Raw genomic sequence first — 274375 nt, forward strand, 5'->3', positions numbered from 1 at the left:
GAAGGCAGCGCTAAACCGCCGAGCCACCCAGGGATCCCCCTGTGCTTGGTTTTTGGTTGCAGCCGTCATAATGCACATGGGATCAAGTGTCAGAGACTTAACATGGAAAACGACAGGTCCCGGTCCACAGTCCACCACTTTTCTGTATTTCTTCTGCTATGTATCTCCAAATTTGCAAACAACATACTTGTATTCCTACTTCCTGACTTTTCAGGTTTAGGCGTTAATCCAATTCCCACGGTGGAAGGTGAAGATGCAGGTCTCTTTCATTGACTTACTCCACATACTTCTCTCTCCCTTACACACACACACACACACACACACACAGTTTAGTTATTTGCATTTTAGCTAGATCAATGTCCAATTTTACATCAATATGACCAAGTAAACAGTATCTGTGGCTGGACCACGTAGTATCCTGTGTTCATATGTCCTTCACATACAACTTTTTGTTTTTACTAGAATTATAAATTGCCTTTTTGTTTACTTGCTTAGTTTTCTCTGCATTTAGCACTAATGCATCCCTAAAAGTTCTTCCAGTTTTCTTTTTTTTTTTTTTTTTTTAAGATTTTACTTATTCATGAGAGACACACACAGAGAGAGAGGCAGAGACACAGGCAGAGGAAGAAGCCGGCTCCATGCAGGGAGCCCAATGTGGGACTCGATCCCCGGTCTCCAGGATCACATCCTGAGCTGAAGGTAGATGCTTAGCCACCCAGGTGTCCCGCTGAGCCACCCAGGTGTCCCGCTCGGGTTTTGTTAATAAGATGTTGGGCCTCCTGAACCTACTCCACGATTTTCTTAGTGTCTCTTATTTTGCTTCTCTCTCTTTTTTTCAACATTCTGGAAAATGGTCTCAATGTTCTCTTTTATCCTTCCTCTGAAATTTTTATTCCTTCCATCACATTTTCAATTTCCAAGATCTTTATTGTTTTTGGATTGCTCCCTTTTGAGGTTCTGCTTCTGGCCATGGCTGCACAGCTCCTACCGGACTGCCTTCTGCAGACAACAACTCTCAGTGATAGACGATATATAAAAACCAGTGACCCTAGAACACCAAAGAGGGACCGGCTTTCACCACTTTCTCCACTTTGGCGTCATACCTTGCAGCAATCATACAGTTCAGGGCTCACCAGGTGGAAGATGAGCTGGGAAGTAAGATAACACAGATGGGGAGAGAGCAGTAGAGCATCCTGAAAGGCTCAGGCACCAGGACCCAGCCTAGCCTCAAAGGAGGCCTGCCCTTCAACTACCAGGCAGGCCAGGCCGTAAACTCCTCTTCACTTAAGCTGCTTGGAGCTGACTTTTTTTTTTTTTTTTAATTCAAGTTAGTACATATAGCGTAGTATTGGTTTCAGAAATAGAATTTAGTGATTCCACAAGTGACTCCACCCAGTGACCCCATCCTCCCACCGCCCCCCCTCTAGCAACCCTCCGTTTGTTCTCTAGAGTTAAGAATCTCTTATGGTTTGCCTCTCTCTCTCTCTGTTTTTATCTTTTTTTTTTTTTTATTTTTCCTTCCCTTCCCTGATGTTTATCTGTTTTGTTTCTTAAATTCCACATGAGTGAGATCATAGGAATTTGTCTTTCTCTGACTGACTTACTCAGTCAGCATAATACCCTTCAGTTCCATCCACGTTGTTGCAAATGACAAGATTTCATTCTTTTGATGGCTGAGTAATACTCCATTGTATACACACCAATCTTCTTTATCCATTCATCTGTGGATGGACATCTGGGCTCTTTCCATAATTTAGCTATTGTTGATAATGCTGCCATAAACATTGGGGTGCGTGTGCCCCTTCAAATAACTATTTTTGTATCTTTTGGGATAAATCCCCAGTAGTGCAATTGCTGGGTCGTAGGGTAGCCCTATTTTTTAACTTCTTGAACCTTCCACACTGTTTTCCAGAGTGGCTGCACCAGTTCACGTTCCCACCAACAGGGCAAGAGGGCTCTCCCTTCTCCGCATCCTCGCCAACATCTGTGGTTTCCTGACTTGTTCATTTTTGCCATTCTGACTGCTGTGAGGTGGGATCTCGTTGTGGTTTTGATTTGTATTTCCCCAATGCTGAGTGACGCTGAGCATTTCTTCAACTGTCTGTTGGCCGTTTGTATGGACGTTTCTTTGGAGAAATATCTGTTCATGTTTTCTGCCCATTTTTAACTGGATTATTTATTTTTTGGGGTGTTAATTTTGATGAATTCTTTATAGATTCTGGATACTAGTCCTTTATCCAATATGTTGCAAATATCTCCTCCCATTCTGTAGGGTATCTTTTAGTTTTGTTGATTGTTTCCTTCACCGTGCAGAAGCCTTTTATCTTGATGAAGTCCTAATAGTTCATGTTTGCTTTTGCTTCCCTTGCCCCTGGAGACGCGTCTAGCAAGTTGTTGTGGCCGAGGTCAGAGAGGCGGCTGCCTGTGTTCTCCTCTAGGATTTGGATGGTTTTCTGCCTCACATTTAGGTCTTTAATTATCATTTTGAATTTGTTTTTGTGTCTGGCGCAAGAAAGTGGCTAGTTTTGTTCTCCTGCATATGATTATCCAATTTTCCCAACACCATCTGCTGCAGAGACTGTCTTTTTTCCAGTGGATATTCTTTCCTGCTTTGTCGAAGATGAGTTGACTGTAGAGTTGAGGGTCCTTGTCTGGGTTCTCTGCTCTGTTCCATCGATCGGGGTGTCTGTTTTTGTGCCAGGACCATACTGTCTTGTGGAGCTGACTTTTTGTTTGCACCAAAAATGTCCAGTCCGATAGAAAACCCACAAAGCACAGTGAGTGGAGAGAGGAACAGAAAATGTCTGACATACAAATCCTGGAAAAAGCTATAAAAGATAATGGGTTAACATCTTCCCAGAACAACGTACGCTGACCCGTGTCTCAGACTTTCACTAGCAGTGAACAAGAACTTAAAAGGGAACCCAGCTCCACATTAGCCCATGTGACTGACCCTGAACTCAGTGACTCAGGTGCCAGCTCCCATCAGAACGGCCCTGTTGAATAACCTGCCCCTCCGCTAGGCTCACCCTCACCCCTGACCCTGGCCCCTGACCCCAGGAACACCGACCTAGTGGTTTCCTCTGGAGCCGCGAGTCCCCACCTTCTCCAGGTCTCTCGCACGCCGCGCCCCACAGGCAGCACCTCCCAGAGTGGAGACTTGGGGATGGGGTGGGTGGCGCAAGCGGGGTGGGAGATAAAGCTTGAGAAAGCGCTGCTTCCCCCTGCGATGTGTGCCTTGATTTCTCCCGGTGGGGAAGGTGGGAGTGGAGACGGGCCACGGCCGCTAGGCCACGTAGGTTCCCAGCTGCGAAGGCCCCACACAGAGGAGCTCAGTGGGGCCGGGGATCAAATCCCAGTCCTGACAGGCAGCGGTTTGCTGGTGCTCCCCCGTGCCTCAGTTTCCCCTACCACCTGCTACAGCGCACGTGCCACGGCTACGTTACAGCCTGCGCGCCTACCCCAGCAGCGGCCTGACCTCAGCCAAAGCTTCACCCTTCCTGAAGGCCCGGGTCTCCGCCGCCGACCCCCCTCTGTGGCCAGAGTCTCCTGCCCCCACAAGCTCGTGTCCTGGACCTTTCCCTTTCATCCCTGCCCTGGGTCCTGTTCTCTCTCCTCCTACTTCTCCTAGCTCCCCCTCCCCGACTGTGGCTGCCTCCACACCTGGACATCCGCAGTGTCACGGAGGGGATCAGGACTCATGTTCGCCGCACTCCACGGATTCCCTGAAAACTCTGTCCATCAGAATGAAATAAAAACACGCAAAACCTTCTAGAACAAAGCCTGTTGGAATGCTCATTGAGTGAGTCAGAATAACGCGGAGGAGAGATATAATTTTAGCCTTCTTTAAAAAAAAAAAAAGGAAGCGTCAAATGCCAAGCCATTCACTCCACTTTTAGCTCCGCATGATGAATAAATAATTTAGTTCAGCTCATGCACCACCTGCTTACTTCTATTTTAGTGAGTGAGCAGGCGTTAAATGTGTGCCGTCACGTAGCAGAATTCTCTTCTGGTGTAAATATTGGTTAAATATCACTTACAAACATGTTCATCTTTGAGTAGCTGACTCTGGAGACGTGTGTCTGATGCTGAATGAAAACATCAGAAAGCAGAGCAGGGCCTGCTGGAAGCGGGGAGGGGGCTTCCCTGGGGGGGGGCACGTGCTCTGGGGCGGTGGCGGCTGCGCCAGGCTGTGGGCGAGCCAAGCGCCACTTGCTCACTCACTTTAAGATCGTTCCCTTTGGGACCCGGCCTGGCTCAGCCAGAGGAGCGGCCGACCCTTGATCTCAGGGTAGTGAGTTTGAGCCCTGCTTTGGTCATAGACGTCACTTAAAAATCTTGAAACAGGGGATCCCTGGGTGGTGCAGCGGTTTAGCACCTGCCTTTGGCCCAGGGCGCGATCCTGGGGACCTGGGATCGAATCCCATGTCGGGCTCCCGGTGCATGGAGTCTGCTTCTCCCTCTGCCTGTGTCTCTGCCTCTCTCTCTCTCTCTCTCTCTCTGTGACTATCATAAATAAATAAAAATTTAAAAAAATTTTAAAAAATCTTGAAACACTGAAAATAAATAAAAATACAATTATATGATGTGACCCTCGCCTCAAAGAAGACAAATGCTCACGGTCCTTCCCTGAGCTGGCCGTGCTTGGCTCTCGGGGTCGGAGGGACCCTCTGGAGGGGAAGCCGAGGGCGGGGAGGGCGCGGGGCAGCCCCGAGCAACCAGATGGCTCTGAGAGCAAGTCACATTCTAGTCGGGGACTCGAGGTGCGATCATCGCATTCACGCAGCGGCAGAGACTGGAGCAAAGGGCCGTCATCTCTCGGCAGATCTCCTTGGGGAAGTACGTTCCCTGAATGTTTCTCCTTCTTGTTTTCCTCTTTGACACAACAGAGCGGTGGCTTCAGCTGCTCCCGGAAGAGGGACGGTCCAGGGGCCTCTGGTCACTCGTCCACACAGCTCCTGCCCCTCGCGGCCCGGAGCCACTCGCTCCCCACTCGGGAGCTAGGTTTTCCCGTGTGCCCGGCCGGGGTCAGACGCCCGTCACGCTACCGTGGCCCTGGGCGCCTGGTGCTCGGCGCTGGCCAGCTGCATCGGGAGCCCGGGATTCTCACAGCGTGGGGCCTGGCACCCCGCGCGCCCACCACCAGCGACACCCGGAGTAGCCAAGAACGCCTCTGAACCTTTCCTTGGGTGTGGCCAGGAAACAGCCTCTGTCTCCAGAGTCGCAACACGTCCCATTCACAGGGCTGCCCTCACTGTGGCTCGGGGCCGCCCCTCAGCTTGGGTCCCGGGGGACCTGCACTCAGACCACCGATGGGGCGTGGCGGGCCAGCCCTGCTGGGCCATCCTCCCTGTTCCCTCCCTACTTTGCACGGCCGGGAAGTCTTCACCATCGTCCAGGAAAGAAATGAGGGCAGCAGCATCTTTGACGTTAAAGTGCCCGGTTCTTGACGGTATTGGCCCGTTTGCGGAAAGCCCACGTCAGCCAGGGGCTGCCCTCCCAGCCCGGGGGGCACTGTGCGCCCAGGGCCCCAACGCCTCCTGTCCGGGGCAGTCGGGCCGCTTGGTCAGCCGGCAGTGCTGTGTCCTGGCCTGTTCCCGCACACGGGGGCTGCACGTGTCTTCAGAAGGAGCCCCGACCTCTGGCGTTGCAGAAGCTGGGGTGACATGACACCTGGGGGGAGATGCTCTCGTCCCTGGGCACGGCCATGCCCGCTGAGTGAGTGGCCCAAAGGCGGACAGTAAACCCGCTCACCTGCCTGCGCTCCTGAGGATGGTTTAGGATGAACCACCCCGCACTCCCCTTCCCCATTCGTGGGGAAGACGCGGGGGCCTTACTTCATGGTCAGTCACTGTGGTCCTAGGCACTAAGCATCAGAGGGCGAGGGGCGCCTGTTTGTTACCATGGATAGAGGGAGGGGGTGAGGCGCCCGCCAGGGAGGTGCTGGGCAGTCAGTACCGCAGCCGACCAGGCACAAGCACACGGGCTGCCCGGGAAAGCCCACCGAAGACATCTGCGTGGGCGGCGGCAGGGGCTCCTGTCGGGGCGGAGGCTGGCGGAGGCCGGTGGGTCTGCGAGCAGAGCGCCCAGGGCCCGGAGCCGCCTCCCAGGCTCATGCGGCCGGGTCCTCACAGCCCAGGGGAGCGCTGGGCGCCGCAGCAGGCCCCGGTCGCCCCCAGGCTCTCCACACCCACGGGCACATCCTTTGGGCCACGTGTGCCGAAGCCAGGTCAGCGTGGGAAGGAAGGAGGGAGTCCCCGTGCCAGCTCCCGGCAGGCCCCAGCCTGCTGGCCCACCTGCCAGGGGAGGGCTGAGGCGGGGCGCGCGTGGCAGGACACGGAGGTCCCTTGCAAGGCCTTCCCTCCCTCATTCAAAGGGCAGGGCGGCAGGCAAGCAGCAGCCGCCGAAGGTTCCAGGAGGGATTCTATTCTCCCCTGCAGCCTTGGGGCGGGGGGCTGCCCGCGCCGTGACGTCAGAGGCCTGGCCTCCGGAGGGGATAAGCACCCTCCGCCGTCAGGCCCCCGCCTGTGGTCGCTGGCAGCGGTGGCCCCGGGAGATGGACAAGTGTCCAGCCCGGCCCCGCACAGGCGCTCAGGGCCCGGCGCAGACGCCCAGGCCTGGGGGCTCGGGCTTTGCGTCTCCCGGACGTCAGGCCAGCACGACGCTACTTAGACCCACAGGCAATGGTCCACCCTCCGGGCCGCGCTTCACTCTAGACCTGAAGAAACAGACTTTGCTTCCGAACGAAATTCCTTAGCCTGGAGGTGAATTCAACGTTCTCCACATTCACCACTTTCTTTTCCTCGTTAGGGTTACACCTTTCGGCCTTCTGGATTGGGGTCCACTCGAGTTTAATACAGATATTTACGATTCTGGCTCCGTAGATTTTTGTGAGAAACAGAGAGAGAGAGAGAGAGAGAGAGAGAGAGGCAGAGACCCAGGCAGAGAAGCAGCTCCCTGCGGGGAGGTCGATGTGGGACTCGATCCCGGGACCCGGGGTCATGCCCTGGGCTGAAGGCAGACACTCCACCACTGAGCCTCCCAGGGATCCCTACATAAATAAAATCTGAAAAAAAAAATCTCTTAGCGGGAGGTACGTGCACAGCCTGCGATGCCAGCGGTGGGCCCCGTGGCCTCCGACACAGCTCGCTGCTTCTCTTCGCCCCAAGGGGCCGGGCGAGGGGTTCGCGGTGCGAGCGGCAGGCCCAGGGCAGGAGCACGTGGCTGTTACCCCGCAGCCCCTACGGCGCCGTGGCCGGGCCGCTCCCCGTCCTCCGGGGTCGGCGTCACCCTGGTCCGAGCACAGTCCCCGCTGCAGGGAGGAGGCCCCGCAGGACGCGGGGAGACGGGGCTGGATGACGGCTTCTAAGGAGCAAATCTGACCCAATGCAGCTTCAACAGCTTCGGACACGCGGAGGCAATCGCGACAGGCGTCAAGGGCGGCCACGCGGAGGCCGAGCCGGTGCGGCCCGCGGGAGGCAGAGGCAGGAGCGGGCCGTCCTGAGGAGCGCGCCGCACACGGCAGAGGACGAGGAATGGAGGCTTCGAGCTCCTCAGACCCGGAAGTGAAGGTCTTGTAAATCGTGTTTCGAATCTGCAAGGGGCCGCCCAGGGAGACCGGCAGAGTCGCCGTGAGGTCTGCACACCCGCGTGCGTGCGTCTCCGGGCAGAGCCCGGGCGAAGGCCCCGTGACGAGGTCGCTAAGTGAAAGCAGCCGCGGTCCTCACGGACAGAAGCCACTTCTCCGGGCCGCTTCTGAACCACAGGCCCAGCCTCAGCAGCCACCGCCCGCGCTCTCGACGCCTGCGATCTGGGCCCGTGACTCACCCTCTCGGGGCCTAACGCCGCGACCTACCTCGGGATGGTCCCTGTCCCGTCTGGGCCCGGGGAGGGCGGCGGCAGTACTATTAGCTGTCCCCAGGAACCGAACAGAGGCCGAAAGATGGGATTTTCCTGCTGGCAGAAGGAAGCTGGCGGAGCGGCGGGAGAAAGCCGTCAGAAAACACCCAGTTTCCGCGGGAAATGGCTGGGAGGAAGGGGGGTGTAGAATTTACTGCCCGTTCCAGCTCCTTCCTTCTCCCAACGTAGACTCGGCAGTCAGAGAAGGGAAGGCAACGCGGCGCTGGAAGCAGGGCCGGCTGGAGCCCGGGAGCCCGGCGGACCGCGACCTCACGGCGACCTCACTGTCCCCACGGGGCTGGGCCGTGCAGGCCTCTCCCCCAGCACCTCCACCCGGAGAAGGCGCTGGCCGGGCACCCACCCTGCGGGCCCCGGCGCAGGGGCTCGGGCCTCGGCTACTCTGGGGGTACCGCGCTGCAGCAGGTCTTCAGAGGAAAGACAGACCCGGAGGGCCCAGCGTAGAAGGAGACGGACCCAAGGAACAAAGGACAGTCACCCCGATTACTTCATGCGGTGGAACAATGCAGCAGAAGCTGTAAGCCGGTAAAATAAGAGATTTTTAAATGAAATCAATCATTTAAATAAAAACAACTTATTTAAAGATTTTATTTATTTATTCATGAGAGACACAGGGAGAGAGGCAGAGACCCAGGCAGAGGGAGAAGCAGGCTCCCTGTGGGGAGCCCGATGCGGGACTCGATCCCGGAACCCTGGGGTCACGCCCTGGGCTGAAGGCGGCGCTAAACCACTGAGCCACCCGGGCTGCCCAAAAAATTTAAATGAAAATTGTACAAGTAAGGAAAAAAAACTGCAGACCGAAACAACCCCACCACTAAACTAATAAAAAAAAAAAAGTTAGAAACGTCTAGAAACAGTTTACTAAAGTGAAAGTTAGCAACCAATAGGAAAGGCTTGAGATGCCCACAGAGATCCAGAAGGGAGAGGCAGGTCCGGGCCTCGGAGGGAAGCGGAGGCATGTGGAACGCGACTGAAACCCAGCCGGAGGGTAGCGGGTGGAGCAGGTGGCCTCAGCGCCCGGGGGGTACCCACGCTGTGACCCTCACAACCTGCGGGTCTCCGGGGCTACACGGCCAAGGAGGAACCAGGTGTGCTGACCCAGTGACCGTCACCCACGGAGGTCGTCCTGCACTGTCACGAGGGCGCCTAACAGCAGAGGAGGGAGACCGAGGCAGGTTGGATGGTACAGCGCGGTGGACACTGCCGCTGCGGCAGCGGGAAGGGGCCCAGAGCTGGGGAGTGCAGGAAAGTTCTAGAAGCTGGGCAAGCAAGCAGACTCACCGCTGGAACCTCCAGGAAGGACACAGCCCCAGGCCAGGGACACTCAGATAGTAAATCTGTGTGGGGGCCGCTCAGCAGCCTTAAGAGACCTGAAGCACGAACACCAGTCAATGTAACAGTGTTTTAGGGCCACAAAGTCAACTTCCCTGAAGTTAAATATGAAATCCGCAAATTCGGAGGGTGCACAGCGTGCCTGAGGTCCAACACCCAGCGTCTGCGCTGACGCACGCTGACCTCGACCTCCGCTGCTCACCTGGGGCCGAGGGCGGGGAAAGGCGGCCTGAGGACACCTTCCACCCTCTGACCCCACCCGCATACTCTCCACGGACCACACAGCGGACAGATCTCCTCAAACATGAAAACGCTCAGGAAATACACCCCTCTCCTGGAAAATGGCTGGAAATGAAATGTAGCTAATTAGAGGGAGAGCAAAACGCAGAGGTCCCAGACCCTGGCGGGGAAAGGATTCCTGTCGCGCAGAAGCCCCGAAGCCCGGGAAACTCCTGATGCGGAGGGCCTGCGGGCAGGTAGGCCCAGGACAGGGGAGTGAGAGCCATGGATGGAAGCGCGGGGGATGGAAGCGCGGGCTGCAAACGCCCTCTCCCTCCCCAAGCCCCCAGCACAGATGCAAAGTAGAACGTGTCCTTAATAATAATAATAATACTGGGAAAGACTTCAACTTCTTAAAATTTCCTGGAAAGTGTCTTTTTTAACCTAAGTCCTCCCTCGGGGTGGAAGAAAGACCTTTGGGGGAAAGTGCTAATTCTTTGCTTTTACAAATGCTCAGCCTGCAAATAACAAGAAAGAAGGTAACGCAGCAGAGCCACCCAAGCTCTGTTCAAACCACCAGGACCCCCACTCTGTCCACACTCCTCCCACCGGCCCACATCGCTCACCCACTAGGGCTCGTGCCCCCAGCCACGCAGTTTTAGGAGCGCCGTGCTCTATGTGCCCCATGTGTCTTCCTTCACCTCTGCGAGCTCCTGCACCCACTGAGCCCCGGGCCCTGCGGAGGAAACTGCAGACACAACCCGCTGCCCTCCTGGAGCCCGAGCCCCAGAGCGGCGCAGGCCAGCAGGGCCCTGCCACACGGTCACAGGCCTAGGGCCGCTGTTGAGCACTTGACCCGCGATTCATAGGAACCTTTACTTGTGTTTCATTGTAACTACTTTATTTTTTTTTTAAGACTTATTTATGATAGACACAGAGAGAGATAGAGGCAGAGACACAGGCAGAGGGAGAAGCAGGCTCCATGCTGGGAGCCTGACACGGGACTCGATCCCGGGACTCCAGGATTGCACCCTGGGCCAAAGGCAGGCGCCAAACCGCTGAGCCACCCAGGGATCCCCCTACTTTAAATTTAAAAATCACATGTGGCTGATGGCACCACCCTGGATGACACAGATCTGGAATTAGAAACGGAATCTGTATTTTCACAAGCGCCCAGGTTGACTCTCACACCGTCAACCTCAGTAATAGTCCAGGTCCTTGGCATCAGTTCTCCGGAACCTTCCCGACCTCCTCCCAACTTTCTCCCCGGCCCAACACCTCCAATCCCACAGGCCCGCCCCAGGCCATTCCACCCGAGCCTCTCCTCCCTGCTCAGAAGCCCCAGGCTCCCCTCTCTGCCAGCTCTGCTGACCACTGTTTCCCTTCACATCCCTCACCCCGCAAACTGCCCTGCACCCTGCCCCTCTTGCCTCAACTCAAGTTCATTTGCTGCTGAGGTCCTCTGGACCCAGGACGTCCTCCTCTGGACCGTCACCTCAATTCTACCCTGGTCAGGGCAGGAAGCACACCTGCTGGCTTGAACATCAACAGACCCCTTGCTGGGCCGCCCTCCTCTGCTCCTGGAGACCCCCACTGCAAGCCCAGGAGATACCCGTGTTGGAGGTGCACCTGGAGCCTCTGACACAAGGGCTGACAGGTGATGGAAGGCAGGTGCCCTTTGCAGCCACCCGCACCGTCAGAGTGGCCTGCCCGGGTGAAGACCTGACTCGGCCCCTGCCCGCTGGTCCAGCTGGATGCCCACCTCACTGGCCTCCCTGGCAGTCTCTCCCTCCTAATGCCGCACACCGCCTTGGGGCCTCTGACCCTCTGACCCCCAGACCCCAGCTTTGAGGATCCTCCGCCCCCTGCCCTCCCTGAGCCCTGTGGCTTCTCCGCCACCTGAACCCTCGCTCCTTCCCTTTACCTGGTGCTTCCCTTCCCGCCCTCAGGCCGCATTCCCCAGGGTCATTTGGGCTTCTTGCCCCCCGGGGGCTGTTTGCGGAGGAGGAGCCTCTCCAGGCTGGTTAGTTCTCTTGCTTCCTCTCCCCTCGGCTTCCAGCCCTCCCACGCGCAGAGCCTCCACCTGGGAGCCTCGGCCCCGTCCCCTCCCGCGCGCTCCGCTACCCCCACGCATCCTCTCCAAACGCGCTCGCGGCCTCCTACCTCCTCCCCAAAGCCCACCTGCGTGGTCCGCCCGCCTCCGCCGGGGCCGAGGTACCCCAGAGCCCTGCCCGGCCGCTGGCTGCGCGGGGAAGCGGACCTCGGGGAGACCGCAGACCCACGTGCCGCGCTCCCCACGCGCGGACCCGGGGTGCAGCCCGGCCTCCTGCGGAGCGCGCGCCCGACTCAGGCCGAGGGCCCCAAGCCCCTGGATCCCGGCCCTTCGCGCGCTCCACCGCCTGGCTCTGCGCCCCTGGGCGAGGGCCTCCCCCGGCCGCGGCGCCCCCGGCTCCTCGGCGCGCTCCCCCGGGCCCGGCCCGGCTCCCCGCGCCCGCCGCGCGCTCCCCCGGCCCCTTGCGCTCCGCCGCTCCACGCCCCCCGGCCCCCCGCGCGCTCTCTGGGCCCCCGCGGGCTCCCCGCCCGGCCCCGCCCGGCCCCTCCCAGCCCGCCGCCAGGACCCCAGCCCCCCCCCGTGCGCTCCCGGCCCCCCCCCCCGTGCGCTCCCGGCCCCCCCCGTGCACTCCCGGCCCCTCCCGTGCGCTCCCGGACCCCCCCACCGCGAGCTCCCGGCCCCCCTCCCTCCGCCCCCCGTGCGCTCCCGGCCCCCCCACCTCGAGCTCCCGGCCCCCCTCCCCCCCCGGTGCGCTCCCAGGCTCCCCCCCTGTGCACTCCCGGCCCCCCCCGTGCGCTCCCGGCCCCCCACCGCGAGCTCCCGGCCCCCCTCCCCCCCGGTGCGCTCCCAGGCCCCCGCCCTGCGCTCCCGCCCCCCCCCCACCGCGAGCTCCCGGCCCCCCTCCCTCCGCCCCCCGTGCGCTCCCGGGGCCCCCCCCCACCGCGAGCTCCCGGCCCCCCTCCCCCCCCGGTGCGCTCCCAGGCCCCCCCCGTGCGCTCCCGGCCCCCCTCACCGCGATCCCCCCGGGCTCTGCTCCCGGGTCCCGGCCCCGCGCTCACCCGCCGGGTGGCCGTAGGGGGACTCGGCCGCGCCATCCTGCAGGCTCGCCAGGATCTCGCCTTTGCCCACGTCGCTGTCGCCCACCAGCAAGAACTTGAGCAGGAAGTCGTAGGCGCGGACCGGGCTGCCCAGGGTGTTCATCGTGCGGCCGCCGCCGCCTGCGCCCATGCCCGGCCCGCGGGAGGCACCGAGGCCCCGCAGGTCCGCCGCTGACAGCACGGAGCCCCGCCCCACCCGCCCCGCCCCGCCCCGCCATTGGCCAGCCGCAGTTGCTAGGGCGGCTGCGCACGCTCATTGGCTGCGCTGCCCGTCCATCTGCCCTCGTCTCCGCCCCTCCCGGGAGGCTCTGGTCCTCGCCGCCTCTGCCGGCCGGGGGCGGGGCCGGGGCGAAGCGGGGCGGGACGAGACGCGGCTGTGACGGCCCCAGCCAATGAGGTCCGGAGGTGGGCGGGGCCGGGCGGGGCCGGGGCGGGGCCTGGCCGCCCGGCTGCTGCGCCCTCCACGCGCGGCCACCTGCAGACTTGGCGGGGCCGGTTCGGTTGGCGGACGTGCAGCCGGGAGGCCAGAACCAGGTCGCCTGGCGGCCGGGGTCCCTGTCCCGCGTGAGCCTGGGCCCGCGGTGTCCCCCAGGCCTTCCCGGGGCCTCGTCTTTGTCCCCGAGCGCGTGGGCGCGAGTGCCCGTGTGTGTGCGTGCGCCTGTGCACGTGTGCACGTGTTCGTGTGTGTGCATCGCCGCGCCCTGCATGTGCATGGGTGTGCGCACGTGAGCCTGTGCGCGTGTTTGTGGGGGAGCTGAGGGACCCGCAAGGTGGGGACCCTCCAGGCCTCAGACTTCTCCCCGCATCTAGGGAGTCATGGACGCCGGGCTGAGATTGGCCCGCTTTGCTCTCAGATCCAATCCCCAAATTCCCTGCGGGGATCACCCTGATGGGAATCCATGCCCCCTTCTGGACCAATAGAAGGGCCCTGTAGCAGAGCCTCTGGCAGCACCCGACGGGGAAGATCTCCACATCCTTGGCAGCCCTGTGTCCATCTTAGAATGTCCTCTGAATATGCATAATCAAGGTCCCCACCAGACGACCTCGGGGCTCTAATTACCTATCAAAGGCCACATCTCCAGGTATTATCACACTGGGATTTAGGGGTTCAATATATGGATGGGAGCATATTCAGTCCACAGCAGGCATCATGGTGGGGAGGGGGGCAGGCCTACCCCGAGCAGGAATGAGCTCTGGGGTGAGGAGCTCTGCCCGCTGAGAGCCAGGGCTGGGAGGTTTGTGCTCACCAATCCCTCAGTCAGCCTTTCCCGGGGCCCTGGGACAGTCTCGAGGTCCAGTGTGGGATGTTTGAACCAGCCCCAGGGGTCTGGATTGTTCTTTGTGGTGATTGTCCTGCGTTGCTGGACAGAGCAGCATCCCTGACCCCTATCCATTAGATACCAGGGCACTCCTCTCCCAGCTGTAACCACTAAAGACGTCTCCAGAATTGCACATCGCCATTCCTCACCTTGAGATGAAAACAGGTCGCCCCCAGCAGTGCCCGTGAACACGTCTTGGCTCACGGTGGCATTAGGTGGTAAGGGCAGGTCACCTGTGACCCCGGGGAAGGGGGAGGACAATCTTCCCACACTGTCCTTGGGGCTAGGGGCAGGGGTGTAGAGTGCTCCAGGCCTGTGGTGAGAGCCCCAGGACGTCTGTGCTGACCCTCTCATGGCAACCCTGGGGGGTGGGCTTGTGATCCCTCCTGCACTGAGGAAAAGAGGGCCCAGAGAAACCGGGAGGACCAGAGGCCCTGACCACAGCTCCCAACATTGGAGCTGGTCGGTACAGCAACACAGCCCCAGTTTTATTTTCTTTTGATTTTTATTTAATTGTGGTAAAATATATATAACAATTTACCATTTCACCCATGTTTGAGTGTGCAGCTCAGTGGCATTAAGCACAGTTGCACTGTTGTGCAACCAACACCACCATCCCTCTGCAGAGCGTTTTCATCTTCCTCAAGCTGAAACCTTGTCCCCATTCTGCACGAACTCCCCACCCGCCACGCCAGCCCCTGGAGACCACCATTCTACTTTCTAGGAATGTGACCGCTCAGGAACCTCTTGTAAATAGAATCAGGCAATATTCATCCTTTTGTGACTGGGTTATTTCCCTGCGCATGTCTGCACTGTTCACCCACGTTGCGGCAGGTGTCAGAATCTCCTTCCTTTTTAAAGCTGAATAATACTCCATTGTGTGGAGGGACCACATTTTGCTTGTTAATCTGTGGATGGACATTTGGGTTGTTTCTACGCTTTGGCTCTGAGAATAGAGTTGCTTTGAACATATGGGTACAGGTTTCCGCGTGGATGTATAAGCTTTTCTGTCTCTGGTGTCGGCCTGGAGTCACGGGGTCCTGTGGGGACTGTTTAATTGCGGGCCGGCCAGGCACCTGTCCTGTGTCTGCAGCACAGAGCTCGTCCCACACAGTGGGCGTCGGCGTCACACTGCGCAGAGCTCCATCCAGGGGCCTTACGACGGGAGGTGGAGGAGAGAACGAATACCTGCCATCTCTGGGTGAGATGCAGAATCTCTACATATTTTTATCCCATTTGACTATGGAAACGCGTTTCTTAGGTTTCTTTCTCTGATGCTTAGGTAAAAATAGACTGAGGAACTAAAAAGGGACTGACCGTATTTTCTCCAGAGCCAGGCACTTGCACACACCAATTAACTCTTCTCATTTCTCTCCCCTGCTGACAAGAAGTAAATAGCAACCAGCAGCTGAGCAGAGCTTCACACCGACTGCGTGCTTGCTGGTGACTCACCAAGAATTCTCAGCCAAGGTGCCAGTTGTTCTTCCGCCATAGAAAGAAAACCTATTTTAGGCAAAACCGTAACCTCATGGATGCTCCAGAAAGTGCAAGAGTCGCTCGACAGAATCCATTTGATGCAGGTGTCCAGGTGCATTCGCTCCGCCGAGACCCCGCCCACTGCCCCGCCCACCCTCAAACCCCGCGCACCGGCCTAGTTCAGACTCCGCCCACTCGCTGCCCACCCTCCTCCCAGACCCCGCCCACCCGCGGCCCAGACCCCGCCCACTGCCCCGCCCGCACCCAAGCCCCGTTCAGACTCCGCCCGCCCACTGCCCCACCCCCTCCTCCCAGACCCCGCCCACCCGCGGCCCAGACCCCGCCCACTGCCCCGCCCACCCTCAAACCCCCGCCCACAGGCCCCGTTCAGACTCCGCCCGCCCACTGCCCCACCCCCTCCTCCCAGACCCCGCCCACTGCCCCGCCCGCTCTCAAACCCCGCCCCCCCGCCCTCCTGACCCCCGCCCGCCCCCGCCCGCCTGACCCACAAGAGCCCCGCGCCGGCTCCTGCTCAGCTGCGAGCCTGCTTCGCTCTCGCTGTCTCTATTGCGCTCTCTCTCCCTAAAAGAAAACAATAACCCTAAAGTGAACAGTCAGGTTATAACTCACCCCAGGTCGGGAAATGCAACATGTCCAGGTGCCTCCCCAGTGCGACAGCGTCCCTACTACGTGGCAAACCACTGCCCTGGGGTGGCCTCCCCCAGAAGCAGGTGCAAGGCCCTTACCCGGGCATGACCCGGGGAGCCCCACAGGGTGGGGAGGTGACGGGAGTGCACCCCCCCGGGGGGACCCCTCAGGGTCCCAGGAGCTGGAGAAGCTCAGGCTGGCCCCGGGGGTCCGTGGCGGCTGAGGTCACAGTCAAGGCACCAACGGCATCTGGCTCCGCCACCACCTCTGCGAACTGTGTCCACCGCTCCCCATCCACGGTCCCAGCCTAATCCGCCCTGCGCCGCCTTTGGAGCTGGGCTTCCGGTGGGCAATGCGGTCACCCCGGGGGCAGTCACCTGGGGGCGGTCACCCCGGGGGCAGCCCGGGCCAGAGAGGCCGCAGCCCGCTTGGCAGGTGACAGGTGCGCAGTACGCGTGCCACACAGGGGGGTCTGCGAGCCCCGAGGCCAGGCCCACCAGGAGCCAACCCCGACGACAGCTCGACCTCGTGCTTCTGGCTCAGAACTGGACGAAACTAACTTTGTTGTTAACCCGGTGCAGGGCACTGTTAAAGGGCCGCGCTCAAACCGGGTGTGACCGCTGGCTGGCTTCACTTTATCTTCCCGCCCAGATGTGAATTCCTAAATTACAGAGTTGTGACTTTATGAAAAATGGAATCTGTGTCTCTTATTTCATGTTTTTCCTTTTTGGTAAAGGGCGTGTGCAGCTGCCGAGTACAACTGCAGGTTTTGTAGGTTATTGCTGGGTTGTATTCTGTTGATGAACAACCTGAATTTTATTCATCCCTTCTTCAGTTAATGAGATCAACATGAACGTGCCTAGGACCTAGCAGGGTAGGCCATGCCCACCTACGTCACGGTTCCCACGGCTCACGGCGTGACCGGGTCTCCTGCTCGGGGATTTGCACACCTGCCAAGTGTTGGCCGAGCTGGATTCTCACCTGGAGGCTCAATGGGAAGAATCTGCTTCCCAGGACACTGTTGGCTTCAGAATTTGTTCCCTTCTGGCTGTCAGCCCGGGACCCCCGGCCTTTTACCAGCTGCTGACTGGACCCACGTTCACGTCCCAGAAGCTAGGTGCCTGCTCCACGTTTCAGACCCAGCCTTTTCCTTCTGCAAGGACACCAGGAAAATCTCTCGCTCGGGTCTGCTCATACAGAGTCACATAATATAACGTGATCACAAGAGTGATATCCCACGACCTTGGCCACATTCCCCTGGTCAGAAGCACGTCACAGGCTCTGTCTGGACTCAGGGGAGGGGAGTAAACAGGTCATGACTCTCGGGGGTCCTTGTAGATGTGTTCACCCCAGGCGATTTATGTTTTGCGCTATTATAAGTCATTCTACTCTAAACATCCTTTTGGTGCACATATCCAGGAATTTCTTTCTTTTTTAAAAAAAAGATTTTATTTATTTATTCATGAGAGAGGCAGAGACACAGGCAGAGGGAGAAGCAGGCTCCCTGCGGGGAGCCCGACGTGGGACTGGATCCCCGGGACCCCAAGGTCACACCCTAAGCTGAAGGCAGATACTCTACTGCTGAACTACCCGGGCACCCCATATCCAGGAATTTCTATTGGGTTTATCCTGAGACACCCAGGCATCCCCGTAGAAGGTTTTTACATTTTAGGGATTAAAAAATAGAGATTCTAATTCTTTGTGAGTTATACGTATTGAAAGTACCCTTTCCTACTTTGTGGTTTGTGTTTTCATTCTCTTATCTTTTGGTGAGAAGAAAGTCTTCATTCTAATGACTTTGATGTAGTTTATGGCTAAGGCTTTGTGTCTTGCTTAAGACATCATTCTCTTAGTTTTTTTTTTTTTTCTCCTGAAAGAGTTATAGTTTTGTCTTTCATTTTAGGGAGAGGCACCAAACATTGTTATGCAGGTTGTGCACTGCCCAGCTCACAGGGTGAGGCTATATCCATATTTAAAAATGTTTTTCCGGGCAGCCCCGGTGGCACAGCGGTTTGGCGCCGCCTGCAGCCCGGGGTGTGATCCTGGAGACCCAGGATTGAGTCCTGCATCGGGCTTCCTGCATGGAGCCTGCCTCTCCCTCTGCCTGTGTCTCTGCCTCTCTCTCGCTCTCTCTGAATAAATAAATAAATAAATCTTTATTATTTTTTTAAATTTATTTATGATAGTCACACACAGAGAGAGAGAGAGGCAGAGACATAGGCAGAGGGAGAAGCAGGCTCCATGCACCGGGAGCCCGATGTGGGATTCGATCCCGGGTCTTCAGGATCGTGCCCTGGGCCAAATGCAGGCGCCAAACCGCTGTGCCACACAGGGATCCCCCCCTTTTTTTTTTTTTAATAAATACATCTTTAAAAAAAAATGTTTTTCCTTCTCTGTGTTAAACCTTCCATCATTATGAAACGACCACCTTTGTCACTAATGCATTTTCCCAGTCCAGCGAGTTGCACCCCTGCAGGGAGTTTATATCATGGTCCGTGAAGCTGACACCCCTGGAACTGTGTGATGTGGAGGTGTGCTTGCCTTAAAATCTATGCGTCTGATACCAATGTAGTTATATTTATAACTTTCGCTTACCTAGTATGGTACTTCATCTGACTTTTCTTGTTTTTTTTTTTTTTTTTTAAATTTATTTATTTATTTATTTATGATAGTCACAGAGAGAGAGAGAGGCAGAGACACAGGCGGAGGGAGAAGCAGGCTCCATGCACCGGGAGCCTGATGTGGGATTCGATCCCGGGTCTCCAGGATCGCGCCCTGGGTCAAAGGCAGGCGCCAAACCACTGCGCCACCCAGGGATCCCTGACTTTTCTTGTTTTTAATAAGTTTATTATCATTATTTTTAGTAATCTCTACAATCAATGTGGGGCTTGAACTTATGATTCTGAGATCAAGAGTCAGATGCTCCTCCAACTGAACCAGCCAGGTGCCCAATCTTTTCTTATTTTTATGCTCTACTTTTGACTCTTTTTAAAATTTTTAAAAAGATTTTATTTATTTATTCATGAGAAACACAGAGAGAGAAAGGCAGAGAGAGAAGCAGGCTCCATGCAGGGAGCCCGATGTGGGACTCAGTCCTGAGTCTCCAGGATCATGCCCTGGGCTGAAGGCAGCACTAAACTGCTGAGCCACCTGGGCTGCCCATTTACTTTTCACTCTTACACAGAACATATAACCAGTTGTGTTTTACTTTTTTCAAGCGTCATGTTTTTAGTTTCTCAACTGGGTTATTTTGTTCACTTTTACTTAATGTAATTATCAATATGTTTGGCTTAAATCTACCCTCTTGGGGCACCTGGGCTTCTCAGTCAGTTAAGTGTTTGCCTTCAGCTTAGGTCATGATCTCAGGGTCCTGAGATCAAGACCCACATCGGGCTCCCTGCTCAGCGGGAAGACTGCTCGTCCCTTCCCCACTGCTTGTGCTCTCTCTCTCTCTCTCTGTCTCAAATAAATAAATAAAATCTTTAAAAAATTAAAAGTCAATTGCTTTTCAAATTCTCTTTTTATCGTACATGGCTCACTGCTATTTTGTATGACCTATTTAATTAGAGTTTCTCATTTATGTACCACTCTCTTTGTTCTTTGCTCCTTCTTGCGTTACAGCTTTACAACCTGTGATTACTTTTCTTTTGGCTGAAAAGCATCTTTTTTTTTTTTTAAACTTTCCTTTGGCAGCGTCTGCTGGTAGAAAATTGCACCACTAGAAATAAAAGCAAATGGCCTTCAGTCTGAGTAATGTCTTAAAGTTTCAAGTGTTAAGCCCTACAGACTGTATGAACTTGTGCAATTATGCCCCTCTGGTTTCCATGCAGGCTTCCCGTGCCCGGGGTGGCTGGCGTGAGGTTCTGGCCCTCTCCCTTCCCAGCACCTGCATCCCTCCCTGCCCAGGACGGTCCCTCCATCTGCTCGGCTCCCTACCGCATCTCCGCCCTTCCTACCCTCGGCTCTGTGGCCGCTTCCCTCCGTGTAGCTGTGGAGAGTCTGCTCTGCCAGTCTTGAGGTTATTTTCTAGGTTGATTACACTGATGTGGGTGTCCTACTGCACCATCTTCCTGAAGAATGTCTTTATTTCATTTTCACTCTTGAAAAGGTATTTCTCCAGGGCAGTCATATTCCTTTGGTGACATCATTCCACTACTTTTGGCCTCCAGTATTAACGTCTGGAAACACGTTAGATCTTTTCAAGCAATCCGACTTTCCTTGCTGGTACATTAGGGATTTCCTGTGCCCTTGGTGGCTTGCAATTTCACTGTTATTGCCTACATATAAAATTTTAGTCTATGTAGCTTAAGATTTGGGGGGAACTTGCATCTGAGAGTTGGTGTATTTTGTCAGTTCTAGAACATTCTCAGTCATTTTCTGTTCAAGTATAGACTCTTCCTTTCCCCTTTTCTGGAACTGCAGCTAGATATCTACTGTTTTCCATGTTTCCTAGCTTGCCTGCAATTTCCTTCTTTGTCTCCTTGTGCCACATTCTTAATTACTTCTTTAAAATAAAAAAAAAAAAGATTTTATTTATTCATTTGAGATAGAGGGCACGAACAAGGGGCAGAGGGAGAGGGAGAAGCAGACCCCGTGCTGAGCTGGGAGCCCCACGAGGGCTCGACCCCAGGACCCCGGGATCATGACCTGAGCTGAAGGCAGATGCTTCACCAATTCAGCCAGCCAGGAGCCCCTCTTCGTGACTTCCGACATCTTCCGATTTGCTAATTCTCTCATCCAAGCTGTTAAATCCGCCCAGTAGGCTCTACATTTTAATTTTAATGTAGGTGATGTAATTACTTAATTAATTAGTGTTTTTTATTTATAAAACCTCTTTTGGTTCTTTATAGAATCTGCTTAGTTAACCTTTCATAGTAAGCTGTGAAAAATATTCAAGGCAAGTCTCACCAAAATGGAGTCAGGCGACCGGCAGGGGCCGCTGGGTGCCCAGCACCGTTACCACTTACAGACCCACGGGGAGAGAGACTCCTCGCAGGTGGTACTACTTTAGCAACCAGGTGCAGGACGGAAGGTTTTCTGCTGCCCTGGCAACAGCCCAGCCAATAGGAGACAGCCGTGGATCAGCCAATGGGAGGCGGCCACAGCCCAGCCAATGGGAGACAGCCAGTCCCCACTCCCCGCTAATTGTTTTAATTCGGGCGCGAACTCGAGTGCACAACTTACATATACTACTGTTCGCGTACATCAACTGAATTGATCCGCATCAATTGAATTGAGCTGATCAACGCACAACCCTCCCCCTGAAATGCTTAGCGTGCCCGTCTGCAGCGGAAGGGGGCGCGCAGCTGACAGCCCCGGGACCCTGGCGAACCCCCGGGTCCTGCTGTCCGCGCGGCCTGCACGAGGCTCTCCGCGATGTGGATCGTCGGGCTCTCCGGGCGCCTCCGGGCGTGGACCGGCCGCCCTCCCCGTGCTCCGGTCCTGCCTCGGGCCCTGGGCTGGGCCTCCGCTCTCCCAGAATATCCCATCTTCCCGGTCCCTGCCCTGCCATCCCCTCCGTGGGACGACCGCATCCCGGGAGCAAAGGACTCAAGTCACCGGTTTAGTCGCGAGACGGAAGCCAGCTGGGAATCACGTGCATAAAAACCAAAGCAAACCTCCCTTAAGATGCGGCAGAGGCCAGGAGGCGCTCTGTCCCGGGCCCCGGGTGCGACAGCCAGGACCCGGCCCGGCACCTGCGGCGCCTCACCCAATCCCGGGGCGTCCTGGCGGCTCGGGCCCGCCCCTCAGCGCCTCACCCAATCCCGGGGCGTCCTGGCGGCTCGGGCCCGCCCCTCAGCGCCTCACCCAATCCCGGGGCGTCCTGGCGGCCCCTCAGCTTCTCAGCCAATTCTAGGGCGTCCTGGCGGCCCGGCCCCTCCCGTCAACGTCTCACCCAGTCTCAGTGTGCTTTGGCGGGTCGGTCCCGCCTCTCAGCGCTTTACCCAATCCCAAGGCGACCTGGAGACCCGGCCTCTTAATCCTCGGCACCTCGCCCAATCCCAGGGTGTTCTGGCGGGCCGGTCCCGCCTCTCAGCGTCTCAGCCAATCCCAGGGCGTCCTGGCTCGGTCCCGCCTCTCAGCGCTTTACCCAATCCCAAGGCGATCTGGAGACCCGGCCTCTTAATCCTCGGCACCTCGCCCAATCCCAGGGTGTTGTGGCGGGCCGGTCCCGCCTCTCAGCCAATCCCAGAGCGTTCTGGCTCGGTCCCGCCTCTCAGCGCCTCACCCAATCACGGTGCGTCCCCGCTGGCGGCGTCTTCCGACCCCGGCGGTCGGCGGCCGCTCCCCGCGCACCATGGAGGCTCTGCTGAGGCGGGAGCTGGGCTGCGACTTCGTCAGGGCGACGGGTCACTCGGGGGGCGGGTGCATCAGCCAGGGCCAGAGTTACGACACGGACAGGGGACGCGTGTTTGTGAAAGTGAACTCCAAGGCGGAGGTCAGGGCGGCCGTAGGCGGGGCGTGGGGTCGGGGGTCCGGGGTCAGGTCAGGGGTCAGGGGTCCGGGGTCCAGGGCTTAGGGATCTGGGGTCGGGGTCTGGGAATCCAGGGTTGGGGTCCGGGGGTTGGGGTCCGGGTCCAGGGGTTGGGGATCCAGGGTCGGGATCTGGGGTCAAGGTCCAGGGCCCGGGGGTCGGGGATCCGGGGTCAGGTCAGGGTTCAGGGATCTGGGGTCCAGGGCTTAGGGATCTGGGGTCGGGGTCTGGGGATCCAGGGTCGGGGTCCGGGAATCCAGGGTCCAGGGGTCTGGGGATCCAGGGTCGGGGTCCGGGGATCCGGGGTCGGGATCTGGGGTCAAGGTCCAGGGGTCGGGGGCCCGGGGTCGCGGCCGTGGTGTGGCTGGGGTGGGGGTGAAGCCGCCACCATCCTTGTGGCTGGGACCCCGTGCGCAGTCCTGCCCGGGAGGCCTGCGGGGTCAGTGGGCTGCGGGTGTGCCGTGCCCCAGGCCGCCCTCCCTCCGGCAGCGTCCTCGCCCTTGTCCCGCCTGTTGTCCCCCGACGGTCCCCCAACTGCTCAGCAGCCCCCCTTGTTCCCGGTCACGTGGCAGCGCCCTGGTCTGACTCCCACCCGCACGGGGTTGGGGCCTCGGGGAGACGGGCCTTGGGCGACCGCCGTGCTGGCGCTGCTGCCGCTGCCTCTTGCATTTCCTTTGTCAGCAGAATCCATTGTCTTTTTCTGTTTTACTGGGATTTGATCTTTGAGTCACTCCCCATGTGGGGGCTGGAGCACAGGACCCCAAGGCCACCCCCCACCCCCGCCCTTGGCGCCCCTCAGAGCCGTCCCTGGCAGAAAATGTTGCCCACGTGGGGGCCTCCACCACCCAGCGTGGCCCTCTGGCCCTGCCCTCCCCTCCCCTCCCGTCCCCTCCCCTCCCCCAAGCTGCTTGCATCTCCCACCCCCACGGAGCAGTGGTTTCTGAGGGAGGCTTCACCTGTGCTGGGCTCCCGAGTCCCTGTCACCCCCCCGCCCCCGTCCCGTCCCGGGAGCTGCCCCTGACTCTCCTTCCCCGACCCTGCTCTGGGACAAGGTGTGGCCGCGCAGCTGTCTTCCCCGTGTCCCCGGACCCGGGAGTCCTCAGGGCGCGGCCCTTATCTCGACCCACAGGGAGGGTAGCGCCAGGGCTGCTGAGCGCCCGGGTAGGAGGTAGGAGGTAGGAGGTAGCAGGTAGGAGGTAGCAGGTAGCAGGTAGCAGGTAGCAGGTAGCAGGCCCGCGGTGTCAGCTGCAGCTCAGCTGCTCGTGAGGAGAGCCCGTGAGGTCGGTGCTGTCACCCCTTGTGCCAGCGCGGGGCCTGGGTGACTTGCCACGGGCCCTGGAGTCCGTCCTGACAGCGGGCGGGCAGCTGGAGGGGCAGCTGGAGGGGCAGCTGGACGTCGCAGGGGAGGGGGCAGCGGGTCCGGGAAGCTGGGCTGCGGCGCCTGTGCTCGGCCAAGGTCTGCGGGGACCCGGGTGCACCCCGTGGCCTGTGCCGATTCCGCTGACGTCCCTGTAGCGTTTTGAGTGAAAAACAAAGAGCAAAAAACCTCCTTTAGAGGGAGCAGGTGCTTGGGGGGGCGGGGGAGGTGGGGAGACTTGAGAAGTCGGAATGAATTTTGTTGAAATTTCAAGCACAAGGAGGAAGGACCTGACTTGGCAAAGGTGGGGTCGGGGCTGCAGGCAGGGGTGCCCCCCCAGGAGCAGGGCGGGGCTGCAGGCAGGGGGCCTCTGCGCCCGCGGGTGTCTGCACACTGGGGTGGGCCGGAGCAGTGACCAGGTGGGGGCTGTCGTCGTACAGGTTGCCAGCTTGGGGCGTGTTCCGGGCTAGGACTTGCCCTGGGGAAGGGTCCTGCGGGGTGGGCACAGCGACAAGGGGAAGGCCGGGCGCTGCGGCCTGGGGGAGCCAGGACTGGGGAGAGGACGGGGTGGGCCGCTGGGCCGCTCTCCCCTGCGAGGGAGGAGTGGTGGCGGCGTGCACCGGACGTTGGGTGGCACGTTCGAGGCCTTGGACTGCCCCCGAGCACAGAGCAGGGTCCCGGACAGCGTGCCACCCTTGGGCTCCCCCCTGCTGGGAAGCGGGCAGGGCGGCCTTGGTTTGACGTCGCCGCGCTTGAGAAGATGCCGCAGACCGTTTCCGGGAGTGACCTTGCTCCCCTCGCCTTCCCCTCCGTTGTTTTCCGGAAAGGCCAGAAGAATGTTTGAAGGTGAGATGGCAAGTCTGACCGCCATCCTGAGGACGGACACGGTCCGCGTGCCCAAGCCCATCAAGGTCCTTGATGTCCCGGGTGGCGGCAGCGCGCTGGTGATGGAGCATGTGGACATGCGGGCTCTGGACAGGTCTGTGCCCCCCCGGGTTGGCTTTGCTCCTCCTCTGGGTGGTCCCTTCACCCTGAACGCCTGCACCGGGGGTGTCGTTTCAAGGAGCTCGTGGCCCCACGTGTCGTGGGTGCTGCGGGCCGAGGGACACGTGCTCAGCAGCCCAGGGCAGACGCGGTCCCCGAGGTCTGCCGGCAGAGGCCAGGACGGAGCATCAGAGCCCCGGGGCCCGTGTCCCCCCACCCGCTGACGCCCACTCCGTGTCCCCGGACCTGCTGCACGAGCCCGAGAGCAAGCGGGAGGTGTGAGCATGGTCACGTCCACGTGCCTGGCGACGCTGTTTGCTTCACAGCCACGCCGCCAGGCTGGGAACCCAGCTCGCCGACCTACATCTGGAGAACAAGAGGCTTGGGGAGACGCTCCGGAAGGAGGCCGGCACCGTGGGTACGTGGCCGTGTGGGCGCGAGGCCGGGTCTGTGCTGGGGACCCCGGGCTGGGGCTCCGCACAGTGGGGGCCGCCCCGTGCAGTGACGCAGCGTTAGGAGGGCGACTGTTTCCGAGACTCGACCACCGACCCCCGTCCTGCTGTGGCCCCTGTACCCCTCCTTCCCCGGAGTTGCCTGGCTGCCCCCATGGCTCCTTCTCCCTGAGAACGGCCCGCGCGGGGCTGGGCCTCAGCCTCGGGCCTTAGCCTGCCGTTGGCGTCCACAGAACCTTCCGGGCTCTTCCTCTTGGATGTTTGCTAACCCGTGTGTGGCCCCGGGGCCAGTGTGTGGGCGGACAGCTGACCCACCAGGGACAGATGGCCGCGGATCCGCTGCCCCGTCCGGCCTCACGTCGTGCAGGCCTCAGCACGTGCTCAGGTGCAGGGGAGCCGCAGGGGATGCAGAGGAGGCTCCGTACCTCCGGGCGCGGACATGGGTGAAGGGCACAGCAGGCACAGGCCTGGAGCCCTCCGAGCCCGGGGCCGCCTGGGCAGCGCGGGTGCCAGTTGTCTCTCTATGTTGCTTTTGCCCCCAAGGGAAAGGAGGCGGGCAGGTGGACCGGGCCTTCGTGGACAAATTCGGGTTTGACGTGGTGACGTGCTGTGGATACCTCCCCCAGGTGAGCGGCACCAGCGCCTGCCTCCCCCCCCCCCGCCCTGCCGCCCGCCAGGTGGGCCACTGGGGCCCGGACAAGCCCGGCCTCTACGGAACTTAGCTCAGGTCTTTGCCCCCTTCGTCTTTCCTAATTTCTGAGAGGCTGACGCGAGGCCTGCCCACATCACCTGTGGGTGAGCTCAGAGACGCGGGACCAGGTCAGGATGCAGGTTCTCCAGGTGGCGGGGTGCGAGGGCCTTGCATGTTCCAGTGGTAGGATTTCGTGGCTGGCTGCCCGCGAGCATCCCCCCACTTTTCCCGGGGCCCAGCACACGCTGAGCGGGGGGCCAGGTGGCTTCACGAGGGGCTCCCTGGGTGAGCTGGGAGCCTCCTGGGGTCCGCAGGGGGACGCCAGCAGGTTGGCAGAGAGAGGGTGTGCGGTGGGGGCTGGGCTCCCTGGGGCCCTCGGCCGGTCCTACCCCCTGCCCCCTGCCTGCAGCTCACCCCGCGTGCGTGCGGACACCTGGCTGGCAGGTGGGCCCTCCTGCCGGTCAGCGTCTCCTCAGAGCGTCTCCTCCCACGACTCCTCGTGCTGGTGCTCGGGTGGGCAGTCCTGGGGGGCTGGGGGGGGGCCGGGGCTGTGCTCCACCTGAGCGTGGGCTGCCCAGAGCGCCTGGAGCTCCTCCGACCAGCCTCTGCTCTGCCCCGGGAGGGTCCCGCTCCTGGGACGGGGTCTGGGTCCCAGCCTGGCCCAAGACACCCCGCCTGCTGGCCGCACACCCCCGCGGCCCAGCCCTGCAGTGGTGCCCCTCTGCTCTGGGCCTGCTCCTTCAGTCCTGGCATTGCCCTCTGTCCACGCAGGTGAACGACTGGCAGGACGACTGGGTGACCTTCTATGCCCGGCAGCGCATTCAGCCCCAGATGGACATGGTGGAGAAGGGGTCTGGGGACAGGGAGGCCCGGGAGCTCTGGTCTGCTCTGCAGGTGAGGGGAGGCCTGAGGCAGGGCCTGCGGGCGAGTCTGCACAGGAGGAGGCCTGGGCCTGGGTGGGGGCTCCGTGGGGGCTCGTGGTCCCTGCGCCCCGCCCGGGCGTCTGTGCGCTACACCCTGCAGGAAAGCATCCGTGTCCCTCCCACACGTGTCGTGTCGCTCACTTTGCTGAGGGCGCCTGTCCTCCCTGCAGCTGAAGATCCCCGACCTGTTTCGTGACCTGGACATCGTCCCGGCCCTGCTCCACGGAGACCTCTGGGCCGGAAACGTCGCGGAGGACTCCTCTGGGCCCGTCATCTTCGATCCGGCTTCCTTCTACGGCCACGCGGAGTACGAGCTGGCGATAGCCGGCATGTTCGGAGGCTTCGGCCGCTCCTTCTATTCCGCCTACCACGGCGCCATCCCCAAGGCCCCGGGCTTTGAGGCTCGCCTGCAGCTCTATCAGCTCTTCCACTACTTGAACCACTGGAATCACTTTGGATCGGGGTACAGAGGGTCATCCCTGAACATCATGAGGAACCTCGTCAAATGAGCTCCCGGGCCCGGAGGTGCAGGTGCACCAGGTCCGCGCCTCCCGCCCCCGGCGCCCCCCGGCTCCCCCGCCCCCCGTCTCCCCCGATTCTTCACACTGACTTCCCAGCCCTGTAAGTACCAGGAGGGGAGGCTCCGTCCTCCCGAGGCCGCACGTTTCGTTAGACCCATAGCTGGATCGAGCCTCACTGGAAGTGCAGTGCCCGGAGGGACCAGGGCGTGTGGGTCCCATCGAAGCAGCTGCCCGAGGCTGAGGGGGACGCGGCCCGCGAGCCAGGTGCTGCTGGGCACTCGCGCCTCGGCTCCTCCCGTCTCATCTCCAGGAGCGACTCTGATGTCCGGGGTTAGACGTGGTGTAGACATCAATCCAGAACCGAGAGTGGCTCCGAACGACCAATTTCAACCGAGCACATTCCCTTTCCTTCTGTGCCGCAGGCCGACGGGTCTGGATGCTGATTCTGGGAGCGACCAAACTGCTAGTCTTGGGTAAATTTAGGAGCCGCTGAACCCCCGTTAGCACCCGTCCCGATGCTGTTTTAAAGCTTGCGAGTTACGTACTCCCTTGCATAAACAATGCCGAACCAGTGGCCCTCCCTTAGTCCTGGTCCTCCAGCGATGGGCCGTGTTCCTCAGTGGCATTGATGCTGAGAAAGTCTTTTGCATAAAAATTTGAATAAACTTTGAGTGATTTGAGTGATGCACAAGACTGTGTATTTCCTTCATTTGCGTCGTAATTCAACATTTATCTTTCCTGTTTGCAAAACCTTTGTGACCATAAACAGATATGGTCTTGTTTCTTTTATCTTTTTTTTTTTTTTTTTAAATTTATTTATTCATGAGAGGCACACAGAGAGGCAGAGACACAGGCAGAGGGAGAAGCAGGCTCCGTGTGGGGAGCCCGATGCAGGATTCAAACCCTGGACCCCGGGGTCATGCCCTGGGCCGAAGGCAGACACTCCACTGCGGGGTCCCCCAGGCCCCCCGACTGTTTCTTTTTTTTTTCCCCACGACTGTTTCTTAAGAGCAGTTTTTTTTTTCTTGAGTGTTCAGTAAGAGAAGAGCACAGACCCCGGGTCAGGACGGGGCAGCCTGAGGCCTGTGAGCGGGGCCAGGAGAGCGGCCCCAGGAGGCAGGGTGTGTGTGCAGGGCGCACACGCAGGACGCCCCATCGCGCAGATGCCGCGTCTCCTGGCTGTGGTGCTGCTGCGGGACTTGTCAGCTTTTGAAACTTGGCAGTTTGTCCCCGTCGCTCATTCTAAAGTATCTACGTATGTACCCAATTTTGTACCCATTATTTTTTATGCGTGTACGTATTCTTATATAAAGAGTTGTCAGCATTGTGTGACCCGCAGGCCGGCACACCCAGGAGCCTGCCCAGGGGACCCGCCGTGGGGGAGGGGGACTCAGCCCAGGGGCCGCTTGGAGGTACCCGAGTCACATCTCCCAGTTGAGCTTGTGACCACACCCAGACTCAGATGCAAAGTCACAGTGCTCTCTTGGGCGGCTCGCACCTTCACGCCGAGGACTGGGGAGCCGGGAGGCCTAGGAGGGGACCCCAAGGGCCTGGGTTTCGGGACCAGTAAGACGGTGTGCAACCTGCCACGTTCAGACCCCGCTGGGCCAGCCCGTGCCCGGGGCCCAGAACGAGGCTCAGCGAGGGCCAGGGTGTCCCGCAGGCCACGCGGGGGCTCAGGGTGACTAATCTGGCCGCTCCGGACCCACCTTGGAGCACATATTTGTAATTCTGAAGGAGGGAACAGAGAAAGCAGGAAGGAATTCCTAGAGAGCTGAAGACAAGTTCCCCGGTAGAAGGACCAAGTTCCCTCCTGAACCAGCTCCCCGACCTGCCGGGGTGGCAGGAAAGTCGCCGCAGCCCCCTGCCCAGGGAATTGTCGGGCACCCATGGCACAGGAGACCCTACAAGCCTCCCGAGAGAGGACAGTTTCCACACAAAGAGGAAGAGTCAGCGCAGCTTCAAACGTCTCAACACCAAATGACCTGGGAAGTCACGGAGCAGGACCTTCTCGTTTGTGAGAGAACAGGACCTCATTTCCACCCCGGAGGCCGGCCCCCCGCAGCGTCAACAGAGCAGCGACCTCCGCAGATGTGCAAGAGCCTGAGCCTACCTTCAGGGGTCCCTCCTCCGGGCTTCACCAGGCTGGGGGGGGGGGTCCTAGGAGGAGGAGGAGGAGGAGGGGAGGACAGCCTCTCCACAGATGCCAGTCTCTCCTGTCCCACCTGCCCTGCCGCCGTGAGCTTGTGCGAGCGTGTGCACAGGGGTGTGCGTGTCTGCACGCCTGTGTGCACATGGGCTTGTGTGCTCTAAGATTCTATTTATCTGACACAGAGAGAGAGAGAGAGAGGGGAGGGGCAGAGGGAGAAGCAGGCTCCCTTCTGAGCAGGGAGCCCGATGGGGGCTTGGTCCCAGGCCCCGGTCATGCCCTGAGCCAAGGCAGGTGCTCACCGACTGAGCCCGCGGGCGCCCTGGCAGGTGTGGCTTGAAGTTCCCGTTGGGGGCAGCAGGTCTCTTATCGGGGGCCCCGTTCTGGGCGCGGTTGGCCACGTGCTCTCAGAAGCGCCCCGGCAGCCCCTTATCTCTGGAGGCCACTGAGTGGCCTGAGGAACAAGCCCAACAGCAGCCGCGGGGGTTCCCGGGCCGAGCCAGGGCCTCCAGCCTTGTGCAACCGCCTGGGACCCAGCTAGGCTGCGACCGAGGCCAGCGGGCTCCACCCCGGACTGTGTGCGGAGTCCGGCGGGGCCCTGGGCCGGGGTCCAGCAAGGCTGTGGGCGCCCTGACCCTGCGGGCACCGGCAGAGGCGCCGCCCGACTCTGTCCCCCAATGGAAAGCCTCGGCCCGCCCCGCCCCTGTCGCCGTCCCTGTCCCCGCCCTCCAGCTGGTGCGGGCGGTGGCGGCGGCGCGGGAGGCAGACCGCGGCATCAGGACCCATCAGTGGGGGGACAGCCTGCAGGCGCGCCTCCCTGCGGACCAGGCCTGGACCTCGGCCCGGACAGCGCCCCTGTGCACCCCCCGGCCTGGACAGCGCCACCCCCTGACCCCGCGGCCCGGCGAGCCCCCCATGGAGCACCTGCTGCGCGCCGAGCTGCGCACCGCCACCCTGCGGCCCTTCGGGAGCCCCGGGGCGGGCTGCATCAGCGAGGGGCGCGCCTACGACACGGACGCGGGCCCCGTGTTCGTCAAGGTCAACCACAGGCCGCAGGTGCGGCCCCCGCCCCCAGGCCCCTCCACGGGAGCCGCAGGCCCGAGGCTGCAGGGGGGGTGACAGCTCGGGGCGGGCGGGGACGGGCCTGAGCGTTTGGCGGGGAGGCACTGCACGAGGGTCCGGTCCGCGGGAAGAGGCGGGAGGGGCCGGGACTCCGTGGACTCCGCCGGCCGGGCCTGGGCTGCCACCTGGTCTCTCCGCCCCGTGGGGCCCGCGACTGAGCTGTGCGTGGAGGACATGGAGGCTCTGCGGATGCGGCGGCCCCAGGGCGCGGCCTAGGGGCCCCAGGGAGTCGCCTCCTTCCCCCAGCACCTGCCACCCCGCGCAGGGAATTGTCCGGAACCTCGGGTCAGAGCCAGAACCCCTCAACATGAGCCGCACCCCGGGCAGGCAGTGGGGCGGGCTCCTGCAGCCCTGGAACCCTCCCCTGAGCCCCCCCTGGGCCCCCACCTGCCCTCGAGGCCCCGGGCGCTGGCTCAGGCCTTCTGCAGCCCCCAAGTCGGGGACCGCCTGCCCCGGAGCATGGGGGGGTTGCGGGGTTTAGGGCCGGCCCCCACTGACGCTAACCACCCCGGCCTCACAGCTGCACGGTGGGTTGACAGTCCGGAGGACCCCTTGCCTCGTTTTCCCCTTGGGTGCTTTGGGTGCTTGCCCGCGGGGAAGCAGATGCTTCGGCCTCGTGAGGGTAGTTCCAGGGCTGGAGGTGCTCGCAAGGCTACGCGCAGGCTCGCTCGGAACCCGCTGACCTGTACCTGGGCCGGGCGGCCACCTGGGTCAAATCGGGGTCTCTGCGGGAAGTGTTTTAGAAATAGGACGGCTCCTGGGTCCCGGTCCCGGTGGGGGCTGTGGTCTTCTTCCTGGGTGGGGTGTGTGCCCCCCCCCCCCGCCCGGGCCAGGCCCTGCTGACCTCCCCCTGCTTTCCCTTGGCCCAGATGTGTGTCCCCGTCACTTTGGCATGCCCCCCTGTTGCCCCTGCCACCCCAGCTCCCCCAGCACCCCCTGCTGCCCCCTCCTGCTGCCCCCAGCCCCCCCTGCTACCCCCCTGCCGCCCCCTGCCTCCCCCTACCACCCCCTGCCTCCCTATGCTGCTGCTCTTTCACTATCATTGCTTGAGGCGGTGAGGTGGGCAGGTAACTGGACGCAGGGGTCCAGTGCAGACCCTCCACTAACCCACATTCTGAGCACCGCACAGTACTTCCTGGCACCCCTGGCACTCCCACAGCCCCAGAGCACCATCCAGAACCCCTGCAGTACCCTAAGATACCTCCAGGACCCCCACAGCCCCCCGAGGAACTTCACAACCTCTATGGCACCCCATGGGCACCCCTGGGATCTCCACAGCACCCCCTGGCACCCTGCAGTACCTCCATTGTACCCCAGCACCCCCAGAAGCTCCCCTGCACCGGCGCTTCCTCACCTCTCAGAGCAAGCACCCCAAGTCCCAGGCACAGCCCCATCCTGGCCGCCCCTTCCTGTCTGAAAGCAGCCAGTGGCCTACTCTCCAGCTAGTTCTCGGGACCTGGAGGTCCTGGGTGCCCCTGGGCGATCCCGGGTGGTGGCTCCCGTCCGGAGCTCACGGCTTACTCTGGATGCAGGCCCGGCAGATGTTTGAGGGAGAGCTGGCCAGCCTGGAGGCTCTCCGGGCCACCGGCCTGGTGCGGGTGCCTCGGCCCGTCAAGGTGATTGACCTGCCCGGAGGGGGGGCCGCCTTTGTGATGGAGCATCTGAAGATGAGGAGCTTGAGCAGGTGAGTGTGCCCGAGTGTGTATGGGGGGGAGGGAATGAGGAGGGAGGGGGAGGGGAGAGGAGGGGGCAAAGAGGAGGAGGGGAGAGGGAGGGAATGAGGGGGGAGGGGGAGAAAGGGGGAGAGAGAGGGAGGGTGTGGGGAGGGAGGGGGAGGCCCAGAGAGGAGGGAGCAGGCTCTCTGGTTGCCTGGGACCCTGCTTCCCGCGGTTCTGGGTAGAGGAAGCCTGTTGGGCCTCTGCTTTGTGGCGCTCCCGTGAGGGCGAACTGGCTGGTGAGGTCCCCCTAGGGGGTAGCTGCAGTCCTTAGGATTTTTTCTGTTAAAGGTGTATATATAGTCAAGGCCTTAAAAGGTGGAAACCACGGATTGACGTGCAGCGGGCACCTGTGGTTCCCTCACTAAAGGCCACGCTGACCTCTTGGTGCCTAAAGATCATCACAGGTTTTTTTAATATGTGATTTACATTTGCGGTCACAGAACTTTGGGGCTGGTTCTTTCTTTCTTTCTTTCTTTCTTTCTTTCTTTCTTTCTTTCTTTCTTTCTTTCTTTCTCTCTCTCTCTCTCTCTCTCTCTCTCTTTCTTTCTTTCTTTCTTTCTTTCTTTCTTTCTTTCTTAAGATTTTTATTTCTTTATTCCTGAGAGACACAGAGAGAGGCAGAGACCCAGGCCTAGGAAGAAGCAGGCTCCCTGTGGGGAGCCCCATGCGGGACTCGATCCTGGGACCCCGGGTTCACACCCTGAGCTCCCGCGGCGGCGGGGGGGGGGGGGGGCTGCTTTTTCTTCCCGTGACGTTTTACGCCTGTGCCCCTCCATTCCTGGCGCCTCCCGAGGCTTCCGCTGAGGCCAGCAGCCTGTCGCCGCTTGGTGATTCTGTTTTTCAGAAAGGGTCGTGGTCTGCAGTTCACTTTTCACTTTTTCAAGGAACGGAGAGTAGTTTTTAAGGGATTTGGAGCACCTGCCGCGGCGGAGCGTTTGCGCGGGGCGCTGTGGTTTCCCGCGTGAAGGGCCGTCCTCTTCCCCAGTCAGGCGTCCAGGCTCGGAGAGCAGATGGCAGAGCTGCACCTCCACAACCAGAGGCTGAGGGACAGGTGCCGGGAGGAGGAGAGCACGCTGGGTACGTGCCCCGGCCCCGGAGCGCCGGGCGGCCCGATACCTGGGGTTCCTGCCGCCCGCGGGCTGCCCTCCCGGAGGCGGCGTCCACACCGGCTGTCCTCCTCGTCGGGTGGGGAGGGCCGGCTCAAGCCCTGCTTATGCTAAGCCCCGTCGGCGCCCGAGGCCGCAGGAGCACGCCTGGGTGCTCAGGTGCTCGGGTGCTCCGGTGCTTGGGTGCCCGGCTGCTCAGGTCCCTGGGTGCTCCAGTGCTTGGGTCTCTGGGTGCTCCGGTGCTCAGGTCCCCGGCTGCTCGGGTCCCTGGGTGGTCACGTGCTCAGGTCCCCAGGTGCCCAGGTGCTTGGGTCCCCGGGTGCTCAGGTGCTTGGGTGCTCAGGTGCTCAGGACCCCGGGTGCCTGGGTGCTTGGGTGCCCGTGTGCTCGGCCGGGCTCCGCGTTTATAGCAAGACAGCAGCCCTCTCCGTCCACAGGCCGCAGGGCTGAGGGGGCCACGTACGTGAGCAGGTTTGGCTTCCACACGGTGACCTGCTGTGGCTTCATCCCTCAGGTGAGTGCCGGGCACCCATGTCCTCCCCAGGCCCCCAGAGCGGGTTGCCTGGCCCCTTGGAGGACCCCCTGCGCCCCAGAAAGGTGCTTGCAGCTGTGACACGGGGACGGGGGCAGGCGCAGGGGGTCGCTGAGCTGAGCCCCGGCTGCGGGGCGTGTGGAAGGGCAGCCAGGCAGAGGGAACAGCAGGTGCAGGGCCCGGTGATGACTGCCGGGGCTCCAGGCGGGGGGACGGGGCAGGGGCAAGTCCTGGCCACCCGCCCCGGGGCTTTGTAATCCTGTGGCACAAACCCCATTACTTCGGAGGGTACAGGGGCGCCTGGCTGGCTCAGTGGCTTAAACACCTGCCTCCTGGTCGTGAGTGAGGCCTCGATCGCAGGGTCGTGCGTCCAAGCACCGAATCGGGCTCCCTGCTGGGCATGGAGCCTCCTTACAAGCCCCCGGTGTCTGCCCCGTGGTTCTCCGCACGTCCGTGCTGTGCAGCCGTCAGCGCTGCCTCGTCGCGGGACATTGTCATCACCTCCAAGAGAAATCCCCTATCAGTTCCCTGGCCCGCGGGCGCCTAACCACTCGCCGTGGGCGGAGGGCGAGTGTCCCCCGTGGACAGCACCGGCGAGGGCCTGATGAAGCCCGAGCCAGGCTTAGGGCCCAGCCACAGGGCAGCCCTCCCGTCCGGGGTCCCTCAACGCTACCCGCACAGCGGGCTCCCGGCCTGTTAGGACCGGCAATGCCTGCGGAAGCTGCCCCCGGGCTGCGCCGCCCGGAGCCGGGGCTCGGCTGAATGCGGCCCCGAGAGGTTGGGTTTCAGCGCTGCGGGCTCTCCAAGGACTCGGTGGGCCTCGGACCGGGACTCCCCAAGAACAGGGAAGTGAAATCGTACACGGAGCCCCACTGTGTGACGTCGGTGAGAGTGGGCCTGGACCATTAGGGACACAGGCAGCCCCTCTGCCCCTTTAGACTCCACGATCAGGGAACCCATTCAACTCAGCGGCAACTGGCCAGGAAGGGGAGAGGGGCCCGGCAGGCAGGACACTCAGTCTACCCCGAGCTGGGACAGATGGTCCCGGGTGGGGTGCCCTGCACCAGCCCGGAGCTGCGGGAGGGTCTGCTCCCCGGGCGGGATGAGTGGGGCGACCCTGAGTGGTAGCAGCGGACTTCTCGGACGCCTCGTGCACCAAGCCCCCTGGGACCACTGGCTCGGTCGCCCGGCTGGTGCGTTTTGTACGCGGCCACTCCCCGGGCACCTGCCTAAGTGCTTGATCCCACACGGGTCACCGGCTGCCGTAGCGACCTGAGGAGGCCGGTGATGTCATGTGAGTCCTCTTACAGATGAGGAACAGCGGTGCCCTGAGGCCCTGGGCTGGTGAGCGGAGGGGGCCAGGAGGGGACCCACGCCTGCTTCAGAGCGGGGGCCCGAAGCCCCGCGGCCTTGGGCCTCTGTCACGGGGAAGGCTGAGTCCCGCCAGCGGTGTGCTCAGGTGGCCGGCCTCTGGCAGCTCAGGGTAAAGCCCTGTCTCTTCATGGGGGGGGGGGGATCACCGTCCCCCTGTCCAGGAGGGGGGACTGGGCCAGCCAGTGCTGGTGTCCAGCTCTCGATACGCCATCTGTGCCTTTCACGACGTGGTTGCCCAGAAGGAAGACGGAGCCTTGGGCCCTGGGAGCCTGTGCAGGCAGATGGGGAAGGAGGGCGGCCACCCACGTGCCTCAGGCTGTTTGGGGACAGGGCCTCCCGCCAGCACCAAGGGGGTGACCCCGGGCTGAGCAGCCACAGCACCCGGCACAGGGCGCGTCCACGCTGAGAGCACCGGCCGGGGCCATGTGTCTGCAGGTCAGCACAACGATGCAGGCTCTCTGGAGAGTCCCTCCCCTGGGGGGCTTCCCATAGTAACCCTTTATATGACGTAAACTTTGCATCTTTTTTTTTTTTTAAAAAAAACCTCTATTAAGGTTTATTTGACATAAAAAAACTGCACATCGAAAGTGTACAATTTGGTAAGTTTTGACACGTGTAGATACTCGTGAACCAGTCACCGTGGTTGGGACGAGTATATCCATCGCCCCCAAGGGTCCTCCTGCCCTTCGTTGCCCCTGGCAACCACCGTCAGTACGGTGGATAATTTGTATTTCATAGCATTTAACGTAAATGGCATCACACGATACGTGCCTTTCTCTGGGTTTTTCCACCCAGCTTCATCACTTCATGATACTCGTGTATGTTGTTGCATGTGCGCAAAGTCTGTTCCTTTGTAGGATGAGCCACAGTCTGTCATGCACCTGCTGACGGGCACCTATTTCCAGGTTTTGCTTTCAAATAAAATAAAGCTGCTCTGAATCTTTGTGTACAAGGGCATGTAGACAAGTGCTTTCACTTGTCTTGAGTAAATACCTAGGAGGGAAACGGCCAGGTCACATAGTAGGTTTGTATTTAACTTTAAAAAAAAAGATTTATTTATTTATTTATTCATTTATTTATTTTTAAAGATTTTATTTATTTATTTGTGAGAGACACACAGAGAGAGGCAGAGACGCAGGCAGAGGGAGAAGCAGGCTCCCTGCGGGGAGACCAGTGCAGGACTCGATCCCAGGGCCCCGGGGTCACACCCCGAGCCGAAGGCAGACTCTCAACTGCTGAGTCCCTCGGGTGTCCCTATTAGAGTGAGAGAGAGCGGGTGGGGGCAGGGGCACAGATCCCAAGCTGACTCCCGCTGAGCGCAGAACCCAACGTGGGACTCGATCCCGTGACCCTGAGATATGACCTGAGCCGAAACCAAGGGTTGGACACTCCACCGACCGAGCCACCCAGGCGCCCCTAACTTCTAAGAAACCTTAGAAACGATTCCCCAGGCGTTCGTCCGTCTGGCATCCCCTGCAGCAGTGGAGGAGGGCACGGGTAGCTTAGAGTTCCCGCGTCCGGGTGGGCGAGCGGTGGTCGGTATCCCAGTGGGGCCCCATTTCCGCTGCTGGCCAGCGATGGGCCCCGTGCCGAGGATCAGTGGCGCAGATATTTAGGATCATTCCGTCCTATTCATCAGCCGGCCCGGCCCGCCTTCCTCTGAGACGACTGTCCGTGATACTCTGGCCCCTGAAATCTGCTGCCAGCGCAGCCACTGCAGCTTCCTTCTGGCAGGTGTTGGCAGGCGCGGCTTCTCCGTCCCCGCGGCCTGCTTCTGCCTTCTGATGTGCGCAGCTTGGACTCGAGGCTTTTCACTGGGGTCCTTGTCCCCTTTGCACGTAACGTGCTTATGGACGTGGCTGGGGCCGAATCTGTCATCCTGCTGTTTGTTTTCTGTCCTGTTGTCTCCCTTTGTCCTGCCCGTCGGCCCTCTTCTGGGCTGTCTTTAACTGCTTCAGCCTCGTCCCTCCGTTGCCCAGGTGAACGAGTGGCAGGATGACTGGCCCACCTTCTTTGCCCGGCACCGTCTCCAAGCGCAGCTGGACCTCATTGAAAGGGACTATGCTGATCGAGAGGCCCGAGAACTCTGGTCACAGCTACAGGTGGGTGCAGAGGTCACTCCCTGGGACGGGGGCTGTCCTTTTAGGAGCCCACCACACCTGGGCGGGGGCCTCCGGTACACGGAGGTCAAGTGCGGACACAGAAGTGCCTGGCTATTGGCCGACGGGGAACCTAGGGAGGGGATGGTGTCTGGGGACGTACTCGGCCCCGGTGCCACCTCACCGGCTAGGTCACCAAGTACTCGACCTTGAGCGCGGCTCACGTGACACGTGCGCGCCTGGCTCATCAATGGTGGCATTTACTATTGCTTCCTCACCCTCTCTTGCCCTGTTCCTCTTTCTTTTCCAAGGCATGAATGTCTGATGTGGGCAGCAGATGCCCCAGAGTGACTAGTTTGGAACTAGAACTCTCAAAATGTTAAAAACAGAACTCGTGTGTCCATCCAGGGTGATCCTGCAGAAGAAACGTTATTTAACTGACTGATGAAGTAGCCAGGAGTATATGGAAGAGGCGCAGGGATGTATGTGCTGAAAAATAACAGAATAGTGGTGAAGATTTGCCAGGTTACTTAAAAAAAAAAAGTCCTTCCACTCATGTTAAATTTTTTTTAAATTTATTTATGATAGTCACACACACAGAGAGAGAGAGGCAGAGACACAGGCAGAGGGAGAAGCAGGCTCCATGCACGGGGAGCCCGACGTGGGATTCGATCCCAGGTCTCCAGGATCGCACCCTGGGCCAAAGGCAGGCGCTAAACCGCTGCGCCACCCAGGGAGCCCCCTTCCACTCATGTTATTTGGTTCCTATTCTACGGGACCACCTCCACTGAGGTCTCTACTGTGTGGAGGTCATTAGTGCCGCGGGGTGTGCAGACCTAAATTGGTGATAGTAAGACAGTGTTGCCTCCTCCTGGACCCCAGGATCCTCCTCTCTGGGCTTCACAGACCAGGCTGTCGTTGGACTCTGAACAAACGCGAGGTCATCGTTGCCTTATTTCCAAGTATCGGATGAGGCGGCGGTGGCTCAGAGTCCCCGCGGTAACTCCGTGTGCAATAATTATTTTTTCTTTTAGGTCAAGATCCCAGATCTGTTTTGTGGCCTAGAGATCGTCCCTGCCCTGCTTCATGGGGATCTCTGGTCCGGGAACGTTGCCGAGGACGACGTGGGACCCATTATTTACGACCCAGCTTCCTTCTACGGACATTCTGAGTTTGAACTGGCCATTGCGTTGATGTTTGGGGGGTTCCCCAGATCCTTCTTCACTGCCTACCACCGCAAGATCCCCAAGGCTCCGGGGTTCGACAAGCGGCTGCTGCTGTACCAGCTCTTTAACTACCTGAACCACTGGAACCACTTCGGGCAGGGGTACAGGAGCCCCTCCCTGGGCACCATGAGGAAGCTTCTCAAGTAGCAGCTGCCCTGCATCCGCCGCCTCCCTGCTCCACGAACAGGCCGGGCGAGCAGCACCAGAGATTAATAAAGTCGGGGGCTGGGGATCCCTGGGTGGCGCAGCAGTTTGGCGCCTGCCTTTGGCCCAGGGTGCGATCCTGGAGACCCGGGATCGAATCCCACATCGGGCTCCCGGTGCATGGAGCCTGCTTCTCCCTCTGCCTGTGTCTCTGCCTCTCTCTCTCTCTCTTTGACTATCATAAATAAATAAAAATTAAAAAAAAAATAAAGTCGGGGGCTCCCGGACTCAATGGCCGTCAGCTGCCTGTGTGCCACGCTCCATGCAGTTGGGCCCGGGGCACCCGACAGGTTCCAGCAGGCTCATTATGTATCGTGGTCTGGGGGGGATCTGGACGTTTTCAGGGTAATTGGCATAGAGATCACACAGCCCCGGGATTCGCGTGGATGGGGGAGGGAATCACACCTGTCCCCTGGGCTCAGGCAGAGGTGGGGATGGGGAGGTGGGTCTCCCCTGCCCCGCCCGCGGCATCTCCGGGGAGTGGGGCTCGGAGTCCACCCCTGCCCAGGTGGGACACACGCAGCCACCGCCAGCCTGCCCTGCACTGCATTTTTCAGGGGATGACAAGAGGGTGGGGGCCGGGCCCTGCCCACGGGGTGTCTGGGCGTCCACTGCGGTCAGGCGGCCAGGTCAGGCCGCGTGTCCTCCCTGACCACCGGGCCTTTGCTCCTCTTTGCAAAATCACCAACCTGGGGGCCAGGCGCGCCCGCCTTTCTCTTCCCTGAGTCTGGCCTCGCGGTCCCCGCGGCGGGCGAGCCTGTTACCGCCGGACCCACCCGGGACGCCTCCTCCCGGACCTGTGACATTTCAACCCAGAACCTGCGTCGCGCAGGACCCGCGCTTGCCGGACCACGGTGCGAGCCGCGCCCCAGCGTGCAGGGCGGCGGGGCGGCGGGCTCGGCCTGGGTCTCCTCCCGCGACTCGGCCGGCGCGGGCCTCCCCTGCTTCTCTCCGCCCCTCGCCCCTGCTCCGGTCCCCCCCCTCCCCCCGCAGGCTCGGCCCCGTGCCGCACCCTCCGGGCTGCACCCGCGAGCTCAGGCCCCGCCCCGGCCCCGCCCCGGCCCGCCCCATCCCGCGCACCAGGCTCCGCCCCCGCGGACTCCCCTCCCCGGGCCCCGCCCTCCCTCTGGCCCCGCCCCTGGCCCCGCCCCACCCCGCGGAGCAAGCTCCGCCCCCCGGATTCCAGGCCCGCCCGCCGCGGGCTCCTCTCCCCGGGCCCCGCCCCTCTCGCACTGCAGGCCCCGCCCCCTCCCGCGCCGCAGGCTCCTCCCCGGGGCCCCGCCCCTCGGGGCTCCGCGCCGCCTCCGTGCACCTCTTTTGGCGGCCTGCGCGCTCCGTAGCGGCCTGAGGCGCGAGGTCGGAGGTCGCGGGGCGGGGCCGGCGTCGGTGGCGACCGCTTGTGCCTCCGCCGTCGCCCTCGGCCCGCGTCAGCCCGCGTTCGCCTTCCCGGAGCTCGGGCGCGGCCGCGGACGCCGAGCATGGCCCTGGGCGAGGAGCGGGCGGCGGGCGCGCCGGAGGACGGGGCGGAGGACGAGGTGCTGGCGCGCGGCAGCGCCCTCGAGGCGTTCGGCGAGAGCGCGGAGACCCGGGCGCTGCTCGGCCGCCTGCGGGAGGTGCTCGGCGACCGTGCGGCCCGGGAGGGCGCCCTGGAGCGGTTCCGAGGTGCGCGCGGGGGGGGGGCGGGGGGATGGGGCCGGGGGGGCAGCCTGGGGGGCGGGGGGGCGGCCTGGGGGGCGGGGGCCCGCGGGGGGGCGGGGGCGAGCCGCAGACAAAGGCGCGGGGGTGGGCGCGGGGCGGGGGGCCGGGGCCTGCGGGCGCGGCGGGGGCACCGCCCTCCCTGACGCTGATTCTCGCGCTTTCTTTTTAGTGATCATGGACAAGTACCAGGAGCAGCCTCATCTGCTGGACCCGCACCTCGGTGAGGACGGAGGCAGGCGCCGCGGGGTCCCATCCTGCCCCAGCTCCAGCCCGAGTCGAGCTCTTCCTCTTCTTCATTTCTAAGATCTCGTTTGTTTATTTATGAGATAGAGAGAGAGGCAGAGGCAGAGACGCAGGCGGAGGGAGAGGCAGGCTCCACGCAGGACCTCGACGCGGGACTCGATCCCGGGACCCCGGGGTCACGCCCTGGGCTGCAGGCGGCGCTAACCGCCGAGCCACCTGGGGTCCCTCTTTCATTTATTTCACCCGTCGTCTTTGCTATCTGAGTGTGCTTGTCTGTCTTTTGGTACTTTTCACAGTCGCCGTAGGGGCTGGGTGTTGCGGTCCGGGGAGCAGCGGCTGCAGCTGGGTGCTGGGTGCTGCAGCCGGGTAGGGCGGTCCGCTGTGGGCCTCCTAGCCCGGAATGCCTGGTCCGGCCTCGGACTGCGGCGCTGACTGCGTGGCTGTCGTCCGCCCCTTCCTGGCTTCCTCTTGGACCCGCTCTCCCCAGAGCACCTCGGTCCCGTAGAGCTTTGTGTGATGACGGAATGTTCTAGATCGGCACCGTCCGGCAAGGTCACCACTAGCCACATGGGATTGCAGAGCACGGGAAGCTTGGCTAGGATGACCGAAGAACTGCATTTAAAATTTTATTGGACTTAAATTAAGAAAGGCTCCAAATGTGGCTAATGGCTGCGGTGTTCACTTGAGAGACGTAAGCCTCTGGCTCCCTGCCCAGCAGGGGCGGTGGCTGCCGGACCCCAGAGCACTCCCGTTGTCTCCCTCTCTGCCCTGCCCGGGGCCCTCCCGGCGCCTGAGCGGGGACTGCTTGCTGGGCTGCTCCAGGCCCCCCGGCTTTCCCTGCTGCTGTCCAGTTTCCAAGGCACAGATGACATCTCTTGGCTGTTGTTTTTTCCTCTCTTCTTCTTTGTGGATTTGTATCACTCTCTTTCCCTTTTTACTGCAGCTGGAGGCGGGTGGTGAGGATTCCTGAGATGAGCATGTGGAATGATCTGCTCTTCTGGTCTCTGTTGTTGTGACGGTCTCTGCTCTGTTTCTGAGTCCCTCGGTCCAGGTCTGTGCTCTGCTCTTCCCCAGGTTCACCTCTCTCCTCTGGCATCAGTTTTTCCGTGTAATTTGGTCTTTCCTTGTTACTGGTTCTGTCCGCATTTAAGACCAAAGGGATGGAGATGAGGGCTCCTCTGCTTCTGTTTCCCGCCAGGCCTCTCCTGCCCGCGTTCTGTTGGGCAGCTGCATCTGGCCACCCAGGTTTTCCCTGGAGCAGGTGAGTTGGTTGAGTTTTCCATCACACTGAGGCTGTCCCGGATGCCAGAAGGAAGCCCGTCCTTTATGTGGGGTGTTCACGTCTCCTCTGGGGAAGCTTCTCTTGTCCTAAGTGGCCCGTTGAGAGTTTTGCTCTGGGACGAAAGCTGTTTGTGCTGAGGTGAGGGGGGACTTACACGCCACGGGTTTCACCATTTCAAGTGTATCCTTCCCTGGTGTTTAGTGTCACAGACTTGGGCAGTCCTCACCACTAATTCCTGAACGTTTCATCATCCCGAGAAGAAGCCCCTACCCGTCGACAGTCACCCCCACGCCCCCTCCAGTCCCTGGCAACCACTAATCTGCTTTCTGTGTCTGCATGTGTGTGGCAGGAACATTTTCGCTAATAGAGTCAGACAATACGTGGACTTTTGTGACTGGCTGGCTTCTTTAACTGGGTGTAAGGTTTAAAGTTCATTGTGTGATGAGATACTTTGCTAGCTTTTCCGTTTCTTTTGGGTTTCCTTTTTTTTGTTTTTAGATTTTATTTATTTACTCATGAGACACAGAGGCAGAGACACAGGTAGAGGGAGACACAGGCTCCACACAGGGAGCCCGATGTGGGACTTGATCCCGGGACCCCGGGATCACGCCCCAGGCTGAAACGTCGCTAAACCACTGAGCCCCCCGGGCTGCCCTCCTTTCAGCATTTTAAAAGAGATGGTCCTACTGCCTTGGCTTGTGTTGGTTCAGACAAGAGATCTGTCTTTATACTTCTCTTTGTTCCTCCATGTAACTTGGGCTTTTTTCTCTGGCAGTTGGTAGGATTTTCTTTTTATTGGTGATCTTCAACAATTTGGAACATGACATGCCATTGTGTAATTTTCTTCCCATTTATCCTGCTCGGAGTTTGTTGAAGCTGTTAGATTAATAGGTGTACAGTGGTCATCAAATTTGGAATAATTTTGGCAGTTATTTCTTTGGATATTTCCTCTGCCCTTAGAACTCAGGTTAACTGTGTGTTGATGCACCTGACACTGTTGCACTTGGTGCTGAGGCTGCTCTGGGTTTTCCCTTCCTTCCCCCTGTAGTGTAGAAGTTTACTTACTGGGCCTCTAAGTTCTCTCATCTTCTGCAGGATCCAATCCGCTGTTAATCTCATTTAGTTTTTCCTTTCAGATCTTGCTTTTTCCAGCTCTTGACGTTACTGTGTTAATGTCTTCATTTCTTGCCTCATGGTGTTCAGATTGTCCATTACATCCTTGAGCATGTTTTAGTATTTATAGTATTTATGATACTTGCTTTAAAGTTTATATATTCGGGGTACCTGGGTGGTTCAGCGGTTGAGCATCTGTCTGCCTTCAGCCCGGGGCGTGACCCCCGGGTCCCAGGATCGTCCCACCCCACATGGAGCCTGCTTCTCCCTCTGCCTGTGTCTCTGCCAATCTCTCTCTGTGTCTCTCACGAGTGAATAAATAAAATCTTTAAAAAAAAATAAAGTTTATATCTTTGGGGAATTTCTATTGACTGATTTCCCCCATTAGGAGTCACAGTAACTTTTTAGACAGCCACATGTCCTATAATTTTTGAGTGGATTAAGGGTATTGTATTATGATGATGGTGGTTTTACATTTTTTGTCTTGAGAGAGTGCTCAGATCTGCCAGGCAGTTTAGTTAATTGTAAACCATTTATAGCTTTGTTAGGGCAGTCCTCACTTTTTCTCTAGTTTTTCTTTAATTTAGCCTCACTATTAAGAAAAGACCTCTCTGGAGTGTCTCCTGGTTGCTCTGGGTGCTCAGTGACTTTACTCTGACTTGATGGAATTTGAATGTTGGCCCCATGTCAGCTGGGAACTCTTCACCTTACTGCTTGCTTTTCTTTTTTTAAAGATTTTATTTATTCATGAGAGACAAAGAGAGAGAGAGGGGCAGATACACAGAGACACAGGCAGAGGGACAAATAGGCTCCACGCAGGGAGCCCGATGCAGGACTCGATCCCGGGTCCCCAGGATCACGCCCCGGGCCAAAGACGGTGCTAAACCGCTGAGCCACCCGGGCTGCCCAGCTTACTGCTTTTTTTTTTTTTTTTTTTTTTTTTTTTTTTGCTTACTGCTTTTTGATGGTTGTTCTTAACCCGGGCTTGTGGGCTCCTCCCATGCTTGTGAAAATGCATACATTCCTCTTCATTGCTCTGTCCTACAGATTTCAGCTGACTTAGCCTCCTTGAACCCTATTCTCTGCTCTGTTTGAGTCCTCCCCTCCATGTACTGAATTCTAAAAATCACCTCCTGGCAGACACCCTGGGCAGCTGTACATCCCTGTTGGTTTGTTACCTTGCACTGTCTGTTGTTCCAGTGTCTGAAAATTTGTCACATGCTTGTCTAGTTTTCTAATTTTTGGTGGTGAAACAATTTCATATAATCTATTCTTTTATAACTAGGAGTGGAAATCCTTTTTTTCTGCCTTATTTGCATTGGTTAGAATGTGCTTATCACTAAATCCTAGTAGTTGTAGGAAGTATCTTTTATAAAGCGTGGTATTAGATATTTGAGATCGTGTAATTTTTAAAAATATTTCTCCTGCATTTTACTTTATTTTATTACCTTTTTTGGAGAGAGAAAGAGAATGCACATGTGTAAGTAGTGGGGGGGATGGGGAGAGGGAGAGTATAGTGTTAGTGTATGTGCTGCCGAAGCGAGCACAGAGAGAATCTGTTTTTAAAGATTTCACCTATACATGAGAGACAGAGAGAGAGGCAGAGACCCAGGCAGAGGGAGAAGCAGGCTCCATGCAGGGAGCCCGATGTGGGACTCGATCCCGGGACTCCAGGATCACGCCCTGGGCTGAAGGCGGCGCTAAACTGCTGAGCCCCCAGGGATACCCGAGAGAGAGAATCTTAAGCAGACTCCCTGCCCGCGGCTGAGGCCGCTTGGGGCTGGATCGCACAACCATGATCTGGGCTGCCATCAGGAGTTGCATGCTTTACCGACTCAGCCACCCAGGAGCCCCTCTCCTGCATTTTAAGAGCAAGAATGAATGGTGTATTCTATGTTCTAGAATCTGTTAAGATGAAAATGTTTTTCTTCTTTTTCTCTGTTGATACTTGGATTAAATAGGTTTACTGGTACTTAACCACTCATATTTATAAAGCCTTTTTTTGGCATTTTGTTTTAATATCATAGTTATGTTTAATTTTGTAGTAAATGTTTTGTGTATGTTTTTCCCTAGAATGGATGATGAACTTGTTGTTGGATATAGTGCAAGATAAGACATCTCCAGCTGACCTCATACACCTGGCTTTTAAATTTCTTTACATCATCACCAAGGTAACATTTACACATAGCACTTTATAGTTGACAGAGCACTGCCTTTTTTTTTTTTTTTTAAAGATTTTTATTTATTGGGATGCCTGGGTGGCTCAGTGGTTGAGCGTCTGCCTTTGGCTCAGGCCATGACCCCGGGGTCCTGGGATCGAGTTCCACACTGGGCTCCCTGCAGGGAGCCTGCTTCTCCCCCTGCCTGTGTCTCTGCCTCTGCCTCTTTCCCTCTATGTCTCTCATGAATAAGTAAATCAAATCTTTAAAAAAAAGGTTTTTATTTATTTATTTGACATAGAGAGAACATAATCAGGGACGAGGGGCAGAGGGACAAGTAGACTCTCCTCTGAAGAGGGAGCCTGACACTCCATTCCAGGACCCCGGGATCATGACCTGAGCCGAAGGCAGATGCCTAACTGACTGAGCCACCCAGGCACCCCAGCAGGACACTTTTTTATATACTTGGTCCATAACTTAGCTTCCAAATACTATTTTTCAGGAAAGATGGTTCTCACACATAAATTGTGGGTTTCATTCTTTTTTTTTTTTTTTTTACCACATTTTAGGGATCAGATGTAAGTGATAGTGATCGGGGGTTCCTTGGCTGAAACCACGTCTGAGATATTTAGCATCTTCCGTTGAAATACATCAAGTAGCACCTAGCTAGAAAGGCAGTGGGGGAGGGGAAGAGAGGAGGGAGAGGGGGAGAGAGAGATGACTAATTAGGAGTTTCTTACAAGGAAAAAGTGGGCAAGTTTGGTGAAAATGGAAGTGCTTATCAAACTTTAATGTGCAGGTGAATTTCCTGGGGATCTTGTTAACAGGCAGATTTTGAGTAAGCAGGTCTGGAGTGGAGCGTGGTAATCTGCATTCTTAGAGACTCCCAGGTGATAGGCCAGTGCTGACCTGCAGACATCAGCCATTGCAATTTTTTTTTTTAAGATTTTATTCATGAGAGACACAGATAGAAAGGCAGAGACAGGCAGTGGGAGAAGCAGGGTCCATGCAGGGAGCCCGATGCGGGACTCGATCCGGGACCCTGGGGTCATGCCCTGAGCCAAAGGCAGACGCCCAACCGCTGAGCCACCCAGGCGCCCCAGCCAGTTGCAGTTTTAACCATGGGAGTGACTCAGAACCGTCTCGGGTGGGTTTTGATGGGCTGCGCGGTATAGTAGTGCCTGCTGTGTGGTGAGAGGTCCTTGGCCAGTGAGACGGCTTCGTGGTGGGCTGCCGTGGGCTTACTTCTCTGTGGCTCAGGTGGTTTGAGTGCAGGGTCCCTTCTGGTGGTGTAGCACTGCGTTTATGGAAGCATAGTGAATTTGGGGACCTTTGAGTTTTTGAGGACTTGGTCTCCTGAGTGTCAGAGGGCACTTGTGTAAACAAGGTGAAAGCAAAACTTTCTAGTTTGTAACATATCTGTATGTGTATATATATATATTTTTTTTTTGAAATTTTAAGTTTTTTTTTTGAAGTTTGTTTTTTATTAGTGTGCAATTTGCCAACATACAGAATAACACCCAGTGCTCATCCCATCAAGTGCCCCCCTCAGTGCCCGTCACCCGGTCACCCCCACCCCCCGCCCACCTCCTCTTCCACCACCCCTAGTTCGTTTCCCAGAGTTAGGAGTCTTTACGTTCTGTCTCCCTTTCTGATATTTCCTACCCATTTCTTCTCCCTTCCCTTCTATTCCCTTTCCCTATTATTTATATTCCCCAAATGAATGAGGCCATATAATGTTTGTCCTTCTCCGATTGACTTACTTCACTCAGCATCATACCCTCCAGGTCCATCCACGTAGAAGCAAATGGTGGGTATTTGTCATTTCTAACAGCTGAGGAATATTCCACTGAATACATAGACCACAGCTTCTCTATCCATCTGTTTTTTTTTTTTTTTTTTTTTTTTTCTATGCATCTGTTGATGGACACTGAGGCTCCTTCCACAGTTTGGCTATTGTGGACATTGCTGCTAGAGACATCGGGGTGCAGGTGTCCCGGCGTTTCACTGCATCTGTATCTTTGGGGTAAATCCTCAGCAGTGCAATTGCTGGGTCGTAGGGCAGGTCTATTTTTAACTCTTTGAGGAACCTCCACACAGTTTTCCAGAGTGGCTGCACCAGGTCACATTCCCACCATCAGTGCAAGAGGACTCACCTTTCTCCACATCCTCTCCAACATGTGTTGTTTCCTGCCTTGTTAATTTTCCCCATTCTCACTTGTGTGAGGTGGGATCTCATTGTGGTTTTGTATATATTTTTAAAGATTTTATTTATTCTTTTTTTTTTTAAAGATTTATTTTATTTATTTATTCAGAGAGAGCGAAGAGAGAGGCAGAGACACAGGCAGAGGGAGAAGCAGGCTCCCTGCGGGGAGACCAGTGCAGGACTCGATGCTGGGACCCTGGAGTCACGCCCTGGGCCAAAGGCAGATGCTCAACTGCTGAGCCACCCAGGTGTCCCCTATATCTCTATTTTTGATGAAGCACATATAATACGTGTTAAGTCAGAACAAACATTTATGAAATGATATAAGAAGCAAAATGGCTTTCCTGTTTATTCTTAACAAGTCATATCGCTGTAATGTGATATAATTCTCTTTGATCACCGCGTGGAGTAGGTGGTGATCTTTGATGATAGAGAAAAATATAATTTTGCTGCTTTCTGTGTTTTCTAATTATGTAATAATGTTTTTTTAACCTGGTAGGTTCGAGGATATAAAACATTTCTTCGTTTATTTCCTCATGAAGTAGCCAACGTACAGCCTGTTTTAGATATGTTTACAAATCAGAATCCCCGAGACCATGAGGTGAGTCTTTTTTTTCTCCTTTTCATTCCCAGCCGCGTCCTTCCTTCCTTCTTCCCTTGTTTGCTCCACTCCTGACTGGCGGGTTCATCTTCCTGTTTCCTTCAATTTTAACTTCTGCTGCTTTGTATCACTCTCTCTTTTCTTTTATTCTTTTGCCTTTTTCTTTTTGTTGCTTTAAATGAATTCCTTTTAAAATATACTCTTTATGAAGAAAAACAATATGCCTACCTACAGCGTAGTGGTGATAACTATATCAACCTTTCTTTTTTTTCTTTAACTTTTCACATTTTTAAAAATTGAAATAAAACTACTTCAGGGGTTTCCAGGACCACCCCTGGTTTGATGATTCCCTGGGACCACTGTAGGACTCTGCGTGGAGTTCTTTTTTTTTTTTTTTTTTTTAAATATTTTACTTATTCATTCATGAGAGACAGAGAGAGAGAGGCAGAGACACAGGCAGAGGGAGAAGCAGGCTCCATGCAAGGAGCTCGACGTGGGACTCCATCCCGGGTCTCCAGGATCACGCCCTGGGCTGAAGGTGGCGCTAAACCACTGAGCCACCCGGGCTGCCCCTGCTTGGAGTTGTTCTTAATGGTTGTGACTGATTAGTAGCAAAATCAGCACAGGGAAAGGTATATGGGGGGAAGTTTGGAGAAACCCAGAAGGAAGCTTCCGGGTTTTCTCCCAGTTAGGTCACTTGTAAGTTCTCCTGGCCCCGAGTTATGATGGCACCTATGAAGTGTCGTCCACCAGGGAAGGTCATAGAGGCTGGTGTGCAGGATTTTTCTTGGGGGCTGGTCACGTGGGTACTCTGCCGAGCATGGACTGAAACGCCAGACTCCCAGAAGGACAGCAGGTTTTGACATAAGCCACGGGGTTTGTACAAGTGGCCCAGGCACAGGGCGTCCTCCTCCTCAGGGAATGGTGGGAAGCCTCCTGAGATCCAGGTTTCCAGAGGTCCGCTGGTGGCCAGCCTTGTTAGCGCGCTTTTCCAGGTTGCTTTGGGAGCGTTCTTTCGCACAGCGTGTGTTCCAAGGAGCACACAGTTCGCAGTTGCACACCAGTGAGTTGTCTGTGAACGCGCCCGATCTCTGTTGAAGGCGCAGGTGAGCATTTCCCCAGCTCTCCCCTGCTTCTCGTGCCGGATGCGTGATCCCAGGGCCGAAGTGGAGTCTTGTTTCGCTGCCCTCCTAAAATAAGGGCACTCCTCTTTGACTCAAGTTGAGGGTAGTTTTTATTCTGAAATCTTTTGTTCTCCATCTTTTGTTTTTCACTTTCTCAATCTGCTGATTGTGCGCTGAAGGGTGCCAGCCAGGAGGAGCCGTTAGACTGGCATGTTGTGCTTTTTCTTTGTTCGTTTTGCTGTTTGTTTCGTCTGCGGAGGTAACGGGCTGTCTGTGTCTGTCTGACGGCGGGTGTGTGCGGGGGGGTACAGGGGAGGCCGGGGGCAGCTCGTGAGGGTCTGTGCTCCAGGCTCTGAGTGGACCACACCTGACGGGCCTGTGGTGACATCGAGGGGCGGGGAGGGCGGGAGGACTGTGAGCAGGGCCTACGGGCTACCTCTGTCCTTCGTGCAGCAGCCGTTTTACTTTGATTTAACTTCCTAGACTTGGGAGACGCGCTACATGCTGTTACTGTGGCTCTCTGTGACCTGCTTGATCCCTTTTGATTTTTCACGCCTGGACGGGAACCTCCTTACGCAACCTGGACAGACACGAATGTCCATAATGGATCGCATTCTCCAAATAGCAGAGGTAACTGTGATCATGCACGTCATTAGCTGCTAGTTAGTGTTCTTTTTCATTCTCATGCTATCTTGATATTAGAGTTTAATTAGCCACACTTTTAACACTTACGTTTCTTTGACTGCTGTTACTGTTTTTTCAGTGAGGTAAAATTCCATTTTCTAACCTATTTTGAAAGTGTGATGGTAATTCATATAGGGGAGAGGATGAATTACTTAGCAAATCTCAATTCTTCGTAGGTAGTGCTAATCGTAGTAATGACATATGAGAGATCTTGGGGCAGTTGTAAGAGAAACTAAAGGTCCATTTTATTTTTATTTTTTAAAAAAGATTATTTATTTATTCACAAGAGACAGAGAGAGAGAGAGAGAGAGAGGCAGAGATACAGGCAGAGGGAGAAGCAGGCTCCATTCAGGGAGCCTGATATGGGACTTGATCCCAGGACTCCAGGATCATGTCCTGGGCCAAAGGCAGGTGCCAAACCGCTGAGCCACCCAGGGATCCCCTAAAGGTCCATTTTAAATTTGGTTTTTAATTTTTTAAATTATTTTTTTGGTGATCAGCGTAGAAAAATGAGAAAATAAAGCAAAGCAAGAAAGATGCTAAATCAAAGTCCCTGGGGCAGCCTGGGTGGCTCAGTGGTTTAGTGCTTCCTTCAGCCCAGGGCCTGATCCTGGAGACCCGGGATCGAGTCCCACATCGGGCTCCCTGCATGGAGCCTGCTTCTCCCTCTGCCTGTGTCTCACCTCTCTCTCTCTGTGTCTCTCATAAATAAAATCTTAAAAAAAAAAAAAGTCAAAGTCCCTCAAATTCTAGTGCCGAGGAATAATAACCCTTATATATTTTTTCATACTTTTTGTGAGGTAGTAATTTGTCTATGTGCATAGTATTTGCATTACCCCAAACTTCAGTGGTTTAACACAACACACACTTATTATCTCATAGTTTCTGTGGGTCAGGAATTTGGGCAGTCTGCATCCAGGTCTCCCAGCTGAAGTCAAAACTCGTCCAGAGTAAGGCTTGCTTTCCTGTTGTCAGGGTGATTGGCATAAGCCAGACCCTTGAGGGTGTTGGACCAAGGGTTCTTTGCTGGCTGTTCTTTGCCATGTGGCCCCCTTAACATGGCAGCGCATTCCCTCGAAGCTGGCAGAGGGCAGGGTCTGCTGGCAAGACAGAGCCGCCATGATGTTATCAAGTCACAGAAGTGGCGTCCTACCCCTTGCCACATTCTTGGTTAGAAGCAGGTCACTGTGTTCAGCCCATGCAGGACGGGTTCCACGAGGTGTGAACACTCGTGGTCGGGTGTCTGTTGAGTGTCTGCTATGTGCTAGACACTGTTCTAATCATCTTTTGTGGGATGACTCACATAATTCTACTGAATGGAGCAGTTTACTTTTTTTAATTTTTTAATTTTAAATTTTTTTAGTTTACTTTTTTTTTTTAAACAATACTTTTTAAAAGATTTTATTTATTTGAGACAGCGAGAGAGAGCATGGGGGGAGGGGAGGGGTCGGGGAGAACCCAACTCCCTGCCAAGCAGGGACCCTGACGTGGGCTCCGTCTCAGGACCCTGGGATCATGACCTGGGCCAACGGCAGATGCTCAGCCACTGAGCCCCCAGTGTCCCAATGGCTAACTCTTTCTTTTTTTTTTTTTTTTTTTTAATTTTTTTTAAATTTTTATTTATTTATGATAGTCACAGAGAGATAGAGAGAGAGGCAGAGACACAGGCAGAGGGAGAAGCAGGCTCCATGCACCGGGAGCCCGACGTGGGATTCGATCCCGGGTCTCCAGGATCGCGCCCTGGGCCAAAGGCAGGCGCCAAACCGCTATGCCACCCAGGGATCCCTGGCTAACTCTTTCTATCTTCATTTTACTGAGGGGACGATAGTAAAAAAAAATAACTTAGCTGGTTCACTTTACGGTCAGTGGTAGATCAGATATGAAGCCAGGAAGTTTGCTTCTTGAGCTGCTCACTCTGTGCACGCGCCCTTGGTGTCCTGCTGCTCTGTGAGCTGCTTTTTCCCTGGCGTTTTGTCAGTGCGTAGATGTCTTCTCATAATCTTGAAGGGAAACGGTGCTCCACTGAACCCTAATTTTAACGATATTCTCTTGGGGCGCCTGGGAGGCACAGTCGGTTGAGTGTCAGACTCTTGGTTTTGGCTCAGGCCGTGATCTCAGGGTCATTAGATGGAGCCCTGCGTCAGGTGCTGTGCTCAGTATGGGGTCCGCTGCAGATGCTCCCTCTCCGCTGCCCCTGTCCCCTCCCCCACGCCTGGACGTGCATGCTTTTGCTCAGATCAGTCCATCAATAAGTCTTTATTTTATTTTTTTTAGGTTTTATTTATTTATTCATGAGAGACACACACAGAGAGAGAGAGAGAGGCAGAGACACAGGCAGAGGGAGAAGCAGGCTCCCTGTAGGGAACCTGACATGGGACTCGATCCCGGGACCCCAGGATCAGGCTCTGGGCTGAAGGTGGCGCTAAACCGCTGAGCCACCCCGGCTGTCCCATCGATAAATCTTTAAACAAAATTCTCTTGTACATGGACATTTAGTTTGTTTCTAATTCTGTGAGAAGTAGTATGGTGATGAGGCACCTTTACATGCACCCTGTGTGTATTTGTCGTGTAAATGGGACGGTCAGGTGAGTGGCTGTATGTTCCTAAGGGTTTGGCACTGGGTATGTGATTGTCCCCTAGAAAAAAGATATTTTGTGGATCATTTGGAAAAAAGTGGAGGTGAGAATTGGAGACTTAAGGCAGGCTTCTGAACACAAAATAGTTATTTTGTTTTGACCCTGGGTGGTCCTGTTTGAGTGGGGCCTCCCAACTGCATTCTCACATATTGGCAGGTCCCACGTGTGCTTCGTGGATGCTATGATTTTTTTTTTTTAAAGATTTATTTGAGGGATCCCTGGGTGGTGCAGCGGTTTGGCGCCTGCCTTTGGCCCAGGGCGTGATCCTGGGGACTCGGGATCGAATCCCACATCAGGCTCCCGGTGCATGGAGCCTGCTTCTCCCTCTGCCTGTGTCTCTGCCTCTCTCTCTCACTGTGTTCCTATCATAAATAAATTAAAAAAAAAAAAAAAAAGATTTATTTGAGAGACACACACACACACGCAGAATATGAGCAGGAGGAGGAGCAGAGGGAGAGGGAAAAGAACCTCAAGCGATTCTTTTCCCTGCTGAGTCGGGCACTCGACCGCCTGAGCCACCCAGGTGCCCCTGTGACTCCCTGTGATAGCCGCGTGACACGTGTGTTTCAAGGGGTCTGGCCACATGCCGTGTGGAGCTGGGCACCTGCCCTGTGGTGAGCACAGCACTCGGCAGCTGCTGGCGACTGTGGTTCCGGTTTAGGGGTGGTTTGTGCAGCTTTGGGATGTGGCCTCTGCCTAGAAGCTTCATTCCGGGTTCTCTGGGGGCTGCCGCGTGTGGGACTGGCTGGTGAGCAGGTCCCCGAGATTTACATGGTGTGTGTAACGGGCCTGTCCTTTATCCTTGTAGGCCTACCTGGTTGTCAGTGACAAGGCCCGAGACGCAGCCGCTGTCCTCGTGTCCAAGTGAGTACCTCTCGGCCGCTGCCAGCTGCGTTGCTTGATATGTGACTAGTGTGCTCTGAGAGGGTTTGTCTTCCGTCCTCTTCCGTGTTCCCCGTGTTTCTGTGTTACCTTGGAGGAGGACACTGGCTGACGGGCCGTGGCCTGGGAAGTCTTTGCTACTGCCCGTTGCTCGTCTCTCTCTCTGAGGAAGCTGCAGAGACCTCCAAACCCGACAGTGTGGTCTGGGGCTTTGGAGGTCAGCCGACAGGCCCATCAACAGTGCACGTTCAGAACAGGTGTAGCGGTTATACGTGGGCAGGGCCTCAGCTTTGGGGTGGTGGCGCTTAGATGAGTCTCTAAAGGTCACTTAGAAAGCAGTTAACGCTGTGGTTTGTGGAGGTCATGAGCTTGATTGGATCACTGTGGCTTGGGATGGAAACCCGCACACATTCCCTGTTGACTGAAAAACAGACTGTGCCTCAAACAGGTGAACGTGGCTTTGTCTGATGAGCTGGGTAAGCTGACCCAGTGGCCTCGGCGTCTCTGCAGAACATCGAAGCTGTACGTGAGAGCTGTGTAAACTTGTTCCAGAAAATGTGAGAATGGAAGGAAGCTGCTTTTTTTTTTCATTTTTTTTTTTTTTTTTTTTTTTAAAGATTTTATTTGAGAAACAGAGAGAGAGAACACACAAGCAGGGCAGGGGCAGAGGGAGAAGCAGACTCCTCACTGAGCAGGGAGCCCAGGCTCCATCCCAGGACGCTGGGATCATGACCTGAGCTGAAGGTGGACGCTTCACTCATTGAACCACCAGGCATCCCAGAAAGCAGTTTTCCTAAATTAATCTTTCGTAGGATGGGTGACTTAAAGTAAGTGTATAGAGTAAATAAATTAGAAAATTTGGCTTTTCCCCACTCTATATTTGTGAAAGTTGAAATGGACTGTGAAAACTTTTGGATATTTTGATTGGGAAAGTGGGTAACATCTCATTCAGGGTCCCCTTGTACCTAGGTGTAGCCGTGACCTTACACAAAGTGGTAAGAGAAACCCTTGGGGACAGCTCGGGTGGCTCGGCGGTTTAGTGCCCACCTTTGGCCCAGGGTGTGATCCTGGGATCCCAGGATCGAGTCCCCCCTCGGGCTCCCTGCATGGAGCCTGCTTCTCCCTCTGCCTGTGTCTCTGCCTCTCTCTCTCTGTCTCTCTCGTGAATAAATAAGTAAATTAAAAACATTTTAAAAAAATAAAACCTTACAAAAAAAAGAGAGAAACCCTTTGTAGGGCAGTGGGGCCCTGGCTGAGGTGTTTGTGCAAGCACTTCCTGCGCCACAGGGCAGAGCTTGTGTAGAACTGATTTTGGGGGGGGGGGGGAACAGGTGAGCTCACCTGCATTGCTTCACCTGAGGGGAGGGAGGTACTCACTGGACAGAGGTTTCTTGTGATTAAAAAAATGAGTTTCTTTTTAATTGTAAGAGTAATCACGTTTTGGAAAATAAAATATAAAGTACAAACTCCACGTGTACCGTCATCTCCCAGAGACGTAACTGCTTCTGTCTTTTGTCCTTCTGTCCGTGGGCACGTTGGAAAACATTATTGTTGTACCAGGTGCCAACAGATGGACCTGGAGCTTCATTCAGTCTTTTTCCAAAACATGATCATGGTGTGAATCTGTTACTGTTTCTCCAGTCCCCTACGGGACGTGCGACTGCTGCTCTGCAGCTTGTTAGCAAAGTCAATGTCATTGTGAACGTCTTACGTAAAACTTTGGACCATTCTGATTGATTCTTAGGGGTGAATTCCTGGAAGGTGAACGGACATTTTAGGTTTTTTTTTTTTTTTTTTTAAGATAGATTTATTTATTCATTCATTCATTCATTCATTCATGAGAGAGAGAGGCGGGCGGGGGGGGCAGAGATCCGGGCAGAGGGAGAAGCAGGCTCCATGCAGGAACCCGATGCAGGACTCGATCTGGGGACTCCAGGATCACGCCCTGGGCTGAAGGCGGCGCTGAACCGCTGAGCCACCCAGGGATTCCCATTTTAGGGGTTTTAAGTGCAATTAACTGGCAGGGTTATCTCTTCCCCATACTTTCATCAGTACTGTGTGTGATTCTAACACATTTGCCAAATTTGTTACACGGAAAAAACAAGGCTTTTATTATTTATTATTACGAGCAGTCCTGAGGGTTTGGTACAGCCATGCTGAGTTTGACTCTGTGGACCATGGCACCTGGGGCCTGGGGAGCTGAGGCCCTGCCCTGTGGTCCTGCCCTGATGTCCTCCGGGAATGGTGACCTGGGGACACAGGCAACCACTCGGCGGGACTCTCCGGCACCACCTAGTGATCGGGACGAGTACGCAGTTCGCGTGGTTGAGGCTGGTTTTCAGTGCGTTAAAAATGCTCCTGCCGGTTTGCCAGGTGCTGGGCAGGCAGCTTCTCCGAGTGTTCCGGAATGGGCTGCGTGTAACTGCACTGGCTGAGCATCGTCTGATACACTGGGCCGTGGCTGTTCTGAGGGGAGAGAGGGCCCTGAGGTGGGAGGGCTTGTGGTTGGATGAGAGCTTCCCGCGAGGGTGCTGAGGCAGGTGCCAGAACCACGGCTCTGGAGCGGGCCGTCATGTACGTGGTGACAACACGGGGGAGAAGCGGACCCTCCCACGGGGGAGAAGCGGACCCCCAAAACGGGTTTGCAGAGCATTAAGTGCAGGGTCCCGCCAAGCGTGTTCTGTGGGGGGCAGGTGAAGGGAGTGAGGTCCTCTCTCCTGATGCTCTCCAGTCCCATGTGTCCTTGGGACGGTGTCCCTGGGCCCTCTGGGAGGCTGCACGTCTCCCCCCGTCTGTCTCTTCATGTTCTTCGCCTGTTTCCCGTGTTTCTGTCTCGAGAGTGGAAGCTTCCCAAGGAGAGCACGGGCTCAACCTGAGCCCCCGAGTCAGATAGCTGAGGCCGGTTTGGTGTGGGGATGGGGGGTGGCTGCTGGCCTAGACCAGGAGTGTGAGCGCGTGCAGGATCTAGCACGTACCATCTGAATGTCCAGAGAGTGCCGAGCTGAGCAGGTGAGGGCTGTGCAAGGGGCTGTGCAGCCTTGGGTGGAGGGGATGGGGAAGGGAGACCCAGCGCAGGCGCAGGGACAGGGGCCTGGGGCCAGGCTTTGCTGTACGAGGCGGTCCAGTGTCCTGAGGCGAAGGGAAGGGCTGAGTCGTAGGTGTTGGTGGGTTCGGGGTTCCTGGTAGTGTTGGGGCCAGGTAAACGTGGTCCTGCGGCGTAGGGGGCCTCGGGAGGAGTGGGAGCCCAGCAGGGAGGAGACGGGGTGGGGGACTGGCACATGACCTCAGAGGGCGCCGTGGTCTGGGTGGTGTCTGGTATTTTAGATCGGAGAGCGCCCTGGAGAGCGTGTCCTGAAAGGAGGATGTAACCCACCTGCGGAGAACAGATCCTGGTGTGAAGACTCCTCTCGGCGGGAGGACACGGTGGGCCGCAGAGGGGGAGCTCTCCTCTGGGGCCGTGGTTGAGCGCTCACCCTGCCTGTTTGCGTCCTTCTGGCAGGTTTGTCACGCGGCCTGATGTCAAGCAGAAGAAGATGGCCAGCTTCCTGGACTGGAGCCTGCACACCTTGGCCCGCTCCTCCTTCCAGACCATCGAGGGGGTCATTGCCATGGATGGCACGCTGCAGGCCCTGGTAAGCACTGCCCGGGAGGGCGGGGGGCAAGTCGTGCTCACCTTGGAGTCCGTCCTGAAATAGGCCGAGCATAGGGAGACCATTAACCCCAGCAGCGCGGTCCGGCACCTGGCGCGTCGCCACCAGGGGGCGGCAGTGTCCACAGAGCCGGGCGGCGGGCGGGGCACACCCTCGGCGGGGTTCCTGCTGCGTAATCCTGTAGAGTGTGATTACTGGAACCGGCTCTGATGAAGTAGGGCAGGTGATTCGAAATTTGCTTTTGTTCAGCTGCTCGGGTCAGGATGTTAGTAAAAGTGTGTTAAATACACAACAGCACCCGCCCAGAGCGCACTGCTTGGTGCCCACTTCCCGCTCCTTCTGTCTGTTGTGTCGTCTTTTAGTGCTGATGAGGACGTCCCCAGAAGAGGGGCAGCTGCCCAGGCCCTCGTGGTCCGGGTGTCGTGGGCACGGTGCCTCCTCTTTGCTCTTTAAGTGCAGCAGGTGAAACTTGGTTCTCGGCCTTGTTTCTGGAGCTGTAGAGGCCCATGGCCTACTTTCTGGAGGGCAAGGCATTTTGGACTGCCTTTAAATGGAGGCGTTTGGACCCATGACTCAGCGTGACATTTTCTTGGGTGTTGTCCTGTGTGTCGGCTGTTGCCGGGTGGGACGAGGTGTAGGAAGCCGCGAGGGCCAGCGGAAAGTTATCACCCGGGGCAGTGGGCCCAGCTGTGGGAGGGGAGGTGAGCGCCGGGTCGGCCACGGGGCCTGGGGAAAGCCCTCTCCCTGCGCTCCCTCTCCCGGGCGCTTGGGGCACAGACTGCCTGGCCTCTCTCAGGAATGTTCTCGGCGTCTGTTTCTTTCCACCTCTGCCGCTGTTGTCTTTGGGAAGGCCAGCCTTTCAGTTGATGGGAGTATTTTAGGACATTTTATAAAGAAACCTGGAAAAATAGAACGTATGCTGAATTCCTGTGGTCTGTTGAGGTGCTGCTTTTTTCACGCTTTGTTCCATTCTGTGTATGAACGTGATAGGCTGTGCACTAGGTTTTCAAAAATATTGAGAGATGGGCGCCAGGGTGCCTCAGTCAGTTGGGCGTCCAACTCTTGATTTTGGCTCAGATTGTGATCTCCTGGGTCGTGGAGCTGAACCCGTGTTGGGAACCCGCGCTCACGGGGAGTCTGCATCTCTCCTCCTCGCTCTCTCTTTGCTTCTCTCCCCTCTTGGACATGCATGTGTGCGTGCATGTACGTGCTCATGCGTGCTTTCTCTTAAATCTTAAAAAATAAAAAACCCAAGATAATTCACATACCGTAAGTAACCCACTTTTTTAAAAGTGTATAACTCAGTGATGATTTTGTTTATGGACAAGGTTGCACACCCCTCACCACGATCTAATTCCAGAATATTCTCATCACCGCTGAAGGAAACCACACACCCATTAACAGTCACTCCCCATTCCCCTCTGCAAACCTTAATCTAGTTTCCATCTCTGTGGATTTGCTCCTTTTGAACATTTTGCATAAATGGAATCGTACAACAAGTGACCTTCGCCACTTAGCATCATGTTTCCGGAGTTCAGCCATGTTGTGGCTTAGGTCAGTAATTCATTCCTTTTCACGCCCACTGGTAGTCCACTGTCTGGGTATTCCTAGCTGTTGGGAGTGGGGCTCACTTAAACCTCTGCGTGCAGCTTTTTGTTGGAGCGTATATTCTAGTTCCCTTTGGGTATGAAACAAGAGCTTTTTCTTTAACAGTTTAAGTATTTTCTGTTTTTGAGGTCTTAATTTTTCTCATGGCCACACACCTGTTACGTCGATGAGACATGGCGTATCAGCTTGTGTAGACACGTGGCCTGTGCCCTCAGGTGGCTTTCCTTCCAGCTGTGTGTGGAGGTGGTGCTTACAGAGGGTTTTATTGGGGTTGTCAGTGTAATTGCTGTAATGGGAGTCAGTGCGGGGCGAGGCTGGCCTGAGAGGGCGCTGAACGTGGATGCGGATGGGGGGGACATGCGAGACACAGGCTCTCGTCGCCTGAATCCTGGGGGAGCGCCTTTATGTTTTAGCTAATTCTGGTAAAGGATGGGCGAACAGCAGAGCTGTTTTATGTGAAGGTTTGGGTGTAAGTGGATTCTTCATTTTTTGCTGTGAGTCACATTGAGAAGTCTTAGGTCACGGAGAAACCATTGGAAGGTCTGACAAAATGTGGCTGGGGCCTGTGGTCTGCTGTGGCCTGCAGGGCAGAATGCTAGACCCACCTGAGTGTGGGCGCAGGAGTAGGCACAGGCGACCTAACTTCCTCTTGCGGGTATGGTCCTATTTTAGACCTTCTTTGCTCAGTCGGCAATTTGCATTTGGGACAGGCTCCCAGGGTCTCCTGTAGCCCTTGCCCAAAAGCCACCCTTCCAGGAGCCACGGCTGCGTTCGTGTGCACAGGGGCAGCTGGGCCAGCAGGGTGCCTAGCCTGGGGGGCCGGAGCCTGCCGTGACCGCCCCAGGGACCTGCAGGCAGGTGAGGCCTGTGTGGCTCCTGCCTGGGCTGGCGGCGAGGAGGCAGCTTTCCCAGAAGACACGGTGGTAGGCCTGTGCGCTCAAGCCACCTGCGAGAGCTCCCGGTGGCTCACTTGTCCCGGGTCAGGTCCTCGGAGCGCTGGTGCTCTTACTGAAGGCTGGAGAAGGACATGGGGACCCCTGTTTGTCTGGTTCTGCAATTGCTCTGCCCTGGGTCCTTTTATTTTTAAAAAAAAATTTTGATGATTGTGTTGTCTCTAGATTGTTCCCAGGTTTTCTGTTTCTTGCTCCTAGGTTGGAGATGCATGCCTTTGGTGGCAAAACCCAGGGCTGGTGTGGCAAAGGCAGGCCCCGTGTGTTGTCCCGCCAGCTGTGGGCCTGGGTCAGCATTCTCCTCAGTGGGGAGAGCCAGCCAGGAGTGGGGTAGTGCCCGGGATGTCTCCAGGCTCCACACTTAGGAGACGTTCTCTTGTTCTCCTTCCTGAGGAATAGGGAGATTTTCCCAAGAGCTCCCACCCCATCCACCCAGCAGGGCAGTGAAGCAGCGTTGGCAGCTGCTCCTCACTGCCCGGAGAGGCGTGCCCTCAGCAAGGTGGGCGATAGCCTGACAGGGCAGCCCAGACCCCAGGGAGGAGAGTGAATGGGATTGCTGGGAAGCGACCGCCCGCGGGGTCCAGCCTCCCGGAGCCTTCTGCAGCCCCTAGGTCTTTCTGGAATCACACGTCTTGTTTCCTTTTCTCTTTTTCCTTTTCAAAGGGGTGGTTTGGTGTAATTACTGCCGATGCCGCCTGGGCAGGAGGAAGTGGTGTGGGTGCTGGGCTCTCTGAGCAGGAGCAGGTTTCGCCATGAGCTCGTCAGACCTGCACGGCAGAGGCTGGGCGTCCGCTGTGCGTGATGAAACTTGCAGGTGTATTGTGCTTTCGGATTTTCATCTCCTTTGATGCACTTGGCTTCATTTCTATCCACCTGTTCATTAGTGTGTTAGGCAAAACAGGTGAACTCGTAACGAGCACCATCGAAACTAGGGTTGGACTTTATTTTCCTGGAAGCATGTTCCTCTTGCAGCGATGAATTTTAACTCTTGTAGGGGGATGGGGGGGGACTGGAGTCTGGCAGTTTCCTATCACTCGAAGGTCCTCGGGTTTAGTCGTACTTTAAGCAATTGGATCATTGCAAATTGGGAAAGTTCAGAGAAGGAAAACCAAGTATGAAAAGTTGAAAATACGCTATGTGGGCTTCCTTATCGATAGCTGGGCCATCCTGGCTTCCACTGCCCAGATCGAAGGGCCGAGGACTGACTGGTGCTGTGGGGTTTCCCTCCGTGCGTGCCCTGTGTGGCTGCGAGGCGGGGGGAACACCGGGCAGGTGTGGCAGTAAAACACTCTCCTCTTCGCCGGTTACGACCGTGTGCCCTCTTCACCGCAAGGCCACTTACCCTTGATGAAAGCACGGCTCTCGTCAAAGGAGAAGATGTTTTGCTGGAAACCTTAAAAACCAAGTGCTCCTGTCCCTGGCGCTGAGTGCGTGTGTGAGGTGAGACGCCGAGGCCTCTCTGGTTTTGCCTGAAGTCTAAGTCAATAAAGGGAGTGTCCAGGTAGAGCGGCTGTCGCTTCTCCAAGGGCAGGATGTACCAGAAACGCACGTCCTGGGCTGCAGGGTGTGTTGGCTCTGCCCTTGGGTGCTTCGCTGCCCTAAGGGAGGCCGATCTGCTGCGGGCCAGTCCCGAGCCTCGGGACAGCCTGTAGCGACGCCCGTGACCCCAGGCGGAGGTGAAGGCCCTGCTCCGTGCTCCCCGCCTGTGGAAGGGAAATAACAAGCCTCTTACCTCACAGGGTGGTGTGGAGGCTAATTAGTGCGTGTCATGCTCTTTGAAGATGAAGAGAAGCCACTTGATTATCCAAAACACTTCTCACGTAGGCTTTGATTTCTCTCCGGGTTCTCTGGAGACTGACACCCTGTGGTTTCACTTGGGGTGCAGCGTGGCCGGAGGACAGACGGTCCCCACGGGGCTGTGCGGCCCTGGCCCCCGCTGGGGCAGGGTCCGGGTGGGGGGAGGCGCGGCAAGAACCATATGAACGTGCGTGTCTTCCAGTACGTGTGTGCACGCGCGTGGTGTTCGTGCGCTGCTGTAGAATTCACGTGATGGGTACCTGCCGTTCCCGCGGGTCTAAGTCCACGGAGCCGCCAGCTCTGATACTGTTTTAATTTCACGGGACTCAGCAGTTTACGCGGGGCGGGCAGCGGGGCGGCCGGAGTCTTGTTGAAACACGCACGGTGTGTGGCCCGGCTTCCCCCGCAGTGACGGGCCTGCTTTGTACGCCGGCCGTGTGCGGAGGCGACGTGTCCTGCTGGACAGGTGCACGCTCGCAGGGAGCCGGCCTTGTCGCTCACGGTCACGGCTCTGCCTGCCTCTTGGACGGCCGGGGCCGAGCTGCGAGGGCCGCGGGCCTGCCCTCGGGGGTCGGGCTCTCACGCCTCCCTGGAAGCAGGTGTTCCTCAGGCTTTTCCTTGCCGCTTGGGGGCAGCTGAGGTTTCTCCAGATCCCCCCTTGACCTCTGGCTCCTGCTCCCCCTCCTCCGTCCCAGGGCCCTAGCTCGGTGCACCCGTTGTGCTTCACGCCCCGTGAGTCCCCCTCTGCAGCGTTCACCTGGGGCCCCGGTGCAGGCTCGGGCCGTGTGGACGAGGCTTCGGGGTGTGTCCCGGCCAGGCTGTCCTGTCCTGGTACGCGGGGCCCTGTGCCCGGGGCCTCTCCGGAGGGGAGCTGGCCAGCCCCGAGCCGGTCCCCGGCCCCCCTGCCTCCCCCGCCTCAGCTGGGCTCTGTCTGTACCACCCTCGGTGCTGTCGCTCTGGGGCCCGGAGGGGGGGGCGGGCAGGCGGGCCGTGTGGGCTCCCCGGGGTTTCGGGCCCTGCGCTGGCACCTGTCGCCGTGCCCGGGGTTAGGAGACCAGGCAGCGGGGAGGCTCTCTCCGTGGGGCCACCCCTTCTTCCTGCCGCCCTGCGTCTCCTCGTCCACGCGGAGGGGCCGGGGCCTCAGGTGGGCTCAGAGCCCCTCCCTGCCCTGGTGCACGCGTGTTGTTGGGTTCTCTGTGGCAGGCGTGTCCTTGCACCTTGCGTCCATCCTGGGGCAGGCAAGTGGGGGACGTGTGACTAGGATTTCTGGTACTTCTCGATTGATTGAGAAAGTTATTTTTATCTAAAATTGTCAGCTGTTGAAGCCAGTGGGAATAACAGAGGCCTCCCGGGGGCCTGAGGTCCTGCTCATCCTGGGTCTGCCCCGCGTGTCCTGCTGGCCCTCCCCCCTCCGCTGTGGAGGCCGCAGCAGCCCCAGCTCTGTTGCTCACGGGTTGATTCTAACCCTCTTAACGGGGAGCTTCCACTTCTCTCAGCTTTGCAGTGTTTGGAACCTGCTGTTAAAGGTCCTTGAGGGTCTTTGTGCGGCGGGTCAGTGTGTGACGTGTGACTGGCGCCCTGAGCTGGGCGGTGGGGGTCCGAGGGCCGCACCCAGCGTGGTCGTCCTCGAGAGGAGAGGAGAGGGCTTGCGTCTTTGGGGCCTGCCGGTGCCTCTGGCCCCCCCGGCTCGCCCCCTTTGCTGGCAGGGCTCCCCCTGGAGGGGGTGCAGCCCAGGTGGGCGCTGCCCTCAGGACCCCCCGCTTCTGTGTTCTCAGTGCTCCTCCCGGCAGCCCCAGCTTCCTGCTGTCCCGGGGGGCGGGGGCGGACATAGGCTCCTTCACAGCCCGCGGGGGCAGTAGTTTCCAGCCGGAGGTGGGAGGAGGGTCATTTGCCCTGAACTTTGAAGTGTGTGTTAGGATTCCCCTGCGAAGCGCCGTTGCGGCCGTCCACGAGAGCTGTGGCCCTCGGTGGGCTTGCTGTGGGGCTGCGGAGGACGTGGCCCACCTCTCAGTGCTGTCCGCCCCGGAGCTGGTGGGGTCGCTGCCAGCCGTGTTCACGGTTACCTGCGTCGCGTGTGGCCTGACTGCCGTGAGGGGCCCGGAGCTGCTCCGGGTCAGGGGTGCAGTGGGGAGCACCTGGCCGAGCCCTGCCCGGCTGCTCGCCGGTGATCGTGGTAGCACGCTTTCCTGGGGCGCCCGGGGCAGGACCACACGTTGAGGGGCCCCGCAGGCTGGTTCAGAGCGTGCTCACCAGCTCCCAGAGCTCACGGGAGCCGCCGAGGGCCCCCGGAGCTGGCGTGGCGTGGGGGGCCTTTTGCCCGGGTCGTGGGTGGAGCTGCTTTTCTTGGCCTTGACTTGGTGGTGCTTCGGGGAGCCTGAGACCAGCGTCTCCTGCTCGGCAGCCGGGCGGACTGGCTCCCGAGCTGCCGACGGCCTGTGATTCACCGCGCACAGAACATGCCCCGGGGAGGGGAAGCTGGTGTGCACGTTGCAGAAAAGCAGGCTTGGGTGGGTAGCGATGGGAAGGTGTGGCAGCGGAGAGTGATTACTAAGAAACTCCTTTTGTTTGCACCTTGCACTGTGCTGGTTTCTAGAACAACAGAAACAGACCCGACGGTCATTTCTCTCAGATCTCAAAAGAGGCGTGATTGCTTGTGCAGCGTGTGCAGCTGCTTCACGTTGTGTGCTTCCGTGGAGAGAGGAGCGCACCTCCCGCTTGCCGGCCCGGCCGGTGAATCCTTAAGACGGTCAGGAGACGAGAGTGGTTCAGCCACCCCCCCCCCCAACTCACTGCCCCGCGTGTGTCTGCGGAGCCACATGCTCGCAAGAGCCCACGGCAGTGCACGTGCCCCATTTTTATGTGTGAACACAGACCCGGGCGACTGGGGGCCCAGTTGGTAAAGCACCTGCCTTGGGCTCAGGTCCCGGGATCGCATCCCGCGTTGGGCTCCCTGCTCAGCGGAGAGTCTGCTTCTCCCTCTGCCTCTACTCATGCTCACTCTTTCTCTCTCGAATAAATAAATGCAGTCTTAAAAAACTAGCAAAAACAAAGCGCTTTTCTTCCTTGGTGTGTGTGTGTGCGTGTGCGTGTTGTTCCTTCCTTTTCATCCCTTTGCCCTCCGGAGTCTGTTCACGGGTTGGTTCCCGGTGACCCTCCTCTCCAGGTGCACAGAGCGCTTGGGTGATCCTGTGGGATTCAAGGTTGGGAGGAGCAGAGGGACACAGTCCCGGTACCCTGAGGTCGGTCCAGACAGTGGCTGGGCCTCGCTGCAGGCTGCCTCGTGGGGTGGGGACAGGCTGGGGCCGTTGCCGTGTGCCCGTGCCCAGCGCTGGGCCCGTGTCAGCCAGCGTTCGCCACTTTTGTTCTGTTCTCTTACACTCTGTGAGGAGTTTGGCAAATAAAGAACGTTCACATGAGCCATCACTCCTGGCATGTCATAATATTTTAAATTCTTAATAGTTGGCGAATGAACCTAAGAAACACTAAAAAAAAAAATTTGAGCAAGCGAGAGTGAGGGGGAGAGAGCAGGAGCAGGGGGAGCAGATAGGGAGAAGCAGACGCCCTGATGTGCAGGGAGCCCGATGTGGGACTCGATCCCAGGACCCCCATGGTCTCGGGCTCATGACCCGAGCGAGGGCTGACTGAGCGCCCAGGGCCCCCTCGGGGAACGCTTCACCTGTCCGGTGCTGCTGGCTGTGCTCCTGGCTGCTCACTGTCCTCCCCTCCCCTGCAGACCTTTGCACCGGCGTGGACCGTCTCTGTGACCCTGCCCCGCGTCCCCATCCTGCTGCCGGGCGGTGTCTGCCGTCCAGGCCGTGACGGTAGCGCTCTGGCCTACAGGGTGGATTTCCTAAGTTGGGGTTTGTTCTCTGTTGGCTAACGGCCCACCCCGGAGCCTGTGGCTTGACGCCACAGCCATTGTGACGATTCTGTGGGTCCTGACAGGGCGGCACAGGGTAGCCCGTCTGCCCCTTGATGCCGGTGGGGCGGCTCGAAGGGCTGAGCTCGCTGTCCGGACCTGGTGTCGGGGGGCCGGGGAGGCCAGCGCACATGGCTCACGTACCTTCCCATCCGAAACACGTAGTTCTACGTTGCGGCTTAAATGCCGTTTTGGAAGGAGAGGAAATTCTCTAAGGAAGTCTTAGAAGTGCTCCGTGCTCGAGGCTTGCATGCTGGTGTGAATTAGCCCCCTTTTCTTCCAGACCCGACAGTGGAGGGTGGAATTCAGGTTGAGCTTCTGGAGCTTGTGAGGGCTGTGAGTCTGGGGGTGGCGCCTGGCTGAGCGAGGGGGCATGGGAGACAGCTCCCCGGGCACCACGGGACGAGCAAACGCGTGTCCGAAGCACGGGGAGCCCTTGCTCACTTGCTGACCAGCACGCCTGGCGCTGCGGGAGCGTGTGGAGCGCTTGCTCCTGAGCCTGAGAGCTGCTGGGCCTGTAGCTTGTGCCCTTTGGCACCTTCACTTATACACGGGTCGTTGAGGAAAACCCCGTGAGGTCCTCCACTCTCCTTCGGCTGATGCCCTTAATGGCATGTGTCAGTGGTGACGCCTTGCCTCCTCCCTAGGCGGACTGGGCCTTACGGTTGCACCCCCAGATCACAGTGTCCTTTGGGGACGTGGCCTCTCCTGCCTCTTGTAATCCCTTTATCATGTATGGGAACTAGTCTTCTGTTATTCTGTCCTATTTATTTATTTTTTTTTTAAATTTTTTTTTAATTTTTATTTATTTATGATAGTCACAGAGAGAGAGAGAGGCAGAGACACAGGCAGAGGGAGAAGCAGGCTCCATGCACCGGGAGCCTGATGTGGGATTCGATCCCGGGTCTCCAGGATCGCGCCCTGGGCCAAAGGCAGGCGCTAAACCGCTGCGCCACCCAGAGATCCCTATTCTGTCCTATTTAGAGTAAAAATCAGGAAAGATGCAGTGAACTGTTTTGATAATTTATGTTTTGGATTTGTAAATATGTATATTTATATATATTTATATTAAATATGTTTTTTAACACTTAACAGAATTTTTTTTTTTCTCTTAGGCGCAAATATTTAAGCATGGAAAGCGTGAGGACTGTTTACCCTACGGTAAGGTCTGTTTGTAACAGGATGTGTTGGCGATGTGAGTCGGCCTGTGTATGATCAACTGTCTCTTTCACTTTTTTTTTTTTAATTTTATTTATTCATGACAGAGAGAGAGAGAGAGAGGGAGAGAGGCAGAGACACAGGCAGAGAGAGAAGCAGGTTCCATGCAGGGAGCCCGATGTGGGACTTGATCCAGGGTCTCCAAGATCACACCCCGGGCCGAAGGTGGCGCTCCACCGCTGGGCCACTGGGGCTGCCTTCTCTTTCACATTTTATCCTGGACGCTCAACTGCTGAGCCTCCCAGGTGTCCCTCAACTGTGGTTTTAATGTGGGTGCCAGACACAGATTGTGCAATTTGGGAGATCATACAAGATCCTTCCCCCCAGGTGCCTGCGTGGCTCAGTGGTTGAGTGTCTGCCTTCAGCCCAGGGCGTGACCCCGGGGTCCCGGGATCAAGTCCCACGTCAGGCTCCCTGCAGGGAACCTGCTTCTCCCTTTGCCTGTGTCTCTGCCCCTCTCTTTCTCTTTGTGTCTCTCATGAATAAAAAATAAAATCTTAAAAAAAAAAAAAGATCCTCCCCCCCCCCCCAGTCTGAGCTGAACGTGCTGTTATTTGCAGCTGCCACCGTCCTCAGGTGCCTGGAGGGCTGCAACCTCCCCGACAGCAACCAGACCCTGCTCCGGAAACTTGGAGTGAAGCTCGTGCAGCGGCTGGGACTGACCTTCCTGAAGCCCAGGGTGGCAAAGTGGAGGTCAGTGGGCCAGGCCTGAGCGACTCTCGGGGAGGCTGGTGTGGGACTGCCTGGGTGCCGGTGGCCATGGCAGAGGACACTGGTTATCCTTTGCTTCCGCTTCATTTTCTGTGTCTCGGTAGTGTTTCTAATTCTGAAGGAAAGGTTTTTCCTTTTAGTTTATTTTTCTCCTGTCCCTACATCTTAGGATAATTGAAGCTGGAGTGGTGGTAAGGAAAGTTTGCTTTTGCATTTTATGTGACGTTATTCAGGTGCAATATGACTACCAGTTGGGGCTCACGAAAGGGAAAGCTCCACTAGGGATCATGCTGAGTACAAGCTTCTTTCAAAGAGAGCAGGCTGTTGCTCCGTGAGGTTGATTCAGAAAGCCAGGCTGTCTCTGCCCGCGGACGGAAAGTGTTTTAACTAATGGTCTGAGGGTAGCCTGCATTAATTAACACATTGCTGGGGCACTAGTGGCTCCCACAGACACAGACTTCTCTGCTGCGCTTGGAGTACTGTGTTTTTAACAGTCTTTGAATTTTTTTTTTTTTTTATGATTTTATTTATTTATCCATTAGAGACAGGGAGAGAGAGAGAGGCAGAGACACAGGGAGAGGGAGGAGCAGGCTCCACGCAGGGAGCCCGACGCGGGACTCGATCCCAGGACCCTGGGGTCACACCCTGGGCTGAAGGCGGCGCTAAACCGCTGAGCCACCTGGCCTGTCCACTCTTTGGGTTTTTTGTTTTGTTTTTTTGTTTTTGTATTTTCATGAGAACAGGAACCAAGCTCTGTATTGGTTCATTTCTTGTGTTTGAAGCATTCCTCGATGACATCCCTGGCCCGAGACTCCTTGCTGTAGTCCTTAACCATCACACAACTGCAGCCAACCACTTTATCTTCCTTTTCTGTCAGTTTGACAGAGGCCCGTGCATTCCCCTCTTTTCTCGTTGTCATCAACCTTAATTAGGTTGACTTGACGCTCAGCACAAAGCGCCCGCGCCAGCTCGGCACACACCGGCTCCTCACAGTTGATGCAAGCGCACAGAGGTGGGTCGGGCACGTGTCTAAGGCTTTGGCAGCTTTGCAGATTCCCGTGCTAGGCCGTTGTGGATGAGGGTGGTCTTCAGCCTCTTGTGAATCGGTATTAACGTCCATTGATTGTCCCCCAGCAGCAGTGCCTTCCTCACTCTTGAGTGCATCCGGACCTCTGCCTCCGTGTGACTCGGTGGTGGCAGGGACAGAGCTGAGAGTCTTCCGTTTTATTTCAAGAATTGATATGGGTGGCTTGGGAGGAATTGTTCGGTAAAGCTCGACTCAGCCTTTGGCTCAAATTCCAGCAAATTCCAGAGAAGTGTGTTAATGTTCTAGTGATGTTTTACTTAATTAGCCTTGGGGGTCACATAGCTCATTCTGTAAGAAGTTGTTTATGAGACTGAGTGTTAGTGGTTAGTTTCCAAAATGCCTTGGAAAATTAATGTTCAGTACAGTTACTAGGATTCTCCAGGGACACAGAGCCAGTAGGGTAAGTGGGCATGTGCGTGCGCTTGCACGACACTTGTGAAGAATTGGCTCGTGTGGTTGTGGAGGCTGGCAAGTCCCGAGATCTGCAGGGTGAGTCAGAAAGCTGGAGACCCAGGAGGGCTCACGGTGGCATTTGAGTCTAAAGGCAGGAAGAACTCCTTCCCCCGGCGGACGGTTGGCCTCTTTGCTCTGTTCAGGTCTTCCACTGATTGGACAAGGCCCACCCGCACCGGGGAGGACCATCTGGTTTATTCAGTCTACCAGGTTAAATGTTCATCTCGCCCAAAAGCACTCAGGCACGCACAGAGTAACATTTGGCTGAACATCTGAGTTCTCCAGCTCAGTTGGCACGTGGAATGGATGATCACAGGGACTGTAAACCTTTATGTGGGAAGGAAAAGAACTCAGCAGCCTAATTACTTTATTCGGTTTGCATTTCTGTGTACATTTAATGGAAATCTGTCATCTTGCTATTTTTTTCTGTCTCTTCCTTTTTCTTCCATTTTATCTCCTCTGTTATATTCGTGTTTTATCTTCAGTGTCGTTCTTCTGTCGGCTGCCTTCTTGACCAGGAGCAAGCCCGTCTGGCAGGCTGCTAACTTGCTGGGGCTGCTCCCTCCTCCTGGGGCCACGTTAGGGTGGTCTGTCTTCCGCTCCTCTTCCCCGGAGCGCAGCCCTTGCTCCTTCGTCACGCCCCGTCTTCTAGCGCGCGGCTGCCTGGTCTCCCTTGCTGGGCCCACGTGCGGGGACTCTCCAGCCTTACGTGACCGCTGGACTCCGCTCAGCTCTCAGCTTCCTGCCTGCTCTCTCGCGGTGCTTCTGGTTCTCGTCCTGCCCTCACACGTCTTAGGGGTCGTCCAAGGGGACTCCTGTGCACAATTGTGGATTTCCTTCCCAGCAGTTAGTTTTTCTCTGGCATCTCTCCCCAGATAGTCACCATCTCTGTGGTCGTGAATTCTTTTCATCACCAGGCAAGACTGCTGCTGTGTGCTTGAGCTCTCTTTCCTGTGCTGCGGTTTAGAGAGGACCTTTGGGGAGGAAGCAGGTGGAGGTGGGGTGCTCCTGGCACCTCCTGCCGTGAGGAATGGTAGCCTGGCCTTGATTGTCATCTCGTGTGTGCCACTGGCTGGTCTCAATTTCCATCCGGGTTTTGTAGTTGTTGATGGCAGAAGGGTAAGCCTGTGGCCGCCTAAGGTCTGTCATCTTTGTAGTTGTGGTTGCTGAGTGTTCGGGTGAGTACGTTCCCGTGAGATAATCAGCATGCGTACTGATTTGAGAACAGGAGCAAGGGAACGGCCTCGTTGGGTCCCGTGCCGGGCAGGTTATGAGTCTGAGGATGCTCCTGTGGTGGCGGGGGATGCTCTACCTGAGTTAGTGATGTGCTGCTACTCCCGTTCTGACACCTGCTCTCAAGTGTGGTTTTTCTCCCCACACCAGCAGATTCCCTGGACGCCAGCTGTGGGTGTCTCCCTGTTCTCGCCCTGTCTACCCAGAGGTAGTGTCTGATTCCTCAGGTTAAGGGCTCTGTCCCACAAGACTGTCCTGTTCGCCCCCACCTGCATCACTCAGATGCCCGGAGCAGGTCCAGGTTGTCACCTGTGCCTTGACTAAGTATAAATTGGGATCCCCACACTTCCCTCCTCGGGCACATTTAACGTGCTAGAGCAGCTCCTAGAACTCAGAGAAACATTTTGTTAACTAGAGGACCAGTTTACTCTAAAGGGATACAGGTCAGGAGCAGCCAGGTGGGAGAGAAGCGCAGGTGGGGCGTGGGGGCGGTGTGCCCTCTCCCTGGGTCTCACACGCTCACCACCCAGGAGCTCTCCAAACCCCGTCCTTCGGGAGTTCTACGGCGGCTTCATTACGGAGGCACGATTGGTTAAGCCATCGGCTGTTGGCGGTTCATTGAACCTCAGCCCCTGTCCTCTCTCTGGGGGTCAGGAGGTGAGAGGTTCCAGCCCTCAGTCTCTGGTTGGTTCCCACGGTGACCAGTCTGCATCCTTAGGAGCCTGGGAGCTTCCAGGTCCCTTCATTAATGTCACAAAAGACCCTCCATCCAGAAAGGGACAAAGACCCCTCATGGATTTCTTGTGAAGGACAGAATCCCAGTCGTGTAGCGGTACCCCCGGATTGAGCAGCTTAAAATGGTGCGTGTTTGATGCCCTCATTTCTGTGGATTGGCATCTGGGTGCACCGTAGCTGGGGCCGTGGTCAGGGTGTGTCTCAGGCTTCACCAGGGTGTCCGGTTGGGGGGTGGGGCCCCGCCCGCGGGCGCGCATGTCCTGGGGGGCCACATTCCCGCGGCTGTCTGCTGGAGGCCTCCCACAGGTCCCGGCGCATGGGGCACAGTGTGCGGTGCAGCGTGGCGACCGGCCTGTGTCAGGGAGAGGGGTGGCGAGGCGGAAGCCCCGTCTCCCTGAGCCTCCCTGGGAGGGACAGTCCCTCGCGGCCGCAGCCTCCTGGCCCGGAGCCGTGGGTCTGGCCGCACCAAACGGCAGAGGATGGCACGATGTCACAGTGGGCCGTGGTGGGCGGCTGGTGACTGCTGGGCTGCGGGTGACCGAGTGGGTGGCGTCAGGTTCTGTGTCCTTGAAGCTGTGCTCGTGCGCGGCTGGGGGTCCGCCCCCGCCTCCGAGGCAGTGGCGTGGACAGCCGGGGCCAGGCCAGCCATGGACACGCCTGCGGCTCGGCGGCCGGAGGGCAGGGCAGGGCTGCTGGGGCTCGGGCAGGAGCCCTCGTGACCACGTCCGCTGGTGCGCTCACCCCGGCCTCCGGCGCCGCTGCAGGGGCTCGGGCGGGTGCGATGCTCCGCGCTGGGGGTCCCTGTGGGCAGCCCCGTGGGTGCCTCCCAGGGCTGCACGGCCGCCTGTCGCACACGGGGAGTCACGGCCCAGGCCCCTGGCTCCCTGGAGGCTCGCTCCTGGCGGCCGCGGCTCAGGCAGCGTGTGTTTGCAGGTACCAGCGCGGCTGCCGCTCCCTGGCCGCCAACCTGCAGCCGCGCGCGCAGGGTCCGGAGGGGTCGCAGATGCCCGCGGAGACTGCCGACGGCGACGGCGACGGCGACTATGACGTGCCCGAGGACGTGGAGAGCGTGATAGGTGGGTGGGGCCCCCACGGGCCGGGGGACGCTCCTCCGCGAGCACCGCGTTGGCTGCATGCCCTCCTCCCCTCTTGTGCCCCCGTCACGTGGCCTTCTGGGACCTTCCGCACCTTTCAAGGAGCTTGTGGCCGTTGGCCTGCAGTCCGGTGCCCCTGTCACTCTTCACCGAGCGCTTCCCCGGGGTGAGCCCGCCCGTCCCTTCTAGCTCGGGACCAGGTACCCCGCCCTCCACCATGCCTTCCCGGGTGCAGCCGCCGCCCCCAGGTCGCCTCCTCGGGGGAGGGAGTGGTGGCTTCCCTGGGGTGTCCCTCCCGCGGCAAACTTGAGGAGCCCTGGGCCCAGGGACCCGAGGACCGTCCCGTGCTCACACAGAGGGCAGAGCCTCATTGCAGCGGCCCCGACACCCTGCCAGCCTCCTGCCACTCGTCCTTGTCGGGTTCCCCCCACCCCCACTGTGGGGTCTCCCACCGTCGTTGAGCTGTACCCCAGCCTCCCTGTCCACGAGGGACAGCTTGCTCCTCCCCTGGTCCCTCTCACTGTTTCTCACGTCCGTTCTCTTCCCTTTCACAGTGAGCTGCTTCTCAGACTTGTCTACACTTCCTGCTCCCCTAACCCCTGGGGTCCTACGCTGCCCCGGTCACAGTGAACTTGACCCCTGTCCTTCCTACGTGTTTGGTGACCTCGGTCAAGGTCTCCATTGACTGGGGCTTGCCATGCCCTTACCGAGAGGCCTCTGACATCTCCCACTTCCTTCGGGTCTCTGTGTGGCTCTTCCTGGAGTCTGGCCTGTGCCCGAGGCCCCAGGAGACCCTCTTTTCTACACCCTCTGGCTGACACTGATCTCCGGGAAGTCTTCCTCAGCGGTGCTTTCTGCCCTCTTAATGTAGTTTCCTTCATGGTGCTCTTGAGTGACCGGGGCAATGCAGGACCTCCCTAGGACGGCGGGGAGTGCGTGCGGCTCATGGTCTCGGCCTTCCTGTGTTCTTGCAGAGCAGCTGCTGGTTGGGCTGAAGGACCAGGACACGATCGTGCGGTGGTCTGCGGCCAAAGGGTAGGTGCCCGCTGTCCCGCTGCGGGAGCTGGGCCCGGGGCCGACAGCTTCTGCTCGGGGCCCGTGGTCTGTGAGCGCCTCCGTCATTCAGCACTTCATGTGCAGTTGAGAGCTGCGAATGCTTTAGAGGTTTTTCGAAGGTGGAATGGTTTTTCCTAATAGATGTTTATTACTTTATGTTCTAATTTTAAAGAACATAAGCTACTGGGGTATGAGGCTCCTTCGTCATCTGGCCTTTCTGGCCGCGGTGGGCAGGACTATGGGCATGCCACGTTCGCCTTCTTGCCTTGCAAAGGTTCCTTTTCTTGCTCTTCCGTGTCTCGTCAGCAGCCCCTCCCGCCTTGCGCAGGCAGGCACGGCCCCCATGCAGCAAGCAGACACTAGCACGGCCCCCCGAACCCGGAGCCGCGGGCGGGCAGTGCTGTTGGTCCTCTGGGAACCAGAGAGGGGCCCTGGCAGAGAAGGCGTTCACTCGGCAGCAGGCAGCCTCTGAGCCCAGAGTCCCGTGTGGGCGGAGTGGGCTGGGCCGGGAGGGATGCTGACCCAGTCAGGGTGTCCAGTGTGGATGTGGGGGGCAGCCTCGACGCCGGCACGCTGCTGCCGTATGGGCGCACCTGCCCCGTGTCTCCCTCCCTTGGGACGTGCCTGTGTCCGTGTGTTTTTGTCGCTAGGATGGGGCTCCTGCAGGCAGCTGGCCTCGTGCCGAGCAGAGCGTGTGCGAGGCTTGCCCTGGGCCTGCCCCTCGTCGCCGTTCCCTGGAGTGGGGGAGTTTGTGGGGACGGTTCCTCCTCGATTGTGCCCCTCACGGCGGGGGCGATGCTGACGGAGTGCTGTCTCGCTTGCAGGATTGGCAGGATGGCTGCGAGGCTTCCCAGAGAGCTGGCGGATGACGTGGTTGGGTCCGTGCTGGATTGTTTCAGGTACGTGAGACGATCAGACGGAGACATGCTTCCGGCTAAAAGCGGTGGCTCTTCTTTCCTTCTACCCTTTTACATCGTTGTTCAGCTGAGCTTGTCGTCAGAGCCTCCAGAGCCTTTTTGCTTTCCTTTTGAAGTTAAATTTGAGGACTTTAGTTATTTCTGTTACATTTCTGTTATCAGTTTTAGATCCCATTACATTTAATGTGGTGCGGCTTCTCGGAGTCTCTGTGACTTTGAGAAACCTTTGGTGGTCCTGCCGCGGCCCCAGGGAGCACCTCCCTTCCCCTGATGCACCACATGGCTCCTTTCTATTTTTTTTTTTTTAATATTTATTTATTTATTCATTCAGAGAGAAAGAGAGAGAGGCAGAGACACAGGCACAGGGAGAAGCGGGCTCCATGCAGGGAGCCTGACATGGGACTCGATCCGGGGTTTCCAGGGTCAGGCCCTGGGCTGCAGGCGACGCTAAACCACTGAGCCACTGGGGCTGCCCCTGCTTTCTATTCTTCTCTTAGTTTTATCTTTGCTTTTGGTTGGGTAATATTTTAGTTAAAAATTCAAAATGGAAGGAAAGATGCTGAAGTGCCTCTCTCTGACCTGCCCCCGCACACATCGTCCCCTCCTCCTGGTACCCCAGGGGCACCACTTTTCCTGTGTCCTCCAGGGATATTGGGTGCACAGGCGAGTACATCAACGAGAATGTCTTGGCCATCCCTTCTACACTGACCGTTGCTTGTCCTCCACAAGCTCCACTCGGTCACCTCTGAGGTCCTCCTCCTCTGTGCTGCTTACTGCCCCTGGTGGTTTGGGGCTGGGGTCCCTGGGCCCTTCTGGGCCTTTCTCTCCTGAACCTACCCACTCATGGCTCTGCCTCTTGCTGGTCTCCATTCTCCCGTGACCCTGTACCCTCCCAGGATTGCCCTGCGCTTGGATCTGCGACAGAACTTGCCCTCTGCCACTTGGCAGCACGCTAGCGTGCCCTGGCTCAGCCGATGCAGTGATAACAGTGTTGTCACCTTGCATGTTTGTGTCCACGTCTGCTTGTGCGGTTCGGGCCTTGGAGAGAGTGAGTGGGCTGACGTCTGGCCGCACTGCCTGAGGCCGTGCGGGGGAGGCGCTGTTCCTGAGCCCCCCTGGAGGGCAGAGTAGGGGCCAGCAGGGCGTTGGTCTTCCTGGTTTCCCCTCGGGCCACAGGCCTGATGGAATGTTGTGCCCCTTTCCATAGCTGTTGACCAGCAGCGGTGCACACGTTTAGTTCGGAAACGGGCATTGGTGTAACTGGTGATTGTTGTGGTCATAAATGAGTCGTCATAATGCTGATCTTTTGCCAGTGTCTTTAAGACATCAAATCTCGGGGCGCCTGAGTGGCTCAGGGAGTCTGCTTCTCCCTCTGCCTCCCTCTCTGCTTGTACTCGCTCTCTTGCTCGCTTGCTTGCTCTCAAATAAATAAATCTTTTTTTTTTTTTTGAATTTTATTTATTTATGATAGGCACACACAGAGAGAGAGAGAGAGAGCCAGAGACGCAGGCAGAGGGAGAAGCAGGCTCCATGCACCGGGAGCCCGACGTGGGACTTGATCCCGGGTCTCCAGGATCACGCTCTGGGCCAAAGGCAGGCGCTAAACCACTGCGCCACCCAGGGATCCCTCAAATAAATAAATCTTAAAAAATATCTCAAATCTTAAGAAAAGCATGAAGCATTTTTTCCATTTAAAATCCTAAAGAACACAAGATGCAATATTAGATTTTGAAACGGTCAGATGGCCTTTGGGACAGACATTTAAAAAACACTTGGAACTTAAACATTTATAATTGGAAATAAAAATTGGCATTAGTTGGTGGTGACGCCCACGGGGCAGCACCTCCGTCTGTCTCCGGGAGTCCATGTCTGTAGGCCCTGGCATGCAGGAGTGAGCAGATAAGACTAGGCTTTCTCCTTTCTGCACGTTCTTTTGCTTGTTGCTAGGAGGGATACAGTTCAGTTAGTTTTCTTAAACATTTCTTTGCCATCAGAATGATGGATTAGTTAATTAATTACTTAATTAAAGATTTTTCTTCATTTATTTATGAGAGATACAGGTAGGGGGATAGGCAGGCTCCCTGCGGGGAGCCTGATGCAGGACTTGATCCCAGGACCCTGAGGTCATGCCCTGAGCCAGAGGCAAATGCCCTACCGCCGAGCCGCCCAGGCAGCCCAGAATGATGGATTTAGAACAGGAAAGGGCCCTATAATGCCTCCTGCTTTTTGGCGAAGCGTATTTCCATGTTTATATTGGCAGCCGAGTGTAGAACTTTCAGGACAGCCCTTAGCACTATAAGAACGACTTCTCGCTATTCATGATCCCAGGGTGGACTTGTAAATGTGAGCTTCCCGACCACTTCAGGAAAAATTTTATTAGATGTACAATTTTACTACGACTTGATTAATTGGCAGAATCATTTATTAAAAGTCTGTGTTTCAAATAGTGCAAAACCAGTTCTCTCACCGGCATTTCATTCTGACATTTTCATCTCTGCTTTAAGCCAGGGAAGGAGTTCTCCTGCCCTCTCTGCTGATGTAGTCCAGCCTTATTTTGATAGAATCCCTGTGCTGCGAGTCCCCGGGCTTTAGTGCCTGTGGCTAGGGTGAGTTGTTGGGTGTGTAGTCCGCTGGCACACGCTGCTGTGTCAGGAAACCTGTGTGGAGCCTGGGTGTCTCGCGGACGCACACCTGTGGCCTGCTTCCTCGGTTGGCAGCACGTGGGGCCCACCTGGGCCCGTGCTTGTCAGCGGGAGACCTGAAGAGAAGCCCTGGACACGATGCTTATTTACTTCTTCAGCTGTCCGACTCTGAAAACCCACGAGCAGCTTTCAGTGAGGCTCCCGGGAATAGGACGTGGACCTGCAGTGTGTGTGCACGGCGCGAGCAGCCGGCAGGAGCGCTGCGATCTCAGGCTTTCTGTGTGTCTCAGTTTTCAGGAGACGGACAATGCCTGGCACGGTGGCTGTCTGGCGTTGGCGGAACTGGGCAGAAGAGGTCTGTTGCTCCCTTCTCGACTCGAGGATGGTGAGTATTGCAGACATTTGCTTTGCATCATCAGGACGGTTTGTAGCACGTCGGGTGCTTTACTTCACCCAGTGTCTGCAGCGTGGGCTGCCGTGAGCACACACCCGGCCTCTGCCCTCACTGCCCGGTGCATTTCTGTGCAGGAGAAAGCAAACTAGACCTGTGTCTTTCAGCTTGCTTATATCAACCTTCCTGACTTTCCAGCTGTCTCTTCTCCCTGCTGTGAAATTTCAATACCACTGGTACAGTGTGTGTTTGCATTCGGGGAGCCATGAACCATTGTAATGTCTGAGATTTTCTTGTCCCTCAGGACTGGTTTTCACCCCTGTGGGGGTGCTGTTGCCTATTAAGAAGTTGTGTACTGCTGCTGTACTCGTCACGTGGAGTGACATCATGGTCCCCTGGGAACAAGAGGAGGGGACGGAGGGCCCGAGGAAGCTTGGTAGTGGGCCTGAGCAGGGGTACGGGGGCACAGCGTGGCAGACGCAGAGGGGCCACCGAGCTCCAAGCTGTGTGTGCCAGCTGTTGGGCCTCCGCACGTGGAGGGAGGGTGGGGCTGTGGCGCTATGAAGCCCGGTCTGGCTGATGGGGATCCGCTCTGGGTGTGGACAGAAGTGAAGGATACCCGCAAAGGACGGAGAAGGCCCTATCCGGGGCTGTGTTGCCACAGATGCTCTGGGCACAGATGCCCTGGGAGTTGGCGTCTGTCCAGGATGAAGATGTCTGTGCAGAGGCGGGTGGGGCCCTGCATTGTGCTCTTAGCGTCTGAGCTGTGGGGTATCAGGAGTAACGGCTTTGCCCTTGGCATCGCGAAGCGTGAGGAGCCTCTGAGACTGTCAAGATTCTGTTTCCTATTTCTGCTTATTTTTGTGGCAGCTTTACCGAGATAAAGTTTATATACCGTGAAGTTCACCCGTTTAGAGTGTACAGTTCAATGGTTTATGTTTACAGGGTTGTGCAACCATCATCATAATCTAATTTCAGAACATTTTTGTTGTCCCACAAAGAAACCCTGTGCTCAGGGGCAGTCATTCCCCCTTTCTCCTTGACACACCCACTGCAGACAACCACTGATCTGCTTTCTGTCTCTGAATTTGCCTTTGTGGGTCACTATAAGTGGAATCTACGATAGTGTCTTGTGCCTGACTTCTTTGACTTAGTGTGATGTTTTCGAGGTTCATCCACGTTGTAGCACGCAACAGTAGTACCTTGTCCCTCTTTATGCCTTAATGTTCCACTCACTGTCTGGATACACCAGGCCGTTTATCTGTTCATCAGTTGATGGACATTTGGATTTGTCCCTTTTGGATTATGGATAACGCTGCTATGAACATTCGTGTGCAGGTTTTTGTGTGGACGTACGATTCTGGTTCTCTTGGGTATCTGTCTAGGAGTGGAGTTGTTGGGTCATGTGGTAACTCTGTCTTCAGCTTTTTGAGGAGCTGCCAAATTGTCTTCCAAAATGGTAGTACCATTTAAATTTCCTCCAACGGCATATGAGGCTTCCACTTTCTCCACATCCCCCCAACACTTGTTTTTCTCTTAATGGGTGTGAAGTGGCATCTCACTTTGGCTCTAATTTGCATTTCCATGGTTGGCCAATGATGTTGAGCATCTTTTCATGTGCTTTTTGGCCATTTGGATATTTTTGTTGGAGAATTGTCTGTTCGTATTCTTTGCTCATTTAAAAAACGGGGCTGTCGGGATGCCTGGGTGGCTCAACTGTCTAGCGTCTGCCTTCAGCTCAGAGAGTGATCCTGGGGTCCAGAATTGAGTCTCGCATCGAGCTCCTTGTGGGGAGCCTGCTTCTCCCTCTGCCTATGTTTCTGCCTCTGTCTCCTCTCATAAACAAATAAATAAAAATAAAAACATCTTTAAAAAAAGGTAAATAAGGCTGTCTTTTTGTTGTTGCTGTGAGTTTTTCATGTATTCTGGTAAGTCTTTCACTAGATATAGGATCTGGAGTTTTTTTCCCCATTCCATGGTGGTTTTTTCACTTTCTGGTTGGTGTCATTTGTACCAAAGTCCTGCATTTTGATTTAAGACCAGTCTTCTGTGTGAGTGTGTGACAGACAAGGTGAAATCCCTAAGTGGGTGGTTCTGACTCCTGTTTAACTGAAGGACATAGAGCCTTGCCTCTGCTTTCCATGCCTGAGACTGGCTGGTGTGCATGTGCCCATCGTATCTTACGATGTTGCAGTGCCCACCGGATCTAGCTGCTGGAGTGAGAGAACGTGGGCGTTGGTGTCATGAATGACAAGTGTCAAGCTGTTGGCTAAAATCTAGAAGATAAAATGTGTGTCTTCGCTTGATTGGCTGGCTGCCTGCGGCCCGGTGGCGTCTTCCATGTGTGCTGAATCCTCCTGCCAGGCCCTTGCTGTGCCTGGCGGGGTCGCAGGGAGCTGTGCCGTCTCCGGCCCGGGAAGGATTGCATCAGGCCTTGGGAACAGTGATTGTTGTCTTGGCACAGGCTCCGAAGCTGACACAGGCTAACATTTGTTCCTTTTTCTTCTTCTTTTCTTGCTCCTCAGACTGGGTAACACCGGTTACGCTCTCTTCAGGTTCACTGATTCTTTCTTCTGCTTGCTCAGATCTGCCATTGTACAGCTCACCTGAAGTTTTCAGGTCTCTTACTGTGTTTTTCAGTTTCAGAATTTCTATATGGTCTCTTTCTATGTGTTCTGTCTTTTTATTTACATTCTGTGTTTGTTTGGACATTGTTCTCTTGGTATCCCTTAGCTCTTTGAGCCTATCTGAAAATTGATTTAAAGTCTTTGTCTCATTTTAGTACAATGTCTGGGTTTCCTCTGGGACAATTTCTCTTCTTTTTTTATTTTTTAAGATTATATTTATTCATGAGAGACAGAGAGAAGCAGATACATAGGCAGAGGGAGAAGCAGGCTCTTTGTGGGGAGCCTGATGCAGGACTTGATCCCAGGATCCTGGGATCATGACTTGAGCCAAGAGCAGATGCTCAACCACTGAGCCACCGAGATGCCCCAAAACTGGACATTTTGAATACTATAGTGTGGTAACTGTGGAAATCAGGTTTTCCCTGTTCCCAGGGGTTTGCTCTTGTTGCTTGTTGAAGGTGATCATTGTCCATTTAGTGACTTTTCTGTTTGTAACGACTGTATTCCTTGTTGTGTCTGGTCACTGAAGTCTCCGTTCCATTATGTTGGTAGACTGCCAGTGAGTGACCTAACAGAGATTTCCTTAAGTGCTGAAATTTTGTAGTTTTTTTTTCTTCACTCAGCACTCTCCCGGTTGCTGTAAGTTTTTGATGAGATTTCAGAGTTCTGAACAAGTTGAGTCTGTTTTTGCTGGTTTAATGGTCGTTGTGGTGGAGGGACAGATTTGTGGAGTTCCCTCCTTTGCCATATTCTGTGACATCATCCAAAACTAGCATTTGACTAGCGTTCTGGCATTAGTCTGGGTCCCCTGAGCAGAGACAGATGCTGAGACGGGATTAGATGTGCAGAGATTTTATTAGAGAAGTGCCTGTGAGAGAAGACTGGAAGGCTAGCAGTGCCACTGTCTGGCCCCAGTAGGGTGGGGTGGGGGTGGGGCTGGCGTCCGCAAGCCAAAGTCTGCCACGGAGGCAGTCCTGTGTCCCCGGAAGGGGCCGTGTTGGTGGCACTGCCATACTGTTTCCTTGGCCCAGGTGCCACGGAGCCTGGAGTCAGCCTGCTTTGGGAGGTGGGGCCCGGCTGTGACCGCAGCTCTGTGGTTGCAGAACACGGACCTCTCCTGACCTCGTCGCTCCCCACAGGCCTGTGTACATCAGTTCCCAAGGGAGCAGCCGGGCCTGAGAGGGGTTACACTCTCCAGTGCTCCTCACAGTCCTGGCACCTTCCTGTTCTGAGGACCATGTGCCTCTCCGGTTTTTAACCTTTGGGTATTTTCTACTGTTGGACATTCCCGTCTGTTAGGAAAGTGAATCAGGGGCACCCGGCTGGCCCAGTTGGAAGAGCCACGTGACTCTTGATCTCAGAGTTCGAGCCTCACAGGGTGTAGAGATTGCTTAAAAATAAACAAAAACTTAAAAAAAAAAACCTAGAAAGACGTGAATACCATAATGAGACCTCTTTGACTTAATATGTGAAGTAGTCGTTCGGCCCTTCTGAATTAAAGTGCTTTTCTCCTTGATGAACGTGTGTGTGCTTTATTTCACACCCCCCATGCCCTCTTTCCCCACGGAGTGTGGCATCGTGGCGAAGGTTGAGCTGGTGGTGGGGCAGATTGCCACGGGCTGCTGGGAAGCCTCTTCAGAAGGGTTCTTGTCAGCATTTTGAACTTTTTTTTTTTAATTTTTTTTATTTATTTATGATAGTCACACACACAGAGAGAGAGAAAGAGGCAGAGACACAGGCAGAGGGAGAAGCAGGCTCCATGCACCGGGAGCCCGATGTGGGATTTGATCCCGGGTCTCCAGGATCGTGCCCTGGGCCAAAGGCAGGTGCCAAACTGCTGCGCCACCCAGGGATCCCTCTTGTCAGCATTTTGTTTCCCTCTTCAGTACGCATTCAAGGTCCCTGTTAGCTGTATTGAGAGACAGTTCACCTGCTGGACAGTTTACGTATTTAAGGTACATGATTCAAGGTTTTGGGTGTATTAAAAAAAATACATAATAGAAACATTTGCCTTGCTATTTTTACGTGTACGATTCGGTGGTATCAGCCACATTTACAGTTTGTACAACCATTATCACCATTTCTGAAAACTTTTCATCATCCTGAACAGAAACCGTCCTCATAAGCTCCCCTCTCCCTTCCCCTGCGGCTCCTGGTAGCCACCCCTCTGCCTGCCTCTATGAATTTGCCCGCTCAGGTGCTCCCACAGGTAGAGTTGTACAAGGTTTGTCCATTTGTGTCGGGCTTAATTCCCCAAGCAGGAGGTCTTCAAGGTTAATTCCTGCTGTAGCGTTTGTCAGAACGTCGTTCCTCTGGACGGTTGAGTGGTCTGCCCAGTGGATATCCCGTTTTATCTGTTCATCGATCCGCTTGTGTTGCTTTCATCTTGTGACTCTTGTGAATAATGTTACTGTGAACTTTGGTGTGCACATACCTGTTTGAGTCCTTGTTTTTACTTCTTCGGGGTGTGTACCTAGGAGTGGAATTGCAGGGTCGTAGGGAAATCATTCTGCATTTAACTTTGAGGGTTTATTATTTTTTACATGTAAAGGTTAAAAACTTAGAACTCTCGAGTTGGGTCACAAGCAAATACAGAAAGGTAGTATAGTTAAAAAAGCAGCAAGACTTTTTGTTACAGAGATCTAGGAGTGCACTGTGCTTTGAAATCATTATTATTTAGTGAGAGAGACAGGGAGAGAGAGAGTGTGGGGGGAGGGGGGCAGAGGGGGACAGAGAATCTCAAGCGGACTACCCACTGAACGTGGAGCCCAACACGGGGCTCAGTCAGTCTTACTACCTGGAGATCGTGACCTGAGCCAAAATCAAGAGTCTGACACTGACCAACCGAGCCACCTAGGTGCCCTCCGTTGTGCTTTCAAGACAGATCTGAAGGGCCTGCTGGGGTTTACGTGGCTGTGACGTGTGACCTCTGGGGGAATTGCATGAGAGGGGTCTGTCGTCCTGCTGCAGGCACACATGCTCCACAGCGAGAATCCGCAGCTGGTGGCGGCCTCTGCCTCCCGAGAGCTCCGAGGCGTGCATCTCCTCCGATGCGCTGTGGCAGGGGGCTGCATGGTCGTTAACGGTCCTGCTTCCTCTTTTTATCACTTCGGATGATGCCTTACACTTTGGGTGAACTTTAAAACATCGTGGTCTCCGAATCTTTGGGCCCTTGACACGGAAGGTTTGTGTTCTTGTGCGTAAAGCCAGAGGGGAGGGCTTGTCTCTGGGTGCCAGGCTTTGGGTCCTGAGCCTGGAAAACAGCCCCTGATGTATGGTGTTGCTTCCTGCAGGGTGTTGATTGGCTGGAAAGCAGGGTTATCCTACTTTTGTTCTTTGTCAGAGCATTTAGGTATAAGAACGAGAGAGCCCTGGCGTCATAGTGAAGGAATGCACGTGCCCCTCACGTTCGTGTGGTTAACTGCGTTTTGGGTTAACCACATGTGGTTGTCTGAAGGCACACCTCGGCACCCACTGCTGTGCGCCGTGGCCCTTGGTGCATAGCCCAGCTGGTGCGTCAGAAGGCAGGGGCCCTCCTGAAAAGTGGGAGGAAGGGGTCTCCCGAGGGCCCGTGGGGTGGGGCGTGCCGGTGCGGACGGCCTTTTCTCAGGTGGCAGTTGTAGGACCTGAGGCCTGGGGAGCCCCGGGCAGGTGTGCAGGGCCGGACTTGGTGCCTCCTGTTTGTGGCACCACACATGCACGCGTGCCCACACGCGCACACGCACACACACGCACACATGCACACACGCAGGGGCAGGGGCTCTTTTTCTCAGTTTGTTGCCTCAGCTTGTTCCTTCCCTCACCGAGTTTGTTGTGCCAGACTAAAACATCACACAGAGTTCATGTGCTCTTAAAGTCACCTATGAGTTTATTGGAAAATTGGCAATATATACATCATTTTAGAAAGTGGAAAACGAGGCAGAATGAGTCGGGAAATTCACTGTAGCATCATGAAGAAGTAGGAACGTATAGCCACTCCCGCGATACGTTTTTCCCTGGTGGAAATAAATTATGTGTATAAATAGCCTCTTGATGTTCGTGTGTCCTCGTAACAAATCACGTAGTTTTTACCTCGGGCACTTTAATGACAGGACTGGGAATGTTTTCTCCTGGCATTTTTTTCCCCCAGTAACTGTTACTTACTTGAAAACATGCAGCAGAATTGTTAGCAAAACAGTTAAAGCAGTTTGTTTTAGTACTAAGATATTTATAAGAAAAGTATTTTTAAAGCTTTCCTATAAGATGGTGTACACCTAAAAGCTGTCTTTTAGTCTGTGTATTCCATGTGACATTTTACAAAAATGAAAGGCAGTTTAACTCATCAGTCTTAAGTGTATGAGTCATTTAAATATTTTTACAACCAAAAAGTAGAAGCACCTTTGAATATTCATGCTTAATATTTACAGAAACTGAAGTTGCAGTTTTTTCTTTCTTTTGTTCGTTTTTTATTTTTTTGGGTTTTTTTGTGTGTTTTTTGAGAAGAAAAAAGAAATTGCATCATAAAAAATTGACCAGATACAGTGAAGGCGCCAGTGGAGATTTGCTGCTCTTGCCACCTGCTTGGGAGGCGTGTCTGCATCCCACGGGGCCCGGGCACTAGGACACCCGTGTTCTTTTCCGGAGAGTGAACACTCTGGCTGTGTCGCTCGGCTTCGTCTTCTTGGTCCCTTGCTGGGACTTCCCTGCATCCCTCGGACTTGTCCTCTTTTGCGCTCTGGGTCTGGGGTCACACTGAGCCTCCTGGTTCTCCGTGGCGCGGACCGTGGGTGCATCCTGCTGGCAGGTGGACTCTGGGGCCGTGGGCTCCCCGTCGCCCACCCGGACGGTCCCCGGGCTGTAGGCTGCCAGCTGGCAGAGGGCCACGGCCGCCGTCTGCTTCTGCTCGTCGCTGCTGTCCACCGCTGCCGGCTCCTGGGCCCTCGCGGGGGGCGCCGTTGGGGGCTGCGCGGCGGCGGCGTCGGGGCTGCTGGGGTCTGTCTGCGCCTGCTCGGGCCCATCCTCGGCTCTGGGCGCGTCGGGGCTCGGGGCGGCCGCGGCGGCCGGGTCTGCGCCTCGCGGCGGGCGGTGGAACGGGGGCCTCGGGGGCAGGGCGTTGCAGGGGTCCTTCACCGACAGGTTCAGAGGCACGTCCTGCAGCTCCGCGAAGTCCTTGTACGCGGGGCCGTGCGTGGCTGGCGGAGCCTCTGGTTTCCTGGAGAGGTTCAGCGGGGCTGTCCGGGAGCTGTCCTCCGGGCCGGACGGGGTGGCCTCCGGGCCGGGGGAGGCACTTCCTGTCGCACCCGCACCCGCAGCGTCTCCGCTCGTGGCGTCCAGGCTGGAGGAGAGAGGCAGAGAGAGGCTTAATGGGAACCTTGCCCGGGAAAGCGCCGCTCTGAGGCGCCGCGAGCCTGCACGCGCTTGGCTGCTGGAGCACGACCCGGGCCACGCTCCGGAGATTTTGAAAATGAAAGTTTTCTTACCTCTTTGGAGACTCGTCTTTGTTCTCCAGAACCTGCGATTGTGGGCGCTCTGCGCTCTTCTTGACAGGCCTGAAGGCTGTGAGGCCGTGTTCGGGCGGGTGGAGCCGTCCCGGGACGCCGGGGCCTGGCTTGTCCGAGAGGCCGCACGGCCCGGCGCACGGCTGACTTGTCTGCGTGAAGTTGGTGGGACTCGGCCTTCCCGGGGAGCCCGTGGCCGCGCTGCCGGCTCGAGGGCTCATTTTGGTCCCCTCTGCGTCCCTCTGCTCATCTTTGGGGCGATCTTCAGCCTCGGGACTTGGGCTCCCCTTCTCACACTCGGTGTGCTTTTTGTGGGTGCTGGAAGGACTTGACTTGGATGGACTCAGGGCTGGGTAGAGCAGGGCAGCTTCTTCCAGGAGGTGGGAGCTTTGATCCCTGGAAACACCTGCGACGGCCGGGAGTCTGAGACCGTAGGAGGAGAACGCAGCCTCTGGTCTGTAAAACCCGTACGGAATGGGCAGGTTGGGGTGGTACTGCTGGAAGAACCTGTAATGGTCGTAGGCCGAGGGGGGGTTCAGGTGCTTCGGGACCGGCCCCGGCGGAGGCAGCAGGTGCCTCTGGTCTTGGGCCCCGTAGACAGGCAGCAGGGGGGCATCGCACTCGGGTGAGTTCCCGGCGAGTAGGTAGGGCGAGTAGATGGTGGCCAGTCCGTGCTCAGTGTAGAAGTGCGGCGGGTACTCTGGGATCGCGGGGTGCACGTAAGGGGAAATGGCACTAAACCCCTTTGTAGAAGGGATTTTGTGTGGGAACTCGGGCGGGAGGAAAGGCGAGCCAGCCTTCCATGGGTAGCCGGGAGTGTGGAATGCAGACTTGGTGTGGAAGGCGGTGGCTTTGGCCGTGGGGTTGGGCAGTGCCAGCAGTTCGGGGGCCTCAGCGTGTTCTGGCCCCTTCAGCCTGTGCTCCCCCACTGGGACGAATGCCGAGGGCCGCACGATGCCTTCCAGGACAGGCTGGGTGCCCCGCGGGGCTTCTGGAGCTGGACTCGGGGGTGCAGCTTCCTCGTGGAGGGTGGGCTTCTGTCCTGGGCCCCTGTGGGGCCCACGTGCGTGCAGTTCTAGGTTTTCCTTCACGTCATCCTTGGTGAGGCTTTGCTGGAGCTTGGCATCAAAGTGTGGGAGCCCGTTGGCGACGGGTTTGGCGGAGGTGGGCTTTGCTGCCGAGTCTGCCTGATTGGTCTGCTTGGGGTCCAGAGAGTTGGATTTGGGGCACTTCGGCACTCGGTCCTGCTCTGACACTAAGGTGATGGAGTTTTTGCAGAGACCGTACTTCATGTGGTTGAACAGGTGCGACTTTTCATTGCAAGTGAAGGGACACTGGAAACACTTATACTTGAAGGGCTTTCCTGGAGGCCTTGGGATGTAATGCGGCTTTTTTGGTTTTCGCTCTTTGAGGAGACTCATGTTCTCTCCTGTGCTGTAGGCGCTGGTGTCCCCCTGGTCCGAGCACTGCCGGCTTCTGGCGAATGAAGGTCTCGCGGTTTCGCGGCTTCTCCTTTGTTTGCTTTCCAAGAGCTTCTATTTGCCGCCAGCTCCACGTGCCGTGGGTCTGATGGGGGGCGTCCTGCTCATTGGGGCCGGGTGCTGCAACAGAGGAGCAGAGCCTTAGGGTCGGGACACTAGCTTAACGGGTCAAGGAGGAACTAGCCCGGCTGCACAACAGGTCACCTGGGGTACAGGGGTCACCGCCCTCGTCGCTGCCCGGAGGTGGTGAGCGCCGACTGCCCCCGACTTACTACCTGGCCGCCAGCCCCCACAACGTTCCTGTTTTCTCAAGTCTGACCTGGAAGAGTCGCCTTGGGGCCAAGAAGCGTGTGGTGTGTCAGTGTCCGCTCTGAGGACACCTGTAGTCCTTTGAGTTTGGGGAACCTTTATCCTGTGACCTGAGGCCTTGGGTGCCAGGAGGTTGTGGCCTGAGGCCAGGTGACTGTTGAGACGCCCCGTCCCCGGCTCGTCCCCCTGGAGTCTGTGGTGCCGACCTGACTGCGCTGACTGTGACTACCGGGGCCTGGCCTGTGTGGGACGCTCACATGGCTCCCTTAGAGCCGGGAAGGGCTGCGTGTGACACGTCGCCAGGGCTCCTTGACCATCCTGTCCCTATTTAGTCATGCTGTGTTCTACGCGTGGGCGCTTAGAAGAGAACATTTAAATACGCAGTCCCACCCTACCGCTTCCAGAGTCCAAAGAAAAAGTCAGCTTTATCGGTGAGTAGCATTTATGCTGTCTCAGATACAAACCTAAGTGCCGTGTTTATGTTGACTCAGGTGGTTTTGAGATGCTATCAAGGTGAGTTTCTTAGCCCTGTGAGGGACCGAACCTTCTCCTTCACGGCCGTGTTTCCGCCGCCCACCTCGTGGTTCTCGCGCTCAGCCCGTGCCCGCCCGGCCGGCACACACAGGTGGGTGTGGACAGCTGAGAGCTAGTCCAGCCCAGGGCCCCTGCCTGCCCTTCCTGGCCTCCCCTCCAAATGGTGGTGCCTGTTGGACGGATGGTTGGACCGTGCTAGGCCACCATCCCGGCCTTTACCCCTTAGGAAGTGGGCCCTGGGTCGTCCTTGGCCAAGTGGCGGGCAGGGATGTGGGGGCCTGTGGGGCCCGTCACCTCCCCCAGGGCCCTGGGACCCCGCAGAGGCTGCAGGTGTCTCTGGCCTTCGATCCCTTCCCGCAGGGCCCTCCTGTCCCGGATCCCTGCCCCCTCCCAGGCTTAACCGGAGATCTCAGCCTGGTTTCCTTCAAGGCTGCTCCGCACACCCCTGGGGCACTCTCTCTGCCTCATAACCCGAAACCGAGAACAAAGACGTGAGGTCTGGGAGGATCTCCCAAGGCCCTGGCGGCGCGGCTGGGTGCCCCGGACCAGCCCATGGAGTGACTGTGTCGAGGAGCAAGCGTGTGGGTGGGGAGGCTGGAGGGCAGCGGGCGGAGTCGCCCGCTCCTTCACTCAGAGCTGCGGCGGCGGCGGCTTTCAGACAGCTTAAGAATAAAGTTAAGAGGAAACGATTTAACAAGACTGTTTTCAGTTGTAGTTTTGCTTTAAGGAATAGGCAAATGAGGTCAGTCCTGTGTCTCCTGAGCCTTCGTGGATAAAGCGTCACCTTCTAGACATCGGGGTGCTAAAACTCTCAGCTGGAAAGCAGCCTTTTAAAAATGGTGAAAAACGTATGGGAAATTGAAGAGACTTGTTTTTACAAAATAAAACGTTTCTCTGAAATGCCTTCCTTGCGATCCCACACACTGCGATGAGGTCATCGGTGGTGTGGGGGGGGGAGCAGGTGGGGTGTGGGTGTTCACTGGGATGCCTTAGATTTCTGAGAGAGCTTTCTGATTTTATTCTTAGCAAACTGGTTTCTCTACTCATTTATTCATATTCCTTAAAAACATAAAGAAGCGCTCCCCGCACCCCCAGATGGACTGCCTCTGTTAACCGGCTTCATCATCGTCCCTTGCTTCTAGAGGTGCCTGCTTATTGAGAAGTGCTGGGAAGTACTTTCTGCCCATGTCTGTGGCCCTTCTGTTGAGGAGTTTCTGCAGAGCAGTAGTGGTGAGGCATGTATTTTGGGTGAGAGACGAGACTTTTGGCTGCCCTGTGACCGGCAGGGGGTGGGGGAGTTGTCCCCAGAGCCTGGGGCAGGGGGTGCACATTGACTCACCTTGCCTGTTCCTGCCCTCCCGCTACACAGCTGCAGGAGCTGCAAGGCAGTGTCAGAGCCCGGCTTGTTACACCGGTAAGCAGAGCTCTGCGTCTTTCTAAACTTCCCCTCTTATTAGAGGGAAAAACGTGAAATAACTCTTTATGAGTTCAGCCCATACCTCGGGGGGGTAGGTATGCTCTGGGCTATAAAAGCACAATTTCCTTGCCGCCCGTCAGGAAGCGATTCCAGCCAACCTGGGCCAGCTAGATAAGTCAGCGGGCGTGTACCGGCACGTCTCACCATGCTCCCTGGTTCTGAAGGCGTGAGAACCTCTGCAAGTCAGGTTCCCATGATTGTATAGGATATGTTATGGCAAAGATCCGAAAAGTGATTTCATCACTAGCTAGAAGCATCATGATCAAAATGATGACAGTTGCAAAACTTTATCAAGTGTGAGCCCAGAGTATAGCACCGAGAGTGGACACAGATGCGGCGCCGCCAGCATCCCAAACCCCAGGCGGTGGATGAATGAAAAGTTCCCTCAGGATTTAGGAGAATGATTCAGATGCGTTCTACGACGGTGCGTTAGTTTCAGGAGCAGTATCACTTAGTACCGCTGATGCTTTTAGGCAAACGTGGAGAAAAACCTATAGCCTATTGATCGAACATCTGTAGGAGGTAGTTTATATGCTTAAGTTACCTTAGCGTTACCTGGACGAAAAGCTGGGGCGCTAATTGGTTTTATGTTAATATACGCTTTTTTCAGTCTAATGATGTCATGTGTAAAGTTCTTGTCTGAATTTTTGTTCTTTGTTCGGTTAGCATACAGGACAGTAAATCGCTTCTCTGGGGATCATGCCAGCGCCCTAGGGGGTGAGAGCATCCAGGGTGCTGACCTGTGGGAAGGGAAGCCTGCGATGGACTCACAGGTGCAGTAGTGTTAGTAACTTTGGGTAAACTGACCTCTCAGGTTGCACAATTCACTAATTAAAACAAGGGAGCACAGCTGCTTCAGATGCCGATGGAGACGGGCGTATTCACTTGGTCGTAAAAATGCAATAATATCAGAGAAATAGGTGGGACAAAACTGAGGCTATTGTAAGCGCTCGAAGGGGACAGCCCATAGCGTGATGTCAGTGAGTTCTCCTGCCCCAGGGACGTTTACGAGGATGAGGGAACTCAGCCTGACTGCCCAGGACCTCGTCAGGCTCGCCCTCTGCAGGGACGCGGTGTGCGACCGTCTCTGCCAGGCCAGCTTGTATCTGCTGGACTTGATGCTCGCTGGCAGCTGCGGGTGTTAAATATTCTGAAAAAAGGGTATTGTTGCCAAAACAACACAGTGGAGAACTAATGGTAGTAAGTTTGGATTTGCATTGGGAGGTGAGGCTTTTCTAAGGGTGGCCGGAGGGGGTTCACATGGCCTGTTCCTGGGGGTGCGGGTCTTTCTCGTTGATCTGCATCTGGAGAGCTGCTCATGACGCAGGACCCCTTTAATTTGGCTTCTGTTAGAGAACTGCCGGGTTAGCACGTCTTAAAGTCCAGGTGTTAGTGTGGCCCTAAACGGAGGGCCGTGTGTTTACTCTTGATCTGCGGGACGTGCTGGGAGCTGCCCTTCAGGCACCTTCCCTCCCTCCCTCAGGGTGGGGTCAGGGTGGCTGTCACTGAAATGCGGGGTCAGCTCTGCGCTCTGCCTGCCTCTGTGGCCTCCCTCGTGGAGTCTTGTCAGACTGAGTGGCCGTCTGAGGGGGAGAGACCGCGGGGGTGGTGACCTAAGGCCACACACACGGGGCCTGTGCGAGCTTCCAGAAGTTGTCCTGTTTTACCCAAAGATGGCCGTTTGTGACATCAGGCATTTTAAACATCTGCTGGGGTTGAGCTGATGTGCTTTTTTGCCTTGGAAAGCGCCGTGAGCCAGCTGCGGCCGCCGCATCTCTGCTGCGGGGCTCCTGCTCATAGGCCTGCGGCGTCTGGGCATAACTGCCCACACAGCACTTTGAGCAGCCTGTGGTTTCGGTTGGCCACAGGGTTTTGTTTGCTTGTTTTTGAAGTTCTAAATTGCCAATGCGCTTTCGATAGGTTCCTAAGTGTGGACAGTTAATGCACTTGCCAGTTGTTAGGATAAAGCGAGTGGCTGGCATGTTTAAAAAGTTTCTAAGGAGTTTGAAATCCAAAAAACAGCCAAGAGAAAAAGATTTTTTTTTTTTTAGACTTTGATAGGACACAATAGAGGTAATTACAGCTTAGGTTTATAGGACACTGCTGTGACGGGCTGGCTGAGTACGCTTGTCATGCGTGTTGCCCTGTGAACTGAACTAATGCCGTAATGGTCCCTTCGGTGCTGTCCGGCTGTCTGGCAGGGAGCCTCGTCAGGTAGAGCGTTCTGAAGGGCATGCTATAATTACAATATTGTGATGTGGCGTTATTGCATAACCCAAGGACACGCCATTGTCGCCTACCCACTGGGGTGTCGCAAGAACGAGATTTGTGAGTTTTACTCCAATTGAGCTTTTCCAGTGATTAACCGCCACTCCCTCCCTGACTCTTGGTTCTTCATAGCGAAGGATAAACTTCAGGACAACCATGACCTCGGGAGAAAGACAGTTTTCTAGAATGTAGTTTGGAAGAATGGATGTGGGAATAAAACCAGGGCTCTTTCTAGTTTCAGCCGGAGATCCCAAGTCACAGACACACGCTCTTCCTAGTAAGTGTACACAGCCTGTCACCCGGCAGGGCCAGTGCCCCGCGGCGCCCTGCCTGCCTCCTTCACCCGAATAATACCAGTTTGAGGCTTTGGGAGGACTCAGTTAATGCAAAATAAAGATAATAAATGTAGACAGAGTTTGCTTAAATGAAGTCTGACTTTGGTCAGACTTGGCTGGTTGGCCAATAGTTGTCATAACAGATTTACAAAGACTTTTGTAAGGGAAAAAAACCCTTTTTGTATATTTCAGAGTCCTCTTTGGTTTTGTTCTTTTTGTTTTGTAAGCACGTGTCAAGACAGTACTTATTTTAAACTCCAAGAAGTTTAACCGTAAATTCAGCAATTGTCTAAACACACCCATGTAGGTGTTTACATGTGTCTGTACATATACGTGACTTTAGGTTGAAATTTTCTAGAGCTTTAAGGAGCAGAGAAGCACTTAGATACATTTGAGTTTTAGTTTAGATTTTCTGTAGAAATGAGGACTTAATTTCCGAATAAACTTGCTCGTACTCTTAGAATAAAGCGTCAGCCTTATTCAAGTTCTGCGCTAATGGTTTCCCTTTCCAGCAGTGCACCTGCTGGGTCCCGAGTAATCTTCAGAGGACAGAGTGAGGCAGAGCAGATCCCGGGCAGGTGGTTCCCTGAGCCACATAGTTAATTCGAGATACATCTGAGAGCAGTTTTGAAAGAAAACTTGAATCCGAGAAGGAGTACTCACCGGAGACGGGCAGTGCCGGGCAGTGCTGGGAGCGGCTGGTCGGGAGCCGGGGCTGGCGGTGCCCGAGAGCAGGACCTGTTCTCACGCTCGCTCGCCGGCTGAAACTGGAGCCGGCTGTTCCAGTGGGAGGGGTTTAAGTGTAGGAGTTGAGCCCTCGGGGCGTAGAGATGCACCTGATATTCCTCCCGCCCGCAGCTACGATTCATGTGTTTGCACCCACCGAGCTGCTTAGCAGCAGCGTCGCCAGCCACCCGCGGGCCGTGAGCCAGGCGCCCCCAGGCACCGCTTGTGTGCCTCACGGGGACGCGCTGCCCGGGTCTGCGAGTGACTGCGGGGGCTGCCCCGGCCGTCCTGCGGGTAGGGGAGAGAGGGACGGGCGTGGGCGGGATGCCACAGTGCTGGCTGTTGTCACACAGACACCGCGCGTGAGATCTTCAGAAGCTCCAGTGTGTGTGGCGGCAGGCACACCCGAGAGTGGCTCCTCGGAGGCCACGCTCCACGGTGGCCTCGCCCCGGAGGGTCTGCGGCAGCCTTTTATCTTGTTGCCTTTCCCTCGTCGCCCTGTGCCTGGGAATCTGCCTGCGTCCCCCTTGCGGGGGGGCGGGGTGGGGGGTTGGGGGACCTCAGCCACCCGGCTGCAGGGGCCTGCCGGCGCACGTCGGGGCCGGCACGGAGCACCCAGCTCGCCGCAGGGCGGCTGCGCTGCTGCCGGGAGGCGGCCGTGTGCCTCTCCCTGCCCTGTTCTTCCGAATAACCGAGAGGCTGAATTTTTGAGCGGGTTGACCTCCCTCCCCGCTTAAACTGCTTGCTGTTCAACCGTGGCTGCTAGTGAGGCTGGAATGAGATGTGGGTTTGGGGACAGGGGAAAGAGGCGGTGTGAGCTGGGTCCAGCGGCCCCGTCACTCGTGGCGCATCTGGCACGGTGGTGCAGGGTCAGGCTTGCCAGGCCAGATGCTGTGGGTTTTTAATTTTAATTCAAGGCTTAAGATTTTACTTTGTTTTATCTTTATATTGAATTCTTAAAAAAAACTTTTTAGTTAACTTTTGTTCAAATTAGGTGTTTGTATAACTTAAAGGGTGAAAAAATAGTTCTCTAAGTCTCATCGCAAAACACTCTAGTTCGTTGCTGTTCCTCTTACCTGTGGCTGGGTAACGAGCACCCCAGACCGTGGTGGCTTAAAGGACCACTGTCTTAGTTCCTCTCGGGACTCCATGTGGGTCCGGAGTGTGGGCCGCCTCCGTGGGCTCGTGCTGCGTCGGTGGGGCCCTGTGGTATGGAGCTGGCCTGGAGCGTCCTCCGTAGCGCCATCCGCCTTGTGCCCTGGAGGGGACGCTGAGCCCTCCGCCATGTGGTGTCGCATCCCGGGCCCCCCACAGTGCAGTTGGTGAGGCACCTCTTGTGTCCCGCTTGACCTGCCCAGACTGGAGGGGACGGCACAGGCCCCAGGTCTCCGTGGGACACTCGGACCACTGCCCCCTCCTGCCCCCATCTCTGCAGCACCGGGAGTTGTTCTTAGCTGAGTATTTTGGTGTTTACGTCCTTGATTCCAAATAACGTTCCTGTTGCTACCTCGTCCCCTCCACCCACTTCCCCCGGCCAGTTTGGGTGCTGCCTGCTGACTTCTCCTGTGCCCTCTGTGTCCTCTCTCCCCGGGCTTGCCTCCCCATCATCCTGGGGTCGCTTTCCTCTGTCCTGTGTCGAAAGCCTGCTTCATGGGTCTCATCTTCCCTCTTGCAGTGACCCTTTACGTTGACACGGAGCACACCCGTGTGTCGGCTCCTGGGAAAGCGTGCAGGAGGGGTGGATTTGCAGAGACGGGGGGGGGGGGGGGGGGGGTGATGGCGTCTCTGTTGTGCCTGGCTGGGTATAGAATCCTGGGTCAGAGCCTTCACCCTCAGTTTTCAGGGTGCTTTGCTCCGCGCGTAGCTGTCCGTGTTGCGGCTCACGAGTGCCTGCCCCACTCTGAGGTCTGATTCTTTCCCTCCAACATTTTAATATGAATGATTTTTAGAGGGAGAGTGCACGTGAGCGGGCGGTGTTGGGCGAGGGGGGAGGAGAGCGGGGGGCTCGATCCCACGACCCTGACATCGTGACCTGAGCCGGAACCAAGAGTCAGACGTTGAGCCGGCTGAGGCACCAGGGTGCCCTGGCACGAGTGGTGTCAGACGCACAGGTGAGTGATGCGACCCCGACACGTGGATTCTGCGATGAATTGTTGCTGTAGCTGCTTCATCACGGAGGCCTCCCAGGGAGGCCTCGGTCCGGGGTGGCTGGTCCAGGGCTCCACATCTTGGCGTGTCCCCTTTGCCGAGTGCAGTTCCTCCCTTTCGGAGAAGAACTATACGCAGATGGTCGGTGGCGTGCCCGCTGCCGTGTCCGGAGCGCCGCTGGTGTGGCGGGGTTTCTTTCCTCAGAGCCGAGTGTGTCCTCTTGTAGAATTTTATGCAGGTGGTGGGTTACTCCCGACCCTCCTCCTGACCCTCTTTTTCTGTTTCTGGAGTGTTCTCTGCCGGCCGGCGGTCGGTGCTGCTTCCCTGCTGCCACGCTTTTCCGTTTCTAAGTGTTCTAGCGCTGCCTCCGGAGGGTCTTACTCTTGGACCGTCGCAGTGGCTTGTTTCTCTGAGGGTTTTAACAACGGTTGGGGTAGGTGGGGCATCTCCGCCCCCGCACACAGCGTCTCCTTCACGTCTCGCACCTCCCGGGACGCAGCTACTGCTCCTGCTGGGGGGGGCTCCAGGGATCTGCTGCTTCGGCGGCCCCCTCGTGCTCCTTGTTTCAGGCGCCCCCCCCCCCCCCCCCGGCATTACCGCGAGTCTCGCAGGGACCCTGCGTGTGGCTGGGAGGGAGGGGGGGTGTCCGGGTTGCCTCTCTTGTGCTGAGGCGGGGCCTCCAGCCTCCTGGGTGTCCCGTTCACCCCCCCACCCCTCCCCCGGCCGTCCCCGTCCTCCTTGACCCTGCCGTTTCCGCCTGGTAAGGGAAGGCGCTCTCTGCCGTCGCTGGCGGGAGTCCCCCGGCCGTTAGCGTGCGTGTTCGGCCTCCCCGCTGCCCAGGAATCCCGTGTCTAGGTTTCTGACCAAGGTTGAATCTTGGGGAAAGAGCACGGGCCCGGCAGCTGGCCCGGCAGGCGCCCCGCCCCCACCTGTGCGGGCCTCGTGCTGGGCCCCCTACGTGCGCGCGTGCGGTTCATCACCCTGGCGGCTGTGCGCGGCCACGAGGCCGGTTTGCAGGGTCGGCGCGGAGAGGAAGAGCCGCGTGGCTGACGTGGCCCGGCGTGGAGGGCGCGGGGCAGGACAGAGCGGGCAGGGGCAGGCTGTGCAGGCCGAGGAGGCGCCTCCCCGTGAGGTGCATGAGGGTCGGCTCGGGGACCCAGTGGCCCGGGACTTCAGTGGGGTGGCGGGCGTGCCCCGGACCTCCGGGTTCTGAGCGTGGGCAGGGCAGTGCCAGGGCTGCGGCTGCTGGGGGGTCTTGACGGGCCTCAGTTCCCCTGTGGCGTCAGATCTTGGTCCCTGCTCGAGCAGGGAGTGTGCTCGCCTGCCCTCCGCGCCCTGGGCCGCCAGGTCACCCTGTCCCCGTCCCACCCCTCGTCCCACCCCGGGATTCCGGGCGCCCTGGCCGCGGCCACGATGACCCTCGTTAGGTCTCCACGCAGCAGATGCCCCGCGAGCAGCGGAGCCTCAGTGCCCCGGCTGCACCCCAGGGCCGAGCGGGACGTGACGGGGCTCAGGCCCGCGGGGCACGGGTGCTGAGACCGGGGGCCCTTCCTGGCCGGCTCCCGGCTCCCCAGGGCAGGGCTGCGTCGTGTCGTCCACGCCAGCACGTGGGCGTTTCTCGGGGTTTCTTGAGTGTAGTTTCCAGCGGGAGCCCCCTAGTGAGAATCCCGTCCAAGGGGCCTAGTGTGACCTCCTCGGGTTCCTGAAGCCTTGGCCCTGGGGCTGCTGCCAGGCACCGACGTTTGCTCCTCGCTGCAGAGTCTCGGTGCCGAGAGGGCTGTCCCTGCGCGGCTGAGCTCTGCTGCCAGCACCCGCCTCCGGCCCGGGGTCTGTGCGGCCCTCGTTCTGCAGACCCAGGGACAGGCTGTGTCTCCGCAGGTGCAGCGACCTCCTAGGCTCTCTGGGGGGCTTGACGGCCCGTCAGCCTGGGATAGGAGTCCGGGCCCTGCCCTCCTGCCCGGGAGCCACCAGCTGGGCCTGGGCCCTGTCTTCTGGGATCAGGAACCCAGCAAGGAGTTGCCGGCACCCTGGCTTGGGCCCGCGGGTGCCAGGCTGTGCCCCTGGGAGGCAGGTGGGCCGTGGGCTCCGGGGGCCTCGGGGGAGTGCAGCAGCCTTCGGGGTCCTCTCCTGCCCCGGTGTGAGCGCTCGGCCCCGTGAGGCTGAGCTCGGGAGCACGGAGTCCCCGGCGGGGTCTGCTGGGGTTCAGCTTCTCATGGTGACGGAACCGGGAACGCCGGGGGAGTTGCACTTCAGCAGAGTCGGGTTAGTTTGGCCGTCTTGTGAGCTAGGCCGGGGCAGGTGGAGCGTCGGGAAAGTTCTACCGTGAGACAGTCATTTTCCTTTGATGAGTAAGTCTGAGATGTGTAAGGTGCTGCCCGAATTTTAATTTGCTGCTTATTCCAGTAATACCACCGCGTGGACTTTTGTGGAACTGGGGCGACTTTGGTTTTGGAGGCGAGCACACGGCCCGTTTTCCGGCCAGGCTGCCTCGCGGATGGGGGCAGCGCCCTCCACCTGGGACAGGGACTGCCCCAGGCCTCGGGGTCCCGGGCTCCTCCCTTTTGGGGCACGGGCAGTGGCAGCGGGCTGTACGGTGGCCCCAAGCCTGCGGCGGAAGCTCTGTGTTCATTTTGTTTGGATGCTGCCCCCACCCCCCCCCAGCCTCGTGTCTGAAGTGAAACCCGAAACCGCGAGCTCTGGCCTGTTTGTCTTGGGTTGAGATTCTGGGGTGTGAGCTGGGGCCCGAGCTGGCCAAGCGGTGGGCGTGGAGACTCCTGCAGTTTCCCCCCCTTCCGCCCTCTCCCCGCCCTGCAGTGGGGTGTGGAGGTGTCTCGCGTGGCCCTTGCGCTTCTCCAGGAGAGGGGAGGCCCCTTCCTCTGCCCTGGGCTGTGACCCCGTGGGCGGCCGATCTGGGAGAGGAGCGAGAAGCTATCACAGGTTCCCTCTTCTCGTGTTTTCTCCTGCGGGCCCGCGTGGGCCACGCCGGCGGGTGAGGGCTCCTCCTCTGCGCCCGCGCCCCCCGGGCCCCCGTCGCCCGCTGCTCTCTGCCGGGTCCCAAGTCGGCGGGTCTCAGGCGTGGCAGGCAGGCGTACTCTGGTATTTCCAGACGTTGGTTTCTGTGACCGCCCGTGGCTTCCCCGGCTTCCGTCCCTGCTGCTCGTCTCTGCCCCACACACCTCTAGGTGCTGGGGCCTCGCGCTCCTGGGCTCCTCGTCCTTTGTCGCATCTGCAGACTGTCCCTTCCCTCACGGCTCTCCGGTGTGATGGAGGGTGAGTCCTTGGTGCTCGTTTTCAGCGGGTGTGAGCTGCTCCCACCCTGTGGGGCGTACGCGGCGTGCGTGTGCGCTGCTTCTCCAGGGCCCTGGTGGGCGGCCTGCGGGGGGCCTGAGGCCCGCCCCTCGGCCCGGGCCCCCCACCGCAGACCGTGTGCGTGGACAGCCCACCCCGGGGGCTTTGTCTTGTCCTGGGAGCCTCCTGCTTTTTCTAGGACCCCCTTCCCCCAAGGAACAAATGCCCTGTCAGCAGCCCTGGGGGTCCTGCCTGCGGGACCCCGGGGTTGTCAGGGTCTCGGGGCCCGAGGTATCTGTCCTGAGTCTGCCAGTAGGGTCGGTGCTGTTCCCGGGCACGCCGGAGGGCACGCTTGCTGGCAGTCCGACGGCAGTTCACGGGAGCCCTTACCGAGCCTCTGATGTGTTCCGAGCAGCTAGAGGAGTTCCGAGTCCTCAGTCACCCGGGCCGCGGCGTTCAGAGGTGAGCGCAGGAGCCGTGCAGAGCTTCCCTTGCGGGACGCCGCGCTTGCTGCTGTGGCTTCGCATCGCGCTGGCTGAGCGAGGGTCTCTCGCCGGAGTCCCCTGCCCGCTGGGTCTGCGAGAGGGACGCGCCGCCCGTGTGCCCGGGATGCTGGTCCTGGGGAGGCGGCCCTTCTCTCTGCACCCCGGCTGCCTGGTGGCACCTTGCCCCCCGGCAGGCTCCGCCTCTCCGGGCTCAGGGGGCCCCTCCCTTGCTGACACCAGGCCCCGCAGCAGAGGCGGAGGGGACGGGCGGTCGCTCACTGGTCGCTTGGGCCGCGTTAGTGCTGAGCCTGGGTGCGTTGGTGTGTTGCGTGCGGGAGCCCTGGCTGACACGGGTAAATGGTACTTTAGGCCGTGAGCTGCAGGCCTGGACTTCGGGGGTGAATGAACAGATCATCTCCCACCTGTCGAAGGTCAGGGAGGGAACAGTGGTGGGAAGCACGTGTTTAGACGACAGACATGACAGATCGGTTCGCGGCTTTGTGCAGAGCTCTGCAGCCGGCCCCAGGGGTGCGTGGTTCTGAGACCTGAGGAGGCCCCCGCGTCGCACGCTTCCTGGGCCATAAGACACGTCTCAGGACGTTTCAGACTCTGCTGCGCAGACTGCATTCTTTGACCATAAAACAGTGAAATTAAAATTCAGATACAGAAGATAAAGGTAAGGCATGAATTTTTAGTTTGAAAACACAGATTTCTAAGTAACACATGAATCAAATAAGAAATCCCCAGTAACTTTTGTTTTCTTCCTTGATTGGCTCCACACCCAGCCTGGAGCCCAATGTGGGGCTTGAACTCATGGTCCTGAGATCAAGGGTCGAACACCCAACCGACTGAGCCGCTCAGGTGCCCCCCAGTAGTAACTTTGCACAAATTTAAAGATAGAAATAACCAGTAACAAAATTATTACCTATGACAACTTTAGGGATGTGGCTGCTGCGTGTTTGAAGGGGAGCATAAAACCTTGAGCAGGAGCTGTGGAACCGTGGCCCGCGGGCCTGGTCCGCCTTGGCCTGCTTTTGTATGGCCTTGGAGCCAGCAGTGGCTTTTCCTTTTTTATTCTTAAAAACAAAACAAAACTGCCTGTGGCCTGCGGAGCTCAAACACTCATGCTCTGGCTGACCCTGCCTTGAAAGTTGTAACCAGGGCAGCCCGGGGGCTCAGCAGCTTAGTGCCGCCTTCAGCCCGGGTGTGACCCCGGAGTCCTGGGATCGAGTCCCGTGTCGGGCTCCTGGCATGGAGCCTGCTTCTCCCTCTGCCTGTGTCTGCGCCTCTCTCTCTCTCTCTCTCTCTCTCTCTGTCTGTCTCTCGTGAATAAATAAATAAAATCTTAAAAAAAAAAAAAAAAGTTGTAGCAGCAAACCAGAAAGGGCCCCAGCTGAAGCAGAGGGGACGAGATGGGACGGGGTGGGAGCAGCCAGCCAGGCACTGCTGGGCACGCAGAGAGAGGGCAGCCCCGGGAGACGGTGACCTCCCGGCTCGCTTAGGGGACGAGAGGCAGTGACCAGACCGTCGTCGGGCAGTGATGTGTGCACCGTGCGGACTAGAAGTGACGCGGTGGGAACATCTTTGCAGGTAAGTTTGGCAGCTTAGACAGAGTAGACGTCCCTACAGAAAAATAAAATTTACCAAAACTGAACAAGTAGAAGTAGAAAGGTGACTTGTCTGTGCCTCAGTATCCTTATCTACGAATATAAATATACATACAATCGGGATAGTAGAGGCCCAGCTTCTCGGGGTCCTTTAGAAATGGTTCTGTTGAGATATAACCTACGTACTCTATGGGTCACCTATTTACCGTGTACAGATCAGTGACATTTAGTGTGATCTGTGCAGCCGTCACCGCCATTAGCTCTAGAACTTTCTTCACCCCAGCACGGAGTCCCACGCTTCTTCATAGTCCCCCTGACGCCCCATCCCCCCGCGCCCTACACAGCACCGACCTGTTTCCTGTGTCAGGATCTGCCTCTTCTGGGTGTTTCTCGTACACAGGGTCGTCCGCGTGGGCCCGCTCTCCAGGTTCCCCGTCTGTGGCGCGTGCCAGTGTTTCCTCCAGCGCTGAAGAACATTCCGTCGTGTGGAGTGCTGCTTTGCTCGGGCTGCCATGACAAAATACCCAGACTGGGGGCTTAACAGAAACTTACTCTCTCAAGGTTCTGGAGGCCGAAAATCTGGGCTCGGTGCTGGTGGGGCTGGTTGCTGCTGAGGCCTCTCGCCGGCTTGCGGCGGCCGCCACCTCCCCAGGTCCTCCCAGGGACACCCCTCCGTCTGTGCCCTGACCTCTTCCTGAGGACACCAGTCATGGTGGATTACGTTCCACCCATAGGGCTCGTTTCCCCGTAATTACCTCCTTTTTTAAAAGATTTTATTTATTCACGAGAGACACAGAGACAGAGACCCAGGCAGAGGGAAGAGCAGGCTCCATGCGGGGAGCCCGATGCGGGACTCGTCCCGGGTCTCCAGGATCAGACCCCGGGCTGAAGGCGGCGCTGAACCGCTGGGCCACCCGGGCTGCCTGATGGATTCTATTTTGTTGTTCGTGACAACAATGGTGAAAGGGCTCTTAGGGTCCAGTCTGTTTCTGCCCCATCTTAATGTCACCCCTGCTTGCTTCTGGTGAGTGTGTTCTCAGCGTATCTTTTTTTTTTTTTTAATTTTTTTTTTTTTTAATTTTATCCATTTATTCATGAGACACACAGAGACAGAGGCAGGGGGAGAAGTAGGCCCTGTGCAGGGAGCCCGGTGGGGGACTCGGGACTCTGGGATCACGTCCTGGGCTGAAGGCAGGTGCTAAGCCCTGAGCCACCCAGGTTGCCCTTTTTTTATTTTTCCCCAGTATATCTTCTTTTATCCTTTAATCATTTTACATTCCTAGATTTTAGGTACATGTCAGACCCAAAACTCCACTCGTTGATTTTTAGTTGGTGAGTTTACTCTGTTAACATTTAGTCTAAGTACCGAGATGTTTGGATTTGGGTCTATTGTCTTACTTTTTTTTTTTTTTTTTTTGTCTTTTGTATCACTTTTTGTATACTTAAGATTCATTTTTTTGTGTGTCCTTTTCAGAATATGATTTCTCTTAAATACTCCCCCCCCCCCGTCCTGTTCCACATTTTCCCTGCCTATGGAGTTAGAAGTTATATATTCTATTTCTCTTCTCTCTTTTTTTTTAAAAAAGAAAAATTTGTTAGAGCATGAGCAGGGGGAGGGGCGGAGGCCGAGGGAGAAGCAGACTCCTCGATGAGCAGGGAGCCCGATGTCGGACTCAGTCCCAGGACCCCGGCATCATGACCTGAGCCGACGCTTAACCGACCGAGCCGCCCAGGCGCCCCCGTTTCTCTTCTTTAATGATAGTCTTTAGATTTGTATCATGAATATTTAAAGTCAAAAGAACGCACCAGAGATGGCCACGTCTCAGCTGACGTGTTGTGATCGTCAGGTTTTGGATTCTTCCTTTTGTTGAACGTTACACGTTATTATCTCACAGGCGGTCCTTGTTGAGATGTTCCTGCTTCTGGCTCCTTGCACCTCAGACCTCTCTGCTCACGGATAATGCTACTTCTTTTAGGTTTTTCAGAAGTTCCTCCGCACAGGCGTCTTGGTAGCAGTTACACCTCAGTTATTGTTTGTCTCAAGTGTCTTCTGAACCCTCATTCTCGATGACGGTTGTGTTATGTGCCAGCCCGGACCGAAGACGGGCTTCCTGCGGCCGCCTCCTCGGGCACCGGTGCCCTCGGTCACCTGGGACCAGTCGAGTGGTGGGTCCTTCAGGGGAGCCCCCTCTTTTCTGTGGCTACTTTTTGGAGCTTCCTCTGTTTTTCACGCTTTGTAGTTTCATCATGGTGTGTGAGGTGTGGACTTGTTTCTGTTGGTCTTGTTTTATGTAGCCTTGTTTTCTAGATCTCTTTTCTGTTGATTCTGGAAAATTCTCATTCTTTGCAATTCTCTTTTCCTAGTTTTTCCTTCCAGACTCTGATGAGACCCTTGTCAACCTCATTCTGTCTTCATACTTCCTGTCTTTTCTCTCTTCAGGCTTTCACTTGATCAGACCCTCCCATCTCTGTCAGAGGCAGACGACTGTCTTTGATGCTAGCGAGCTCGTGTCTGTTACGTACCTTGGGGTATAAACGCTGCTGCCCTTCCCCGCCTGTTGGCTCCAGGACTGAATTTTCAGGGGAGGAAGGCAAAGGTATTTATTCTTTAAAAAAACGTTCGTATTGTGTTGTTGTTTTAATTGAGATAAAACTCACATCATAAAATTAACTCCATTTTGGAGTCAACGGCGTGGTAGCGTTTGGTAATGTACTCTGTTGAACAGCTCTCATTCTGTCTAGTTCTGAGACCTTTCCTTTTTTCTTTTTTTTTAAGATTTGTTTATTTCAGAGCGAGTGAGTGGAGGGAGGGACAGAAGGGGAGGGAGGGGGAGACTCTCAGGTAGACTCCCCATTGAGCATGGAGTCTGACGGGAGGCGGGATCCCGCAACCCGTGAGGTCACGATCCAAGCCAAAATCACAGTAGGACGCTTACTGACTGAGCCGCCCAGGCGCCCCTGGTTCCAGGACCTTTCCTCACCTTAAGAAGAATCTGGTGCCCATTTCCTGTCACTGTCATTGTGCCTCCACAGCCCCTAGCAAGTGCTCATCTGCGGTCCACGTTTGCAGACGTACTTATTTTGGAAATCGCACATCAGTGGGATCCTAATGACATGTGACCTTTTTTCTCTTAATCTTTAAGTTTGTATTTACTTATTTATTTATTTTTGGGCACGTGGCCTTTTTGTGCCTGGTTCTCTCATGGAGCAGGGATTTGAGGTCCACCTGCGTTGGAGTGTGGGTCACCTCGTTCCTTTTTATGACTGAATAGTACTCCATCGTGTGGAACGGCCACTCAGCTTTTCACTCACGAGTCCATAGGCACGTTGTTCCTACCTCCTGGCCAGTGTGGTTACAGCTGTTGTGAACAATTGCATATAAATGTTTGTTTTCATGTGTTTGGGTGTGTATCTTAGAGTGGAACTGCTGGCTCATAAGGCAGTTCCATACACAGCCTCGTGCACACTGTCTCCCCCGCGGCCGCTGCATTTTCTGTTCCCACCAGCAGCACTTCCTCACCAGCACCCGACCTTTCCTGTTTTCTTTGATTATAGCCCATCCACTGGGGGTCTCTTCATAGCTTTGATTTCTGTGTCCCTAATGGCTGATAACGTTGAGCATCTTCTCATGTATTTGTCGGTCTTCTGTGTATCTCTGTTGGAAAAGTGCCTAAGTTCTTTGCCTATTTATTTATTTATTAAATATTTTATTTATTTATTCGTGAGAGACACAGAGAGAGAGAGAGAGAGGCAGAGACACAGGCAGAGGGAGAAGCAGGCTCCCTGCGGGGAGCCCCATGTGGGACTCCATCTCAGGTCTCCAGGATCAGGCCCTGGGCTGAAGGCGGGCGGTAAACCACTGAGCCACCCAGGGATCCCCCTCGTTGCCCATTTTAAACTTTTTTTTTTTTTTTTAATTTTTATTTATTTATGATAGTCACAGAGAGATAGAGAGAGAGGCAGAGACACAGGCAGAGGGAGAAGCAGGCTCCATGCACCGGGAGCCCGACGTGGGATTCGATCCTGGGTCTCCAGGATCGCGCCCTGGGCCAAAGGCAGGCGCCAAACCGCTGCGCCACCCAGGGATCCGTTGCCCATTTTAAAATCAAGTTGTCTCTTTGTTGTTGAGTTGTAAGAGTTCTGCGTATATTTTGGAGTGTAGATCCTTTTAAGATAAACAATTTTTCCAAACATTTTTCCTGTTCTGTGCATTGTCTTTTTACTCTCTTGATGGTGTCTTTGTATTATGTGTTTCTACTGTAAAAGTTTCACCATTGTCTTCATTTTTTCAGTTCTTTTTTCTTGTATATGTTTAGCTTTTGGGGTGTGTGTATGTACACACAGACATGTGCATTTACATGCCTTTAAAGGGTATCTTTAGGGGGTTAAATGTCTGACTCGTAATTTCGGCTCAGGTTCTGGTCTCAGGAGCCCCCATGGTGGGCTTTGTGCTCAGTGGGGAGTCTGCTTGAGATTGCCTCCTTTTGCCCCTTCCCCCCCAAATAAATAAAAACTAAAAGGTATCTTTAATGTTTTTGTTTTTAAATATTTGATATTTCTTTCATTACAAGTAAGATTCTTTATGAGAGAGTTTATGGTTTAGTGAAGGGAAGTTGAGAGTGCATCAAATCCATACATATTAGAATTTATACTTGGCATATGTGCTGAAGCCACATAAATCATAAAATTTCTGTGCCACATGGTTGTGCCTGTTACTTTTAAGAATTGATATTATAGGGATCCCTGGGTGGCGCAGCGGTTTGGCGCCTGCCTTTGGCCCAGGGCGCGATCCTGGAGACCCGGGATCGAGTCCCACATCGGGCTCCCGGTGCATGGAGCCTGCTTCTCCCTCTGCCTGTGTCTCTGCCTCTCTCTCTCTCTCTGTGACTATCATAAATAAATAAAAATTAAAAAAAAAAAGAATTGAAATTATAGTTTAGGTCAAAACTAAGATTGTGACGTTAGTGAACATGAAATGGTGTGGTTGTGTGTGTGTTGCCTCCGTACGGTGTGCTCAGGAAGAAGACTGTACTTTAGATGTTTTGTAAGCGTTTGCTATTTTACTGGAAAATATTTTCATGAATCCTCTAATGGAAGGTCTTGCTACCTGGGAAAAAACCCCTTCCCTTAGTAGATTGTGCATCTTCCGGATTTGTTGTCTGTCTGCTGGCTGTGACCCGTGTGCTGTTGAAAACACAGCGCAGGCGGGCTGGCTTTATTGAGAGGGCTGCGCAGTAAGGCATCCGGACGGTCCCAGTTCACTCGACTTCCGATTTGCTTGTGGAAGAAGTGCAGCAGCCCTGCTCCTGTGACCCTGCCCTGAGGACTGCCTGCTTCGTTCAGTGCACTGTGTGGATGCGGGACATGGTTTCGGTCGGGTTTACTGTGCCTGGGTGGAGGGTGCCGAGCGAGCTTTCTCTGTACGTGCTATCACACTTCCTGCTCCCTCTGTACCGTGACTGTCCAGCATGCGAGGCTCCTGCTCTGCTAGGAGTCTGTTTAGGGCTGGGTGGGTGGCTTGGTATGTGGCTGCCTGTGGCCACCCCGTGCCTGGGCCTCCCAGGGGTCTTGCAGGCGTCCTGCTTACATCCTGAGGAAGCCGTGGGTGGCCAGGGGTCACTTGGGGCCTTGAAGCTGGTGGTGGCCGTGCGGCCTTTTGCTTTTGGCAACGGCTGACCGGCAGGTGCTGTAGGTTGTGGAGAGTGTTCTTCCTGCAGGCCCCCAGCGCCGGCTCGCTGGCTCTCCAGGGAAGTGCATCTTGGGGCAGTGTCCCGAGAAGTGGCCCCAGTGGTCGGCAGTGTAAGAAAATGCAAAGGCCTTGGTTTTTCTTCCCCACGGGCAAGGCTGCGGGGTCCGAGTTAGCAGAGCTGTCCTGTGGTCTGAGTGTGGAGTCAGTGTGGGCCCTGAAATGGGCGCACATAGCGGGGATCTGATGAGAGTCCACAGAAACGAGGGTCTTGTAGGGGTTCGGTGGCAGCGGGGAGGTGCTTTGGGGCTGATCTTGTGAATGGGCTTTGTGGGGATGAAATGAGTTTGCAGCCCTCCTCACCACAGTTGCTGTCTCCGTGTTACGTGGGCGGAGGTCCCGGGAGGAGCCGGGGGGCGGGGGGAGGCCATGGGGGCCAGAGGTCAGTGGGACAGGTCAGTGGGGAGGGGAGGCCAGACAGTGGCTGAGGCTTGACCTCCGGGTGGTGGACGGGGTGCTGCGCATGCCCGTCTGGCCAGTGCCCATGGTGGGTGGGGAGACGGGAAGCGAGAACTCTTCGGGTGACTTGCTTCAGGACAGCGGCCGGCTTGCCGTGAGCCGAAACCCTAAAGGCCTTCACACCGAGCCTTTTCTCCGCTGGTGGCCTTCTGACCCTGGGCGGCGTGTCCCCTCGGCTTCGTGCGTCCCGTATGGCAGGGCCACGGCCCCTCGGCCTGTGGGGCAGGCTCGCCCCCCGGACGCTCCTCCAGGCCCACCGGGTCTGCAGTGTCCTGCCCCAGCCTTGGCGGGGCCAGTGGAGGACCAGCTCTGAGGCTGGGAATGTAGGCCCGTGACTCAGCGGCAGAACTGGTCTCCGACTTCCGGGTTAAGCCTTTAATTCTCCTGAACGCTTGTTTTTGCTGCTTTCAAGTTGATGTACTTGGGCCACTCTGTCATCAGCTGTGGGCGTTTCATCTGCCGGTGTGGCTCGCTCCCTCCCCCGTGCCCTGGGGGGCCTTTGGCCGGGGGACAGATGGACAGGGGTTGGCCCTGTGCTGATCTCCGGGGGCAGAGGGAGGAGGAGCCTTTGCCGGCTCTCGGTGGGGAGAGGTGGGGAGGAGGATCGCTCGTCGGTCACAACAGCGTCTGATTTGCAGAGAACAATCACTTAGATTGCTTGGAAAGAAAGGGTTGCTTTTTTTAGAATTTATTTATTTATTAATTTATTCATGAGAGAGAGAGAGGCAGAGACCCAGGCAGAGGGAGGAGCAGGCTCCCTGCGGGGAGCCCGACCGGGACTCGATCCCGGGACCCGGGGTCACGGCCTGAGCCCAAGGCAGACGCCCAACCACGGAGCCACCCAGGGGTCCCCAAAAGCAGTAGTTTTACCACAGAGTGTGGATTCAGGCTGGGCCAGCGTCACGGGGAAGCGGCAGCCGAGCGCCCGGAGCAGCGCCGCGGGCCGGCCTCCTTCCTCAGGGTTTGGTTTGCCTCCCACGGGGGTCCCATTTCCACCTCCAGGACCTTGTTTTGTGGCGTGTCCACGTGCTGGGGGTCCGTGTGGCAGGCTCCCACGCGGGACGCAGGCGTGTCTGTGACGCAGGGACCAGCACGGGGTGTCGGGGCCGTGGGCGGGGGCAGCTCCCACGCAGGGGCTTCCTGCCCGTGACTTCATGTGCGGCGGCTTCCCCTGGGTACCCTTGGCGTTCTCTGTGGGGACTTAATAAACCAGGGCTGGGTAGGGAGAGCCCGGCTGGTCGGCGGCGTCGCTCCAGGCGGTGTGGCGCTGCCCGTCACCCGTTGTTGACGGGGTGACAGCTGCTCACGCACAGCCCTGACTCAGCAGGAACGTGTGCCGCGGGGCTGCGGGAGCTCAGTGCACCGGCCTGGTTCCCGGTCGTCAGGGCTCCTGCGCTGTCCTTCTGGAAGGCTGGCGGCAGGTGCAGCTGTCACTCCCCATTGCCGCTGCACGAGGCCCGAGAGGACGCTCGCGAAGAGTGGGGTGTTGGATCCTGGAGGGAATGTCTGGAACTATGGGAGCTCGTTACGGAAAAAATTAGGAGTATAGGGCGAGAGGTTGTGTCTTCTATCGGAGGATTATTTATTTATTTATTTTAAAGATTTTATTCACTTATTCATGAGAGGCACAGAGAGAAGCAGAGACCCAGGCAGAGGGAGAAGCAGGCCCCACGCAGGGAGCCCGACGCGGGACTCGAGCCCGGGCCTACAGGATCAGGCCCTGGCTGAAGGCAGCGCCAAACTGCTGCGCCACCTGGGCTGCCCCTATCGGGGGATTATTTCTAAGCCAAAAATTTACTTTTACTTTTATTGCAGTTGGGCGAGCCGAGGGTCGGACTGACTTCACGCGTGTGCCATTTGGAGGCAGTCCCTTCCCGCTGTGGCAGAGGAGTCCGTCCCCTCTTCAGTGGGGGGCCTGGGGTGTCTGGCGACGCTCCTTCTGCTCCTCTGTGGCTGGGGGCCGGAGGGGAGGTCTCCTGCATGGAAAACGCCCCCGTCCCTCCTCGGGAGCCCTGACGACGTGGTGACTTGAAGATTTGAGGGTTGCGCTTAGTTTCCTTATGTGAGCTTCTCGTAGCCCGGGATCTAGTGGTGAGAGAGCCAGGCTGGGGTCACGCTTGTCCCTTTCCTTCTTGTGGTGTCCACCCCCTGTTCAGGGCACCGCCTGGGTCGAGACCGGATGTTTGGTCACATTTACCTTACGCTGAATAGACAGGCGAGGGAGGAGGGAGAAGGTTTTCCTCCAAAGCTTTATTTAAAAAATTTTTAAAGATGATCTATTTGAGAGAGAGAGCATGAGCCAGGGTTGGGGGTGGAGAGGGAGAAGCAGGCTCCCTGCCAAGCTGACACGGGGCTCGATCCTGGGAACGGAGGGCAGATGCTTGCCCACCGAGCAGCCCAGGCTCCGTCCTCCAGAGCTGTGAACTCTGTTGTCTGCGTACATTAACGTGGAGAAGCTTTGCGGAGGGTAAGTGTATTTTAAAGGGAGGTAGAGAGGTGTCTCGGTTCTCCTCAGTTACACAGAAACGTGTAAGAAAGTCACTCTTCAGTGAAACATTAGGGAAGTGTTTCCAAGAGGAATGGCTTAACCAGTGTTAGAAAACTGCAAAGGACGTGCACTTGTGGAGAAAGAACGGGAGAGAAGTGCTCACACAGTATTGTACCTACTGTGTGCAGGTTACCGTGCTGCACGGTGGGGTGCGGCTGTCAGCTGGAGCAGGGGGCCCCTGCCTGTCGCCCCCACGTCACGTGGTCAGGTCACCGTCGGGGGCTCTACTGGGCTCGCATTCTGTGAGGGAGCACGGCCAGCAAACGAGCCGACCTCAGGTCCTGTCTTTAGAGCAGGGCTGATGCCCACAGTGGGTGGTGGAGGAGGAGACGACCGCAGGTCACCCCGTCTGCCTTCCGTGCCACGGCACCTGCGGAGGTGCGGTCCCCGAGCCTTCTAAATGCCACAGAGAGTGCACCGCCTGATGCGGGCTCTGTGACAGCTTGCACGGGAATTCACTGTAACACTGTCAGGACGTGTGCATCGTGGACATTTTTTTTAAAGATTTTATTTATTTATTTACTTATTCCTGAAGGGCACAGAGAAAGGCAGAGACTCAGGCAGAGGGAGAAGCAGGCTCCCTGCAGGGAGCCCGACGCGGGACTCGATCCTGGGACCCCAGGATCAGGCCCTGAGCCGAAGGCAGAGCCCAGCCGCTGAGCCATCCAGGCGTCCCTGGTTCTGTGCTTCTGTGCGGGCCTCCCCGTCGTGTGCACGATGTGCAAGGGGACCCTGTTGACTCTCCCCTTGGGGGTCCCATTATTGGTTCCTGTTCTGGCCTGACCGACGTCGCCTTAAGCAGGGTTGCAGGCCACATGGTCGTCTCCCAGCTCCAGAACCTAATGGTCCCAGCAGATTGCCACTGGGACATTTGTCTGCTTGCTTGCTTGTTCTCAGTGGGTGGTGATGCAGGGTTCACGTCATTGTGTCCCTGAAACACGATGACGGGTAGGGGTTGGGGCAGGTGGAGTGGGCTCTGCGGGAAAAGCACTGCCCTGTTCCCTGGAGGCCGTCCGTCAGCTCCCGAGGCTCAGCTGCCGACCTTGTGTTCGGGGGTCCGCAGAGCGCTCAGAGATTGCATTTCTCCTCGTTTTCCCTACCGCCAAGTAACAAGTAACTAGGACTCTGGGAGTAATTTTTTTATCCTGAACTGACCCTCACCACTTTGCCAAGAGGCCAGCCAGTGGGTAACCCTGGTCTTCATGGTGTGCAAGTCTGTCCTGCTGTCCCCTTGGCGGTGGCCGTGGTCAGTGTTGGGCCAGTGGGATCCAGGGGGATCCGGAGGCACCAACGAAATGGCAGGGACCCCCCGCCTTGTGGCCCCCGCCTCAGAACTTTCCCGCCGGCAGACCGCCCGAGGACACGGCACCGGGGTGCCCGGACCTCTGCAGGGACCCTGAACCGTACTTACCCGGACCCCATATGAGGCCTTGGGCAGTTACCACCCCAGGCCGACTTCACCAGCAATGTGCCTAATAGCTGTCACCCTGTACAGACACCCAGCCCCTTACCCCTCCCCCCTTAAAAAGCCCGCCTGCCCGCCCCTGGGTGGACTCCCGCGCTCTCCCTCCCCCGTGGGCCGCGGAACGTGGCCCGAGAGTGCAGCCCATTAAAAGCCTGTTTCGACCAACTTCTGCCTGGCCTCTGTTCCACTTCACTACCGATCAGATTAAACCTGACAGTCCACCTTCAAGGGGGTGAGGCTTGGTGTGGGACGTGGGCGTGCTTGCAGGGCCCTGAAAGTGGCCCAGATCCTGGACGGAGGCAGGCACCTGTCAGGAAGGACGGACAGTGCTGACGGCAGTGTGCGTGGAGGGCCCGGACCCAGAGCAGGAGGCCCAGGTCTGCAGGCGGAGGTGGGGGGTCGCCTGTCATCCTTGAGGCTCTTGAGAATCGGGCTCCCGGGCAGGTGCAGCTCGTCTGAGTGCTGACCAGAGATGTGAAGCCTTAGAGGGCGGCTACACGTGGGCCCCGAGTGACGAGGTGGGAAGAGCCCCTTGGTGGGCTCGGAGGCCCAGGGTGCCTGGAGGCTGGCGCTCGGCCACCACGCAGGGGGTCCCAGCCGCAGCCCCGTGGGACGGCAGTGTGCTTGTGGGCGCACACACCGAATGCAGAGTGGCCCAGTGACGCGTACTCACGTGTGTGGGTGGGTGTGGGTACGCATACAGCAGCGACTGGCCTTAGCACCTCCTCCACTGTCAGATTGGACTTGCATGTGTTTAATTGTATTAATTTATTTAAAAATGTACTTATTTTTTTTTTAACGTGGAGCCCCGTGAGGGGCTTGAACTCCTGATCAAGACCTGAGCTGAGATCAAATGTGGTCGTTTGCTTAACTGACTGAGCTGCCCAGGCATTTCACGTAATTTGGAAAGATCTTTTCACTATAAAGAGTAATGCTCATTCCTGGCTTTTACTTATTTTGTTGTTAATAATCTGAGCATAGATCTCATCTGTGTATTTTACCTTACGGGGTTTAGCTTCTCAAGTTGTGGGTGTTAAGCCCCTGGGGCAGTTTCTGCCGGTGGAGGATCCGAGCCTGATGCTGGGAGGTGGGGGGGCTGCCTGCGACCCAGACTTCGTGCTGTAACCGCGGCTCGTCCTGTAGCGGCCTCTCTGGGGAGGTGATCGGGAGCTCCAGAGTCGTCGTCACGGCAGCCAGCGCTGACGCCACCACCTGGGAACCTCCCGGCAGTGTTGATTTGAAAGAACGACAGGAGGTGTTTGCAGGGAGAGAGGAGCGCAGACTCCGCGGTCTTCGGAAGCTGTGCTCCTGGGGTGCCTGGGTGGGTGCTTGGGTGGGCATCCTCTGTGGTTCCAGCTCAGGTTGTGGCCTTGGGATCGTGAGATGGAGCCCCGCCTCAGGCTCCACACTCAGTGCGGAGTCTGCTTGAGATTCCTTCTCCCTCAGCCCCTCCTGCTGTGCTCTTTCTCTCTCTCTCTCTCAAATAAATAAATCTCAAAAAAAAAAAAAAAAACAAAAAAAGAAACAGCTGTCCTCCTAATGGTGATGTTTTTTCAGCCCGAGGGTATGGACTGAGCAGCGCCCTGCTCTGCAGTTGTGCACGATGTGGGGAGAAGGCTAGGCCCCGCCTGGGAACTCCGGACCCTATAGGGCTTGGGCGGCAGAGACTCACGCAGCCTACAACACGTCCTTCCAGTGCCGACCTCAGAGGGCAGGTGGGAGGTGGCCGTGGAGGAAGGTGGGCGGACGTGTGCAGGGGCACAGCCTGGCACAGGAGGGGTGCTGGGAGCCTCTCTGTGTTCTGGGCCCTGGGCAGCCAGGCTCTGGGTGTGTCCGTGGGCAGCCCGGGTCCCCTCCTGCGGCTCATCACGGGGTGAGATGGCCGGGCAGTGCTGCTGGCAGGGCCAGACTGGCAGAGAGCGACGGTCGTGCACTCCGAGGGGTTAGTGAGCAGAAGCAAGGAGGGGCTTTTGCTCATGTCCTGTCTCTGCGTGTGGGTGTATTTCGGTTGATTTTATTTTAATTAATTAGACTGAGCATGAGCTGGGGGAGGGACGGGCAGAGGGAGAAGCAGACCCCCGAGCAGGAGTCCGACGCGGGGCTCAGCCCCAGGACCGGGATCATGAGCTGAGCTGCAGGCAGGTGCTGCACGATGGAGCCACCCAGGCGCCCCGGGATCGTCTCTTAAAATAGGAAAAAGATCCTCGGGATCCCTGGGTGGCGCAGCGGTTTAGCGCCTGCCTTTGGCCCAGGGCATGATCCCGGGGACCCGGATCAAGTCCCAGGTTGGGCTCCCGGTGCATGGAGCCTGCTTCTCCCTCTGCCTGTGTCTCTGCCTCTCTCTCTCTCTCTCTGTGTGTGACTATCATAAATAAATTAAAAAAAAAATTATTTAAAAAAAAAAAAAAAGGAAAAAGATCCTCTGGTTGTTCCACAGTGGAGTCTGCAAAAAGTGACATTTAAACATTCTCTTTTAACAAAGTGTCCTTCTGGTGTCTGAGCGTCCGAGGCTCGTGTTTTCAGCGTCGTGGATGTAGAGGTGGGGCGTGCCGAGGCCGAGGCTCCGCGTGGGGTCACTTGGAGCCACACAGGCCGGGCAGCTGTCCGTGGAAGGGTGCCCTGCTGCCCTGCCGAGAGCCCGCAGCGATCGGGGCGGCCCTGCTTCGACCTTTGGCCCTTCCTTACGTCTGGTGGCCAGGGCACTGGGGGGCAAGGAGGTGCCGGGGCTTACCCGGGGGCTGCCCCGGAGCACCACCGGCCAGGAGCCCTCGGCCTTGAACGAGGTCAGCGTCTGGGCTCCGTGCTGTGCTGCGTGTCGTCGCTGCAGCGCCCTGTGCCCGCGTCTCCCGGGTGGCCGGGCAGCTCTCTAGGGGCTGCCGTGGGGGCTCTGGGCGGGTGTCCCGGGGGCGTCTGTGCAGAGCCGCAGCTCTCACCGCCTGGAAATCCGCACTGCCGCCGTCCTGGCTCATGGGGCCTGGCACCAGCCGCCGTCCCTCGGGGGAGCCCTGTCCCCGCGTCCTGCGGTGGACGCAGGGCCTGGCGCCGCGGGTGCTGACTGTCCTCAGGACTCAATACATGGGTCACAGGACGCGTTTCTTGAGGTGACACGTGCGGCGCTGTCTCGGGTGGCACGTGACCTGGGTCGAGGGCTCTGGTTCAGTTGACTCCTCCGTTCTCGGCAGCAGGGGCGCGTTGCCGCCAGTACAGGCCGAGGCCGCCGCCCGGGAAGCGCGGCGCCAGGTGGGGTCTGGGGCCACCGAGGCCACGTGATGCGCTGGCACCCGCCGCTTGGTCATGCTCCTGACGCTGAGCGAGAGTCTGCGTGCGGACTGGTGCCCCCTGCCACGTGCCGGGGGTCACGGGCCCAGCAGCCGAGCGGCTGGTGGGGCTCCGCCCGTGGCCCCTCGCCCGCTCCATGGCGTCCTGGCCGGGATCGCTGCTGGCTGGCCCGGGCGCTCGGCCTCCCTGGCAGCTTCGTCTGGTCTTCCTGAGCCGAGTGCTCAGAGTTTCGGGGTGCGCGGGCTTTTACAGGCCGCTGCCTCCGTGGCACGTGCACGTACTCACTTCGGTGTGTTGCCTGCCGAGGCCACGGCACTCCTCACGGGAGCATCGCTCAGCCGCTTCCGTGGGACGGGACGTCTCCCACCTTGAGAGATGCGTTCCTCATCCTGACAACGGGTGACGTTTGTCTGCCTTTTTCTTCTTGCTATTTTAGGGTGTCGTTTTAGAAACATTGTGAGCTCTCTGGTCATTTGGGCTCCGTCAGTGACTTGTGCTCACGAGCAAGTCCCACATGTCCTGTGCGTCTGGGTAATGCCAGCCGACCTGTGTTCGCTGTGCGGTTGGCACGGGGGGGGGGGGGGGCGTGCAGGGGCCTGCGGCTCCCCATCCGCCCCCCGCCCCCGACCTCGCACCGCGTGATTTGTGCTGCAGCTTGACCTTCCTTGAGACACAAACCTGGCCCCGCTTTGCCTTGTGTCCTCGATTTCAGGTGGCGGCAGCAGTGGCGGTGGAGGCCCCTGACGCCCAGCTGGTGTGCCATCCCGGCTGTGCCATCCTGGCCGTGCCCGCCGTTGGCCCAGCGCCGCCGGGTGGCCCCCACTTCTGCAGCTGGGTCGCCTGCGGGGAGCTTGCAGTCGCCTCGTCTGACGTCGGCCTTCTCAGCAAGGCTTCTCGAGGCTGTCATGTGGTCAGTGTGTCGCGTTTCCTCCCTTTCCGCTGGTGGACGGTCCTCCCCAGCAGGACGTGCTGTGCGTTCCAACATCCACCCACCGCAGGGCACGTGCGTGGTTTGTGTCCGGGGATTGTGACCAGGGCTGCTGTGAGCATTCGTGTGCAGGCGGGTCTGCGTTTCTCCGGGGCAAGGGCTGAAGAGCGGACTCGCTGGGCCGGGCGAGAAGTCTGTGTTTGCCATTTATTTATTTTTGTGATTGTGGAAATAGAGTTGACATACAGGGTCACGTTACGGTGGCCTCGGAGCCACGGGACTGATGAACAGGTGTTCAGGGAGTTGAGACAGTATTTTGTTTTAATGTTTTCAGACAAGTCGTTTTGAAAAATTGAATCTGGAAGCCTTGCCCCTTCCTCCTGGGCACCGGTTCTGGGGGCCGTTTGGACGGTGTGGGGGCCGCGTGGACCTGGGCTGGCAGCCCCGGGGCCCCGCATTCCTCACAGCCTGGGACGTGGGTTTGGTCCGAACCCCTAGCTGTGGGACGTACTGAGTGGTCTTTGCTCACTTGCCGTCACCACCATTGGGGCCCGGCCCGGCCCGGGCTCGGGTGTGTTTGACCAGGTGGGGCGGCGGGTGGCGGGCGCCGTTCCCTGGGGGCTGTGCTGCTTGTGCTTCGCCCGTGGCCGTGGCTTCAGAGGTCCTTGCCCCAGGAGAGTGTGTGGCCCCTGCCCTGACAGCGCTGGCCTGCCCGTGGCGTTTCTCCAGGGCTCACGTGCGTCGTACAGACTGCGGCGTCCGCCCAGCCGGACACGTGCTGCCCCTGCTGCCCCCGGAGGAGCATCTGTTCGAGGCCTCGTGACAGGTGCACGTTGGCCTCCCACTGGGCCCCAATGGCAGCCGGGGCCTCGTCCGCGGGGACGCTGCGTGGGAGGGCTGCGTGGTCCCCCACGTCGGCTCCAGGGCCGGGACCCCCAGCGACCTGGTGGAGCGACCGCTGCTGCCTGCAGGCCCGTCCGGGGCCGCGCTCCAGAAACGTCTGTGGGAACTGAAGCCGAGTGGCTCTGGAGCCAGCTGCTCTGTCCGCCGTTTCCTGTTGCCCCGTAGCACGTTCGGCGCAGGCTTTGTTCCCGAGCAAGTCGGGCTGCATTTCTGAGGCGGTGGCTGAGGGTGTCTGCGGGTGTGCACCGTACGGGAGGCCGGAGCTCTCGTGGGTCTGCAGCCCCGGCGTGCGACACCCTGGGGGGGGGGGGCGGCGTCCCAGGGCCTCCTGGGGCCCGGCTCTAGCCGTGAACGCCCCACTGTGGGGTGTAGCTCGTGACTTCCCCGAGGCCCGGCCTCCCGTGCTGGCTCTTGGGGACGTCTTTTCCGGCAGAAGGGTCTCTGCCCCTGCAGGGAGCCCGGGGTCCCTCCCGTGGGGGCCGTCCCGCGGGGCAGCGGCGCTCCGGGGGTTAAGGCAGTTCTCACCTGGAGGCTGCTTTGTCCTTAGGCGGTTGGTGTTAGACGACGCGACGCGGTGTCTAGAGAGAAGGGTGTTTAAATTACACTGCGGGGCCCCGGGTTGCCAAAAGGAAGCCCTCTGGGGAGTCTTATATATTTGACACGCATCTGTAGTGTGTAATTGGAACCATGAGAAAGGGTTTTGTTCAAAGCTATTGCAGAGTTTCCTTATTTTAAACCTGTTGAATCTGGAAAGAGTGGTTAAGTTTTGAACTTTTTCTCTGATAGTGACTTCTTCCCAATGTCCCCCGGGCTCTGGGAGCTTGCGTGTGTGGCCTGAGTGGCCCCTGGGGCTGGAGTCTCTGGGCCTCCAGGGCTCCTCCTGCACGGAAGAGGTGGGAGGACGCGTGGGGTCTGGAGGCCACGCACGACCCCGCCCATAGCCGGGCACCCTGGGCCGCGGCTCCTGCTGCCACCTCGGGATAAATCAGAGCCAACAAGCTCAAGGTTCCATTTTCTTTCTTTCTTTTTTTTTAATATTTTTATTTATTTATGATAGTCACACACAGAAAGAGAGAGAGAGGCAGAGACACAGGCAGAGGGAGAAGCAGGCTCCATGCACCGGGAGCCCGACGTGGGATTCGATCCCAGGTCTCCAGGATCGCACCCTGGGCCAAAGGCAGGCGCTAAACCGCTGCGCCACCCAGGGACCCCAAGGTTCCATTTTCTTGTTCTAGAAATTTACCATCTCACTTTTCTCCTCAGAGCTGTTTCACTTTCTGCAGATCAGGTTCCCTTCTGGCAACCGTGGGGGTTGCGTCCCCGCTGCCCTCTGCGTGGACCCTGTCCGGTGAGGCCCTTGCCAGTTGCCGGCCGCCCCTTCACCTGCACCGCGGATGCCTGCGCGCGTCGTTGTCAGGCTCCTGAGTAGGACAGAGCAGGACTTCAGGGGCATCTGTGCTGCGGGACTTGGGCGGAGCGGGGCCGTGCGGCCACGTGGGTGGGGCGGCTGGCGGGAGGCCCCTCGGAGCCCGGGCAGCGTGAGCCTCTGCTCCTCTGACCCGTTTCTGGGGAGGACATCGTCAGACCCGGCACGCAGGCACGTGCGGGCGCTGGGGATAGCCAGGCAGCCCTGTGTGTGGGGGAGGCCACCGCGGCCCGTGGCCCACTGCCGTCACCCCTGCCGTGTGGGGCTGAGCCTTGCCGCCCCCGGAGGCAGAGCGGGCCGGGTGGGCCAACGTTGGACCTGCTGCCCAGGCTGGCGATCTGCCCAGCGACGAGGTCTGTGTGCAGGTTCTGGTGGAGACGGCGAGTGGAGCGCAGACCTCACGGGCCCGCAAAGTGACGCTTTGGGAGACAGACCGCTGGGCTCCCCGACGCAGCGTGAGGCCCCAGGGTGTGGCGGGACCAGCCTCCAGGCCAGCGGGCCTGCGGTGGGGGCTGTGTCCGTGTGGAGGTGGGCTGCTGGCAGGTGGCACCGAGCGGTCCTGAGCATGGCAGAGGCTGTGGCGCCTCCGTGCACCCACATCCACAGCACTGGCCACTGTCACTCTTACTCGTCTGCCCTGAAATTGATTTTGTCCAGTGGACTGGTAAATTGGGACTCGGCGCTTAGCATCCAGATGCCCCTCGGGCTATAGAATCGCTGAACGGTCTTACCCAGAGCTGTCCGGGTGGCTGAGTCGCAGTGACGGTCTCAGGGACCTGGCGTGGCAGTGGAACCGCGTTTCTATGCTGCTTTCCTCCTAAAGGTGCCACAGCCTATTAGGTTTGACGTCCCGTCGGGCCGACTGGGCTGTCCTGTTAGCGTGGACAGTGCCTGTGGGCGACGCAGGGCACTAGCAGCGGCTCAGGTGACCCGGCCTTCCTCCAGGTAGAACTGCTGAACACCAGTTTTAAGCCTTAAGAGTTGGTCTAGTTCAAGTCGAGATCGTGATTTAAAACTCACTAATTGGCTGTAGCTGCTTTGTCTGCAGCAGCCTCGGTGGCGTCCTCGCGTTGGCTTTGGCACTCGTGCGTGCTCCGTGGGTCGTGATGGTGACCCTCGTCAGGCTCCCCGAGGACCGACGGCTGTTCCTTCAGAAATCTGAGCTTAGTTCCTGGTGTCCTGACTGGTGGAAGCAGAGCCTGCTCCGCAGACTGCCTGGCATGGAAGGAGAGGCGGGGCTCGGGGCGGCCTAGAGACGCAGGCTTGGGGTGCTGGGGCCTCTCTGGAGGGAGCCCGGGAGCCACGTGGGCAGGCTGCTCTGCCAGGTGCGTCGCCTGAGAGGGGCGGTGGTGCAGCCTTAAGGCAGGGGCTGGGTGAGAAGGTGGCTCGGCGGGGCTGCTGGGCGGCTGGCCTCAGCTCCTCGGGGAGGCGAGGAGGGCTCCTTGGGGTGGCCGCCGGGCCCTCACCCGGGCTCCAGAAAACGCGTGTGGGGCTCTGGCTGTAGTGGGACACAGGGGGGACAGGCCCAATTTCGATGGTTGAGGAATTTGAGGGGCACGTCTCATATGGGCTGTCCTGCTGTCGCTCAGCTGAGGAAACGAGAACTTGGCAAGAGAGTGGGCCCCAGGTTTGGGGTCCCTGGTGGCCTGTGCTCCTGGGGCGGTGGGTGCAGGTGCCCTGGGCTGGTCCCATCCTCTCCCGGCTGAGATAGACCTAAGTGGTAATGCTGTGTCTTTTTTTTTTTTTTTTTTAAGATTTTCTTTATTTATTCATGAGAGACAAAAACACAGAGACACAGAGAGACAGAGGCAGAGACACAGGCAGAGGGAGGAGCAGGCTCCATGCAGGGAGCCCAACGTGGGACTCGATCCCGGGACTCCAGGCACACCCTGGGCTGAAGGCGGGGCTAAACCGCTGAGCCACCCGGGGATCCCAACACCGTGTCTCTGAGCTTTTTACTTGTCAATAATTTGTTTTGGAGTATACTTCCATAATTTTAAGTAAACTTATGTTAATATTTTATAATTGAATTAAAAATGATCACCAGTGTATATAAAAAGTGCACAGAATCAAATCTATTTCTTGTTATTTATATAGAATCAGACATCCTGGGCAGCCCCAGTGGCTCAGCGGTTTAGCACCACCTTCAGCCCAGGGCGTGATCCTGGGTCCTGGGATCGAGTCCCATGTCAGGCTCCCTGCCTGGGGCCCGCTTCTCCCTCTGCCTGTGTCTCTCCTTCTCTTTCTGTGTCTCTCATGAATAAATAAAATCTTTATATTTTATTTTTATTTTTTTGAGAAACACAGAGAGAAAGAGAAAGACACAGGCAGACGGGGAAGCAGCTCCCTGCAGGGAGCCGGGAGCCCGACGTGGGACTCGATCCCGGACTGAAGGCGGCGCTAAACCGCTGAGCCACCGGGGCTGCCCTAAATAAAAATCTTAAAAAAAAAAAAAAAAGAAAGAATCAAACATCCTTAGATACAGAAAAGCAGAGATGAAATATGTCTGATAGTCACAGTCCTACTGTTGTTTCTTTTGATTTTTTTTGCCCAAGGCTATTTCTAGGTACATTTTTCTGGAAGATAATTTCTGGGATGATAGTTGCATGTTCAGATAATTGCTGCTTCATTTTTCTTTTTCTTTTCTTTGTTTTTTTTTTTTTTTTTTTTTTTTTTCCTGCTTCATTTTTCTTAAACTCCTACCTGGAGCATTGTGTACACGTAACCTCGCTGGTCTTGTCAAACAGGATGGCGTGAGGTGCACCGCGAGGTGCTCTTGACAGCGTCGGGGTCCTGGGCAGGCCCGGGCACACACGTGCGCGAGGGGCTGAGGCTGGTCCGTTCGGTCCTGCCTTTTGGATCACACGTGGCGCTGCCTTTTAGCTTCCTTCCCGTGCTGTCAGTGATCGTGTCCCACGCTGGTTGACGGGGATGATGCGTGATGGTCGTCTGCAGCGAGCACCTGCCCCGGCACCGGAGGCTTCTGTGTCAACGACGTGTGGCCTGAGGTGTGAGGCCGCCGGAACAGGAGGCTCTGGCTGTGTACAGTGATGTGGTCGTCAGGGCCTCCGCAGCTGGTGACCCCTCAGGGCGTGGGCTGGGGTCAGACCTGCACTGCACCGGGGCCTCGGAGCAGGGATGCGAGCTCGCTCACCTCGGAGAGCAGATACTCTCTGGTTTCTACTTGTAATGCTTTCTAAACACGGGTGAGCTGTCAGTGGGCTTTACGGCAGCATCGTTGTTGATTTTGGATCAGTAAATTGGGATTTACGGCAGGGTCTTTCAGAAAATCCTATTTAGGGCTCAGCGGTAGAGCGACTGCCTCCATCCCAGGGCGTGACCCAGGGTCCTGGGATCAAGTCCCGCATCAACCTCCCCGCAAGGAGCCTGCTTCTCCCTCTGCCTGTGGCTCTGCCTCTTTCTGTGTCTCTCATGAATAAATAAATAAAATTTAAAAAATAAAATAAAGCCTATTATCTTAAAAAAAACTTATTAAATTCTCATATTCTTAAGTGCTACGCATAAATGCAACATATTTTATGTATCTTTGAAGTAGTGTACATGTCTTAATAAGCAAACTCTTCCCAAGTACTTGAAATACATGAATCTAACAAACTTAACAGATAAATACGCTAACATTTTAGCTCCTTGAAACGTTCCAGTATCCTTACCATGGATCTTAAAATTCTTTAATATCTTTACATCAGAAATCACATGTCCAGTATTAAATTACATTTGCAGATGGAACCAGAAGGATAATTTGTTATGGACTTAAATTCATATATTGCAGATATTTTAGGTAATTAAATGTATCTTGGTTATTCCTAAAGTTAACATAGAAGTAGCCTTGGGCTTGATTTGCTTCATCATCCGGGTCCTCGATTCTGAAACTGAGCGCGGGAAGGCCCCTGCACCTCGGGGTCCTCCTCAAGGTTGCTCATCGGCGCTGGCTTCTGGCCAGAAGGAGAAGTGGGCTCCCTTCCGCGGTCCCCGTGGCCAGCAGAACCCAGGCATCTCCAGGCCATTCTGAACCCATTTTCACTTGTTTATGTGATTTGGGGGCAGCTTCTTAAAAAAGTCTCCACCTGATTCGAGCCGGCCGGCTCCTCTTTTCCTTCCAGGTGCTTGCTTTCTGACCGGGTGGCTTTGGGGTGGACTGCACCTGCCTCTGGCGCCGGGGAGGTGGCAGGCGTGCTGCTGCTCCGTACTCACAGTCTTTGTCTCTTGTGCCCAGTTGTTCCCGTGATCCTGAAGGCGCTGACCTATGAGGAGAAGCGGGGCTCCTGCAGCGTGGGCACCAACGTTAGAGACGCCGCCTGCTATGTGTGCTGGGCCTTTGCACGTGCCTACGAGCCCCGGGAGCTGCAGCCCTTCGTGGCCGCCATTTCCAGGTAAAGTCCACCAGAGTCGTGGCGGGATTGGGTGCGTCCCTGCGGATGTCCCTGAGGTCACGTCCTCCTGATGACAGTGTGCATCGGAAGCAGCTAGTGTGGTGCCTTTCCCATAAGTAGGAGATATTAATGTGCTAATAATATAATTTTAAGGGTGAGCTCTAGAAATGAAGCAGCTCAAGAATGGAGTTCTTCTTTTGTGAGTAAGCAGTTCAAGCCAGAGTGTCTAGGAGGAATGTTCTGGAGGCTCTGGCTGGCCTGTGGCTCGCACATCCGCAGATGAAGGTCGGCGTTTGGGGTGGTGTGGAGGGAGCACAGGCGGGGAGCTCGTGTGCTTCTGAGTGTGCGTGTTGTTGTGCTGAGACAGAACCTGGGGCTTCAGGGTCACGGCCTCCACCCTGGAAGGAGCTCCTGGGGACGGCTCGGGGGTGCAGGAGAACAAAGCTGCTTTTGTTGAGGGGGCTGCGTTTTGTCCAGCCTTAATGTTCTAATTGTTATGGGCTTGCCCCCGGAATTTACTCGAGGCCACGTTTCTTACCGTGCTTCATCATCAGAGCCCTTGAAACCAAAGTCCACACTCTGGGGAACAGGTTTGTGAGGCAGGAACAATAGAGTATCTCTGGTTTTCTGGTCTAAGAACTGAAACCGGCAGGCTCGCGACCCCACCAGGACCCTGTGTGGACTGCAGCCCGCCGGGCTCCTACCTCCTACCACACGTCCAGGCCCCTGGCCCTTGGGCATCTGCTGTGTGTGTCCAGCCGAACCTCCCGAAGGCGCCTGCACCCCTGTGACGTCATGCCCCACTTATAGGATCTGACAGTTTTTTGCTTGAGAAAAGTGCAAGAGAGAGATGTTCCCAGTAGACTGGATTTTTAAGTTAATTTTTGTTCCGTGATTTGTTGCTCTGTCTTTGGACTAAAGTAAGTTTCCTTGATTTGAAGAATGTCGGGTCTCTACTTCTTGTGGTTTAAGTCACCAGGGGCGGGGCCCTGAGCACGCTGTCTGGTTAGTCATACTTACCTGACAACTTTTACTAGGGAGCGGATTTCAGAATGGTGTTCAGGCTGTGGCAGCCGCCTCCCACGGCTCTGAGGACCTGCTGCCCTGTGGTCTGCGTGAGACCCTGCCCGTGTCACACCTGGAAGCCAGGCCCTCTGCCTCCGGTGTCCCCGACGCCTGCAGGAGCTCCTGGCCCGGCACAGCCAGGGTGTCGGCTGCTGTGCCCCTCCCTGTGGGCGCAGGGCTTGGGGACTGGAGCATCGCTCTGTTGTCCCAGGTGCTCCACATCCCCAGGATTTGAGGGCCGGGAGAGGGGCCTCGGGCCTGGTTACGGCCTGTGACGTGTGGCCAGGGCCTGTATCGCTCCATCTTGACTCCCACATCAAAGCAAAGCCTCCAGAGGAGCCTGAGGATTCTGATCCCCGTGGAAGGAGATAGAGTGCTTCGGAGGAAGTCGTAAAGAGGCCTGGCTCCTCCCGGCCGCCCCACCCAAGGAGGTGCGGGCGGGGCAGGAGGGCGGTGGTCTGGGGAGGCACAGTGCTATGCGGGGTGGCCCACGGCCACGCAGGCCCAGGGGGCGGAGGAGGGCTGCAGCCTCCCTTGCCCGGAGCCGAGGCTCCTGATCACCCTCCCCCGGCTCCCTGGTCCTGCCGTGTCTTGTCCCCGCTGCACCGTCAGTCGGCTTGAGGGGGGTCACTGCTGGCTGCTTTTCTGTCCTGCCCCTCAACTTTTTGGAAGTTGCTTCTATAACTAGAGAATAAAAGCAGAAGACGTACTTACTGTTGACATCAGTCCCAGGACCGTCAGACTCGTTGGGTTGGTGTGTCTCGCGCTGTGAGCTGTGGGTAGGGGCTGTGGCTCTCCCCGTTCCCTTGAGGACGAGCAAGGGACAGTGCTCAGGACGCTTGCCCAAGTGTGCGGCAGGTGGGCGCCGGGTCAAGCCCGTGCCGCAGGCAGACACCCAGGCCCTGCTCGGCAGCCGGCGTGGCCTGTCTCTGCTGGGAGGTCCCGGCGGCCTGCAGCCCGCGCGCACCGACCGCTTCTGGGCTCCGGCTCCTTACGGGGTCGCTCCTGCCTCGGAGCGACGGTCCTGACACATTCGTTTTGCAGTTTAACGCGTCTGAGAGCTGTAAACTTCATAGGAATCCGTGTCCCTCCTTTCTCCAGATGGGAGAAGCAGGGCCCAGGGTTGAATGGTCGCCAAGGAAGAGGGACCGGAGTGGGGGGGTGCTCCCCCGGAGGGCAGGAGCCTGCGCGTCCAGAGCCACACAGAAGGGCGGGGGCCGTCACGCACACTGTTCTGTTCCTGGGGAAAGCTGCTTCCAGCACCACTGGGTTAGGGGCCCTAACCCTGACGCTCCCACTGATGTGTGCGGGCCCAGGGCTCTGGCTCTGGGAAGGGGGGCTCGTTTAGCCACAGGCAGGTCTGCTTTCTGCGACTTCAGAGCTTATTGTTGCTCACTGGTCCCTGGTTTTATAAAGCGAAGGATCAGTGAACAGAAAGATGTTGATGAACGTTAAGGCTGGCCTCCGCGTGGTGTGGGAGTGGAGGTCGGGGGTCGGCTGAGTCTGTGGGTCCCAGGCCTGGGCAGGTCGCAGGCTCCTGGATGCTTGGACCGGCCTGCTGGCGGCCTGCACAGCCGTCGTGAGCTCTTCTCTGCAGCGTGTGCGTCCCACACGAAGGGGAGCCGAGCTTTGGGGGCTGAGGGGCACTGGCGCATCTGACGCCAGGGTCACCATCTGTTACTCAGGAAAGGAAAGAGCGGCTTGGGGCCCGGTGAGCTGGCTCTGCACCCGAGAGGGTCCCAGTCTCTCGACTCCCCTCCTGGTCGGTGGCACTAGGCCAGAGGGCTTGGAAGGGACCAGCGGGCGCACCGCACAGTCTGCCTGGACCCGACTGCCCGCAGTGGAGCGAACTTGTCTTTGCAGCGGTTGTTGCAGAGGAGGTACAGCTGAGCCCGTTCTGTGGGGGTCCTGGGGGGTCTTGCAGGCCCCACCGTGTGTCTGGGACGTGTTGGGAGGGCATCAAGGGGGTGTTGGAACCCCGGCCTTCCTGAGCTGGGACTGGTTGTGAGCGAGTGACCGAGCACGAGGGACCAGACGGCAGTGACGGGCAGAGTCCAGTGTCCGCAGAAACTCCCCGGCTCCCTGGCTCCCTTCCATCTCGGGGAGGGTGGGTTCTCTCGTCCCTGGGATCGCACACACGGGGGCCAGTAGCTAGCAGGGGGGTCTGGAGACTCTGGATTTCTCCTGAGTTACCCGGGAGTCTGTGTGGAAAGGCCCCTCTTGTCCCCTCTCCGGCGCCCGTCCCAGGGTGGGATCACCCAGTGCCATTGGGAGCCATGCCCAGCAGGTTTCGGGCCAGTTTGGCAGGTTCTGAGGGAACCTGTGCTCCAGCTCTTCCCGTCCATCTGGGCTGCGGGCATCCGGGGGCGGGTGGGCGGGCTGGGAGGTGAGTCACGATGCCGGGGAGCCTGGCGGACGCTGCGGGCGCGCGCCTCCCTGCCCCAGGAGTATCGGTTGGGGTGTGTGCTTCGAGACCTGCCTCCCTCGGCGTGTAATAAGTGACCACATTTTAATTGTCGGCTTTTAAACCCATTAATCCTGGCTCACGATAAAACCGTGCTATCTTTAATTGTACTTTCACAAACTCTCCAGTGGATCCTGCAGAAGTGGACGAGAGGAGAATGTCATTGTGGCGTGAAGTAGAGACGCCCGGTGAGGGGAACAGGGTGGTGGTCACAGTGAGGGGGGCCTGGCAGGTGCCCGGGAGAGGGACCCCGGGGAGGGCGGAGGAGCTGAGCCTCCTGGTGGGCGTGCACTCACCCTCCCTGTCTCACAAATGCCAGAAACCAGGGGTCTAGCTAGATTCATTCGTGCTTTGAAATCGGTTAGCTTTAAAAACTCCTGTTAAGCATTACACACTGATTAAAAGACCAAATAATTATTTTGTGGAAAAGTAAACAGGCCTACCTGGAAAGCCGCTTGTAATTTAGGAACACTGAAGCACAAGGGTAAAATGGCCCCGATGGCCCTGCGCCGGCCATGGGATACCTTCTCACCCGTAATCAAAAGCTAATTTGCAAGAAGAAAAAGAAAAAGGAGCCGGCTGTTGCCAGCCTGCGTGTTGTTGTCACCTTGCGGTGATTTCCTCACCTGAAACTCTTTTGTAAGCCAAGCCCCTGTTGACATCAGCGCCGCAGGGCCCTCCCGCGCCGGGCAGCGCCCACTCAGCCCGCAGAGCCAGCCCAGCCGGCAGCTTGCAGCGTGGGCAGGGCCTGGGGATGGAGAGTCCCAGATCTCTTCCTCGAGGGCAAGATTGTCCTGAAAAATCAGGAAATGGCAAGCATTGCTCAAAGCTACGTCTTGTTCTCACTCAGCGTTTCTTAATGGCAGACTTCCAGAGGGAAGATAACCCTTTTGTTCTTCAAGAAGTAGTTAAATGGTGGTTGGTGATCAGAGCGCTCCCCTGTCGCTCCCCTCCCCGTCCCCGCCTGGTAACCTCGCTGGGCCTCGGCTCCAGCTCTGCTGGGACATGAAGGCGCCTGAGAGGTCTCGGGTGTTTTGCCACCGTGTTAAATGGGGGGAGCTCTGCCTCTTAGGACGCGGGGGACGAAGTCACGGGCAGGTCCTGCGTTTCACTCAAAAACGGCGATGTGGTTTGCCCTTTAAAACCGCGTGGACGGTAGCAGGCGATCACCTGCTGCTTCTCTAAGCTCCTTTACTTCACGATGGGGTGAATGCTACTTAGGGTAAAACCAGTGTATTTTGCCCGTTTGTGTGTGTGTGTGTGTGTGTGAGAGTGTGAGTGAGTGTGAGTGTGTGAGTGAGCGAGTGAGCGAGCTAAACCTTCTACAGGCGAACAGAATTGAGTCTGGGATGAGATCTGCTCCTTGCCGTGCCTGCTGGAAACCAGGTGCCTGGGGCTCAGGGCAGGTACAGGCCTGCAGCTTCCCCCTGGTGCGGACGAGAAAGAAAGTCCCTTTCTGTTTGACACGGACCATTTCTCTGTGTTGGGAAATCCTGGTGAAGTATCGCATAAGCTCCTCCAGCGAAAGCAAACAGGTGAAGACACCAGAGACGCGTTCCAGCCCGACCGGGGCCCGCGGGCAGCGTGTGCGGCTGGCCTGGGGCCACCTTCTCCCCTCTCTGTGGATGGAGGTCTGGTGACTCAGGCGCTCGGCCGCACCCCGCTCGGGAGAAGGGGCCTCGGGCCTGCGGGAGCTTCCCTCACTATGTTGGGCCGCTGTTATCAGACCTATGTTTGCTTGAAACATGCTAATATTTCAGATAAGCCAGTTTCATTCTGAAAACGTGAAATTAGAGCAGTTTAGAAATTTAATCTGAACAGATTTAGGAACCGGTTACATACACAGGTACCCGCACGGTTGACTTCTTGAACTCACCCCGGAGTCTGTACTCGGCTAAACCCTGTGTTTTCAAGGGGGTGTTGCCGTGCGTGTCCTACTTTGTTAAGTTTGGTAAAATATTGATGAAACAGTATTTTCAGCCATTTACCTGTGAGTGCAGAAGGCCTGGGGCCGAGGCCGTGCGTGAGGTCGTGCGCGAGGCCCTGCAGTCAGGGTCCCAGGCTGCAGCCAACACAGCCCCGTGGAGGCCGGCTTGGGGGAGGCCCCCTCCCTCCCCCCCTCTCTCCCTTCCTTTCATCCATCCATCCTTCCTCCTTCCTGGACACGGGGGACGTCATGCCTCAAGCTGGGCACCATGTGCCACACACAGTTCTGCCCGGGGTTACTTAGAGATAGAACCTTCTGGGCTCCTGTGAGGCAAGGGGCCCTCGGTAACTGTGTGGGACCCCCGCCCCCGAGCGGCTGCCCGCTGTGCTTTTAGGGGGTGGCTGGGAGGAAAGGAAGCAGCTGACACACGTGGCAAAAGTAGAAGCACCTTCGCTCACCTGTGAGTACTTAGGCTCGGTCGCAGCAGGAGCTCGAAGACTCGAAGCTAAGCCCCTCGCGTGGGCCCTTCCCCGCCGGCCCCATAGAGCAGGTTCTCTGCCGGGCTGGCCTCGGGAGGCTGCTCACCGCTTGGCGGCCGCACTGAGCGGCCACGAAGAGAAACCGCGAGGTGTCTTAGTGGCCTCGGCCGCACCAGGGTACCTGGCTGGAAGGGGACTCAGCCCGCCACGGTCAGCGCGCCCGCACCCGGTGGCAGCCCGAGTGGGTGAGACGGACCCAGGACGTGTAGCCCCTCCCAGGGCATCCCGGGCAGCTCCCGGGTGGTTTCCTGCATCTTCTCTGCATTTGTCCGTTTCTCTGCTCAGTCTTCCAGAACTTAAAAGTTACGGTTTAGGACAAATAGATTGACAGGAAATGTCAAGAACTCAATATAAAATACAGACTTTTGATAGTGTCGGCTGGCCCCAGAGCCGGTGCAGTTGGAAGTCTGCATTTTTCTTGGGTCAGATCTTAAAGCGGAAATTCTTGGTCAGTATCTTTTCCTAGAACGCTCACGATCTTGCGGATTACGGCAAGCAGCTCTAGTCGAACATACACGTGGTGGCGAAATTTCCGTTAATTCTGAGAATATGTTGAAGATACACACTGCACGTGTTTTCATTAGGAATGGTGGCCATGTAGGGCGGCCCGGGGGCTCAGCGGCTGGGCGCCGCCTTCGGCCCAGGGCGTGACCCGGGGTCCCGGGATCGAGTCCTGCGTCGGGCTCCCTGCACGGACCTGCTTCTCCCTCGGCCTGTGTCTCTGCTTCTCTCTCTGTCTCTGTGTCTCTCATGAATTAATAAAATCTTAAACCAAAGAATGGCAGTCGTGTAATTTTTAGTTACTGAGACATGACGTGAACACGTCGCCATCACTTTTATAATTCTAATATTAACAGAAGCCAGTAGGTGAAGGAGGAGGTGACTTTTCTTCACTTTTAAGCTCAGTATTATTTAAATCTCATTTCGGGTATAGTTTGGGGTCAGGAGTATAGAGGAGAAAGGGAGTAAGCTCTGGTAAGAGTTTTGGCGAATTTATTTTTAGCTTCACCGGTGAAAGGACCCCAGACACTGAAATCTTCGGAGGTGTAGTTACTTTTCACAATTTTAATTCTGAAGCAACTTGAGACTTAGAGTTTTTAGAAGAGTAGGAGAAGCTCCCGTGGGCCCTTCCCCAGCCGCCCGCCGTGGGAAAGGGTCACAGGGCCCACCCCAGACCCCGCATCGGGGAGGCTGCCCTCGGTCCCTGGCCTCCCTCTGTGCTGCTGCGTGTCCCCGTCTGTCCCCGCTCTGGCCGCCGCCGAGGGCACCCGTCTGCCCGTCTGTGGGTCTTGCCTGCGGAGGCGCGCGGTGGCCAGCAGCGGCTCTCTCCGCCCTCCTCCCGTAAGGAAAGGGGGTTTCCTGTCCCCTTTCTACCCGCGCGTGGTCTGCTGATGTCTGGACGCGGGCAGGATCATTTACCCTCGGGCCTGTCGTCTGACACTTGCTGGTTGTGCCTCTCAGATGGCTCTGCCTTTGGCCGAGGCAGTGGTTTCACGTTGGCTGCTGTGTCCTTTCAGCGAGACTCAGAATTTTATTTCTTTAAATATTTTTCTGTTTTCTAGAGTGACGAGATTCTCCAGGCTGCTTTTTGTTCCTTTGCCCCAGCCCTGAGGTCAGCTGCTCTGGGGTTCGTGCTGAGATCAGAGCCCTGGACCCTGCTCTCAGTCCATCCAGTACACAGGCACCAGCCCGGGCACCTCCGGCCAAAGTGCCCGTGTCCGTGTGGACGCTGCGATGCCGGCCGGCCCCCCGCCCACCTGGCTGCCCCCCGGCTCTCGGGCTCCTCGCGTGAGTCCTCCGCCGTGTGTGGGGCCGCGAGCCGCTTGCCCCCAGCCTGGGAGGAGCACTGCCCCGTCCAGGGCCCCGGGCTGGCCCTCTGCGTGCTGCTGCGTAAGGCAGGCGCGTTCCCGTGGCCGTTGGGGGCCCCCTTCTAGTGGCTCGTTTCCGTGGCGGCACTCAGGTTCCCTCCCGCCGTGTACCGTTCGGGGTTTGGCAGACTCCGAGTTGGCTGCGACAGGTACAGTCCCAAACCGTGGCTGTGTCTTCCCAAGTCCCCCATCCTGCCCTTGGTCGTCAGCCGCCCCGACCCCTGGCCACCACCAGACTGGTTCCGGGCCCTGGTGTTCCCGATTCTGGAAGGTCTGTAGAGACCCACCCGACGCGCTCCTTCCGTGTGGCGGACTGCGCGTAGCTTCACCCGGTCCCCGTGATTGGCGCTGCCTGCTGGGCCCTCCTAGTGGGGGGGTTTCTCGGAGCGGGGCGGGGGTCACTCGTGGGACGCGGGCCTCGGTGGGCTAGGACCGGGGAGTGGGCCGGGCGGGTCCCCCGGAGGCTCCAGGAGAACGCGGCCCACGCCGGCTTCTGGAGGCTGCCCGGGCCTGCGGCCGTCCCTCGGGCCCCCGTGACGAGGGCAGCCCCCCCAGTGGCACCTGCCTCCCGCACTGCTTGCTGCCGGCCGGGGGGGCAGGTGCACGGTGCAGGACCCAGCACCCCGACAGCTGCATGGGGGGGGACGGACGGACGTGCGGCAGCCGGAGGGATTGTCGGGCCCACGGGTCGCTGTCCAGGCTGGCGAGCGGGAACTGTGGATGTGCCGATGGGACGACCCACGTATTTGGAGGAGGAAGAGGACTGAGATGTAGAAATAGGAGTGGGTCGCGTCAGGCCCCAGCTGACGGGCCGTGTCGCTGGGAGGTGGCCTCCGTGTGTCCGAAATACCCCTTTCTAAGGGCGTTTTCTCTGGGCTCATGGGAGCTGCAGGTTCTCGAGTCATCCTTAGAAACAGCGCCGTCTCCCCTCTGCCCAAATCCTTTGTTTTCTGTTAATAAAGCCACACAGAGTCAAATGAGTGCTTTCTGCTTTATCAGTGATAATTAAGTGCGATGATCTCATGAAGAGGGGCTTAAGCGAAGCCTGATGAATGTTATGAGCTTGGAGAGGCTTCCTTTTCGCCGAGGTGGTTGGGTTGGTGGGGTGGGCACGGCATCTGGAGGACCTGGCGTCCCCCCGATAGCTGTGTTTTGCACTTGGTTGGGTTTCCGAGAAGGGGGAAGGCCTAGGTGTCCCCGGCTGCCTGCGCACGCCCCGTGTCACCGTCCATCCTGGGGTGTGGGGGCCGAGGTCTGTGTCCGTGTCCATGCCAGCCCTGCCTGTTGCCCCCCCCCCCCAGGCTGAGCACGTTCTCTCCGAGGCCCCTGTGTACAGCAGGTGTCCTCCCTGTGACCTTGCTGGCACTCAGGTGACCGGGGGCAGGCCCTGGGGTGCTGGGAGCTCGCCGCGCGGGGACGCTGAGCAGACGCTGGCTCCCCAGTCATGCGGCAGGGTCTGTGTCCTTTTACAGACTTCCTTTTAACTATTTTCCTCTCTTTTTCACAGCGCCCTGGTGATTGCCACGGTGTTTGACCGAAACATAAACTGCAGGAGAGCAGCCTCTGTGAGTTTTCCTGTTTTGTTCCTTTGCTTGATGGTGTGGGCGGGTCCAGCCCGTGCCCTTCTCTGCTCAGCAGGCCACACACTCCTGCTCGCTGCCGGGTGCGGTGCCCGGGCAGCCACGGGCGCAGCGCCAGTGCACCCTCCTCCCAGTTTCCGGGAGAAGGGGCTGCCCTTTAACCTGCGAGGCGGGTCGGGATTACATGCGGCACCGCCGGCCGAGAAGTGCCGCCATCTGAGCGTCGTGGGTGACGGGACAGTGCCTGACGACCAGGCTCAAGGAGAAGACCATGGGTTCCGGCTGTGATCTGAACATGACAGCGGGGCAGGTGCCTCGGAGCTTCAGGAGGCATGTTGCCAAGCAGCGGTCCGCTCAGCCCCACGCGGGCGTGCTGGGCCTGGGGCCTCGCCGACGTGCCTGGCGGCCCCAGCGGGCCTTCCTGCATTCAAACACCAGTGTCTCCCCCGGGCCTGGTCATGCTCGGGGCGGATTCTGTGTGCGAAGAGCTCTCAGGAGGCTGCGCCGTTGCTTCGAGGGGCACTGACCAGGAGTCTGCACGACGTCCCGCTGCTCCTCCCTGGAGCTGGGCTGTGGCCCTGAGCTCTGCTTCGGGGGTTCCTGCAGATGCTGGCAGACACGACGGCTGCCAGGTCATGTCCCTGGCACACTTGCTGGTGGTGTCCATGGCCGTGTCCCGGCTGCACACAGGGCTGTGTTGCTGTTGGTCAGTCGCGTAGGTCAGGCTCACACGTGGGCTGCTGTGGGCGCTGAGGGACCAGGCGTACCTTCAGCTGCCGAGCCTGGTGGTGGAGGGGCCTCCGTGTCAGGAAGGGGGGGATGGACATGGGCAGAAAGGCCGTGCTCTGAGGACGATGGGGGAGACCAGGGGGTGAAGCCAGGAGGGCCCTGGTCCTGGCTGAGCTCCGGTCTTTGCAGGAGGAGGGTCTGGCCCGAGAGGCGCGGGGGCCTGGGAGGGATTCGGTGAGCCCTGTGTCGTAGGGGACCTGAGTGTGTCCTCTGGGTGGATTGGCGGCCCTGAGCTGGGGCATGGGGAGAGCTGCCCGCCTTGCCCTGGGGGCCCCCGCCGCACCACGGGGAGCCAGGTCTTCTGGGCCCAGAGGTGGGACAGGGGACAGGATGGTGAGCCTAGGAGGGCCTTGCTCCAGACGGCTCTGCCCACATACTTGGGGGCTGAAGCTGATTCTAGGTCCCCCATGGGCAGCAGCCACACTTCCAGGTGCTGGAGGGAGGGAGGACGAGGCATCTGTGCCCCTCAGCCTGGTCCAGCTGGAGCCCGTGGGAGTTGGTGAGACAGAGGAGGCACAGGGGGTGTCTGCTAGAAGGACTGAGAGCAAGCACCCTGTGTGGCCGCGGAGGAGACTGACTGGTGAGAGAGGGCGCAGGCCAGCAGCTCCCCTTGGGTCAGGCTGGGTCAGAGGTGACAGCTACCACTCGATGCCGGGACACCTAGGTGCGCTCAGACGGCCTTGGGCAGGTGAGGGTCTGCTGGGAATGTGGGATTTGGAGGATCCGTGTCGTGCTGGGTCTGCTCCCACCTGCTCCCACCTGCTCTGGGGACACGTTTGGGGATTGTTCGTGTCACACTCAAGCTGACACGGTGCAGGCTGGAGTGGCTGGGAGCCAGGGAAGTACCTGGCGCAGGTGGGGGCAGGGGTGGGGCCACCCAGGCGAGGGACCCATGTGCCCAGTCCCTGAGAGGGGAACTCGGCTGCGGCTGTGTCTTCCGTACCCACGCCCGGGGTTCTGTTTTCAAGGCCGTGCTTCCCAGGGCCCCTGGCACCACCTGCGGGCCTGGGGGACCCAGTTCCTGGGTGTTTCCTTGCGGTTCCTGTGGGGCTGGCGGCTCCGAGGCGGGGTGGTCAGTGGGGCACGGCAGGGCCTTCACCTCACTCCTGGTGCGTGTGGGCTCCTTGTGGCTCCACGTGCAGGATCTTGTCGTCTGTGAGGAAAAGAAAAGTTGAAGAAGACTTTACTGTTTCCTTTCCAGTCTCGATGCCTTTTATTTCTTTTTCTTGCCTAAGTGTGCTGGTGCAGGGGGGCAGGCACCGTGCTGAGCCGACGTGGGGGCCGCGGGGGCCGCCTTGGCGTCCGTCCGGGGATATGCCGGCTTTCACCATCAACTGGAAAGCCTTTGTAAACAGGCTCTAGCAGGTCGAGAGGTTCTGCTGGCCTGTTGTGAAGGGTTTTGTGGTGTTTGGGTACATCCCGAGTGGATGTTTGATTGTGAGATGCTCGTGTGGTTTTGTGCTTTTTTTCTGTCAATATGTTGTGTCCTGCTCATCGATTTTGCAGGTATTGAGCCAACCTTGCATTCCCAGGAGAAATCCCACTTGTCCTGTCCTCTTTCCCGTGCTGCTGCACACAGTTTGCTGGAGTTTTGAGTCTGTTTGTAAGGGACGTTTCTGTGTGGCTTTGGAATCAGGGTAATCTGGCCCCACGGAGGGAATCGTGAGTGTTTCTACTTCTTGTATTTTGTAGAAGTCTTAAAAGATTGCTCTGGGTGGCTCAGGTCATGACCCTGGGGTCCTGGGATGGAGCTCACTTGCTCTCGCTTGCTTTTTTTTTTTTTATTTACTTATTCATGAGAGACACAGAGAGAGGCAGAGACACAGGCAGAGGGAGAAGCAGGCTCCTTGCGGGGAGCCCGATATGGGACTCGATCCCAGGACCCTGGGATCACGCCCTGGGCTGAAGGCAGGCGCTCCACCGCTGAGCTCCCCCGGGCTGCCCTACTTGCTCTCTTAAATGAATAAAGTCTCTAAAAATAAAGCTGGCTCTTACTTTGTTTCTACTTCAAATGTTTGCTGGGAATCACCGGTGAACCCATCTGGGCCTGTTTTGTTTCTTCGCAGGCACGTTCCTAACTCACTTCCCTTAGCCCGTGTGTTTTTCTAGTGAAGGGACTTCTCCATCGGGAGTCGTCAGGTGCAGCCGCGGGTGCTCCCCTGTGCGCTGTCCCGTGTCCCCGGCAGCACAGGTGCCTGGCCGCGGGCCCTGCCTCGCGTGCGGGAGCTCGGGCGGAGCATCCGCTGCCCCTGAACGTGCCTGCCTGCCCTCTGCACCCTGAGACAGTGTGACACAGGAGGTCCTGGGCTCTGGCCCTTCAGAATTTTCTCTACAGGGGAAGTTTGCCAGCAGAGCTAGTTTCCTCTGTGTTGATGCAGTTCTGTTTCTGGAGCGTCAGGAGTCCCGTGACTCCGTGAGGGGCCTTCACGTCTCTGCCCTGATGGTCACCCAGGAACATATTCATGCTTTCAAACACGATGATGATTTTTTGTGAAATCTGGAGTTAGAAAGTAGCTTTTACATTTTCTTTTTTTGTTTACCGTAAAGCCAGCATTTTAATGGGAAGCAGTGGTAAAATCAAAGCAGTGCTGCCTTTATAAACCCCGAGAAAGAGGCGAGAAAACCCACAGAAGTCCTCTTGTTTTTCAAGTTAGGACTATAATCCTTCAAAATGTGCAGGGGATTCTCTGTGTTGGGCGTCATCCCGGTACGCCGGCCGACCCAGCAGGTTCCGAATGAAAGCTGAGGGTCAGGGGCACGTGTTGGGGGCGCGCTTGGACACCTGGGACCGAGGAGGTGACAACGTGGAGTTCTCTTACTGTGGAGCTCAGACCAAGGCTTGCTGTGCCCCCTCCGGCGCCTGTTTGTGCTCAGGTCTCACGCCCTCGGTGCCGGGGTAAGGGGCGCCCCTCGCCGAGGTCAGGAGGGCCTGGGCCTGTGCGCTGCCAGCCACCCGGGGCCCCCTGCCCCCGCCGGGCCTCGAGCTGCCGTCCTCACGCAGGCCGGGAGGGGGCCTACGGGGTAACCGGCACGTTAGCGAATCTGCAACCGCTCACCCTTACGGAGCTGTTAGTGCTTGCCGCTCTGTTGGAGCAGAGCCAGCGGCACGGGCGCTGGGGGCTGGGGGTCGGCGGCTGGGGGCTGGGGGGCTGGGGGCCAGGGGGGCCGGGGGCTGGGGGCCTGGTTCATCACAGTTACACGGAATCTCCTCGAAGCCCAGTTAGCTGAGCGGTGTGCGGCCCCTCAGCCCCTGTGGTCCTACTGGCTGCCTTTCCGCTCCGTGTTGCAAGGAGGAAGTCCTGCCGCAAGTGACCCTTCGGGCTGGCGGTTCCCCGCGGGTCCACCCGGGCTCTGGCTGGGCCGGCAGCTCAGGGCGTGACCCCGGGGTCCCAGGATCGAGTCCCTCGTCGGGCTCCCAGGGTGGAGCCTGCTTCTCCCTCTGCCAGTGTCTCTGCCTCTCTCTGTGTCTCTCGTGAGTAAATAAATAAAATCTTAAAAAAAAAAAATTAAGCTGCCGTGAACAGTTGTGTCCGGGCTTTTGCGTGGACATAACTTCTTTCTCTTGGCCGAACGCTGGGAGTGGTGTGGCAGGTGGACGGTGGGTGCCCGTGTAGCCCCTGGAGGCTCGCCGCCGCACCTTCCCACCGCCTGTTGGGGATCCCGTCCCCCGCGGCCCTGCCAGCCTCTGTGGGGTCGCCGTGTGGTCCCATCGGGGTGCGGTGATGCCTCCCGCGCCGTCCTGTTGCCTTCCTCTGGTGGCGAGCACCTCTCCATGGTCTGTGCCTCGCTTCCTCGCACCATCTCTTGGAGCCTTTGGCCTGTTTCCTCACTGGCTGGCGTGTGCAGGGCCGAGTGTGGGTGGTTCTGCTCCCGAAGCGAGGTGCTGCCCTCGCTGGCACGTGGCCCGCGGGCCCTGCTCCCGGACTGTGGCTTCTGTCCCCAGGACACGGTGCTGCACAGAGCAGGAGTCCTTTTTTTTTTTTTTTTTTTTTTAGACTTTATTTATTTATTCATGATAGTCACACACACACAGAGAGAGGCAGAGCCACAGGCAGAGGGAGGAGCAGGCTCCATGCAGGGAGCCCGACGTGAGACTCGATCCCGGGTCTCCAGGATCGCGCCCTGGGCCAAAGGCGGGCGCCAAACCGCTGAGCCACCCGGGATCCCCAGAGCAGGAGTCTTAATGTTCGGTGTGACCCGTTTGTCAGTTCTTTCTTACCGGGCCGTGGTTTGGTGCCCCCTCTCAGAATTCAGGGCCTGCCCTCCGTCCCAGAGGTGAGGTTCTCTGCTTTTCTGTCGTGCTGCACCCTGCGGTGCCTGTCTCCTGCGCCCACGTGCTGGCCTCACCCGTGCTGGGGCCCGCGGTCCTTCCCCTCTTCTTCAGGGCTGCTGCATCTGTTCCAGGGCTCTGTGTTTCCACATAAATCTTGTATTATTTTTTGCCTTTTTGATATCATCAAACTGGTAAATGTGTTCCTAAATTTTGCTTGTTACATAAATCGACGTTATATCTTATTTCCGTTGCCTTTTGGTTGGTTTCTTAATTTCTTTAATAAATTTGTTGCAAAAGGCTCAACATGCTACCAGGTGAAAATCGGGTCTCTCTCCTGGTTTGAAAGCCGCGGGAGGGCCGTGGGTGAAGAGCCCGTCTGCTGGTGCCTGGGGACGACCCCGGTTCTGATCCTCCGTGGGACCTGCCCGCGACCTCTGGGTCTCCAGTCCCTTCCGCACCCCTGCGTGTGCTCCCTGGCGGCACCCTGTGCGTGCAGCGGGAATCGGCCCCAGAGGCTCGGCTCCGGGGAAGTGGCCGCGTCCGCCGGCAGGGTGCTCCCCCGGGGCCGCCCTGGTTTCTGAGCCCTGCTGCTCTGGGCACCGGCTGGGTGGTTGACGGGAAGGAGGTGCTGCCTGTTGTCACCACCAGGGGCCTGGCCTGGCTGTCACACGTCCCAGGGCAGGCGGAGACACGGGACGGGAACTACTGGGGAAGTCAACGGGCTTTGTCCAGTAAGCGCCTAAAGACACTTTATTGGGTTTAAGTGAATATTTGGAGCTCTGGGCCTGTGTCGGGGGCTTGTCCGTGAGGGCCCTGGGGCAGGCCCCGGGGGTGGGGTGGGGTTGCGAGCTGCTGCCCCGAGTTCCCAGGACAAGGGTTCCATGTTGGACTCCGTTCTCACGCCTCTGTCTGGAGCTTGGATTCGGCTGCTGCGAGCAGCTCAGCGTCCACTTCCAAAGGGCACTTTTCAGGATGTGTCTGATTTTATAAACTTGATTAGTGGTTTGAAAAAGCACCAGGACCTAGAGACAGAATGACAGCTACCCTTGGCGCTCTGATCGGCTAACAATGCAGACTTTTATCTAAAAAAATAAAGCCATGGGTCATTTGTGCTGCATGGCATTTGTTTTGAATTTCTCTCCTGATGTTTAGCAAAGTGCAAACCTAACTCACCTGCTCTGTTTGTTCTTCTTCTCCTTAGGCCGCTTTCCAGGAGAATGTGGGAAGACAGGTATGGCTACTTCTTGAAATCTTCATTCCTAAAACTTCCTGTCGCTTTAGCAGTAGAAATACTGAAAGCTACAGACTTGGTATCTCCTCGCACTGTCGGATGTGGGTACGGAATTTACCTAGGATGAGCTTGTGTTGACTCGGTGCCGTCTGGTCACAGACCCACTCGGGATGACATCCAGGAGAGTCGACACAAGTTTTAAACAGTGCTGTGTTTTATGGGAAACCCAAACGTGTAAGTGATTTCACGCACACCCACGTCAGGTCAGCGCCTTATGCGTTGCCACCCGATTTTAGCAGTTGCCTGTGGGGCGGGAGGGATGTGGGAGGAGGAGCCCGGCTTCTGAGGGACGGAGGCATGATCCTGCCCATGCTGTGTTGTGTCGGAGCCAGCTTCCGGAAGCCGCTGATCCTGTGGCCTCTCCGTGTGCTCCCCAGCACCGTCGTGCCCCCAGGCCCCAGCCTCTCCTGGCTGGTCAGCCTTGGCTGGGTGGTGTGGCCCTTGTCACCGGGTCATTCACACCGTGTATGCCGGTGGCTACGCTGGGACGTGTGGCTGACCTGGGGAAGAGTAGACGGGAGCAGGTCACGTTGGGGGAACACTGAGCTGAGCTCTGGTCAAAGCCCCGGCAGGAAGCACTGGGCTGGAGGGATGTGCACTGTGGGCAAGGCCATCAGCAGACGGGGCTGGGTGGGGGACAGGGGGAGACGGTGATGGGCGTCTTGGGGGTCAGAAGTCAGGCTGCAGGCCCCGAGGGGAGCCCCTTGAGGAAGGGCAGGCTTCTGCGAGGGAAGACTTGACGTTGGGGTGTTTGGGAGGAGAATGCCTGCAGGCGCCCCCTGTGCCCACCGTGAGGGTCCTGCACGCGGGTCCACAGTCTCCTGGTTCCATTGTCGTGCTCCCAGGGGCCAGGGTGAGGGCTGACCTGCTTCTGCAGGGGAGACGACATGTGGTTCTTGGTGGGAGGTGATCCCACAATGGGCCCCGGGCGGCCGTCCAGGCTGGCTTCCCCAGCTCCCTGCAGGGCGGCAGTGGTTTGGTCGTCCTCCAGCACCTGTCTCCTCAGGGTCTCTCCCTTTCTTCCCTGGCTCGAAGGTGGCTGAGACCAGTGTCCTTGGTGCCACTTGGGGGGGCCCTGGACACATAAATGATAGAGACTCCCTAGGAAGAGACGGCCCACCTCAGAAGAGAACAGGCTTTGGGGTGTCGGGGCCGCCAGTGTGGAGAGCTCCTGAAAGAGTGCTGCTCGGGCCAAGGAGGGGGCTGGACGGGAAGGAACTTGGAAGCATAGGGGGTAGGTGGGCAGGCGTTGTAGCCAGGGAACCCGCTGGAAGCTGAGCCGAGGGGCTCCGGACACCCCAGCGTCAGAGCCCAGAGCCCAGGGGAAGGAGGCATCTCCCCACCCCTGGCTTCCAGCCGCTGGGGGAGAGCCAGGCCTGTCCCGGGCTCAGGGTGCTTGGGGCTCTGGGCCGTTCCCGTGTCCCATTTGGTGGGGGGACACTCAGGTTGGATGGACCATCGGGGAGAGGAAAGGCCTCTAACCACGGTCTAGGTTTGGAGGACCAGCCAGGAGCCAGTGTTCCAGGGGGTGTCCCCTCGGCCTCCCCACCCCCCTGCACGATGTTTCCCGTGAGCAGCATGCACGCAGCACGGGCGTGGGGGAGCCGGGCAGCTGGCTAAGAGACACGGACTTTGAAGGAGGTGGAGCCTGGTGGGGGCCAGGGTGCCAGCCCTGCCCGCGGCAGTGTCCTGCGGCTCGGGGGGAACGTTGCAGAGGAAGGACGGGAACCCGCCGAAGCAAAGAGGGACACTCGGGGGAGGGCACGCAAGCTCCCCGACGGGATGGGTGGTGGTGGCGGCGTGTTGGCGAGAATTCCCAGAATGTCACACGCAGACTTGAAGTGCACACGCGGCGCCGACACACCCGTGTGCAGGGTCCTGCAAACCTGCTCGAAAGACACGCAGTGTCCGGGACACCCCATCGAACGAGATGGGCCTCACTGTTGAAACCTGATTTTTTATTTTTATTTTTTACGGTGTGGGTGTAAAGAGAGTCTCTTAAAACATTTTAAAGTTGAAAACGTTTGAGTTGCTTGAAAAAAAAAATTCAATATTTTTGAGTGGTTCACGTCATAGTAGCGCAGTGTCCAGCATGAGATGGGCCACCAGGGAGCCGTGTGCTGTTGGTCCCCAGCGTGCCTGGCGTGGGTGTGGGCGTGGGCGGGTGTGGGTGTGGGTGTGGCGGCGGTTCCCCTAGAAAGGCCTCCCCTCACTTGTGTCATTTCTGTGCTCTTCTTCCTCTTGACTCTGTGATTAGGGCACTTTCCCCCATGGAATCGACATTTTGACCGCAGCGGACTACTTTGCTGTTGGCAACAGGGCTAACTGTTTCCTGGTTATAAGGTAAGTTTCTAATGTTTGTCAAAAAATGTAATATTTCCCTGTGATGCCGATGTCAGAAAAGCCTCCACAATTTTCTCTCTTCCCCCTGGAAAGTCCACCAAGAGTAAATGTAATTTATGTGACCGAAATTTGTGTTTCCTGCTGATGAGGCCGGGTGCCTAGTGCGGGATTCTTTTTATGTAAAACCCTAGAAAACGCAAACTGATCCAAAGGGACAAGGGGCGTGGGCAGGTCTGGGCGGCCTTCTGGGGGGGGGTGCGTGTCTAGGCCGCAGCTCTGGGATGAGCTGTGTCTGCTCCTCGCCTCCTCCCAGCCCGTCCTGCTGTGTGGGCGCCGCCTCCGTGCTCCCTGCTTCCTGCGGCCGCCAGCCAGGCCGACGCGGCTTAGAAGGGACCGTGTGTCTGTCCTGTTTTTTTCTTTCCAGTAAAATCACGTTTCCCAAGTTGAAGGTCTCTGGGTTGTTTCTGAGACACGAGTAAGAAGAGTTAGAGAAACCAGGTCCGGGGTTAATACGTAGCGTCGTCACACGGGTCCTGTGGGCTCCGTGGCCTCGCTGCCTGAGTCCTGGCGCGGCGCCCACGCGGGAATGGCGTCCTGCTCTGCTTTGTTGCCTCGGACACGCGTGAACCACTCTCCGTCCTCGGGAGAGATTCTCTGCGCACCCGGGCAGACCATGCAGAAATTACATTTCTCCATGACCACGCACAGAGTTTTTTAAAAATGTAGCGTTTGCCCTCTTTCTCAAAGACGCTTTGACTAAACTCCCTGTTTTTAGCGTCCTTTCCGTCTCGTCTGGACGTCTAGTGGCCTCCTGGGCCTTAACCAGTTCTTTCCTGCCGTCATCCTGTTTTCTTTGTTGGTAGTTGAACATATATTTTAATGTGGAGAATTTACCCCTTTTCCTGGAGCTTCTTGGGTAACATTAATGCCCAGTTTTTAGCCTTGCTGTGTTTTCCCCGTCGCTGGGGTTTCTAAGCTGATCTAAGACTTCGATGTCACAGTTGTCTGCGTGGCATAGAGATGTTTGGCAAAACTCAATCCTGTGCCAGGTGTGTTCTGATGGCGCCTTTGGCGTCTTAGTGTGGACGAGGGGCAGTCGGTGAGGACACAGTTCAGTGGTCGTGGGACGGGGTCCCTGGGGCCAGGGCAGGGCGCACACCCAGGGTCCTGCTGTCCGCCTGGACTGGGGGAGGGGTGCGGGGGGGGGCCTGTGCTGAGGGGGGCAGCCCGGGAGACGGTCCAGGGCCAGCAGGGCCCAGCTTAGGCATCGTGCGGGGCCTCGGAGCCAACGCGAGGGTTTGCATCGTCCCAGGTCGTGGGACGTGGTTGGACGGGCCTGCACTTCGGCAGCTGGAAGGGGGGGTCGGGTCCCCCAGGGGCGGGGGTCGGCCGGGGTTCCTCTGGAGATGAGAGCTCTGCACAGGCTGGACCGGCGGCCCGCGGAGGCTGTTGGTGGGCCGTGCCCCCAGGCCCGCCACCTTCGCGTTCACTTGGGCAGCTTCGTTACCATCCTGGGTGCGGGGACCCTGCCCATGTCACGTTCTGATGTGTCAGCACGCCGGGGCGGGGCACCCAGGTCCCGGCCTCCCCCAGTGGCCCTGGCCTGCCGGCCGCTGGGGTGCTTTGCCTTCCTAGGTGGTGCGTGGGCCCCACGGAACGCGCTCCGTGCTGCTCCCGTCACTCACTGCGTGTTGAGGGTTTGTCCTGCGGCCCAGCGCTCCGCTGCGGATACGGCGCATCGGCCCGTCCGCCCGGGCAGGGGCCGCTGGGTGCCTCCGGGTCTGGCCGCTCCACAGGGCGCAGCACTGACGCCACGCGCATGCCTGTCTGTGGACAAGTGCTCTGCTTGCCGGGCGCCTGGGCCTGGAACAGCTGGAGCCCAGCTGTTAGGAGCCCGTGGGCAGATTTCCAGGACTGCGCTCCCGTTCCCCGTGCTCCCGTTCCCGGTGCTCCCGTTCCCCGTGCTCCCGGCGGCCTCTGCTCCCGGTGGCCCGTGCTCCCGTTCCCTGTGCTCCCGTTCCTCGTGCTCCCCGGCGGCCTGTGCTCCCGGTGGCCCGTGCTCCCATTCCCTGTGCTCCCGTTCCCCGTGCTCCCGTCACAGCCGTTCTGGCGGGCGGGCAGGAGGCTCGCTGCTGTTTTCCTCACAACTGAGGACTTGGAGCGTCTTTCAGGGGCTCCTTTGATAAAATTTTTGCCTGTTTATTGGGTTAGTTTTCTTCCTGTTGAGAATTTCAGAATTCTTTACCTATTCTGGATACGAGCCCCTTTTCAGATAAACGGTCTGCAAATGTTTTCTTTTTGTCTCTTTTTTTTTGCTTACTTTTTTTTTTATGATAGTCATACAGAGAGAGAGAGAGAGAGAGAGAGAGAGAGGCAGAGACACAGGCAGAGGGAGAAGCAGGCTCCATGCACCAGGAGCCTGACGTGGGACTTGATCCCGGGTCTCCAGGATCGTGCCCTGGGCCAAAGGCAGGCACCAAACCGCTGCACCACCCAGGGATCCCTCTGGGGGTACTTCTTAAGCTAAGAGCGATAACTAAATTATTTCTGTAAAGGATTTGTCAAGAGATGAAAACATTCTGACCCCAGTACCACAAAGTCAACTTCAGAAAGCCAAAAAGGATTGCCTTAGATCTCCATGACATCTATAAGGCCCTTCTCTGCGTTCTCTGCTCCCCAGCAGTATGGTGGCTGCAATCCAAGCAGTGGAATTATTGTCCTGCACAGCTCATCTTCAAAGTAGATGACCATGATATAATTTTAGTATCCAGGATGTCAGCCTGTGTACTCCTGAGAGTAAACCTTTAAAAAAGTCACGTTTATTTTTGTCCGATTGTTATTTTATACGACTATTTTACACATAATTTCTATATAGGAAGAGTCCCCAACTTAAAATGTGAGTTTTGGCCATGAGTGGGCCGCACCGTATGGTCACGCAGGACGTGCCCCCTGGCCCCGACGGCCCCGCGTGCCCCGGCCCTGGCACCTGGACTCGCCTCCCGGGCCCGGAGTCTGCCTTTTCTGGAACCGGTGTGGACAGAGTCACGTGGAGCCTTTGCTTGTGTCCTGGCGTCCCGCGTTCCTGAGTTCTGCTGTCGCCCGGCCTGTCCCTCGTCCGCCGGTGGCTGGTTGCTGAAGCCCCTTTGACGTCAGCGCGTGAACGCGGGGCTGCTCCTGTTGGGACACGACAGGAGCTGTTGGCCTGTCTTGCTGCTGGAAGTTTCCTTGGTGGGTTTCTGACATCTGCGGTCCCGTGCACCCTTCTCGGAACCCCATTTGTCGTATTTTGCTTTCCAGTAACTTGCACATTCCTGCCATAGGACCTCTTCTAACTTAGGAGCCCTCAGAGCAAACTGCCTCCTTGCTGCCTCCTAGCTCCGTGAACCGCTGCCGCCCACACAGTCAGCTCCGTTTTGCTTCTCCTACTGCCTCCTTGTCTGCGTCTGCTTGGTGACCTAGTTCTGTCACTCGTGTCCCTAATAGCCCTCAAGGGCTCCTCCTGCTGCCGATCCCCTCAGCTGCCGCGTGGCCCGGCTCCCACTGGCCTGCCGCCGTCTGCTGAGCCCCACCCCGGGCTCTGCACGTGGCCTCTGTGCAGACTCTGCTGCTCGGGGAGCGCTGTGCACCGGGCGCTGGTTCCGGGCGTGTGTCTCCCCCTTGGTCTGCTGTCGCCGGGTCCGAGCTCGACGAGAGCTCAGGTGGCTGGCGTCTGTCCGTCTCTTCCTGTGCAGCCATCGGTCGTGGATGCTGGCAGTCCCAGGGGCCCTTCGGTGACGGGGTCCTCCCAGGGGTCACATCTGGGTTCCTCTCTGACCGCTTATCCACTGTCCTGGTTCTTCTGTTTCTCCTTCTGACTTTACCTCTTTTGTCACCGTTGGAGGGTCTCTCCGTCTCCCTCACCTCTGGAGAAGTCTCTGCTTTCTTTCACATCCAGAACACACACTTTTGTGCCCGTCCCCCCAGTCCAGCACCTTGTAGCGCACGCTTGTTCACGCAGCACCGCGTTCACCCCGTGCACATGCACACGCGTGCCCACCCAGGATCCGAGTGATTCCAAGTGTTTCCCCCTTCTCGGCCCTCCGTGCCGTCCACTGTGTCTCTCAGCCTCCAGGTAGCGCACGTGGCCGATGGCTGAGCCCGTGACGGGGGGTGTGGATGGCGCGCGGGCTTGGGCAATATGTGGGAGCAGCTGGGCGTTCTCGAGCAATGACGCGTACGAGTGTGTGTTTTTGGAGGAGGTGACATAAGGGTGTGGTGTACGGTTCCCAAGGTGCAGCTGATGCTCTGGTGGCCCAGTTCCCTCCCGGGGGTCCTCGGCTCGTCTTCTGGAGAGGCCGGGTTAGTGTCACACGGGCCGCGGTGCTGGCTTCCTCCCGTGCTCGCCGAGCGCTGGCAGCAGGTGCACAGGTGGGCACGGCTTGCGTGCTCATCCGCGGGGGACGGCGGGTCGGCAGGCAGCTCGGGTGTGGTGCCCGCGCAGCAGAACCAGCCCAACGTGCACGCGGCGCCTCCCTCCTCCTATCCTCCGGGTGGACGTACCGCGCACCCTGCGTCCCTCCCCTCCGGCTTAGGGCTGCTTGATGTGATGTGATGTGACTGTTTGCACGCAGGATTTCCCACCTGTGGGGTTTTATCTGAATGAATGGACTGCGGTGGGACGGCTGGATCTTTACGTTTTACAGTCCTTGGGCGATGCCATTCACCGTCCACGGAGGCTGCTCCACAGGGGTGCTCCCCGCGGTGTTTCTAGATGCCTCTAGGTCCTGCCCACGATGGCTGCACCCGCACCTGCGGGTTTGGCTGTCTGGTGGGTGGACGGAGGCTTCCTGTCTGTCTCCTCCTCCGAGGAGGCTGGACGCCAGCTGTGTCCATTTCCTTCTCTGTAAACTGAGGCTTTTCCTCTGAGGTGATAGTGTTTTCTTACGGATTTGGAACAATTTTATTTTAAAGAGGCTTCTTATTTGTGGTAACAGTTGCTGGTATTTTTTCTGAGTTTGTTTTTATCTTTTGACTTCATGATGTGTTTTTCCTGGCAGACGTTTTTCTTTTTTGGTCACGTGTTTGAATGTACCGACCGATCTTCCTTGATGGCCTCTGAGTTTTGGCGAGATCGGGTGCGCTCAGGGTGGTATGGCCATACGGCCTCTGGGTTTTGAGTCGTAGGTAGAGTGCGCCTGTCCTACTTGGAGATTTTTTTCTTAATCCTCCTACAGTGTTTTTACTAGATGTAACTTTTATTTTTATTTATTTTTAAAGTTGTAATTATTTGACAGAGCGAGCGACCACGCAGCAGGGGGAGGGGCAGAGGGAGAGGGGGAAGCAGGCGCCCCGCCGAGCAGGACCCCGGGGTCACGACCTGAGCTGACACTTCAGCGACTGAGCCCCCCAGGCGCCCTGTACCTTTTATCTCTGAGGCAGGATTTACATTCCATCAGCTGTCCTCGAGCGAAGCGCACGGTTGAGCAAGAGCGGACACCTGGTGTCACCTGGTGTCAGCAAGGTCTCCCCTGGGTGACCGGCACCTGCATGGCACGCAGCCCGTCGCTGTGGACCGCTGGTGCCTTTTGTAGAACATCTCATGGTGGAATCAGGAAGGATGAACTCCTGCATTCGGCTTCTCAGCTCAGCACGTTGTTCTGAGCGTTACGCCCGCAACGTGTGCGCCCGGAGCTCGCTTCTGTCTGTGGCTGGTGGCTGGGGGCATGCCACGGCGTCCCTCTGAGCTCACCCGTCCCAGACGGTCAGGCTGTGTGGAGGGTGTGGCTCGGAGGAGTACCCTGCTCTGAGCTGTGCGTCTCCATGTGGGTGCTTAGCTTTGGTTGTTTCTGGGTAAATACTTCCAGGGGGATTTCTGTGTCCTTAACTTTATAAGGAACTGCCAAACCGAAGGTGGCCGTACGCGCCACAAGCATCGGCGGGAGTTCCTGCTCCTTCACGTCCTCACCGCCTCTCAATACGGTCTTTTTCAGCATGTTTATCGCCGGCTTTCCTGAGTACACGCAGCCCATGATAGACCACCTGGTGGCCATGAAGATCAACCACTGGGATGGGTAAGTTTTGTGTTTGTCTCATTACTAATGTGTTTTATTAGAATATCTGTCAAAGGGCAGCCCGGGGGGCTCAGCGGTTTAGCACCTGCCTTCGGCCCAGGGCGTGACCCTGGGGTCCTGGGATCGAGTCCCGCGTCGGGCTCCCTGCGTGGAGCCTGCTTCTCCCTTTGCCTGCCTCTCTCCTCTCTCTCTCTCTCTCTCTGTGTCTCTCTGTGTCTCTCAGGAGTAAATAAATAAAATCTTAAAAAAAAAAATGTAGCTGTCAAATAACAATTCTTATTTTTTTTCCAGAGGAGCAGTTAAACAGAGCGAAGCCTTGAGTGTGTCTTCTTGTAGATTTTGTCTGTTAAGATGACTTTTGAGAAGTGATAGGCGTTCCAGTCTTCGTGCCTGATGTGCTGGTTAAGGCTCTGACTCCAGTTTTACCTCTGGAGACCTTAGGTGTGCCAGGTGTGCGGTGTTGCCGCGTGGATGCGGTCGTGTTGGGTGTGCCGGAGCGCAGGAGCAGCCCCCCACGCGCTCCCTCAGGGCCCCTTCCCCCGTGCTGTCCCGCGTGGCCGCCCTGGCCGGTGGTCTTCTCCGTTGGCTCCTGGAAGCCGGCAGCTTTTCCTCCTTCTGTAGCAGCCCCAGGGCCCTGAGTGTTGCGCGAGTTAGCGGGGGGCCCCTGTGATCCAGAACCCAGAGGGGTGTCCGCGCTGCCGGCCGCCGTGGCCGCCCCTGGGAAGGCGAGACCGCCTCGTCTAGGAGGGCTTGGCGTGGCTGCTGGTGCAGGCAGCAGGGCTGGAGGAGAGGACTGCCTGAAGGTAGGGGCCGCTCACGGCCCTACATTGAGGGCCCGGCTGTAGGGCGTCACCTGCGGGGCGTTCTTCTGACCTGCCAGGACCAGCACCCTGCACGGTGGGGCGTTGGCGGGGCTCTCCTGGGAGTGGGGCGCCTCTGTGCCCCCTGCGTGGGTGCGGCCCGCCCGCCAGCAGACCTCTTCCTCGGTTTCCTTGCCGGGGATCTTCTGAGAGTTGTGCTGGTTTCTGACACCTGAGGCGTAACTGCACAAACTCTCCTAATTGGGACAAAGATCCCTTGCACCGACCCTGCGAGAAACTAATGAGTCAGTAGGACACTTAAGACCAGAACGGCGCGTGTGTCACCCGTGGTATTGGGCTAAGCTCTGAAGCCGTCAAAATCTCCAGCTGGCGTCAGACCGTTCCTTTCTCCATCTCCATCTTCCGTGCGTTTTGGGTCGGCCTGTTTGTTAGGTGCGTTTACAGTTATAATTTGTACGTCTTCCCATTGGATTGACCCTTTATCATTGTGACGTTTCCCTCTGTTTTATGCTAAATTCCTGGTCTTGGAGTGTGATCTGAGAGGTCGTGGTGTCGGGGCTCGCGCGCTTTCTTTGAAGGGCCAGGCAGTAAATACTTCAGGTCACTGTTCCGTGTATTTTGTAGTTTTCTCTTTATCTGACCTTCTACGACGTAGAAACCGTCCTTGGCTTGGGGCCCTGCAGAGAGGCCCGGCTGGAGCCCTCGTAGCCGCTGCGGCCTGTGCCCTTTGCCCTCAGCCAGGGTGAGTCTTGTAGGGTCTTGCTTTTCTGTCCCTTCTCACAGAGTCTGCCCTTTGTGTGAGGCCTTTGGTCTGCACAGAGCTGACGACATCGTCCGCAGGGTTCACTTCCTGCCCGTCTCTGGCTGTTTTCTATTTTTTTCTCATGGCTTTGGTCTTATCAATTTCGTTAAGAAGATACTTTTAGAATAAGCTCTGAAAACCTGGAAGTGTTCAGGGTGTGTGAGCCGGGCCGTGGAGGGAATGTTGTCTGGTCCTAGTTCTTTCAGGTTTGAAGATGCTCAGAACCACATTGGCTAACACTTTCCAGAACATTGGGCTTTTTTTTAAAAAAAAAATTATTTTTTAAAGATTTTATTTATTTATTCATGAGAGACACAGAGAGGCAGAGACCCAGGCAGAGGAAGAAGCAGGGTCCATGAGGGGAGCCCGACGCGGGACTCGATCCAGGGTCCCCAGGATCAGGCCCTGGGCTGAAGGCGGCGCTAAACCGCTGAGCCACCCGGGCTGCCCAAATAAAATATTTTAAAAAGATAAATATAACTTAATTTTTTGGATTGTGGTAGGATGTACATAATGTGATATTGCCTTAACCACTTTTCGTGTACAGTGCAGTAGCGTTGCGTATGTTCCCCATCCACCTCTAGAACTTTTTATCTTCCAAAGTGAAACCGTGTCGCCGTTGACAGGGACTCATTGTCCTCACCCCTCTCGTGGCCCCTGGCACCCACCATCCTGCTTTTTGTCCCTAAAAATTTGATTCCTCCAGGGTCCTGATGTAAGTGGAATCATACAGTACTTTGGGACCGGTTGAGTTCACCGAGCTTGCTGTCCTTCACGTGCACCACGTCGTAGCAGCGACAGGATTTCCTTCTGTTGTAAGGCCAACACTCCACTGGGTGTGCAGAGCACATTTTCTTCACCCACTCGCCTGTCAGTGGCCGTGGGGTTGCTCCCATCTCCTGGCTGTTGTGAAAAATGCTGCCGTGAATGTAGCTGTGCAAATCTCTCTTCTGGACCCCGGATTCAGCTCCTTTGCGTGAAATACCCAGAAGTGGAATTACTGGATCATATGGTGTAATTCTATTTTTAATGTTTTAGGGAGCCCCTAGAACCATACTGGTTTCCATAATGGCTGCACTTCCTTACGTCCCACCCGCCCTGCGCAGGGATTCCAGCTTCTCTGTGTCCTCATCATTCCTTGCCTTGTGTTTTCCTGACGGCGATCCCAGCCGGTGTGAGGTAGCACCTCGTGGTCTTGACTTGCATTTCCCAGGATCGTTGATATCGAGCATCTTCTCTCGGGTTAGTTGGCTCTGTGTGTACTGTCTGCGGAGAAGCGTCTCAAGTCCTTTGCCTGTTTTTAAATCCAGTTACTTGTTTTTTGTTGTTGAGTTGTAGAAGCTTTTCATATATTCTGATATTAATTAGCTATTTTCTCCTGTCTTGTGGCTGGCCTTATCACTCTCTTGACTATTTCCTTTGATTAACAGAAGTTATAAATTTTAAAACAGGGACACCCTGGTGGCTCAGCAGTTGAGCACCTGCCTTCAGCCTGGCCCGGGGTGTGATCCTGGAGTCCCAGGATCGAGTCCCACGTCGGGCTCCCCGCAGGGGGCCTGCTTCTCCTTCCTCCTGTGTCTCTGCCTCTCTCTCTCTCTCAGGAATAAATAAATAAAATCTTTAAAAATTTTTGTAATGTAGACTTTACCCATTTTTACTTTCTTGCCTGTGCTTTTGGTGTCAGATTCAAGAAGTCCTCACCAGATCTAACATCATGAAGCTTTTCTCCTCTCTTTTCTTCTAGGAGTTTTGTAGTTTTAGGTCTTACATTTAGCCGGTAAATATAACTGTTTTAAGTAGAGAACGCTTATGCTCAGCGTGGCACCAATTGGGAAAGATGCATGTAACTGGTGTCGGAGTGGCCACCTCCTTTGCCTCCTCGGGACCTTTTGCTGCTGAGATAAACGGTTCTCTGCTCTCAGACCCATTTATCACTCACTCTTCGGAACCGGCTTCCTGAGCCCTGACCATTCACAGAGGCTGCGGGGTGCAGCGCTGGGTGTGGCTGGCGCGTCACCGAGTGGTTGGCGTTGGGCGTGGTGGTTGTGGGTGCGTGGTGCTGAGCTGCTTGGTGCCCGAGACACTCCCGCCTCGAAGCACTCATGTTTGCTGTTGGAAGTGGACCCCTAAGCAGGACCTGGGGGCCAGGAGGGGTGGGACATGGTCCTGCCGGGGTACGGGGCTCATCCTGCTTTCAGGTGCTCGCTCCGAGCTGACGTGTGTCAGATGTTCAGTCGTCCACATACAGGGAGCCCTCGTTTGTCCTCGTCTGCCCTCGATGCATGTGTGTTTCCACCTTAACGTTTTTATCGTGTTTCTGTGTTGTCCTGTTGCTTCTGCGGTGACACTGTTCCGTCCTGGCGACTGGTGCCTGGGGGTGGGAGGGGGCGGGGAAGCTGGTGGGGTTGGTTTTCAGAGTTTGGTCTGACGCCGTCTGGGCCCCGCGGACGCAGGAGGCCTCAGTCACCACCTCTGGGGCTTCCTCTGTCACTCGATGCGTTGAGAGCACGTCGATGTGTTTGATTGGAAATATCTGTACTGACGTGATACCCACCTCCCAGGTCGCAGCTTGAGCCGGACGACATCTGCCCCGTGAGCCTCTGGTCCTCACAGCGAGGAGGTCACGTGCCTCTGCCCACTGCTTCTACTCCGAATCCCTCGGGTGTGGGAGGCTGGGAGACACGTTGCCCATGGTGCCCGGAGAGGGCGGCTGTGACCAACGCAGGCCTGGCTCCTGCCCGTCGCTTGGTGTATTTGTCCCATTTGTTATCATCACAGGTTCTTACTTGTTTGTTCCTTCGTGTTTGTTTTCATTGGTGGCTCTGAGTAAGTGGCCGGTCGACCCTCCGTCTGTCCTCTGTCTGCGAGATGGAGCAGCTGGAGTCAGAGGAGGAAGGAGCTAACTTTCTCTGCGTCCCTCCGCCAGGGTCATCAGGGAGCTGTCCGCGAAGGCTCTGCACAACCTGGCCCAGCGAGCGCCGGAGTACAGCGCCACTCACGGTAGGTGTGCCCGGCCGTGCGGTGCCGCGCACCCACGTGTGCGCCTGTGTGTGCCGGGCGGGCACCGTGCTGGCGTCCAGGCCTGAGGGCTGGGAGCCCTGCCGTGCTTCCTCCTCCCCGGGACGTGTGTGGATGAAGAGCTGGTCTGCGCCTGGTCGGGGGATGGAACTCAGCCGTGGCCTCTCCGCAGACAGACGCCCTGACCTGGGGCCAGCGAGCCCTGGGTGCACGGACCTGAGGGACCGTGTTCTGCATCTTACGTGTCTCAGAAGTAGCTTTATTATTATCTTTTTAAGTGAAGTGATTCACAATGTAATAAATTAAAACGCAAGCGTCTTCCCGGCCGCCCGGGCTGGAGGAATGGCCTGCTCTCCCGTTAGCCCACCTCGGTGGGAGAGGAGAGTGGCCAGGCCCAGAGCGTTGACACCTTATGACGGGCAGGACCCGTATTCGAGGATAAGTAGGCATCTGGTTTCAGGTGGGGAGCCCTCGTCAAACCTGTGTAAATCACGCTTTGATTATTAGAGTAGCTGGTGGTCACGTCGCGGCTCTTCGTCTGGAGTCCGTGGTGTTACTCCCGTGAGCCTCTCACAGCCGGGCCCTCCAGGGGAGGCCTTGGGGCCGCTCGTTGCCGCAGCCCCAGAGCAGTGACACCAGGACATCTTCACGGCCTGGAGGACGGGGGCTCAGCCCTGTCCTTTCCTCCCGCCGAAGAGCGTGAATAGGATAAGGAGCCTCCCCGGTCCCTGAGCACGGACCGCTGCCAGCTGCCGGCTGCCCGCGTGGGCGAGCGCCTGTGCGGGTGCTTCTGTGTGGACGCCGTGCGCTGTGACAGCTGCCGCAGCAGTGCGTGTGCGCGCTCGGGGACGCGGAGGCTCCGAGGGCTGTGGTTCCCAGGTCGGTGGGCAGAGGGGTGTGGCAAGGCTCTCGTCTGCCCTCCGCCCGCTCCCGGGGTGTCCCCAGGGCACCAGAGTCCTGTGGCTTCCTTTGCTCCGAGCCGGGGAGGTGGGCTGTGGCCCCTCCGCCCACGTAGCCACAGCAGAGCCCTGGGTCTCCGCCTCCACTCTGGGTCCCTGCCCCGTGTCCGGGGGACCTGGGATCGAGGAGCTCCGCGCCCCCACCCGCTGTCGCGCTCACGCCTCTGGGCGCCGAGGAGAGTCTGGCGTGTTGACGTGCGTTAACTCCGGGCGTCACGCTAGCGGCCCTCGCGGAGGGAGCTCTCCCCGTAGGCCTCCTGTTGCTCCTGAGTCTGACGCACGGTCCCCGCACTCACTCACGTGTCCCGTGGCCCCTGTCGTTCGCAGTTCTCCCCTGCCTGCTGTCGAAGACGCAGAGCCTGGACCTGCACACGCGGCACGGGGCTGTGCTCGCCTGTGCGGAGCTCGCCCGCGGCCTGTACCGACTCGCCGTGCAAGAGGACAGGTGGGAGACGTGCCCGCGGTCTGTGTGACCCCTGTGGCCGCGAGCCGGGGTCCCTGCATCCATCGGGGTCCTCCCTCCCCGGTGGCTGTGTCCGCGGGCTGCTGGCCACCGGGGCCCTGAGGGCCCGAGGCACCGAATAGCTGTTTCCTGACCTCTTGTCTTTCTGGGGATCCAGTTAGCTCAGAAAAGCAGGATGTGTTTTCAGAGGGCGCCGAGCGGGCCCTGTGCTCCGCGTGCTGGGCGGAGCGTGACTCTTCGTAATTTAAAGCATCAGAGGCCGTAAGTGGTGACGTTTCCAGTAAGGACCCTCTAGCGGGCAGAGTCCTAACAACGTGGGAGCGCGGCGTGGGTCGCGGAGCAGCTCCTCTGTGAGTTTGTGGGACTGCTTAGATTTCTACTTTTCTTTCCCACCAACTTTTCCACGAAAGGAAAAGCTCACAACACGCTGCAGTGTCTGTAACCTGGGCCCTGCACTGAGTCTGAGGACCATGGTCTTAATCGCCACCCGTCCCTCTGGAGGACTCCTGGGGCCACGTGAGGCAGGGCGCTGGCCACAGCCCGGGGCTTTGGACCCGTTCAGCCCCTTGCCTCCCCCGGGCTGGACACACACCGTCAGGCAGCTTTGAGGACGTCTGCACGGGGTGACGTGGCACCTGGGGTGGCCGGGGGCTTGGCGTCAGCCGCAGTGTGCCCAGCACAGCTGCCCAGGGCGGGCCCGGGCGCAGCAGCCTGGTGAGGTGGCCACCAGCCCAGGTGCTGGGGTGTGAGCGGCCCCTGCCTGGTGTGGACGCGTATCCCAGGCTCCCAGAAGGAAAGGTTTCAGCATCGGGCACCTGGTCGGTACCGAGAGGTGGGCCCAGGGAGCCCCCTCGGCGGCAGGGGTGGGCGTGAAGCCTCCTGGGATCCAGGAGCCGCAGCGTCTGGTCGCAGGGCCCTTGGGTGCCGGGGGAGCTGGAGGCCCCTGAGCGCTCCCCTCCGCTTGTCCTCAGGGTCTGAGCCGCTGTGTTTGCCCCACGCAGGCCCGTCGCAGACTACCTGGATGACGCGGCGGTGCACGGCCTGAAGCAGATCCACCAGCAGGTTGGTGTGCGGCCGCCACGGGCCCCTGCCCTTGCACGCTCCCCCTCAGCCCTGGTCCGGGCCACGGAGTCTGATGGCCCCACAGGTCCCGCCGAGCTTCATCTGGGCCCACTGCTCACGGGGAGGTCCTCTGCCCCGCGGGTGGCCGGCACCTGGGGCTCTGCGGCCTGGGGGTGGCCCCGAGCACACCTGCCCCTCCTGCCAACCGGGAGCTGCCAACCGGCGAGCTGCTCGCACCTCCGCGCTGCCCGGGCACCCAGCGACCCGGCTGCATTCCCACCGCTGTCCAGACGTGGGCCTGTTCTTGCAGAGGCTTGGATTCCCGCCTGTGCCTCCATGGCGGGACCAGGGTCTGAACTGACCCCCAGGATCTGGGTTCGCACATCTTGGGGGGAGAAGGTGTGTCCATTTCTGTGGGTTTCTGACATTTCCCCGAGCTCTGTGGTTCAGGAGAGGTGCCGGGTGAACCACTCGCCTTACCAGGTGACGTCAGAGTCTCTCGTGGGGATGTGGGTGGGTTGGGGTTAGTTGTATCCCGTGAGATTCATCTCTCACGTACGATGCACCATTTTGATACCAGATCCTCATCCGGCCTGTGCCGTCCAGTGGGTGCTGCGGTGCCGTGCGGCGGTGGGGTCGGGGCGTGCCGGGGGGGGGGGGGGGGGCAGCGTGGCGGCGCAGGGTGGCCGGGGGGCATCCTTGGCCTGTGGGGGGAAGGAAGCCGCAGAGCTGCCCCTTGGGTGTCTGTGGGGCGCAGGGAAGGCCTTGCCCTGCTCACTGCCCACTTGGGGTCAGGGGTGTGGTCCCGGCCGCCCAAGAGGCTGCCTGGCGGCCCTGGAACTAGGATGCAGGTCGGTCCTGGCTCCACTCTCTGTGCCTTGGTTTCCCCTCCACGCGAGGGCACAGGGGCTTCCTGGGAGTCGAGTGGGCTCCATCGTGAGGACACCCAGCCTGAGAAACGCTTGTCGTGTCCTCGTGACTCACTGATGTCACGTACCCGCTGTGTCATTTTATACCAATTATAGCTAAATAACTTTCCCTTCTTCGTTTCAGCTCTACGACCACCAGTTATACAGGTAAGCGTCCCAGCCCCACGACCCTGTGTTCGGGGTCACCCGCACGGGCACCCCGGCCCGGCTACTTGTTTGAAGGGGTGTGTGTCCCGGTCAGAGTGTGTGAAGGTCCACGAGCATCACGGGTGTCCTAAGCTTCACCGAGGTCTCTGTGTCCTGTGGCAGAGTCAGCTTGTGTAGGGCTGTGGCCTGGCGGGCATGAGGCCGGGCGGCTGCTGGCACCTGGCCCTGTGCCCGCCCCCCAGCCCGCTGGCCTGGCTGTGCTCCCCGGGAGAGCTGCCTTTTCCGACTTCTGTGCAGGTGAAGCTGCAGAGGTCGTGCCTGTCATGTGCGGACCCCAGAGTCGCTTTTGTGTCACCGTGCGGTTGGTGGTCAAGTCCTGGTGTGGACGTGTGCTTGCACTTTGCTTGGGTGAACACCTGCGGGGGTTTAAGGCCCCAGCAGCTCGTCCAAAGGGCTGTGCCGCTTGGCGTCCACCCGTGGTGGCTGGGAGCGCTCCCCGGGCTCCGCACACAGCGGGACGTCTCTGCGGGGAGCCGCCCGGCACGGCCCGGGGACTGGTACCCTTGGCGTCTTCTGCGTGTGATTGGCCGTCTTCTGCGTGTGACTGGCCGTCTTCTGCCGTCGGTGAAGTGACTCTTCAAATCTTTGGCTTATTCATAAGACTTCGTGGCCGTCTTGTCACGGAGCGGCCGGGGCTCAGACGTCCTCCGCTCCCCTGAGTGGTTGTGGAGGCTCAGCACAGGGAGGCCCGGGAGAGGGGCCGAGCGGCCGTGCTCCTGGCCGGGCCTGGCCGGCTGGCACTGCCCAGTGCCAACGCGGCAGCTGTTCCACGTGGATTTACATTGATCCCGTGCGTCCTGCCTTATTTCAGAATCCCTTTCCGGACACCTCTGGCTCGAAGGCACAGGCACACCTCTGTTCCCCTTAACAGACCCCCCCAGGCCTGTGCTGGAGCCAGAGTGTGAGTGTGAGGGGGGCTCCCCCCAGCCCGTGAGCCCCGTGGGGCGCGGTGGGTCTGTGTCGGGGCCGTGTGGTCACTGCAGGGGTGTGTCTGCGGTCTCAGGACGCCCCCCTAGTGCTGTCCCCCCCTCCCCACCCCCCACCCCGTGTGCCCCGTAGACGATGCACACCCCCGGGGGCTCTCACGGCGTGCTCTCCTCCCCGCTGTGGCTTATGGGCAGCGCGGCTGGACCCCGGCAGGAGGGTGGCGGGGCTGTGCCTTCTGGCACGGACGTCGGCACTCCGGCCTCACACGCCGTCCCTGATGGCCGCTGACGGGGGCTCAGCACCCGGGCAGCTCCCCTGGGCCTTCCCGCGGCTCTGCTGCTGCTGCAGCTGCTCCAACGGCAGAGGAGCGACTCCCCCTTGAGTAGGGAACGTGCTCGTTGCTTTCTGGCGAGTCGCCTCAGCCCCCGGACTGGTCCCGTGGCCCAGAGGGAGCTGTGGAGGGAGCCACAGGGCACCCACGTCGCACGGCTTTGTCTGCTGCCCGACGGCATCGGCCGCTGTGCACTGGCTTTACTGAGTCTGCACGTACGTCTCTGCTGTTTTTATTTTATTTTATTGTTTTATTTTATTTTATTATTTTATTTTTTATTTTATTTTATATTTTATTTTATTTTTTTGTTTGTTTTATTTTGTTTTGTTTTATTTTTTTTTTCCTCCGCTGTTTTTAAATTTGCTCTAAATCTCTCCTGGGCTTGGCTGCCCACACTGAGCCTGGAAGGGCCCTTGGCTCGCCGGGTCCTCTCCTGCCAGGCCCCCCCCCCCCCCCCCCAACAAGACCCCTTTCCAAGATTTCATCCAGTTTCCAAACTGCTTTTGTTTTTTTTGTTTTTTAAGATTTTATTTATTTACTTATTCCTGAAGGACACAGAGTGAGGCAGAGACACAGAGGCAGAGGGAGGAGCAGGCTCCACGCAGGGAGCCTGACGCAGGACTCGATCCCAGGACCCTGGGGTCACGCCCTGAAGGTGGTGCTAAACCGCTGAGGCCCCCGGGGGCCCCAGTTTCCAAACTGGTTCAGGCAGGATGGGGAGCGACGCATTACTGTCTGGGCTGGACGCCGCGGCCTCGTAGACGCACCTCGGTGATCCGTGCAGTGCGCTGTGTGCCGTCTGCTGCTCGGCGTCGGGTCAGGTGTCCAGAGCGGCAGCGCCTCTTCCCTGACGCACGCTGCTGGGCTGCGTCCTCGGGCCGGACGGTGGTCACTTCCGGTGTCCGTCCCTCCGCGGCAGGAACTGAGCAGTACTTGGGATCTGCGCTGTGTGGCTGCGGCGGGGTTGATGCCTGACGGTCGTCGTGCCCTTAAAACCCGGGGACCAGGGCGGCCTCCTCTGGAGGAGGGTCTCGGCAATCGGGCTGGACTTAAGCAGCGTCTCCCTGTTTGGAATCCGAAGCTCCGTGTGTCACTTGGGATGGTTTAGGTCGTTACAAATAAAAGGTTTTAACTCTGAATGTTTCCGTTCACTTTCAGGGGTCTAGGAGGAGAACTCATGAGACAAGCAGGTAGGTCCGGGCCACGGGGGCGTCAGGGGCGTCTTGCCTGTGAGCGTCGGGGGGCCCTGCTCCCCTCTCCCCTTACTCTGTGGTCCTCGTGGTGACTGAGGCCCTCGGGCTCCGCACGGCTGCTCACCGTGGCTTCTGGGGCCATTGGTCGCCGCCCCGTCGGCTCTGTGCGTTCACTGCAGGCTTTCAGCTCCCTGGTGCCTCGAGGGCTCAGGCAGCGGACGCAGCTGTGGTTGTCGTTCGCGGTGAGCGTCCCCGTCTGTCCTCCACGCGCGGCGCGTAGCCGTACAGCGAGGGGCAGCTTTTCAGAGTGTGTGTACGTGTTCCCAGGAAGTCAGATGATGCCAGCGAGCAGGTACCCGGCGTTCCCGGAGCCCGCCCGGCTGAGCCCCAGCCCTCCCCCACTTGTCCCGCGGCTCGTTTGTCAGGCGCCTGGCTGTGCGCGGGGCCACGGGGCGGGATGCGGGGGTGGAGAGGTCGGGGAGGGCCCGCGGGCTCTGAGGCAGGACCCCGCGGGGCAGGTCAGGGACGACCAGGTCCCGCCCCTCGGTGTGCGTGACAGTTCCTTCCCTTCCTGGCAGTCTGTCCTCTTGGTTCTGGGACAGCCGCTGCACTGGTTCTCACGGCTCCTCCCATGCGCCCCGCCTGCCTGCTTGGCGCCCCCAGACCGTCCCAGTCCGTCCCGGCCCAGCACGGGGGTGGCACGTGCCTTCTGCTCTCATTTGCCCCAAGGCCTCCGCTTCACAGAGAACTGCCGGCTTCCTCCTTGGGTCCCCGTGTGGGATCTGGTGTATGAGGCAGCAGCGGTCACGAGCACATCCCTGAGCGGCTGCACAGAGGGTCTCGAGCTTCCCCCCCCCCCTCCTCCAACCCGCCGCGCTGTGTGTGGCATCTGTGCTGCTCTGACCTCCAGGGCAGCCCCCGGTGGCAGCAGGGACGTGAGGCAGGACAGGCGTGTGCCTCCGAGTCGCAGGAGCAGCAGTGTGGCGAGCGCTGCCCCTGAGCAGGGGCGCCGGGGACTCGGGGGTCAGCAGGACGAGGCAGCCCCTCTGGGCAGTGAGCAGGGAGTGTGTGGGGTGGGCCTGGGGGTCCCGAGGAGCGGACGGCACGCACGGTGAGGGCGTGCAGGCAGGACGGCGGGGCCACAGCTGGTCTCACCAGAGGCCGTGACTCACTCGGCCCCTGGGATCACCCCCGCTCCTCCGAGGCAGACTGGACGCGCCCGCACTTGCCTGGCCTGTGAGGGGGGGTCACAGGCCCAGGGGTCCGTCTGAAGGGACCCAGTGTCCCGTGCATCCTGGGGGCAGCACCCACCCACCCACGCCGGCCAGCACGCCGGGCGGGGGCCGCATCACCGCAAGGGGAGCAGAGTAAACCGTGGCCGCACGTTGGGGAGACCTGTGTCTGGAGTCTCTCCTCCGGGGATACCAGTCGCCCCTGGGAACATGGGAGCTGAGGTGGAGGGGCCCCCGCAGGCCGCGCAGGAAGCACAGACAGAAACCCGGAAGGGACTCAGGCCGTCCCTGCATCCACCACACAGGCCTCAGCAGCCCTGCCCGTGAGCCACTCGCGCTCCGGGAGCTCCATCACCAGCAGCCCACCTGGCAGGGCGAGGCCCCGGGCGATGGGGGGGGGGGGCGGAGCAGGAGTCCGGGTCCTCAGGACCGCTCGTCCCGAGTGGCGGCCCCGGATGAGGCCTGGTCGCTGCCCTGCACACCACCTGGCCCGCTCCTGGGCTTCGAGGCCCGGCTTGCATGGGTGGCTGCAGGCTCCGCAGTTAGTCGTCGCTGGCCCCTGGTGTCTGGTCTCCCGGCTCACACGGCGACCGGGGCGGGAGGGGGTGACGGGCCCCGAGGTCGTGGGTCGGCGGGTGGTTGGGTCCCTGGGGGGGCCGCTCAGCCACCGTCTCTCCAGATCCCCGTCTTCTGTGTGTCTTTCTGCCACCGCGTCTGGGGCCCCAGGCTGCACAGTGTGGGCCTTGTCTGCACCCTCGCACCCCTGCCCCCTCGTCCTCCTCCGTTTCGGGTGTGTGTGGGGGTCCCTGTCCTGGGCTCTGTCCTCAGCTGTGTCTTGTCGTTAAGCCCGTCCGCGGAGCCCCTAATTCTTGGGGTTGTTTACCTATTTTTGAGTGGGCTCTGTGCCCGACGCAGGGCTGGTCTCCGATCCTAGATCCAGCGGAGCCTGAGATCCAGAGTTGGACGCTCAACCGACTGAACCACTCGGGCACCCCTCGATTCTTGGGGTTTTGTGTTTCAGAATACATTTTTTAATAGTTTCTGTATCACTGTCATAGTTTTTAATGATTTCATTTACCTTTTTGAACAAAAAACATACTAAAAATGTGTGTCTGATGCCATTGTCCAGCGCCTGTGTGGTTGTGCTTGTGTCGGCCTGGACCCAGGCGTGAAGGGTCAGAGAAGGACCTGGAGGCTCCGGCCTGCTTCCCCCCGGGCGTCTGTGTCGGCCTCTGGCTGGAGCCGGGGGCGCCGCATCCCTGTCGGGCCTCTCGGACGTGCACGTGTCTAGCACGGGCTCCCTTGGGTGCGAGGCCCACGTGGGTGTCCTGGTCCCCTCAGGCACCGTGGGCTCCATGTTCTGTCCCAGTGGCCCCGAGAGGCTCCCAGAGGCCCGCGGCCGCTCCCAGGGATTTAAACGCGGTTGACTTTCCTCCACTTTTTTAAAAATGTTAGCTGGTGAGTGGATCTGAATGACCTCGTCTGTAACTTTGTTTGACTTTTTATTTTTTAAAGATTTTTATTTATTTATTCATGAGAGGCAGAGACCCAGGCAGAGGGAGAAGCAGGCTCCGTGCAGGGAGCCTGACGCGGGACTCGATCCCAGGACCCCGGGGTCACGCCCTGGGCTGAAGGCGGCGCTAAACCACTGAGCCACCCAGGCTGCCCAGACTTTTTATTTTGAAATAATTGTAGACTCACTGGGAATTATAAAACCTCGGCCTTTTTTGTTTTTTAAAGATTTCATTCTTAGATGATATCCATGCCCAACATGGGGCTCGAACTCACAACCCTGAGATCGAGTCACATGTCCCTCCCACTGAGCCAGCCAGGCGCCCCCTCCCTTCTAGTTTTACTTGATGGAACACGTTTAAAGATGACGTGCAGGGCCGATCGCCAAGAAAATCGCCGATGTGATGACGCGTATGAGATGCGCCACGTGACACGGAAGGTGCTTCCATCCTTGGTGGAGAGGTGGTGTCACCAGGGGCCCTGCCTCCTACATCTCCAGAACTAAATTTGTGATGAATTAAAAACTCAGCTATGAAAACTAGAATTTAAAAAGCTTCAAAGAAATTTTAGGAGACATAAGATAGCATCGGTCCCTTAAAAAGTCTTCGTTTGGAAAACCTCAGATGTACACGAGAACGCGGAGAAATAGCCTGTGGAGCCCGTGTTGGCGGTGCTGCCGCTCCCACAGGTGTGTGTGCCACGTCGTGGGCAGGTCCAGGCCCTGGAGGCGTCGTTCCTCCCGGGAGGACCACGGTTCTGGGCGGTTTGGGTTTTGTTTCTGGCTCGTAACCACCCAGCAGGACGAGCAGAAGCTGCCAACCCGAAACAGCAGGAGAAAGCAGTGAGTGTCTAAGTACCGAGAACGTTGGATGTGGGAACAGCCACGTGTGACGTCAGCAGGCCACGCAGAGGTGGCAGTGCCTGACCGGGGCCAGAGCAGATCCCGGGTGCCCCACGGGAGGGCGCGGCCTCCCCCGTGACCAGAGGGAATGCACAGCGAGCGCTCGCCCAGGTGGGCTGCGGTCAGCTCAGCGGCCCCGGTGCCGGCCCCAGGGCCGGCCCCAGGGCGGAGCTGTCACAGGCCTTCCAGTGCGCCCGCTGTCCTGGGTGCCGTCCTGGGTGCCGCCGGTGCCGTCCTGAGTGCTGCCAGGTGCAAGGGCAGGCGGATGCGTGTGGCCACCGTCGCTGCGGTGACAGCTGGAAGGAACATCCAGCCCATCAGGACAAAAGAATGGGTCGTTTTGTGGCCGCAGTATGTGGCTTGAGGTCTCCCGCCATCACTTCCGCTGTTAGAAGGGCAGGGTGGTGGCCGGAGCCGCTGCCGGCGTCAGCAGGACCTTGTTCCTGGCCACGGCTAATGGGAGTCGGGAGCTGCGAGGGGGGACTGCCCCTCAGGCGTGCGGGTGGCACAGTGGTGCTGTCGCTCAGCATGGCCGTCGGGCCTGGGGTCCCTGTGCGGTGGCCGCCAGCGCCCGCAGCCACAACCTCCAGGCGAGGGACCGCTGTCCTGCGTGCAGCAGGGTGACCGCTGTCACACTCCAGCCAGGCCTGGTTTCTGGGGTCAGGGCAGGGAGGGGGGAGGGGAGTCGCCCTAACAAGCGCGTGTCTGTGGAGAAGCACCATCGTGCCAGGCGCCCAGTGGCAGCTTTTTCTGTTGTGTTTTTTTTTTTTTTTTTAATTTTTATTTATTTATGATAGTCACAGAGAGAGAGAGAGGCAGAGACACAGGCAGAGGGAGAAGCAGGTTCCATGCACCGGGAGCCTGACGTGGGATTCGATCCCGGGTCTCCAGGATCGCGCCCTGGGCCAAAGGCAGGCGCCAAACCGCTGCGCCACCCAGGGATCCTCTGTTGTGTTTTTTCTCTAGTGTTAGTGTTTTCAGCAAATACAGATTATTTATACCATCAAGAAAAAACCCACTAGGGCTGTGCAGAAGTGGTGGGGGCGCCCCGCTGTGGGGACGACGGGGAGAGGTCCCCACGGGGCCGTGCTGGTGCAGGTGGCGAGCCGGGGGTGGGCCCGTCCCAGGTGGTGGGCAGTGCGTGGAGAAGGGCCCGCCGGGGGCGCACAGCTCGGGGCCCCATCCCGCAGTGTCCCCGCGGTGGGCGTCTCTGACCCCGTTCACCAGATTGGACCAGATCTGCCCACGGGGGTGGTCGTCGTGCCTTTATTTAAAAAACTGACGCTGATCATTCAGGGTCAGGAATTGACCCAGGATCTCAACCCCACGGCTTCTCCAGGAGCCGTCCTGTCAGTAGCTGCAGCCCAGGGCTGTTGGTGACCTCCTGGGGCCCCTCTGGCCGCCCCCTCCTCCTGGTCCTCCGGCAGGCAGCCGCCCCAGCTCCTGGACACTCGTAGGCGCCCTCGGACTCGAGAGCCGTCCCTGGGGCCTGTGTGGGGTCACCCGGGCTGGGGGCGGGCTCTGGAATGCATGTGGCCCCGGGGCTGCCCCACTGAGAGCTGCCCCGGCGGGCCTGACCCAGCACCGAGGTGCCCAGCGCGGTGGGCGGGCGGGCTTGGCGCGGCAGCTGAGCACGCGGACGGGGCCCTTCCGGAGAAATGACCTGCAATTATCCTTTTTCTTCCCAGTGTGCATTTTAATAGAAAACTTGTCCCTTTCCAAAATGCCTTTTAGAGGTGACGTCGTCATTGGTAAGTGCTTTTCTTCTTCTTTGTAGACTCGCTGTCGCATTTCCTCCCAGAGCTATTTCAGATTAAAAACTAAAAGTGAACCGGCTAGGACAGGTGGTAGAGTCCGTGAATCAGGGCACCTGGTTTCGAGGTTGCTCTAAGAACCTGTTGTAGATAACGAGCAGCGCCCCGCCCCGCCCCGCCATCCTCAGAGGACCGGGAGCTGTCTGTCACCTGCTGAGAGGTGTCCGTCACCTGCTGAGAGGTCAGCCTCCCCGCGGGCTCCTGGCTGCGACACCGCCCAGGGCGCCTGCCCCCAGCGCCGGGCAGTCCGGGCCGTCCGGGCCGTCCCCGCCCAGACAGGCGCACGGTGCGGGCCCGGAGCCCGGCATGGTCTGTGGCGCTTGGCCTCGGAGTCACCGTCCTCCCCCCGCTGACCTTATGCTTTCCTGCGCAGCCTCAGGAGTTCTGTGACCAGGAGGGAAAAGAAGGAAATTGGATAGATTTAGCGTTCCTTGCTCGGTTGGGATCTGAGTTGAATGCGTAGGGTTTTATTGGTGGGGCCCTGGGGGCATTGTTGGAGGGAGCGGGGCCCCCTGAAGCCTCCCGTGTCGGAAGAGCAAGTTTCTCGAGGTAACAGCTCAGCATCTCAGCGGCTGAAAGACTGGAGGGGCCCTGGGACTTCTGTGCAACCTGCGTGATGTTCAGATTTCCTCCAGGTTATCTCGAAGGTTGCCCCCTTCAAGACGTAGAGGATCTGTTGCTTTTAAGTTCACCTGCGTGCTCTTAGCTGGGTCAGTGAGCGTCCTCTGTTCCCTTGGCAGATGGCTGGCAGTGGCTGATAGATGACACGTTGAGGAATCTCCATCTTATTTCAAGTCACTCTCGACAACAGGTCAAGGTACGGTCCGCAGGCCTTCCTGGCTGTTGCCTTGTGCAGGGAGTGACGTTTGGGAGCGCCTGGGCGGCGCCGTCGGCTCAGCATCTGACTCCTGATTTGGGCTCAGTCGTGGTGTCAGGGCCCTGGGATCAGTCCTCACGTCGGGCTCCGTGCTCAGCACAGAGTCTGCTCGAGATTCTGCCCCTTCCCCTCTCATGCACCTGCACGCGCTCTTTCTGGAACAAGCAAATGATCTAAAAAAAGACCGTAATCCTTTTTTTGGTGTTTGTTTTAAAGGACTGTGTGCATTATGAGTCCTTTTTATATATGAATATAATCATTGATAAGTGCCGTCATAATTTTTTTGTATTTTATTTATTTATTCATGAGACACACACAGGGAGAGAGGCAGAGACCCAGGCAGAGGGAGATGCAGGCTCCATGCAGGGAGCCCGATGCGGGACTTGATCCCAGGACCCCGGGGGTCGCGCCCTGGGCCGGAGGCACATGCTAAACTGCTGAGCCCCCCAGGAGCCCCAAATGCCATAATTCTATTTGGAATTCTAGTTGATGTTCTCTGTGTAACTTGTAACCAGGAAAACTAAAGCAGCCAACGACGACCAGAGTATCTGTTTCTCTGACAGTTTCTGGTGTAACTAGACACGGCCTGTGGGCGCCTCTCCTGTGTGTCCACAGTGATTATTCAGTTGGGCTCTGGGCCGTGCTGAGCCACAGAACGTGGGCTTGGAGACCGCTGCGGCGCTTCCGTGCAGGCGGGAGCCACGGTCCAGGGTCCTTGCCTGCGGGCTGGCTGCGTTGGGCGAGGACAGTGTGTGAGTCTGGTGGCCCATGTGCTGCTGACTTCTCCTGGGAGGGCCCTTGGGCCTTGTGGAGCCGGGATGGAGGTCCTGTTGCAGGTCTCGGGTGCTGGTATCGACGGTGGACAGATGAAGTCCGTGTTGGTTTCCCGTATGTTAATTCTCCAGCCTCCTGTGTCTGCTTTTTTTTTTTTTTTCTTTTTAAAAGTCACATTATTGGGGATCCCTGGGAGACTCAGCGGTTTGGCGCCTGCCTTTGGCCCAGGACACGATCCTGGAGACCCGGGACCAAGTCCCATGTCGGGCTCCCGGTGTGGAGCCTGCTTCTCCCTCCTCCTGTGTCTCTGCCTCTCTCTTTCTCTAAGATAAATAAATAAATAAATCTTAAAAAAAAAAAAGTCACATTATCATTCTGTTGCATCCATGTAGTTTTACTAGTTGAACCTGCATGTTTCATGGTCAGGGCCTCAAGGTGTCCTTTGAGCAGCATTCCCGTAGTCGATTCAGCAGGGACTGTGGCGGTCTGTCCGGGGTGCGAGGCGGCCCTGGGCGGCCCCCCTCTCCAGGGCTGCTCGGTGGGGTGCCTGGGGGAAGTGGTGGGAAGAACGTCGGAACCCAGCGTTTGCCCTCTGCCGTCTGTCTGACCCTGAGGGGCTTCCCTGGAGCTCGGGCTCTTCCTCTCGGCGCCTGGGGTGTCCTGCTGCCACCTGCACTCCCGCCCGCCGCCCCTGCACCCGGGCCCCAGCCCCTCTCTGAACGCCACCGTGTCACACACTTTGTCCTTCGCTTATTCTGCTGGGAAAGAAAAAATGCCTCATTTTATTATTAACCGTATTAGAGGGTGTTTGCACAGAACGGTAGGAACCACGTTATCCACTCAGGTTATTACTTGCAGAGAATATCGAAGTGATAACCGTGTGTCGGTGGTCAGCGCACCTGCTGGAAAGGAGTGTGCGACTCGGGTTCTGCTGGTCGCCCGTGGGACCCTGACCTGACAGTGGGAGCGCCCGGCGTGGGGCGCCCGGCCCGGCTGCGCACTCACGGCCGCTCTGTTTCAGGAGGCGGCGGTCTCAGCCCTGGCTGCGCTCTGCCGCGAGTACTATGTCCTGGACGGCGGGCAGGCCGATCCCGCCAGGCAGGGTGAGTGGGCGCGGGGGAGGGGGAGCGGAGCTGGGCTTGCATGGGGGCGGGGGACGGTGGGGGTGGGGGTGCGGGCCGGGCCGCGGGGCCTGCTGCTCTGGGTCCCCCAGGTGTGCGCAGCCGCCGCCGGTTGGTCCCCCTTGGGCTGCGGACCGTGGGCCCCGGCGGCGGGAGCAGGCGTCGTGCTCACCACGCAGGCCCATGCCCTCCCCCTGCGCAGCCTTGCCCCAGTTGGGTTTTCCAGCAGCCGCTCAGGAGGTGCGTCCCAGGACGGGTCTGTGTGGAGAAGCTTCGTGTTGCGCCCTGAGGTGCCCGTCGCCTTCAGGCGTGTATGACGCAGACTTGAATTATTGTAAATGTAAAAAATCACAAGTGCAATGGCTTCAATCTACTTTTTATGATTTTTTTTTTCAAAAATAAGAAAACATTCTGTAATGTCATCTCCTGACGGACTTTCCAAGGTCATGACGTTTCCATCCACCTCGGGCAGCGTCGCCCAGGGAGGTAGTGACGTTACTGTGTATTTGGTCAGTCCTTAGACCTTGGGATGACACGGTCACCCTTCCCTTTGAGAAGACCGTGGCGTCCGTGGTCGCGGGCAGACTGGGCGCCGCTCTGCAGTGACGGCCTTCGGGCGCAGAGACCCCGGCCAGTGCTGTGGAGGCGGCGCACAGGCCTCGCCGTGTCCCTTCGCTGCCCTTGAGGTTTCCGTGCGTGTGACGCCACGGTCGTGCTCTGTTGAGACCTAAGCAGAGACGAAGGGTCGCGGCAGTCGGGTCGCCGTGTGTCGCCTCCCGGCCCCTCCCGAGCTGCGCTGCCTGGGGACTGCCCGCTGCCCGGGCCCCTTCCATCCCTGACGACGGCCGGTGTGCTCTCGGCCTGGGGAGGGCACTGCGGCCACCGCGAGCCGGCGTTGGGGTGAAGGGGCCGCGTCGTGCGTGCTCAGCCCCTCCTGGAGGGTGAAATCCTGCCGAGATGGCCTGGGACCACCTCAGGACGGCCCCATCGAAACCCTTGCGTGTGTTGCGCTGAGCCGCTCCCGAGATACGCCTGCCTCGGAGCGGCGTGCGGCCTCCGTCTCGCCGCTGGCTTGCGCGCCCGAGGTGTCCAGGTACGTGCTGTGTGGGGGGAAGCCAGCGGCGTCTTCGCTTCCTTTCAGAGGAGCTGCTGCGGCAGTACCTGGCCGACCTGCAGAGCCCCGAGGAGATGGCTCGCTGCGGCTTCTCGCTGGCCCTGGGCGCCCTGCCTCGCGTCCTCCTCCAGGGCAGGCTGCAGCAGGTGAGGGCCCCGGGCCGCTGGGCGTGTGGCCACGGGGAGGGGAACCGGGTGCTCTCCGGGGCGCCCAGTGCACGCTCTTGGGACGGGAGGGTTTGCAGGGGCTGCGTCCAGGTGTGGCCGAGGGACGTAGCTGTGCCGTCGGGTGGCCGTGCTGTGGCCCCTTCCCCTGCCTGGACAACTGGGGTCAGAGGCACTGGACAGACTGCCGAAGACCACTCCGGGGCCCCGGGCTTACTCGGGAACACGTGGACAGTGCTGCGCCGTCGGGGGCCGGCCCGTCACTGGTCATGGTTTCCGGCTCTGGGCCGCAGGACAGAAAGGGGGCAGCTGGCATTGGGGTGCCTCGCGGAGATGACCTGGGGCAGCGGGCGACCCGGCCACCTGTCCTCCTGGCGCAGTAGGTGGCCTGGCAGGTGCTCGGCCTGTGGACCACACGTTACTGCCTTTCAGGTGCTGGCCGGCCTGGGAGCCGTGACCACCATCTGTCCCAAGGACGTGAGCTTTGCCGAGTCCAGGCGGGACGCCTTGAAGGCGATCTCGAGGTGGGTCCCTGGGCCGTTCCCTGTCCTTGCTGTCCCGGGGCAGCCGCATGCAGAGGGTGGTCCCTGCCATGTGGCCGGAGCCCAGCCCCACGCAGCAGCTCTACCCTGAAGCGACGCTGTAACTTCCTGATTTCTCATTTCTTCTCTTTTTGGGCGGTCGTCAGAGTATTTCCCACCCAGAGGCTCATTGACTCTGGTCACGGTCGCTGCAGCGGGTATGAGGTCTCCTTGCTTTAGGAAAAGCAGCTGACCTGGGATGCGGGGGCGTGAGCCTCAGCTCGTGTGCAGGTGCGGTGGGGGGCGGCCGCCGGCGTGTGTGCTCACCCCCCCGGCGCCCACGCCAGGACTCGCTTTCCGGTCCTGTCCCCCACCTGCGCCCCTCTGCTGTGCGGCGAGGGCGGGAGGGGCCGGCACAGGTGGCCCCCTTGACACCTCTGCTGCCGCCGACACCAGGAGATGTGATTTGGGGAAGAGCTCCGTATTCTGGATCGCGAGTGTATCCCGTCAGGCTGGGAGGACAGGGTGGATGGGGTCCACGGGCACTCGCCACCGTTCACACACTTCTCATAATTTCAGGGTTTGCCAGACGGTCGGCGTGAGAGCAGGAGGGGCCCCAGACGAGGTTGTGTGTGAAGAGAACGTCTCCCAGATTTACCGCACGCTGCTGGGCTGCCTGCGCGACTACACCACCGACAGCCGAGGGGACGTGGGTGCCTGGTAAGGCGGTAGTGGTCTCCGCGTCTCCGTGCCCTTGGGCAGCAGCGCACCCGCAGGCCTGGCTCACAGTGGCCGGCGGGGCTCGGGGCCCAGAAGGCCTGTGGGTTTTCTGCGGTCCCTTGGCAGTGGACGCCGAGGCCCGTGAGGAAGAGGCCAGGGGGGTGGGGGCGCTGCCAGGGTCCGTCCCATGGGCCCGCCGCTGCGGGTGTGGAGCCCAGCCACGTGCGGTCCTTTCTCAGAGGTTCTCACGCTGCACAGGGTCTCCGGTTATTTCTTTTTCTACCTGTTTTCTGTCGGCACGTTTCTCACGGTTGTTTAAAGACTTGGCCTGTTCATTCTGGGATCTGTGGCCACCCCGTGTCTGCTGCTGACCCCCCACCCCAGTACTTTAATATTGCTTTTTTAAAATTTTTTTATGAGATCTTATTTGAGAGGGAGAGCACGTGAGTGAGAGCGTGGGCGGGCGGGGGGGAGGGAGAAGCAAGCTTCCCCAGGACTCGATCCCAGGCCCCCGGGTCCCCCGCCCCCAGCGTATCCGCTCCTCGCAGTGCTAGTGAGATGCTACGTTCAGGATTGCGAGGCTCCGGGTGTGCGTGTGCCTGCGGGGAGCATGAAGCTTCAGTGGGTGCGGCCGCCCGCTGCCTTCAGTGCAGGGTCGGGCCGTGCACCCCTGCAGCCCTGCCTGCGTGTGGGACCCTGGCCTGCGCCTGCCCGTCCAGAGCCGATGAGGCCTCGGGGGCACGTGCACGTCTGGGGTCGTCCTGTGAGTGCCGAGCCCGCACTCCCGGGGCCCCTCCCGTCTCCCGTGCTCTCCCCACCCTGGTGCCTGTGAACGGGCAGGCAGCTGCGTCGGGCCCCGGGGGCGGCCTGTCCTGCTCCCCTGAACGCGGCCGTGTCGGTCTCATGCGTCGAGCTCGCCCACACCTGTGCTCCGCCCACCGGGCTCCTTCGGGGCTGGGGCCGCCCTCTGTCTGCCGGTGGAGGGCTGATGCCCGGCCCGTGGGACCTGCCGGCCTGGGTGGGGTGGGCGGGTCTGTGGCCCTGCAGCCCCCACCCCAGGTTGGCCAGTAATGGGGCGGCCTCGGGTTTTCACGCTGAGGAAGCTTCGTTGCCTCCAGGGTGGTGACCGTGGAGCAGCGTCCTGCTCTGGAGGGTGGTGGCAGTGGGAGCATGAGCTGCCCGGGCCGCGCTGCGTGTGAAGGTCCTGTGGGCACATCTCTGGTCCTGGTGGGCGCCAGGGACCTGCACCTGCCGTGGGGCGCGTGTCCTTGCCGACGGGCACTGGAGAGGGCCCCTCGCCGGCCGCGTGTCCCGCGCTGGCTGAACGTTTCCTACTGGAGTGATGCTCTTCTCTGGAATTCCCTGCTCGGGGGCATCTCAGCCCCCTGTGGCTGTTGGGTCTCGTGGCTCGGGGCCCCACGGCACCCCCTTATCCCTGCAGGGTCCGCGAGGCCGCCATGACCAGCCTGAGGGACCTGACGCTCCTGCTGGGGAGGGAGCAGCCTGAGCTGCTGGAGGCCAGCATGTGAGTGCCTCTGCGGGCGTCGGTGCCAGGCTGCTGTCACTGCCGCCCCCTTCCTGCATCCTCGTGACTCGGCCTCCCCCTGCGGCTCATCCGCTCGCTGCCACCCGGGACCCCGTGCTCAGGCTGCGGTGGGAGGCCCTGGGCAGAGTCCCGGCCCCGGGCTGGGGGGCTGCTGTGCCCGGGGGGCCCTGTGCCCGCGGCCCCGGGTCCACCAGCCTAACCCTGGCTCTTGGTTCCCAGCTGTCAGCAGGTCATGTGTTGTGTGGCCCAGCAGGCGAGTGAGAAGATCGACCGGGTCCGTGCCCACGCTGCGCGGGTGTTCATGACGCTGCTGCACTGCGACGGCGCCCCCCTCCCTCACGTGCCCCACCGAGGAGAGCTGGAGGAGCTCTTCCCCAGGTACTCCCAGGTCCCCCAGCTGGAGGAGCTCCTCACAGGTGCTCCCGGGTCCCCCAGCTGGAGGAGCTCCTCCCAGGTGCTCCCCAGGTCGGTCCCCCAGCTGGAGGAGCTCCTCACAGGTGCTCCCAGGTCCCCCAGCTGGAGGAGCTCCTCACAGGTGCTCCCGGGTACCCCGGCTGGAGGAGCTGCTCCCAGGTGCTCCCGGGTCCCCCAGCTGGAGGAGCTGCTCCCAGGTGCTCCCGGGTCCCCCAGCTGGAGGAGCTGCTCCCAGGTGCTCCCAGGTCCCTCGGCTGGAGGAGCTGCTCCCAGGTGCTCCCGGGTACCCCGGCTGGAGGAGCTGCTCCCAGGTGCTCCCGGGTCCCCCAGCTGGAGGAGCTGCTCCCAGGTGCTCCCAGGTCCCTCGGCTGGAGGAGCTGCTCCCAGGTGCTCCCGGGTCCCCCAGCTGGAGGAGCTGCTCCCCAGGGACAGAGCCCGGGGTCCTCACCGCAGCTGCCGTGGGTGCGGGCCCCCCCAGCTTGCTGGCTTCCTCTCCGCAGGTCTGACGTGGCCTCTGTGAACTGGAATGCGCCGTCCCAGGCCTTCCCTCGTATCACCCGGCTTCTGGGGCTGCCCGCCTACCGCTACCACGTCCTGCTGGGCCTGGCTGTGTCCGTGGGTGGCTTGACAGAGTCCACGGTGAGGAGGCCCCTCCCGGGCCATGGTCGTGGGAGGTTGGCGTGGGCACATGCCCGAGGGCAGCTGTCTCCCTGCTGTGCTCTGGGGCATCAAAGTGGGGTCAGGGTCTGGCCCCCACCCTGGCCTGGGTCCCGGGGCAGGACCCCTACGGGCAGCGGTACTTCTCATGAGTCGGGGTGGTGCTCCCGGTGCGCAGCCTGGTGGTGGGACTCTGTAGGGAAGTCCTGGTCACGGTGGGCTGTGAGCGTGGTGTCCATCGCACGCGGCATGGAGCAGCCCGGCACGCGTGTTCATGGGGCGCAGCGGCCTCTGGGTGTCACCTCTAGCTGCTGCTTGACCCGCATTCTGGACTCCCGTCCCCTGTGTTGTGTTTCTGGATTAGTTTGTTGTGCGTGTTCTGTTCTCTCGTGTCCTTCCTGCGGGCGGCGGGCACGCGTTCCTCCCACGTGCTCTTCCCTGGGCCCCGAAGCTGCAGGTCCTGCTGCTCACGCGGGCGCCTGTGGGTGCTCCTGGGGACGGCGCCTGCGTTTCCCTCCCCTGCCCGTGCTCTGGGCGCCAGGAACCCGTCTGGTGGTGCCGCGCTCCTGCTTCGGCCGCGGGGAGGCCCCTGGTCCCCAGCTTGGCCTCTGCAGCTTCCCCGTGACGCTGCAGCCTGTGATCCTCCGTGCGTCCGTGGTCCGTGTCCCTGGAAGCTTCTGTGCCCTCCTCGTTGTCGTTGGGCATCTCCTCCTCCCGAACACCCCGTATGCTCCCCACGGGCCCCCCCGTGCTCCGTCCTCCCGGTTTTCAGACTCCCTTTCCCAGATACTGCTTGCGTTTGTGCTTTCGTACAATCTGCTGTTTATCCCTCCCCCTCCCGGATTTCTGGTTTCTGTGATTCTGTTTATTACCAAACACTCACTTTGTTTTGAAATCTTTCTTCTACTTTTTCATTGTAGGCTCATTTTGGTAGTTTTCTTGTTTTGTCTTATTTTGTTCTTGCTGTTTTTTAAAGAGTGTGTGGCGGGGGAGGGGGATCCCAGGCAGACTCCCCCCGAGGGCAGAGCGCGCGGCCCTGAGATCGCGACCCCAGCCGAACCCAGGGGTCGGATGCTCTACCCCCCAGCCACCCCGCGCCCCGCAGGCTCGTTTTGTAATTGCACATTTTCCCTGAGGATTAACCTGCGGCTCTCCTGTGCCCCCGGGATCTACGTCCCCCCACTTCCTCGCGTGGACTGTGGCGCAGGGGCCGGTGACTGCAGGGCTTCTTTGGCGCCAGCTCCAGGGCCCCCGGGTCCCAGCTGTGCCCACGTCCTTGGGGTCACCGCACAGGGCGGCCCCACGGCCTTTCCTTGCGCTCCTCCGCTGGGGTCCTTGGAGGGGGGGTCTCTGAGCCGCCAGCGCCTCGGGGGCTTTGGCTGAGCTTTGAATGGAGCCTGCTTCCCCGGAGACGCCGCAGCCTCTGCTGAGGTCCCTCAAGGGTCATTGCGGTGGATCCGGCGCTCGGTCTGTGCTGCTGCCCAGAGAAGCGTTTGCTTGTCCCGGCTCCTTCCTCGTCCCTGCTTGTGCCCCATCTGGTGGGACTGTGTTGCCGTCTCTGCTCCATTGGGCACGTGTGACCACCCGGGTGGCCCCGGCGGGGGCCGTCCCTGTTAGCAGAGCGCATCTCTGTGTTGCAGGTCAGGTACTCGACGCAGAGCCTCTTCGAGTACATGAAGGGGATTCAGAACGACCCGCAGGCCCTAGAGGGCTTTGGGGGGACCCTTCTGCAGCTCTTTGAGGACAATCTTCTGAACGACAGGTAAGAGGTGGCGCTTTTGTCACGGTTCTCAGACCTCTGGGGTCTCCCGTGTTCTCACCAGGATTTGGTCTCAAGGGGGCAGTGAGGAGGGCCCGGAGCAGACGTGGCTGCAGGGGGTGCTGCTGCGGGGCCCTGCAGGCTGCGGTGTGGGCCAGCCGGGGCACGACTCTGGTACCCGTCGGGCGTCCAGGGGGCCGAGGCTGTGAGCCCTGGAGGGTCCGTGTGGCTCTTCTCCGAGGCAGCGTGTCCCCAGTCTGCGCCCGGACACACCCACGGTGTGGTCACGGTCTCTGCAGGCAGGACCGGAACGTCACGGTGAGGAGCATCGCTTGTTCTCTGAGGCATCTTGGCTGCATCGTCTTTGCCCAACTGCGTTTCCACGAAGGCGGCGTGTGGATCCCGTGGGTCTTGACCTCGGGATTCGAGGTGTTCCCCAAAGTCCTCCAAGAGTTGATCCTGGACTCCGCTGTCCGCTGTCCTGGGCAGGCGGGCCCTGGTCACGCAGCACAGACGCGGGCCCCGTGGGCGCACCGTGTCCGTGGGAGGCAGCGGAGCTCAGCCTGTGCTCTGCTCCGCCTGAATAACACCGAGCGTGACTGAGGTCTCCAGGCGCGAGCACGATGGCTGCCGTCCGGGAAATGTTGACTCTGTGGCATCGCCGACACCGTCCCCGCGGTCAGGCCACACCTCTCAGCCCGGAATCTTCCTGCCCCTGCCCCCAGCTGGAGGCAACCGCTGGTCTGTCACGGAGGCTCCGGTGGCGTTTCCTACGAGTATTTCCCCGGAATCTGCGGTGTGTCCGGCTTCCATTGTGCGGTCACACCGCATTCGGTTCCTGTTGACGGTCGCCAGGGTTGCTTGCGGCTGGAGTTCAGGCGGCGGGAACGTTTGCGCACGTCTGTGTGGACCGCTGCCCACCTCGCCCCTGGGTCCGTGCTGAGAGCAGGCCGGGTCACGGGGCAGGTGGATGCTCAACTTTTAAAACACTGCCACGTTTTCCAAAGCGGTCGCACCGTGTTACACCCCGCGGGGCGTCTCCGTCCGGGCGCCGGTCCTGCCCTGTGGTCCCCCCGGTGAGGGGTGTCCGGCCTCCTGCCTGCGTCTCACTTGGTGGTTGTGGTTGCCTCCCCTCCTGCTGAGCTTCGGGGGTGCAGTGAGCTGTGCAAGCCCTGGTCACACAGCGGCCCGCGGGCACCCCCGTCCAGGCGGCCCGTGGCCTTCACAGCCCGGGACCCTGAGCAGGTGCCGCCGCCCCGCACGCTCGGCTGCCCCCTTGGTTCTTACGGGCGTGTGCGTTCTTGGCCTGACTCGAGGTCACGACGGTTTTCTCTTAACGTTTCCTAGCAGATGTGTGGCTTTGGGTTTTATGTGGAGACCCAGGGTCTGTTCTGGGTTACGGCCTGTGTGTGACGCGGGCGGCAGACCGTGCTTCTGCGTGCGTGTGGCCAGGGGTTGAGGGTCTGACCCTTCCACAGGGCTGCTTGTCCGCTGTATCTGTCGTGGACACCGAAGCCCATTTCTGGACTTTCCTCTCCTCAGTCTGTGCTGTCGTCTCCCTCGAGCTTCACGGCCGAGACGGGTGCTGCCGGCCCTCTGGCCGCACTCCCCTGGTCGTTAGGGCTTTTCTTGATCCTAAGGTTTCCATGTGAGTTTTGCAGTAAGATTGTCGTTTTCTGCAGAAGGTGTTGGCCCGGATCCGGATTGGGACAGTGCGGCCCCGGGGAGCGCCCCACGTTAGCAGGTCCGGGGTGGGCGCCCGGGGCCTCAGCACTCGCCCTCTCCCCTCAGGGTGTCTGTGCCGCTGCTGAAGATGCTGGACCAGATGCTGGCCAATGGGTGCTTCGACCTCTTCACCGCGGAGCAGGAGTAAGTGCCCCGCTTGCCGCCCCCTCGTGCCGACCGAGCCAGGGGAGGCCGAGCCGCGACTCCAGGAGGCGGTTTCTGGCACGTTCAGGGCGGCCCGTGCCATCAGGATGCCTCGGCTGCCCCAGTGAGGCTGGGCTGTGCCTCTGGCCAGGCTCCTCCTGTGGCACCTGCTGCCCAGGTGGGAAAAGGCCCAAGCAGCTGAGGTGCTCCCCCTGCCCCCCAGCCCGACCCCACCTGGCCCGGGGCCTGGCAGTCAGGGCGGTCGTGGGCAGCGTGGAGCGTCTTGACTGTCACGGGGGCGGGGCTGGTGCTTGCATGCGGGGCTGGGCGTGGGCCCCACCACCCGAGAGCGGGGGCAGCTCCCGCACTGAGCTCCGGCCTGCCTTGTTAGGAGCCTCACGACCTTCCCCGCGTCCCAGGCTCGAGGGCTCTGCCTCTGGCACCTTGTGTCCCGCGCGTGGGCACATCTCAGGGCCTGGGAAGGAGCTGCGCCGGGTGGGCCCCCAGAGGTGTGTGCTCGCACCTGGAGACCTCTTTGTGGGCGGGGGCCTTTCTGCCATTTCTGGGGGCTCTCACCCCCGCCCACCCAAGTCCCCTCCGTGGCCTCCTGTCCTGTGGGTTTTGTTTGGTGTCGAGTGTGGGGTGCAGGGGAGTCCAGGGCCTGTTCCCCGCCTCTGCTGCGTCGCTGACCCTCCGGCGTCAGGGCGCCGTCCGCACTCCCAGGCGCGGCCACCCGCTGGGGGTGGTGTCCTTACGCAGATTGTGTCACCCGGCTCGCCGACCTGCTGTTTGGAGGCCTAAACGTATTTTCCCCCTTTGAAAATCTCAAAATAAAACAGTGGGACAGAGTGTCCTGCTGTAAACGGCTCTTTTTATTTCTCTTTAATTTTGCCAGTTTCTGTTGACGAACCGTGAGGTCTTCTGCTTTGGCGCATGCACGTTCGGGGCAGAGTCTACTGCACGACGCGTATTACCGTTTGCTCCCTGTGGGTCAGGCTGCAGCCCCTTCGTGTGACCCGGACTCTGCCCCGGGGCCACGCGTGCTGCCGGCCTGGTGTGTCGCTCTCGGGGCTGCGGCCCCCGACGGCCTCCGACCGCTCACGGGCTCGCTCATCTCAAGCAACCCGCTCGGCCTCCCGCCTGCGTCTCTCTGTCCGTCGGTCCGGCTGCCGTGTCTCCTCCGTCCTGTTCTCTCTGATGAATTCAGGGACGTCTGTTATTCCAGCGGGACGTCCCACTCTCCTGCTCTTTCACTGGCTGCCCAGAGGCCAATTTCCTGCACTTTTCCTCTTCCTGGAAAACCAGGGATGTTTACGTGTTCCGTGTCTTCCCTCGGGTGACGTGGGCTCGCTGCGTCGTGTTACACGGACACGTTCACTCCCTGCTGTTGTGTGCACTTGATGCTGAGCGTGTCCACGTCTGCCTCTGCCTCCTACGCGCCTCGCTGGGCCCGCCCCAGCCTGCGTCCTGTGTTTCTGCCTCAAGAACCCCCGTCTGCGGCTCCTCGTGATGCCGCTGGCAGTGAACGTTTTCTGGTTTTATTTGCAAGTTACTTTCGAGGATATGGGGTTCTAGGCAGACGTTTTACTTCGGGACCTAAACATCTTCCGACTTGTGTTCCTGTTGAGACGTGGCCTGTGAATCTGGAGCCCGAGGCAGTCGGGTTTTCACCACCTCCTTTGAGGATCGTCTCCGAGGAGTCTCAACATTTCTACCCGTCGAGTGGGTCCAGTGGGTCACATACTCCTCTGTCCTACCAGGAATTTCTTAAACTTGAAGATGTGGCTTTGTTTTCATTTGTTCTGAAAAATTCTTGGCCGCCCTCCCCAAAGGCCGGCCGCGTCCCACGTTCCTCCGTGCCTCAGTGGTTCTGACTTGTCCTCCACTTGCCGGCTTCCTCCTAGCGTGTTTCTGCCAAATTCACGGCTGGGGTTCTTATTTTTGGTTTTCGTATTTTTTCAGATGCGGCTTTCTATTTGGTCTGTCGTGCAGCTGCCAGCCCCTTGCCCTCCTGGGTGCGGTGCTGCGGTCTTCCCGCACACTTCTGGTCTCCTCGTGGGGTGTCTCGTTTCTAAGCCCGCGGGTGGGCCTTCTCGTTTGCTTATTCGTTGTCTGGACGCTGCATTTGAGACGTTGCTTGTGCAAGTGACTGCGGCGGCAGATGAGCTTGGCTACAGGGCTCTGCGGGCGGGTGGTAGTGATCCGGAGCCGCCCTGACCCACATCCGCCCCGGGGGCTCTGGCCTGCCCGCAGCAGGTGCACCCTCCACCTGGGGGAGCCTTCCGAGCTTGTCAGGCGCAAGCCCTCGTCGGGACCAAGCTTCGGGTCTTGTGGCGGCTGGATTCTGGGGACGGCATGCTCAGGTCCTCTGGCCGCCGGTCTGCCCGGGTGCTGAGGCGGTGCACGCCCGGTGCCGGACTCCCCCCTGGGAGTGGAGGCAGTGGGCATCCCACCTGCCGCATGCAGAAGGGCCTCGGGGTCCAGGTGGGGAGGTGCCGCCGCCAGAGAGGTGGCAGCGGAGAAATGGGGCCCGTGGCTCCCAGTGCAAGTAGCCGTCAGCCGCTGTGTCCCAGACGGCAGCAGGAGGGTGGGGTTGTCCCCAGGCCCGGAGGACGGCCGGGAGGGAGGGGCGGACGTGGGCCGCTCAGGCTCCGTGAGGAATGGCAGGGAGCAGCTTGCGCAGCAGGTCTGGAGGCAGGAGGTCAGGGTGCCAGCGACCCAGGCCTGGTTTGCTGAGGGACCTTCCACTCTTCGCACAGCAGAGGGCGGCCACCTCATGTCTGTTGCCCTGAAGGCACTCGGGGCATCGTGGGGACTCAGTCTCACGGCCTACGTGCTTCTGAGGTCCCACCTGGTAATACCTTCACGTGGGGTATTCAGGGGGCTTTGTGTGGAGTGGGGGGCACAGGGGTTCAGCCTGGAGCATGAACGCTTGGCCTGAGATGCTCATTAGATCCCAGAGGAGATGGACCTAGAGCCTGGAACCCCAGGGAAGCCCCAGAGGGTGGTGTGTGAACCCTGGAGGCCAGCACGGGAGTGGCTGTGGACAAGAAGGGGCCCCTGGTGGGGCTGTGGGGTGTCCCTCCGTTAGGACAGGGAGCAGAGGGGACACAGGGCCTGGGTGGTGTGAGCCACGGGGTCATGTGGGTGGAGGACACGGAGGTCACTTGGTACCGAACAGGCAGGGAGCTGTGGGGAGAAGCCTGCGGGGGGAGGGGGCTGGACCCCTGTGGACGACAGGGACCTGGACGGGGTGGGTGGGGGAGCCGCTCTCCCTGAGGACAAGGAAGAGGTCACGGGCGGCGGGGACCGCGGTGCAGGAGCCTGTGTCGTGGGGACCCTTGCTGGTTGGCCCCCTGCTGTCCCTGGCGGTGCGGCATGGAGGGGGACGTGCGTCCACGTGTGTCCAGGGGCCGCGCCTGATTCCGAGCCGGTCGTCCTTCCTTGGGTCGGGGTGGAGCCTGCCCTCGCTGTGCCCGCCGCGGGCGGGGGTCGGGGCGCACCCGGCTCTGGTCCTCAGGGCCCTCCCGCCGGCTGGGGAAGGTGTGCAGGTCCGTGGGCGCTCGAGCTCGCCGCAGGCCCGCCGCCGGCACCGTGTGCTTCCCTTGCAGCCACCCCTTCAGCGTGAAGCTGCTGGCGCTCTGTAAGGAGGAGACCAGGAAGTCCAAGGATGTGCAGAAGCTGCGGTCGGGCGTCGCCGTGTAAGTTCAGGCGGGACACATCGGGGCTTACGGTCGACACCGGGCCTGTCGGGGGGACCTGGGCCGCGGCATCGGGCAGCCGGGGTGGGTGCTGACGGCCGGCCGCTCCCCGCCTGTCGCCCGCAGGTTCTGTGGGATGGTGCAGTTCCCGGGGGATGTGAGGAGGAAGGTTCTCCTGCAGTTGTGCCTCCTGCTGTGCCACCCGTTCCCCGTGGTGAGTGTGCGGCCGCCCCGGGTGGGGGGTGGGGTGGGGGTCACACCGGGCCAGGCAGGTGCCTGAGCCACCAGAGGCCGGTTCTGCTGGCTGAGGGCGTCCTCCGGCTCCTGCCGCCGAGCTTCACCCGGGCGGGCGTCCTCCGGCTCAGGCTGCCCTGCCTGCTGGCCGCACCCTGCAATGGGGCCCGGAGCTCGGCAGGCAGCTCTGTGGGCAGCGCGGGGTGGCCTGGCTTCTCCCCGTGAGGCGGCCGCGGGGCACCCGGCCAGGTGGTGTCGGACCCCAGGCCCGCTCCCCAAGCAGCTTGCGCAGTGGGTGTGAGCAGTGTCAGGTGCCCCTCCTGGCCCCGCCCCGCCAGGCCCCGCCACTGACCCGCCCTGCCCTGCCCTGCCCAGATCCGGAAGAGCACGGCGAGCCAGGTGTACGAGATGCTGCTCACCTACGGGGACGTGCTGCCTGACGGCGTCCTGGAGGAGGTCATGGCTGTGCTGGGCGCCACGGCCTGGTGAGTGCCAGGGCCCTTCCCGCCTTCCCCGGGATTGCAGAACCCCGCCCCTGCCCGCCCCAGCCCCACCCCAGCCCCCAGCCCCACCCCTGCTCGAGCCCCCACCCCTGTCCCCCCGCCCCCGCCCCCGCCCGAGGACCTGCAGCGCCCACCCACAGGTGCCCACAGGTGCCCGCTCGTACCCGAGGGCTGGGCGGGCGCCTCCCATCCGGCTGGGGAGACACGCAGGGGCGGTGTCCTGGCCACTACTGGTTCACTTCGGTGGACTCCGCGCCGGGGGCTCTGGGAGCTGCAGGGTTGTGGGGTCGCAGCCTGGGAGGTGGTTGAGCCTCCGCAGGGACGCACCTGGCGCCGTGGCCTCCAAGGGCAGAGGGCGTGCAGCGCTGGACCCCCCGCAGGTGCCAGGCACCGGGCTCTGGGAGGCGGTTCGTGGACCTCGGCTCGGCCGTGGTGGAAAGGCCCACATGGCCACATCCACACATCAAAGTGAACGAGGTGTCCCCGACGTGGAGACCCGGCTCCCTCCCGTCTTGGGGGTCCCTCAAGGCCGGGACGGCCCCAGGGCCGGGACAGCGCGGCCCCGAGCTCAGTGTCACAGACACACGGGCACCCGGCGCTGCTCCTCCCCCACCTCGTTCTTCTGTTGAAAAAAGTTCCAAACGATTTTAAGACGCTGGTATTTTTTTTTATTCTGAAATGAAATTTAATCTTTATTTTTAGTGAAAATGATAAACAGCTTTCCAAGTACAGTAGAACTTTAAAACCCGCCCGCCCACCTCCCTGGGTTCCCCGCCTCCAGTTTCCCGAGGAGGAGCAGGGCCTGCAGCACCCACCGCGGGGGCGCGCCCCGTGCTCTCCCCCTGGACTCCTAAGCCGGGCTCCTGGGGTCTGCACCCCGGCAGCCTGAGCACGGAGCTTGCGGGAGGCTGGACGCACACGCCGAGGGCCCCACGGCTGAAGCTGCTCCTCCCCCCCACCCAGGGACGCGGAGCTCCCAGTCGTGAGAGCCCAGCGGAACCGCCTGTGTGACCTCCTCGGCGTGCCCCGACCGCAGCTGGTCCCTAAGGTAACCGCAGGCCTCGGCCACGCCAGGACCCCGGGCCCCCCCTTGCGCAGCTCCCCCGGGCGCTCATCCTGAGCTGGCGTCTGGGGCGCTGTGGTCCTCGCGGCCCCTCGCAGGCTGCTTGGGCTCCCGCGTCCCTCGTGCAGCAGGCAGCACCCGGTGTCCCGTGGGCACGACAGCCAGGACAGGCCCTCTGCCTGGGGGGTGGCCATCCCGCGCTGTCGGCCCTCAGTGGAGCTGGTGGCGGCTGAGCTCGCTCCTCCCCCCTGACCTGGTTTCCACCGTCACCGTCTCCCTGGACAGTCGCCCCAGGGTCCCAGGTGCCCGGTGAGGTCACCCTTCCATGGCGTTGCTGCGTGTGGTGCAACTGCAGCTGAGGCCGCGGTGGTTTCCCTGCCTCTGCTCCGGGGTGGCGGCCACGTCCACCCTTCTGTCGGGCCCACGGGTGACACGGGGGTTGGCGGGCCAAGGGCAGCGATGGCTCCAGGTGAGCGTGCTGCTAACCTGTCGTCAGTCCCACATGGGGTGATGAAGGTGGGGAGCGGAGGACGGGGGACTGTGGCAGCCACGGGGTCCTGGGCACCCGTGGCCTGACCCTTTGCTGTGACCCCCACAGCCTGGCACCGGCTGAGCCCCTGCTGCCCAGGGGGCGGAGGAGACCGATGCCGGTCAGCACACCTGGAGGCGGCCCCGGGCCGGAGGTGGCCCCACCTGAGCAGCAGCTCTTCCTCACGTGTCTGGGGTGTTGGTGCTTTGTCTTCACGTCCGTGGGAACCCCGTCCATAAAACCACGTCCCGAGCAGTTCTGTGTCTCCGTGTCTGACGCTGGTGTGTGCGACCGCGAGGGCGGGAGGGGCTGCTGGGGCCTGGCCGCCCTGGAGGGAGCACTGACCCCCGTGGGGTCGCCTGCTGCCTGGCTCCTCGGACCAAGGGTGCCGTGGGTTAACGAACGGATTTGCTTGAATCCGTTCAAGCATTCAAACGTGCTTCCCTCCCAAAAAGGAGTAGGGAGCTCTCGTTTTAGATGGAGACCAGCCGGAGAGCCTCGGGTGGTGGGGTCCCACGGACGGCGGGCGGGAGAGTGGGGAGACGGCACCCGCAGGGCAGCACCTGGGCCTCGGCTGCAGGAAACCAAGCGCTCATGCAGCGAGCGCACCCGGGAACCGCGGGCAGCCGAGACCCACAGGGTCCAACGCCCCCAGGGGGGCCGCAGACTCACGGCACAGGTGTCCCTCAGCAGCGCAGGCGGACGGCTCCTGGTGCGACAGGCACGACCTGCTGGGGACGCCGGGGTGGTCACCACTGTGCAGTCACCCTGGCGCACGGGGACCACGTCCCGGTGAGACATGGACCTGCCCCCCGGGGAAGGGCCGGCCCCACTAGGAGGTGGGGCTGCACGTGCCCTCAGGCCACAGGACCCCCCCCCCCCCCCCCCCGTGTACCTGGGAGCCCCCCACCCCTCTACCCGGGCGACCCACGCACCTGGGAGCTGCTGCCCGCAGCCGTCAGCTGAAGTGAAGGAAGTCCCGGCCCTCCTGCAGGTTTAGTGACCGCAGGTTGGCCTCGAACTCGCCCCCGGTGAGGTCCTGTGGGAGGAACAGCACGTCCGCTGGGTGCAGCAGGACCTCCCTGCTGAGGGGAGGGGCTGGGACGGGCAGGGGACGCGGCCGGAGGCCGTCCACGGTGAGGGGGGCCTCTGAGGCAGACACTCCCCTCCCTCAGGAGCTAAGGGGAGGAAGCGTCCCCACTGGCGGCTCTGCGTCACCCCTTTGTCCAGGACACACCGGCCTCCCACCTGTGCCTCATCCTAGGGCCCCTGTGACACCCCATCCCCTCTGCAGGGGCCTGACCCCGACTCAGGGATGTCCACGGACCCCGCCCTCCTCTTCCTTGGCCCATCTGTGCTCCGGGACATGCTGCACGGGGATGGGGACACACCACATGGGGACACAGACATAGGGATGAGAACATGCCGCGTGGGAACGGTGACAGATGGGGGGACAAGGACACAGGAGCACAAATGGAGATGGGGACATGTGGACATGGAGCACGGAGACAAATGGGGACATGCCACACGGGGAAGGGGACACGTCATGGAAATGACATGGGGACAGATGACAGAGATGAGAAGGACATGGGGCATGGAGATGGGAACACGGACACAGATGGGGACGGGATACAGGGATGGGGACATGGACCCAGGACGGCCGCACGGGGACACAGGACAGGGGGACACAGGCCGGGGGCATGCTGCTGCTCGGCTTCTTGCTCAATTAAAAGACGACGGCAGGGTCCCGTGGCCCAGGCGTGTGGAATACACTGTGAACGTGTGTAAAAGCCGCGGGACACGGGGAGGGTACGTGTGACACGCCGCCGTTGGCCCCAAACCCGCGCACGCCTGGGTTCGCTGCAGCAGAATATGCCAGAAACAGGTGCGGGGCGCCTCTGCGGGGACACGGGCCGGGACGCAGGCCTGTGCTCCGTGGGGGCCTGGGGGAGGGGCTCCCCGGGCAGAGCCGTCGCCCCAACCGCTGCGGGTCTCTGGTGCAGGGGTGAGGCTCCTCTTAGAGCGGCGGCGCCGTCCTGGGCCGAGCCCTGCTCACCGCAGCTTCAGGCCGCTCCTTCCAGAAACCCCGGAGGCTGCAGGCGCACGCGGGGGGGGCGGGGGGGAGCCAGCGGGACCGGCCACACGATGTCACGGAGGCCCATGTCTCGCCGGCAGGCCCTGCACGTGTGGGGACACGCGGCCAGCAGCGACCTGCAGGTCATGGGGCCCTCGTTCCCGCAGCGCTGCCTCCGGGCAGCGCCCGAGCCAGACACTGAGGGCACGTGGTGGCTCAGGCGGTGGTGACCCGGGGTCGGGGAGTCAGGCTCCCTGCTTGGGGGCGGGGGGTCCTGCGGAGACGGCCACCCCCCCCGCCCGGCATTTCCCTCCAAGTAGATTTAAAAGTCTAAAAGAACGGTGTCGTGCGTGGGGGTGTGCGGCGCGTATCACGGGGCCGCGCTGACACGGGGTCAGCCCCCGCAGAACCGGACCTCAGGGCGAGTCCGGGCGAGGGGGCAGCCTCCTCCCCCCACCCTTGGGGCCCAGCGGCGGCACCAGAACCCAGATGAGCCGGGCGCACGGGTGATCGTGGCCCTTGTGTGCATCCAAGCGCAGAGGAGGGAAGCCGCGGGTGGACACATGTGCACACCCACCCGACGGGGCCGCGTCCAGGACACGCGCAGGACGGACACACGTGTCCACGTCTGCACATGGAGACCCCGCACCACCGGAGGTCGGGCACACGCAGAGCCTGGCTGCGAGGGCCCGTGGCGCACAGGGCGGCCGTGACAACGGGGTGGGGGGGGAGCACGAGACGCTGCGATGGTCGTGGGAATGGGCCGGTTACCCCGGCGCCACCTCCCTGCTGGGCAAATGTGCACGTGGACCCTCACGCAGCTCCCTCTCACCGGGGCCGCGGCCAGCGATTTCCACCAAGGACATCAGCCGGGCACGGGCAGGCCCTGGGGTCCCCGAGCTCAAGCGAGTGAGCCCGACGGAGCCACGCACAGCCCAGCGCCCGGGCCCGTGACCCCAAGGGAAGGGGGAAGCCGGGGGGGCCCGGGGCTCGGTCGGGGGCTCCTCACGGCAGCCCCTCGGCTCAGCTGCAGCGTCTGCCGGGCCTCACGTCGCAAGTTCCCGAAAAGCGTTTTTATGGAAATGCAGCCTCTGTCCGCGGGCACCGCGCGCCCCAACACCCCGGGTGCCCTGCGAGGCCATGGCCCCTCCCCTCCAGCCCGGCACGCAGGAGGCCGCACCACGGGCGGGGCCTGGGCAGTGACTTGACCCCGGCCACGGGCACGTACCAGCTTCACGCAGATGACGAAGGGCGGCCGGGCGGCTCGGAAGTGCAGGATTGGGACCCGCGGCTTGGGCGCCTCCTGAGGGGAGAGGGGCGCTGGGTGCGGGCCTGCGCCGACGGCCCCCAGCTCCCAGGGGCCCGGGGTCACCCCTGCCGGGCAGGGTCCATCCCGGGGGGGGGGCTCTGGGCAACCCCGTGGGGCTGAGGCCACCGGGCGGGCGCACACCTTGGAGTCCTCGTAGCAGTAGAAGCCCTTCCTGATCTTGTTCTCGTCCACGTCACAGAAGGCCACCACCTGGGGGGGGAGCGGAGGGCGGGAGCTGGGGGGGAGGGGGGCAGGGGAGAGAGTGGGGGACGGGGTTGGGGGGCAGGGGAGAGGGTGGGGGGATGGCGTGGGGGGGCAGGGCAGAAGGCCGGGGGACGGGGTTGGGGGGCAGGGGAGAGGGCGGGGGGATGGGGTGGGGGGGCAGGGCAGAAGGCCGGGGGACAGGGTGGGGGCAGGGCAGAGGGCGGGGGGACGGGGTGGGGGCAGGGGAGAGGGCAGAGGGATGGGGTTGGGGGGCAGGGCAGAGGGCAGAGGGACGGGGTGGGGGGGCAGGGCAGAGGGCGGGGGGACGGAGTGGGGGGGCAGGGGAGAGGGCGGGGGGACGGGGTGGGGGGCAGGGCAGAGGGCAGGGGGACGGGGGGCGGGGGGACCCACCTTGCGCTGCGCCCCCGCCGAGAGGCTGCGGTACAGCCGGCGCCCCTGGCGGCCCGCGTTCCAGATGGTGAAGGCGGCCCAGTGCGGCAGGACGCGCTCCTCCAGGAACCGGACTCGGTGCGTCCAGATGGTCGTCCTGGGGGAGCAGCGGGGGTGGGGGCCTCTGGTGGCTGCACACGGGGGCCCCCCCCCAGCCCCGAGCACCGCGGGGCACGACCCAGCTGGGTCACGCGGCCTCACCCGCCCCGGGGACGTTCCCACGCCCAACGCAGACCCGGGGACCTGGGGGGACGCAGCTGCTGGTGTCGGGGGTTCGCTGAGCTGCCTCGGGGCCCCGCTCCCGCTGCCGGGTGGGCCCTTTTTGGGGTGTCGGGAGCCTCCGGGGCTCGGGCCTGGCAGGGCACCCAAGCTCCGTGGACGCAGGGCACAGGTGGTCTGAGCACGTCGGGGCTGCCGAGGAGCACTGCCCGGTGGGGGGCCCTGCACTTCCAGTCCTCGCGGCCAGGCCCACGCCGCCGGGCAACAGCCACGACGGGGGACAAGGCAGGGGACGCGGGAGGGTGCGCGGGAGGGCACGGGGCGCTGAAGGGTACGCGAAGGGCACAAGGGCCTTGAGCTGGCAGGGCACAGGTGCTCCCGCCGCGGCCACCTGTCCCCCCGCAGCTCCACCAGCGCATCCCCCCTCCTCCACCAGCGCATCCCCCCCTCCTCCAGCAGCCGGGGCTCCTCGCGGTGAGACGCAGACCCGAGGGCGCGGCCGCCACCAGCTGCGTGGACGGCCCGACCCCAGGAGCCCAGGGGGCCGCCGGGCCCACGCAGGCTGCACCCAAGTCGCTGATGTGGCCTCGGCTCTGGACACCCCTGCAGTTTAGAAGCAGCCCCAGGGCGCTCCCGCTGTCCTCCTCCGTCCTCCCCCGTCCTGCCCGTGCCCCGTGCGCTCCTCCGGCGGGAGGTGTCCCCCCACATCTCCTCAAGAGCCGGGGCAGCAGCGGCCTCCACGGGGGCTCCCGGGCCAGGACGGGGGTGGTCGTGGCAACGCTCCAGAGATGCACCACCTGAGGTCGCACGGGCAGGGCCACCGCAAGGCGCAGCAGAGGCGCAGCGTCCAGGGAGGAGGCGCCGGGACACAAGGGCCTCAGGCAGGTGCCGCCCGCGGTGGAGGCACCAAGAACCAGGTCAGGGCAAGGAGGGGGCCTCCGTCCGCGTGGCCAGGGTGACCCATCGCGGGCGCCGCCGTGCTGAGGGTCGTGGGGTCGGAGCAGGAGTCTGGGCGCACGGGCAGGCCCATCCCCGCAGCACAGTCACCCCCACTGCGGAAGCCGCGTGACGGGAGCCCCGCCTGGGTGGGGACGGAGCCCGCGGGCTGGTCCCTGCGGTCACAGCCCCTCATCCAGGGCCGGCCGGGGCACAGGAGCCCCACAGGCCGCAGCCCGTGGGCAGCAGGGACCCCCTCGGGGCCCAGGCGCTCCGTCACCGCCGCCACTCGCGAGCTGCTGGGTCACGGAGGGGGTCACGGGCCAGCGCTCGGGGAACCGCCCGCCCCGGAGCCACGTGAGCGTGGAGGCGGCTGCAGGACTTAGGGCCCACGTCGTCGTGTGAGGTTGCTGTTGACGCCCTTCCCTGCCATGGGGACGCCGTCCTGGGTCCTGGGCGCCCGCCTGGCGTGTGCGGCCCACGGTTCCCGTTCACGCAGCCGCCGGTGCCCCCACTGTCCGCATCTGCCTCCCGGGCCTCCCGGCGTTTCTGAGCCGAGGCTTCGGGTCCTGGTGAAGCCGCCGCCTCCGTTCGCCAACGGTCAGGGGTGTCCCACGCTCGAGCGGGGCTGTGAGGTCGCGGGGTCCCCGTAGGACCGTCGCCCCCGGCCGCCCCCAGGCTGCTCCTTCCATCAGCGGCCTTCGCCGACTTTGTTAAAAATCCGCCTCCCGCACCGCGTCCCGCGTGTCCCCGGCCTCCCGGTCTCCGGGCTCACGGCCACGCCTGGCCTTTTGCTCCTGTCAAGGTTCTTGGGTCCATCCTGGCTCCTCTAATTTTCCACGTGAATCTTAGAATCGGTAGTTTCCGCAGAGACGCCGGCAGGTCGTGTACTGGGACCAACGCCCAGCGCTTTGGGGAGGGCGATCTCAGGTCGCCGAGGCCTCAGCCCACGACGGTGGCGTCCCTCCACCCCTGTGACGGGTTTCCTTGAATTTCTTATAGTTTGCAGAGGACACACACCCCCGTGTTTTATTTTTGACGCCATCATACGTGGTTCTGTGTCTCCCAGTTCAAGTGTGTCGACTGGGGGCTTCAGTGAATTCCACAAATTTTGACAATTTCATTAAAATACATTTTTTTTCCTGATTTCCTTTGTGATTTTTTTCCCTGGATTGCTTATTTTCCAAATATTTTGCATTTTTGCGACGTGTTGATGATCTCTGTTTTAATCCCACGTGGTTAGAAAACACACCGTGGAGGATTCCAGTCCTTGGAAATGTACCCGGAGTTGGTTCGTCTCGCACCAGGACGCATCCCGCAGGCGAGTGGGCCACACGCGCGGCCCCGGGTGGCGGGCGGCTCCAGGCCTCCCCCTGGGACCCTCCCACGTGGGGTCCGTCTGTCCCCGTCCGTGCAGTTCTGGTCGTGCCCAGACACCGTGAGATACACGCACGCGGCCGCGGCCGCCTCCTGGACGTGACCCTGACCCCACGGCGCAAACCACCCTGAGTCCAGCCCCGAACCACGATGCTGCACTCAAGCTGAGCACAGCACGGGACACACGGCTGCACCGGTAACGGTCAACCAGCCCTTCCTGCGGCTCCCACGTCAGCCAGCGGCGCCCGGGGCAGGCGGGTCGCGGGGACACGGGGCGCAGGTAGAGAGGAGCAGAGGCAGCGGACGGGCCACGAACCCAGAGGGACGCGGGAGGCGAGGTCACCCCGGGGACCCCTGTCCACAGGCCCCGACGCCTCCTCCCACGAAGGCCACCCGCCCCGCGACGCTCCCAGACGTCCTGCCCCGAGGTGGGACCTGCCCCACCGACCCCGGGGCCCGGGCCCTGCGCCTCGCCGCCCCCGCACGTGTCTGGAGCCCTGGGGCTACGTACTCGAGGACGGAGTGCGTGGCTGCGTCCGGGTGGTAGCGGTAGAGGACGAGGCTCCGGTCCACGCGCACGACCCCGCCGCCCTTCCGCAGGTGGTTGTAGAAGAGCAGCAGGTCCTCGGGTACACCCTGCAGGGACAGTGGCGGGGACAGCAGCAGCGTCAGCCTCGCCAGCGACTCCGCTCACAGCCCGATACGCCGAGTCCCGCTCCCCGCCTGTGCGCTGACCCAGGCCTGGACGTGGGCGCCACGGCCGGCCTCGCGCGAGCTTCCAGCGCACGTGCGGGTGTCCCAGGGCGACAGCCCCCAGCATCGCCCTCCAACCCGAGACACGGCGCTCGCTGCCCGCGGGGTGCCTGCCTTCTCCTGGGTCCCTGGGTCCCTGGATGGGGCCCGCCCCCGCGGCCGGTCGGGGTGGCAGCCAGACGCCGGGTCCGCTGCCTCGACGCTCCTAGCGCCAGTGAGCGGAGGCGTCAGGGCGGTGCTCGCGGCCCCGCTGCCTGCACATCCGGCTGCCGGGCGGGCCGGCTCCCTGCCCCAGGACCTCGGGACCTGCTCTCAAGCCAGTCCAGTCCGTAGTAGGGAAGACCCAGGAGGACAAGATAAAATCACGCGAGAAGCGAGGATCCTATTACCAGGTCCTCAAGGGAGCGTGTGTTTGAATAAAAACTTGATAAAAGACATGGAAAAAAAATGCACGAAAATGAGCAAGAAAGGGAAATCCTATACTGAGAACCGTAAAAGCCGGAGAGAAGACTGAGCCCCAGGTCGGGGCGCACCAGCCGCTGCGTCCGTGTCCCAGAGTCACGCAGGCGGGCCCCACGCCCTGAGCTGCCCAGCGGCGAGCGACCCCCTGGGCCGGTTCAGTTCTCCCAACAGAGACAAGTCCCCGGAGCCGCCGGCCGAGGGACCGTGCACCCGGCCCCGAGGCAGGAGGGTTTTCGGGACGCTCAGGCCGAGACCAGGAGCCCAGGGCCAGGGACCCGGTCCTGAGCGCGTGTCCTCCCCACGGCAGTGGAAACCAGGAGGGGACGCGGGGGAAGCGAGGGAGGGTCCTGCTGCGCGCGGCCCTGGGAGCCACGGGGGGGAGGGCGTTTAAGGGGAGAAATCCAGAACCTTCCATCCGGGGGTGGGTGCGGCTCCGGGCGGGCAACGCAGACAGACCGGGTCGGAGGCCGCAGCCCCTGCCCGTCCTCAGGAGAGGGGACCCAGCAAGGGGAGGGGATGAGGCGCCCACGCGGCCCCTGACGGAGCGGCGACACCCCGAGCTCCGCTCACCCAGCCCCAGACGGGGACAAAGCACCCGGGCCCTCGAGACACCGGCCCATCAGCACGAAGCGTGCAAACCCTCGGCCATGGCGGAACCGCAGACAGGGGGACGCTCGGCTGCGGGGGGGCGGCCTCCCCAGTGGGAGAGGGAACCGCCCGTGGGAACATCTGCGTGGCCTGCACCCCCCAGCTCCTGGGGAGCCGGCGCTCCCCTGCACCCCACCCCAACCTCCCCTGCCCCCCCGACCTCCCCGACCTCCCCACCTGCCCTGCCCCCCCCACCTCGGGGCACCTGCTCTCCACTCCCAGCCCTGGGGGCACCTTCCTTCTTCACGGGGCCCACGGACAATCCCCGGGGACCAGGCCCCCAGTCCGTGCCCACCCTCGGGTGTCGGCGTCCCCTCGGAGCACAGCCCCCAAGTGTCATCAGCTGGGGACGGCACCAAGGACCAGGGAGCACTTCCCACCCCTGGGGTGGTCCTGGGGTCCCGGGGGGTCCCTGACCCACGAGGGACGGACGAGCTTCCCTGCGGCAGGTGCCGCCTCTCCAGGAAGAATCACTCTGAGCTACGAGGCCTGATGCTTGGGCGCTGAGGCTCAGCTGTGACTTAGGTCGGGTCAGGCCTTTCCGTCCCGGGACCCCGGGACCTCGGGACCTCACAACCGTTTCTGGGCTCGTTCTGGGGAAGGTGCTGGGCTCAGCAGCAGCAGCAACAGAGCATGCGTGCGGCAGCTGTGAGGGATGTGCTGGGGCGCCCGGGCCCGCCCCCGTCGCTCCTGCCTTGGGGCTGCCCCCCGGGAGCCGAGGTCGGGTCCCACGAGGTCAAGTTCTCTGCACTTAGGAACGAGGAGCAGGAACAGGAGCAGAGCGGCTGCCCAACCCCTAGAATCAGGCAGCAGCGCCCCTCCGTGACGGGGTGCCCGGGCTCCCACCCAGCCGGGGCGAGCGCCCGTCCACGAGCTGTGGCCACGCGGTGCCACACACGCTCCGGCCCGGGCCAACCCCGGGGACACGAGGGCGGGCGGCAGGGCTGCGGGGACCCTGTGGGGCAGCCCCCGTTTGTGTCCCGGTGCAGACGCCGCCGGCCGGGCCCTCGGGCGCCCGTGTGAGAACGGCCCTGGGCCCGGAGGCTGTGTGGGCGGCCGCGGGGGGCGCGTCCACGGTCAACGGGGAAGGCTGATGACACCGGCTCCCGTCACAGGGACCAGACCCCACGTCCCCAAAGCCAAACTTGAGGGAAGTTTAAGGGAAAACAAGCCGACCCAAGGATTTCCTTTTACTTGACTGTAGGCGCTTTCACGGTCCGGCCGCGGGGGCAGGGAGCGGGGTGAGGCCGGGTCCCCACGTCGGGGTGGACCCCCCAGGTGGGGCCACGGGCAGGACGGGGCCCGGAGGACGAGCCGGCCCCGTGTGGACAGAGGGCCCGTGAGAGTCAGGCGGGGACGCCCCGGGCACCAGCAGCCCCACGCGGAAATCCCGGGCTGTGCCGGGGCCGCAGGCCATGGGTGGGTGCCCCGTCCCACCAGCAGGACAGGCGCCGGGAGGCTCCTCAGACGGCCCCCCCGCCCGGAGCCCCGACCCCCGAGGACGGGACCGCGAGGGCCCACGCTTACCTGCCCGCCCTCGTCAAACGGGCCCACGTGGGAGAACCAAGCGCGAGAGCAGAACCAGGTGGGCATGACGACAGTGGGGCCGTGGGAGGTGAACACCTAGGAGCAAGAGACGGGCAAGGTCGGCCTGCAGCCCGCTGCCCGCGGGGGCCCTGCCCACCTGCCGGTCACGTCCGCGTGGGAACAGACGCACACGCTGCTTTGCATCGAGACCAGAGAAACGGACCCGACGTGAAAAGCGCAGACGCGAGGGACGGGGTCCTCGAAGGACGCGAGCCGGGAAGTGACCGAAGAAACCGACGCGACGGATCTGTCCGAGGCCGAAACGGTGGTGTAGACAGAAAAACTCAAACCCACGGCCCCCCGGGAAGGAGCGCCCGGGCGGAGCGCGCGCCGGCGAGGCCCCGGGACGTCAGACCCTCAGAGTCATCCCGCGGGGCAGCGCACCCCGACCCCACAGCCTGTCCCGTCACAAAACCACACACCAAGGGCCCTTGTGAAAATACAGAAACCCTGTGAATGGAGCCCGTCATCCTGGGGCCACGTCGTGACCAGGGACCCCAGGGTCGCCAGGGACACGGCACGGGTCACCGGAGGCCGCGTTCGCAGGACAAGGACGGGCCCCACAGGCCCGACAAAAGCCCACAGCTCTGCGTGAGCGCACGAGCCCACCGAGGCCCCGAGGGCCCCACCGGGTGGAGGCATCGCCTTCCCGCCGCGCTCGGCAGACCCGAGCCGGGGCCAAAGGGCACCTTGTTCCAGGTCGGGGCGAACAGGGACAACGGGTTCACGGTGCCCGGGGCACGACCCTGCGGGTAGGACGCCGGAGGGAGGCCTGGGGGTGACAGCCGGGTCCGCGGAGTTTCTCTTCCTTTCTTCTTTTTTAAGATTCTGCTTCTTTGCGAGCGGCCGAGCGAGAGGCAGGCTCCGTCCAGGACCCGGGGTCGTGACCTGGGCCGAGGGCAGGTGCCCCTTCCAGGGACTCCTTACAGCGTCAGGCTGGTCTGCCCTCCCGGCCCCACCCCGACCCCGTGGGCACCGGGCAGAGGCCTCGGGGGCGTCTGGCCACGCTTACGTCGGTCCGAGGGCCCAAGACGCCTTTCACCCCGGCCTGTGCGCCCTACAGCTGCGGGGCGCAGGTGGCCGGGGCTCCTGGGTCTGGGGCTGTGTCCCTCTGTCCCGCCCCGGGAGCCGGCGTCCTGCCAAGCCCGCTCAACCCGAGTTGGGTGTGGAGCGCGTGTGGGGACGTCTCGGGTGCTCCCTGCGTGGCCAGGTTGTGCCCTCGGGGGACGGGCTCGGCCTCGGCACTGCCCAGCCCCCTCCTAATGCCCTAAAAGCCGCATGGGAAGGGCCTTCAGCAACACGAGCGTGTGGGGAAGATGCCGCTTTGACGAGGTCCCCTCCGTTTTCCCTAAACCAAGAGGCGCTTTTCTTTTAAGGAAATACGAACAATGACCCTCCTTAAGCTAGTTCTGGGGAAAAGATAGATTTGGGGTTTGCACAGCAGGGCTGGGACGCTCACGATGACCCCACCTGGTCCACACCCCGGGCGCAGCGAGCAGGGGGCCGGGAGACTGGGAGGGGCCCCGGGTCCAGGGGCCGCAGGTCCCCGACGGGACGACGGGGCGACGCGAGTGAGGAAGGCACGTCTCCTCCGGTCCCGTCAGAAGCAGCCAGTTGTCCCCAAATCCAGGCCACGCAGCCCGTGGCCCTTGGTCTTGCCCCCGACGCCTGTTCCTTCCTCGTCTGAGGCCCGGGATCCCCTCACCTGAGACGCGCCGTTTCTCGGCTTCCAGACTCTGAAGGTATCACACACCTGAGCACGGAGGACGCCGGCTGCCCTCCAGGTGCCAGCGCCCTGATCGCGTGACCGCACGCGAGCGGCGAGGACGTCTCCCCGATTCTCCCGAGGGCCCGTGTGCCGTCCTCTCCGGACTCTGCACCCGAGTCCCCCGCAAACGGTTCAGGTTCACCCTGGAGCCTGGGGACTGCAACACCCGCGGGTCCCCGAGGCCCCGGACGAGGACCGCAGGCGGGGCCAGGCAGGGCGTCTGCAGGTGCACGTCCTCGTGGAGCAAAGGCCGTGCCCTCGTGGACCCGTCTCCCTCCAGCTCGGGCGACTCGGACACCTGCTCCGGCCTCTTGCTGCCCCAGGAGCTCCGTGACCACCTGGGTGCCCTGCCCTGGCGCCACCCACCGTGGGGCAGGTCCTGGCCGCCGCGTCGCCACCCAAGGTACGTGGAGCCGGGAACTGCGGATCAACGTGCTCTTCCTGAAAGGGCGGGCGGGGGAGCGGGTAGCGCCCTCCAGAGCCGTCCAGGGGCAGGGCCTCCCGAGGGAAAACTCCCACCTGCTCCCACGCGGCCCTCGGGGGCTCCGGGCGCTCAGCCCCCCACCCGCCGGCGGCCGCTGCAGGGGCGCCCGGGACGCAGGCTTTTCTCCAAAGAGCCACGTACTAAGGTTTCAGGCCTCTCAGGCCACAGCCGCTCGGCGCGGCCACCGTGAACACTCGGCGGCGGCGGACAACGAAACTTCACCCGCAGAGGACGCCGCCGACGGGACGGCCGGGAGCCGGAGTGCCCATCCCGGTCTCTCCGGGGAGGAGGCTTCAGCTGAAACAAGGTCGCGTCTCCGTGACTCAGGCCTGGACCGGCCAGTGGCTCCCCGGCGACGGGCGGGCGGGGTGCAGGGGCCTCCGAGCTCTCCCGGTTCCACATTCCCGCGGGGCCGCGCGCGCGTGTGTGTGAGAGATGGGGGCGTGTGCAGGTCGGGGGGGTCAGGAGGGCAGGGAGGGAGGGAGGCAGGTGTGCCCGGGGCAGAGGCGGGCAGGGCGCGCCTGAGGGAGGGCGGTGCACCTGGCAGGCGCCTGCGGTGACAAGTCCCAGGAGTCCCTGGTCTCACCCGATTCCCTTTTGACTTTGTCTCCTGGTTCTGCTGTGTCCCCTACAAATCAGATAATCGAGTTCCTTAGACCTCGTCGGGAGGAGGCGGCTCCCGGGGGGCTCGGGGTCGCGCGCCCAGCCCGCCCTCCGGAAGGCACAGGAGGAGCACAGGCGACGGTGGATCCCGGCAGACGCTGCGGCCCCGACGAGGCCAGGATGAGCCTTGGCACAACGAGCTCAGTTTTATTCGGGGGGGAGAAGCCTCAGAGCTAAAAGAGGAAGGATCCGACGACGCTCGCAGGCCTCGGCCTCTCACCAGGAAGCGCCGGGGACGCTTCTCCGAGAAGAGCGGAGTCTGTGACTCACTTCCAGATTCCTGTGGCTTATTATCCTCATCTCTAATTTGCTGGAAGACTCTCTGGGCAGATAACAGACGTTCCAGGATCCTGACACTTTAACACCCACGTGGCAACAAGAAGCAGCTTTGATGTTCAATCCAAACTCCGCGGCTTCTGGGTTTGACGGAGAAGCGGCCGTGAGGAGGTTTCCTGTCCCGGGTGCGTCTAGGAACCTGCTCGGAACCACGTCTCCACGCGCGGCTGCGGCCCGCGGTCGTGGGGCAGGACGCTCCCTTTCAATGAGAAACATGGAAAAATAGCGCAGCCCAGTGTGCTTCAGCCGCGTACGTCTGTGAGCGTCGAGGGCGGGTCAGAATCGGGGAGGGGCTCCACGGTGTCCCGTCACCCCGGCGGCACCGGCCCCGCAGTCCTCGGCAGCCCCGAGCCCGGGCCCAGCTCGGAGGCGGCGGCGGACAAGTGGCCCCAGCAACGCGGCCTCCTTCGGCTGAGAGCACGTGACAAAGGACGACCTACGTGAGAGGGCCCCGCCTGGATTATTTCCATGACGCTTACCTGTTAGGTCTCCTTAGCAATCAGGACGCGAATCTCGGGCTGAAACCGAGCCCCCTGCATCTCCACCGCGCCCTCGGCGTCGGCCTACGCGGCCCCCGTGCACCAGACACGCAGGCCGGCCCCGCCCCGCAGCCCACGCTCCGATGCTGGCGCTGAGCGGTTTCCAAGGCCTCGCGGCACCGGGTGGCGCCTGGCCGCGTCGCAGGAGCCTCGGGCCCAGGTCGGGGGACCCGTGGGCCGACGGGAGGCCGGGAGCTTCCACGCCCAAGAGGGACTTTAAGTCCCCAGCTGGGAACGTGAGCGCGCTTTCCGGCTCTCCGAGTGTGCTGGGATCTTAGGAGAAACCTGACAGGCGCACACGCGTGTGTCCTGACACAGTGTCTGTGAAAGGGCAGCACCTCCCCGACGCGTGGAGCCCACGGGCCGGCCCCCGATGCGGAAGGACCAGAGCGTGGCAGCAGGGACCGCAGGCCTCGCGTGCTGCGGCGGTGGCCACGCTCACGCATCCACGGGCGAGTGTGCAGCAGCCCCTCCGCGGCCCTGCGGCCCTGGATCACGAGGTGTGACGCCTCGAGGCCGCCTGCGCCCTTGGGCAGCTTCACCTGCTGCAGGGGAGGAGGCCGCGTGGGGCCGGGCTCAGGTGGTGCCCCTGACCACGCGGAAGGATGCCCTCTGCTGCGGGGAAGCCACCAGGGGCAGCGTGGCCGGTGCCCGGCGGGGGCAGGAGGGAGCGGCACGGCCCCCCCGCCCTGCGGCCCCGAGCCTGCGGACGTCCACGTGAGGGGCACGCGGGCCACCCGCCGGCCCCTTCCGACCAGCGTTACAGCAGCAGGAAGGCAGATCAGCTTCTCTGCTCCTCGGCCGCCGGACCCCATAAAAGGCCGTTCGTGGGACCTCCCTTCATTGTCCCAAAATGTGATGAGTCAACCCCAATGCAGACGCACCTACTGCGTGGGGGCGTCCGCGTGGGTGGGGGCAGCGCCTCCCGGGGGGCTCCCTCCCACAGGCCCCGGACGGTCCCCAGCCCCCGCCGACACCGCCTCCCCCCAGGCCCAGGCGGCGGGGCCCTAACCCTAACCCCGACCCCCCAGCGGGGTACCTGGGTGAGGAGCTGCTCCGGCGCCAGCTGGTTGATCCACCGCGTGTACCGCTCCGTGGAGTCGGGGGGCTCCCTCCTCACCTGACAACCGATGATCTGCAGAACCACAAGCCCAAAGGTCAGCGGCGGCTCCCGCACCCGGGCATGCGCACCCGCCAGCGCTGCATCGGATCAGCCCGGGACACCCGCTGGGCCCAGGGGACACGAGGGCGCCAGGCCGAGCAGCACCCCAGAACCGCCCTGGGCCTGGAGCTGTCACGGAGGACGCCCCGAAGGTCACCGCCCGCAAGGTCACTCATCCAGGTGCTGCCAGCGGATGTGAGCGCGGGCGGGGAGTCCCACATGGAGCCCCACGCGGGCGGCCCGGGCGCCCTGACCGCTTCCTACGAGGTCGCCAGTGGAACAGGCGTCCCCGACGACGTGAGGCGGGGAGGGCACTGCGCGGGCTCGGCCTCGGGGCCAACGCGGCCTTTGCAGGCGGTGACCTTGGGGGGCGGTGCTGCGGGTCCCGCCTGCGGCGAGTCCTCGGTCTCTCGTCTCGTCCCACGTAAGGGGTGACGCGGTCCACCTCCAGGTAACAATGTGCCCGCCCTCAGTTTCCACCAGCATCGTCTTTCCCGCGGATCACACGTCACGGAACAGCGGGATCCCCTGCGTGGCCCGCAGTCGCCCTGGCAGGATGGTCCCCGGGGGTTCCCAGGGCCACCGGAGGAGAATCGGGCCACGTACACCCTGCGAAGCTGCATGCCAACACCCGGCACCACGGCCGACTGGTCCAAGGGCGACACGGCCAGGCCACTGCCACGGGGGCCGTGTGACCTGCACCGTGGCCATCGGAGGGCGCACGTGACCTGACCTGCTCCTGCAGGGGGACAGACGCGGCCCTTCCCGCCGCCCCCCCAGCCGCACGGGGCCGCACAGGGACGCACAGAGGCACATGGGGGACACACGGGGACTGCATGGGGGTGCACGGAGGATGCACGGGGACGCGGCCTGCATTCGCTGACCGGCCCGGGGCCTGAGAGTCGCAGGAAGCCACGGAAACTAGGATTTTAGGCTGTCGTGTTCTCCCGCTGCGGGCGGCCGGGGGCAGGACCACAGCCCAGGTGGCGCCCCGGGGTCACGGGGTGACGGCCTTCCTGAAGGCTGAGGACAACTGCCCAGGACACGGGTCACAGGAGGCCCGCCCGCTGTGCGTGGGAGCCCGCTGCCCGGGCGCTCGCTCACCGCAGGGTCGCACAGCCGCTCCCACTGCACCCGCACCCAGCGCCGGGAAACCGGGGAGTCAGACACACCGAGCACACGCCGGCCCCGGGCTGGACACGGACACGCGTGAGCAGGCCGTGCTCACAGGGCGGTGCGATGCTCACACGTGCGGGGGCACTGAGGGACGCGTGCTCTTCCCCAACAGCGGCCGCCCAGGGCGCACGCACCCAGGACCCGGCGGGTTGGCCCTGCCGCGAGCCCTCGCCCTGGGCTACTGTGGGCAGAGGGTCCCACAGCGGCGGTTACCCCTGGGTGGGACGTGGGTGCACTGAGCACGGGCTGTGTGTGCAGACGGAGACGCCAGGCCCCCTCGGCCCCCTCCTGGAAGAGGCGGCACCTGCCAGGTGCACCCACCTTCCCACGGGGACTCGGTGCCCCCCAGGAAGGGTGCTCACAGGGCACGGCCAGGTCACCACCGAACCCCCCCCATGGTGGGGGACCCGTCATGGGAGGCACACGTGCTGCAAGGTGCTCCCGCTGGTCCTGCGGGGCAGCCCCTGCCCTCCTGCGCCCCGCTGCACACCCACCAGGAGCCCCCCAGGGTCCCACCCCGCACCCGTCCCAGAGCCCCGGCACCAGACACCCGGGACTTCTGCGGTCGGCTGGCAACGGGGGGGCTTGTGGAAGCGTCACCGTGTCACCGCGGCCTTCGCTCCAGATCACGCGGCCTCCCTGTAAACGGCCGCGGACAAGCGTGCGTCCAGCATCATCTCCTTCTTTCCAAACAATCGGCAGCGGACGCAGCCAGCCGCCAGCTGCAAGCTAAGACGTCTGTAGGTCAGGCCTCATGGGGACACGAGCCCGGCCCACGCGGCAACCTGCTGCCTTTGCTCTGGGCCAGCGAGACGGACGCAGGAGCCAGGCCGTGTGTGCGGGGATGGGGTGGGGACACGGCGCGAGGCAGGGCCCCGGAGCGCGGGGACAGAGCCCCAGGGGACGTAATCTCAGGGCCCGCAAGACAAACTCTCACCTGCGACTTCATACAGAAAAGTGTGAGCCGACGTTGTTTTCATTACGATTAAGCCACGACGACAGTCGGCGTTTTCCCAACTTCCTTATGCCCCTCGACTTGGCGGCCGGCGCACCTGCGCGCAGAGGACCGTCCAGCACACACCTGAGCCCTGTGTCTCCGCGCTGACGACCCGGGGTCACGCGCTTCACCGCCCGCCGCAAGGTGCAGCACCTCGGGCCCGGCCGCCGCGGGCACGCAGCTGCTCGGGGTCCTGGGTCCCGAGCAAGGACAGCTGGCGGGGCCACCCTGGGGCCGGCGGGGTGCTGTCTGGGATGCTGCCGTTGCAGCTGCCGGGCCCAGGGAAGGAAGCTTCTGGAAGCCCAGTCTCTCCGTCCTCCTTTCAGACGTAAACCCAAGTCCCCCCAGACACACTTTCCTTTTTTCTCTCCCCAGCAAGGACACAGCACAGACGACACCCGCAGGCGGGGGGCGGGCAGGCCCAGGGCTGCACACCCTCCTCGCGGGACGACCCGCACCCTCTGCCTCTGGGTCCACCTGTGGGGCCGCAGCTCCTGGCCACGGGCTGCCTTCCCGTGTCGCTCGGCCTGGCTCACACAGAGCGTCTCGGGTGGTGCGGCGGGAAGGGCGCTGCCGTGTGAGCCGGTCCCCCGAGTCCGGGCCGATGGGGGCGCTCGTGGGGACACTCGCGGGGACGCTGGGGCCGGGCTGCCTGCCGTCGGAGGGGGGGAGCTCCAGTGGCCGCTGCCCTCAGCCCCGACACCAGGCCCCCAGGACACGACCTGGGCCGAGGGGCCCTTGCGAGCCTCCCACGCGGCCCCCTTCCGGAAGCTTCCAGACCAAGGAGCAGAGTAGTCGCTTCTCAAGACGCAGCTGAGGGCCCGATCTGATCGGAATTATTTTATTTCAAGGACACGCTTCCGTGAAAACGTGTAACGTTCAGCGGCCCAAGTGGTTGCGGTTCAGGACCCTGGGCCTTCGGGGCCCGAGGGCAGAGCCGGGGCGCGTGTGGGCGGCCGCCGCCGAGGACGCAGCGGGAAGTCAGTGCTGCGGGCCCACCCCGGCTCCAGGAGCGGCGCCGAGCCCGTCCGGAGGGTCCCACGCGCTCCCTGCAAATTGTGCCCCACGCACGTCGGCCTCCCTGGAGCAGCTCTCCCGAGGGCCGGGGTCACCTGCCGAGCCTGCCTCGGCCTGGGACACGCTGGGGGCGGCCTGGGGAACGCGGGGACCATGTGGGGACGGGGTGGGGACGGGATGGGGACGGGCGCGGGACTCACACTTGTCGGGTGCCGGGTAGCAGCGTCCAGTTGCAGCCTCACCCTCTGGGGCATCATCACGTCGTCCTGCAGCAAAGGACACAATTTAAATTCATAAAGAGCAAATCCCACAAATGAGAAAGAAAAAGACAGAAAACCCGACAGTGAAGTGGGCAGAGACGCGACAGGAGCCGTCGGTGGGCGGGGAGACGGTGGCCGTCCCCACGAGGGCTCGTGCTCTGCCATCGGCTCCGGCAGGGCGCTCGGCCGAGGACACGCGTCCCGAGACGCGGCACCTTCACCCGTTGGGGCAAAGGGTCGGGCGCGGGTCGTCCGGAGACGCCGGAAACGCTCACGCAGCCGCATCCCGGGGGACCCAGCTGACGTCCACGGATGCCAGGACGCCGCCTGCGCCTCACGGTTGGCGCCGGTCACCAGTGCGACCCACCTGCGGCGCCCGGACCGTCTCAGCAGCACGCACGATGCCAACGCCGGGGGAGTCAGAAACCACATTCCTGAGGTGGAGCAAGGTCAGCCGGACGGGGCCGCGGACTGCGGGGAGCCCCCCCCACGGGCAGGGGGGAAATGCACGGGAGGGGACGAAGGTGTGGGAACGGGAGCTGACGTCAAGCGCGGGGCTTCTGGGGCCCCAAGCTCAGGGCCTGGTCGGCCAGCCTGGGGCCCTGAGGGGGACGCAGGGGAGCTGGGGGCCGTGGCAGAGCGGGGGGCACGGAGGTCACACCCCAGGTCAGCCCAGTCCCCCTGAAGAACGGGAAGGGCAAGGCAGCGGGGCGGGGACACGGGGCCAATCTCCCTGGAAGGGGAGTGTGGCTCCTGTGTCCGGGGCCTCATGGAGACGTCCACGCGGGTGCAGACCTCCTCCAGCCGTCTGCGCCGGGCTCCACGTGGGGAGCGGAAGCTGCCAGCACCCGGCCACGCGGCGTTTCCAGCAAGGACAGCTGGTCTCCCCGCGGCTGCACCGGCCCGGACCCCGTGCGGCCTACACCCCGGGTGCCCGACCCCGTCCCCGACCGCCCCACTGAGCGCCGGCCCCGCGGCGTGGGAAGGGGCACCGTGCGCGTCGTGCAGGAGCAGGGCCGGCTCAGGCCCGTGCACTTGGCCCCAGGAAGACGCGTGGGACGACGACGTGTCCACTCCAGGCCGTTGTCGATGACGCCATTCACAGACGTCACGCGCTCGTCCTTGGATGCTCATCGGGACCTTCTGCCCTGGACACACGGAGCCAACGCCGCCGCCCCTGTCGTGCAGCCGAAGGAACGGGGTGCGCTTCCCCATGATCCCGCAGCAGTTGGCTCTGGGTCGGCCTGAGCACAGGTTAACCGAGGGAACATCAAGGCCGACAGCAAAGCTGCCCAGAACCCCGAGCTCCCGGAACATTCCAGGGCGAGCGCCCACCACCTCCTGAGGCAGGACCGCCGCGGCGTCGGAGGCCCACAGCGCGAGCCAGCGCCTGCGCCCACACTGGCACCCACGCCCGACCCGCACCTGCGCCCACACCCACACCCGCAGCAGCCGAGCCCCCGGAGGCGCCCGCAGAGCAAACACTCAGGCCCCAGCCCGGCGCGCAGCCAAGTACGGCGACAGGTGGCAATAAACTCGATCTCTGGCCCGAAGTCAGGCCGCACGTTAGTAACACAAGCAGGCCGAGCCTCAGACGCAGGCTGGGGGGTGGCAGGCCCGGGCGACAGGCGACCCCGGGACGGGAGTGCCCAGGACACAGCAACAGGAGGGGGCCCGGCACGGGCGGAAGGGGCAGCGGCGAGAGCCGGGCGCTCCTGCTCCCACTCGCGTGCACCACCCGCGGGGGGACGTGCACATCCACCAGCCTCAGGCGGACACGAGTGACGGGGCTGGACGGTGGCGGGGAGAAGGCGCAGTCAGGGCAGACTCGGAGCCGCACGGACGCAGCCGCACCTGTGCCGCCAACCACAGGTTTCTCAGGAAACAACGAAAAAGAACAAACTAAACCAAAGGTAAACAGAAGGGCAGCCCCGGTGGCTCAGCGGTTTAGCGCCGCCTGCAGCTGGGGTCTGATCCTGGAGACCCGGGATCGAATCCCGCGTCAGGCTCCCTGCATGGAGCCCACTTCTCCCTCTGCCTGTGTCTCTGCCTCTCAGTCTCTCTCTCTCTCTGAATCAATAAATTTTTTTTTTTTTTTTTTTTTTATTTATGATAGTCACAGAGAGAGAGAGAGAGGCAGAGACACAGGCGGAGGGAGAAGCAGGCTCCATGCACCGGGAGCCTGATGTGGGATTCGATCCCGGGTCTCCAGGATCGCGCCCTGGGCCAAAGGCAGGCGCCAAACCGCTGCGCCACCCAGGGATCCCTGAATCAATAAATTAAAAAATATATATACTTAAAAAAAAAAAAACAAAGGTAAACAGAAGAAAATAATAAAGATTTGAGCAGAAAGAGAAAGAAGGAAAACTCCAGAGCAAATCAGGGGAGACAATGATCGGTGCTTCGAAAACCACAGGAAACTCAACCTTGAGCTACACTGGAGACCAGCGAACTTGCACAAAGGGCCAGACGCTAAATATTTCCATCTTTGTGGCCACATGTGCTTTCTGCCAATGTTCTTGTGTTTTATTCTTTTATTTTGTTTTTACAACACCTAAAAAAAAAAAAAGACCATTTTTAGCTCAGAGACCATAAAAAAAAAGCTGCCTGTGGGTTTGGCCCGTGAGCTGTCATCTGTTGACTCCTGAGCTTGACAGAGAAGAGAAGACACAAGTAAGTAAAGGCCGGAATGAAAAGGAAGATAGCAGGGAAGTGGGGGGGCTCCCGGGGAAGGTGGGGGGGTCCCGGGGAAGGTGGGGGGCTCCCGGGAAGGTGGGGGTCTCCCGGGGAAGGTGGGGGGGCTCCCGGGAAGGTGGGCAGCTCCCGGGGAAGGTGGGGGGCTCCCAGGGAGCCCACATCAACTGCACGCCGCCAACCAGACACTTGGGGTGACGCAATCCCTAAAAAGACGTGGGTTTCTGTAATTGAAGAAACAAAGTCTCAATAGACCCATGAAAGTATAAAATTACATATATTTAATTAGTAACCAAAACTCTCTCTCCACAAGAAAGCCCAAGTTCAGATGGCACGAGGAGCGAGCGCTGCCAACGTTTAAAGAAGAAAAGAGCCTGGCGGACTCAGTTGGTGGCACGTGCGACTCTTGATCTCAGGCTGGTGAGGTCGAGCCCCACCTTGGGTGTAGAGATCATTAAAAATAAAATCTTAGGGATCCCTGGGTGGCGCAGCAGTTTGGCGCCTGCCTTTGGCCCAGGGCGCGATCCTGGAGACCCGGGATCGAATCCCACGTTGGGCTCCCGGTGCATGGAGCCTGCTTCTCCCTCTGCCTGTGTCTCTGCCTCTCTCTCTCACTGTGTGCCTATCATAAATAAATAAAAATTAAAAAAAAAAAAATAATAAAATAAAATCTTAAAGAAAAAGAAGAAATGGTATGCTGTTGCCTTCGCAGTCTCCGGGGAGGGCAGTGGCCAGCACCCGCGGGTACCCACACTAGACAAGGACGCCGAGTGGAAGCTACGGGGCGACACCGCGCCGCACATGGGCCGGGCGCCGGACCAGAAGACGTGAATAAGACATTCTTCTACAGAGACATCCCGATGGCCAACAGACACATGAAAAAGTGCGTGACATCACTGGGGTCAGGGAAATACAAATCAAAACTACGATGACAGGGAATCCCTGCAGGGCTCAGTGGTTTGGCACCTGCCTTTGGCCCAGGGTGTGATCCTGGAGACCCGGGATCGGGTCCCACATCGGGCTCCCAGCATGGAGCCTGCGCCTCCCTCTGCCTGTGTCTCTGCCTCTCTCTCTCTGTGTGTCTCTCATGAATAAGTAAAATATCTAAAAAATAATAAAATTAATTTCTTTCAACCTACAAAATTGTTTACGTGACATCACCATCATATCAAAACACATCAGATTATTCTCCTGTATCATTGGTGAGAATATAAAGTGGTTCAGCTACTTTGGGAAACGGTCTGGCAATTCCTGCAGATGCTAAACACAGCGTAACCCTGTGGCCCGGCAATGCCACTCCTGGGTCGACAACCCACGAGCACTGAACACGTCTGTCCACACAGGAACGTGCACAGGGATGTTCGTGGCCGCCTTCTGCGTAACAGCCAAAGGCAGAAACCACCCAAGTGCTCATCAAACGGTAAATGGATACACAAAATGTGGTCCATGCACACAGTGGACCGTGTCACCACAACAGGAAGAAACTAAGCTCTGCCACAGGCTGTAACGTGACGGGAAAGGAAAGGACAGAGACCAAACCACGTCGGTGCCACTCACAGGAGGGTTCAGAACGAACAAGCCCCAGAGACGGAAAGGGGGCCCGTGGGCCTGGCTGGGAGCTGCGGGGTCAGGAACGAGAGCTCATCACCCTGTGGCGATGGCAACGTCCCCGAATTAGACAGTGGTGGTAACTGCACAACAGTGTGAACGTACTAAAAACCACTGAGTTGTACACCTTAAGTAGGCGGATTTTTTTTTAAATGGGTGGATTTTATGTGAATTATATCTTAGTAAAGCTGATAAAAAAGATGCCTTTTGGAAACCAAATGCCAAGGTATTAATTTACCGAAGGATTGCAAGCCCCCTAGTATGAAAACCATGCGTGGCTACCGAGATAAAGAAACGAATGGACCCATGTTCACTGTTAGGAAAACTGAATACCATAAAAAAGTCAGCCTTCCTGTAACTGATCTGTGGATTCAACATGATTCCAGTCAAAAGCCTCACTGGAAATTCTGTGAAAACTAACAAATGTCTTGACATCCTTTTTTAAATGTAGGCTCCATGCCCAGTGCGCAGCCCAGTGCAGGGCCTGAACTCATGACCCTGAGCTCAAGGCCTGAGCTGAAAAACACCAAGACAAATCTATATGTTGCCCACAAGAGACTCATTTTAGACCTAAAGATACCTTCATATTCAAAGTGAGGGCATGGAGAACCCTCTATCCTGCTAATGGACGTCAAAAGAAAGCGGGGGTAGCCATCCTTTTATCAGACAAACTAGATTTTAAACCACAGATTATAACAAGAGATGAAAGACGACATTATCTCACATCAAGGGGCCTATCCATCAAGAAGATCTAACAATTGTGAATATTTATGCCCCTACACAGTAAGAGTAGGAGATTTAACACCCAACTCACATCAGTGGACCGATCATCTAAGCAGATCAACAAGGAAACAATGACTTTGACTGACTCACTGGACCAGAGGGACTTAACACATATTTTTTAACATTTTATCCTAAAGCAGCAGAATACATATCCTTCTCGAGTGCACATGGACCATTCTCCAGAGGAGACCACATACTGGGTCACACATCAGCCCTCGATAAGTACAAAAAGACTGAGATCGTACCAGGCAGATTTTTCAGACCACAATACTATGAAACTTGAAGTCAACCACAAGAAAAAATTTGGGAAGACCACAAAGACATGGAGGTTAAAGAACATCCTACAAAAGAATGAATGGGTCAACCATGAAATAAAAGAAGAAATTAAAAAGTACATGGAAACAAAGAAAAATGAAAGCTTGAAGGTTCAAAACCTCTGGGATGCAGCCAAGGCAGCCCTAAGAGGAAACATACAGCAATACAAGCCCCTCTCAAGAAGCAAGGACAATCTCAAACACACAACCTAACTTTGTACCTAAACGAGCTAGAAAATAAGCAGCAAATAAAGCCTAAGGCCAGCAGAAGAAGGGAAATAATAATGATCAGAGCTCAAACGATACTGAAATAAAATAGAACTGGAGAACAGATCATCGAAACTAAGGGCTGGTTCTTTGAAAGAATTAACGAAATTGATAAACCCCAGGCCAGACTCAGCAAAAAGAAAAGAGAAAGGCCTCGAACAAATGAAATCATGAACGAAAGAGGAGAGATCACAATCAACGTTGCAGAAATGAAATTATAAGAGAATATCATAAGCAAGCATATCCCGGCAAAATGGGCAAGCTGGGAGAAACGGGTGCATCCCTAGAAACATATAAACGACCTAAACCGAAATAGTAAGAAATAGAGAATTCGAACAGACTCATAACCAGCAAAGAAACTGAAACAATAATAAAAAAAAAAATCTCCCAACAAACAAAAATCCAGACCAGATGGCTTCCCAGTGGAATTCTGCTAGACATTTAATACCTGCTCTTCTCAAACTGTTCCAAATAGAAATGGAAAGAAAACACCCAAACTCTTTCTATGAGGCCAGCATTGCCCCGGTACCAAAACCAGACAAAGATTCCACTAAGAAGATTTACGCACCAATATCCTTGATGAACATGGATGCAGAAATTCTCAATAAAATCCTAGCAAATCAAATTCAACAGTACATTAAAAGAATTATCCACTATGACCAAGTGGGATTTATTCCTGGGCTACCGGGGCGGTACAACATCTGCAAATCGATGTGATGCACGACATTAAAAAAGAAAGGATAAGAACCATATGATCCTCTCAACAGATACAGAAAAAAGCATTTGACAAAACACAGCCTCCATTCTTGATAAAAACCCTCAAGAATTAGGGACAGAGGCAACACAGCTCGGCATCATAAAAGCTACATAGGAAAGACCCACAGCTAATTATCATCCTCAATGGGGAAAAACAGGGCTTTTCTCCTATGGTCAGGAACATGACAGGGATGTCCCCACTGTCACTGTTACTATTTAACGTGGTACTAGAAGTCCTAGTCTCAGCAATCCGACAACAGAAAGAAATAAAAGGCAACCAAATCAGCAAGGAAGAAGTCAAACTTTCACTATTTATAGATGACGTGATACTCTATGTAGAAAACCCAAAAGAAAAAAAAAAAAAGAAAGAAAACCCAAAAGAATCTACTAAAAATTTGCCAGAACTAATACATGCAGGATATAAAAATCAACAAACAGAAATCCGTTGCATTTCTATACACCAATAACAAAGCAAGAGACAAAGACTTGATCCCATTTGCAAATTGCACCAAAAGCCATAAGATACCTAAGAACAAACCTAACCAAAGAGGTAAAAGATCTTTACTCTAAAAACTATGTCATACTTATGAAAGAAATCGAAGGGGACATGAAGAAATGGAAAAATATTCCATGCTTATGGATTAGAAGAGAAAACATTGTCAAAATGTCCATATTACCCAAAGCAATCTACACATTGAATGCAATCCCTATCAAAATAACACCAGCTAGAGCTAGAACAAAAACTCCTAAAATTTGTATGAAACCACAAAAGACCCCAAATCCTGGAAAAAAAAAAAAAAAAAAAAAGCAAAGCTGGAGACATCCTGATTCTAGACTTCAGGCCAAACTACAAAGCTGGGATCATCAAGACGGTGACCCCGGCACAGAAACAGACACACAGATCAGCGGAACAGAACCCAGAACCCAGAACCCAGAACCCAGAAATGGGCCCTCACCTGTGTGGCAGCTAGTCCCCGACAAAGCAGCAAAGACTAACCCCTGGAAGAAAGTCTCTTCAACAAATGGTGCTGGGGAAACTGGGCAGCCCCACGCGGGAGAATGAAACTGGGCCACTCTCTTACACCAAACACAAAGATAAACTGAAAATGGATGAAAGATCTGAACGTGAGACAGGAATCCGCCAAATCCTAGAGAACACGGGCAGCCACTTCCGTGATGTCAGCCACAGCAGCGGCTCACGCGACGCGGGGCCAGGGGCAAGGGGAACAACAGCAAAAATGAACTACTAGGACCTCACCCAGATGAAAAGCTGCACAGCGAAGGACACGACCAACAAGATTAAAAGGCAGCTACAGAATGGGAGAAGGTGTTCGCAAATGACAAATCTGAAAAGGGTTAGGATCCACAATCTGTTCAACTCAACACCCAAAAGCCAAATAATCCAGTAAAGGGCAGCCCCGGTGGCGCAGCGGTTTAGCGCCGCCTGCAGCCCGGGGCCTGATCCTGGAGACCCCAGATCGAATCCCACGTCGGGCTCCCTGCATGGAGCCTGCTCCTCCCTCTGCCTGTGTCTCTCTCTCTGTGTCTCTCATGAATAAACAAATAAAATCTTAAAAAAAAAAACACATAATCCAGTTAAGAAATGGGCAGAAGACATGAGTAGACATTTTTCCAAAGAAGACATTCAGGTGCCAACAGATACATGAAGAGCTGCTCCACATCACTCCTCACCGGGGAAATACAAATCAAAACTCTGATATCACCTCACACCTGTCACAATATCTAAAATCAACAACTCGGGAAATAACAGGTATCGGCGAGGCTATGGAGAAAGGGGAAGCCTCTTGTCTATAGGTAGGATGCGAGCTGGCGCAGCCGCTGTGCAGAACAGTATGGGGGAGCCTCAAGACGCTAAACATAGAACTACCCTAAAATCCAGCGACTGCACTACCAGGTATTTACTCAAAAGACACAAAAATACACATTTGAAGGGGCACATGCGCCCCAGGGTTTACAGCAGCAGTATCGACAGGAGCCAAACTAGGGAAGGAGACCAAAGGTCCACCAGCTGACGAACGGATAAAGGTGTGGTCTACACGCGGGGGAGTACTACGCAGCCAGCAGCCAGCATAAACTCTTGCCACTTGCGATGACGTGCATGGAGCTAGAGCGTATTGGGCTAAGGGACCTCAGTCAGTCAGAGGAAGACAATGATCACATGATCTCACTCACGTGTGGAATTTAAGAAGCAAAACAGATGAACAAACCGGAGGGGGGAAAAGAGAAGGGGGGGGAGACAAGTCATGAGACACTCCTAACTGTAACGAACAAACTGACGGCCAAGGGGGGGACGTGAGGGGCAGGGGGGATGGAGGGTGACGGCCTTAGAGGCGCTTGCTGTGATGAGCACTGGGGGTTTTACATAAGTGATAAACCACTGAATTCTACTCCGAAACCAATATTGAACTGTATGTCAACTACCTAGAATTTTTTTTTAAAAGATTTATTTATTCATTCATTCAGAGAGAGCAAAGAGAGAGGCAGAGACACAGGTGGAGGGAGAAGCAGGCTCCATGCAGGAAGCCCGATGTGGGACTCGATCCAGGGTCTCCAGGATCACACCCCAGGCTGCAGGCAGCGCTAAACCGCTGCGCCACCAGGGCTGCCCAACTACCTAGAATTTAAATAAAAAAGACCTGGGGATCCTCGGGTGGCTCAGCGGTTTAGCGCCGCCTTCAGCCCGGGGCCTGATCCTGGAGACCCGGGATCGAGTCCCGCGTTGGGGTCCCCACACAGAGCCTGCTTCTCCCGCTGCCCATGTCTCTGCCTCGCTCTGTGTCTCTCGTGAATAAATAAAATCTTTAAAAATGAAAAAGCTGAAAGACTTGAAAGACATTTCACACAGGAAGACCCGCACATGAGCAGCGAGGGCCCAAGGAAACACTTGGGGTCGTTAGTCCCCAGGGAAACACGACCCCAGCCCGCAGGGGGCAGGACCCAGGTAGGCCGCGGGCTCAGCTCTCCGTGGGACCCCAGAACGACTGAGCTCTCAGGCGCCAGGCCCAGAAAGTGGCTCGTCCTTGTGGACAGCAGCTCCCAAGCCCCTGCGGAGGCGAAGGCGCGGCCGGTGCCACCGCTCAGCCCCGTCCCTGCGGCCCCTTCCCTGCGGCCCCGTCCCTGCGGCCCCTTCCCTGCGGCCCCTTCCCTGCGGCCCCTTCCCTGCAGCTCTGTCCCTGCAGCCCCTTCCCTGCGGCCCCTTCCCTGCAGCCCCGTCCCTGCGGCCCCTTCCCTGCAGCTCTGTCCCTGTGGCCCCTTCCCTGCAGCCCCGTCCCTGCAGCCGACCAGGAGCAAGGCTGCTGGCCAGTGGCACCCGCGCCGGCTTCTCCACCTGGCCTGCGGCCCAGCGCCCGAGGCCCCGTTACGGGAACGCTGAGGTCCCGCAGGTGGATCCTTAATGTGCTCCAGGAAAGCCGAGAGTCCGGCCAGAGTCTAACCTGACTCCAGCCCGTGTTGCCGCCTAAGAACACCACCGGGTCGGGGTGGTGGCAGGGCCCGGGCCACCGAGTTCCCGGGGCCGCAGTTACAGCCCAGCGCGGCCGCCTCCGGGCCCATCGTGGGCCCCACGGAACACGCCCCGCGGACGGGCCCGCCCGGCTCCCGGCTCCTCTGGAAGGGAAACCTCCACCGCGGAGAAGAGAGCACCCCGGGCGCGGGGTCCCCGGGGGGTCACAGGGGGGAGGGGGTGGGGAGAAGGGGCCCGCGGGGTCACAGGGGGGAGGAGGTGGGGAGCAGGGGCCCGCGAGGTCACAGGGGGGAGGAGGTGGGGAGCAGGTGCCCGCAGGGTCCCCAGGGGGTCACGGGGGCAGCAGGGGGCGGGTGGGGAGCAGGTGCCTGCGGGGTCCCCGGGGGTCACAGGAGGGCGGGGTGCAGCTGGCCTGGGGCCCGGGGGCGCGTCTGCAGCGGCGGCGGGGGCCGCGGGCTCGGGGACCAGCCCTCACCCCGGCCGGGCCCGAGGCCACCGCACGCACGTCACCCCCCGAAGGCTCGGCGCCCCCTGGGCCTTCACCCTCCAGAAACCAAGGTCAGCAGCGCCCGGGGCGGCCCAGCGCCTCCGGGGACACAGGCCCTGCCCCTCCTCCCGGGCCCCCCCCCCATTCGGGGCGGCCCACCCCCGCCTCCCCGGACCTGGGAGACCCGCTTGGCCCCGTAGGGAGCAGCCGCCGCTGAGCTCCCGGGGCCTCCCTCCCTCCTGGCCGAACGCGGTCCCTGGTTTACTCCCGGGAGAGGCAGAGCCCAGAGGCCCGGCGGGGTGTCTGCAGAGCAGGGGGGGGCGCCCCCAACCCCGCCCCGCCCCCAGCGCATCCCCGCCCCTCACCCCCCAGGGCAGCCCCCCAGCGTGGACCCCCCCCAGGGCCCCCCCAGACAGCACGGCGGGCGGTGACCCGGGTTCCTGCGGGCTCCCCGGCGCGGTGCTGCAGGGGCGTCGACACACAGGGTCCAGAACGTCTGCGACAAGATCTCTAAACAAAACTTGGGGTTTTCTGTCCGTTGTTTATTTTAACAGACCGGGTGTTTATTTACTAGGACAGGCTGCTGAGGACGCGCGGGAGCAGGGCCCAGCGCAGGCTTGAGGCCCTCTGGCTGCCAGCAGCTGCAGCTCATCGGGGTGCAGGCCCACAGGAAGCTGGGTGGGCTCCCCCGGGCTGCCCCCCCACCCGGACTGCCCCTGAGCTGCCCCCCTACCCCCCGCCTGTGCCCCCAGTTTCTAGCTGATGCTCAAGCAGGGAAGCCACCACAGCCGTGCTCCCAGTGGCCCCGCCTGCTGCAGACCTGAACCTGGGCCTTTGCTCAGCTGTCTCCTAGAGTCGCAGCGATTCCAGAAGACCCCACGCTCCACCCACAGGTCACAAGTCAAAACCAGCAGGCATGTGACACAGAGACAAAAACCCAAACCTTCCTTACCTGCAGCTACAGGTGCGTTTAACCAGCTCTGGCCACAGGCCACAGCCGTACACAGGGCCGTGTAGCGTCTGCACCACCCACAGCCTCAGCGACCCCACACCCTGCTCTTGGCCTCGCTCTCCAGACCCTCAAGTCCACTCCTGGGAGGCGTGTGGGGCCTGTCGCGTCCTTGCAACTCTTCTCTAAGTTTGAAGAAGAAAAACGGGCCAAACGGTGAGCTGGTTCACAATTCACAATCGGCAAGCGCAGGTCGACACACCAAGAGGCATCGGCACAAAGGAGGAGGCCGTCGGCGCCAAGGGTGGGGAGGCTCTGGAGGCCACGGCCGGCTCCGGGGCTGCAGCCACGGGTGGCATGGTGTCCCTCCCTCCGATGGCCGCACACCCCTGGGCCAGGATCCTACCCAAGAGGAGCTCTTGCTCCTGTGACGCCACATAGCACAGGGTGTAGGGAAGCAGCATCATGCACCAGATCAGAGCTGGAGCCAGCAGGGGCCCAGGGGAGACGCTCGGTCACACGCGGTGCCTGCGGGCCCGGGGCCACACAGCTGGCAAAACCAGCACAGACCACAGAGAAACGGGACGGACCCCCACAGACCTGCCAACTGACTCTCACCAGGGGCGTCGCGGCGCCTCAACGGAGACAAGACGGGTCCTCAACACGGCGCCGGGACTGAGCCACACAGACCCAGGCCGCCGAGCCCTGCCTCAGCCAGAGTCCACACAAGATGGATGGCGGCCTGAATATGAAAGGAAAAACCCTAAACCACTAGAAGAAAATATGAGAACAGCTTCTCGTTTGGGGCAAGAGATTTCTCGGGGAAAAAAAGTCAACTATAAAAAGACAAAAATACACTGGAGTTCAACAAAATTCAGAACTTCTGTTCACTGAAACACACCATTAAGTATGAAGGCAAGTCACAGGTGGGAGAAAGTATTCACAGTATCTGACAACGGACGTGCACCCGAGACACAGAACTCTCGTAACTCAGTAACAACAACACAAACAACCCCCCAAAAAACAGGCAGACGAGCCGAACAGACATGTCACAGAAGAAATGAACGGCCGTTAACCTGTGAAAAGGTGCCCGGCACCACAGGCGCCAGAGAAACGGAAATCGGAGCTGCAACGACACACACTTCACCTCCGCTGAACGGTTAAGACCAACAGGACTGGCTGGCGGAAGGCGGAGCAGCCACGGGCCCCACCCAGACACAGCCGCCCGTGTCTGAGGTTCTCCCCAGGTGAGCAAGCCTTTACCGACGACCACTCAACTCCACGCTTTGCTCTTTTCCAAGAGAAATGGAAACACACACCCACAAAAGGTCTTACAGGGGAATGTTCGTGGCACTTTCACTAAAGTAACCCAGACAGGAAACCGCCCACGTGTCAACAGACAATACAGTGTAAAAACAGATCGCACATATTCGTTCGCACGATGATAATAAAAAAGAATAAGCCACTGACACGCAAAATACCACGGAGAACCGCTGAGTGAGAAGCTGCACACAAGAGGGCACCTGTATGACTTCGCCTGTGTGGACTCCAGACCGGAGAACGCTGTCTAGAAGCGCAGCGGAGTCCCGAGTGTGGAAACGCTCCGTATCTTGACCGGGGGGTCAAGCGCACGGGTGTACACAGTTGTCAAAACTCACCAGATTGTTCACTTTGTGTGTAATTTTCTTTTTTTGTGTGTGTGTGTGTGTGTGTGTGTAATTTTCACACTGAAATCATGCATTTCACCATATGTAAGCTTTACCTCTGTTTTTAAAAACAAAATGATCTAGGGCAGCCCTGGTGGCACAGCGGTTCAGTGCCGCCTGCAGCCCGGGGCATGATCCTGGAGACCCTGGATCGAGTCCCACATCGGGCTCCCTGCATGGAGCCTGCTTCTCCCTCTGCCTGTGTCTCTGCCTCTCTCTCTCTCTCTCTGCATGTCTGTGAATAAAAAAAAATTTTTTAAATAGGAAATATTATAAAAAATAAAAAAATAAAATAAAAACAAACTGATCTATAAAGGTATATAGCAACGATATGGATAGATCTTAACAACACATGTTTTAAAAAATTATATAGCTCAATGCTCTTTAGATAAAGATTTAAAAAAACCCTGAAATTTTCATTTTTTATTTATGATAGTCACAGAGAGAGAGAGAGGCAGAGACACAGGCAGACGGAGAAGCAGGCTCCATGCACCGGGAGCCTGACGTGGGATTCGATCCCGGGTCTCCAGGATCGCGCCCTGGGCCAAAGGCAGGCGCCAAACCGCTGCGCCACCCAGGGATCCCAACCCTGAAATTTTCAATTAACTTTTTCAGATCTGTATAAATGCCAGAGTTCCGCAAGGATTACGACCTGGCAGGTGGCAGACCAAGTGGGCAGGCGGGGAGGCAGGCAGACGGCTGGGCTGGCTCTAGTCCCGGGCAGCAGGTTCACGGGCAATCACACCAGTGCCACCGCCGGGGCCCGGGGAACTGTGACCACAGAACAAACCAGACAGACCCCACTCGACAGGTGAGTGAGTGTCCTGAGCCGAGGCTCGTGATGACTCGGTTCTCTGCTCTGGAGATCCGGAGATCCTGGGGTCTACGTTTAAAAAGAAGATGAAGAAATTGGGTTGGAAGCTGGCAAAGGTGACAATACCTGAGTCACTGTATTCAGGACTTCGGGACACCCATGCGGTCCCTAGAAGAGAAGGAATCGTCTTAAACCTCACGGGATAAACCAAAACCAAAGGCTGAAAGGTGGCGAGTGAGCATGAGAAGTGAACTGAACCCACAAAGATCAGAAACTAAACAAACTAAAGGAAGGTGCGTAGAGAAAAGGTGTCGCGGGCAGCGGTCGGACACCCGACGTCTCTGCCCGGCCCTAGGGACACCAACCCACCTCCTGGAAGCAGCGTGTCCTCTTGGCCACCCCCCTGGCCATCCCCGCGTGGCCGTGGGCCCCGTCTCCCTCCGGGCCGTTCCCTTGGGCCTTGCAGCCCCTGCCGGCGCTGTGGCCCATCAGGACAGACTGTTCCGTGGTGGCTAACGCGGCTCCCCACGTGGAGGCCATGCTGCCAGGGTCCCAACAGGCAGACAGAGGTTCTGTGCCCGGGCAGCAAGTGACGGCGGTGGGGGTGCCCCTCGGAAGGAAGCGACGCTCTCAGAAGAGCAGGGCCCGCGGACCAGGCCCGTCTGTGCCACGCTCCCGCAGACGCCGCGGCTGGCTCACGGGGCCAGGAGCTCGGGCCCCCGACCCGATGCACAGAGTAAGGACCCCTGTTTAGAGGCCAGACTTTTGTTCGCTTCTCCTACTCCACCCACGCCCAGGAACGGCTGCGTCCTCGGTGAGCCAGATGCACCTGCCCGTCGGTGCGCCCAGCCCCTCGCAGGCAGGCAGACGGTGCCACCCTGCCCTGGTTAGTGCGCCAGGCGGTCGTGCAAACCCCACGGCCTCGCTCACCTCGCTGATTTATTTCAACGAAACCCCAAGAGCAATCCACGTTTCTCGAGCGGGGGCAAGTCTCCCTGCCCAGACTTGGGCAACGCCATCTGTGTCCAACGCCCAGGCCCAGAGTGGAGGCGCCGGGGGGCCAACCCGGCAGCACCGACCCTGTGGCTCTGAGCCCGCCCACCTCCCTGCCCACCTGCCAGGACAGAGCGTGCCAGGTGTCCGCCCCACTCCTCCTCCCCCTGCCACCACCACCACAGAAGGACACCTCGGGGCCTGATGCCCACCCCCCCCGCCCCCTGTGGCCCGCTGGAGGCTGTGCTGACGCCAGCGGCGGCCTTACCGGGGCCTCCCTGGGCTACGGTGCTCACCCCCCAACCTGGCTCCCGGTGCTGCGTCTTGTCTCCTGCCCCCCGGTGAACACGGAGAGAGGCGCGGAGGACGGCAGCCGGTGAGGAGCGGGTACCTGCAGCCCTCCCCTCTCCCCCACCCCTGCGGTGGCCCGGGACCACCTGCGAGGAGCACACGCGCGGTCCAGAGAGAGCGGCCATAAAGCAGGAACAGAGAATCGCCTTCTCCGTCCCCCGGGGCTACCACTCCGCGTGGCTGTGTCTGCTGCAAACACGTCTTTGTTTAGGGAAATGTTGGAGGGACCTTGTGAGAGTGAAAACAGGCCCCGGAGCCAGGTCTGCAAGGAGATGAGGGACAGGACGGAGTTTTCATCTAAGGAAAAGCGCAGAAGAGGAGGAAGGAGGCAGCAAAGCCGCAGGATGGAGCTGAGGCCCCAGGGCTTGTCCTCAGGGGCAGGGCTGGCCGATGGGCAGTTCCTCGCCGCTGGCTGGCACGGCCCATGAGGTTGTCAGGCCTCCCCGCGGACCTGGCCCTTGCACAGAAGCTCCTGGTAATCGAGGAAAAGGCTGAGCCCAACGAGACGACACGAAGGGTGGTAGGTGCGTCCGTGCAGCACAAGCAGCAACTGTGAGCCACGGTGACCTCGTGAAGGCCAAGAGCAGCCGCCAAGGAGCGTCCAGAAGATGTGGTGCCCGGCCCCCCAGACCCAGAGGGGCCCGCACGGAGCCCGAGCACAGACAGCCCGTCTTAAAGCGTGTTTTAGGGGCACCTGGGTGGCTCAGTGGTTGAGTGTCTGCCTTGGGCTCACGGTGTGACCTGGGACCCCAGGATCGAGTCCTGCATCGGGCTCCCCGCAGGGAGCCTGCCTCTCTCTCCATCTCTCATGAATAAATAAATCTTAAAAAAAAAAAAAAAAAGCACGTTTTAAAGTAAGTGAGAAGGTCCACACATGCTTTCCATGTAGTTATGCCTCTCTGTCACCTGTCACGATGCTTCATCATGTGACTCTGCTTTATAAACAGCAGTTCCCGTAAACACACTGCACATAAGTCGTGGTCAGAGTTTCCAAGATCCCTACAAGCGACGGCTCAGAGTCGAGGGCGGGAGCGTTTTCTCAGTTCTTGGTACAAAATGCACAATTACGCTGCCAACACCCTCACTTCACACCTTCCAAAGATGCAGCATCTGCACTTGGGGAAACGCTGCTGACGTGGATTTTAAAAACTCGTCTCTCAGTGGTGAACATTAACAAGGCAGGAAACAACACATGTTGGAGAGGATGCGGAGAAAGGGGAACCCTCTGCACTGCTGGTGGGAATGTGACCTGGTGCAGCCACTCTGGAAAACTGTGTGGAGGTTCCTCAAGGAGTTAAAAATAGACCTGCCCTACGACCCAGCAATTGCACTGCTGGGATTTACCCCAAAGATACAGATGCAGGGAAACGCCGGGACACCTGCACCCCGAGGTTTATAGCAGCAACATCCACAATAGCCAGACTGTGGGAGGAGCCTCGGTGTCCGACAGATGATGGATAGAGACGCTGTGGTCTGTGTGGACAGAGGGATATTCCTCAGCCGTTAGAAAGGACAAATACCCACCATGTGCTTCGACGTGGATGGACCTGGAGGGGATGATGCTGAGTGAAGTAAGTCTGAGAAGGACAAACATTATATGGTCTCACTCATACGGGAAATATAAACATTAGTGAAAGGGAATAAAGGGGAAAGGAGAATAAATGAGTGAAAATATCAATGAGGGAGACAGAACATGAAGACTCCTAACTCTGGGAAACGAACAAGGGGTAGCAGAAGGGAGGTGGGCGGGTGGTGGGCGTGACTGGGTGACGGGCACTGAGGGGGGCACTTGGCGGGATGAGCACTGGGTGTTATGCTATATGTTGGCAAATTGAACTCCAATAAAAAAATAAATAAATAAAATAAATAAAAACTCGTCTCGTGTCACTTCAGTTTCCTTGGTCACAGCGACCAGGTGTGTGGGAGCCCACCTGCCGTTCGGGGGCCCCCCCCTGTCCACCCCGATGGGACCACCACCGACCCTCCTCTACGTTTCTCAGCACGTGCGTGGATCCGTTCTACCCGAGGCTGCCTTCCCGGTTTATGTGATTCTGCTGTGCAATTCAGCATTTCTAGGTAATTCCATTTATTAAAAATTAACTCACTAAGTGCTATGGCGAGAGCCCACGAACCTTAGGTCTCATCGTTACATACGAGAACGATGATTTTCAAGAATCACGCTAAAGCGTCAGGTCACGTGATCATTCAGCCACTGCACAAACACGCATCTTAAATAAAACAAGAGTTACTTACCGAATCCAAAAAGCAAAGGTAAGACCCCGAGCTCTGTGCTATTGCTTGATTTTTAGAATATCCAACTGTTTAAAGAGAGAGAGAGAGAGAGAAAAGTTCTTTTATGATTCACTTTTCCGTGGCCCCCTCCTTCCTGGACCTTGGGGTATGTGTGCTACACGGGACCCGTGAGGGACAAAGCCAGCTCTGCTGTGGCCGAGTGAGAGGGAAACGAAAGGACAGCAGTGCCGAGGGCAGCGCCGAGGGAGGGGTGCCCACTGCGGGGACCCAGCAGCCACTGTGACGCTGCGCTACGCCCCGGGCGGGCTTGAAAAAATAAAAAATAACAAAACCCCCGAATGGAAGCGCCCGAGCAGACGCTGGCGGGAACGCTCTTTGCAAAGTGTGTGCGCGGCTCCAAGCCGAGATGCGGCCGCCAGTGGCACCTGCACACGTGTCCCGGGGCCGCCACGCCTGCACACGGCCCGTGACCTCACGGCCCCGCGAGCGGCAGGCCCCCCACGCCCACCGAGGTGTGACCGGCCCGGCGCCACCGCAGAGGGGACGGATGCGCCTGAACACTCTGGCCTGTGCACACGCCGGTGCCGTTCGCGTGGCTCCACGCAGCGCCTTCACCCGGAGCCAGGTGGCCGCCTCGGGAGGGGCCAGGCTGCGGGCAGGGGCCTCGGGTGGGCGACGGCCCTCGCGGGCGCCGGGGACACACTGTGCTCAGCTTGAGAAAACGCCCAGGACGGTGGGCGAGTGCACTTGCCGTGTGGGCCTCATGTTGCAACAAACGTCTAGAACACTCTCCGCCTTCCAAGAGGGTACAAGTGAGTTGGAAAACGTTAGATGACGACCTCTGGCTACGCGCCCGACGGAAGGGGCTGGAACGAGCCAGGAGGCCCACGGGGACGGGGGCGAGCGGCCCGGGCGTGCCGAGGGGCCTCCAGGCTCGGGGCCTGTGGGGCGCACACCCGCCCGGGACGCGGCCAGCACCGGCCCGTCACCCGTCTGCGGCCACGGCCACAAGGCACACGCGGCCCCCTGGGCTCGCACTCCAACTCCCCGAAGGACGTCCCGCGGGGGCCATGGCCACAGCCACACCCCAGTTTTCCAGCCCTGGGGCAGGGAGGGAAGGCAGTGCCACAGCTGGCAGCTCCGAGCAGACTTGGGCGCCAGCTGGTCCCACAGGCCAGAGGAGGGACACACCAGTGCCAGGTCGCCCAGGTCGCCCAGGCCATGACCCAGCGCCGTGGCCACACAGGCTGTCTTCACTCAAGGTAGCAGCTCAGCGGAGTGGCCTGGATCTCCAGGACCCGCAGGTGTAGCACGCAGGGAAGGTGCGGGGGCCGGGGGGTGATTAGCGGCGCCAGACACAGCTGTGGTGAAGCCTCACAGGACCTCACAGGACGTTGCCCAAAGAGCTGCACGCGGGCGACACAACGGGAAGAGATGGTCCACAGTCACATTTAAATTAGCAGAGGTTAGGGGCCCCCGGGGGCTCAGCGGTGGAGCGTCTGCCTTTGGCCCAGGACGTGACCCCGGGGTCCCGGGATCGAGTTCCGCATCGGGGCCCCCGCAGGGGCCTGCCTCTCCCTCTGCCTGGGTCTCTGCCTTTCTCTCTCTCTCATGAATAAATAAAATCTTTATAAAAAATAAAATCAACTGGCGGGAGTTCTGTTTAAAAAACTGCTTAGTGGAGTCACGTTTCAGAACAGGAAAGATGGAAGCAGAACTTGGATGATGAGGGAAAACGCGCCTCACTAAGAAGCTGGAAGGTCCTCGCGACGAGGTATGTTTGGCAAAGACAAGGAATTTGCTTTAATATCACTGCCTCGGAGAAAGTCAAATGTTTGCACCAGGGCCTGATGTCTGGGAGGCCGTCCCTTCGTGACGGAGCCAGTTGTCATGGTCACAGTGGGAAACACGCCGCCGTCCTCACTCTTGGAGAGAAGAGGGCGGAATTGCGGTGTTTCATTTAGCAACTCACCGCGTCTTTAAGAAACGTTTTGCTCTGTTATGTTATTTCGTATCATAAAATAACAGTAAATGTGTCTTAATCCAATTTAAATAACTCAGCACTCCTGAAAAAGGAAGCACCGGGGATTTCTGTTATCCAATAGTTGACATAACTTCTACTTCAGAAAATACCAGTGTAGGGAGATATGCTCGTTCAGATGTCCTCACGTCAACCCCGTTCCATAATCATGACGCGGGGCCCCCCTGAATTCACCTTGCTGCCTTCAAAACGACAACACGATGGCTTCATTGCTTCACGCTATGACAACTCAATCTTCTCGTCATTGACAAAATACACATGAACGTGACACGAGTTACATCTAATCTATGGCAAGTATTTTATGGGGCCCCTGGGTGGCTCAGTGGGCTCAGGTCATGATCCTGGGGTCCTGGGGTCAAGCCCCAAGCTGGGGGCTTCCTGCTCAGCGGGGCATCTGCTTCTCCCTCTGCCCCTGCCTCCCCTGCTCAGGCACATGTGCACACATGTGCTCTCTAATAAATAATAAAATGGGGGTGCCTGGGTGCCTCGGCGGTTGACCGCCTGCCTGCAGCCCAGGATGTGATCCCGGGATTCTGGGATCACATCCTGCATCGGGCTCCCTGCAAGGAGCCTGCTTCTCCCTCTGCCTGTGTCTCTGCCTCTCTCTCTGTGTCTCTCATGAATAAACAAACAAAATATTAAAAAAGACAAACAATAAAATAAAAAAATAAAATGGAGATTAGATAAGCAAAGACACACCAGTCACCAAAATGCCTTCAACTTCCTTCATCAACTATGGAAGAGGGAAAATATCTTAATTAAACAATATTTTAAAACAATCTTCAAGCTAGTTTCAGAAACCATGATTTGTTGGCACATATCTCAGAAACAAGTTGAAATAGATGTTCTACAATAACTGATTTCTTTAAAGTTTTCTATTTCAAACAATGAAAACAAAAAATAATTTGGGGGAAAAAAGTCTTCCAGGCCCCCTGCATGGATGCATGAGATAATGGTGCAGATGAGGATGACAGGAATAGGGCAGCTCCTGAGTGGCTCCAGCAGCTATGTCTTCTCAACAAAGGCCATGGGCACCTGCTGCCCGCAAAGGAAACAGGCCCAGAGAGGTGGGGGTGGGGGGTTGGTTGGAAGTGACACCAGGAGAGCCACTCAACCACCAAAACTGGCAGACAAGTGCAGAGAGAAAACAGGATGGGAAGGGGCTTTGAGGGCAAGCAGCGTCTGAGAAGTGAACATCTCTCCCACTCACACCTCTCCCAACCCTACCCCATACCCTGACCCACCCCCTGCCCACCCTTGAAATGAGGAGACCTACAGGATTCCCTGAAGTCCAAAGCAACAAGGGTGTGAGGCTGACACCACACCACTCCTGAGGTCATTTTATTTTATTTTATTTTTTTCTGAGGTCATTTTAAAGCAGATTCTCAGCTGCAAATGCACCCCAGCATCTCTTAGAAAGCATCCACAATCCCAGTGCAGACGCTGCACACAAACCAGTTACTCGAGACTATCTTAGAGGGGACTCACGCTCTGGCACCAGGGCTCCCAAAGCTTCGCAGGCACTGCTAACGTGCAACCGAAGTTGAGGCCTGCAATTTAGGGGACAGACTCGACCACCAGCTCCAGCCTCGTCATCTAGCCTACCTCCTCCTCCAACCCAGCAGTATATGCACAAGTACTAATTTCAAGTCTTACACAAAAACTTAAAAGTAAAGCCAAAGGAAGCCCAATATATCACAATTAAAGCTAAGAATACAAAGGTAATCGGGATCCCGGGTGGCGCAGTGGTTTGGCGCCTGCCTTTGGCCCAGGGTGCGATCCTGGAGACCCGGGATCGAATCCCACGTCAGGCTCCCGGTGCATGGAGCCTGCTTCTCTCTCTGCCGATGTCTCTGCCTCTCTCTCTGTCTCTGTATGACTATCAAAAATAAATAAAAAATAAAAAATAAAAAGGAATACAAAGGTAATCATTCAGGATAAAAACAGGGTGCATGAAAGCACCTACACCTTGACCCAGCATTACAAAATTTTAAAACACAAAGAGAAAAATCTGAAACACGTTCAGAAAAGAAAACTTTGAAGAGCCAGACTCTAGAGGACACCAGAAGATAATGAGGCAACCCTTCAAAATTCTAAGGGAAATTGCTTTGAACCTAGAATTCTATACCCAGCTAAACTGTCAACTGAGGCTAAGTACAAAATGAAGACATTTTCAGACACTTAAAAACCCCAAATATTTTACCATCAACAGACCAGATACAGAAAACATGCTTTAAGGACTAGTCCAGGAACACAATGAAAGAACATATAAAGTAAAGACTAAATAAAAGAAAAAGAAAAGGGGAAAACCCCAAAAAGTGGCAGGTGCGTAGACAGTAAAAGAGAATAAGGCATAGGTGTTTACAGGCCCCACAGATCCGGACACTTGGGAGCCCCCAAGCACAGCACGAGCCTCACCCACCACCATGTGGTCGGCAGCGAGAAGTCACTCACTGGTGATGCTGTGAGTGCTGTTTCTACGAGGTTTCAACTGCCAGAATCAATTTATTAGTAAAGCACATAAAACAAGTTACAGAACAGAGTTGAAGATCATGCACCCTGACAACATGATTCTATCATAACAAACCAAACCCTTGAGGGGGGAAATGAGAAGAGCAGCATGGGGCACTCCAGTGGCTAAACCGTGTCCTCTTTCGCCGTGAGTACTGACTGACACTGTGTGAATGAAGTCAAGTGAGAACCAAAACACGCCAGTGCTTCTAAGGTGTGGGGCTTCTGAGTGTCACTGTAGACCCTTCTGTATGCGTGAATTTATTTTTATCACATGATGGTATTCAAATATTTGTGATTACCCAAAGCAGACATTTCTGAGAACAAGGTAAGTGCTTTTTTTCCCCATGATGTACACAGGCTGTAGGGCTAGTTTGTGCAGGAGGTTGAGACAAAGGTTGCTGAGCTGCTACACGCAATTACTGCTTGCAAAAATGCTCTATCAGCAAGCCCAAGGCCAACTGCTCTTATTTCTAATCAGACACCAAAACAAGCACCAAAAAGCTACAGATCAATTTTCCATATGTCCATAGACACAAAAATCCTAAAGGAAACTCAATAATTGTACAAAAATACCATCAAGTCATTGCTGATAATTCTAACACTGTTCATTGTTACCAAAAATACTAACATAATTGCTAAATGAAGCGTTAGGAGAAAAAAATATGCAATCACCTTAACAGATACCTAAGAGATATTTAATAAAAGTCTATACTGACCTCTCATTTTCTGAAGGCGAAGTTAGGAATCCTAAGTTAACTCAAGAAAAGTATCGTCAGAAAGCAACAGTAAACAAACTTAACAATGAAACCCCAGGAACCTTCCCTAAGTCAGGAACAGTACAAGGATTCAGTAATATGATTCCACATTGTTCTTCTAGACTTCTTATCCCAATTAAAAAATATGAAAAGTAAAGTATAAATCAGAAAAGAAAAAAGAAGCAAAGCAATAATGTTTCTGCAGGGTCAGACTGCCTAATTACAAAATCAGAGATAACATAAGAAACTGAGTTGGGTACGATGGTGAACCAACAAATCGGGTGTCCACTCACCTACTGACATGTATGTAAGTTATGTATCACAGGTCTATAACATGCAGAAATTCTTCACCTGGCAAAAAAACACTTCAAATGTGATGGAGAAATTAAGACATTGCTAGATAAACAAGTGCTGAGGGGGCTCTTCACCCGTAGGCCTGCCCTCACCAGAAACACCGACAGGCATCCTTCAGGGTGTCACAGAAACACATTAGACAGAACCTGAAACCATGCAAAGGAGTCAAAGACATTAATAAAGTTTAAAACATGGATAAACATAAAAGGCAGTATTGTTTTATTTTTACTTTGAATTTTTTCCTCTCTGACTTAAAAGACAAATACATTGGGCAATGTTTATAAATCTATGTCAGCGCGTGCACGATATTGATGTAAACTGTGACAACATCAAGTGGGAATGGTGCTCTATACGCTACTGAAGCTAAATTAGTGTTAATTCAAACTAGGCTGTTATAAATTTAATACATTAATTGTAATCTCCCCAATAAGCACTAAGAAAATACCTTACAAGTACACACGATAGGAAATGAGAAGGGAATCACAATGGCACACTAGAAAGAAGTAATCACACACAAGAAAGCAGTAACAGAGGGCTATTGAACAAAATGATGTAAGGTGTACAGATGCACAACAAGGTGGTAAAAGGCCTTCTTTGTCACTAATTACTTTGAACGTAAATGGATTAAATGCTCCAATTAAAAGGCAAAGATTGGGAGAATGGATTTTAAAAACACACGGTCCATTTAAATGCTGTCTATAAGAGATTCACCTTAGATCCCAAGGCACAGAGGAGTTAAAAGTGAAAGAATGGAAAAATATATTCCACTCAACTAATAACCCAAGAATACTGGATTGTCTGCCTAACAGATGCTCTATATGACAGTGGAATATCCTTAGACATATTCCTAGGAGATGCTTAGATATTCTTGGGGACATATCCCTAGAGATAAGTGGAAATTAAAGCACAATACACCAAAATTTATGGGTTGCAAATAAGAGCAGTGCTCAGAGAGAAATTTACAGCTATAAATGCCTATGTAACAGGGATCTCAAATTACTAACCTAACTTTATATGTTAAGAAGCTAAAAAAGAAAAGCTAAATGCACAGCTAGCAAAGGAAGAAATTAATAAAGATCAGAGCAGAAATAAATGAAACTGAAAGTAACAAACAAACAAACAAACAAGAGAAATCAATGAAACCAAATGTTGGTCCTTTGAAAAGATCAATAAAATTGGCAACTTTCAGCTGGAAAAGAGAAAACTCAAAATTACTGAAATCCAAAGTGAAAGTGGGTGCCTTACTACTGATTTTAGCAGAAATTTAAGAGGATTCTAAGAAAATACTACAAACTGTGTGCCAATCAATTAGATAATCTACAAAGGTTTTTGTCCTAAGGGACAAATTTGTATAAATATACAAACTACCAAACTTGATTCAAGAAGAAATAAAAAATATGAACAGACCTATAACAAATAGACTGAATCAGTAATAAAAGGCTTCCAACAAAAGGGGCGCCTGCGTGGCTCAGTTGGTGAAGCATCTGGCTTCAGCTCAGGTCATGATCTCGGGGTCCTGGGGTTGAGCCCCATGTCGGGCTCCCTGCTCAGGGGGGAGCCTGCCTCTCCCTCTCCCTTTGCTGCTCCTCCTACTCATGCTCTCTCTCCCTTCCCTCAAATAAATAAAACTTTTAAAACAAAACAAACAAAACAAAAACCTTCCAATAAAGAAAAGGCCGGGACCAGATGATTTCACTGATGAATTCTACCAAACATATAGAGAATAACACCAATCCCTTCCACTCTTAAAAAAAAAAAAAAGAAAAAGAAAAAAAAGAACACTTGTTCTATGAGGCTAGTATCACTCTGATACCACAGCCAAAGACATCACAGGAAAGGAAAACCATACACCAACATCTCTTACAAATATATATGCAGAAATCTCCACAACAGGCAAATCTGTACAGGAAACGTAGATTAGTGGTGGTGCAGGGCTGGTGGGAGCAGGGTATGGGGATCAGTGATGGCTACAGGACAGCAGGTCCGTGTCTGAAGTGATGAAAACATCCTCAGACTGACTGGGGGTGCGCAGTTCTGTGAATGCACTAAAAACCATCTGACTGTGTACTTTAGGTGAACTGTGTGGCATATGAATCAACCCGTTATAAAAAATATTTGACTAATTCAAAGGAAGGCAGAAAAGGAAGAAAACGGGAAACAAAGAAATGGAAGTAATATAGAACCAATAGCAAGAAGATAGACTCAAACCTAAGATATCAATAATCACACTAAGTGTAACTAATGTAAATAAACAGTTAAAAGGTGAAGATCGTCAGATTGGATTTGCTGTATGAGAATCTACAGGGAAGTGCACTTCAACAAATGGGTTACAAGTTCAAAGAGAAGGAAAACCTATATTATGTTAATACTAGTCAAAAGCAAGGCAATTAAATTAATATCTAAATGTAGATTTCAGAGCAAAGAAAATTAGCAAGATCAAGAGGCGTATTTCATGATGATGAAGGGTCAATTCTTCATAACAACCCTAAAAGTTAACAGTTTCAAAATACTGTTAACCCAAATTGACAAAACTCCAGAGACGGACAGCAAAGTGTACAGAGTTGGAGACTTCAATGCCCCTTCTCAGTAACTGACAGGACACGTCAGCAAGACTCCAGTAGATTTAAATGACCGACCTCAGCTTGACCTGATTCAATTTACAGAAGACTCCATCCAACACCATCAGCTACACAACCTTCTCAGGTGCACACAGAACATCTGCAAGGACAGCCACATGGTCACGCCAAAGCATGTTCTCTTACCACGGAGGAGTTCCATGAGAAATCAGTAACAAAAAAATTCTGGAAAACCTCTCAAATATTTGGAAACCAAGTAACATACTTCTAAATAACCCATAAATCAAATAACTCAAAAGAAAATTAGGTGTTTTGAAACTGAACAAAAATGAAAAGAACGTATCGATGTTGCTAAAGCATTTTATATCATAAAATGCCTATAGAAGGTGTCAAATCAATGACCTCAACTTCCACTTTAAAAATTAGGAAAGAAAAGGGGGTGTCTGGCTGGCTCAGTCCCCTGAGGCTGGGCAGATTCACTTGGTTTTAGCTCAGGTCCTGAGCTCAGGTGCTTGGGGCTCTGCTGGGGTGGGGAGTCCCCCTGACTCTCTATCCCCCACCCCTCCCCCCTGCTCCTGCCCCCCCCCCACTCCAGGGCACTCACTCAAGTCTGCTCTCCCTCCCTCTAAAATAAATAAATAAATATTTTTTTTAAATTAGGAAAAGAAAATTTTAAGCCAAAAGCAAGCAGAAAAAAGCAAATACAGATCAGAGTGGAAACAGAAAACAGGCAAAACAGATGAAAGAAAATATAGAAAAGCAGCAAAATTAAAAACTAGTTCTTTAAGGTTTTCAAAACACTGGGCACAAACAAATCTAATGTCACAAGAAAAGAGTTTTAAGAAGTAGAGGTGACCAATAATATGATCATTCACACTAAAAATAAAAACACCCCACAGCTTTTTGTTAAGCTGAGCAAGTATAAAGTATGTGTGGTGGTCTCATACAAACCTTCAGCAAAGAATAAGAAATTTAGGTGCACTGGGTTCTTAATACGTGATAAATTTATTATTCGGGATACTTTACACCAGGATTCGAATATGAAATATTTAGGAAAGTTAATAAAAGCTTATTAAAAGCGCAGTCAGGGGCCCGGCAGGGGCGCTGGGTGCCCAGCACCGTTACCATTTACAGACCCCACAGGGAGAGAGACTCCTCGCAGGTGGTAACTACTTTAGCAACCAGGTCCAGGATGGAAGGTTTTCTGCTGCCCCGGCAACAGGCCAGCCAATAGGAGACAGCCATGGCTCAGCCAATGGGAGGCGGCCATGGCCCAGCCAATGGGAGACAGCCACAGCCCAGCCAATGGGAAGACACTATACATCCAGCTCCCGGTTTACTCCAATGGTTTTTCTGTTTACAAGAGCCCCGCCCACCCCCTCCTATAAGAAGAGGCTCCTCTGGGATCCCCCGGTGGCACAGCGGTTTGGCGCCTGCCTGTGGCCCAGGGTGCGATCCTGGAGACCCGGGATCGAATCCCACGTCGGACTCCCGGTGCATGGAGCCTGCCTCTCCCTCTGCCTGTGTCTCTGCCTCTCTCTCTGTGTGTGACTATCATAAATAAATAAAAATTTAAAAAAAAAAAGAGGCTCCTCTGCTTGCTGCCCTGCCTGTGGTTGGGGTGGAGCCTGCGTGTTCCTGGGGGAGGGGGGTCCTCCTCTGACCCCCAAGCCCCCTTCCCAGGTGGCGGAATGGCTGGCGGGGCTCAGTGTGTGGAAGGACACGAGTCCTAAGAAGCCACCCCACAGGGCCAGACAGTAAAGCAAACAGGGTCACTGACCTCCACGCGGATAAGGAGACTCGTGCCCGCCAATGACCACGGGGATGCCAGAATCTTCCAGCTTCACCTTCCACTCCTCCAGGATCCTCAGAGACTGGTCCTGAAAGCAGGAGGACACGGGTGGCTCGGGAGCCTTCCCTGCGCACAGAGGGGGCTCCCGCGGGCCGAGTCCGCACCTACCTTACTGGCATCGTTGAAAACCGACAGCTCCATGGGGCCTGCGAAGTCCTGCTGCAGAACCGACCTCAGGCACTCGTGCAGCCAGCGCTCGGCGTTGTGCACCGGGAGGATGATGGACTGCAACCCCGAGCGAGCCGGTCGGCGCAGCACAGGCCGGAGCTCGTGCCGGTGCCGGTGCCCATGCCCGGACTTTCTCACCCGTCACCGGCACGCACCAGCACCGTGCAGCAGCACCGAGCACCGAGCACCCCGCACTAGCACCCACCCTGTGCACCAGTACCAGCATGCACACCAGTACCTTGCACCAGCAAGAGCACGAGTACCTCTCAGGAGTACCAGCATGCACACCAGCACTGACACCACGCACCAACACGCGCACCAGCACCGAGCACTGCGTACCAGCAAACCCACAAGTACCACTCACCAGCACCAGCACCGAGCACAGCACACCAGCACCACACCATGCACCAGCACTGACACTGCACACCAGCACCTCACACCAACACTGTGCACCCGCACTGTGAACCAGCACCCGCTCCGTGCAATGGGCACCCGCACCAGCATCCGCACCATTCACCGGGACCACGCACCAGCACCGAGCATCAGCACCGAGCGTGGAGGCCAGGGTCACGGGCGGCCCAGAGTAAGGCTTCTAGGGAAACACCGCTCCCCAGACAGAAGGTGCCCGTTCCTTCCCGCCAGGCTCTTAGCGTCCTTTTACTCCGTAAGATTTATACTGTCTTAGATTGCCCTGAGCTGGTCTTTTGGATGCTTTTGAAAAGGAAACAAAAATCTGAAAGGCACCCAAGACTTTCCCAATTCAATGGCAAATTCATGTGTTTTCCAATCACTGGTCGGAAACATCATTTTGGTTGAAACAAGCATCTCTTCTCCAGCCCACTCATGAAAAGAACCTGTTGGCCTTTTCTCAGTGGAGTAAGCATCTTCCAAAGCCATGACGCTAGAGAAGCTGCAACAAAGTCTTGAGGTCCCTGGACACCCGCTTTAACAGAAATGGGTGGGTGCTGGGGACATGGGGGCCTCTGTCCTTCTGCTCTACTTAGCTTAGGACAGTTTGACACGTCCTCTCCTACAGCAGATGAAACAAAAACGCCCAAAGTGTATGGAGTAAAACCAGAGGAACCGACTGCCACCAAGGAACAGAAGACAGGAACCGCCTTAACTTTGCATGTTAGCACGTGAAGTGAGTACAGGGTGCCCAGAGTTAGAGACTCGTGTCCCCCAGCCTGGAGTGTATACCCCACTGAGAAGGGGAGCCGTTCCTGAACAGGACACAGAGACTCGGGCCGTCCGGGCGTGCACAGCTCACGGGCACGCACCTACGGACGTGTGCACACGGGTGTTCGACATCCACACAGCAAACAGCTCGATAAAAACACCAGCTCCGAAGATGGCTTAGAAAAGCCCATGGACTGAGCACAGTCTGGTCAAGTTCTTTACTCTGAGGATCTGACTGAACAGTGATAACCCTTCTGGAATTCATCTTTCCAAAAAAGTGGTCACCTAATTTACTTACAGACCTATTTTTAGAGGAAATATGATTCCTTAAAGAAAACAGGAAAGAACATTTTTACTGTTCTCAAGATCTACAACACAAAACCTAATGTGAATTCCTGTCCAGGGTGGACACTGATTAAATTCCTGGGCTGCAGGTTGCTTGGGGGCAAAGATCCTCCCAGGTGAGCCCCCGGGGAGTGCACACCGCTGAGTGCAGCCCTGAGGGGAGAGGGAGGAGGGCAGAGGAAGGATGGAAGAAGGGGGGCTCAAGGAAGGAGGGCTGGAGGGTGGAGGGAGGAGGGCTGGAGGAAGGAGGGAGGAAGAACAGGGAGGAGGGCTTGAGGGAAGAAGGCTAGAGGGAGGAGGGCTGGGGGAAGAGGATTGGAGGGAGGAGGGCTGGAGGGAGGAGGATGGAGGCTTGGAGGAAGGAGGGCTGGAGGGAGGAGGATGGAAGATTGGAGGAAGGAGGGGTGGAGGAAGGAGGGCTGGAAGGAGGAGGGATGGAGGGAAGAGGCCTGGAGGGAGGAGGGCTGGAGGGAGGAGGGCAGAGGGAGGAGGATGGAGGGTTGGAGGAAGGAGAGCTGGAGGGTGGAGGGAGAGGGTGGAGGGTGAGGGTGAAGGGAGTTGGACTAGAGGGAGGAGGGCAGAGGGAGGAGGGCAGAGGGAGGAGGGAAGAGGGAGGAGGGAAGAGGATGGAGGGAGGAAGTCTAGAGGCAGAGGGAGGGGCGGACGGAGGAGGAAGAAGGGCAAGAGGGCTGGAGGGAGGAGAGAGGAGGGAGGAGGGGGGAGAGGAGGAGAGCCGGAGGGAGGAGGGCTGGAGGATGGAGGGGGGAGGGGGAGGGAGGGGGCGGCCCCGCGCCCTCGGCCCGGCACCTACCACGTGGGGCGCGGCGGCGGGGTCCCCCCGGGGCCGCATGACCGCTCGCTCCTCCGGCCGCCCCTCCCCCGGGGCTACTGCGCGTGCGGCTCGCGGGGGCGGCCCGAGGCCGGCGCGGCCCATTGGCTCGCGGAGCCGTCGGTCGCGGGTGGAGGGGCGCGGCCTGAGCGGCGGAAGCCCGGGGAGGGGGAGGGAGGGGGAGGGAGGGGGAGGGAGGGGGCGCCCCGAGCCCCGCAGCCGCAGCCGCACCCGCACCCCACGGCCCCCGCTGCACCGCCCCGCCAGCCTCCCGGGCGCGACCTGCGGCCGTGACCCCCGCGGTCCTTCCAGCGCGCGAGCCCGTGACCCGCTTTACAGCCGTCGCTGCCCGGATCGAAGATTAAACGCAAACCGTTCGATACATTGTATCTGCTTTAGATTTTTGTTTTCTTTTTTTTAAACATTGTATTTATTTATTCCTGAGAGACCCAGAGAGAGAGGGAGAGAGCCAGGCCGAGGGAGAAGCAGGCCCCACGCAGGGAGCCCGACGCGGGACTGGATCCCGGGACCCCGGGTCACGCCCTGCCCCCCCCCTGCCCCCGCCCCTTGGGTTTTTGAAGCATCACTTCAAGTGTGACTTCTGCCGACCCCGCGTCAGCACTTGCCAAGCCTGTTGCCCTCCTGGGCCACATGAGCCGGCTGCGCTCCGGCGGGGATGGGGCAGCCTGGGGGGTCACTGCCGCCCCGGTGCTCCCCAGCTCGGCCGGTTGGACGCAGTTTGCTCTCCGCCAGCTGAGCACCATGAGCCGCCAGCGCCCCTGCAGCCTTGGGGCCCGCACCTCCTCGCAAGCGTCGGGAGCAAGAGGCGAGGGGCCCACGCGGTGCCTGCGCCCCCACGCCCGCGGGGTCAGAACCGGCCTTGGCTGCCCAGCCTCGCTTCCTGTTCGCGTCTTGCTGCCAGAAATTTGCTTTTCACCGCCTTTTCCCTGATAACAGTTGGCTGTCGCCTGCCTTTTGCAAACATGCCGAGCGCCAAGCGGCACTGGAGGAAGGTGGGGCGGAGGCTGCGTGAGCCCCGTGGCCGGGGACCCCGGGGGGCACTGGGGGCACTGGAGCGGGGCCGAGGGAAGCTGGCTCTCCGGGTGACCCCCTCCACTCAGCCACCGCGTGTGCGGACGAGCCGGTGCTGGCTGCATTCCCAAGCCTGGTGCCAGTTCACATGCAGACGCGGCCTGGCAGCCCCGTGAGGCACTGCCGTGGGGACAGACGCGGAGAGGCCTGGGCGCTTGGCCGCAGCTCACAGGGAGCCTGCCCCGAGGGCGGCGGGGGGGCTGGGAGCCCCAGGTGTCTGGCCGGATGGGAGGCCTGCGCTCAGCCTGTGGGACGCAGCAGCCACGCGGCCCAGGGCCTCACCCTGGGACGTGTTCGTGGGAGCAGCCAGCTGTCGGCCCAAGCGTGGCGAGGGCTGTACGGGCTCTTCCACGTTGTTCGCACCAGGGGCCTCACTGGGCCGGCCTGACGGCTCATCCAGGGGTGGCGGCCAGGTGACGTCTTAAGGTCCTACAGGACCTAGACCTGGTGGGACGTGATTACGTCAACTCCCACGGCAGCAGCCTCAGTCCCTGGAAGTCAGACCCGCTGAGCTTCCATGGCCACAGCAGCGACTCTGAGTCATTCTCTCATCCCCTCCACTGGGTCGGCCACTGGGCACGGGGCAGGGAGCCCCAGGCCCGTCGCCGAGCCCCACAGCCCGGGCGGGGGTCGGCCAGTGGGTGAGTGTGAAATCCGGAGCAGCACCCGCGGGGCGGCCCGGGAGCACCACCTTTGTCTTCTCCCCCGGGGGCTCTCAGCCACTGGGGGGCACGGACCCCGGCTCAGCTCCTCTCTGGGCCGACCCCACCCCTGCTGGGCCCAGGGTTTGCCAAGTGCTGTCACAGGAGGATGGCCGGTGGAACTGGGCTGGACTCCGTGGGCCAGACACCTGAAGTCACGTCCTGTGGAGGAGGGGCTGGGCAGCCCTCTGTGGCCCACGCCGAGAGCCAACACCCACGCAGCCCCCTGCCCACCCAGGACACGACGAGTGTCTCCTGACGAGCGCCTGATGGGCAGAAGCCGTGGTGCTAGCCCGCGTGTCATGCTCTCCGGCCCGGGCTAACCCCGCGCAGGGAGGAGAGGCCCCCTCACTGAGCGTTTCCCAAGCGCCAGGCGCTTTAGGACTAGGGTGTCATGAAAGCCTGGAGAACACGGTTGACCCGAAGCCTGAGTCTGGACTGCTCCCTGGACGGGCTGGAGGAAGTAATGAGGTTCCCATTAGAGGGTGCATTCAATTAGCAGCTGAGCAAACATCTGGAGTGGATTTGACGCAAGCATCCGAGGATCACACAGTGTTTGTCTTGGCCTCGCGGCCCAGAGAGCCGAGCCGGAGTCGGGCCTTTGCAGTGAGGGATTTCGCTCCTGGGAAGCTGGGAGTGGGACGGCGCGGCAGGGGAGGAGAGGGAGCCAGGACCGGCGCGCTCTGTGGGCAGCTGGGGGCTCTGGAGAAGCGTCCGTGGGGGCGCGCCCTTGGCCCTGTCCTGTGGGGTTGCCCCCTGGGCCGTTGACCGGCCTGCCCCTCGGGGCAGTGGTGCAGGGTCCCACAGGTGTCCCCGAGGTGCGCAGCACACGGTGGGCCAGGGGAGGCCTGCCCACGACTGCGTGTGGTGGGCCTGGCGGGAACCAGGGTCAGGACCGGGGTGGCAAGGGCTGGGCAGGAGGGAGAGGAAGCCAGCCCAGGTTGGAGAGGCTTCGAATAGGGCCTCCGCCTGCCACAGCCGAGGCTGAGTGATCCCAGCCGTGTGCCATCCAGGCTCTGGATACCTCGAGCAGGTGGCCGGTGCCCCCGGGGTGCGTGCACAGCGGGTGGCCGTGCTTGAGCACCGAGGCGCCCGGCAACCAGCCAGGAGAGGCCAGTTAGGCGTCTTCCTCCTGTGTCTCCATAGGAAGGTGGCATCTGTGGAGACAGGGTTCCGGTACATTCGCAGAACTCCGGGAGGCGGGGAAGCCAGAGGTTTCGGGGTGACTGCAGCCCTTCACGCGAGGCCTGTGGAAAGCTGCCGACCCACTGACAGGGCGGGGCCTGGCCCTCCGCCTGCCTCAGCTCCTGGGTCCCCCATCCTTCACGGGGTGGGGGGGGCTGTGTGGGCCCCGACGCCCGTCAGATCCTCCCCACGTCCTTTTATCTGTGGCCACGTGGGCAGAGGGAGAGGACGTGTCACAGGGTGGCCGGGCACGTGGGGTGAGGCCCCGCCGGGACTGGTTCTGGCTTTGCTGCCTCCTGGCCCGGTGGCCCTATCGCATCTCAGCCCCTGTGCCCGTGCAAGTGTCCACCTCTCGTGCCTTCTTCCAGTCAGGCTGGGGTCTCAGGCTCCGAGTGGCTAGCGGCCAGTGGCTGCCCACACCTGCTGCAGGGACCCCCGGGGCCTCCCACCTGCAAGCCTCCACCTGTGGGCCCCCACCTGCGGGCCTCTGCCTGTGGACCTCCACCTGCCAGCCTCCACCTGTGGGCCCCCACCTGCCAGCCTCAGCCTGCCGACCTCCACGTGTGGGCCCCTGCCTCCCGGCCTCCACCTGTGGGCCTCCATCTGTGGGCCTCCACCTGCGGGCCTCCACCTGCCCCCCGCAGCACCTCCTACCAGGCAGTGTGCCTACCGCGCACCCGCTGCTGCCTGCCCTCACCCTCCTCCAGTCCAGCTCTCTGGGCTGTGGGGCACAGCCTCCGGGGGGCTCCTCTTCCTGCCCCTCCCCACGGGCCCCCTCCTGCACCGCATGAGCTGGGTGTCACCCCTCAGGCGCCCTCAGGCCCCCGAGTGGAACACATCCAGAGCCCTCCTCCGGCTCCTGGCGAGGGGGACGTGGTGCGTCCTGTGCCCGTGGCCGGCAGACACCCCTAAATACTGGAGGACCCACGTTCCCCAGGACGCCCGAGGGCAAGGACGGGCCTTCGCGCAGGGTCTCCTCCACTTTTAACGGTGAGGGCTGCTCTGCTGCAGAAAAGTATGAAAAGACACATTTCAAAGGAGGAAAACCATGACTTGTCCAAACAGAAATGAACCCGCGTCACAGATTCTACCCCATCGGTTCACGGGGAACCAGTGAGACCTGACGTCTGGGTGACAGGCCACAGGGCAGAGGCGATGAGGAAGGGGGACAGGGAGGCGCCCGCAGCCCGGGCTGGGTTTGCCGCGAGCTGCCCCTGCGTGGGGCTCACGCGCGGCTCTGTGGACAGGGTCCCGTTCTTTTCTGGTGCAGGGAGTTGTTAGGTCGCCCCCCATGAGGTTGCGCGCTGACCCCGTGGAGCCAGCTGTCCCCCCCGAGGGCTCCGCACAGACACGTGCGACCTCAGTGGCCCGGCGCGATGTTCTTCCCTCTCGGCCCAGGAGGGAGCCTCTCTGTCCACGCCCCCCCCCCCCGCGTCCAGCCCTCAGGCTACGCCACTGAGGGTCACAGCTGTCACCTGGTCCAGGGGCCGCGTGGAGATGGCCCTGGGCGCTGCTCCCTGGGTGAGACTGAGGGGATGTTGCCGCGGGGAGGGAGAGCTGAGCGCCTGCGGCTGCTGTGGGGCAGGTGACAGCTGGCCCGGACCCCTGCCGCCCGCGTGTCCCCCGCCTCCCCACGTGGCCCCGGGATGGCCAGGAGCCCTGCACATGCACTGACTTGCTGCCCACGGCTGCTGCTGCGACAAACCGACTCCCTTGTCTCCACCCAGGAGCCCCTGGACGGCCACGCGCCCCTGGGTGTCCTGCAGTGTCCCACCCAGAGTCCCACCCAGAGTCCCGCACACCGTCCCGCACACTGTCCCGCACACCGTCCCGCACAGCATCCCGCACACCCCGCGGGTCGGGCCTGCGCTCAGCGCCACTGGCCTGGCTCCACTGACGCCTCCCTCCGGACCGCGAGCTTGAGGAGGCGCAGGCTCCTGCCGCGTTCGCCCCACGCGGCCCCGCCGCTCTGCCCCCAGCACCGCCTCCCCCGACGTTGCCGCGTCCCGTGGGGCAGGGACACGGTCCTCTGTCCGCTGCCAACTCCCCGCGGCCGGCAGAGTCTGCGCGCTTGTGAGCCAGCGCTGAGCCCGGCCCGGGGGTGCAGGGCGGCCTGGGGCCCCCGGCCCACCACCCTCAGTCGGTTGATCATTACATGAGTCCCACGGGGATCCCGTTAAGGGCCCAGCAGTGACCGAGCTCACACCGCGCCCTCCGGGGACCTCGCGGGCGGCCAGCCCAGCCCCACCGTCCCCTCCACAGCAAGTGCCGTTGGACTGAAGCTGCAGCTTGGCCGGCTCCTCCGAGGGCCCCCCCCCGAGCCTGCACCCACACACGGCCACTGCCATTGTCACCAGCACTTGCCCGCGCTGCGACGGCCACTGTGGGCAGAGCTCCCCCGCTGTCTTCCCGTGAGGAGCTTGGCCGCACTTGTGAACGTATTTCTGCTAAAGTGGACGCAGCCCTGAGCAAGTGGGAACGAGTTTAATTTTTCTTAACAGCGAACACTCAAAATAATGAGCATCTTATGTTTCCAAGATTTATGTATTTGTTGGGGTGCAGGTGATTGAGGTGCCTGTGGCCTTGCAGGTGTTGTGGGGGAACAGGGCCCCGTCTCCGCCCTGCAGGCCTGACCGTGGGGTCAGCGGCAGGGCCAAGGCCCGGGCCTCCTCCGTCCAGCCCAGGGGAACCTGCTCACCCCATTCCCCGAGCTGCACCCAGAATGTTCCCGGTCTCAGCCCTGGCAGCCCGGAGGCCTGAAACCTGCAACCACTGGTCCCTGAGCCCCTGCAAGGACCGGTAGTCAGGGCTTGGGGGGGCAGATGTGTGACTGTCTGATGGCCCCGCGGGGAGGGAGGGGCCCGGGCCCCCTGCAGGCGGGGAGGAGAACACCTGACACCTGGGGTGCAGGGGCACCCTGGCCTCTCTGGTCGACTCCCCTGGCCTTTTGCTGGCTCAGGCGCCTGCGGTGACCGTGGGGGTCGTGAGGCTTCGCGTCCTGCCTGGGGCGCCCGTGGCCCCTGAGCACAGAGGCAGGGACGAAGGCTGTCTCCGTCCAGAAGGGCCCGGCTGTGCTGCTCAGGCCGTGTCCTGGTCCAGGCACGACTGGGGCCCCCAGGGTCGCGGCAGCCCCACAGCCTGGGGAGGACACGCGGAAGCTGTCACCACGCTGCTCCTTCCTGTGGCTGGGGGATTTCCTCCCGTGTTATCTGTGAATCTGGACCGAGAAGCGCTGTCCTCGAGAGAGGGCTTCACTGACTGAGCAGGGCAGCTGTCACCGGGCCGCCCTCCTGCTGCCTCGGGAGACACAGGGACGGAAGCACCGGGGCCGTGGCCAGAGGCACTGGTGAGGGCACAGACCCCGGGGCGGCCGAGGCCCGGCTGCGGGGCGGTCACCCGCCGTCCCTCCCCGGGCGACGCGCTGGAGAAAGGCTGCGCAGAGCGTGGCAGGCGCGTCCTCCGCCGGGCTGGGACCGCGGGCGTCTGGGGGTCCCGACACGGGCCCTGGCAGGGGCACCCTCGGCCGTGTTCCCCCGCGGACGTGCTGAGTGCGCCGGCCACACTGGCCGCTCCTGGAGCGGGCTCCTCAGAGCCCAGGCCCGCCCCGCCCAGGCCCTGGTGCCGCACGGTCGTGGAAGACCCCGATCTCAGAGCGGGCGAGCGACAGCGAGGGGGCCCCAGGGCGCGGGAACTCCAGGGCGCCGCTGCCCGAACTCAGCTCCCTGGGATCGGATCCGCCTGAGCCAGGAGCAAGCGTTGGGCGTCCGGGCGCCCGTTCCACGCACGTCGGCTCGTGTGTGTCCCGTGGCCCTGCAGGTGTTCACGCCGCGGCTGGCTCCTCGCGGAAGGCGGCCTGGACGTGGGCCTCGAGCCAGCCCGGAAGAGCGTCTCTTCGGTCTTTCTGGGGTCGGGCGGGGTGAGGGTAGGTCGGCTTCACTCAGATTTAAAACGACAAGGACCGGACCCAAGACCTGGGAGTGTGGGCGACACGGGCGGTGACCTGCGGCCCCCCAGGGCCATCTGGGGGACAGTTATTTTTGCCGTTTGAGGTTTTGTGCTTCCTGCTTGGACATTTTGGGAAGCACAGGAAACACATGGTTTTAAGTAAAGAAAGCCGAGTGCCTGCAGACCTCGTCCGCGGGTGTGCCCGGGTGACGGGGGCGGGGCCTCGTTGCCCACGGTGAGGACCCGAGAAGGCTCTTCCTCGGAAGGTGCTGGAAACGGCCCATGGTGGCTGTGCCGTGTCTCCCTCCTGAACGACTACCGTGGGTGCTGACTCGCACCCGGGCCCCGGGACACGAGTGGGGCCCCGAAGGCTCATCCCCCATCCCGCCTCCCAGCCCTGGCTTGCAGGTGTCCGCGGCCATGACAGTGGTTCCCCCTCCGGTCTGGGAACCCATGGGGGCTGGAGGCAGCTCTCCCGGACGGGTGACCTGCGGGACATGGCTGGCGTGCGCTGTGAGGGGCACACGCCCAGCGGCCACGGGGACGGAGCACCCCCCACGGGGCTCCCACGGAGCTGTCTGCCCCAGCTAACGTCCTGCTGGACGCCGACCACATGCAGGTGTCATAGGGGGTCCCGGGGCCCCAAGACGAGCAAGACACCTGGGGCCCATGCTCCCCGGCACCCCCAGCCCAGCCCACCAGGGCCTCCCTAACCACCGGCTGGGGATGGCAGCGCGGCCTCCCTCGTGGAGTGCGCGGGACGGAGGGGGCCTCCGCAGGGGGAGGAGGGGGCGCCCGGCAGGTCCTGCCCGCCCCAGGGCCGCTCCCGTCCCTGCCTGCGCCCTGCGTGCGGAGGTGGCAGTCTGGGGGCCCGAGCCCTTGCCAGGGTCAGGAAGGACCGTGGGTGGGCAGGCTGGGCAGTTGCCAGGCCGGGAGACTGTGGACATTCAGAGCTGGTCACCCAGGGAGATGGCAGCCGCTCGCCGCCCTCAGCTGGGCCTGAAAGGAGTGAGAACAGACGGAATTCAAAGATGCCCACAAAAGGGCTTCCTGGCGACAGCAGGACCTCGCCCCCTTCTCCTCTGCACCCCCCGTGCTGGCGCCTCGGGGCGCTGCACCCCAGCCGACAAGCGGGCCGCGGAAGCAAAGTGGACCCCCGTCCCCACCCCGACCCCCACCCCCACCCCGTGTCGTCTGAAAAAGTGGGTTTGAAATCCAGATCCTGCGTCACAGGCACCAGCGTCGGCCTAGAGGGCCCTGCAGGCACCTGCAGACTTGTGTTGCGCGTGCCCTGCCTGGGGGCCCGGGTCCACGGAGAACTCCACGCACACGCTCGTGCTCAACGTGCACCACGCACAGTGCTCACCTGCACGCACGTGCAGTCATGCATGCTCACGCACACACACAATGCTCACATGTACACACACATGCATACACACACGTGCACATGCACACATTTTGCACACTCACACACAAACACAATGCTCATGTGCATATGCACATGCACACACACGTCCAATCGTGTACATTCACACACACAATGCTCACATGCATAGACACACTCGCACACATGTGCAATTGTGCACATGCACACACATAAACACAATGCTCATGTGCATACACACGTGCACACACTCAGACACTCAAACGCTCACACACACATGTACCTGCAACCCAGTGGGAGAACGGGGAGATGCATCCTTGCACGGCAGCCGTAGAGTGAAGGGAAACCACTCCTTCTTCTCTCGGTTCCTCTGGCACAATTGACTTTCTCCCAGCAAGTGTACTCACTCTCCTGTTCAAGGAATTTGACTGGCAACATTTTCACGGGCTCTCGGGCGTTCCCACGTCACTTTCTCATCGACATTCTGAGGCTGGCAGGCAGGTGGCTGCTCAGGTCAAGGGGGCGGGAGGAGGGTGACGCCCACAGGCACCTCCCCCACTCTGAGCGCCTGTGGCTGCCACGGCCGCTTGGGGGGGACAAGGCCAGGCCACGGCCCCCCGCGCCCCACGCGGTCCTCACCGTGACTTCCTCAAGTCCACTTACAGGTGGGAACAGGAGGATCGAAGCAGGGATGGTCGTCCTCAAACACCACACAGAGAACGCGCTGGGGGTTGCGGAGGACGCTGCATCTCCGTCTGGCCCTGGCGCTCCGGGCACCATGTGGCCCACGCGACAGCGCAGCTCACACCGTAGCCCGCACCCATCCTGGCGCCTCCTCCCATCCTGGGCCTCACTCACCCCACTCAAACCCCCGGCCCTTAGGTCATTCGGTAAAGTGGCCGAAGTACTACGCTCTGGGGAGGAACCGTCGCCTCCAGCAGCCGGAGAGACCCGGAGAGACCCATTAGGTGGTGGCCTCTTCCTGGGTCGCGGGACGTCCGGCTAAGCGCTCACCCCCGAAGACCTGGCTCCGCACTCCCCATGCCACGGGGCCCAGAAATGTTGCCGAGGACGGAAGCCTCTGAGTAGCTGTTGGATTGACTCCTGCCTCTGACCGCAGATGTCTTGCCAGTAGGTCTCGAGGAGCCACGAGCACCGTCGTCCGTGTGAGGGACAAGCGTGCGATCCTGTGGGAGGGCTGGCGGTCAAGGTCCCCGAGAGACGAAGTCTGAGGCCGGGGGAAGCGTCGGCGTCGGCCGGAGGTCGCATGACCTGGCCGTGGGGCCCAGCAGGTGGGCGCAGAGGCAGGCCTCCTCCCGGCCACAGGCTGCGCTCCAGGGGCCGCTCCAGCAGGGACGTCGCTGCGGGGCTGCTGGAGCCCCTGGTGACCACAACGTGGCCCGCGGCCACTCTCCATGGCCCAGCCGCCCTGGCCAAGCAGGCGAGAATGACGGGAGGTGGCAGGAGCCCCACCGGGCACTGATCCCGCCACCTCGCGCCTGCCGCTTTCCCAGGCGGGCGGTTCGGGCCTCCGCCCTGGGCCTCGCTGCCCAGGGAGCCCCCCCGCCCCCGCAGCCCTGGCGCTGTGGGGTCCGCCAGCTGAGCCTGTGTCCACTCTCACCAAGCGTTCTGGAACTCGGGAGGGAGACAGGCTGGGTCCGGGCCACGCGGGACCTGTGGAGACGAAGGCACGGGCCCCCACAGGTCCTCGCCCTGACGGGCCACCACCAAGGTTTGGGTCCCTCGGACTCGGCGTCTGTGCAAAACCAGTAACGGGTGCTCCCTGGAGGCTGCGATCGCGCCTCCTCCCGGGGGCACAGGTACCCAGGGAAAGCCCACAGGAGCCTCTGGGGAAGCCGGGGACGGAGATGGACTGGTGTGTTCTCGGCGGTTGCCGCGGCCTTCCTGGGGAACACTGCCCACCCCCCCACCCCCCGGCTTCAAGGTGTTCTGGGTCCATGATGCGCTCGGGTCTGGGAGCTGGTGGAGGGGTCATGAGCCTGTTTCTATGATTCGGGCCAGGTTTTTCCTCCCTTGACCTCGAATATCCCTGTGGGTGCAGGTCAAGTGAGAGTCCCTGTGCTTCCTGGGGTTCCTGAGCAGCAGGGCGCCACCAAGCAACCCACCGCGGGGCCCCCCAGGCCTGTGAGTCAGAGGATTCTGACGTGGCTCCACCCCACGTCCACCCGTGAGACCGCGCCCCCCCCTTTCCGCAGGTGGGTGCCCCCACTTGGCCCCTGCCACCCTGGGACCTCAGCACTCCACTGAGTTTCGGTTTTCCAGTTGAGTTGCATGGTCCCTTCTAGGGAGGGGCCACGGGGCTCTTCAGGGGTACCGGGGTCCCCACTGTCTCGGTGGGAGGGGCCTCTGTTGGATCCTCTCCATGTGGGTGAATGGCCTTAAATGGCAGAGTCACCTCCGTATCCCCAACCCTTTGAATCCCTTTCTCTACATTGGACATTTCTAACCCGCTCACTGTGGGCCACCTTCTGGTCCATGTTTCAGCCACCCAGGCTCTCAGAGCTGACCCTGACCCTGACCCCGATGCTGACCTTAACCCTGACCCCGACCCTGACCCTGACGTTGACCCTGACCCCGACTCTGACCCTGACCCCGATGCTGACCTTAACCCTGACACTGACCCCGACCCTGACCCTGACCCTGACACTGACCCTGACACTGACCCTGACCCCGACCTGGTCCTGACCCTGACCCTGACCCGACCCTGACCCTGACACTGACCCTGACCCTAACCCCAAACCTGACCCTGATGCTGACCCTAACCCTGACCCCGACCCTGACCCCGACCCTGATCCTGACCCCGACCCCAACGCCGATGCTGATGCCGCCGACGCTGACCCTGATCCTCTCAGACCGACCCCGACGCTGACCCTACCCCTGACCCTGACCCCAACCCCAACCCTGATGCTGACCCCAACCCCGACCCTGACACTGACCCTGATGCTGACCCCGACCCTGACCTTGACCCTAACCCAGACCCTCACCCCGACGCTAACCCTAACCCTGACCCCGACCCCGACCCTGACCCTCACCCCAGGTTGAGACGTGAACACGGACGGCTGCTTGGTGAGCCCACGTCGGCTGTCTTGGGTCTGCCTGGTCCAGCGTTATCTTCCTGCCGCTCTTCTCCCACAGCCTCCACATCCATCCCCACACATTTCTGCGTATAAAGTAGAAAACTCAGTAGCTCTTGAAGAACAGAGCCCACTTCCTCATGGGTCACACTCTGCACCCACCTTCAGGCCCGAGGCTTCTGGTCACAGGGCTAGAAGCAGAGGGCCAGTAGGCAGGGTCCCGAATGTCGTCCTGCAGGCCGGCTGCAGCTGAGGGGCCATGTGGCCCCCAGGCGGTGCAGGGATGGGGTGCTCGGCGGGTGGGAGCTGTGTGAGGGTCAGAACCCCTCCCCAGCGTCACCCTCGTCACGCTGGCCCTGCTCCCAGAGCCCACTGCTAGGGGCTCTTGAATAAAGGTCTCCTAGGTCATCGTGCTCAAATCATACGATGACGTCTCAGCCCAGAAGAATGAGTCTGAAGAAACCAAGCCACCTGGTTGACCTTGCCGATGGCGTTTGCGACCTTGGGTGCGAAGGTCTGGAAGCTACCCCTATGCCCTGACCCTCCCCCATGTTCGCCGGCACAGGCCCCAGCACCCGCCCTGCCCCGGGGGACCTTCACCACTGTCTCTGTGGTTTCCCAAGTCCACGTGCACCCTCCTCACCCGCTGCACCCTCCCCAGCCCCCCAGGGCCCCCACTCCACATCCATCCCGTGTGGGGCTCTGGGCGTCCTTCCCTGTCCAGCCCGTGAACCTCAGGCCCAGGGAAGGTGAGGACGGCCGTTATGTCCGGATGGCCTGAAGACCCCATGAGGCGACAGGAGGACACCTGCCGTCCAGGGCCGGCTTTGCCTGCTTCTGGGTGGCACTGCCCGTCCCTATGGAGCCCCCACCGCGAGGGACAGTGGCCTGGCCTACTCTCAGCCCGCCAGCAGGCGGCAGCCCGGAGCCACCCGGCCCACTGTGGCCTGCGTCCAGAGCCGTGTGTGGGAGGCAGGCCTGCTGTACTGGAGCGAAGCAGGCCACACCTGCCTGGCCCCGAATGGGGTTTCCTGCAGGTGTCCCCGCCCGCACACCTGGGCTGAGTCACCGAGGTGTGGCTCAGCACTGACCCGGGAGGACCTGTCCCTGGGGCTCCCAGCCGGGCAGTTCCGGGGCAGCGCCCACACTGTGCCCCGTCCCCCCATCTCCCGCCCCGTCCCTGGCGCAGCTCCCCGGGGCCGAGGGGCCTGCGAGGGGACAGCGTGGGCGGGCCTGGCTGCACAGTCCCCGGGGCCACAGCAGGACCCTTCTCTCCTGTCAGGGCACGGAAGGGCTTTCACACCTCGTGCGCTCGCAGGCCGCGGTGTGTGGGCGCAGACGGGCCGGACAGCGTCCTCCCACGGCCGCGCGGCGGGGACGCTGCTGGAAATGCAAGTGGGCGGCCAGCTCAGCGCCCTCCAGGCCCACCTGCCTGGGGAGGGGCTGGGCACCACCAGGGCGGCCCCCGTGGGCCGTGTTCCCCATGCTGCGTGGTTTGGGGGCAGTGGAGGAAACAGACTCCAGCCAGCGAGCTGAGGGACGCCGTGTCCCTGTGAGGCCCCAGGCCGGTGTCTCACGGTGAGCGCGGTCCTGGCAGCTGGTGGCCCCTCGGGTGTGTAGGGCCAAAGGCTCATGACCTCGGCAACTTCCCACGGTCGGGTGGGAAAGGTCCGCATGTGGGCGCAGGGTGGCTCCCTTGGTTACGTGGCCAAATCTTGATTTTGGCTCAGGTCACGGTCTCAGGGTCGAGGCACTGAGCCCCGCGTGGGGTCTGATTCTCTCCCTCTGCCCACCCTCCCCGACTTGTGTGTGCTCTCTCTCCAAGACAAATAATCTTTTAAAAAATTATTTAACAAAGGACAATGTACAGATGTAGGCACGCGGAACGCGGGAAGGGGCGCCACACCACAGCTGCTGAGTCGGGGGGTCTGCAGAGCCGGGTGCATGGCGGGAGGCACGCAGCCAAGACTTCCCACACGCACGCCGGGACACAGGACAGTGTGTGCGTCGGACACCTCCCTGCCCTGAACCCGGAGGCTGGTCCAAGCAGGTGCCTGAGCTGGGAGCAGCCCATGAGGAGCACCTGCTGGGGGCACGGGGAGCATGTATTGGGGCATGGGGAGCATGTATTGGGGCACGGGGAGCATGTACTGGGGCATGGGGAGCACCTGCTGGGGGCACAAGGAGCATCTGCTGGGGGCACAGGGAGGACGTACTTGGGGGGACGCGGAACACGTCCTGGGGGCATGGGGAATACCTGCTGGGGCCACGGGGAGGATGCACTGGGGCACGGGGAGCATGCACTGGGGGCCCGGGGAGCACGTCCTGGGGGCCTGGGGAGCACCTAGAGGGAGCATCTGGGAGTATCCACTCGGAGCACACGGGACCATGTCCTACAAGCAGGTGCAGGGTGAGGATGCGGAGGCTGAATGGGGCCTTTCTGCCTCTAAGCTGGGTCTGCGGTGAGGCGCCCCCCGACCCCCCGCCCCGGGCTGCAGGGCCCTGTGCTCTGGCTGGTGACACCGTGGAGCCTGCAAGTGCGCAGACGGCCAACCACAGCCCTGCCCGCGCTGGGGGTGCGAGGCCTCGGCTGAGACAGCTGTGTGCGTGCTGACCGGCGTGCCCCACGGTCAGAGCCCAGCCTGGAGCCCAGGGCTGCCCCTCCTCCTCCCCGGGATCTGGCTCTGAGGAGGGTGGGGCTGCCCACGCAGGGCTGGGAGGGCGTGGCGGAGCTGACGCACAGCAGGTGCGCGGGGTCCCTCCCACCCCCTCCCACCCCCCCACCCCCTCCGGGCAGAGCCAGGAGCAGAGGCCGGTGACTGTGCCCAGGTCCCTGCTGGCTGGACACCTCCCCCTCCTCCGTGCCCCCTGTGCACGGCTGGCCCCCTCCCCTCCTCCTGGCCCCTGGCTCCAGGGCCGCCTGGGGGCCGCCCGGCCCGGCCTGGCTCTGCCCCGTCACTCCCGGGTCTAGCCGAGGCACACATCCGCCGGCCACCTAGGTGGGAGTGTCCCCGGGGATGTCAGGTCCTCGTGACGTCGTGTCTCACACATGGTCCCTCCTGAGGCCACCCTGTGGCAGTCAGGGGGCCCTCCTGCCCCGTGGGGTGCCGCCCTGAGGGAATGTGCCCGTGGGGCCTTCCCACTCACGCGACGGCTGTGGGAGGGACACCCGCAGGGGCCCATGGTCCGCTCAGGGCCAGCAGACTGAGGTGCTGCCAAGGTCTGACGGCCCAGAGTGGCTGCTGTCACCCCCAGTGGTGGGGGTGCGGGGACGATCACATGGGGCCGGCCCAGGGCGGGCACCCCCGCCACCACGCAGCCCGGGTCAGCCTGGACTCGAGGCCCACGCCCAGAGCTTGGCCCCGGGGGCCAGGGTGGGGAGCCCCTCGGTTCCCAGAGGCTGCCCACGCCCCCCCCCAACGGGAAGTTAGGGTAGGGAGGTGTTCAGGTGCCGGTTACCGGGTGGAGCTGGCTCGCTCGGTTCACGTCTAATTACATGTGGCTGCCGCAGTTGCTAAACATAAGTCACAAGCGTTTGACCACAATTACGGTAATTACGTCCCTATGAGAAGGTCAGCAAAAATGACCTCGGAGGGGAAGCAGTGTGACAGCAGGGACTCGGAGGCCAGGGCGCCGAGCGGGAAGGCACAGGCCCACGCGGGAGCCGCCCCGGGCAGGGGGGGCCTGCACTTCTAACCGGGGGACGGGGGGGGGGGGGGGGGGGCAAGGCGCGGAGGGGGATGGGCCAGGTCCTGACATTTTCCGGGAGTGTCCGGTTCCTGGGGCGGCTGACTCTTGGGTGAGCAGGTTCAGATGACAGGAGCGACCGCCAATGTGTGCCCGATAACCTCAGGCCTGGGCGGGGAATAAAAGCGCCTACGCGGGGTCGGCCGCGGGGAGCACGCTGGGGAGACGGCCCCACGCGGCCTGAGTCGGGCCTGCGGAGCCAGGCTTCGGACGCCCACCAGGGATGAGGCTCGAAGCTGAGGTCGCCCTGAGAATCGAGGCACCAGCCACTTTCCTAGTCACCCAGACTCAACCGAAACAGACCTGGCCCCACAGCCTGTGTGACCCCGAGTGGGCGGGACCGTGTCCTGGGCCCGTCCCAGGACATGTGGGCGCCCCGACGGCCACTGCCCTGCGCCGTGGGCCTGCCCCCTGAGGCCCACCCTGCACAGGGGCCACAGCCCCGGAACACATCGTACAAACGAGCCCAGGTGGCACCTGGTAGACGTTTTTTGATGAAGACACGTGACCGGTGAAGTTTGATGCTGACCTGACCTTGGGCCACAGCCTTGTCCCTCCCCACACTCTCTGGCACGGACCATGGGGTGGGGCGGGGGGCCCCCTGGGCGAGCATCCTGCCCTCCCCACAGTGTCCACCTGCTGAGTTGTGCTGGGGCTGCTGGCACCGCTGCGCCCATGACGGAGCCCGTGGAAGGCACCCGGCCCCTTGGCTGCTGTCACCTCTGGGGGGGGGCAGCGTCCCTCCGCAAAGTCCCTCCTCGCCTTTGTGAGTCCGGCAGGTCCGGGTCTTGCTCCTTCCGCACCCCCTCTGCTGTTGGAGGACAGTGCGGGCGGGAAGTCCCCGAGTGTTGCTCTGGATGCCGGGATGCCCAGCTCCTTCCTGCTGTGCATGGGGGGCAGTACCGCTGTGGCCTCCTGCTGGCTTTAACTGGAGAAATGCTCACTGGGACGTGACCCCAGCCATCTGTGGATGGGCACATTCCAAGATGCCCTTACTGCCAGGAAGACCCCACACACCTGCTGGCAAGGTCCCTTCTGGTTCAAAATCGATCCCATGGGGGTTGCTTTGCCCCTGACCAGGCCCTAGCAGGTGGCGTGCGGCAGCTGGTCACTGGGCAGCCTCAGACAGCCATGCCCACCCCAGGCCCAAACCTAACAAGCCCCCTCAGAGCCTGACACCACAGGCACCGAGGACCCATTTATGGGGACATTTCACTGCCAGGTCAGGAGGGTCAGCAGCCCCACTGTGCCAGGCACACAGGTGCCCAGCAGGCCCTGAGCTTCGCTGAAGCACAGACCTCCCCAGGAGCTGGGCGAAGCCCAGGAACCAGTTCTGCTGCTGTGGCCTCACCCCACGGCTGGCTGGTGGCTCATCAGGAGGAGGGAAATCTGGAAATTCCTGCTCCAGAGACCCTCAGGAATCCGGAGGTACCTGTGTCCCCAGGAGGGAGGGCCTGTCACAGCGCCTTAGGTCTGACAGCAGCAAGGCCAGGCCCTGCCCAGGATCCTGCTGGACTCGTCCAAGAACACCGTCAGGTGAGCATGGGTCCCTGAGCCCTTGTTTTTAATGAGTGGACTTACTGTTTTAGGCTCACGAGAAAAACCAAGTAGACCGCGTTGGCTGCGCGGCGGCTCAATCGGTGAGCTCATGCTGCCGTCTTCCAACGGGAGGCTGTGACTGTCCAGTCCTGTCTGAGTTCTGTGGCTCTTGACAGCTGCGCGTCCTGCATGCACCGCTGCAGTGGCCCAGTTTTAGGGAAGCGGACCTGGGCACAGGTGGCTTGGCAGTCCTCCAGGTCACGGGGGCCTGAACCTAGGACGGAACCAGAGATGGCCTCTGCCCGTTGGCCCCGTGGTCACCAGGGGCTTCTGAAACCTTGTGAATCATCACTCTGGCTGGTAGCACTCGGTCTTGGCATTTGTGACATGACGGGGTCCTAAAGCGGCCCCTGCCCTTCCCCGGATCCCGATGACCTTGAGGGGAAGCCTCTTTACCACAGGCAGCACTCGGGTGTGAGCTGCTGCAGAGCCGCGTGGACACGGCTGTGGGTAGGAGGTGGTTGCAGGTTCCTCTCCCCGGGGCCCTGGGTGGTGGTTTCACTTCGCCCACTTCTCATAGCACTTCTGCACCCGGGGACCTGCAGGGAAGGGGCAGGCACTGCAAAGCAGCTGTGGGGAGGGGTGCAGGAGTCCTCAGCCTCCAAGCTGCCCCTGGGCCACAGGGTGACATCCCTTCCACGACTGGGCTGGACCCCGGCGGGGCGGGACCTACCCAGTCCAGGGCTTCTCCAAATGGATCCCTCAGCTGTCAGCACGTTCAAGGGGTCGGGGCCCCCGCCCGCCCTGCGGGTTCACCAGGCCGCTCTCAGTTCCAGCTGTGTGGGCGCCTGCAGATGAGACCTCGCCAGAGGTGACAATTCCATCCCTGCAACCAGTGACATTTCTAACCCTCTGACCAAAGAGTGCAATGTGCAAAGCAACAGGTGGAAGAGGTCACTCCCCTCCCCACAGTCACTTGACATTCCTCCTGAAACGTGTCCCGGCTGGAGAAGAAACGCGACGACAGATCAGTGTTCTCCACCACCTGATGCTGTTCGGGGCTCCGGAGCTCAGCTCCACACCAGAGAGCTTGAGGCAGCAGGAAAGCCTGCTTTTGTGAGCACAGAGGTGGCTACGCAGAGCGCCATGGCCCCTCCTTCTGCCGGTAGAGCCCCTTGGCCCTTCCAGGATGAGGAGCAGGTGGGATGGCACACCTGGGAGACTGCCATCCACCCTCCAGCCAGACCCAGCCCCGGCCCCGGTGTCGGCCCCAAGCCCCAGGAGGACACCTTCCCCCAGGGGCTGGGGCTGCCTGTGCTCCTCCTGTCTCCTCCGCTGGATGTTAGGCCCATGGTGGCCCCAGTGACTCGCTGGTGAAGGAAGGCACGCCCAGCACACTATGCTCACCAACTTACCATGCGGGGTCCTTCTAGGACAAGGGTCTCCGTGGGAGGTTTTGCACGCAGGGGGCATTTGGCAATATCTGGAGATGGTATGGGTTGCCAAACCCGTGAGGTGGCGGGGGTGGGGGTAGTGACATCTAGAGCCTAGGGGCCAGGATGCTGCTAAAATCCTACAGTGCGTGAGAGGGTCCCCAGGAAGAATCAAGCAAGAAGTTAGTGAAGCAGGTAGGAGACCAAACTGCAGGGACGAGCAAGCAGAGGTCGGCAGCGATGCTCACGACCTGGGGCAGCAACGCTCACGACCTGGAGCCAGTGATGCTCGGGAGGCTCAGGACCTGGGGTCCCAGTGATGCTTGGGATCTGGGCCCAGCGACCCTTTGGATGCTCAGGACCTGGGGCCCAGTGACACTCATGACCTGGGGCAGCGACCCTTGGGATGCTCAGGACCTGCAGCCCAGTGACACTCATGACCTGGGGCAGCGACCCTTGGGATGCTCAGGACCTGCGGCCCAGTGACACTCATGACCTGGGGCAGCGACCCTTGGGATGCTCAGGACCTGCAGCCCAGCGACACTCATCACCTGGGGCAGCGACCCTTGGGATGCTCACGACCTGGGGCCAGTGATGCTCAGGAGGCTCAGGACCTGGGGTCCCAGTGATGCTTGGGATCTGGGCCCAGCAACCCTTGGGATGCTCAGGACCTGGGGCCCAGTGACACTCATGACCTGGGGCAGCGACCCTTGGGATGCTCAGGACCTGCGGCCCAGCGACACTCATGACCTGGGGCAGCGGGCTCGGGAGGCTCAGGAGCGAGGGGCGGGTGCTCAGAGCCCACGGTGCGCTCACCAGGGAGGCAGCCGCGCCCGCACCTGCAGCTGGGCCTCCCCTCCCACGCGGCCCGCAGACGCGCAGGAGCCGGAGCCTTGCAGGGCGCACTCAGACGCCACGAGGCCCGATGCCCGGGGCACCCCTGATGGAACCCGGCTGCTCCCTCAGCGGCCCCGTGGCCGGTCCCGGTCCGTCTGCGCGCTGGGGTCACGGCCTCGCTGGGGCTGCGGGCCTGGGGCGTCCGGCCTCTTCCCCTCCCGGCCCGCCCCGCCCCGCCCCGGCCCGGCCGGCCCCGCCCCCTTAGGGCACGCAGGGCGCGGAGCTAGGAGCGCGCTGGGGGCGGGGTTCCGGTGCGGGGCGTGGCCGGGGCGTGGCCGGGGGCGTGGCCAGAGGCGGCCCCGCCCCCCAGCTGAGCCGGGACCCGGCCCCGGGGCTCGCCGGGTTCAGACGCTCGGGCGGCGGCGGCGCGTGCGGAGCTCCGGGCGCGGGTCCGGCGGCTGCAGCGGCGCGGCCGGGATGGGCGGGAGGGGCGGGCGGCCGCGCGGGGCGCGCGGGGGGCGCACGACGTGACTCGGGCTGGGAGCCCCGCCCGCAGGGTCTGCTCGGCGCGCGGACGCGGGGTCTGCGGCCAGGCCGGAGCCGGACATGCGGGGCGCGGCGCGGGCGGCCCGGGGGCTCGCGGGGCAGCTGCGGGCGCGGCCCCCCGCCCCGGGCCCCGGCCCCCCGCCGCCCCCGGCGCCCCCGGCGGCCCCGCTGCTGCTGGCCGCGCTGCTGGCGGTGCTGCTGGGCGGCGCGGGCGCGCAGTACTCGAGCGACCTGTGCAGCTGGAAGGGGAGGTGAGTCCGCGCCCCCCGCCCCCCGCCCCCGCCCCGCCCCGCCCCCGCCCGGGCCCGGGACCGGGCCCGGGGCTCCGGCCGCCCCCGCCCCGCACCCCGCCCCCGGGCCTGGAACAGAAGGGCCCGCGGCGTCCGGGCGCCCCTCCGAGGAGCCCCGGGGGAGGTGCGCCCACCGCGCGGTGCGGCCGCGGACACCTGCGCGGGGCCGGGGACACCTGCGCGAGGCCGCTGCGCGCGGGCCGCCTGAAGGTCAGGGCGCCCTTGGCAGCGCGCGCCGCCCGCGACCCCCCACGCCCCCTCCCGCGCGCAGCGGGCACCCGCTCAGGCGCCACGAGCAGAAGGGGTGCAGGTCACCAGGGGGCGGCGCGGGGCGCGCTGGCTCAGCTCGGGTGGGAGCCGCCCCCGCCCCCGCCCCTCCCCCCTGCCCCGCGCGGGAGTTTGCAGCGGGAGCTGCCCATCTGCCCGCCCGGCCCCCAGCCCCTCGTGCTGGGCCATCCCGGGGCGCTTTGGAGCCAGGACAGCCTTTCCGAGAAGGTGGCGGCGGCCCGCGGCCCCCCTGCTCACCGCTCCGCACCCTCCACCCCTCCTCGCGGGTGCTGCGCCCCGGGCCGCCGCGGTGGCCTTCCTCCTCCCTGCAGGCAGCGGAGCCCGGCGGTGGAGGGAGCTTGGGGCCATGAGCCGGAGCTCTGGGGGAGGGCTGGCCCGGAGAAGCCTGGCGCCAGCACAGCGCTGGCTGGGAGCCTCCGACTCTGACACACTCTTTCAGGGCTGCCCTTTCCCCCCGCGCTGGTAATTAAACTCCCTGCTTTGCAGCTTCTGCTGGATGAATCAGTGCACCCCCAAACTGAGGTCTAGGGCATCCTGCTTCAGCGGTTCAGAAACAAGCCCGGCCCCACACAGGGAGCCTGAGTTTCCAGAGCAGGAGCTGACATCCTTCCAGGCCCTCGGAGGCCTATACGCCCGGACGGGATGCGTCTCCCGGGGCCTGAGCAGGGCACCAGCTCCTGGAGCAAGCGGGTGTCTGCATCCACTTTTCTACCTGGAGAAGCGGGGCTGCTTGCCTGCCTGCCTCCCTTCTCTCTCCACCGTTGCCAACACACCCCTGGTCCTGGACTCGCTCTGGCTGTCCCCCCTGCAGCCCCTGCGGCCACCGTGGGATCCGTGGGATCCGTTGGGAAGACAGGGCCCCCCTTGCGTCGTACTCGCTGCCGCCGCGGCGGCTGTCAATGCGCCTCACAGCTCCGCCGACAGGTCCTTGCTGCGGGAGCCTGGGTGCGCAGATTTGCGGCTGACCCCCAGATCGTTTATGACTCTTCATGAGCTGTTCTAAAGACAGCACAGGGTGGTGCGCGTCCTGATACGCTGGGCGGGTTCTGCTCCCCCGATAGGAAGGGAGTCGCTCTTTATGACACCGTCTACTCACACTTGACAGGCCGAAATGCGTTTCTGGGTGTTTCCAAGCAGCAAAGCAGGAGGTTTTGCAATCCGTGTCCTGTGTGCCGGGGCAGGACAGCGCCCTGATCTTTACGAGGCTGCGGTTGTAAAGATGGACCATGAACTTTCCCACCGCCGTGGGCAGGGCTCGTGGCTCCATCGCACCCGGGCCAGCCCTCCTGCTTGGCGGGGAAATGAACCCTGACCCAGTTACCGCAGCCTCCGGGGTCTCTCTTGATCCCCCAGGAGACTCCCCAGGAATCCTGACTTTAGAGCACAAGCGCTCATCCTTTCCTCCTGCTGCCGCAGGTGAGCCAGGCTGCCACCACCGCACTGATCCTTCAGAGAATCCCGTGTCAATTCGGAATTTGCTGTCCTTTCCGTGAAGGCCCCCCCGGTGTGGCCACCTGGGCAGTGACACTTGCAGACTCCTCTTTTTTTTTTTTTTTTTTTTTGAACAACGCAGAACCCAGTCTAAATAACCCGAGAGCAATCCGTGTTCTCAGCTCCCTGAGGCTGCCTAGAACCGCAGATTTTTCTGTTCTCTTCAGCTTCATCACATCAGAAAGCAGTTCTTTTATTTTTGTCCGATAAGCGTGTCCCTTGCTTGCATGCTGTGTGAAAATCATAAATGCCACCCTCAGTGATGTCACAGATGTGCACATTTTTGCACCGCCAGCAGTTTTGCATAAACAGAAGTTTTTTCGGGTTTGCTGTGGTGCTGGAAACGCCGAGGCGAGAGATTTGACCAGATTTTCTGGTAAGAACTAGACAGACTGAGTCCTCGACTTCGATAAAGACCCCGTGGGTGGGGCTCCAGGCTGACCCCAGTCTTGCACAGCACACGCTGCTGGCCTTCACGCCAACACCCTGTGTCAAGTGCCTGGCTGGTCTCTTGGTCTCAGCGCTTCGGGGGAACCCGAGGGGAGACCGAGCGGAGCGCAGGCTGGCCGTGGCCGCTGGGAGGGGCGTACACCTTCCTCCGGGGGCCAGCGAGGACACTGGGGAAAGGGCGATGTAATGGGCACCTTATTTCTTGTACGTCCACCTCCATGTTGTTCCTGGTCCTCTTTTAGTCGAGGACTTATGAATAAATGGAGCCAGGCGTACCCCGTGAGATGTGCGGGGCGGTACGTGCGGGTGGGGGCAGCAGCCCAGCCCGCAGACGCAGCTCTGCTTCCCCCTGGGCAGCCATGGCTTGGCCACCTGTCCCCGCCAGCATTCCCTCTGCCCTTGCCCATGACCTCCCCAGCACCCCCCCCACTGCTTGGATTAGGGTGACTTTCCTTCCCCTGGAGCCCCCGGGGCCTCCCCCCGCCTCCTCCAGAGAGGGAAGTGGAGCCTCGGACAGGACGGTTTTTATGGGAGACAGCATTGAGGGTTGGTGTCTGGGCACAGGGCAAGTGTCCAGCTGCCCCTGGAGGCTGGAGACAGGAGAGGAGGGACACTATGATAAAGTTTGTTTTGGCTGCCTAAGAGCAGAGCTGATTATAGTCATCTGTGCCAACCACTCACCATTTAGTCTAATTTTTTCACACAACACTGTAATTATGCTCATCCACACATATGTGTCAGATGAGCTTATGCGAGTTTTATTTGACTGTAATTTGTAAGTGTCCTGCATGTGCGGCCCTGGTGGGCGTCTGAGGCTGGGCTGGCTGCTAGTGACCCAGGCCTCGCGGGGGCGGGGGTGGGGAGTGGGGTTAGGAGGGGGGGTCACCTCCTTGACACCTCCCTCTGATGTGGTCTGCAGGATGACTGTGCAGCCCCAGCCTGCAGCTGGCCCTCGTATGAAAAGTGAGGTTTTTTAGAGCCCAGAGCATGAGTCACCAACAGTAAATGCAAACCATATGTTACGTGTTTTCTCCTCCGTAGAAAGGGTTTCTGGTAACTCGCTCAGGCCAGGGCGCTGAGTATAGCATTGTTTATTGCACATAAAAATCCCAAGAATGTGGGTGAACCTGTCCGAGATCTGATCAGAACCAAATTTCATGTAATAGAACCCTGGGTGGAAGTCACCGGTGCGGTGCCAGGCGGCCCGCTGGGCATGACGCCGCCGTTCGCCCGGGCGGACACTCACGTTCAGACTGGGGGCTGGGGAATCTTTCACGCTTTTGATGGTTTCAACGTCTTGAAAACACCACGTAATGACTTGACTGCAGACCTGTTTCACCCAGAGCATAGCATGCCTCACTTTTTCCTATTTGGCCTTTATTGGGAGGGAGATGGACCTGGGCCTCCGAAGCCTCGCCTTGGGAAGCGGGGCTGTCTGTCCACCGCTTGTCCCTCCCGTGGCTTCTCCCCGCGTCCTCTGTGTGTCTCTCCCGTGCGGGGCCTGGGCCCTGCTCTTGTATTTTGATGATATTCGAGTTTATTTTTTAAAATAACGATGGGCAATGGCAGGGTCTTCGGGGTTTTAAAATTTTTTATTTATCTGAGAGCACCTGGGGGGCTCAGTCGGTGGAGGGTCTGTCTTCGGCTCAGGTCATGATCGCAGGGGCCTGGGACGGAGCCCCGCATCTGGCCCCCTGCTCCCCGGGGCGTCTGCTTCTCCCTCTCCCTCTGCTCCTCCCCCTGCTGTGCTCTGTCTCTCTCAAGTAAATAAATGAATTAAATTTATTTTTTCTCTAAGACTTTATTTACTTGAGAGCGAGAGAGTGGGAGAGAGCAGGAGGCGGATGCTTCACCGGCTGAGCCTCCCCGGTGCCTCAAGGTTTGCAAATGAATGAAAAAGCCATCCGGTCATCATTTCAGGGAAAACACAAACACGCCAGTCTGTGAGGCGCTGAGGGCAACACTCGCCAGCAATGCGCCGCCCCCCAAATTGCTTTCGTTCATAATTGGTTTATTTATTTTTTTTGAGATTTTATTTATTTATTCATGAGAGACACACAGAGAGAGGCAGAGACAGGCAGAGGGAGAGGCAGGCTCCGTTCAGGGAGCCCGACGCTGGACTCGATTCTGGGACCCTGGGGTCACACCCTGGGCCGAGGGCGGCACTAAACCGCTGAGCCACCCGGGCTGCCCCATGATTGAAAGCTACTCTATGGGCCAAGGGCATCTGCCCTCGCTCCTGGAACCAGGATCGCTGCCCTCGTTCCCATTCTAGAAGATCCCCCTTCCGGGGCCCTTGGCTCTGTGATGCAGGGCGCTCAGGCACCCGGGCACCCCCTGCGCTGCAGGCCAGCAGGTGTTGAGAGGGGCTGAAGCCCACTTGCTGACGCGCGTCACAGCCATCTCCCCATGACCCCCTGGGACGGGCCAGCCGGCGGGGTCCGGGCGCAGGGGCTGGGTGCAGGGTCCGGGCACGGGGACTGGGCATGGGGGCTGGGTGCGGAGTCTGGGTGCGGGGCTGGGCGGCTGCCCCTCCTGGGAGCGGCCCTGCCCTGCAGGCAGGGCAGAGGGGGCTGCAGCCTGCAAGCAGGTGAGGGGTGGCACGGGCACCTAGGCCACTGGGGGGAGGGGGGGTGACCCCAGGTGGGGCGGTGGCCCTGGCTGACGCGTGTCCCCTCTGCAGCGGGCTGACGCACGAGGCCCACAGGAAGGAGGTGGAGCAGGTGTACCTGCGCTGCTCCGCCGGCTCCGTGGAGTGGATGTACCCGACAGGGGCTCTCATCGTCAACGTGCGGCCCAACACCTTCCCGCCTTCTCGGCACCTGACTCTGTGCATCAAGCCCCTCAAGGACTCCTCAGGGGCCAATATTTATTTGGAAAAAACTGGAGAACTGAAGCTGCTGGTGCGGGACGGGGACCGCGGGCCCGGCCAGGTGCGCTGCTTTGGCTTCGAGCAGGGCGGCCTCTTCGTGGAGGCCGCGCCCCAGCAGGACATCAGCAGGAGGACCACAGGCTTCCAGTACGAGCTGACCAGCCGGCACGCGGAGTCGGACCTGCACGCCCTGTCAGGTGGGTGGCGCGCCCCGGGGTGGGGGGCGGCCGCAGGCACCGTGGGGGTCGGATGCACCCAGTGGTCGGTGGGGACAAGTACGCCCTGGACTGGCCGCCGTCCCGGCTCCTGGTGCTCCTGTGCTGGGAGCGCGGGTCCCGGGTTCTGGAGGCGTTTTGTGGGTGCGTGTCATCAGGGCGACCCCACGTGGAGTGGAGACACCAGCAAGCTGCCGGGAGCAGGGCTGTGGGCCAGGAGCCCGGCGGGGACTCACCTGCAGGCTCCGTGAGTGGCCCTCGGGGAGCATCCTCCCCTGCAGGGCCCCCCGGGGGTCCCGTGCTGGAGGAGCCGTGTGCGCCTGGGGCCGTGGGTCGGCTGTAGATGGTCTGTCAGGTTTTGTTTGGAGGCAGGCTTTGCAGGGCCCTGTGCGGAGCGTGGTGTTGCTCACTGAGCAGCACCAGAGGCAGGGACGGAGGAGGAGGGGTGGCCTCAGCCCTCACGTGGCATCGGTCCTGCCCCCCGTGCCGCAGACCCGCACAGACAGAAGTCCTTGTTGTCAGACGCCAGGCCAGGCGTCCTGCTCTCGCTCCCGGGCACGGACGACCTCACGGGCCCAGGTGTGTGGGGACACCATCCGTGTCAACTCTGAAGCTGGCTGGAAGCAGCGGGGCGGGGTGAGCTTGGCTCCAGGAAGGCCGCTGCCCCGGTGACCCGGGGGGACGGGCAGGTGGGGCCTTGCCGACACCCCACAGAGCCCGGGGCGGCCCCAGCACGAAGCTGAGCTGGCCTCACGGGCGAGGGTGCCACCGCAGAGACCCCCGGGGTCCCCAAGCGCGCTCTCATCTCCACCTTTCAGTAAATTAGAGATCTGATTGGGGAAAAACAGATCTGCTAGGATTTGAAATGCAGACTCTCCTCCTGAAAGTGAGTCCACGTTCTATTGCTCATGGCTCTGATCCGTCTTCACGACTTTTAGTCTCTGAGTAAACTGGTCTGTTAGAGACCTTGGCTGTGGGGTTGTCTAGGCTGGACCGTGACCCCCCCACACCTGACGGTCCAGGTGGGACCCTGACCCCTCCCACATGCCTGACTGTCCAGGTGGGACCCTGACACCCCCCCACAACACACCTGATGGTCCAGGTGGGACCCTGACCCCCCCCAACGTGCCTGACTATCCAAGTGGGACCCTGACCCCCCACGTGCCAGCTGTCCCCCGTTCCCCCAGGCCAGGGGCCCGGCCAGGACTCCTGCTCAGGACAGTGGCATGAAAGCTGCTGTATTTGTCAGGATCTGAATGAAATTCTCACCTGAAGAGTCTTTCTGTTGGTCCCCAGCTATGGGGTGGGTGGGAGAGCTGGGGGGGGCTCCTAGAGATAAAGTCACAATAACAACAAAACCTGAGAAACTGAGTCACTGCATTCGGTGTCTCTGAGTAGGGGCAGCCGGCCGAGGGGGGACGGGAGGGACGTTACCCCCGAGGGGGGCAGGGCCTGCGGCCGTCGGTGCCCCAAGCTGCCTGCTTTCATCAGGGGCGGCCCCTAAGCCCTTAATGCCCGAGGAATGGGCACGTAATGTGGAATGTCCGCACCAGCCATCTGGCAGCCGCGGTGCCCGCGGGGGGAGCACCCGGGACGGGCCGGGGCTGGGGCGTCGGGCGTCGGGCGTCGGGCCCCGGGCCCCGGGCGGAGGGTCCACCTGCCTCCCGCCGACTCACAGCGTCTAGTTTGTGCTGAGGACGGAGACGTTCCCCGGGGGGGGGACGCGTGTGACCCCAGGCGCTGCCGCCGGGACTGTTGTGAAGGCCGTCGCCTTCGTGCACTTGCCCGGGAGAGGCAGCCGCTCCTCGGGTACAGGCCAGGGGCGGGGGGCCGGGGCTCAGAGTGTAGCCATCACACCGCGGGCAGTGGGACCTGCGCCCCAGGACCCCCCAGGTCCCCGCACCACCGGGAGCCCGCGCTGTCCAGGGGCCGGGGGCGGATGGCCAGGGACCCTGCCTGGTTGTAGGGGCACAGACTGGCCTCCTGCTCCCTGGGTCGCCTGGGGCAGCCACATCCACAGTTTGGGGTCTGGGGTCTGCGCAGGTTCCTGGAGCCCGTGAGGTGGAGGACGGCCCCTCCCTTACAGCTGCGTTGGATGAGCAGGGGGCAGGGATGCCCACGGGGTGGGCAGGTGGGAGCCCTTCCGGCTCGGTTTGGGGGTGGCTCTGGAGGGGGGGGGTGAGCAGCCACGTTCACCAGTGAAAGAAGCCCCATTATGTCCCGGAGACAGAAAAGGAGAGAGAACTGAAAATTTTTTTTTCTACGGATCACTTCGTGTCCTGCCCTGGGTTCTCTGGCCCCGTAACTACTGGGTGATTATTTGTCATCTGGCGCAGCTAGGGGCGTTTTGGGGTGGAGGGGAGTGGCCTCCCCCTGCGTCCTCCCCGGGGCAGCGGCCGGGCCGCGGGGCCGTCCTGGGGCCACACCAGCGGGCGCCTCAGCTCGCCCCAGCCCGATCTGGGGGTGTTCCCCGCACCCCCCAGCAGCGCCGTGCCCACCACCTGTCACCGACTGCCCTGGCAGGCGTCCCCATGCACGTTCCCCTTGGAAACTGTGTCCACCGGGCGTCTGGACCCGGGCAGCCCCGCCGCCAGCCCAGCCTCTCCCCTGCCAGGGCCAGACGCGAGGGGTACTGTGCGCCCCCTTCCCCGGCATTGCCGGCCTCCCTGGTCCCCGCAGCGGCCCCCGGTCACCGCCCTGACCTATTTTCTTAAGCTCATTCCATGCGCATTCGGGGGGGACCCCCCTGAGACGTCCACGCCTCAGCCCTCTCCTCCGGAGGAAGCGGGGTCCCAGCCGGCCCGTTGGCTGCCCCCTCCGCGTCGTCCCCCACCAGGGAACGAGATTCGAAGCATCCGAAACCAGCACATTCCACGGCCTTTACGAGCCCAGCTCCGATTGATAATCGTTTCCAGATTGTTTCTCTTGGATTTTCCAAGGAGGCGACCTGCGCTTCATAAAACCCACAACGACGAGGGGAGACCCCAGGGCCGCACCTTGTTAGCTCCGCGTGGTGGCTCGCGGAGCTCCTGGCTGAGGTTCTGGGGGCCGCAGACCCCCGGCCGCCACCCTGCGGTGCCCGCAACCGGCTCCTTTGCCCTTGGCGGTCGGCCGAGGTCCCGGGGCCTGTGTCCACGGAGAGGGTGCAGTGGTGTGCCGACACCCCTTGGGGCACTGCGTGGCCTGGCCCCAGGGCCTGTCGTGGCTCCTCGTCCTGGGCGAGGGCTCGTGGGACGCCAGGAGCACCGGTGACGCTGGGAGGTCTCATGTCTGCTGCGTGTCCCTGGCCCCGCTGCCTCTGAGCAGAGCTGGGCACCCCTGCCCCCTGCGGGGCTGCGTGTGCGGCCTCCTCACTCCCCACTGTGTGGCCTAGGGGACGCCCCGTGGGTCACCCTCTTTTTGAAGAGGCCCGAGGCTGGGGGCACAGAGCCACAGTGCCCAGGTGGGCAGCAGTCCTCGGGATTTGGGGCTGGGCGGGCGGGTGCCTGGGCCTGTGGGCGGGCTGGACGCTTCCCACGGGTCGTGCTTGTGCTGCAGCGTCCCCCGGTTCCCAACCACCCGGTGGGAGCAGCCGTGGTGGGCGGCCAGCGAGCCGGGCCCTCCCAAGCCGCACCCACCCCACCGGGGGCAGGACGACGAGCGCTCGGAAAGTCCCATCCACCCCCCGGGACCCAGGGCGTCGGGAGGCCTCTCTGGGCCCCTGGACAGCTCGCCCGGTTCAGGGCTCATGCGGGCGACTGGTCAGCGTGTGGACAGGGCCAGCTGGGCCCGGCGAGCACCGAAGCCACGGGCGTCGAGAGCGAACGGCCGCGCTCCCGCGAGGCTTCAGCTCACCTGCCCCGGTGCCAGGCCCTGCGGCCGCCGCGTCTGGAGTCAGAGGCCTTGAAGGGTGCGGCGAGGGCCACATACGGCGGCGTCCCAAGCGCAGGCTGGGTCAGAGGCGCCTGGTCTGGGGGCAGAGTGGCTGGGCCTGGGCTCTGCCTCCCCGCAGCCTCTGGAGGAAGTGGGGGTGAAGGGCGGGGTGAGGGCCCGGCTGGGGCAGCAGGTCACGGGCAGGCGAGGAGGAAGCCATCCTCACCGGGCAGTGGCCTTGCCCGGGACGCGTTTGCAAGCGGGTCTGCGGGAGCCCATGGCCTCTGCGGGCAGGTGTGCCCTCCCCAAGCGCCTGCGGCTTCGGCGGCTCCGTGCCCCCACCCGGCAGCTGCGGCCTGGGCGGGCTCCGCACTTGGGGTGTCGCGTGGAGCAGAAGCGAAGGCGGCATCGGCCGGGCTGGGGTCGGGACCCGCGGGGCTGCTTTCCCGCTGGCGACCCCACGGGAGTGGTTTACGTTAGGGTCCCCCCCCCGCCCCGCCGTGCCCGCGAGCCGCTCTTCCTCTGGGCCACCCTGCCCGTGCCGCTCCCCAGGTCATGGCTCCCGTGGGACCAGAGATCGTGGATGGGGTCTCTGCTCACACCCTGTCCCCCTCCTCTCTCCCCGCAGCCCCCTGCCGCCCTTGCAGTGATGCGGAGGTGCTGCTGGCCGTCTGCACCAGCGACTTCGGTGAGTCCTCACGTGGCCTGGGAGACCTGGGGGGGCGGGGAGCTGGGGAAGGAGCCTGCCGAGGACCCTTGGGGGCGCTCTGCTCCCCATCGTCATAGTTACAGGAAACCGCAGCAGAGTGACGTTTGTCTACCGGGGTGAGGGGACGCCAATGGAAGCGCGGAGAGGGTGGGCATCCTGCTGGGGCAGCCGCGGAGCACTGCCCTCCGGGCACTGACGTTTGCCGCACCCGAGCCCATCCTCATCGGGTCCCAGTGGGCAGTACAGTGGGACCCTGGCCTGGGGGGTGCGGGGCCTGGGGGGTCAGGGGCTCACGACGCTGGGGCTGGACCGGCGCCGAGCGCCCCCGGCCCCGAGGGCTGTTCTGGGCACCGGCCGGGTCCTGGCTGTGGGCCTGCGTGTGCCCCGGGCCTGCTCAGCAGCTCCTGCCCCCTCCGCTCCGGCCCCACTGGACGCGGAGCTGCCCCAGGTGTCGTGCATTTGCTGCGGTTACTTGTCCCGTCCTGACCGGAACTGGCGCAGGGCGTGGTCCCTTCCCTCGTTGCCCCCCTCCCAGGGCTGTAGCCCGGACCGAGCCAGGGACAGTCCCCAGGCGGCCTCACGCACGTGGGCTGTTCCCGGTACCGGGGTCCTGGAGTGCGGGGTCAGGGCCAGCCCTGGCGCACGTGCCCCCGGCAACCCCACTGACCCCGTCTCCTTGCCCCGCAGTCGTCCGAGGCTCCATCCAGAACGTCACACACGCGCCGGAGCAGCAGGAGTCGACCATCCACCTGCGCGTGAGCCGCCTCTACCGGCAGAAGAGCAGGGTGTTCCGGCCGGCCCCGGAGGGCGGCGGCTGGCGGGGGCGGGTGGCCACGCTGCTGGAGTGCGGCGTGAGGCCCGGGCGCGGCGAGTTCCTCTTCACCGGCCACATGCACTTTGGGGAGGCCCGCCTCGGCTGCGCCCCGCGCTTCAAGGACTTCCAGAGGATGTACCGGGACGCCGAGGAGAGGGGCCTGAACCCCTGCGAGATGGGCACGGACTGAGGGGCCGCCCCGGCGGGTGGGGCCCGGGGGCTCCCCGCGGCGCCGGCCGCCGGCCCCGGCCAAGGACTCCCGGCTGGTGGGAAATGTTGTAAAATGCAAACTAAGTTATTATATTTTTTGTTTTTTTAAAAAGAAACGTCCATAGGAAACAAACTCTGGTGTCTTAAAATGCCTCGTGAGCCGTTTCGTGCTGTTTTCCACAAGCCCCTGAGGTCATCGCGTTGGGCGCAGCGTCGGGGGCGACGCAGGCCGTGGCCGCACAGGACACCCGGCGCCGGGGCCATTCTGAGCTGTTCCTTACGACAGAAACTCACGGAGCCAAATACTTAGTTTCTGTTTTGTGTTTCAAAGAATGGGCTTTGGACCCACGATCTCTCGGGGGCTACACTGTTTCCGTTCCAGAGAATAAAGACCAGCAGCTGCAGGAAGAGTGGGCGTCCGTCCGCAGCCCTGTGGGGGGCGCGGGGCACCTCGCAGGCCACCCCCGGCCTCTCCCGCGCTCCGCACCCCTGCAGGGGCCCCACGGCCCCGGTGCTCCGGGCCTTCCACCCGGGCCCAGCTCTCGGCGTGGCTGTTGCGCTCGAGCTTCGGAGAGCCCCTGGGCCGCGCCAGGTGGCGCCTCCTCCTTCCACCCTGTCCCCTTCCCGTGGGCCCAGGCCCTGCCCTGACTCCAGCGTCCCCCGAGTGCCTCAGCCACAGCAGGTCTGCACGCCCGGAGCCCGCTGCTCCACCCAGGACGAGCCGGGCACAGGCAGGGCGTGAGCAGCAGACCTTCCCGCCGTTCTGGAGCCCGCGTGCAAAATGGAGGTGTGGGCAGGCCGGGCTCCCCTGGAGGCTGTAGGGCAGGACGCGGTCCGTCTCCTGCAGCCTCTGGGGGCTGCCGAGCATCCTCGGGGTGCCTTGGCCCCCAGAGGCGTCATTCTAGGCTCTGCCTCCTTCTCCCCTCCGCGTGTCTGGGTTCCAACCCCTCCTCTTACAAGGACGCCAGTTACGGGATTAGGGCTCACCCCAGTGCAGTGCAGCCTCCTCTAAGTTCGTTACATCTGCAAAGACCCTGTCTCCAAATAGGTTCACAGTCGTAGGTTCTGGGTACATGGGAATTGGGGAGGACGCTATTCACCCCACTACGGGGTCACTGGGGTGTCCAGTCATCAGACCTAAGCCTGCATCCGTACCTGTGAGTCAGGTGGTTTCCCCCAAGCAGCTGCTGAGGCACAAGGGGGCTCTGGGAGAGGACACTGGTCAGTGAGCCCCAAGCTCTGCACACTGTGTGGCTACAGGTGGGTGCTGTGCCCTGACTCAGGTAGGTGTGCGCTGGCTCGGGTAGGTGTGCCCTGGCTCAGGTAGGTGTGTGCTGGCTCAGGTAGGTGTGTGCTGGCTCAGGTGTGCCCTGGCTCAGGTAGGTGTGCCCTGGCTCAGGTAGGTGTGCCCTGGCTCAGGTCTACCTTGCGTCAGGTGTACAGTGCTTCAGGTGGGTGTGGGCTGGCTCAGGTGTGCCCTGGCTCAGGCACGTGCTGGCTCAGGTCTGTGGGCTCCTGCAGGTCACAGCAAGAAGCAGGTGCTGCACACCTGCACGGCAAGAAGCAGGGTGATGTCCTGAAGCAGCAGGCTGGTGATGGGAACAGGTCCTACCGCGGCCGGGGGATGTGCCAGGAGGACGCGCACAGCGACTTGGCTGCTGGGTCGGTGCTTAGGTTTGCTGGGTGTCGATCTGACGCTGGAGGCGCCGCGGGGCACGCAGGTCCTGCAGAACCAGAATGTCGGGTTTGGGTTTCGGTTTCAGGGCTGGCATTCTGCCCTAGGTCAGTACAGGGACCTGGGAGGAGCCGGGGACCTGACTCCCGTGCTGTGTCGTGGGCAGCAGCTTCCGCTCCGAGTGAGGCTCAAGCTTTTTACGAAGTGCCGTGGGCGCGGGGGAGCTGGCCTGGGGGCCAGGTGGAGGGGGAGCAGGGCCAGCAGGTGCGGAAGTGCCCTCCCCAGGGCCTGTTCCGAGGCTGGCACTGCTGCAGGTGGGTGCCTGGTGCCGGCACACCCCGGGGCCCCGTTGCCGAGAGCCATGCCGTCCCGCGGCCTCCGAGGCCACCGCAGACCCCAGCCTGCTCCGTATCACCAGACCTTCCCAGGTCTGTCCTTGGGGAAGTCCCCGCACCATGGAGCCCTGCGCGGCCAGGCCAGGTGCTTGGAGGGTCTCCGGATGGTCCTCCCGTGGCTAGCGGCTCTGCCCGCCGGCCCAGCCTAGTGTCCCCGTCTCAGCTGCCATCAGTCCTGCTCAGTGTGTGGACGGAGCCGTGGGCGTCCTGCTGCCGGCTGCCGGCTCCATCCAGGGGTTGAAGGGGACACGTGACCCGGCCTGGCCTCCTCCTGCCTCCTCCGACCCCAGAGTCTCCCGGCCGTTACACGGTCTGGTTCTAAGGAAGCGGCAAGGCCGTCCCAGCACAACGGCACCCGGACCCCTCGCAGGGGTCAGCCAGGACCCTGCGTGGCCCTGGAGGTGCCTCGTCCCCCAGCGGCCCCAGGGACACCCTCATCTCTTGATCCTGGCGGCCCTGGACAGCCCTTCTTGGCACGTTTCTCAAGCGCCGCTAGCGGGATCCGGGTCTGGGCCTGATGACACGGGTCGGGAGAACAGTCGCTTTCTGAGCCGTGGGCAGCGCGCTCTTCCCTTCACAGACTGCCCTGCCGTCCCAGATGGGACACACGGGGCTCAGGCCGCTGCCCCTGCTGGCTCGGGCTCCCCAGGGCTCAGGCCCTGGCACCCCAATGCACAACCCCCCCCCATCAGGCTGACCCTGTGGCCTCCAGCTGGGGGCCTCTGGTCATGCCCTGGGCCTAGTTTTGGGGCCTGTCCTGAGGGCTGGGGTGCGACAGACTGGCTGTGGGGCCACGTGCTCCGTCGGGGACCAGCTGCGGCCCTCCGCTGCCCGGGGAACCTCAGCACCGCCCTGTGCGTGTGTCTGCTGGCCCGACCCCTGGTGGGGAGCCGGACCCGCGGGCGAGGGCCCCCCCATAGAAAACCCTGGCCAGCCACCCTGTCCTCTCCAGCCCGAGACCCTGGCCCCCACGGGGAGCTGGGGGTGCTGAACTGCGGGCTCCACTCTGGTGCAGCAGGGCCTCGGGAAGGCCGGGGTGTGCAGAGGCCCGGGGAGGAGGCCAGGGGGCCAGCGGAAGGGCCGGGGCACCAGGCGACGCTTACCAGGTTTTCAGCAAGTCCCTCTTGCTTCCTGCTTCCCACCGCTTGGCTGGGGACACTGAGAACAGGGTCCTGGGTCGCAGTTTGCGTGTCTTGTCCGCCATCTAACGGCGTCCTTTGCGCCAGGTGGTCGGCAGAACAGTGGCCCCAAAGACGTCCTCATCCTCGCGCTGCGCCCCGCCCTGTGCTCCCTGCGGGCGACGAGGACTCGGTCCTGGAGGTAACATTGCTGATGAGACCGGGAGGTTGTTCTGGGTCATCTGTGGGCCCCGAGGTCACCAGGGGTGACCCTAACCCTTAAAAGTGGGAAAGGGCAGCTGGGACCTTCCTACCCGGCGCTCGAAACACGCTCGGGACCTGTCTCGAGATCTCTTGCTGGCGGGCCTCCGGGGCCGTGCACCTTCCTCACCCCTGCGCCCGTCTCCCGTCTTTCCCTCTGGGTCTGTCGGTCTCGGTCTGTCTTCCTGTGGCCCTGGACGCCCCTGTCAGAGGTCACGTCCTCCACCAGATACAAGGCAGCGTGCTTGGGCACTCCGGGTCCCCAGCCTCGGTGACACCCCCCGGCCCCTGGGCACCCCGCTGCGGCTCCAGGCCCCCCGCTCCTCTCACTGGTCTGCAGGGCACGCCCCAGGTCCTCGTTGCCAGGGGTGGTCAGTGTTGGGGCCACGCCTGGCTGCCAGGCTCTGCTCCCACACGTGCAGAAGGTGTCCGGCGGACGGGGCCTGGCAGGAGCAGCCCCCCGAGGTGCAGTGGTGAGGAGCCAGGCCTGGGCTCCCCAGGTCCTCGCTGCCCATGAGGAAGCCTCCCACAAACGGGGGCCCCTGCCATGGTCTGAGCTGGCATGGCCCCTGCGGCGCTCCCCCCACTGTGAGACCAGGACACCGGGGCCCCCCAAAAGCTCAGCTCAGAAGGACCATCCCACTCCCTGACCCGCACCAAGGGCTGGTGAGACTTACGGGCAGGGCCTTCATCCCACCCCCGGGAGGGAGAGGCGGCCCCCTGGCCCTCCTGGCTGCTGGACTCAGGACCCAGGGTCCCGGTGGGCTGAGGGTAGCCTGCCCCCCGCCCCCATGGCCCTCAGTGCTTGAGGACGAGGCGGACGTGTCCTGGACCCCTAGTTGGGGCCACCATCCCGTGGCCTGGACATCCCCTTCGCAGATAAAGGGCCGTGTGTGGGGTGTGAGCCCGGAGCTTGCATGCCCCCCCAGAGCCTCTGCAGGGGTGGAGCCCGCCCGCCCCGTCCAGCGGCCTCTCCTGAGTCCCGTCCCTCGTGGACCCGGTGCTCCGTGGGTCTGCCCACCAGTCGGGAGTCGCCCTGTGCTGGAAGGCTCCCTGGGCGGGCGTCCTCGGGGACGGTCCCCTCATGCCGTGGGGAAGGGCCTTGGTCCCTGGCGGGCCGGCAGCCCTCAAGGCACACGGGTCCTCACACGGGGATGGGGCCGTGGAGGCGGACGGTGGAACACAGACACACGCGCTATGCTTGCACACGTGCTGGCCCCACATACACACGCCTGCACACACGCTCTCATATGTACGCTCCCATACATGTGTTCACACGCTCGTACACCTGCATGTGCTCGTGCACACACACAAGTACGTGTCCTTGGACCCACACGCTCACACAGGTGCGCACATGCTCACATGCTCTCATGCATGCACATATGCTCACACACATACACGCCCCACACATGCATGAGCTCACACACATGCTTGCACACACATTCACACAGTGTTTCCCCCCACACATGCACCCTCCCCGTACATGTGCTTGCACATGCACTCTCACCCCTGCACTGGTGCTTGCACACACATGCTTGAACACATGTATACAGGCGCCCACACTGACCCTGGTGCTGACCCTCTACCTGGACACAGTCTCTGCAGGACGGGCCTTGGCCCTGGCGGCTGTGCCAGTGCTTCGGGAGTGAACACCCGTGCCCACCCCAGACGGACACCGAAGGGTGGGGCCTGTATGTGCACGTGGGTGTGCCTGTGTGTGCAAGGGGAGCAAGTCCTGGCTCACCGACCCAGGGTCCCTGTGACCTCGCTCCTGCCAGGTCACGTCCAGTGTCCTCAGGAGCATGGCGTCCTTGTCCACAAGCAGAGACGGTGGCGTAAAGCCTCTAGCCCCGGCTGTAGGCACTTGGGTTCTGGAGGGAAAGCTGGCTGCAGGGAGGGCCTGGCACCACACGGCAGAGCCCAGCTGGGGCTGAGGGTGAGTCTGGCCCTGGTGACTGCCCTGGGAAGACCGGTGTGTCCCACGGGGGGGGGGCTGGGCCCCTCAGGAGCCACAGCTGGCACGAGGCGTCCACCTCACTAATCGATTACACTGTTCGGTTCAGGCCTGAGCGGTGAGAACTGGCCCGGCCAGCCCGTCAGGGTAAAATCTGGGGTAAAATTCTACACGTCACGTGACTGGGAACCCCGTTCGCCCGTGAGGTCATTCATGCTGCTGCATCTCCAGCTGCTGCGTGTGGTCGCACGTGGGGTGGTCCCAGGACGGCGTTGAGACCCCGGGGTTTGGAACTGACCCCCCTCGCTGTGTGCAGCACCCTGGGGTCGGCCTGCTCCCGAAGGCGGGGGCGGGGGGGTCAAGTGCCCTGAGCAGCGGCCAGGGAGGCAGGCCCAAGGGGTCCCGGTGCCTGGTTCCCCCTCCTCCCCGCCCCCCAGCCCCTTCCCAGCAGGACAAGGTCCAGCCTGGATGTGGCCTAGGAGGCTGTGAGAGTTGGGGGGGCCTCCGTCCCGGTGCAGCAGCCGGGGCCTGGCACACAGCCGCTCAGTCCCCGTCCCTCCAGGAGCCAGCTGGCCCCGGGCCCTCCCGCCCAGGTGAGGGGGGGCAGATCAGGTGGGGGGGTGAGGGCCGCAGGGGGTGAGGGCCTCTGCGCGGCCCTGCGGGAGCCACGTGGGGGTGGGGGCCGTTGGGAACGTGCGGAATTCAGTGTCAACACTGGCCATTGTGCGCTGCCCCTGGGCGGGTGGCGATTTACAAAAACAGCCGCGGTTCGGCGCATATCCGCGCGGTGAGGTCACGGCTGCGGCTCTGGAATTCCGTCTTCAGAAGCGCTCGGCTCCCCAGGCCGCATACCTCCTAGTCATCAGTTCGATCGTGGGCAAGAAGAAAAAATGCTAAAAAAACAGAGCACAAAACACCCCCAGGGCTGTGTGCGAGGGCGGGGAGGGCACGGCCGAGAAGGGGGGCTCCGGCCGGAGCCCTGGCCGTGCCTACGGGTCCCTGCGTGGGCCTCGTCGCCCCCGAGCCTCCGTCCTCTGTGTCCCTGGGCCCCAGGGGGGGTGGCGGCAGGAGAGGGGGTCCTAGTGGCCCCCAGGCCCCTCCCAGCCCTGGCACGGATCTGCCCGGCTGCAGCTCAGAGCAAAGGCCCCCTGCTTCCCCCTTTATCACTGCCGAGCGCACCAAAATGTCCCCAAAGGAGCTCTCTCGAAAACAGGGGACTGAACACACTGATGGTGTCAACGTACAAGAGACCCGGTGTCTGCCCAGAAGTCCGCGTGTCTCCCCTGGCCCTGGGGCGCCCAAGGCACGGCGACAGGGACTGGGGTCCGAGGTGGGTCGGGGTGGGAGGTCCGACGAGGGCCTGTGCAGCGGGGTGGGGGGCTGGCAGGCAGCGCCCACCCCCGTGTCGACGGCATCGCTCCATCAGCCTCGGGAACTCACGCAGGTGGAAGGACAGGGTCCCAGGCCAGACCCTCTGTCCTGGCCACTCCTGGCTTCTGCCTCAAGGGCTCCTGGTCCGCGAGGCTCCCCCACAGGGGCTTAGGCCGGGGACCCCACACTTCCCGGACGGGCTCCTCGGGGCCCCTGCCCTGCTTCTACCTCTCCCGATCCTGGGCTGGGCTCCTTCCCCTGCTTGACTTCTGCAGGGGCCCCCATGGCTCTGAGCCCACAAGGTGGCTGGTGGCTGGGAAAGGGCCCTGGTCCCAGCTCTCTGACCGCCTTGTCTGGCCCCCCCCCCAAAGCGGGGTCTGCAGCCCTCAGCCCCACTCACTGTCTTGCCACGGGGTTGGGGGTCCTGGGATTGCTGGCTGGTGCCTGCGCTGTGGAGGCGTCTCCAGGGGGCGTGGGGTGGGGGGAGGCAAGCAGGGGAGGCCCCAGGACACCCTCTGCGGTCCCCGATCTAGGCCCAGAGCTTGGGAAGAGACGGGACAGCATGGAGGACGTGAGGCCTGGCCAGAGGCGTACCTTGCTTCTTCCTGGGACCCCGTGGCCATCCCTTGGGGCTGCTTCAGCGTGTCCCTTCCCCTGAGCGCCTGGCGGTGATGGTGCAAAGGCCCAAGGGGGTCAGTCTGTGCTGGTGCAGCTGGGGGGCAGATGCCGGGGCCCACCTTGCCGCCACACTCCAGGTAGCATGTGCTGGCTCGTGCCAGCCGAGGGGGGGGTGAGCCCACGCGGGCCCCAGGACAGCGCCCAGAGGGCCCAGCCAGCCAGCCCTGCCCGCGGCACCATCCCTGGGGCTCCCTGGGCTGGCTGCAGGCCCAGCGGTGCGAGGGGCGCCCGTCTTGGCTGCCCCTGGCCCTCGGCGCCCCGAGATTGCATCGGGCACTTAGGCCTCTGTGTACATAAGAGACAATCGGAGAACAAGCCCCGTGGGGAGGGGAGCGGCGGGGGGTGGGCGTCCATCACCACTCCAGATAGAGCACCCTCGGCGGGCGCTGCTGCCACGTGGTGTCCATGTGTCTCCGTTGCTGGCTGGGTCTTGCGAAGGTTCTCCCCTGGGTGGGCAGGTCAGATCCAGCGTCCGGGTCTGGCCAGCTCTTGGGGCTCCGGCCAGCCAGAACAGGGGACCCCCCAGGCAAATGGCCGGTGGCCCAGTGGTTGACGGGCCTCCCCGGGCCCTGCCAGCCGCAGCCTCCAGAGTGGGTGGCCCGGTACGAGCAGCACGTGAGGTAGCCCTCGGCCGTGACGCTGCTGGGCAGTGTGGAGGATGGACCAGGCCGGCGACACAAAGGGACCAGCCCTGCGGGGTGGGGACAGGCTGTGGCTCTGGGCCTCCATCCCTGATGGCCACGCGGGCACTGCTGGGGAGCATCCCGGCTGGCGGGGGCCCACGAGGTCCTATACCTGTGGCTCCTGGGGTGTGATGCATCCTCGCCCCGAGTGCTGTGCGTCCACATGCGGCTGCAGCCTATAGGACAGATGCCAAGTCCAGAGGGTCCCGGCTCCTGCTGGGGCAGCCGTGGCTGGGCCTCTGTCAGGCGTGGAGGGGCGGGGGTCTCCTCGGGGCTGTGCCCTCAGGGGCTCCTTCGCCCACCCTGGCCTCTCCCGGAGGACCTCAAGTGCAGCCAGCAGGGCCCACGCCTGAGCCTGGTGCCCGGGGAGGGCGGGCTCCAGCTGTGCCTCAGTCTCCCCACCCCCTGTGCCTTCTGATTGCTCCTGGCTCTCCCCGGAGAGCTGGTTTCTGGGGCTCTGGGGGGGGGCAGCCTTTGCAAAAGAACTGGGGAAGGTCTCCTGCCTTCCCCCAGCCCGTCCTCAGGCGGTGGACCCTCCGCGGCCTGTGCCCCCGGCCCTGCTAGGCGTGCAGAGGGACAGCCGCTCCTCCCCAGCTCCGGCCGCCAAGTCCCCAGCTGGACAGCGCTTGGCGCGGGTCGGAGAGCCCAGGCAGGATGCGTGCTGGCCGACGTGAGCCCGTGGAGCCCGGCACTGGCCGGGAGACCAGGCGCCTTCCCGAGCCGAGGGCGGGGGAAGAGCAAGGGCCTTGGCCGGCACCGCTCCAGACCCCAGGGCTCAGCTCCCACCTCGGCCCCCCGGTGCCCTGCTTCCTGCCTCAGGGCACAGCCGGGAAGGGGGGCTCGCTGTCCGCCTGCGTCTCTCAGTGGCTGGACACGGCACCTGCCCCCGCCCTCTGGGGGCGCCTCTGCGTGCGTGCCCTGGTCCAGGTAGGGCGGACTCTGGCATGGGGGTGCAGGAGATGGGGGACCCCAGATGTGGGGGGTGGAGGAGACTCGAGGGGGGCACAGGCCTGGGAGGGCACAGGAGCCAGACCCCCAGGACCCCAGATGCTGTGCCCGAGGCACCGGCTCCTCCCTACCTGAGCAGCATGTCTGAGGCCCAGCCCCAGGCGCTTTGGGGACCAGCGCAGGACACGCCGGACAGGGCGGGAGCACACTGACCGCCAGCCCACGGAGGGTGGGGCCCACAGCCGCAGGAATGTTGGCCCGAATGGAAACCACCAGAGGACGAGCCCTGCCCCCGAGTCTGCGGCTCAGGGGCCACGTCCCTCCCCGATGCGTCCTGGCCCCCCAGTCCCATGCTGCTCTTCGGGGGACTCAGGAAGCTCAGGGCCCAACTTGGGTGAGGACGGGGGTTCAAGTCAGATGGGGAAGGCCTGGAGGGCGTGGGGTGGACGTTCTCAGCGAGCCAGGATTTCTCCGGTCAGCGTCACCTGTCGTCCCTCCGGGGGCCCCGCAGAGCCTGAGGGCTCCAGGTGGGCTCAGCTGTGCCGGGGGAGCCCCCAGTGCAGGGGGAGCCGTGTCAGGCTCCACGGCGGAAGGTGGGTGCCCCCCCCGGCAGAGGTGAGGGCTTGGTGGGGGGAGCAGAGGAGGATTTGCTGGGGAGGCCGCGGCGAGAGGCTGGGAGTTTTAAATAGCACGTTATAATCTCAAACCACACGCGAAAACACGCTGTGAGAGGAGTGTTGGGAAGGTCAGAAAACTGAAAAATAAAAGGAAGAAAATCTGAGTCACCACCGCGTCCTGTGAGACAAACAGGCGCTAAACTGCCGTCGGTGACGCGCGGGCTCCGGCACCCGAGCCTCGTGGCCCTTCTCTTGCTTCCTAGGAGGGTCCTGGGCAGAGAACGGAGTGAGGGGCTGGTGCCTGGGGAGGAGGAGGCCGGCACGGGGGCCTGGGGCGCGGGGCTGGGGCTCCGCTGCGGGACAGACGTGACCCCCTGGCCACCTGAGCTCGTTGCCACGGGGCGTTTCTGCGAGAGCCCTGTGGCACCCGTGCAGCTGGGGACCACGTCCCGTGCACAGCACCCAGCACCCGGCCTGGGCCATGCAGCTGGCCCGATGGCCTTTGGGGCTGAGGCCCCTGATCCACCCGTGGCTTTGCCCCTCTGGCTTCGTGAACAGAGTCCCTGGGTGGCCACTTGCCTCGGAGCCCAGAGCCAGGACGAGGGGCCCCTGGGTCCCACTGGCGGCCCTCGGACCCCAGGCCTAGCGGGCCTGCCTTCTGCGGAGCAGGAAATAGGACGGTCAGCGCAGTTCCCCGGGACCGTGACCGCCGCTGGCCTGGTTCCGCCCTAGGCACGAAGGCAGGGGGCGGGGGGGATGCTGGGCTCTGGAGTCTCCAGCGGGTGCTGGGCTGACCTCGGTCCCGGCTGCTTGTCCGTGCTGCCTGGAGCCTGCTGGGTGCGCGGGGCAGCTCTGCACGCCTCCGGCCAGGGGCAGCAGGCCGCGGTGCGGCGGTGTCACGGCCCAGGAATGCAGGAGGACGGGCCGGGGTCTGGCACGGACACATGGCAAGACACCAAGAATGTGCCTCATCCAGAGATAATTGTGCGTTTGGGGAATATGCGTAACAGACCCAGCAAGGCCCCGATGCCGCCTGCGTCCCTGGGAGCTGAGGCCGCGGCTGGGAAGGCGGCCGCCCCCTCGGGAGGTGATCTGGGCGCGGCCTCGGGGCGGGGGGCGTGGGGGGATCTGTCGCGGCCCCTGGGGGGGCGGGGGGACGGAGGCTGTGGGCGAGGGCGCGCCTGCTGACTTGGGGGGGCGAGTGCGGGCGGGCAGCGGGCCTGAATGACCCCATTGTGTGCAGCAGGCCCCGGGGAGAGATCCGCGCGAAAGTGCTGCCTCCCCTTTTAGAAAACTTGGACGTCGCAGCACAGCGGGGAGAGCACATCGTGGGCCCCCCCAAGCCGGCCTCCACTGCCCCTTGGGGCGCGGCCCCCAGGACCGCTCAGGCCGCGTGCCCGGTGTGTGAGCGCGCGCCCACGTCTCGGGGCCACCCACATGCCGTGACATTTCCACTGTGGTGAAGTGCACATCGCCCATCATTTGCCATTTTAGGCACGTTCAGTGCACGCCCGGCTGGGTTGTGCACGTTCACGTTGTGCCGCTGCCACCGTCCGTCTCCAGATTCTTTGTCTTGTAAGAGGGAGCCTGTCCCATGCCGTCTCCGCCCCGGTGCCCGCGTCCACTGGCCGTCCCCAGGGCCTCCCGGGAGCGCAACCGTGTGGGACGCGTCCCTCTTCGTCGTGCTCTCCGTGTCCACCCACGTGGCAGCGTGGGTCAGACCCTCCTCCTTTCTGCGGCTGAGTCATATTCTGCTGAACTACGTTCCACGTTTTGTTCATCCGTCCACCCAGCCGCGGACACTCGGGCCGTTCCCGCATCGTGACGCTGCCGTGAACCAGGGTGTGCAGAGCAGAACGGCACCCGTGGACTCTTGCAAAACGTTCTCGTTTCCCTGAGGAATACGGCCAGCTCCGGAGTTGAGCGAGCAAGCGGCCCAGGGTCCTTGAGCCTTCGCCGCTGGAGGGTCGGGGTCCCTCTAGCTCGCGACCTCAGTCCAAGTTCTTCTGACAGCCAACAGGGAGCACGTGGGTGCTGGCCGTGAGGCATGGGGGGGGGGGCGCCGCTCCATCCACTGCGCTTCGGGCCCACAGACCCACTTGGCAGAGCGGGGTGCCGGGTCCCCCGTACCTGACGGGCCTCCGCGGCCTGCGAGCTAGCGGAAGGCAGAGGCTCCAGCCGGGCCCGTGGGGAAGCAGCCTCGTGCTGGGTCGGCTAAGGCCCGGGTGCCCAGGCCACGGCCCAGCGTGGCTTGACCACATGCACCAGTCCTGCTTCTCCTGCCCTGCACGCTCGGGGCAGTGTGTCCTCCGTGGGGATGAGCCTCCCTTTCTTCTCTGAACTGGTAGAGGTGCGGCCGGGTGGAGCGGAGAAGCAGACGTGGCCAGGCCTTGGCGGAAGGTCCCCACGTTCTAGGAGGACGTGCTGCACGTGCGAGGCTTGCGGCAGGCGCTCTGGGGAGAGGCCCAGGGATCTGCCCCGGGCCGGGGCCTGGTAAGGGTGGGGATGGGGACGCAAGAGGGCGACCCTGTGCGCACCCTCCGAGGGGCTCTCCTCCCCTCTCCCGGGACAGGCCTCCTGAGGTGCTGGACATGGACTCCGGCCTGTGAGTCCCCAGGAGGCTGTGGCTGGGCCTGCCCTGGGTTAGGGCCGGGGACCCCTCCTTAACCCACTTTTGAGAATAGACTTTGAGGAGCTTGGTGTTTAAAATCACAAAATGACTACTGTTCTCCTACTTATCAAAGTGCCCATTGTTCACGACCCAGGGATGATCTATTTTAATCTTTGGGTGTGGATGATTTTCTCTACTTGTATACACATGGGTATGTTTTCAGGGTTTTCAAAGTTAGGATCACAGTATACATGCTGTTTTCTGGATTGATCTTTAATTTTTTTTTTAAGATTTATTTATTTATTGAGAGAGAGAGAGAGCACGCAAGAGCGGGAAGGGCGGAGGGAGAAGAGAGACTCTCAAGCAGACTCCATGCCCAGCGTGGAGCCAACCCTGAAATCACAACCTGAGCTGAAATCCAGGTGGACGCTCAATGGACTGCACCACCTAGGGGCCCCTAAAATTTAATTTCTTGCAAACAGATTTCCTCGCCCTCTGCCTGAGTGGGGACGTGAGCCTGTGCCCCTGATACTTCTACTTTGACAACAAGGAAACCAGAACCAGAGGAACACACACAGAGGCGCTGCCCGCTGGCCGGCTGGGAGGGTGGGGGCCTGGGGGCGGGGGGCTCCTGTGTGCGGGGGCCGGCAGCAGACTGAGGACCCAGAGGCACCGCACTGGTCACTTCTAGATCCGAGAGCCCTGTGCTGCCCCTGAGCCTTGCCGGCTCCACAGGAGGGGCCTCTCCCCTGCCCCGGCTGCCCCAGCTCTGGGCATTCGGGGCCCCAGACTGCTCAAACCCCACCAGGTCCATCGCGGAGGCCAGTGTACTGCCGTTTCAAGTCGGCTGCTCACTTTGAAACCCAAGAAGTCTGATGATAATATCACCAGCGACAGAGCCAGGTCTGCTGCTAATTACCATTTGACATTCTGGCCGAGTCCAGCGTGGGGGGAACCATACAAAGCTATTCATGCGGCTCAGGGCGACATCAAATGCAACTCCCCCACCCGTGGGCAGCATGTCCCCCGCGAAGGCCGCCCGCAGGGTGTCTGAGGTTATTGCGGAGGGAGAGGCCAGTTGGGGGTGACACAGACAGAGAGTCATTCTCTGCGAGGAGAGGCCACGTGTTTCTGGAGAGGGAGCCGATCCAGGCCAACGTCCTCTGAGACCTGGGAGGGTGGCTGAGTGTTCAGGGAGGAGGTGAAGGCTCCAGCGCCTGAGGCACACGGTCCCTGCACAGGGCTCTTGGGTGGGCAGCCAGGAAGGGTGTGTCCCCCCTCGTGCCCCCCGGAAGACCTGCTCTCTCCAGCCTTCTCCCTGGCTGCCCAGGAGGAGCCAAGACATGCATGCGTCCCTCACGAGTGTCTAGAAGAGCCTCCAAAGTGGTTTTCTCTTCAAGCTCTTACTGTTTGTGCACTCATTTTGGGAAGATTTTGTTCTGATTTTTTGCCCCAAATGAACAAATTATACGTACGGTTTTTGCCTTTTACTCATCAGCAGGCCAAGAGCACAAGTGCGTGAAGACAGATTGTCATCTGTTCCATGGCTGAGGGCTCCTGGTCTCCATCACAGGGTCATGGGCACCAGACAGCAGCTCTCGCGTCTCAAGATGGACCACATCCATCGGCAGGGTGGCCAGTGGCTACACAGCAAAACAGTGAAAGTCCGATGCCCAGAGCCTGGGGTCAGGCCCTCCCTGCCTGCTCCCCCACGGGTGTTCCACTGGTCTGTGGGGCCAGACACTCAGGCAGAGCCGAACAGGTGGGCCACGACCCTGCCCCAGGGGGAAACCAGTGGCTCCCGTCAACAAAACATGCTACTTCCATAGGACAGGCACTGCGGGCCCCAAGAAGTGGCACGCTGCTACACGTCCTAGCACGGCGAACCTCGATGACACGCTCCTAGGTGAAGGAAGCCAGACACAGGAGGAAGGGCCACGCGTCACGTGATCCACTGACATGTGGGGTCCAGAGCAGGGAAATCTAGAGGTAGAAGCGGCCTGTGGCTGCCTGGGGCTGGGGAGTGGGGTGGGGGGATGAGTGCTAGGGCTTTCCTTTTGGGTGGTGACATTTTGGAGCTAGAAAGAGGTGATGGTCGCACAACACTGTGAATGCACTAAATGTCACCGAATTGTACACTTTCAAATGTTTAAAAGTTTATTTTACATGTGGGTTTTAGGTCAATCAAAAAGAAGAGCTGTTTTTTCAGGGTTCCCTGAGAACAGAGCACCAAAGTCTCCCAGGGCCGCACATCTCTCCTTTCTTTACTGGACACTAGAGACAACCACAGGCTTAGGTTGGGACATTGGAATATGCCTCTTCCCCTCTGGCGCTGACCGTCCCAAGAGGCGAAGCCAGAAAGGAGGAGGAGGAGGCGGAGCCAGGGTGGGAGGAGGCGGAGCCAGGGTGGGAGGAGGTGGAGCCAGGGAGGAAGGAGGCGGAGCCATGGTGGGAGGAGGCGGACCCAGGGAAGAAGGAGGCGGAGCCATGGTGGGAGGAGGCGGAGCCATGGTGGGAGGAGGCGGAGCCATGGTGGGAGGAGGCGGACCCAGGGAAGAAGGAGGCGGAGCCAGAAAGGAGGAGGCGGAGCCATGGTGGGAGGAGGCGGAGCCATGGTGGGAGGAGGTGGAGCCAGGGTGGGAGGAGGCGGAGCCAGGGTGGGAGGAGGTGGAGCCAGGGAGGAAGGAGGCGGAGCCAGAAAGGAGGAGGCGGAGCCAGGGTGGGAGGAGGCGGAGCCAGGGTGGGAGGAGGCGGAGCCAGGGTGGGAGGAGGCGGAGCCAGGGAGGAAGGAGGCGGAGCCATGGAGGAGGAGCCGCCAAGACAGGAGAAAGGTTTGGAGCTGTGATGCGGGGTCCCTCGAGATGGTCCCTCGGTTTAAGGGGACTATTTCCGTCTGAGCGTCATGCTGTATTGTGTCCAACAGCTCCGGGTGACTCAGTGGGGCACGTCCATTCATGGCGCTCTGTTGGGCTGCCCACCCTAGCGGGGGCCTGGCACTGAGCCCTCCCACCTGCAGCCGACTTGCGAGGGGCACAGTCGAGCGAACGGTGCTCTGACTCAAATGACCACCCAGGGAAATGGTCCCGATGCCTGAGATGGGACGTGATTAAGTCTGAAGGGTGGGGTAGGGTCATGGGAGGCCAAGGTCTTGGGGGAGATAGGGATGAAGTGAGGCTAGGAAAGGGGAGGGAGCCATGGGGTCAGAGCTGGGGGAGGGCCTGAGTCACTTCCGGACCCTGGGCCCAGCTGAGGGCGTGGCGGCTCCCGCTGGCCCACATCCCAGGCCAGAGCTCTTCTTCCGGAGCCCATGTGAGGGGCTTGGTTCACCTTAGAGGATGGCCCCTACCCTTGGGAACCCGGGGTGTCTGGGCTACAGAGCCAAGCCCAGCAGCCCCACCCACCCGAGGGCCACCTGTTCCGCGGCAGGCCAGGTACCCCGGAGAAGAGAGTCAAACCTTCCTGCAGCCCCCTCTTCTCTGGGTGGCACAGTCTCGTGGGAACGGGCTCTCGCCTCTGAAGCAGGCAGCGGGGCGCACACGCCACCAGACTGTCGGGCCAGTTCCCCGCAGCCGGCTGCTCGAGCCTGCGCACGTTGAGTGCACGAGTCCTGGCTCAGCGGGCAGCCGGGCTCCTTGGGCTAAGCTGGGTTTCAGCACCGGGCAGCCTGCGGCTCAGACCTTTAACGACCCATTATCAGCACCCGTGCTGTTTATAAGCCAGTGCTCCCCGCACCCCGACAGTACCTCTCCGTGCAGTCCCCGAACTGCAAGCACGTGAGGCTTTCTCCTCCTCCCCCAAGAGGTCGCCTGCAAGGAGCCCGGGGTTCTCCATGACCCTACCGTGGGAGGGGAGACCCTTCAGCCTGGAAAGGACGAGTTGATGAGTACTGGGGACTCTTGGCACCCTAGTGTCGCAGTACCAGGTGACAAGCATGAGCAGCAGGTGCATGAAAGGCCACCA

The 274375-nt window shown here is 60.0% G+C and overlaps 8 protein-coding genes, 2 long non-coding RNA genes and 1 pseudogene across 20 annotated transcripts in view; 4 read left to right on the forward strand and 7 right to left on the reverse strand.

Moving 5' to 3' along the window:
- Positions 1-12802, reverse strand: part of RAB40B (RAB40B, member RAS oncogene family) — a 19662-nt gene extending 6860 nt beyond the window's left edge. The window contains exon 1 of one of the 3 annotated variants that reach the window (XM_041726783.1): positions 12580-12701. In XM_041726783.1, coding sequence (XP_041582717.1) covers positions 12580-12615 — 36 coding nt within the window. In that variant the 5' untranslated portion in view covers positions 12616-12701. Of the gene's footprint in view, positions 1-12579 lie in introns of all 3 variants that reach the window. The other 2 variants (XM_041726782.1, XM_041726784.1) reach the window with 2 other exon arrangements.
- A 9505-nt stretch (positions 12803-22307) lies between these two features.
- LOC121473604 (fructosamine 3 kinase related protein) lies at positions 22308-28152 on the forward strand. Of its 2 annotated transcripts, none has more exons than XM_041726134.1 (6): positions 22308-22500; positions 24721-24872; positions 25204-25295; positions 25873-25955; positions 26792-26914; positions 27114-28152. In XM_041726134.1, the coding sequence occupies exons 1-6, from the start codon at positions 22360-22362 to the stop codon at positions 27450-27452; spliced, it is 930 nt and encodes a 309-aa protein (XP_041582068.1). In that variant the 5' UTR covers positions 22308-22359; the 3' UTR covers positions 27453-28152. The 2 variants fall into 2 exon arrangements, with proteins under 2 accessions (XP_041582068.1, XP_041582069.1); XM_041726135.1 differs by having other exon boundaries at positions 22362-22500; positions 24726-24872.
- Positions 28153-30344: 2192 nt separating this feature from the next.
- Positions 30345-39160, forward strand: FN3K (fructosamine 3 kinase). Its single transcript, XM_041726136.1, has 6 exons — positions 30345-30669; positions 32268-32419; positions 33439-33530; positions 33997-34073; positions 37445-37567; positions 38599-39160. Exons 1-6 carry the CDS (start codon positions 30529-30531, stop codon positions 38935-38937), a joined length of 924 nt encoding a protein of 307 aa, XP_041582070.1. The 5' UTR covers positions 30345-30528; the 3' UTR covers positions 38938-39160.
- Positions 39161-40352: 1192 nt separating this feature from the next.
- On the forward strand, positions 40353-179171 carry TBCD (tubulin folding cofactor D). Its single transcript, XM_041725698.1, has 39 exons — positions 40353-40656; positions 40862-40912; positions 45404-45501; positions 48195-48296; positions 49904-50050; positions 53549-53604; positions 57122-57254; positions 66662-66707; positions 67325-67457; positions 71917-72059; positions 73052-73112; positions 73958-74032; positions 76983-77077; positions 120834-120990; positions 130361-130418; positions 136697-136726; positions 139044-139129; positions 145099-145179; positions 149729-149802; positions 151107-151224; positions 152244-152304; positions 153358-153380; positions 155857-155888; positions 161225-161287; positions 162091-162167; positions 164023-164104; positions 165264-165382; positions 165833-165924; positions 166501-166641; positions 168083-168166; positions 168407-168565; positions 169102-169240; positions 170899-171020; positions 172809-172886; positions 176498-176587; positions 176714-176801; positions 177197-177306; positions 178288-178372; positions 178986-179171. The coding sequence occupies exons 1-39, from the start codon at positions 40473-40475 to the stop codon at positions 178998-179000; spliced, it is 3588 nt and encodes a 1195-aa protein (XP_041581632.1). The 5' UTR covers positions 40353-40472; the 3' UTR covers positions 179001-179171.
- On the reverse strand, positions 68239-70164 carry LOC121473152 (annotated as a pseudogene).
- On the reverse strand, positions 83554-93875 carry ZNF750 (zinc finger protein 750). Its single transcript, XM_041725699.1, has 3 exons — positions 92255-93875; positions 85170-86788; positions 83554-85024 (listed from the first exon to the last, which is right to left on the reverse strand). Exons 2-3 carry the CDS (start codon positions 86606-86608, stop codon positions 84307-84309), a joined length of 2157 nt encoding a protein of 718 aa, XP_041581633.1. The 5' UTR covers positions 86609-86788; positions 92255-93875; the 3' UTR covers positions 83554-84306.
- B3GNTL1 (UDP-GlcNAc:betaGal beta-1,3-N-acetylglucosaminyltransferase like 1) lies at positions 179164-227467 on the reverse strand. Of its 8 annotated transcripts, none has more exons than XM_041725700.1 (13): positions 227392-227467; positions 224997-225113; positions 224817-224916; positions 214797-214861; positions 197278-197343; positions 193765-193860; positions 188876-188971; positions 185997-186121; positions 182915-183050; positions 182441-182509; positions 182219-182293; positions 179852-179955; positions 179164-179644 (listed from the first exon to the last, which is right to left on the reverse strand). In XM_041725700.1, the coding sequence occupies exons 1-12, from the start codon at positions 227428-227430 to the stop codon at positions 179875-179877; spliced, it is 1065 nt and encodes a 354-aa protein (XP_041581634.1). In that variant the 5' UTR covers positions 227431-227467; the 3' UTR covers positions 179164-179644; positions 179852-179874. The 8 variants fall into 8 exon arrangements, with proteins under 8 accessions (XP_041581634.1, XP_041581638.1, XP_041581637.1 ...); XM_041725704.1 differs by lacking the exons at positions 224817-224916; positions 224997-225113; positions 227392-227467 and adding exons at positions 195664-195785; positions 196001-196115; positions 196214-196886; XM_041725703.1 differs by lacking the exons at positions 214797-214861; positions 224817-224916; positions 224997-225113; positions 227392-227467 and adding exons at positions 195664-195785; positions 196001-196115; positions 196214-196886; positions 197705-199213.
- A 15393-nt stretch (positions 227468-242860) lies between these two features.
- Positions 242861-244975, reverse strand: LOC121473765. The gene is made up of 3 exons (XR_005983221.1): positions 244831-244975; positions 244140-244371; positions 242861-243522 (listed from the first exon to the last, which is right to left on the reverse strand). It is a non-coding gene; the product is annotated as an uncharacterized LOC121473765 (long non-coding RNA).
- Positions 244976-246790: 1815 nt separating this feature from the next.
- METRNL (meteorin like, glial cell differentiation regulator) lies at positions 246791-258229 on the forward strand. Its single transcript, XM_041726455.1, has 4 exons — positions 246791-247164; positions 252116-252501; positions 257000-257059; positions 257768-258229. Exons 1-4 carry the CDS (start codon positions 246974-246976, stop codon positions 258082-258084), a joined length of 954 nt encoding a protein of 317 aa, XP_041582389.1. The 5' UTR covers positions 246791-246973; the 3' UTR covers positions 258085-258229.
- Positions 258230-258327: 98 nt separating this feature from the next.
- On the reverse strand, positions 258328-262914 carry LOC121473764. The gene is made up of 3 exons (XR_005983220.1): positions 261607-262914; positions 261278-261488; positions 258328-259828 (listed from the first exon to the last, which is right to left on the reverse strand). It is a non-coding gene; the product is annotated as an uncharacterized LOC121473764 (long non-coding RNA).
- Positions 262915-266109: 3195 nt separating this feature from the next.
- Positions 266110-269624, reverse strand: LOC121474037 (translation initiation factor IF-2-like). The gene is made up of 6 exons (XM_041726867.1): positions 269508-269624; positions 268817-268944; positions 268600-268735; positions 268384-268462; positions 266352-267540; positions 266110-266247 (listed from the first exon to the last, which is right to left on the reverse strand). Exons 1-5 carry the CDS (start codon positions 269622-269624, stop codon positions 266522-266524), a joined length of 1479 nt encoding a protein of 492 aa, XP_041582801.1. The 3' UTR covers positions 266110-266247; positions 266352-266521.
- Between the last annotated feature and the right edge of the window lie 4751 nt (positions 269625-274375).

The sequence above is a fragment of the Vulpes lagopus genome, chromosome 12, assembly GCF_018345385.1.
Source record: "Vulpes lagopus strain Blue_001 chromosome 12, ASM1834538v1, whole genome shotgun sequence".
Taxonomy (NCBI): Eukaryota; Metazoa; Chordata; class Mammalia; order Carnivora; family Canidae; genus Vulpes; species Vulpes lagopus.

Coding starts and splice junctions, on each gene's coding strand:
- METRNL (XM_041726455.1), top strand. CDS start 246,974: ATGCGGGGCGCGGCGCGGGCGGCCCGGGGGCTCGCGGGGCAGCTGCGG. Junction 252,502..256,999: donor GGACCTGCACGCCCTGTCAG/GTGGGTGGCGCG, acceptor CTCTCCCCGCAG/CCCCCTGCCGCCCTTGCAGT. Junction 257,060..257,767: donor CGTCTGCACCAGCGACTTCG/GTGAGTCCTCAC, acceptor CTTGCCCCGCAG/TCGTCCGAGGCTCCATCCAG.
- LOC121474037 (XM_041726867.1), bottom strand. CDS start 269,624: ATGCGGGAACGGCCCGAGTGTCCGCGGCTGGGTGGACGGATGAACAAA. Junction 268,945..269,507: donor GGTCTGACCCACGCTGCCAC/GTGGGTGGACAC, acceptor CCGCCCCCCCAG/GGGCCGCGACAGATCCCCCC. Junction 268,463..268,599: donor GACAAGCAGCCGGGACCGAG/GTCAGCCCAGCA, acceptor CCTGCTCCGCAG/AAGGCAGGCCCGCTAGGCCT.
- LOC121473604 (XM_041726134.1), top strand. CDS start 22,360: ATGGAGGCTCTGCTGAGGCGGGAGCTGGGCTGCGACTTCGTCAGGGCG. Junction 22,501..24,720: donor AAGTGAACTCCAAGGCGGAG/GTCAGGGCGGCC, acceptor TTTTCCGGAAAG/GCCAGAAGAATGTTTGAAGG. Junction 25,956..26,791: donor GCTGTGGATACCTCCCCCAG/GTGAGCGGCACC, acceptor CTGTCCACGCAG/GTGAACGACTGGCAGGACGA.
- FN3K (XM_041726136.1), top strand. CDS start 30,529: ATGGAGCACCTGCTGCGCGCCGAGCTGCGCACCGCCACCCTGCGGCCC. Junction 32,420..33,438: donor AAGATGAGGAGCTTGAGCAG/GTGAGTGTGCCC, acceptor CCTCTTCCCCAG/TCAGGCGTCCAGGCTCGGAG. Junction 33,531..33,996: donor GGAGGAGGAGAGCACGCTGG/GTACGTGCCCCG, acceptor CTCCGTCCACAG/GCCGCAGGGCTGAGGGGGCC.
- B3GNTL1 (XM_041725700.1), bottom strand. CDS start 227,430: ATGCGGCCCCGGGGGGACCCCGCCGCCGCGCCCCACGTG. Junction 225,114..227,391: donor CCGCCGCCGCGCCCCACGTG/GTAGGTGCCGGG, acceptor TCGGGGTTGCAG/TCCATCATCCTCCCGGTGCA. Junction 182,294..182,440: donor ACTGCTACGAGGACTCCAAG/GTGTGCGCCCGC, acceptor CTCTCCCCTCAG/GAGGCGCCCAAGCCGCGGGT.
- ZNF750 (XM_041725699.1), bottom strand. CDS start 86,608: ATGAGTCTCCTCAAAGAGCGAAAACCAAAAAAGCCGCATTACATCCCA. Junction 85,025..85,169: donor AAAGACGAGTCTCCAAAGAG/GTAAGAAAACTT, acceptor TCTCTCCTCCAG/CCTGGACGCCACGAGCGGAG.
- TBCD (XM_041725698.1), top strand. CDS start 40,473: ATGGCCCTGGGCGAGGAGCGGGCGGCGGGCGCGCCGGAGGACGGGGCG. Junction 53,605..57,121: donor GCCGCTGTCCTCGTGTCCAA/GTGAGTACCTCT, acceptor TCCTTCTGGCAG/GTTTGTCACGCGGCCTGATG. Junction 151,225..152,243: donor CTCGCCGTGCAAGAGGACAG/GTGGGAGACGTG, acceptor TGCCCCACGCAG/GCCCGTCGCAGACTACCTGG.